Raw genomic sequence first — 259,290 nt, 5'->3', positions numbered from 1 at the left:
TATTTACCATAAAAAAAAAAAAAAAATTTTTTTTTTTTTTATGTATATAGTTGCCTTTTATTCTTGCTTACCTCTCAGTGCCTTCCCTCACCTTAGTTGTGTTGTGCTGACTTCCCCCTTATTGTATATTACCTTTACTTTTACCTTATCATGTGTCTACCACCTAGTTAGTGATTTTCCCTCCCTCCCCCTCCATCAAAGCATGTTTCTGTGTGTAAATCTTTTCTTGACTTTTTATAATAGTGGTCTCATACAATATTTGTCCTTTTGTGACTGACTTATTTCACTCAGCATAATGTCTTCCAGATTCATCCATGTCGTGAGTTGTTTCAGGGATTCATTATTATTCTTTATCATTGCATAGTATTCCACTGTGTGTATGTACCACAGTTTTTTTATCCATTTATCCATTGATGGGCATTTAGGTTGTTTCCATCTTCTTGCTATTGTGAGTAATTCTGCAATGAACGCAGATGGGTGCGCATATATCTATTCGTGTCACAGCTCTTATTTCTGTAGGATGTATACCTAGAGTGGGATTGATGGATCATATGGTATTTCTACTTCTAGCTTTACAAGGAAGCAGCATACTGTTTTCCATAGTAGTTGTACCATTTTACATTCCCACCAGCAGTGCTTAAGGGTTTCAATCTCCCCCACAACCTCATAAGCTCTTATTGTTTTCTTTTTTTTTAAATCAGTGCTATTATCCGGAGAGAGATGGTATCTCATTGTAGTTTTGATTTGCATCTCCCTAATAGCTAATGATCGCAAGCATTTCTTCATGTGTTTGTTGTCATTGGCTTTTTTTTTTTAATTAATTTTTATTAAGCTTCAAGTGAACATTTACCATTCCAATCAGTCTGTCACCTGTAGGTTTACATACATCTTACGCCCTTCTCCCACTTGCTCTCCCCCTATTGAGTCAGCCCTTTCAGTCTCTCCTTTCGTGCCAATTTTGCCATCTTCCCTCTCTCTCTATCTTCCCATCCCCCCTCCAGTCAAGAGTTGCCAACACACTCCCCAGTGTCCACCTAATTTAATTGGCTCACTCTTCATCAGCATCTCTCTCCCCCCCGCTGACCAGTCCTTTTCATGCCTGATGAGTTGTCTTCGGGGATGGTTCCTGTCCTGTGCCATCAGAAGTTCTGGGGAGCATTGTCTCTGGGATTCCTCTAGTCACATTCATATCATTAGGTATGGTCTTTTTATGAGAATTTGGGGTCTGTATCCCATTGGCCTCGTGCTCCCTCAGGAGTTGTCTGTTGTGCTCCCCAGCAGGGCAGACATCGATTGTGGCCGGGCACCAACTAGTTCTTCTGGTCTCAGGATAATGTAGGTCTCTGGTTCATGTGGCCCTTTCTGTCTTCTGGGTTCTTAGTTGTCGTGTGGCCTTCGTGTTCTTCCTTTGCCTTTGCTCCAGGTGGGTTGAGACCAATTGATGTATCTTAGAAGGCCGCTTGTTGGCATTTAGGACCCCAGGCGCCACAATTCAAAGTGGGATGCAGAATGTTTTCATAATAGAATTATTTTGCCCGTTGACTTAGAAGTCTCCTCAAACCATGTTCCCCAGACCCCAGCCCCTGCTCCGCTGACCTTTGAAGCTTTCATTTTATCCCGGAAACCTCTTTGCTTTTAGTCCAATCCAATTAGGCTGACCTTCCTTGTATTGTGTGTTGTCTTTCCCTTCACCCAAAGCAGTTCTTATCTACTGATTGATCAATAAAAAACAGTCTCCCTCCCTCCCTCCCTCCCCTCTTTGTAACCACAAAAGTATGTGTTCTTATCCATTTTTTCTATTTCTCAAGATTTTATAATAGTGGTCTTATACAATATTTGTCCTTTTGCCTCTGACTCATTTCGCTCAGCATAATGTCTTCCAGATTCCTCCATGTTATGAAATGTTTCAGAGATTCGTCACTGTTCTTTATCGATGCGTAGTATTCCATTGTGTGAATATACCACAATTTATTTACCCATTCATCCGTTGATGGACATCTTGGTTGCTTCCAGCTTTTTGCTATTGTAAACAGAGCTGCAATAAACATGGGTGTGCATATATCTGTTTGTGTGAAGGCTCTTGTTTCTCTAGGGTATATTCCGAGGAGTGGGATTTCTGGGTTGTATGGTAGTTCTATTTCTAACTGTTTAAGATAACGCCAGATGGATTTCCAAAGTGGTTGTACCATTTTACAATCCCACCAGCAGTGTATGAGAGTTCCAATCTCTCCGCAGCCTCTCCAACATTTATTATTTTGTGTTTTTTGGATTAATGCCAGCCTTGTTGGAGTGAGATGGAATCTCATTGTAGTTTTAATTTGCATTTCTCTAATGGCTAATGATCAGGAGCATTTTCTCATGTATCTGTTGGCTGCCTGAATATCTTCTTTAGTGAAATGTGTGTTCATATCCTTTGCCCACTTCTTGATTGGGTTGTTTGTCTTTTTGTGGTTGAGTTTTGACAGAATCATGTAGATTTTAGAGATCAGGCGCTGGTCTGAGATGTCATAGCTGAATATTCTTTCCCAGTCTTTAGGTGGTCTTTTTACTCTTTTGGTGAAGTCTTTAGATGAGCATAGGTGTTTGATTTTTAGGAGCTCCCAGTTATCGGGTTTCTCTTCATCATTTTTGGTAATGTTTTGTATTCTGTTTATGCCTTGTATTAGGGCTCCTAGGGTTGTCCCTATTTTTTCTTCCATGATTTTTATCGTTTTAGTCTTTATGTTTAGGTCTTTGATCCACTTGGAGTTAGTTTTTGTGCATGGTGTGAGGTATGGGTCCTGTTTCATTCTTTTGCAAATGGATATCCAGTTATGCCAGCACCATTTGTTAAAAAGACTATCTTTTCCCCAATTGACTGACACTGGTCCTTTGTCAAATATCAGCTGCTCATACGTGGATGGATTTATATCTGGGTTCTCAATTCTGTTCCATTGGCCTATGTGCCTGTTGTTGTACCAGTACCAGGCTGTTTTGACTACTGTGGCTGTATAATAGGCTCTGAAATCAGGTAGAGTGAGGCCTCCCACTTTCTTCTTCTTTTTCAGTAATGCTTTGCTTATCCGGGGGTTCTTTCCCTTCCATATGAAATTGGTGATTTGTTTCTCTATCCCCTTAAAATATGACATTGGTATTTGGATTGGAAGTGCATTATATGTATAGATGGCTTTTGGTAGAATAGACATTTTTACTATGTTAAGTCTTCCTATCCATGAGCAGGGTATGTCCTTCCACTTAAGTATGTCCTTTTGAATTTCTTGTAGCAGAGTTTTATAGTTTTCTTTGTATAGGTCTTTTACATCCTTGGTAAGATTTATTCCTAAGTATTTTATCTTCTTGGGGGCTACTGTGAATGGTATTGATTTGGTTATTTCCTCTTTGGTGTTCTTTTTGTTGATGTAGAGGAATCCAAGTGATTTTTGTATGTTTATTTTATAACCTGAGACTCTGCCAAACTCTTCTATTAGTTTCAGTAGTTTTTTGGAGGATTCCTTAGGGTTTTCCATGTATACGATCATGTCATCTGCAAATGGTGATGGCTTTACTTCCTCCTTGCCAATCTGGATACCCTTTATTTCTTTGTCTAGCCTAATTGCCCTGGCTAGGACTTCAAGTACGATGTTGAATAAGAGTGGTGATAAAGGGCATCCTTGTCTGGTTCCCGTTCTCAAGGGAAATGCTTTCAGGTTCTCTCCATTTAGAGTGATATTGGCTGTTGGCTTTGCATAGATGCCCTTTATTATGTTGAGAAATTTTCCTTCAATTCCTATTTTGGTAAGAGTTTTTATCATAAATGGGTGTTGAACTTTGTCAAATGCCTTTTCTGCATCTATTGATAAGATCATGTGGTTTTTATCTTTTGTTTAATTTATGTGATGGACGACATTAATGGTTTTTCTGATATTAAACCAGCCTTGCATACCTGGTATAAATCCCACTTGATTGTGGTGAATTATTTTTTTGATGTGTTGTTGCATTCTATTGGCTAGAATTTTGTTGAGGATTTTTGCACCTATGTTCATGAGGGATATAGGTCTAAAATTTTCTTTTTTTGTAATGTCTTTACCTGGTTTTGGTATCAGGGAGATGGTAGCTTCATAGAATGAGTTGGGTAGCATTCCGTCTTGTTCTGTGCTTTGAAATACCTTCAGTAGTAGTGGTGTTAAGTCTTCTCTGAAGGTTTGGTAGAACTCTGCAGTGAAGCCGTCTGGGCCAGGACTTTTTCTTGTTGGAAGTTTTTTGATTACCGTTTCAATCTCTTTTTTTGTTATGGGTCTATTTAGTTGTTCTACTTCTGAATGTGTTAGTTTAGGTAAGTAGTATTTTTCCAAGAAGTTATCCATTTCTTCTAGGTTTTCAAATTTGTTGGAGTACAATTTTACGTAGTAATCTGAAATGATTCTTTTAATTTCATTTGGCTCTGTTGTGATGTGGTCCTTCTCGTTTCTTATTCGGGTTATTTGTTTCCTTTCCTGTTTTTCTTTAGTCAGTCTGGCCAATGGTTTATCAATTTTGTTAATTTTTTCAAAGAACCAGCTTTTGGCTTTGTTAATTTTTTCAATTGTTTTTCTGTTCTCTAATTCATTTAGTTCAGCTCTAATTTTTAGTATTTGTTTTCTTCTGGTGCCTGATGGATTCTTTTGTTGCTCACTTTCTATTTGTTCAAGTTGTCAGGACAGTTCTCTGATTTTGGCTCTTTCTTCTTTTTGTATGTGTGCATTTATCGATATAAATTGGCCTCTGAGCACTGCTTTTGCTGTGTCTCAGAGGTTTTGATAGGAAGTATTTTCATTCTCGTTGCTTTCTAAGAATTTCCTTATTCCCTCCTTGATGTCTTCTATAACCCAGTCTTTTTTCGGAGGGTATTGTTCATTTTCCAAGTATTTGATTTCTTTTCCCTAGTTTTTCTGTTATTGATTTCTAGCTTCATTGCCTTGTGGTATGAGAAGATGCTTTGTAATATTTCGATGTTTTGGATTCTACCAAGATTTGTTTTGTGACCTAATATGTGGTCTATTCTAGAGAATGTTCCATGTGCACTAGAAAAAAAAGTATATTTTGCAGCAGTTGGGTGGAGAGTTCTGTATAAGTCTATGAGGTCAAGTTGGTTGATTGTGGTAAGTAGGTCTTCCGTGTCTCTATTGAGCTTCTTACTGGATGTCCTGTCCTTCTCCGAAAGTGGTGTGTTGAAGTCCCCTACTATAAATGTGGAGGTGTCTATCTCGCTTTTCAATTCTGTTAAAATTTGATTTATGTATCTTGCAGCCCTGTCATTGGGTGCGTAAATATTTAATATGGTTAAATCTTCCTGATCAATTGTCCCTTTTATCATTATATAGTGTCCTTCTTTATCCTTTGTGGTGGATTTAAGTCTAAAGTCTATTTTGTCAGAAATTAATATTGCTACTCCTCTTCTTTTTTGCTTATTATTTGCTTGACATATTTTTTTCCATCCTTTAAGTTTTAGTTTGTTTGTGTCTCTAAGTCTAAGGTGTGTCTCTTGTAGGCAGCATATAGATGGATCGTGTTTCTTTATCCAGTCCGTGACTCTCTGTCTCTTTATTGGTGCATTTAGTCCATTTACATTCAGCGTAATTATAGATAAATAAGTTTTTAGTGCTGTCATTTTGATGCCTTTTCGTGTGTGTTGCTGGCCTTTTCATTTTTCCACATACTTTTTTGTGCTGAGACGTTTTTCTTAGTAGATTGTGAGATCCTCATTTTCATAATGTTTAACTTTATGTTTGTTGAGTCGTTACGTTTTTCTTGAGTTATGGAATTGATATTCCTTTTTGTGGTTACCTTATTATTTACCCCTATTTTTCTAAATAAAAACCTAACTTGTATCGTTCTATATCGCCTTGTATCACTCTCCATCTGGCAGTTCAATGCCTCCTATATTTAGTCCCTCTTTTTGATTATTGTGATCGTTTATCTATTGATTTCCATGATTTCCTGTTATGTGTATTATTTTGTTTATTTATTTATTTTTTAGAATTAATCTTACTTTGTTTCTTTTTGTGCTTTCCCTATTTGAGTTGCGTTGATATCAGGACGTTCTGTTTTGTGACCTTGTATTGTGCTGGTACCTGATATTATTGGTCATCAGGCCAAACAATCTCCTTAAGCATTTCTTGCAGTCTTGGTTTAGTTTTTGCAAATTCTCTAAACTTGTGTTTATCTGTAAATATCTTAATTTCTCCTTCATATTTCAGAGAGAGTTTTGCTGGATATATGATCCTTAGTTGGCAGTTTTTCTCCTTCAGTGCTCTGTATACGTCGTCCCATTCCCTTCTTGCTTGCATGGTTTCTGCTGAGTAGTCTGAACTTATTCTTATTGATTCTCCCTTGAAGGAAACCTTTCTTTTCTCCCTGGCTGCTTTTAAAATTTTCTGTTTGTCTTTGGTTTTGGCAAGTTTGATGATAATATGTCTTGGTGTTTTTCTTTTTGGATCAATCTTAAATGGGGTTCGATGAGCATCTTGGATAGATATCCTTTCATCTTTCATGACGTCAGGGAAGTTTTGTGTCAGGAGTTCTTCAAATATTTTCTCTGTGTTTTCTGTCCTCCCTCCCTGTTCTGGGACTCCAATCACTCGCAAGTTATCCTTCTTGATAGAGTCCCACGTGATTCTTAGGGTTTCTTCATTTTTTTTAATTCTTTTATCTGATTTTTTTCCAGCTATGTTGGAGTCGATTCCCTCGTCCTCCAGAAGTCCCAGTCTACATTCTAATTGCTCGAGTCTGCTCCTCTGACTTTCTATTGCGTTGTCAAATTCTGTAATTTTATTGTTAATCTTTTGGATTTCTACATGCTGTCTCTCTATGGATTCTTGCAACTTATTAATTTTTCCACTATGTTCTTGAATAACCTTTTTGAGTTCTTCAACAGTTTTATCAGTGTGTTCCTTGGCTTTTTCTGCAGGTATCCTAATTTCATTTGTGATATCTTTAAGCATTCTGTAAATTAGTTTTTTATATTCTGTATCTGATAATTCCAGGATTGTATCTTCATTTGGGAAAGATTTTGATTCTTTCGTTTGGGGGGTTGGAGAAGCTGTCATGGTCTGTTTCTTTATGTGGTTTGATATGGACTGCTGTCTCCAAACCATCACTGGGAAACTAGATTTTCCAGGTAATCAGCTGGTACGCTGGCTCTTAGTTCTGAAAACGATCGCTGTCTGCCCGTATTTGTTCGTTCTCCGTCTCTAAGTCTGTGTTTGTTGTTCAGAGTTCGTAGATTGTTATATATGTGGTCGATTCACTTGTTTTTCCAAGTCTTTGTTGCAAGAGGGATCCGCGGTAGCGTCCACCTTGTCCGCCATCTTGGCCCCGCCTCCTGTCATTGGCTTTTGATCCTTAATCTGAAGTAACAGTGTCATCCATTCTTCACAGAAGGACAAATCATACCAAATTCTGTGCTTCCTAATGCAAGATTTTTTTTGCCTCAAATTCTCATTAAAAATAAATACAGTATAAATATTAAACAAATGAACATTACTCATCAATTTCTAGTTTACTTTCAAAGAAGAGTTATTTTGTGACAATTAGATTCTATTCTCTCATTCTTAAGCCACACTAATGCTGGTTGCCACATATCTTCTTTCCCAGGGCATCAAGGATAATATCACAGCAGCAAGGTTACTAAATTTATCATCAGTCTTCTCCATTACCATTTGACTAGAGTTCCAGCTGATAGCTGTATGTCTGCCCCACACGCCACCTCCCAAAATATTTGCTTTTCATTAATGAGGGCAGATTTTGGTACAACTTGGTATGGTTCTTTTAAGCCATGACACCAATTCCTACTGTAAATGCCAGGGACAATATTTAAAAAAAGAAAGAAAGAAAAGCTGTCTTAAAATGTATTCACAAGAACAATGATGAACCCATGAAACATCTTATAACATGGATAAATCTGGAGGGCATTATGCTGAATGAAGTAAGTCAATCACAAAAGGGCAAATATTGTATGAGATCACTATTATAAAAACCAAAAAAAAAAAGGTTTATGTACAGAAAAAAAAATAATGATGGTTATGAGGGAAGGGAGGGGTAGGTAAGGGAAATCACTAGATAGTAGACAAGTATTAACTTTGGTGAAGGGAAAGACAAAACACAATATAGGGGAAGTCAGTGCAACTTGACCAAGGTAAAGTCATAAAAGCTTCCTGGACACATCCAAACACCTTGAAGCACCAAGTTACTGGGGCTGAGGGCTGGGAACCATGGTCTCAGGGGATATGTAGGTCGATTGGCATAACATAGTTCATAAAGAAAATGCTCTACATCCTACTTTGGTGAGTAGCATCTGGGGTTTTAAAAGCTTGCAAGCAGCCATCTAAGATACATCTATTGGTACCATCGCATTTGGAGCAAAGGAGAATGAAGAGAACCAAAGACACAAGGAAAATATTAGTCCAAAGGACTAATGAACCACTTGAACCCAGCCTCCACCACAGCCCAGAACTAAATGGTGCCTGGCTACCACTACCAACAGCTCTGACAGGGATCACAGTAGAAGGTCCTGGACAGAGTGGGAGAAAAAAATGTAGAACGAAATTCAAATTCACAAAAAAAGAGCAGATTTACTGGTCTGACAGAGACTGGAGAAACCCCCAAGACTATGGCTCCCGGACATTCTGCTAACTCAGAACTGAAGCCACCCCCAAAGTCCACCTTTCAGCCAAATATTAGACCTGCCTATAAAACAAATGGAACCTTGGTGACGCAGTGGTTAAGAGCTCAGCTGCTAACCAAAAGGTCAGCCATTCAAATCCACCAGCCACTCCTTGGAAACCATATGAGGCAGTTCTACTCTGTCCTGTAGAGTTGCTATGGGTTGGAACAGACTAGATGGCGATGTGAGGAATGTGGTTCTTAGTTCAACAAAGTTACAAGACCAAATGGGCAACAACTGTCCAAAAGCAAAGACAAGACGGCAGGAAGGAACAGAAACACTGGACAAATGGACATGGGGAACCTGGGGTATAAAGGGAAAGGGGGAGAGTGCTGACGCATTGCAGGGATTGCAACCAATGTCCTAAGACAATTTCTATATAAATTTTTGGATAAGAAGTTAATTTGTGCTGCGAACTTTCACCTAAAGCACAGTTAAAAAAAAAAAAAAAGTATTCATAGGCTCTCTCCCAAGAGGCCTGTTCCTTACTGTTTCTCATCCTGTCCTTACCAGTCCCAATTATGAAGCTTACTACCCTTTTTCTCATTTTCATTTCCATCTTATCTATCCCAGTTGTCACCTTGACTTCCCTCAACATGAAGTTTGGTTCTCCTCTCAGCTGCACTGCCTGAGATCATTTTGAGTGGTGTCCTCCCTGGTTCTATTCAGTTCCTATCCTACTGCTCACCTGGTTCACCTAAGCCTTATAGGTAAGACTCCAGCAATTTTAAATTTCAAAATTCAGATTCTCCGTGGCTTTTAGTAAAATCCTCATACTTCAGGAAAATTTGGACAAAATTCACAGAGTCAATCCTAGATTATATATAGTTCTGACAGCTAAAGATGACACATAACTAAAATACAGAGATGATCAAATTTCTCTACCTTACAACCGTTCCCAAAGAGCTCAAAAAAAAAAAAAAAAGGTAATAATTAACACATGTTTCAGTATTTTTGCTAAACCCAGCTAAAATCCATTTTGGTAGCTTTGGGGAGCTGAGGACTGGGGGCTGCTCAGTATGTTTTCTCCCAACCCCGTCTTCTGATAACAGAGTCTACCATCTGGCTGAGATAGACACAGTTTGGTTAATCCTAGTTCCCCATTCCCCTAACCCTATAATTAGTTTAGGGGTGGGTATGGGACTCAGGCAGGACCAATCAGATGGTTGTTGAGATCTGAACAAATAACCTTCTAAACCGACCCTGGATTTGATTTTTTCCCCAGAATCCATTTCTTAGTTTGACAAATTTTTGTCATTTAGAAAGGCTAAGAATGGGAAAGTTTTCAAACCCAGCATGTACTGGCTCCTTTATATTTCTTTTAACTTTTATTTGAAAACTGAAATGTTCCTTTTCAGCTCTTCTTGCTCCTCTCACACTTTACTAGAAGATGCCAGGTGGCACTGAAGCACTCTACCTGGAAATACCCTTAGCAGGATCCTTGAGTTCATTACTTTCACAGCAAAAGTGTTCCCAAATTTACCATTACCACATAACTAGGGACCCTTTCTCCAAATTCCACTAACATTTTCTTCTTTTTCCTATTAACTCCACTAATAACCTCCCAAGGAGCCCTGGTCATGCAGTGGTAAGTGCTTAGCTGCTAACCCAAAGGTTGTTGGTTCCAACCCACCCAGAAGCTCTGCATGAGAAAGATCTGGCAATCTGCTATCATAAAGATTACAAAAAAACAAAACCGAACCCATTGCTGTCGAGTCAATTCTGACTCATAGCGATCATATACTACAGGGTAGAACTGCCCCATAGAGTTTCCAAGTAGCACCTGGTGGATTTGAACTGCCCAGCCTTTTGGTTAGCAGCCATAGCTCTTAACCACTATGCCACCAGAGTTTCCTCATAAAGATTACAGATTAGAAAACCCAATGCGGCAGTTCTACTCTGTCACATAGGGTCGCTATGAGTAGAAAATTGGATGGCACCTAACAACGTTAACCTCCCAGAGGCCCCTAAGGCTTCTCGTTAATACTCCACCTGAGCCCTGCAGCTTTCACTAACACTCTTCTCTAGGCCTTTCTGCTTCTGCCTACCACCCAGTTCCAAAGCCAAATACCATATATTTTAGGTTTTGTTATGTCAATTTCTCACTTCCAGGTTCCAAAACTTATCAGTTTTCTATTGCTGCATAACAAATAAACACAAAACTGAATAGGCTAAAACAACAACGATCATTTATTTATTTAGCTCACAAATCTGTAATTTTGGCAGGGCACAAGAGAGGCAGCTTGTCTATGCTCCATACAGTGTCAGCTGGGAAGACGTGACTGGAAGATCCACTTCTGAGATGACTCACTCATGTGGCTGGCAGGTTGGTCATGACTATTGCCTGGAATTTTGGCCAGAGCTGTAGGCTGGGGCCTAAGTTCCTTTCCATGTGGGCCTCTGCACGAGCTGCTTTGCTTTCCACATGTCATCGTGGCTGGTTTCCAGGAGCGAGCATCTCATGGGAACTAGGGGGAAGTTGCATCACCTTTTATGATCTAGTCTTGGAAATCACATAACATCACATCCACCGTAGTCGTAAGCCTTCCCAGATTCAAGGGGAGAGAATATAAACCCCACCTTTTGTCAAGACTACATTGTATGAAGAACATGTGGGACAGGAGATGCTGGTGCAGCAATCTTGGAAAATACAATCTACCATAAGTTAGATCAAACATGAGGATGACTCTCAGACTTTTACAATTTAGGGCATCACATTAACCTAACTCAACAGTCTGACTGCTTTATCTCAGTCTAGAGCAGTAGTTCTCAAAGCTGGACCACAGGCCAGTCTGGATTCATGACAAAAGTTCCATCATACATGGCAAAATAAGAAAAATAAATACATAGGTGTGTAGTAAAGCTCAATTTATTAAACTTAAAGGGTTCAGCCTTACATTGAGATTATACCCTCTCTTCTTTTCTGATGTTAAAATGCCTTTTATTAAATGATAGTGATAAAAAAAATGATAGTGATAGTAGATAGTAATTGTTTTCTTAAGGGTATCGTATCAATCCCCTTTACCCCCTTTTCCACTTTTTTTTTTTGTTCATTGAAATACGAAAGTCTAAAGAGCAACTGCCTAGAAGTTATCATAACATTGAATTTAGCCTTTGCTTGACAACTTCTCAAATACTGTGGAGGCTTTCTTGATTTACTAGCATGCACTCTGAAATCACTATGTGGGTGTTCAGAAAAAGTCATGCAGCTACCTGTGTTACAGCTCATACTCAAACCATAAGGACATTTTATCTCTCCTGTGACTACAATTCAATGAAACAACAGGCAACAAGAAGTACTATATCTCTCAAAACAGACCAAAGTTATAGATCTACAGGTATAAAGAAATACTCAGATCCTTACATCAAAGGAATCTTTGAAGTGAGATCTAGAAATCCCTTGGTAATCACCAGGTTCACATGTCTGAAAAGTAATGTGGTATTACTGATGAAAGCTCAAGAAATAGAAGGTTAGAGGAAAAACTACACATAGAGTCACAACACTGGATATGTGTGCGGCTTATTTACTGGAGGGGCTGGAGTTGAAATGGGACATTGGCACAAGCAAGATATGGAGATAAGGATTTGGGAGTCACTTTTATAAAGGTCAACAAGCTCTATGAATGAGTGAAAAAAGTGAAGAGGCAATAAATACTACGAGTAAAGTACTGCCAAAAGAGAATTCATTCAATTATTATTTACTGAGAACTTACTATCTTACAGGCTCTTTAGTTATGAGGAAGAACAAGGTAAGGTCCTTACCCTCAAAAAGCTCACAGTTCACATGGGGAGAAAACATGTGAACAATTAAATAGAATATATATGAGGCTATTATTACTATGGGCACCCCAAAGAAGGGGGGATGAGTTTTGCCTGACACTGAGGGTAGGGAAGGTCATGGGGTGGAAAATTATAGATTACTTCATCAAGGGTCAGGATTGAACTTTGAGATGTTTCCATAGTTTGGGGATAAGATGAAGAAGGGGAGCTGGGGAAGGAGTTAGAAAGCAGTTTGTAAGATAGTAGAGGAACCATACAAGGTGTTTCAAGAAGTTAGCATTAAGGAATGTATCGAAAGCTACAGAACAGTTTGAGGATACAGACTGAGAGATAAATAAAGAGGGAGAGAAAGGTTTATTTTACACTAGAAGGTCTCCAGAAATTCCTTGCTCCTATCTAGGAATCTTTGAAGTGAGATCCAAGAATCCTTCACAAATCACTAGGATCACATGAATGGAAAGTAATGTCGTATACAAGATCAATACTTAAAAAATATAGAGTCAGAGTAGAAACAACAAAAATGGCATCTGACCTTTTCTCAAATTATTGTGCTTAATGGTACTGGGCTTCTAACAATATACTGTTTTAAGAGATTGGAGCAAACCCAGATCCCTTCTTTGTAACCAGCTGCCACTGAATCAATTCAGACTATGGCAACCCATGTGTGTCAAAGTTGAACTGTGCTCCATAGGGTTTTCAATGGCTGATTTTTCAAAAGAAGATTGCCAGGTCTTTCTTCTGAGGTGCCTCTGGGTAGACTCAAACCTCCAAGTTTTTGGTTATCAGCCAAGCATATTAACCAGTTCCTCTACCCAAAGACTCCTCCTTCTTTGCACTACTCCATAAACAACCACTGGGTCTACCAGAGAAAGTAGTAAGTTATTGCTCTGTTCTTTTGCTTAAGGCAATTGAAACTGAGTTGCTCATATATAAAAAGATCTCAAAATTTAAAAATTAGGGAGACAAATTATAAAACAGTTATCTCAAAACCGTGTTTAAGAAAAAGTTAATTGACAAGGTATTACTGACTTGCTCATTTCTTTTCCTTCCCCTCTTAATGAAAAACTAGCTTTCAGGGAGGGGTAAAGAAGAAGAGTAAGTAATAAGAATAGGGAAAAAAAGCTTCCTAAAAAAAAATTTTTTTTTTTTCTATAAAATGTTCCCAGAAAGAGTAGTAGAAGATTCAGGACTTTATTAGATAATCTAGGAGGGTGTTGGGTGAGATGATTTCTAAATCACTAATATGAAAACAACTCTAATATTTAAAAGATAAAAATTACAAAAACAGAACAGGGAAGAAAATGGGATGGAGTTTAGTTATATCTAAATTCCCAAAACCAGAGAATAGGGGAAATCTCACAAATATAAAACTAAACAGGATTGTGTTCATTAATTAAGAGAAAATAAGGGGGTTTACTTAGAAACTATATTCCACCTTACAGATGAATTTTAATTTGTACATAAAAAGTAATAATTGTATAATCAGAGGACCGTGATCCAAATGATCCTTAATATTTCTTTGCTCCAGAATGTCATTCCATAAGCTTTCCTTTGGAGAGAAGGAGAACAAATTTTTCCTCTAGAAATAGTCAAATGTGTCTTTTTTTAATGGAATTCCTCACTTGAATGGACATTTCCTGACTCAATTACACAGAAAATTATTAGATTCCTTAAATAGTTTTAAAAGTCTCCATCTGATCTTTGTGTGTGTCACACCCAAGTGCTCTCCAGAAGGAGCACCTGGAACTCACATGGATTGTCAGTTGGGGTACAGAGGCTAGGCCAGAGAGTCTTGACATAAGCATGGTAAACAGAGTGCAACAAAACAAGAGAGATTTAATTTCATACTGAAATATTCTTATAAAATCCCACATCTATTTTCTTTACTTCACAAATAAGTCTTCTTTACAGACACTAGAAGAAAATGTGGCCTTTTACAACATCTATATTCAGTAGGAGGTATGAACTTGTCTTCTTTTCTGACCATGCCTTAGGTTACCACAGATTTGGCACTCTTCACTTGACCTGAAAAGAAACAGATTTTTTAATCACAGTTAACTAGCTTGCCATATGAAACAAAATGCAGCCAGTTCTTAAAACAGTGGGCTGTTTTAAATCAGTAAATCAGTATGCCCTAATCTGCATTAGCCATGGATTGAACCCTGGAGTTGCTGGTATATCAAATCAAGAATACACCCCTCCTTTTTTAAATATCTGAAGTTGTACAATCACATTTCCTACATAATCAGTATTATGGTTGCTAGTTCTGCCACTGACTAGAGTAACTTTGTCTTCACTTCCATCATTACGAAGTGAGGTGTTAGTTCAGAGGTTCCATCCAGATCTAACATTCTGTGATACAGGTATAAGATGCTGGAGTGGTTGGAGGGGACGTGATATAGAGGACATGGAGGAAAGAGGCAATTCTTCCTCACAGGTGAGAAGTGAGAGAGGGAGGGTTGTTGAGTCAGGGTAATGGTAGTGATGGAGCAGGGGGATAAGAGGGAAATCAAGGAACTGATAACCAATAATTCAAGTCTTAATTATCTCACTACAGATAGACCAAACTAGAGTGGTCTCTCTTTCTCTAAACTTCTCTCCCTCCAATAGTTTTTACAAGGAAAGCCAGATTATTCTCCCCTACTTAATCCCTCTTCTCTCCTACCCAAAGCCTTTAACGGCATTCCACTGACCAGAAAATAAAGTCCAAACTTCTAATCTTACAATTCAATACTTTTCATAAATGATCTCAAATTAAATTTCCAACCTTATTTTCTACTGTTCCTTAACACAGAATCACCTATAATCAGCCAGGTGGGTATTGTTCACTTCCTCATATTTCCACATTTGACCCTTTTATTATCATATTGTGCTTCCATTCTGAAATTTCCTTCCCACTCCAGCAGGGCTACTATCTGTCTAAGCAATTCCTCTTTCTCCATGAAACTTCCTCTTTTTACTTAGCGTTCTCTGAATATATACACTGCATAGTTTATCTTTTCAGGATTGCATGTTTTACTCACAAACTAGGTGGCAGGCTCCTTAAAGACAAGAACAGTATAAAGCTTCTGTCTCCTCCAGGATACTAGAGGGAGTATGAATATAAATATTCTCAATAAATATAGATAACAAGAGATCTTCTGTCACACTACCTAGACCAGGTTGAGTGTCTGAATCTTTCAAAACCACAGCCCCCTTTCACAAACATAAAAATCTTAGGTATCTGCATGTCCACATGCAAAAGAATGAAGTTGGACCCCTACCTCACACCATATACAAAAATTAACTCAAAATGGATCACAAAACTAAATGTAAGAACTCAAATTATAAAACTCTTAGAAGAAAACAGAAGAGTAAATCTTCATGATTTTGAATTAGGTAACAGTTTCTTAGATATGACACCAAAAGCACAGAAATAAAAGAAAAAAATTAATTGGACTCATCAAAATTAAAAATTTTGTGTTTCAAAGGACATAAGCAAGGAAAAGACAATCCACAGAATAGCAGAAAATATTTGAAAATCACGTATCTAATAAGGAACTTGTATCCTTTTTTTTATTTAATAAGGAACTTGTATCCAGGATACATAAAGAACTCCTACAACTCAAAAATAAAAGGACAACCCAATTTTAAAACGGAAAACAGATTTGAATGACATTTCTCCAAATAAGATAAACAAACTGCCAGTAAGCACATGAAAAGAAGTTTAATATTAGTAGTCATTAGAGAAATGTAAATCAGAACTATGATATAATACCATTTCACTTCTACTCAGATGGCTAAAAATATACATATAGATAACACATTGGCAAGGATGTGGAGAAATTAGAAGCCTCATACACTGCTGGTGGGAATGTAAGATCGTACAGCCATTTTGGAAACAGTATGTCAGTTCCTCAAAAATTTAAACACAGAGTTAACATGTAACTAATTTCTCTAGATATATATCCAAGAGAAATTAAAAACATATGGCCACACAAAAATTTTTATACAAATGTTCGTAACAACATTATTTAAAATAGCCAGAAAAATGGAAAAAACCTAAGCACCCATCAAGCGATGAACGTTTAAGTAAAATTTATATCTATACAATGGAATATTATTTGACCATAAAAGGAATGAAGTATTGACACATGCTGCAACATGGATCAACCTTGAAAACATTATGTTAGGTGGAAAAACCAGACAAAAAAAAGTCACATATTATATGATTCTATTTGTATGAAATGTCCATAATAGCAAATCCATAGAAGCAGAAAGTAGATCAATGGTTGCAAGGGGCTGAGGAGAGGGAGGAATGGGAAATGACTGCTACCAGGCATGGGGTTTCTTTTTTAGGGTAACTCATAACACCCGTTGCTGTTGAGTGAATTCCTACATGTAATGACCCAACAGGACAGAGTAGAACTGCCCCATAGGGTTTCCAAGGAGTGGCTAGTAGATTCGAACTGCTGACCTTTTGGTTAGCAGCCATAGCTGTTAACTACATGTACCACCACTAGGGCTACTTTTCAGGGTCCAAAAAAACCCGGAAGGAGATAAAAATATTTAAGACTGGATAGTGGTGATGGTCGCTTTTAGTAGCCACTGAAATATATACTTTTAAAGGGTAAATTTTATGGTTAGAGGATTATATCTCAGAAAAGCTGTTATAAAAAAAATCTCAGGTATTCCTGCCACCAAGATTCTGATACATGCACCTTCCCCATTCAAAGGATAGTATTCCCACTGTAGGTTTTTCCCCCCCAAATAAAGAATCATAATACTGAAGATACTCTGCCCTATCTCCCAGGAGGAAATGCCCCCCTAGTTGAGAATTATTGGTTCACCAATCAAAATCACAGTAAACTATATAAAATAAATGACTGATGATTGTTCTAATATTAAAGTTAGTATTAGACATTTCCTACAGAAAAAGTTCAGTTCTTATTAGTTAACATTATTAATATTGAAAGTAATACTGAAATTAGGGAGCTCTACCATGGATTAGAAACCCTGGTGGCGTAGTGATTAAGTGCTACAGCTGCTAACGAAGAGGTCAGCAGTTCAAATCCGCCAGGCACTCCTTAGAAACTCTATGGTGCAGTTCTGCTCTGTCCTATAGGGTCGCTATGAGTCAGAATCGACTTGACGGCAGTGGGGTATATATATCATGGATTAGTGCTTGAACATGGTTAATGAGTACTTAATAGAAATTATTAAAATCAGGCTATCTCAGAAATTGTAGCATTAAACCTAGTTTTCATCTTTCCTGACATTCAAACCATTTTTTATGCAAAACTTACGTGGTGCAGATATTTTTGTGAAAATAGGAGCCACGATATCTTCTAATTGTTGTTTCTGTTCAAAAACCTCATTAATGGAACCTTCCAAATGGGTTTCCAGCCACTCATTTTTTGCACGGCATGCGCTGAGGATGGTATTCTAGGGACAGAAGAAAATTTACTTTCCACTTACTTATTGAAAAATAAACTCTTTAGAATCTCCAAACCAGCACTGTCCAACAGAAATGTCTGTGATGATAGAAATGTTATACCTGCACTGTTCAATATAGTAGCCATTAGCCACATATGACTAATGAATATTTGAAATGTGGCTAATGTGACTAAGGAACTGAATTTTCATTTGTATTTAATTGCAATTAATTCAAATTTAAATAGCCACATGTGACTGGTGACTACTCTGTTAGATAGTGCAGCTCTAACATTAGTGGAGTGTGAGTATAACAAACTTCTCACAACCTACAGTCATGAAGCCTTTTGCCAGTATATGCTATTTCCCTAATTCTTTATTTTCACTAAGCCCTATAATAAAGACAAGTGCTTGCAAAGGTTGGAAAAGGAGAGGTGGATGGTATGAGCTGCCTGCAAGTCAACAATGTTGATTCTGAATATCTGGTTCCCTCTCAGATGGTTCACAGGAGGAGGAAGAAGTGTGAGAAATGTAGTAAGAGTTTTGCCTCATTAAAAACCTCTCAAATTGTATTATAAAACCATCTCATTGCATATGTGCAGTAAATTGCTATTGCCTGATTTAAGATACCAGGACAAATTTGGAAAACATAAAACTTCATTTCCTCCTGCCTCCCTAGTCCAGGTTGGTCCTCTATTTTCTAATGTAGACTTTCCAATTCTCCTCCCAATGCCTCCTCTTTGCCTCCTCATCGTCACCACGGAGAAAGAGACTGAGAGATTGAAAGCTGAGAGACTGTAAGTGAAACAGAGAGAGAGAAAAATAAAAAGCAAAAGAGGAAAGAAGAGTTACACGACTGTCTTTGGGAGTATTATTTCCAACTACTTTGAAAAAAAAAATTTTTTTTTTTTTTGAAACTCAGAAAAATTGAAATAAGAGCGGTTAAACAATATGCTCAAGGTACTACTTCTGATCAAAGGAGAGCTAGGACTAAAATCTCAATTTCTGCCTCCCAAATAAATGTTCTTTCCATTGTAACAATCTGACTTCTAAGCTAGATGACCTTCTTCCTTTATGATCATTAGTATAATATCCAAGGGTTTCTCCATTCGTGGGGATTTCTAAAGGTCCACACTAATATCACTAAATACAGCATTCCTAGTTTTAGAAGATGAATTCAACAGACTTTCCACAGTGAAAAAGCATTAATCTACACTCAGTAAAGGGAGGAAGATGAAAGAATGAGGAACACATATAGAATTGAACTTTTTCTGCAGGTATTCCTGGGTTTACCTGGGTTTGGTTGTTTAGCTGGTAGGTAGTTGGTTTTACCAGGAATTGTTAAGATTCTTTAAGGTAGGGAGACCCAAGGGCAGTTGAAAAATAATTATTGGCAGAACAGAAAAGCTGTGAAGACCTCTGGTACAGCTTAGCTTTTCCCTTACCATCTAATATGCAAAGCACATAAATGAACTTTTCATTACAGAAAGAGGCAAACACATAAACAGAGTTCAAAGAAAGCATTTGTTGAATAGAACAATTGCAGTAAAATAAAAGCAATCCCAGAAATAGGAATACTTTATAAAACTATAATCACAGTACAGGGCTTTACCACACCTCTTTCAGAATTTGATAAAGTAAGCCAAAAAATTATTAAGAATATAGAGGATTTGAATATGCAGTCAACAAATTCAAGTTTATAGAACTTTGTACTTTATAAACAGAGTATGGACAGTTTTCATTTTTTTCATAAACCATTTGTCAAAAAATGATAATTTTTTGGTCACAATCAAAATTTGAGATTTATAGGCCATATTATCTGACAAAAATTTAATGAAATTAGAAATTACTGGCAACAAAATGACCATCTGGAATTAAAAAGCACACATCTACAGAACTAAAGATCAAAAAGTAAAGTAAAATTATAAATTATCTACAAATTAATGACAAAGTTTATTTCATGTAAAAAGCTACAGGATACAGTTAAAGCTTTACTCAGATGAAAATTTGTATCTTAAAGTGGCTTTGTTAAAGTATAGAAAATAAACTTTAGCATAAATAAATAAAACCAATTTAGGAAACTAAAAAACGGACAACAAAATAGGCCAAAAAAGAAGTTAAGAGGTAAATAATAATAAGCTGAAATGAATTAAATAGAATAAAGTAATAAAACATTAGGAATGAGAAATAAACCAAACGCTGGTTTTGGAAAAGACAAAGCATAACAGACAGACTCTGGGCAAGCCTAAAAGAAACAAACAAAAGAAGCATTAAGTAAGAGAAAGAAGAGAAATACACATATAAGAGAGAGATCAAAAGAATTATAATACAATGTGTAACTTTATGGCAAGAAATTAAAAATTATAAAGGAAATTGGTAATTTATTATAAAAATTATAGCAAAATATAAATTACCAACATTAACCCAAGAAGAGATAGAAACATGAATAGACCCGTAAATGTGGAAGAAATTGAAAAGTCTGTTAAAGAACCAATACTTCAAAAAGGCCAAGGCAGTTTTACATGAAATTCCTATCTTTCAGAGAACAAGTTTTGTCATTGTTAGCTGCTGCCAAGTAGATTCCAACTCATGGCGACCTTATTTGTGCAGAGTACAACTGCTCCATAGGGTTTTTGAGGCTGTGACCTTCCTAAAGCAGATCTCCAGGCTTGTCTTCCAAGGTGCCTCTGGGTGAGTTCGAACCACCAACCTTTTGGCTAGTAGTAGAGCATTTAACCATTTGTACCACCCAACAAACTCCGATAGTACTAGCACAGAAGAAAAGGAAAAGTAGACTTATTACACTTAAAAGGAAAATTATACATTAAATACTAGGAATCCAAATGGTATATCAAAAGAATAATACATCTTGATGGGATAGAGTTCATTTCAGGAATGCAGGGATAGTGCAACATTAGAAAATCTAGCTATAGAATTATTCTAATAAGATAAAGGAAAAACCCATATGACAACAATAATAGGTGCCTTAAAAGCTTCAATAACATTCAGCAGTTATTCCATAGTATAGACTCTTGAGTCAAACTGAGTTCAAATCCTGATTCTTCCACTTGAGAACTGTGTGACTTTGGGAAAATTCTTTAATCTCTGTGAGCCTCATTTTCCTTATCGGAGAGAATAACATCTACTTCATAGCGTTATTATGAGGAATAAATGAATTAATTTATGTAAAGTATTTGCAAATAGTACCTGGAATGTCTTAAGTACTCAAAAAAAAGTTTATGGGGTATTATGGATTGAACTGTGTCCCCAAAATACATGCATTGTAAATCCAAACCTTTATTATGCCTGTGGTTACAATTCCATTTGGGGATGGGTTGTCTTTGTTATGTTAATGAGACAGGATTAGTATACAGTGTGTCTTAAATCAATCTTCTCTGAGATATAAAAGAGATTAAACAAGCAAGTGTGAGAAGCAGAGATGGGGGAAGAGAGATGCCAAGCCACGTGAAGATCGTCTAGGAGCAAAAGCTCAAAGAGATGTGGATCTTTCTCCAGAGCTGGCAGAGAGAGAAAGCCTTCTCATAGAGCCGGCACCCTGAATTCGGACTTCCAGCCTCCTAAACTATGAGAAAATAAATTTCTGTTTGTTAAAGCCACCCAAGTGTGGTATTTCTGTTATCGCAGCACTAGAAACTAAGACATGGAGCTAACGTTATTAGTCATTATTCCTAATTTTCTTTAAATATATATATATATATATAACTTTAAAACAGAATAGAAGATTTTTGAAGTGCAGAAACTAATAGTAAATACCATATTAAATGGTGAAAAACTATAGGTGTTTTGATTAAAAGCAAGACAAAGGCAGGGAGGGAAGACTACCACCTACCCTTAGAGTATTAGTGTAGAAGTGAACAACAAAATACATCAGAAGAAATCACTTAATACATCAGAATATGCAAAAAGCACAAAACAGTACCTTGTCTTCCTTAAGTAATTTTCCTGATCCCTTTTCTGTGTCTGTAATGGCTGCACAAACCTTTCCAATATATTTTTTCAGAGTCAGCCTTGCATCTGAAAAAGATAGAACGATAAAACGCACAATGGTAAGACAAAGACCAAAAAATATGCTCAATGTACTGCACCATTATACAACTAGAGCTTTCTAAAGACTGTGTGTAGGAGATCTGTTGTAGTTGTTTTCACTGAATTTCAACAAAGATGACACTTGGTACTAGCACAACGCTTTGGAGTATCACTGTGTTCCTAGAATTGTGATAAAATTTTTGAAGAACATAGAAAGTATAAAACATGGTACCTACTTCCAAAGAATCCTCATTCTATTAAAATGTCAATTCTGGAGAAAGAACAACAAAAAACATTTCCAGTAGACAAACTGTAACTTGATTTTCTTTCTCGACATTAAAAAAAAAAATTTAGCTTTCATCTTTTAAAAAACAGTGTTAAAAATAATTCCATTCATCATAACCTGTTGCCATGCAGTCAATTCTGACTCATATTAACCCCACAGGACAGAGTAGAACTGCCCCGTAGGGTTTCCGAGGAGCAGCTGGTTCATTTGAACTGCTGACCTTTTGGTTGGCAGCCATGGCTCATTGCACCCATAATAATGCTATCGCAAAATTTTCAAAACCTGTTTTGATAAAACTATAACACTTTCCTGAGAGAAATACAAGACTCAAATAAATAGATGAGCATACAACATTCCTAGATTGGACAACTGAACATCGTAAATCATAGATCAGTGCCAAATCAATTTAAAGGCTGGCGTATTACTTTCCTATGGCTGCTGTAACGTATTACCACAAACTTGGCTTTTTAAAACAACATAAATTTATTCTCTTAACACAATACTTAGCTGATATATAAGAAAGATCAGGAATGAAATCTACGGACAAACTGAAATACTGAGCTACACTAATTTCACTGAAAATAATTGATCAGACTTTATCACCTATTTTAAGTTTACAGATTCAGGAAAGACAAATTTTACTCATGTAGACATGTATGATTCCATAACAGAAGATAAAATACAATGCGTATTTCCCAATGTTGAAATTGCTTTATGCATACTCCTAACTTTAATGATCACAAACTGCACAATAAAAAACCCACTGCCGCAATAGAACACTCCTTTTCATTCCTGAAGAGACTCAAAACCCCTCAGCATAGGACAGTGATTCAAGAAAGACTCAATTCATTATCCTTATTATGTATGGAAACATATATTGCTTAGCAGCTTAATTGTGATAAAATAATTGAAGAATTTGTAAGAACAAAGAATAGAAATGTTTTTAATTATAACGTGTTTTGCGTGTTGAAAGATCCAAAAATAAAATACAGCAATTTGTTGAAGTATTTTTTCTCATCATTAAATTTTCTTGTATGACATCTTTTCATTTGTTAATTTGTAATCATAGCATTTATTACAAAACAAGCATCAAAACTGAAGTATGAGCCATTTAAAGCAAAATTGCTGAAAGTCAATTTTTCGTTGTGGGAGATCAACAGCATTTTACATTGACCGTTGAATCCAATTAAGTTCACTGACTCATTTTCTTTGTTATAGAATATGTGGAATGTTCTTTTTGTAGAAAATGTGGCAAAATCTTATAGTAAAAATCTATAGTACCCCACGTCCTTTAAAAATTTTATAATTCAGTTCATGTCATTCCGCTAAAATGGCATATGCCACTTTTGCGTTCAATCACTAATATTATAGTTGCATTTAAAACAAAGTTACACCATGGATAGCTAACACGCACACACATATATACAAGTATATATAAAACTCACATATCCCATTCAAATGCATGAGTAAGCAGAGGAGGGGACACCATAGCTTATCACTGTTAGGACCTTACATGTTTTAATCCAGCCCTGAGTCCACAAGCAAAATATTTTCACCCCATCTCAGCATCCCCAAAAGTCTCAACTCATTACATCATCAACTCAAGTCTAAAATCTCATCTAAATATTATCAGCTCAAAAGTCCCAAATCTTATTATCTAAATCAGATATGGGTGAGATACTCAGTCTGATCCATCCTGGGGAAAATTTCTTTCCATCTGTGGACCTGTGAAACTAAAAAAACAAGTTATTTGTTCTCAAAATACAATGGTGAAACAGGCATAATGTAACAGTTATAGACAATATTATTCAAAAAGGAAGAAATACCAGAAAGAAAGGAGTCACTCATCTCAAGTAATTTCAAAATCCAACCAACACTCCATTAGGTTTCAAGGAAAAATCCTCTGTGTCTCAAGACTCTACCCTCTAGGCATGAGGCTCCACGCCCTGAGTCATCCTGCACTTTCAATGAGGGATACCATGTGTTTGCACCCAAATAGTTTTATCAGTCTGCTTTATCTGCCTGTAAAATTTTGAGGGTCCAACAGCCTTTTTTTCATTTAGTCCTCTCTCTGTGCCTTTAAGGTCCTTGGGTATCACAGTTTGCGCTCGACTCCTAACCTAAGGAGCCCTGGTGGTGCAGTGACTAAGCACTCAGCTGCTAACAAAAAGTGGTGGTTTGAACCCACCAGACCCTCTGCAGGAGAAAGATGTGGTAGTCTGCTTCCGTAAAGATCACAGTCTTGGAAACCCTGTGGGGCAGTTCTATTTTGTCCTAGAGGGTCTCTGTGAGTTGGAACCAACTCAACGGCAATGGGTTTGGTTTTAGAGGAGGTTCTTTTTTTACTAAAAAGGCTGGCAGTTGGAACCCACCCAGCAGCACTGTGGAAGAAAGGCCTGGCAATCTGCTTCCATAAAGATTACAGCTAAGAAAATCCTATGGAGCAGTTCTACTCTGTAGCACATGGGGTTGCCATGAGTCAGAATCGACTCAATGGCAACATGTTTGGTTTTTTGGTCTGTTCCTTTCAGTTCAGGCTGCTTGTATTTCTGCTGATATAACATTCTCAAAAATCTTCTAGATCTCCTGTGTGTGTGTTATGGAAATTCACTCCATTAGACAAGAAGCTCTTCCTCAGATCATTCCTGGATAATTTCATCTCTATTCCTGGCTTCTGTTGAGATGGTTGAGGGGATCCATAAGACACATGCCTAAACTCTTCAGCACTAGCAAAAGGTTGTCCAGCCACATCCTTGGCCATCTCTCCAGAGCACACTTTCCTGACAGTGAATCTCCTAATTTCAGCATCTTTTGCAATTTGGATGGGCTGAGGATTTTCCAAATCATCAAGTCCTAGTTCCTTTTTGCTTAATAGTTCTTCCATCAATTCATCTCTTTCCTCTCACATTTTACTATAAGCAGCAAGACAAAACTCGTCTGTGTCTTCAACATTTTACTTGGAAATCTCTTGAGCTAAACATCTAAGTTCATCGCTTGAAAGTTCTGTTTTCCACATAGCTGTGGGACACAATTCAGCTAAGCTTTCTGCCACTAAGTAATAATGATCAACTTTCTTCCAGTTTCTAATATGTTCATTGTTTTTTTTCTGAGTCCTCACTGGCAACACCTTTATTGTTCATATTTCTACCAACATTCTGTTTATGACGATTAAGGTATTCTCTAACATGATATGGATTTTCTGTACTATACTCTGCAATTCCTTCTGAGCCCTCACAAGCCAGGCCTTTAACATCCACATTTCTACTACCAGTTTACTTGAAGCAGTCTAGGCTTTTTTTCATTGTGTAGCTCAAAATTCTTTCAACTTCTACCCATTATCCAGTTCTAAAGCCACTTCCACATTTTAAATTATTTGTTACAATAGCATCCCACTTCCAAGTACCAAAAATGGTATTAGTTTCTTATGCTAACTGTAACAAATTACCACAAGCTTAGTAATTTAACAGAAATTTATTCTTTTAGAGTCCTGGAGGCCAAAAGTCTGAAATCAATCTCACTGGGTTAAAATCAAGATACTGGCAGGGATGATTCCTTCTGGAGGGTCTGAGGAAAGAATCCATTTCCTGGTCTTTTCCAGCTTCTAATGCCCATCTATATTCATTGGCTTGTGGCTGCCTCCATCTTCAAAGCACTTCACTTCAGTCTCTGCTTCCATAATCACATCGCCTTCTTCTCTTCTGTGTCAAATCTCTCCCTTCCTCCCTCTTATGAGGACAGTTGTCATTACATTTAAGGCCCATTTGGACAGTTCAAGATAATCTCATCATCTCACTATCATTAACTTAATCACATCTGCAAAGTTTTTCTTGCCATATAACAGAACATTCACAGGTTCCAGAGATTAGGACATAAATATCTTTGGAGGCCATCACTCAACCTACCACAGTTTATATACATAATCTCAAGAAACTCCAAAGAATTTTTGAGAGACTTGATGAAATCTCTCTAAAACTCAAATCTGTAACTTTTAGCAACTAATTTAATCTTTTTTTTAACCCTCATTTGCCTATCTGTAAAGTGGACATTATAAAAGTGTCTTTCATAGTCAAATTTCAGACCCATATCTATAATAGGATTAATGCATATGGACCAGCTAACTGGTCTTTCTGCTTCCAGCTATTCACAGCATCAAATCTATTATCAGGGACAGAATGCCCAACAAGCAAGGTAAGCACATGTTTAGGGCATCAATAAAACAGGGCGCACCAGTTGTCCAAAGCAAAGACCAATAGATGCCAAGCAGACAGAGCACAAGGAAAAGTAAGTGCCTCAGTGGAAGGGAACTGGCAGGGCACTAAATGAAACTGATTCCAGCTCCAGTGCATGAGAATATGCCGGCCAGAAATAAAGTTCACACAGGGACATGAGGGTGCCCATGCACAAGGTTGTTTAAGCTATGAGGCCTCTACCACTAAGTTCACCAACTCATTTTCTTTGTTGTAGAATATGTGGAATATTCTTCTTGTAGAAAATGTGGCATATAGTAAAAATCTTAGTACCCCACATCTGCTAAAAATTTTATAATCCAGTTCATCTCATTCCACTAAAATGGCATATGCTACTTTGCATTCAATTGCTAATATTATAGTCACATTTAAAAAGAAGTTATATCATGGATAGCTAAAATGCACACATGCACACATACACATATGTGTGTGTATATATATAAAATTTACATATGCCATTCAAATGCGTAAGTAAACAGAGGAGGGGGTACCACAGATTATCAGTGTTTAGGACCCTTGCATGCCTTAATCTGGTCCTGCCCATCATTCATGTTGAAAGCAGAATTAATTTCCTAAACTGGAATCAAAGGTTTAGGTCTTAACTCCACTAGTTGGGTGACCTGGAGTCAACTGTAGTTTCAGAATTTCAGTAAAGGAATGGGCTTAGGAGAGAAATCAGTTGGAAGAGGGAGGCTTATCTTGAAACAGCATTTGCATAACAAGCATGGTGTTTTTACTAAGGACATATATTTATTTGGGGTGGTTTCGTAGAGGAGAGAGCTTATTCCAAGGATTCCTTTAATGACATCATACCTTAAATTATTTAATCACTCTAACCTCAGTTTCCTCATTTACAAAATGGAGGTAGAAAAGTACAATCCTCACAGGGTTGTTGTGAGAATTAAATCAAATGCAGTATATGATTTATGCAAATACCTTGGCATAATACCTGGCACACTGCAAAGCACTTAATAAATGTTTATTATTATCTCACTACTCTTATCAAGACTCTATAAATGACTCCTTGTTTCCTACTGAATAAAATACAGGGCCCTTCAAGATAACGTAGTCATAAACTATCTCTCTAACTTCATCCCCTCCAACATTCATCCAGAGATTCTACCCATTATTCACTTCCTGTTCCCTCTACCCCCAGATATCAACACATAGCTCACTCCTTCAATTCCTTCAGATCTGTGCCCAATCATCACTTTATCCGAGAGGCCTTTCCTGATTGCTCTGTATAAATTAACACCACACTCATTCACTCACTCGTTGGCACCTTACTCTTCCCACTCTACTTTTTCTCCACAGCACTCCATAGATACACAGATTTAGATATAATTATTGTCTGTGTCCTCATGCTAGAAAGTAAGTTTCATGAAGGTAAAGATTCTGTTCTGTGACCAGTTTTTTACCCCCAGCTCCTAGAATAGTATTTAGCACACAATAGGTGCTCGATGAACATTTGTTGTACGAATATTTACACAGCATTTCTTTGCTTGCTATGGTTATCCAACCCTAGATGCCCTCTCCACATGTACCACCTACCAAAACTCTACCCACTCTTCAAGGCCCAGCTCAAGTACACTTCTTCTGTGAAACTCCCTAGTTCCCCCAAGGTAGAACTCATTGATCTATCAACTATCACACGATTATATACTTTGATTTAGCTCTCATTTTAGTCTATCTTGTAATTTTTATTACCTTACTCTTTGCTTCTACCTCTAGACTGTAAGCTCCTTAAAGTCAACGTTTGTTCTTATCTTTTTACCATATACCATGCCACTTTCCCTCCACTACCTTATACCCATTGCCGTCGAGTTGATTCCGACTCATAGCACCAAAGAAACCAAAGGAACATATGTCAAAAATGAGGGAGATACTCAATGTTTGTTGATCTATTTGAAGGGAAGGGCATTCCACAGTGAGAAAATAGAAGAAGCAGATGCTATGTTGTGTGAAAATGGGATAGCTATTTTTAAAGCATATGTAAAGCTGCCATACTTCAGAAGAGGGGCTGGAGGGATATAGATAAATTGTTTCCATCAAATCCTATTAATATGATTACAGTTTAAATTTATAAGGTGATAAAATAATAGTAAAGTCTCTATTCCTTCACGAAATTGAACAAGTTCAAACCACTCTAGCAAAGAGCAACAAAAAGTACCCCTAAGAAACCAAGGTGATTGGCTAGGTGACATCTTTTAGTTCCAATGTGGTTCTTTATGATGTCACTGAACTTACTTCTGAATCAGTATGACTGATGATGTCACAAGGATCATCAGCATAAATTTTGCTGGCTAGCAAGATGATCTGAAATGCCTCGACTGAAACATCTTAACTAAATCTCAGGGCATTTTTCCACTCTGTTTCTGACCAATTTTTTGGCTATTGATTTCTTTTTTTTCCAGTTGAGAAAGAAAAATGTCCACTCAAGGACTATCTCCAATTTTTCCTCTGTTGTTTATCTGCTTCTTCAGAGGGAGCTTCTGCATTTGTGATGGAACTATCTGGGCTAAGGTTGGATGGGAGATTTTTCCCGAAGAAGTACACTATCTGCAAGTTAAGCCTTCTTCATCTCACTGCCTACCCTACCCTCTGAACAAATTATGCTGCAGTTTTGCTAACATGGATATATTTCAGGGTTGTTTACATCTGTTTTCTATTTTAGTTCAAGCTATCTTTTTAATCCTGTCTGTTTTATCTGCGCATTACCTGTGGATGAAATGGAAGAAACACCAAAAAAAGGTGAATTAGTGATGTAAATAGTAACAGTTACAGAATCTAAAAAAGTTTAAGACATAAGATTATCAGCTTCTTTAAGGGCAGGTACCATGTGAGCATATCTGCTCCAGAAGACCTCTTTAAAGTATTCAAAAGCACAGGTGTCACCTTGAGGACTAAGGTGCACCTGACCCAGCCACAGTGTTTTCAATTGTCTCATTTGCATGTGAAAGCCGGACGATGAATAAGGAAGACCGAAGAAGAGCTGATGCCTTTGAATTATGGCGTTGGGGAAGAATACTGAGTATACCATGGACTGCCAAAAGAATGAACAAATCTGTCTTAGAAAAGTATAGCCAGAATATTCCCTAGAAGTGAGGATGGCAAGACTTCGTCTCAAGTATTTTGGACTTGTTATCAGGAGGGGATAATCTCTGGAGAAGGACATCATGCTCAGTAGAGGGTCAGGGAAAAGAGCAATGAAGACCCTCAGTGAGATGGACTGACACAAAATCACAACAATGGGCTCAAACATAGCAATGATTATGAGGATGACACAGGACAGGGGAGTGTTACGTACTGTTGTACATAGGGTCACCATGAGTTGGAACCGACTCAACGGCACCTAACAACAACAACAACCATGTCTTATTCATCTCAATCTCCCCCGCCTCCCTACTCATCCCCAGCATCTTGCACAATGCCTCTTGTATATACTAGGTCCTCAACAAATGTGTATTGAATTAGAAAGTCCTTAATATCATCTAGCCCAATCCCTCTATTTCAAGTTGTAAGATACAGTGAGAAAGTAGTGAACTGCGATGAGTAGACGGTATAGAAAACAGAGTTATCTGTCTTTGCCCTTAGAGCCATTTAATCTTTCTCAGCTGCCTCATCCATAAAATGAAGAACCTGGAACAAAAGAGATCTCTAAGATTCCTTCCAGATCTAAGAAAGCGCAATATACAACAGTTGGCAAGCATTTTTAAAATGAACTGTACACTGATTTCTAATGTTAGGATTAGAAATGTCTCCTGTCTAGGAGATGGAGTTCTTATACTAATTTCTCATATTTATCAATAGATGGAACCATAATTTGTGACAATCTTAAAACTCATTGACATTAAGAGCAATTGGATGTTTATATACTTCTTCTCACTTTTAAGTACCAGTAATTTATTGTATTAGTATACCTTGAGGCTGTTTAGTATGGAATATTATTTTGCTAATATTCAAATAATTTCTCCCAGCAAAGTGCTCTAACCATAGAAAGCACTAATTAAATGTTTGCTAATGGTGACAATTGTCACTATAATCTGATTTGGGGCATTATGCAAAAGAAGATTTCTTCTGTAGTTTTACCTTTCTTCTGTAGTAACCTTTCTCTTGTAAAAATAACTGATGGCATAGTGGTTAAGTGCTATGGCTGCTAAGCAAAAGGTCAGCAGTTCAAATCCACCAGGTGCTCCTTGGAAACTCTACGGGGCAGTTCTACTCTGTCCTATAGGGCCGCTATAAGTTGGAATCAACTCAACGGCAGTGGGTTTGGTTTTTTTTAGTTTAGGGCATTTTAATAGAGTTTAAGTTTACATGGTCAGAAAATTTATTTTTAACCACAGAAAGAAAAAAATCTATGATATCATTTGTTTTTCTCTTTTTAGCTGAAAAAACAAGTCTCCTTAGATACATCTGGTAATGATCTAAAAAGCCGGTCTGTCTCTGACATTAACCAAATACTCTTCAGGCTGGTGGCCATAGCATCGATGATGATGAAGTACCTGAAGCGTGTGTCCAACCGTCGTCCTGCCTCTATGAAAGTTAAGCATCGCAAATTAAAGAAGAAGAATGGAGGAAAAGGAGTCAAAAGATACTAAACATATGCATATGCAAATGTAGGTCAATTCGGTAGGGAGATTACAAAAGAAAACTCATCTAAGGGTAAAAATAATCCTTTGGGAGGCTTTGTAATTTAGTGAAATTTTCCAAAGAATCTGGGTTGAAAAGTTATTTCCATCCAGCTAAAAAGGAATCCATGCTTTCTAAAGTACTGGAAAAAGACTGCGTACTACCACTGCTACATGTTTAAGTGTTTTGTTCTTTTTAATGTGTTAGACTACTAAGCATTAACCAATCTGTAGAATAGAATCTTAGTTCACTGTTTTAATAAATCTGATTTAAATAATATTTGTGGATTTTCCTGAGCAAATTTTACAGTCACACAGAGGTTTTTAATTCCCCATCTCAGGTTGCTAAGATGGCATGAAAGTATTAGGAAATAGAGTAATAAAAGAAAGCATCGATTTTTCAGTTTAATAAATAGTGAGTTAGATATTAATATTTTAAAAATTTCAGGCTTTTGTGGATCAGCCACATCAATTTAGAAAAGTATGTTGTTGTTAGGTGCTGTCGACTTATGGCAACCCTGTGCACAACAGAACGAAACACTGCTCGGTCCTGCACCGTCCTCACAATCTTTGCTATGCTCAAGCCCACTGTAAGTTACCATACCTTCCAAACAAAAACTGGGAGAGTGGTCTGAGAGTAGGACATAAATTCTGATTTAAAATATCTTGAAAAATCCAGAAAAACATGCTAAATCTATAAGGAAATAGAATATAAGGGAAGCAAAAACTTTTAAACTATCTTTGAAATAGTGATAAATAACTATACAGTCTTGACAAGTAATGGAAATGAACAGTGTCTGCTTTGGGCCATTATGGATTATTAGAAGTTTATTTCTGATTCCACTTTCCACACCCTTCTCCATACCTCAACCCCTCCTTAGCACAATCTCACCCCTACTTTTCCACGGATGTTCCATTCAATCCCTTTGGAGTTCTGAGCTGTCAACTAATTCCTTCTTAGAGAACACATACATATTTCTTTTAATGGAGGGCTCTTGAAGACTTTAAAAAAAAGTTCTCAAACCTCTAAAATCCAAATTAATTTATACCTAGTATCTCCAAAAAAAATTTTTTTTTAGTAGTATAATTTTTAGCAGTATGGATGAAACTCTTTGGAGTAAGGAGTCCTCAACCCCTTAAATCTCATCATACTCTGAACACTAAGTCTGAATCGAACAAATGTTAAACTTTATATTGAGTGGTTTGTGATTTTGACATTCCATAATTATATTACCAGGAAGCTACAATCCTTCTCATTCCAGCACCGATCTGGAAACAAAATACTAAGTTACTTTTTATAGTCTTCTTTAATGACATATTAGGTATAATTCCTCCAAGAACCTAAGGCTCCAAACTAAACAGACACTATGGGGAAGGAAACCACAACTGAAACTCTAAACCAATAAGCCCCAAACTCTTTCTTTTCAGAAAAGTTACAGCAAAATTTGTTCCAGGATTGTGACTTTTAAGTACCAGGCGTCATTTAGTCTTCAAACATGGATTTTAAATCGATGGAATGTGCATTGCACGTAAATAACTATTAATGGGGAATCAACCAAAGAATTATTTGCTCTTCTCGGTGGTTTTTTTTTTTTTTTTTTTTTTTTTTAACTCATGGATCTAATGATAAAATTGAAGATATTAACATCTAGAAAGAGCGCCCCTAAAAAAAAGCATTTAGTGCAAGCAATCACCTATAAAATAATCTATAAAATATAACTCACGTCTTCCTGAATGTGCTTCCTTCCCTCAATTTCCTTATTGCTCTCAATTCTCCCCATCCCCTTCTCATCTTACTGATGAGCAAGCTCCTTATTGCTACCAGGTGATTCTTCCTAAAAATCATTTTCATCTTCTTTCTCTTCTACATAAAAACTTTCAGTGGCTCCCAGTGGCTACCAAATTAAGCGAAAACTCTTCAGCTTGGCATTAGGGTATAATCTGACTGTAACAATAATTGGGGCACGTTTCAACCATTGACCATACACACATTGTGCCTTACATCATCTTACTTAATTCTCACAACTACTCCCAGAGGTAGGAACTATTGTTGTCTCCCGTTTTCAGAAAGGAAACTGAGGCATAGAGAAGTTAAGTATCTTGATCAAGGACACATAGATTGCAAGTGGAGACACCAGTATTTAAGCTCAGGCAGTCTGACTGTAGAGCCCATGTACTTAAACCCTTTTGTTACTCCACCCATGCTGCAGCCTACCTGTGCGAGCTGTGACTCACTGCCCCAGTCAGGCAATCTCATCATTGTTCCCCAATATGCCCCTTAACTTCCCAGCTCTAAGATTTTGCTCATTTTTCCCCTCCTATTCAAATCCCCTTCCCCTTCCATTGTGTATTCAAACCCTACCCATTCTTCAAGGCCCAGCTCAACACTGATACACTCTGACTTCATGTTCTCCAACCACCCTATAGCATATACTGTCTGCTCTGCCAATTTTAACCCTTAATAGTCTTTCTGATATTGTTATAACTGTCACATGTGTCTACAGCTCATCCCATCCAAATCCATTGCTGTTGAATCAATTCTGACTTACAGTGACCCTATAGGACAGGGTAGAACTGCCCTGCAGGGTTTCTAAAATTGTAAACCTTTACAGAAGCAGAGTGCCACATCTTTCTCTGATGGAGCTGCTAGTGGGTTCAAACCACCAGCCTTCTGGTTAGCAGGCAAGCGCTTAACCACTGCACTACCAGGACTCCCTCTATGCTCATCACCCCCCACCTAATAAATGTCCAGAGGGCTGGGACAACCAACTGTACCTAAAACAATGCGATGCTCATAGACATTCAGTAAATGCTTGCTAAAAACCTGAATGCACATAAACGTGCAAAGTGAATGTTATAAATTTCATGAGCACTAATTTTTTAACCAAGATTTGTACTTATACGTAGTTACACAGGTGTACGTTCCTAAAATCTTTTTAAGCTATATTCTACAGGGCTGTAAAGACAATGTAGGCAAAATGTTAGCAAAACTCAAAATGCAAAGTTTTTTGAACTTTGTATTAAAGTATAGCATAATACAGAAAAGTGCAAGAATCATTTAAGTGTACAGCTCAATGAACTGTCACAAATGAACATACCCATCCAATCTGCAACCAAACCAAGAAAAAAAAAATTACACCCCACAAGTCCCCTCATGCCACAAGGCTAACTACAATTCTTACCTCTTACACCTTGTCTGAGAAAATAGTTTTTAATTAAAATGGTAACTGTTTCTACCTGGGGAAATCCAATTTATTACTCACAGAAGTAATTTTTTAAAAACATTTTAAACATTTAAGGAATGGTCTCTCAGAAAACGGCCTTCAATATGTATTGTGCATATAGTCTTAAAGAAAATTATTGGTGAAATACTTAGAAGTTGATAAATTGACAAGCTCCTAATATGTACAGTTCCTACTAAGTATACTGTTTTAGGCCAATAATGAAATACAAAAAAAAAAAAAAAAAGACAAGAAAAAGGCAGGTTTCATATATTATCATCAACAGTAACTGCAGGTGTATCTACAAATAAAACATCCTGATGGGAGGTGAAAATATCAATCATCGCTTTGCTTTGCTGAAGACATGGCCTGTAATTCCTGGGAGGAAAGTATTCTACATCAATCACTTTTCTGACACATTGTTTAAGTTTTCTTACCTGCCCAGTCCAGGAACTCAACACACTCGGTTTGGGAATACCGAGCAGCAACATCGCGTGCCCTTTCTTCCCGGAAGTTCAGGGCTCCTATATCAACATCCAAGTCTACTAATGCTTTCAAAGTTTCCAGCCGACCCCAGGCTGCAGCACAGTGTAAGAGTGTGTAACCTAGCACATAGAACAAAGACGGTCAAGTCAAATACACTGCATTGTTTTAGGCTATTTTATGCAATAAAAGAGCAAGATGGCTACCAGGCAGCATTCTAAGTGCTTCACAATATATATTAAACTCATTTAGTTTCATAACCACCCTATGAGGCCAGAACTATTATAATCTCCATTTTATAGATGAGGAAGCTAAGGTCCAGAGAACTTAAGAAACTTGCCCAAGGAATACAGCCCATAAATTGTGGACCCAAAAGGCCAACACAGGCAATCTAAAGACTAAATCTTCAACATCTTCTGGGGAAGATGGCAATCCCCCAGCAGTCATTTACGGAACACAGCCTGACCTATGATTTTAGTCTAAAGAATTTCATCAAACTCTAATTACTCTAGCATTCTTGTTAACACAGTTATACAAATTACCACCACTACGTATGACTTTGGTTGGGGAATTAATCATTTGAATTAAAACTGACCTATCAAAAAAAGAAAAATAGATTTTTTTTTTTTTTATCGCTTTAGAAAGTTATTTCTTAGATTTACTGAGGTGACTACCATCAGGTAAAGGTAAAAAATATGAGAGGCATCTTCAAAATTCAGACTGGTTAAAAAAAAAAAAAATCAAGCCAAAAGGTCATTTTAATTTACCAGCAACAACATACTACTATTCACACTTACGATTCACTAAACTAGCCAAAGAGGCATGTTCTACAAGAAGAGTTGAGTAAAAGAATGAATTAACATTTATTGAACGCTAAGCACTTTATGCAGAGCCCTGTGGCACAGTGGTTAGGAGCTCAGCTGCACTGAAGGCATTGGTGAAAAACAGCGCTCCAGGAATTGACAGAATACCAACTGAGGTGTTTCAACAAACGGATGCAGCACTAGAAGGGCTCACTCGTCTATGCCAAGAAATTTGGGAGACAGCTACCTGGTCAACTGATTGGAAGCAATCCATATTTATTCCTATTCCCAAGAAAAGTGATCCAACTGAACGTGGAAATTATCGAACAATATCCTTCATATCACAGGCAAGTAAAATATTGCTGATGATCATTCAAAAGTGGCTGCAGCAGTATATCGATAGGGAAATGCCAGAAATTCAAGCAGGATTCAGAAGAGGATATGAAACCAGAGATATCATTGCTGTTATCAGAAATGATCCTGCTTGAAAGCAGAGAATACCAGAAAGATGTTTACCTGTGTTTTATTGACTATGCAATGGTTTTGACTGTGTGGATCATAACAAATTATGGATACCGTTGCAAAGAATGGGAATTCCAGAACACTTCATTGTTCTCCTGAGGAACATGTACACAGATCAAGAGGCAGTTGTTTAAACAGAACAAGGGGATATTGCATAGTTTAAAGTCAGGAAGGGTGTGCATCAGGCCTGTAATCTTTCACCATACTTATTCAATCTATATGCTCGGCAAATAATCCCAGAAGCTGGAGTACATGAAGAATAACAGGGCATCTGCATTGGAGGAAGACTAAATAACAACCTGTGTTCTGCAGATGACACAACCTTGCTTGCTTAAAGTGAAGAGGACTGATGAAGATCAAAGACCATAGCTTGCAGTAGGGTTGCTATGAGTCAGAATTGACTTGCCAGCAATGAGTTTGGTGGGTTTTTTTTTTTTTTTTGGTTATACATAAAGAGATGGAAACCCTGGTGGTGTAGTGGTTAAGAGCTACAGCAGCTAACCAAAAGGTCGGCAGTTCAAATCCACCATGCACTCCCTATGGGGCACTTCTACTCTGTCCTATAAGGTTGCTGTGAGTTGAAATTAACAACGGCAATGGGTTTCGGATATAAAGTGAGAGAGAGGAAGAGGTGAGTGCTGGGGACGTTCAGCAATGTTTTGTAAGGCATCTCCCTCAGGCAATGTCCCAGGTACCACTCCAGGTGGTATCTCAGAAGTAGACTCTTAAGGCACAGCTGAGTTAATCTCATCAGAAGCAGGTGGAATGGATAATGGTTTTACTGGGGAGGGTGGGTTAGCAGACAAAGATGGAGTAACCTCTTCAGATGGGAGTGAGAGGCTGGTTCTGTTGGCAGGTGTGATTCAATAGCATTTAGGGGCTCAGTGTCCCTAGCTTCCTCATTATCCACCTATATGTCCCCATCCTGTTTCAGGACCCCATTTATTACCAATCAATGCCCTCACTTTAATTTTAGACACCATTAGAGGTTGGGAATTCAGTTGTTGTTGTAATTCAGCCACTCTTATAATATCAGCAATATCAGCTCTGTTACTACAAGAAATAAGGCTTTCTTTCAGAACACAAGTGACAACTTTCAGGTCTTTTATGTGGTCCTTGTGCTGTGACTCTGAAGCCCTGAGCTTATCTCTTTCTTTCACTACTTTGTCTAGTGAGAGTAGGACCAACCAGCAAGCTTCCCTGTATTTCTCAATCTGACAGAGTTGTAGAAATGTATCAAATATGTAATCACCCAGGGCCTTGTCTCTCACAAATATTTGATCCATTGGTTGTGATATTTTGCATATTTCTATTACCACTTCATGCCATGGATTAGCAATGCCCTCTTTACTACTGAAGGCAGAGTCATCAGTGCCTTTAAGACTAACCGGACTTGAGAACCAATTCAGAAAACTCATCTTTACAATTTTGTTCCTCTGGAACCCTATCGGTACCAAATGTTTTAGTCTGGGCTCTCTAGAGGAGCAAAACCAGTGAAGTGTATACATATAGAGAGAGACAGAGAGAGAGAGGGAGAGGGAGCCTGGTGGCGCAGTGGTTAAGAACTTGGCTGCTAACTAAAAAGTCTGCAGTTTGAATCTACCAGCCACTCCTTGGAAACCCTATGAGGCAGTTCTACTCTGTCCTATAGGGTCACTAAACTGCAATGGATGTTTAGAGAAAGAGAATGAGATTTATTTAAAGGAAATGGCTCGTGCAGTTGTGGAGACTGGCAAGTTCCAAACCCATGGGTCAGATGTCAGGCTGACTCATGTGGTTGCAGGGACTGATGAACCCAAAAGCAACAAGTCATATGGCAAGCTGCTGGCTCACATCCCAAAAACCAGAGGTCAGAGGATGACAAGCTGGATGCAGGATGCAGAGAGGGTGCACTTTGCCAAAACATCTATACTTTATATTTTTATGCAAATAAAGTACACCTTCTGTGTTTGTCAACCATGCCCTCCTCCCTCAAGGTATTTTCGTAGCACTGCTACGACAATTTTTTTTACATGTTGCTGTAAAAAACATTAGCATAGTGGGCTTATAAAAATACCTTGTCGGGGGAGAGCACAGTTGGCAAACAAACATAGAAGATACACATTATTTGCATAAAAATAAGGTATATGTTGGATACGGGCCACGTCTCCAAGGAAATCCCCCTTTTGATTGGCTGCTCACATCAGATCACAAAATGAAGATGATTACATAACATCTGCCAAACCATTGAGAATCACAGCCTAGCCAAGCTGACATGTAACCTTAACCATCAGTTTTACAATCATTAAAAAAAAAAAAAAAAAATTGCCAAGTTGACTGGTATAATTTCATTGGCCAGTTCATCATGGAAGCTCCATAGACACATCCAAACTCTCTGAAGGACTGAATTACCAGGCTGAGGGCTGCGGGAACCATGGTCTTGGGAAACATGTAGCTCAATTGGTAGTTCACAAAGAAAATATTCTACATTCTACTTTGGTGAGTAATGTCTGAAGTCTTAAAAGATTGTGAGCAGCCATTTAAGATACTCTACTGGTCTCAGCCGTCAGGAGCAAAGGAAAATGAAGAAAACCAAAGACACAAAAGAAAGATTAGTTCAAATGACTAATGGACCACAAATACTATAGCCTCCACCAGACTGAGTTCAGCACAACTAAGTGGTGCCAGGCTACCACTACCGACTGTTCTGACAGGGATCACAATAGAGGGTCCCGAAAAGAGCCGGAAAAAATGTAGAACAAAATTCTAACTCACAAAAAAAAAAAAAAAAAAAAGACCATACTTACCAGTCTGACAGAGACCGGAGAAACCCTGAGAGTATGGCCCCTGGTACCCTTTAGCTCAGTAATGAAGTCACTCCTGAAATTCACCCTTCAGCCGAAGATCAGATAGGCCCATAAAACAAAATGAGACTAAAGGGGCACACCAGCCCAGAGGCAAGGACTAGAAGGCAGGAGGAGACGAGAAAGCTGGTAATAGGGAATCCAAGATAGAGAAGAGAGAGTGTTGACCTATTGTGGGGTTGGTAACCAATGTCACAAAACAGTATGTGTATTAATTGTTCAGTGAGAAGCTAGTTTGTTCTGTAAACCTTCATCTAAAGTACAATAAATAAATGAATTTACCAGTTCATGCATACTTTCTACTGTAGAATCATCTTCATGGAATGCCATATCATTATCACATATAATGCCCAGAATAATGCTTGACATAGTCCCTTTGCTATAAGAAAGTTTACATGGGAAATAAATAGCATCAGAAGATTTAGTTGAGGAAATTTCTGTATTCATTTTCTATTGCTGCTGAAACATAAATTTAGCAACTAAAAGCAGCACCCCTCTATTACCTCACAGTTCCGTAGGTCAGAAGTCTGGGTTCAGAATGGCTCAGCTGGGTCCTCAGCTTAGAGTCTCCAAGAGCCAAAATGAAGGTACTGGCTGACCTACGCTCTTATCTAGAGACTCTGGGAAAAAAATCCACTTCCAAGCCCATTCAGCTTGGCAGAAATCAGTTCCTTGTAGTTTGAGATCCCCATTTCCTTGCTGGCTGCCAGCCAGGGGCCTCTCTCAGCTCTACAAAGCTGTCTGCATTCCTCATCACATTACCCCCCCATCTGCAAAACAGTAATGACATGAGTTCTTCCCACACTTCAAATCTGGCTCCTTCTGCCGAATCTCTTCTAACCCCAGTGGAGAAATTTGCCTTCTTTTATGAGCTCATGTGATTAGATTGAGCCCACCCACATAATCCAGGATAATCCTCCCATTTTAATGTCTATAACCTTAATTACATCTGTAAAATCCCTTTTGCAATATAGGGTAATGTATCCACAGGTTCTGGGGATTAGTGTGTGGACACTTCGGGTGGCCATTCTGCCTACCACAGTCTACCCACTGGTCCCCAAAGATTCACATATTTTCCAAATGCATAATACATTCACCCCATCTCAAGGGCCTCAAGCCATTACAGCATCAACCAAAAGTCCAGAATCTCATCACCTCAAAAGTTCCAAACCTTATCGTAGAAACTATCCAACTCATATACAGATGAGGCTCTGCGTATACTATTAAGCACAATTCCTGGGTACAATCCTCTCTATCTATGGACCTGTGAAAATAATGAATCAAGTTATCTACTCCTAAAATACAATGGCGGGGCAAGCAAAGGATAATAGGTGTAGGCATTCCAGTTAAAACAGGGCAAGAATGGAAGGTAAAACACAGTCACTGGTCCAAAGCAGCTTCAAAATCCAGCAGGGCAAATGCCACTAGGTTTCAAGGCCTGGAAATAATCCGCCGTGGTTCTCAGCTCTATCCTCTGTGCTTCTGTGTTTACCCGCTTGAGTCTAGGTTCAACCTTCTGAGCCATCCTTCTTTTTTCATGAAAGATAACATGTGTTTGTAGCTGAGTAGTTTTATCAGCCTGCTTTCTGAAAGTAGAATTTTGGGAGTCCAACAGCCTTTTTTAATTTTGGAGGTTGGGTTACGCTCTCTATCCCTCACAGTCCAAATTGGTGGTATTTTTTCTGATATAATATCATCAAGATCTTTGTAGGTCTCCCATGGATGTGATAGGGATTTGATCTGCTCCGTTAGACATAAGCCAGGTCCACAAATCCTTCTGAGATAATATCTTCTCTATTTTTCGCTTCTGCTAAAATGGCTGAGGGACAACTCCCTTAAACTTCCTAGAGGTCCCCTGGGTTGACTGAGGGAACACCCTCAATCATACCTTCAATCTCTTGTGTCTAAATACTTTGAACTTTTTACCTTTCTAACATGTCAGCAAAGGGTCGTAGAGTCACACATTCAACTTTTTCTTTAGAAAATGTTTTCCTACAATAATTTCTTAATTTTGACATCTTTGCCATCTGGATAGGCTTAGAATTTCCCGAATCATCAAGTCCTGGTTCCTTTTTGTTTAACAGTTCTTCCCTCAATTTATTTCCCTCCTATAGCATTTTACTACAAGCAGCAAGGATAAATCAGAATGTATCTTTAGTTTTGTTCTAGAATCTCCTTAGCCAAATGAGATTTCACAGTGAGCATCAAATCAGAGTGAAGAAATGGATTATATTAGAATATATTATCAAGCTCTAAAAGGCTGTAGACCTATCTCCACAAACTGAAAAAACCTACCAAGAGGACAGTGATATTCACATAAACTAGTCAGACCACTTCCCACGAATAGTGGTAGAAGCACACTGCCAAATACTGATTGACCTTGGGTTCTTCTTTTTCTTTTATGTAGTATGTTTTCTAGATGTTACTATTATTCCCATTTTTGTGGATCAAGGGACTGGCACAGAAGGGTTGCCTGAGTCATACAGCTAAGGTAGTGGCAGAGCTGGGATTTGAACTCCGAAAGTCTGGCCTCAAAATCCATGCTTTAACCAACTCACTATAGAATCCTTTTGTAACTTGCTTTTTATCTCGATGTTATTTATTTATTTATTTTTAAATTATCCATTATAATACTGTAAGATCTAGTTCATTCATTTTAACTGTTGTGGAACATTCCATTGTATGAACTGGCCACAACATATCCATCCATTCTCCTATTGATTTAGATTGTTCCTAATTATTCACTATTACAAACTATACTTGAATAAACATACATGTACATATGTCTCCTTGTGAACATGTGTGAGAGCTTCCCAAAGATACATATCTGGAAATGGAATTCTGGATCACAGGGTATGTCCACTTTCATCTTTATATAAATGTTATCAGAATGACTGGACCAATTTGCACACCCTCCAGCAGACTACAAGAGTTCCTATTCCTCATAGCTTCACCAATACTTAATGTCAGATACTTAATTTTTTGCCAATCTGATAAGTTAGTACTGGCAACATTGTTCAAATCTACATTTTACTAGTGAAGTTGGGCATATTTCTATGTATTGACTGGCCATGAGAGCTTCTTTTCCATGAATTGCTTATCAATATCCTTTGCCTACTTTTCTATTGGTTGAATGTTTCTGACTTAATGGGTTCTCTTTACATGATTTATCTCTTCTCTTGAGAAGGTACTGCAAATATCTTCTCCCACTCTGTGGCTTATCTTTTCACTTTGTTGAAGCATCTTTTTGTGCAAATCTTTAAATTTTATATAGTTAAATACATCACTGTTTTCCTTTAATGGTTTACGGTCTTTGTGTCTGGTTTTAAGAAACTCTGCAATATTTTAAGAATATAATAACATTCTCCTAATTATTTTTCAGAAGTTTAACATTTTTGCCTTTCACATTCAGATCATGCAAGAACCTATAATTGATTTATGTACATGGTACAAAATAGGTATCTAATTTTATCTTTTTTCCAAATAAAAAACCAATCTTCTCAATAATCATATTAGTTTATCATTTTTCCCACTGAAATTTAGGGTCAGCTTCTCCACTTGGCATTTAAAACAAAAACGAAAAACCCTGCTGAGATATTGACTGGATTGATATATCAATTTGGGGAAATTTTCCATCTTTATAATATTTAATCTTACTGCCTGTAAACAAATAGAATTTGGATCATCTTTTATGTCATTTGATAAAACTTTATACTTTTGCCATAAATTTCTTGCAATTCTTTTGTCAGATTTATTCCTAGCTTGCTTACAGTTTTGTTGTGACTAAGTTTTTTTACTACATTTTCTAAATCAATCTTGATGGTATATAGAAAGCTACTGATTTGGCATATTGATCTTATGCTAATATTACTGTTAAACTCTGTTAGTGCTAATAATTAGTACCTTGTGTTTAAATCTATGTGTCTGTGAATGATGAGAGTTTTGTTTGTCCCTGGGTGGTGGAAACAGTTAATGGGGTCAGCGACTAGCCGAAATGTTAGAGGTTCAAGTCCACCCAGAAGTGCCTGGCAATCTATTTTTGAAAAATCAGCCATTGAAAACCCTCTGGAGCCTAGTTCTACTCTGACACACATGGGGTTGCCATAAGTTGGAATGGACTCTACAGCAACTTTTATTTTATTTTATTTTTTTAATGCTTATATTCAGTGGTGTGTTGGAAAAGTCTAGATTTGTACCATTTACCAATTTCTACACTGAATGTGCTCCCACCATGGCCAATTTCAAGTTACCAACATGATGTCAACCAGTTCACAAAATTCCTGAGTATTTAACAATGAGCTCTGAAAGCTAGTAGAAGTCAGCTCCAGCACAATGCTGCATTGTATCTCTTATTTATTTTTCTTGTCTTGCTAGGACCTCTAGTACAATCACACAAGAAAGCCATGATAGTGAATATCATATAATATTACTTCTTATTTTAAAGGCTGCTTCTAAAGTTTCAGTACTAAATAAGTTTCCTTCAGGTGTTTGATAAATATCCTTCTATTCTTATTTAGCTAAGAGCGTCCATCATAAATGGGTGCTAATTGTTTTTTCAAATGACTTTTGTACATCTATTGAGATAATCATGTAGTTTTGCTAATTTAATCTTTTAATGTAGTGAATTACACTAATTTTTTTTCTAATGTTAAAACCATCCTTGTATCAATGGGATAAACCCGATGTAACTCACTGCCGTCGAGTCAATTCTGACTCATAGTGACCCCATAGGGTTTCCAAGGCTGTAAATCTCTACAGAAGCTGACTGCCACATCTTTCTCTCATAGAGCCACTGGTGGTTTCAAACCACCAAGCTTTCAGTTAGGATTCAATTGCTTTAATCCACTGTGCCACCAGGGCTCCTTAAACCCAACATAGTCCAGTGAATATTTTAAAACACATTCTTAGATTCAGTTTGTTAGTATCTTATTTAGGGTGTGTGCTTCTACGTTATTAAATGAGATGAGCTTAAAATTTTACTTTCTAGTACTGTCCTTACCTGGCTTTGCTACAAAAGTTATAAAAAAAAAAAAAAATAGCTCTCATAAAATAAAGTAAGCAGATTTCCAACTCTCTTTATATTCTGCAGAACATTTATATAAGTTACAAATTACCTCTTCCCTAAAAGTTTAGCAGACCATACCTTTAAAACCATTTGAGTATGAATTCAGGGTAGGGGAAGCAGGTAGATTTTGATTACTTATTCAATTTCTTTAATATCCATTGATCTAGTCAAGATTTCCATTTTTCTTGAACCAATTCAGATCATTTATATTTCATTGGGAAATTGTCAATTCCTTCCAAGTTTTCAAATGCAGTGTCATGAATGTGTTTATATTTTCTAATGAATTTTTTAAATCTTAGCTTTTCTCATGCCAACGTTCTATTTTTTTTAATTGCAAATATTGTTTGGGGTCTCTCTTTCTCTGATCAATACTATCAAAGAATTTTCAGATGTACCAGTCTTTCTAACCGAACCAGATTTTGGTTTTGTTGATCCTCTCTACTGTGTTTTAATTTTTAATGTCGTTAGTTTATTATTTCTTTTTTTCTACTTTCTTTGGATTACATAGTTGTTCTTTTTTAGCTTTTTGAGATGAATGCTTAGCTTACTGGTTTTCCATGTTTCTTATATTCTAATACATGCATTAAACTAAAATTTTAATTTTAGTTGTATCTCATAGGTCCTGATATATAGTGATCCTATTGCCATTTAAATATTCCTTAATCCCAATGTATCTTCTGTGACCTACAAATGATTACTGTGTTTTTGCTTCCAAAATTATAAGAGATTTTCACTTATCTTTTTGTTACAGATTTTCTGGTTTTATTTTATTGTGATCAGAGATCAAAAACTGCATGATACTGATTCTTTGGCATTTGTTGAGACTTCTTTTATGGTCTAACATTTATGGTCAATATTTTAAAATGTTCCAGGTGAGCATGAAGAAAATATATACTTTCTATTTGCTGGAGATCACCCTTTTTTACAATGACCATGTATTCCATTTGTAATCTGAAAATCACAAGTTACTGAATTAAAAGAGCTAATTATGTAACATCTGCTAAAAACTAGTAAATTTTCTAAGAGAACGTAACGGTATTACTACTGAGCACTTACTGTGTACCAATTTACTATGTGCCAAGTACCGTGGTACCAAAAAACCAAACCCGTTGCCACTGAGTTGATTCCAACTCATGGTAACCCCATGTGTTACAGAGAAGAACTCCTCCATAGGGTCTTCTTGGCTGTAATCTTTACCAAAGCAGAACGCCAAGCCTTTCTTCTGAGATACCGCTAGGTGAATTTGAACCATCTACATTTAGGCTAATAGTCAAGCACAAATCATTTGCTCCACCTAGGAACCTTAAGCACTGTGATAGGATATTTGTATGTAGTATTTTATTTAATCTTCATAATACCCTATGAGGAAAATGCAATTATTATCCTTATTTGCAGATGAAGAAATACAGACAAAAAAAGATTAGGTGACTTGCCCAAATCACACAGCTAAATAAATAGGAAGTCTGTGTTCATAACTACTATGCTCTACAGTATTAGCATAGATATAGACACATGTATACACATACATACATTCATATATACATATATATATATATATGCATATATAGTATATGCCAAATGTAAACAAGTATATCCAATTTATCCAACCTGAAGGGTAGTATATAGTATCTTTGGCTAGTCATAACCATTCTTAAATAATAATGATGAGAGAAAAGAGAAAAAATACCTCTGGAAGTTTTTTCATTCAGATTCACGCCATATTTTGCCAGCGCTCTAATCACGTTACTCTGCCCAGCCATGCAAGCTGCATACAACAAATTTCTCCCAACGATGTCTTCTTCCAAGAGTAGCTGCATGGCCTGTTCGTGATGAGGGTTCTCAGGATCCTCAAAAATCTTCTGCAGACCTTCTACATTTCCCGTGAGAGCAGGTTGTAAGAGGGGGTTCACAGTGGCCATTTCCTCTGGTTTTTCAGCTTCTTCTTCTTCTTGCTGTGAGAAAACTATTGATTTTTCTGAACTCTCTGACTCTGGGGTTCCTTCTGACTCCATTAACTTCAGAAAAACCTGAGATCAAAAACAGTAATAGAAATCTATTCAAACAAATCAGTATGTATGTATATATTTTTATTTGATCAGCTGACAGGCAATATGGATGAGATGATAAGACCCGATTGAAAATATTTATAAAATACTTCATCCGTCCAATCAATAAAGTTTACTGTGTATCTGCTATGAATAAATGCACTGCCTGAATATATAATAAAGGGCAAATGTGTAATATAAACAGCAAATTCAGTAGAAGCAGGAGAAGAAAGAGAACAATGTGGGCTAGATTCATTTGAAAACACTGAAAGAGGGTGTTAAAGAGATCCATCTGCTGAAACAGGGATCTATGTTGAGGAGAAGAAATACAGTTAGATTATTGGAACCAGATTATGAAGACCTTAAAAATTCAGCGGAGGCATTTAGACAGAACTTATTCACTCAGTAATACTTAGTGAAAGCTTACTAACAGCGCTGTGTAAGTTACAAAGAAGACATATTAAATTGGGAATGATTCCAATGCAGTAGCAATAATTCAGTAGCATGGTCCTCTTATATGAACAAGAATGTCCATGCCATCACCATTCACAATGGCAACAACATGGCAAGGTGGTGGGGGGGGAGGGGAATCAATGCCCACAAATAGGAGCATAAACCATGGTATACTCACACAAGAGTATGTAGCAGTTGAAATTAGTAAATTACAGTGATACACAATGTGGTGGTAGACAGTTTCTGACATGGTTCATAACGATCTCTGCCTCCTAGTATTCACACCCTTGGGTAATCCTCTCCCCTGGAGTATGGGCTGGACATAACGACTTGCTTCTAACGAACAGGACAATAGTGATGGGATGTCACTTCCATGAATCTGTTACAATAAAGTGTAATTTTATCTTGCTGGTATTCTTTCCCGGCTCTTTTTGCATGCTCTGATGGAGAGGACCACATACCAAGGATCTGAGGGCTACCTCTGGCCAACAGCCAGCAAGGATCTGAAAATCTGAGGACTGAGCAAGGATCTCAGTCTAATAGCCCATAAAGAAGTTAATTCTGCCAACAGCAACTGAGTGAGCCTGGAAGTGTATCTACCCCAGTTGAACCTTGAGATGACTGTGGCCCCAGGCAACACCTTAATTGTAGCCCCATGTAGAGCACCCATTAAGCTTTGCCTGGATTTTTGACCCACAGAAACTGTGAGATGATAAATGTGTATTGTTTTAAGCCACTAAGTTTTGGGGGTAATTTGTTACATAACAATAGTTAACTAAGACATACAACAAGATAGATGAACTTAGCACTATATTAATTAAAAATGTAAATCCAAATGATTATGTATCGAGATATACATTTTTAAAAAGCTAAAAGAAATTAAAATGATTTTTAAGGAATACACGTAGATACAGTAACACCATAAAAAAAGAAGAAAAGCAAGATTGAACATAAGGTTCAGGATAATGTTCACAAGGAAGTGGGGAAAGGGGAGAACTGGAAAGGCAGAAACAGGAGAAAGAAAGCAGATCATATGTTTAGTAAAGAGTATGGCATTTAAGCTGAGTCAAAAAGAATGGGCAAGACTTCGTCATTCCGAAGTCAGAGGGAAGGGAATTCTAGATGGCATAGCATAAGTGTGATGGTTAGTTTTGTATGTCAACTTGGCTAGGCCAGTTATTTAATCTAACACTAACATTGGTGTTGCTGTGAAGGTATTTTATAGATGTGGTTAACATCTACAATCACTTGACTTTAAAGGAGATTGCTCTCAATAAAAGAGGAAACCATAATGTCATTAAAAAGACAGAAAAGAAACAAAAGACCAAAATGGATGTCAGAAGAGACTCTGAAACTTGCTCTTGAACATACAATAGCTAACGCGAATGAAAGAAATGATGAAGTAAACGACCTGAACAGATTTCAATGGGCAGCTCCAGAAGACAAAGTAAAGTACTATAATGAAATGTGCAAAAGACCTGGAGTTAGGAAATCAAAAGCAATTCTCAAGCTGAAAGAATTGAAGAAAAATTCCAGCCTCAGACTGCAACACTGAAGGATTCTATGGGCAAAATATTGAATGACATAGGAAGCATCAAAAGAAGGTAGAAAGAATACACAGAGTTACCGTGCCAAAAAAATTGGTCCACGTTTAACCATTCCGGGAAGTAGCATATGATCAAGAACTGATGGTACTGAAGGAAGAAGTTCAAGCTACACCAAAGGCATTGATGAAAAACAAGGCTCCAGGAACTGATGGAATACCAACTGAGATGTTTCAACAAATGGATGCAACACTAGAAGCACTCACTTGTCTACGCCAAGAAATTTGGAAGCCAACTGACTGGAAGAGATCCATATACATGCCCATTCCAAAGAAAGCTGTTCCAACGGAATGTGGAAATCATTCAACAATGTCATTAATATCACACGCAAGTAAAATTTTGCTGACGATAATTCAAAAACAGTTGCAGCAGTACATTGACAGGGAACTGCCAGAAATTCAAGCTGGATTTGAAGATGACATGGAACAAGGGATATTATTGCTGATGTCAGATGAATCTTGGTTGAAAGCAGAGAATACCAGAAACATGTTTATCTCTGTTTTACTGACTATGCAAAGACATTTGACTGTGTGGATCATAATAAATTATGGATAACATTGTGAAAAATGGGGATCCCAGAACACTTAATTGTGCTCATGCGGAACCTGTAAATAGACCAAGAGGCAGTTGTTCCAACAAAACAAGAGGATACTTTGTGGTTTAAAATCTGGAAAGGTATGCATCAGGTTTGTATCTTTTCACCATACTTAGTCTGTAAATCGAGCAAAAATCCAAGAAGCTGGACTACATGAAGAAGAACAGGGCATCAAGATTGGAGGAAGTCTCATTAACAATCTGTGATATGCAGTAGAACAAAATTCCAACTCAAAAAGAAAGACCAGACTTGCGGGCCTGACAGAGACTGGAGAAACCCTGAGAGTATGGCCCCTGGACACCCTTTCAGCTCAGTAATGATGCCACTCCTGAGGTTCACCCTTCAGCCAAAGGCTGAAGAGTCCCATGGAACAAACCTAGACTGGGGCAGGGACTTGAAGGTAGGAGGGAACAGGACAGCTGGTAATAGGGAATCCAGGGTTGAGAACAGAGTGTTGACATGTCATGAGGTTGTTAACCAATGCCATACAACAATGTGTGTACTGTTTGATGAGAAACTAGTTTGTTCTGTAAACCTTCACCTAAAGTTCAATTTAGAAAAAAAAGAAATAGAGATATGATGGCAAAATAAAAAACAGTATTAAAAAAAATCTGTGATATGCAGATGACACAACCTTGCTTGCTGAAAGTGAAAAGGACTTGAAACACTTACCGATGAAGATCAAAGACTACAGCCTTCAGTATGGATTACACTTCAAAAGAAAGAAAATAAAAATCCTCATGACTGGACCCATAAACAACACCATGATAAGTGAAGAAAATACTGAAGTTGTCAAGAATTTCATTTTATTTGGATCCACAATTAACACCATGGAAACAACTGTCAAGAAATCGAATGACATATTGCATTGGGCAAATCTGCTGCAAAGAAAACCTCTTCAAAATGTTAAAAAGCAAAGATGTCACTTTGAGGACTAAGGCATGCCTCGCCCAAGCTTGGTATTGTCAATCACCTCATATGCATGCAAAAGCTGAACAATGAATAAGGAAGACCAAAATAAGAAATGATGTCTTTGAATCATGGTGCTGGTGAAGAATATTGAATATACCATGGACTGCCAGAAGAACAAACAAATCTTTCTTGGAAGAAGTACAGCCAGAGTTCTCCTTAAAAGGAAGGATGGCAAGACTTCATCTCACGTACTTTGGGCATGTCATCAGAAGGCACCAGTCCCTGGAGAAGGACATCATGCTTGGTGTCTTAGACTGGGTTCTCTAGAGGAGCAAAACCAGTGAAACATTTATATATAGGGAGAGAGAGATTTAATTCAAGTAAATGACTATGCAGTTGTGGAGGCTAGCAAGTCCCAAAATCCACGGGTCAGGTATCAGGCTGGAGGCTTCTCCTGACTAACGTGGGTTCAGAGGCTGACGAACTCAAAATCTGCAGGTCAAGCAGTAGGCTGCTGGTTCACGGTCCAAGAATCAGAGATCAGATAATGATGAGTCAGACGCAGGATCCAGAGTAAGAGTGAGTCTTGCTGGAACAACAAACTCCCTTTTCAACTGATTGGCTGCTCATAGCAGATCTCATCATGGAGGTGATTATATTATATTACATTACAGAAGAGCAGCCAGTCCAATGTCTGCCAAGCCACTGAAAATCATAGCCTAGCCAAGCTGACACATAACATTAACCATCACTCTTGGCAAAGTAGAGCATTGACAAAAAAGAGGAAAACCCTCAACAAAATGGATTGACACAGTGGCTGCAATAATGGGCTCAAACATAGCAACGATTGTGAGGATGGAACCGGACCAGGCAGTGTTTCATTCCATTGTACATAGGGTCACTATGAGTCAGAACCGTCTCAACGGCACCTAACTCAACCCTCAATAACATGGGTGGGCCTAATCCAATAAGTTGGAAAGCCTTAAGAACAAAAATTGAGGTTTCCCAGAGAAGAAATTCTGCCTCAAAACTTCAGCAAAACTTCTGCCGAGATTCCAGTCTTCCAGCCCATTCTACATATTCCAGACTTGACAGGCCCTTCAATTATATGAGCTAATTCCTGAAAAAATAAATTGTGTGTGTGTATGGATCCTATCGGTTCTGTTTTTCTTGAAAACCTTGACAGATACAATAAGTAAAAGCACCAAAGTGAAAATTGCAAACTCTGTTTGGGAACAAGAAAATTGGTCAATTTGCTGAAGTATAGGCCATTTGGGATAAGCAGGAAGTATACTGTAGGCCAGAGTTTTCTGAACCTATTATCAAGGAACAACAGTCTAAAGAGTGCTGGAAGAAAAGTATCGTTTAATTCCATAAAGAAGTAAAGAAAAGAAATGGGATAATAAAGATAATTGCATTATACATTTTAAGACCAATAGAATATTAGAATCTTCCCATTCTGCTATTTAAAAAAAAAAAAACAAATGCATTGCTACTGAGTCGATTCTGTCTCATAGCGACCCTATAGGACAGAGTAGAACTACCCCATAGGGTTTCCAAGGAGCGCCTATAGGCCTACATTAATCTCTTTAACTAGATGTGTTTAATATTTATAAACTGTTAAATTTAGGAATTCTTTGATTACATACAACAGGAAAGCCAAATTAAGATTGAATTTTTAAAGTTGGAGATATTTTCTCACGTAACAAGAAGTTTAAAAGTGGAGATGGTTCAGCAGCTCAAAAATGTAAAGATTCAAGCCTCTTTTATCCTTCTATTCCATCATGCTCAGGCATAAGATTTTCATCTTCATGGCTGTTGCCTACGGTGACAAGACAGCTGTCATAACTCCTGGCATCATGTCTGCATTCAAGGTAGAAAAAGGTGGAATCCTTGGTACCAGTGATATTCATTCCTTTAAGAGAAAAGCAAACAAAAGTTTTCCTAACAAGTCCTAGTAAACAAAGGCCAGAACTGTGCCATATGGCTATACGTATCTTCAAAAGAAGCCAAAAAGAGCATGTTTCTCAGTCTTCCAGTCTCTATAGTAGAAGCAAGCAAGGAAGATGGGAGCTGGGAATGGGAGCTGGGTTAGCCAATCAACTGTGACTACCACCGTAAGATTTGGTCCTAATTTTATCTTTGGGATTGTTCAATCTGATTCCTCCATTTGATAGAAGAAATATACTGGAAACTTATAATCCTTTTTGGGTATCTGGTATCCAACTCCTTGCCCTCCCAACATACCATACACACACACTTTCTTAAAGAATTCCAATATCCCTTTTGGATAAATCCGCTAATAGAAGGTAAAGCTAACTTCCTACTACAGAAGCCAAAGAGGCAAGCTCCTCCTTCTCTCCATCTCAGGACAAGCCTGGGGCAGACACATGACTTAAGCTCTGTCAGTCAGTTGCTTACTCCCGGGATATTTTGTGCTAGGTATACTGCATATATGGTATATTTGCCTACATGTAATTAAACTAAATAATATTTTAGTGTAACTTACTACGTGTAACATACTGATTTTTAAAAAATCTATTGTATTTTTTTTAGACTGCGTGCTGCCCTACCCACTAATGGGTTACAACTCACAGTCTGGAAAAACACAGAAGCTTTTATTTGCTTTTCTCTTAAATAACCACAATGAAGACTATATTAGGAAACAAACAAGACGGAATCTAACAAAAATTAGACAGCATGTGTTTATAGTTAATAGCATGGCTGACATATGTCCCAATGTACCCAGGACAGTTCTAATTATATCTGTTCCCTTGGTGTCATTTCTAATAGTATCCTATTTCCTGCTCAAAACTATGCTTTTAGTACTATGAACAACAAATTATTTGGTTACCCTCTTAAAAAGTTGTGATCTTCTGGAACATTTCCGCTAGAGATATTCATATTCAAACCTTGGGGAATAGAGATAGAATGTGTCTGGAATGTCTCTCCTCACTGGCCCAGCGGGGGCTAAGACATGAGACCCTGAAGATAGTGAGAACCATCCAATTTGTATTTCATACATAGTGCTGCTACTAGGCCTAGAATTGATTCCTTTTTTCCTCCATTCCAACTAGCCAAATCCTACTTCAGCCAAGTTTCTTCCTAAAGCATTTCCTGACTCCTCTCTAGAATGCACCCTGGTTTCTCCCTTCTCCAAACTCCAAAGGTCATTATATAGTCTGTACAATTTACCAAATATGGTATTGTATTATTTTATAATTGTTTAAAATGTGTTAAGACATCTGTGCAATTAGATTGCAAACTCTCTGGGGGCAGACACTAAGTCTTAAGCTTCTTTTGCATCACTTTCAGACTTAACTTTTTTGTGTGTGTGTGAACTGTACTTTAGATGAAGGTTTACAGAACAAACTAGCTTATCATTAAACAGGTAGTATACATATTATTTTGTGACATTGGTTACCAACCCCACAACATATCAACACTTTCCCTTTTCAACCCTGGGTCCCCTACTACCAGCTTTTCTGTACCCTCCTGCCTTCTAGTCCTTTCCTCTGGGCTGGTGTGCCCCTTCAGTGTCATTTCACTTTATGGCCCTGTCTAATCTTTGGCTGAAGGGTGAAATTCAGGAGTCACTTCATTACCGAGCTAAAAGGGTGTCCAGGGGCCATACTCTCAGGGTTTCTCCAGTCTCTGTCAGGCCAGTAAGTCTGGTCTTTTTTGTGAGTTAGAATTTTGTTCTACGTTTTTCTCCAGCTCTGTGAACCCTGTCCAGCAGTCATTGGTGGTAGCCAGGCACCATCTAGTTGTACTGGACTCAGTCTGGTGCAGGCTGTGGTAGTTGTGGTCTGCTAGTCCTTTGGACTAATCTTTCCCTTTTATCTTTAGTTTTCTTCATTCTCCCTTGCTCCCAACAGGGTGAGACTGGTCAAGTATCTTAGATGGCCACTCACAAGCTTTTAAGGCCCCAGACACTACTCACCAAAGTAGAATGTAGAATATTTTCTTTGTAAACTATGTTATATCAATTGAGCTAGATGTTTCCCCAGAAGATGGTCCCCACAGCCCTCAGCCCAGTAATTCGATCTCCCAGGGAGTTTGCATGTATCTACGGAGCTTCTATGACCTTGCCTTGTACAAGCTGTGCTGGCTTCCCCAGTATTGTGTACTGTCTTTCCTTTCACCAAAGTCACCACTTATCTATTGTCTATTTAGTGTTTTTCCATCCCTACCCCTCCACTCCTTTGTAACCATCAATGATTGTTTTTTTTTTATATGTGTAAACCTTTTCATGAGTTTTTACAGTAGTAGTCTCATACAATATTTGTCCTTTTGTGATTGACTTATTTCACTCAACATAATGGCCTCCAGATTCATCCATGTTGTGAGATGCTTCACAGATTCATCACTGTTCTTCATCGTTGAGTAGTATTCCATTGTACATATGTAGCATAGTTTGTTTATCCATTCATCTGTTGATGGGCATTGTCTTAGTCATCTAGTGCTGCTATAACAGAAATACCACAAGTGGATGGCTTTTGCAAAGAGAAGTTTATTCTATCATAGTAGGTTACAAGTCCAAACTCAGGGTGTCAGCTCCAGGGGAAGGCTTTCTCTCCCTGTTGGCTCTGGAGGAAGGTCTTTGTGATGCATTAGTCCTCCCTTGATATGGGAGCATCTTAGCGCAGGAACCGCAGGCCCAAAGACTGCACTCTGCTCCTGGCACTGCTTTCTTGGTGGTATGAGGTCCCCTTGTCTCTCTGCTCACTTCTGTCTTTTATATCTCAAAGGAGATTGGCTTAAGACACTATCTAATCCTTTGGCCCTCATCAGTATAACTGCCACTAATCCATCTTATTACATCATAATGATAGGATTTACAACATAGGGAAATCATATCAGAATATAAAATGAAAGACAATCATACAAGGGAATCAGGACCTAGCTAAGTTGACAGATATTTTGGGGGGACACAATTCAATCCATGACAGATATCTAGGTCGTTTTCATCTTTTTGCTATTGTGAACAATGCTGCAATGAACATGTGTGTGCATATGTCTCTTCATGTGATGGCTCTTATTTCTCTAGGATATATTCCTAGGAGTGGGATTGCTGGATCATATGGTATTTCTATTTCTAGCTTTTAAGGAAGCACCATATCATTTCCCAAAATCGTTGTATCATTTTGCATTCCCATCAGCAGTGCATAAGAGTTCCAATCTCCCTTCAGCCTCTCCAACATCATTTATTTTCTGTATTTTTTATTTGTGCCAGTAATGCCAGGATGAGATGGTATCTCATTGTAGTTTTGATTTGCATTTCTCTAATGGCTAGTGATGGCGAGCATTCCCTCAGACTTACCACAATTCTTGATGGGTCATACATGTTCAGAGTGTTCCAAGTCAGGCTTGCAATTGTCCCTGCTCTTTTTATAGTCAAGAATGATGACTTTTGGACTCAGAAAGACTTGAGTTCACAATTTAACTCTGCCACTTATTAGCTGAATAATATTTGGTAATTTACCTAATCTCTCACAGGACTAACACTAAGACCTAGCTTATGTGATTATTCTGAGAAGTAAAATAAATTAGATGGTGCATGTCCCAGGCACATGGTGAGCACTCAACAAGAGGAACCTATGTCTACTATCATCATCAACTTCATCAACCCTCCAGCAAAATCATCCAAGAATCATAAATACAAGACGGTAGTGGTATTATTTCTTCTTTTTTCAATACCAATTGTGAGGGCTGGGCAATGTTTCATCCTATTATACATAAGGTCACAATTAGTCAGAGCCAACTCAATGGGCAACTAACAACAACAATAATATTCCTATGAATGGTCGGAGCAAATGATTTTCTACTCTATTACCATCAGACACTTGACTGCAGACAGATTATTCTGCATCTAGAGATCATTCTGATTCCAGGCTAATTCAGAGGTTTAGAGACAAATTAGATCAAATCTGGAAATATGATTCAGGCCAAAAATACTCAAAGCTACCCTAAGAACACCCTTGAAAGGAGCTTAATTTCCATATCAGCCCAGAACTAACACGATTAACCAGAACCAAAACTCTTTGGTCTCAAGGCTCCTTTACACGCTTAAAAAATGAGATTCCCAAAGAACTTTTGTTTACGTGGGTTTTATCTACTAATGCCCACCATATTAAACATTAAAACTGAGAAATCTTTAAATAATCTTTCAATTATTTACTACATCTTAAAACAACAATAGTATATTTAATACAAAAAAAAAAAAAAACATAGCTTATGAAAAATAGCTATGTTTTCCAAAGGGGAAAAAAGAAAAGTAGTTAAAAGAGTGGCACTGTTTTATAGTTTTGCAAATCTCTTCCATGTCCGGCTTAATACAAAACAGCTGGATTCTAACCTCTGCTTCTGCATTCCATCTGCGACAACATGTGATGTTGTGATGTCACACATCACACGTCCTCTGGACTTTACTGTATACATGTGAGAGAATTAGAGTGCAAAGGTAAATAACATTTTAGAATTAATATAAAAATAGTGTTGACTGATAGACTCCCTGAAAGGATCCTGGGGATTCCCAAGGGTATCCAGACCACAACTGAGAACCAGTGGACTAGGGATAACCCTCAGTCACTCCAGTCTACAGTCAAACACTCAGGATTGTCCCAGACCAAATCTAGACTGAATTAGGGTCAGCCTTTCTGAAATAAAAGGTCAAAGTGAAGTTTTTCATGGCATTTATCCTTAGGCCTTATTTTTTCTTTTTAATAATATTTTATGAAGTTTTTGGTGAAAGTTTACACAGCAGGCTAAGTTCCTATTTGACAATTTCCACACGTATTGTTCAGTGACATTAGTTACATTTATCACAATGTGTCAACATTCTCCTTAATTATGTTCAGTTTGTTCCCTTTCCAGTACTTTAGTTTCCCTGCCCCCTTATCTTCTCATCTTTGCTTTTGAGTAATTGTTGACCTTTTTGTCTCATACTCATTGTTTTTAAGAATGGCACTCATCTTACAGGTAATAGCCTTGGTTCTAGGTTTCAAGAGTGTCTCAGGGCGATAGTTTCAGGGAGTCCTCTGTTCTCTACTGCTCCAGTATGTCTGGCTGCTGCTGCTGCTGCTGCTGCTTCTTTTTTTTTTTTTTGATAAGAATTTGAGTTCTGCTCCATATTTTTCTCCCATGCTATTTGGGACCAACTATTGTGACCTTGGTCAGAACAGTCAATGGTAGTAGCTGGGCACTATCTAGTTCTTCTGATCTCAGGGTAGATAATGTTGAGACTTGTTTCTTCTCTGCAGTTTTGGTTACTTTTTACTGTTTTTCTCCTGGCAGGTAGAGACCTATAGTTGTGTCCTAGATGGCTGCTCACAAGCTTTTAAGACCTGAGATGCTACACACTTCACTAGGATGCAGATCGTGATTTTTGTGAACTATGTTATGTCAGTTGACCAAGCTATTCCATGAGACTATCTTAAGCCTTACTTTTAAAAGAGAATATCTAATTAGAATAAAAATAAACTCTCCTGTTATGTGTTTGGTGGTTTATTGCTGATTGTGTTCTTCACCATATTCTGTCTTCTGAAGACAGGGCAAAGAATTCTTTTATGAAGATTTTTTTCTTATAACATAGAAGCTTTAGAATACTTCAAGTATTTTTACTATGAATATAAAAACAATAGGATGATCATAATAATACAGTTTCTTTCCCTTTTTCCTTTCATCAATTTTCTATATATTGAAAAACTTAACTCGAGACCAGAGCATGAAGAAAATATTCCTCACATTTCGGAGAACAATAACAGACAATATAACAGTGAAGAAGTGGATATAACAAATTACATATGATATAGTTTAAAATTCTTATTTTACGGAAGAGAAAAATGAAGTTCAGGGAGTCACATGGCTTGCACAAAAGCAGAATCTCTGTCTTTAGGCCCTGTGCTTCACCAAGCTCCCATCCATTAGATAAAGCAAAGATAAGCTATCATCTAATCAATTATAAAATGGGCAAGGTAACTGTTGTGGCCTTGCCCAAGGTGATGATTTACATAAAAGTACTTTGAAATCTGTAAAACCACTAGTACTTCATACATGTTCTCTCAGAAAGACCCTGTGAGGCAGTATTATTGTCCCTGTTTTACTAGGTGAGGTTCAGATAGGTCAAGCAAATTGCTCAAAGTCATGGTGAATAGCAGAGTAACAAGACAATATCAATAGTACAAAGACAATGATGAGTAAAACTGTTGGCACTTTGGCATGAATCAAAACAGTGGCATCAAACTGTACTAGTAATCACATTCTTCACCATCAAGCATTTGCAGTAAAAAATGCCAATTTTACTTGAGAATTTCTTTACGATGTGGCAGAAATGATCAATGTTACTAAATCTCAATCCTTGAGAACACATCATTTTTATACTCTGCGTGACCAAGCAGGAAATACACATAAAGCATTTCTTCTGCATATCAAAGTGTGATAATTGTCTAAAGGAAACTGTGCAATTGTTGTGAGCTAAACTAGCTATTTTTCTCATGGAACACCATTTTTACTTGATAGCAGAACTGACAAACTATAGTTATTCAGATGGGTGTCTGGCAGACATTTTCTTGGAAATTAATCACGTAAGCCTATCATTTCAAGAAAAACAACTGACAGTATTTCTTGCCAATAACAATATTCAAGCTTTCAAGCAAAAATAGCATTTCAGAAAAAAATGTATTGGCCATGTATTAGCCATTGTGAGCTTGGCTGCGTCCCAATAATATCTGAGATCAGTGATGATATTAATGAATCTGGTTTTTTGACAGTATATCTCACAATACATATTAACATTTGGAAGATCTGAGTAACACAGTAAGCCAATATTTTCCAACAAACAATGCATGGTATTACAAAATCAGAAATAGGTAAAATATTTACTCAGAATATGCAAACCAATAGCTTTAAACGTATCAGAGTAGGAAAAGTTCCTTGATACGGGTTCAGATTCCACATAACTGGCCTTTAAGAAACTACCATATGTTAAGTTTTGGTATAGTCTCAAAGAAAAGCATACACGGTTACCTGCAAAAGCTATCTGCATATCTGAATTTTCTTCATATATTTCAACCGAAACAACATATTGCAATAGACTGAATCCAGAAACAGACATGCGAATCTGACTTTCTCTTACTAAGCCGTAAATTAAAGAAATTTTCATAAATGCTGCTTTCTCACTAATTAGTTCCAGAAAACAGTTATTTTTCTTGAGAAATACGTTGTCTTTGTTAATATGAAATGGGTTTATTTTTATTACGTTTAAACAAATAGTCTTTTTTTTAAGTTCTCAGTTTTAATTTCTAATGCCTATTGTATTTCTACATGCCATGGGTGGTGGAATAGTTTGTGCTTGACTACTAACTTAAGGTTGGCTGTTCGACCCTATCCAGCAGTGGCACAGAAGAAAGGCATAGTGATCTGCTTCTGTACAGATCACAACCAAGAAAACACCATGAAATAGCTTTACTCTGTCACACATGGGGTCTCCATGAGTTGGAATATGGTCTGGGCTTTTTTTAACTGAATTTCTAATATTTACTAGGGGAGGGACCTGGTGGAACAATGGTTAAGTGTTCAGCTGCTAACCAAAAGATCAACGGTTCCAACCCACCAACCACTGTGTAGGAGAAAAGACCTGGCAATCTGCTCCCAAAAAGATTACAGCCTAGGAAACACTATGGGGCAGTACTACTCTGTCCTATAGGGTCACTATGAGTCAGAATTCACTCAATGGTACACAACAACAATATTTACTGTATCAATAGATAGAGCCCATGTTGAGGAAAGCTCTTTGGAATTCTCAATAATTTCTAAGAATGTAATGCATTCCTGAAAAATAATTTAGGACCACTCCTTTAGGACATACTTGAAACTCAGAAGTAGTGGAGAGTCTTGCAAGGTAAGAAAGCTCTGTTGTTATAGGTTTGTTGTTGTTGTGTGCCTAGTCGATTCCAACTCACAGCAACCATATAGGACAAAACACAACTGCCCCACAGGGTTTCCTAGGCTGTAATCTTTATGGAAGCAGATCATCAGGTCTTCTTTCATGCCAATCCACTGGTGGGTTCAACCGCCGACCTTCAAGGGCTCCTTCAAGAAAGTGCTGTAGGGAGGGCTGAATGGGAGCCATAGGCAGAACTCACAACAGGAGCTCAGTGCAGCTGAGTGGCCTCTAAAACAGTAGGGCCAGGGAGTGCTATTGAACCCTGACCAAACCAGGAGAAACCTGTGCACAAGTTACATGAGCCACAGATTACAGCCAAGAATGCCATCAGGGGAAGACGCTCCCTGCATACAAGCAACATTGCTCCAGAAACAGCAAAGGCACCCAAACACTTCCCCATAACCAACTGCATCAGCCCCATATCCCTGATAAAATTTCAAGGAGGGAAACAGGGGAGCAGAAGTTACCTGAGAACCTAAACATTTGAACATGGGGCAAATTAAAAATTTTTTTCCTAATAATAAGTGAGAACTCATGAAAGAAACTAGATCAGTTACAGACAAAAATAAATTACATTTTCTTTGCCCATAAAAGTTATAACATGAATCAAAATTGCAACCCACTACATATAACCAGAAATTCCCTAGAGAACATGAGCATAGGAAGGGAAGAGGAAGGGACGGACTGCTGAAGGCAGAATAGCATGGGACTGTGAGTCCGAAAACCCTTGTTTTAGTCCTGATTTTGTTAGTTATTAAATACGTGGCTTTTGTGAATTCAGTCTCCTCATTTGTGAAATGAGGATAGCACCTGCTCTGCCTTACAGAATTAGTGTGGGAAAAAAAAGTTCATAATTTTTTTTTTTAACCATGAAGTGTGAACTCTTTTGAAGTTGCTAAGACACTAATACTAGAAAATCACATACGCCATGGTCCCTACTCTATTGACCTTCACAGTCTAGTGGCGAAGACACAATAAATCAGCAATGACAGAGTGAGATAAGGGATGTATTGAGAGTCAAGAGGATTGTTATGGATTGAATTGTGTCCCCCCCAAAATATGTGTTGTAAATCCTGACCTCTCTGCCTGTGGTTATAATCCCATTTGGGGATAGGTTGTCTTTTTCACGTGAATAAGGCAGAACTAGTATATGGTGTATCTTGAATCAATTAATCTCTTTTGAGATATAAAAAAAAAAAAGATTAAACAAGAGAGTAGAGGAAGGATGGCCTACAATAGATGCCAAGCCACATGGAGATCTCCAAGGAAACAAAAGCTAGAGAAACAAGGACCTTCCTCCAGAGCCAACAGAGAAGGAAAGCCTTCCCCTAGAGCTGGTGCTCTGAATTTAGACTTCTAGCCTCCTAAAGGAAACCCTGGTGGCACAGTGGTTAAGTGCTACGGCTGCTAACCAAGAGGTCAGCAGTTCAAATCCGCCAGGTGCTCCTTGGAAACTCTATGGGGCAGTTCTTCCCTGTCCTATAGGGTCACTATGAGTCAGAATCAACTCGACGGCAGTGGGTTGTTTTGTTGGAGCCTCCTAAAACCAACCAAAAACCAGTTGCTTTCCAGTGGACCTCCTAAACTATGAGAAAATACATTTCTGTTTGTTGAAAGCCACTCTCTTGTGGTAGATAACTAAGACAAGGATGAACATCTAAGTTAGACTGGGTGGGAAGGTCCTGGAAAGGCTTCCCAGAAGAGGCGACACTTGAGTGTTGAAAAGTAATCTTAAAAGGAGGAGAAAGGGGTAAATCCAGGTAATGAAGAGGAGTGAATAGCATGAACAAAGGGCCAGGAGGTAGGCAAGGCAGCTTGGAGTTGTGGCAGAGGTGTCAGCAATAAAAAGACCTGAAAGGCCTTTTAAACCAATCGAATTTTATCTTCAAAAAATATAGTCCCTAAAGGATTTTAAAAGCCAGCTCAAGGAGAAGGCCACGGAAGGCAGCCCTGGGCTCCCGGTATTAAACAAAGGGAAGAAGACCCAGGCGGCCGAGGGAGGTCCCACCGAGGGAATGCCGATCACTTCTGGGCACCGGGTTCGCCCTTAGGCCTGAATCCCCAGGGGACCTTCCTGTATCTCCAAGATTCTGCCTGCGGGGCAGGGACGGCGGGCACGCAAGGCTGGGAACAGAGGCAGAGCCAGAGAGCGCCGCGGTTGGAGCCCAGTTCCCCTCCTCCCAGCCCTCATCCTGACAGGCCTGTCAGGGGTGGGGGGCGGGGTGTCTGCCTACCCCCACACCAGGCCGGACTAGCCACCCCACCGGATGCCCGGACCCGGGACTCACCACTCCAGGGGCCTCCAGTTTCCGCAGTTACCATGGCGACGGCGCATCCGCGCGCGCTGCAGTGCCTCCAGGAGCGCTGTGGTTCCGGCTGCGCGCAAAGGTCAAGGTTGCGAAGGAGCGGAAAGCGAGAGGGGAAGATAGAAAGGAATGCTTTCAAATAAGTGAAGTTGCTGTGTTCAGATGGTGCCTTGCGGATTTTTTCTTTTTTTTTCTAAATTTTCTGTAACATAATATATATTTACAATTATAAAAATAATTTTTAAAAACAAAGTGTACACGTTGGTTGCCGGGCCCTTCTTAGTCTTATCTTTGGACTTTAAACGAAGAATTTTTCTGGGGAATGAGGATGTATTCTGAAAACTAAAAAGACTAATTATAACGGACGGCTTGTATTATATTCTATGGGCATCTTCTTCTTGTGGTTTATGCTCGTTGTCACCAACAAGTAGCATTTGCTGAGGCCTCTGGAGTGCCAACCGCGGTACGAAATGAAGGAACTTGGAAACTATATCTCCCTTGATTCAGAAAGTTAAGATCCAGAACAGACAACTTCTAAAAGGGAGTAGTGGCTGGAAGGGGGTTATTGAAAGAAACCAGCAGAGAAGGGCCAAGTTTACCCAATATTACGTAAATGTTTACATTGAACACAAGTGAGGACAGGAAGGTTTATTGTACTGAAGGCAAGTGTGAAGGAAAACATTCATTTATTATTTGTACAAGGAAATCTTCGAAGTGGTAATATTTTAGAGGGGCCCTGAACATTTGGGCTGAAGGCTGAACAGCCTAGTTTTAAAAGGGCTATTTGGCCAACGGCCCAAGCAAGATATAACCACCATAATCTGAACTTCTGGAAAGCAAGCATAAATTTGAAATTTTTAAAATGTATTATTTAAGTAAACTATGGTAGTCAAAATTTTACAATTTGACATTACAGATAGGAACAATAATTTAGCTCTGTCAGCTGCAAACTTGCGCCTGCAGGCACCATACAGCTCATTGCCGTACTCAACACCAATTTTCTTCTCAGGTTGGGGTTGCTGCACTTGCCCATTTACCATCAAAACTGGGCAAGAGAGTACCAAGAAGCACCCAAGTGGTTCATCTTGGTGCCTAATATGTGCCTTCCTGCCCCAGTTGTGTAATAACAGCCCTACAGTCTCCTAAAACAAACAAAAAAAACCCATTGCCATGGAGTCAATTCCGACTCATAATGACCTTATAGGACAGAATAGAACCGCCCCATAGGCTTTCCAGAGCTGTAAATCTTTACGGAAGCAGACAGCCACATCTTTCTCCCATGGAACGGCTGGTGGGTTCAAACCACCAACCTTTTGGATAGTGGCCATGTGGTTAACCAGGGATTCATCTACTAGTTAGGGTCAATTACCTCCACCAGTATGGGGACTTTCTTCTTTGCCTCTTGATCCTTTGACACAAGGAGACTTCTTAAGTAACCAGGTTGCCGTTGTAGGTTATAATTAAACTCTTGTTGTGCTCCCTAGTAGAATTTCCCCTTTGCAAAAAGAAACTCTGAGCCCATAGAGCTCAGAATTGTGGAGAAGGGAACCACGAATTCCTTAAGTGAGTAATCGAGAGGATAACCTCTTGGTTCCTAGACCTACATAGTCTACCTAATGAGGACAAAGCACCATGTAATGGTCATTAATTTAGGGTGTAAACCTTAACCTTGTCTGTGGATATCAATACCAATTTGAACTTTATATCCAAAATTCTGAAATGTTTCAGTAGTTCTATCTCCTCAGTATGTAATTACAGAGTACAGTGAAAACTGTAAGAGCTGGAACTCAACAGGACTGCCTTGTTTTTCTGGGTCTTGAAAGTCTTCCACCTTTGACAGGGCATGGTCTTACTATTTTTCTATCGCTATTAGTGGAAAATATTTTATTTTCCTTCTCTGACAGGTTCCCCCCTTACACAGGTTCTGGCTTTAATAGGTTTTACTGTATATGATTCTAAGTTCCTTTGCAAAGGACTAGGAAAATCATTTCTCTGTACACTTGTCATGGTGTTGAGGGCCCTTCCTCTTAGAGACAGAACTTTCCTTCAATCATTAGTTTCTAGTTTGTAGATTGGCTCAGGTTTGAAATATGGCAAGAGATAGTGACATTTTACTGGGATCACTGCTCTCAGTCTCCTGATTATTCATCCTTGATTTGTTTTATCTATATAGTTTGCTGCCCATTTGTTTTCCCCTTGGATTGTTGTCTACTAACCATCTCTATAAGGAAGGAATACAAAGAGTCATTATACCAAAAAAGAATTAGTCGGTGTTCAACCATCTCAAGAGGCAGCATATGATCAGGAACCGATGGTACTAAAGGAAGAAGTCCAAGCTGTTCTGAAGGCATTGGCAAAAAACAAAGCTCTGGGATTTGACACAATATCAATTGACATGTTTCAACAAATGGATACGGCACAGGAGGTGCTCACTCGTCTATGCCAAGAAATATGGAAGACAGCTTCCTGGCCAACTGACTGGAAGAGATCCATATTTACGCCTATTCCCAAGAAAGCTGATCCAACCAAATGTGGAAATTATAGAACAATATCATTAATATCACATGCAAGCAAAATTTTGCTGAAGATCATTCAAAAACGGGTGCAGCAGTATATCGAGAGGAAACTGCCAGAAATTCAGGCTGGTTTCAGAAGAGGACATGGAACCAGGGATATCATTGCTGATGTCAGATGGATCCTGGCTGAAAGCAGAGAATACCAGAAGGATGTTTACCTGTGTTTTATTGACTATGCAAAGGCATTCATTTATGTGGATCAAAACAAATTATAGATAACATTGCAAAGAACGGGAAATCCAGAACACTTAACTGTGCTCATGAGGAACCTTTACATAGATCAAGAGGCAGTTGTTCGGACAGAACAAGGGGACACTGATCGGTTTAAAGTCAGGACAGGTGTGCGTCAGGGTTGTATTCTCTCACCATACCTATTCAATCTGTATGCTGTGCAAATAATCCAAGAAGCTGGACTATAAGAAGAAGAACGGGGCATCAGGATTGGAGGAAGACTCATTAACAACCTGCGTTATGCAGATGACACAACCTTGCTTGCTGAAAGTGAAAAGGACTTGAAGCACTTACTAATGAAGATCAAAGACCACAGCCTTCAGTATGGATTGCACCTCAACATAAAGAAAACAAAAATCCTCACAACTGGACCAATCAGCAACATCAGGATAAACGGAGAAAAGATTGAAATTGTCAAGGATTTCATTTTACTTGGATCCACAAGCAACAGCCATGAAAGCAGCAGACAAGAAATCAAACGATGCATTGCATTGGGTAAATCTGCTGCAAAGGACCTCTTTAAAGTGTTAAAAAGCAAAGATGTCACCTTGAAGACTAAGGTGCGCCTGACCCAAGCCATGGTATTTTCAATCACAGCATATGTATGTGAAAGCTGGGCAATGGATAAGGAAGGCTGAAGAAGAGCTGATGCTTTTGAATTGTGGTGTTGGTGAAGAATATTGAATATACCATGACTGCCAAAAGAATGAACAAATCTGTCTTGGAAGAAGTACAACCAGAATGCTCCTTAGAAGCAAGGATGTCAAGACTGCATCTTACATACTTTGGACATGTTGTCAGGAGGGATCAGTCCCTGGAGAAGGACATCATGCTTGGCAAAGTACAGGGTGAGTGGAAAAGAAGAAGACCCTCAATGAGGTGGATTGACACAGTGGCTGGAACAATGACCTCAAGCATAACAAGGATTGTAAGGATAGCGCAGGACCAGCCAGTGTTCCCTTCTGTTGCATAGGGTCTCTATGAGTCGAACCAACTCAACAGCACCTAACAACAACAACGTTAAGTCTCTGCAGATCCCCACACCTTTCCACTCTGGCCTTGGTGCTTGTTACAATAATTGCATCTATCTGGATTCTGGTGATTAATTTATGTCACCTGGCCTCTTTTAGGAAGGCCATAAAGGGGAGGGGCAGTCCTATCATCCGCATTGCAATTATTGAGCCCAGTTCTGTAACATCTCTTACCATCAATCCTGATTTACAGAGGACAGCCACTGCAGAATTTATTAGTGATTACAGTGCCTTTCTTATTGTTTTGGTAAATGGTGTATCCTCTAGGCTTTACCATGGAATACAGTTGCTTGGTGAGTTTTCCAGCCTTACATAGTATATCCACTCATAGCATGTTCATTTCTTTGACCTCTTTAATACTTTTCTACCACTGCCTTCCATGGCAATTCTGGAACCTCCACTTCATTTAGTATGGGCCATCAGTTTTTCCATGCTTATAGGAGCCATCCTAGGAGCACATTTGCTCCATCCTGAGGTCCTTGCCAGGGTGTTAAATCCTGTTTTCCAGGACTGTGCTCCCACACTAATTAAATTTCCCTTATTCAACTTTGTATTTTGCCTCCCTTGAGCACCCTCAGAATTCAGCCCCATGTGTACCCTCTCAGATCCTGAGTGCCTTTGCGATATAGTCCCTCTGCTCCATTACGGAGCCCTGGTGGCACAGTGATTCAGAGCTCAGGCTGCTAGCCAAAAGGTCAGTGATTTGAATTCACCACCCAATCCTTGGAAACCCTATGGGGCAGTCATTCTCTGTTCTCTAGGGTCACTATGGGTTGGAATTGACCCAATGACAACAGATTTTTTTTCCCTCCATTATTAGGCTCAGCATATCCCCAGGGAGGTTATACTGTGACTTAATTCTAATGGCAAGGAGGGAAGGTGGGGCTGATTCCGAAAGGGCTCGTGTTGTTGACTTGCAGTGGGGAGGCTTCAGCATCATCCTCAAGCAAGGGGAGGAGCGCTCACTCTTTGAGCCACTCCTCCAGGCTCAAAGGGTTCAGGGAACTTTGGGAACTAAAGAGTTTGAGGTGCATAAACCCAGATGTCCTGATCCCATGTAACAAGATCCCACTCATTCCCAGCCAGCACTCTGTCCTTACCATAGCACACTTGCAATAGTGAGAGTTTAACCTTCTTTAGATTATGTCCTGGACCTAATCCTCAGCTTTTCCTGCTCTCCAGTTGCAGAAGAGCCTCTTTGTTACTAAAGAAGCCCTTTGCCTTTCATACTTTGTTTTTAATTGCAAGTTAATCACCCTCAATCTTTCATTATATTTCTCCAAAGCATCAAATGAGCTTAGCAACAGCCCACCCATAGTTCCTCCATTTATCTCAAACACCTGATACACTGCACCCTCTAGAGTATTTCCTTCCACCAGAATATACAGTTCCCTAAGAGGGACGGAGCCCTGGTGGGACAGTGGTTAAGAGCTCAGCTACTAGCCAAGATTGGCAGTTTAAATCCACCAGCCGCTCCTTGGAAGCCCGATGAGGGTAGTTCTACCCTGTCCTATACGGTCGCTGTGAGTAGCCATCGACTCTAGGACAAGTTTTTTGTTTTTGTTTTTGTTTTAGAGTGAAAGTCTTAACAATTACACTGCATTTGTGCCTGGGACTATCTGTGTTCCTTCTACCACTAGTGATATGTTCATTGTTAACCTGGCAGGTAGTGCAATACTAAAATCCCACCTCCATTACTGCTTTCTTGAACCACTCCTGGCACCAACTGTAACAGTTAGGCTCCTTTGGAAGTATATTCCAAGACGTAGTTTAGCATGCAGAAAATTTATTAGGGAGTGCGCTTGGAAAGAAAGGAAAAGAAATAGGGCAGGGAGAGAAGTTGGGCTGCAATGTAGTCTCAACAAAGGTCTCTGCAGACTCCACAGGGAGCTCTGAAGCGGGGATGGCTCTACAGAGTTGTCCCAAGTTGAGGCAAGGGGGACTGTGCCTTTACACCCTGGCATCAACCAGTCTTTGGATGCAGGGTTTCTCAGGAAAGGAGTGAGACCTTCCTGCAGGCAGCTCTCTTCAATTAAGGTGCTTCCCAAAAAGGGCTGACAGCTAAGATCTCTGCCAGCAGCACTTCTAGCAGGTGATGGAGTATATTCTTCATTCCTGAAGGATGTCTGGTCAACATATTATAAACCAAAAAAACCAAACCCATTGCCGTTGAGTCGGAATAGTCGTAGCGAAAAAATTTTTTTTTTTTTTTTTTTTAGGACACAGGAAAACCACCTCACTGAGTTTCCAAGGAGAGTCTGGTAGTTTTAAACTGCTGACCTTTTCGTTAGCAGCTGTAGCACTTAACCGCTTTGCAACCAGGGCAACATATTATAGTACTCACTATACGTGCCAATTTGACATGCAGGGAAGTCCATTTTTTTCCCAGTATTCAAGAATTGCTTTCTTTCCTTTTGATTACATTTTGTTTTTACATATTGAAATAAAAATAAATGTCATTTAAATAAAACAATAAATAAAATTTTATTTAAAAACAGATTTTGTTTAAATGAAATGTTTTAATTATTAAGAACATTAAATAAATAAAAATAGAAAACTTAAAACTTTCAGAGAAATTTGGCTTCCATCCCTATCCTCTTTACCCTGTTTCTTCCTTTCTCCAATAGATACAGTATTTATTAGCTCTTGCTTTATCTCTTTTTAATATAGCAAATGCATATACACATATATACACTAACACATTATATTTCTACCCCTTTCTTAATCAAAATTAGCATGTTATAAGCACCGTTTGCTTGGTTATCATCACTTAGCAATATATCCTGAAGAGCACACCATGTGAGTACGAGAGATCATCTTCATTTGTTTTTAAAACTGCATAAGTCCTCATTATGTGGATATCCCATAATTCAGTCAAACAGTTCCCTACTGAGAGGCTTTTGGGTTATTTCCATTCTTTTGCTATTATAAGAATTCTGCATTGAATAATCTTTTTCATACCCATTGCCGTCGAGTTGATTCCAACTCATAACCCCCCTGTAGGACAGAGTAGAAATGCCCCATAGTGTTTCCAAGGAGTCCCTGGTGGATTTGTACTGCTGACCTTTTCATTAGCAGCCAAGCTCTTAATCACTGCCCCACCAGGGCTCCGTAACCCTTTTTTACTTTTGCATGTGTTTCCTTGAGATAGTGGGATTGCTGGGCCAAATGGTAAATGCAAATATAATTTTGCTAGATCTTGCCAAAAGTTTTGTCATTTTGCATACGGTCCAGCCATAAGAGAGAGTGCCTCCTTCCCCACAGCCAGGTACACAAAGCAGGCTATCCAACTTTGGATTTTTGTCTAGCTGATAGGTGATAGATGGGTCTCAAGGTAGCTATATTTGCATTGATCTTATTATGAGTAATATTGAACATATGTTCAAATGTTTCTGGATCATTTCTTTTTCTATGAACCGTTCATAAATTTTGCCCACTTGTATATACAGTACTCCTATTTTCCTTTTCCTTGCCTTTGTGGCTGGCCTTTGTACTATGTTATAATTCATCCTACTTTTACATATGTTATAAACCATACCATGCATTATTATTTTTGCTTTAAACAGTCATTAACTTTTTCAGGAGTTTAGATATTTAAAAATTCTTTTATATTTACCAATGTATTTACCATTTCTGGTACTTTTTTCCATCTGGTATCATTTTCCTTCTGCTTTAAGGATTTCCTTTAACATTTCTTGTAGTACAGATCTGCTATGTGATGGATTGTTTCAGTGTTTTTATGTCTCAAATATACAAAACATATTTTTTGAAATGTATTTTTTACTGGCTATCAAATTCTAAGGAGCCCTAGTGGCACATTGGTTAAAGAGCTTGGCTGCTAACCAAAAGGTCAGCAGTTCAAACCCACCAGCTGCTCCGAGGGAGAAAGATGTGGCAGTCTGCTCCCATAAAGATTGATAGCCTCTGATACCCTGTGGAGCAGTTCTACCCTGTCCTATGGAGTTGTTATAAGTCAGAATGGACTCAATGGCAGTGGTTTTTGTTTCTTTTTTTAATAGAATTCTTTTTTTCTTCCAGTTCTTTAAACATGTTGTGTCGCTATCTTCTACCTTACATTGTTCCTTCATCTATAATGTGTCTAAAGTGGCTTTTTTTTTTTTTCCTTTCTACTTTGAAGATTTCCTCCTCGTTACTGATTTGAAGCAATTTGATTATGATGTGCCTTGGTGTAGTTTTTTTCACATTTCCTATGCTCAGAGTTCGTTGAGTTTCCTGGACCTGTGGATTACAGTTTTCATCAAATTTGGAAACCTTTCAACCAGTAAGTCTTCAAATATTCTTTTTTTATGTTATGTCCTGCCTCTCCTTTGGGAACTCCACCTACACATATATTAGGCCACTTGAAGTTGTTTCACACTCATTGATACTCTCCTTTTTTTTTTAGTTGCTAAAGCTTTTCCAGTTTTTAACAATGGTATGGTTTCTCTTTCATATGGATTCTTTATGCAGATATAACATACGCATAGTTTATCTCTCATGTGAATTTTCTGGTGAATTTGGAGGTCTGAGTTCTGCATAAGACCTTTGCCTTACGGTTTAAAGGGTTTCTGTATTTCTCCACTGGATGTCAAACTAGGATTTATAAAAGAAACTTTCCTCACACATCCTGCTTTACTTTGAACAACAGGATGGCCATGGCGCACTATGAGAAAATCAGAATTAATCCAGTTGTCTTACGAATTCTCCTACATTTTAACATATAGAAAAATCTGCATGCATGGCTCCTCCTTGAGCATTGATGGGATCTGATTCCTTTAAGTAAGTAAATCCTCTATGTAAATCCCTGAGGCCCTAACTCAGGCTATAATCAGATGTATTATGACTTCATAAAAAATTCAAATCTGTAGCCATCCTTAACAGAGAATTTTATGCTCAAACTGAATCTGTAGTTTTGAGAACCCAGCATCTGATTGGAACTCCTCTAAGGGCGTTTACTATGTTTTTTTCTAAGTGATATGCTCACAGTATGTTTAGGAGTCTCCTTGTCTTTATAATCTTCAATTTCTTCTTTAAGAGTATCCGGGAACAGCTCTAAAATCCGAAATAAACTGAACAGTCTCCATTTTTACAGGCCTGGAGTTTCTCAACTTCCGGTTTCCTCATAAGCACTAATGATGAGTTTAAATGGCACCTATTTTTAGATAATCAGTGTGGATTAAACTTTAGATTGCCTCTCTTTACCATAAAATAATCCCGTTATGTGAAATCACTTTGATTTTTCTTATCTAATGACTTATTTGGAAACCCTGGTGGTGTACTAGTTAAGTGCTACGGCTGCTAAGCAAAGGGTGGGCAGTTGGAATCCGCCAGGCGCAACTTGGAAACTGTATGGGGCAGTTCTACTCTGTCTTATAGGGTCGCTATGAGTCGGAATAGACTCGATGGCACTGGGTTTGGTTTTTGGTAATGACTTATTTGGAAACCCTTGTGGTATAGTGGTTAAGAGCTACAGCTCCTAACCAAAAGGTTGGCAGGGGGAGGGAGGGAGGGTGGGAGAGGGTTATTTACTGATTAGTTAGTAGATAAGAACTACTTTAGGTGAAGGGAAGGACAATATTCAGTACACGGTAGGTCAACTCAACTGGACTGGACCAAAAGCAAAGAAGTTTCCTGGATAAACTGAATGTTTCAAAGGTCAGCGGAGCAAGGGCGGGGGTTTGGGGACTATGGCTTAAGGGGACTTCTAAGTCAATTGGCAAAATAATTCTATTATGAAAACATTCTGCATCCCACTTTGAAATGTGGCATCTGGGGTCTTAAATGCTAACAAGCAGCCATCTACGATGCATCAATTGGTCTCAACCCACCTGGATCAAAGGAGAATGAAGAACACCGAGGTCAAACGATAACTATAAGCCCAAGAGACAGAAAGGGCCACATGAACCAGAGACTTACATCATCCTGAGACCAGAAGAACTAGATGGTGCCTGGCCACAACCGATGACTGCCCTGACAGGGAACACAAAAGAGAACCCCTGAGGGAGCGGGAGATCAGTGGGATGCAGACCCCAAATTCTCATAAAAAGACCAGACTTAATGGTCTGACTGAGACTAGAGGAATCCCGGCGGTCATGGTCCCCAGACCTTCTGTTGGCCCAGGACAGGAACCATTCCCGAAGACAACTCATCAGACATGGAAGGGACTGGACAATGGGTAGGAGAGAGATAATGATGAAGAGTGAGCTACTTGTATCAGGTGGACACTTGAGACTGTGTTGGCATCTCCTGTCTGGAGGGGAGATAGGAGGGTAGAGAGGGTTAGAAACTGGCAAAATTGTCACGAAAGGAGAGACTGGAAGGGCTGACTCACTAGGGGGAGAGTAAGTGGGAGTATGGAGTAAGGTGTATATAAGCTTATATGTGACAGACTGACTTGATTTGTAAACGTTCACTTAAAGCTCAATAAAATTATTAAAAAAAAAAAAAAAAGGTTGGCAGTTCCAATGACTTATTTGTATATGACTGGAGTGTCAGTAGGAGGCACGGAACAGATTTAAGGTTTTAAACTAATTTGAGTCGCCTTCCTCCTAACGAAAGCAATAGGACTCCGGAATCAATCACATACACAACTTTGCATTAAATGCAGTGTTTTCACAGTGCACTGAAGTCATTACAAAACCCTAGTTTTAGAACCTCTGTATTAGGTACTGACTCATCCTGAAGGTTCTAATAAGTCTTAATTTTAATTAGAAATCCAAATTTTCTCCTGTGGATAACTAAGAATCAGTATTATATTTTAAGCAAGGATGGAACAGTAACACATTTGCCTACAATTCATATTGATAAAAATCTTAAATTTTAATATGGGTGGGGAGTAGCCCTACACTGATTTTGTTTTAAACCTAGACTTTAACACTTGCTAGTTTAAAGTTAATTAGCTATGAAATCCTAAGCAAGTCATTTAACACTTACATGCCTCAATGGCCTCATCTGTAGTGGGGGGATAGTATCTCTCTCACAGTGTTTTTAAGATTAGAATATGTCAGTAAAGGGCCAGGCGCATGGCTATTTTTCCAGAAGTTGTGGTGATTATTATCTAATAGTTCCCACAGCACCATGAAGATTGTCATTTTTTTTTCCATTTTACTGAGGAGGCTTATATAACCATAGCATGGGTCTGCCGATTGTACAAGATATGAGTTAATGAATGGCAAATCATGGAATTAAACCAACCATATACCCACACTGACCTCCTAAAAATCCCTATGACTTTCCATCGCCCACTCACAAATCACTTCTTATCTTTATGTGTGTGTTGTATAAAGGAATTTTAAAATTTGAGATGCCAAAGAAGATCTGAAGTGGCCAACTTGAGGTTTGAGAACAACTCCTCTGCGGCTAGTTCTGTTTCCACAGCCATCTTCTGTGTAGCCGCAATTATGAAACTAAGAAATGTCCAACAATGATGATGTAATTACCTTGCGATCCCCCGTATTCACCCTCCCCCCATCACATGTACTTACCGTTACCACATTGTAACCAGTTTAAGAAAGACACACATACTCTTTTAAGCCAGTCACCTTACCAGCTTCTGCTCCAGGAGGTCTTGCCTTATGAATTCCCACCACAGGAAGTCTCCCCTTAAAATGATGTATTACCAATCAAGTAATGTCTTTTGATGCTCTAAGCCTGTAATTCCCAATAAAGTAATATCTTTCAGTGATCTAAATTTGTAAATACCAATCAAGGACTGTACTTCATGTCCTTTGTTTCCCTTTATAAAACATCACTATTGAGTTGCCATATTGGATTATTAGGTTCCACCACATGGAATTCAGTCTGTCTCTGAATCAAGCTATTTCTTTACTTTCAATAAATCTTTCAATTTTACATAACCAGAGGTATGTAAACAACAGTGTTTTAAGGCCCGTTACTTTGTACCTGAAATCTGCCTTAAATTCTCAAATGAGAATATAGGAACTGAAGACACCTTAGTGCCAACATTTTGTCCTTTTATAAGCCACTCACGCACTCTAGATACGGAAGGCAGTCATTGAAGAAGGATCATTAATTAACTGTACCACTGAATCTCTACCAAGGACACTAGATAACTAAGACAGAATTTGGTACAAGGGAGTGGGATGCTGCTCTAACAAATACCTACAATGGGGAAGCAGTTTTGGAGTTGAGTAAAGGGTCTTAAAATCCTTAATAGTAAAAACCTAGATTGCCTTGAAGAGACTGTCGGTGGATTTGTAGACATGAAAAACAATTCTGATGAGGACTCAGAAGGAATTGAGGAGAAATGTAACACCAGGGACAGTACAGATGAAGCAGCAGCAGAGAAATGGCAGCAGCAGAACCAGGAGACCAGCACGAGATGACTCAAGATCTGACTCACGGAGTGGGAGAGCTGAGTGCCTTTGCGCAGGAGGCTTCCTGGTGGAGTGGTGTGCCTCCAGGCACTTACTGGTAAAGCTAAAGAGCTTTGGAAAACTTGCACCAGCAGGGCAGATGCCAGTGGCAAGACCTGAGGGGCCAAGAGACCAAAGACCCAGGAAGCAGAAGCTGAAGAGACAAGCAACACAGGAAGCAAAGCTGCCTCAATTTCAAAGGGTAGGGCCATGACTTCTGGGGTCTCAAAACGTGTTGCTAAGGCCTCTGGGGTTTCAAAGGGTAGGGCCACGGCCTCTTAGTTTCCAAAGAGTCAGGTCTTCACCAACTCAGTGCCAGAGTGTGGTGCTGCCTTTCATGAGTGTCAAAGGGTTGGGGCCAGATCTACTGCCCAAAGCTGAGGGGGTGGGGCTGCCATGCCTAAGGGGCAGAAAAATGGGGACTACTGGGGCTGAAGGGGTAGAGTAGTCATTCAGATAGACTAGGAGAATGCGGTCACCTGAAGCCTAAAAAACAGAGTTGCTGTTCCAGTGGGCCTGGAAGGAGGAGCTGAAGCCCAGGACCAGGGGCCTCCACCTAAAATCCAGAAAAAGTGGCCAACACCCAGAGACTGGAGGGCAGGATCATTGCCTAAATGGTCTCAGAGACTAGAGGATTATTTTCAAACATTGAGATCTAATGTACTGTGTTCTGCTGACTTGCTTGGTGCCTGTTATCCCTCCTTTCCCTCCAATTTCTATTTGTAATGGAAATGTATACCTTGTGGCTGTTCCACCGTTGTACTTTGGAAGCAGACAACTTGCATCCTAGATTTCGCAGATGAAGAGGAATTTTTGGATTTTGGACTTGGAGTTGAATTAAGACTTTTGCTGTGATATGATGGGGTGAATGTGTTTTACACGAGGCAAGGACTTGAATTTTGGGGGGCCAAAGGGTGGAATGTTTTGGATTGAATTGTGTCTCCCAAATGTATGTCTCAAATGGGTAGGCTATGATTCCCAGTATTGTGCGATTGTCACCACTTTGTCATTTGATGTAATTTTCCTATGTGTTATAAATCCTGCCTCTATGATGTTAATGAGGCAGGATTAGAGGCAGTTCTGTTAATGAGGCAGGACTAATCTACAAGATTAGGGTTGTATCTTGAGTCAGTCTCTTTTCAGTTATGAAAGAGAGAAGCCAGGAGAGAGACAGAGGGTCCTCATGCCACTGAGAATGAAGAACCAGGAGTGGAGCATGTCCTTTGGACCCAGGGTTCCTGTCCTGAGAAGCTCCTAGGCCAGGGGAAGACCGATGACAACGACCTTCCCTCAGAGCTGACAGAGAGAGAAAGCCTTCTCTTGGAGCTGACACCTTGAATTGGATTTCTAGCCTCCTGGGCTGTGAGAAAATATTTTTTTTTCTTTGTTAAAGCCATCCACTAGTGATACTTCTGTTATAGCAACACTAGATAAGTAAGACAGACAATTTTCTTTATTATGGTCCTGATTTACTGAAATAAAATCACTCCTCTTTTCCATCAACATAGCAAGAATATTCCTGGAACTATTAATCTGTGTTCTTTCTCACACATGAACACCCCTAGAGTCAATATGAAACATCCACATTTTCCTCTTTCTCATCTTCTAATCTTCAGAGGTTTTTTAATTTGGGATCAGTTCTAAAACTGAAATTGAGCTGAAACGTCTTCATTTATACAGGGCCTTCCCATAGAATTTAAATACAATCTGTACTTTCTACAATAGCCTACAAGAAAAAAACCCAAAACTTGCCTTGCATATTTCTCTAAACTTATCTCTTATTCTCACTCTTTCTAGGCACACTGGCCTTTTTTCTGTTCCTTGAGCAGGACAAGCTTGTTTACATCCCAAGGCCTTTTCCCTTGCTATTCACTTTGCCTGATACATTCTTCTCCTAACTTTTCACGTGATCATTCCTCATCCTTGAGATCTTAACCTAAGTACCACATCCTCAGAGAGGCCTACGCTATTTAAAGTAGCCTCTCCAACTAGAAGCTCTGGATAACATCACCCTGTTTATCCCCTTCCTAAATAGTTTTCTACTGACTGAAATTATTTTGTTTACGTCTTTATTGTCTGTATCCCTTTATATGAATTAAGGATGCTTCTAGGTGCAGGCAACAGAAACCACATATTATGGATTCAATTGTGTTCTCCCCACCGCCCCTCCCCCCAAAACATGTGTTGTAAATCTTGACCCCTGGTGGCACAATAGTTATTCATTCAGCTGCCAATCAAAAGGTTGGTGGTTCAAACCCACCTAGCGGCTCAGCGGGAGAAAGACCTGGCAGTTTGCTCCCCTAAAAATGACAGCCTAATTAATCCAAAAAACACAAAATAAAAAATGTTGGAGAGGTTGTGGAGAGGCTGGAACACTTATACACTGCTGGTGGGAATGTAAAATGGTACAACCACTTTGGAAATCGATTTGGCGCTTCCTTAAAAAGCTAGAAATAGAACTACCATACGATCCAGCAATCCCACTCCTTGGAGTATATCCTAGAGAAATGAGAGCCTTTACACAAACAAATATATGCACACCCACGTTCACTGCAGCACTGTTTATAATAGCAAAAAGATGGAAGCAACCAAGGTGCCCATCAATGGATGAATGGATAAGTTATGGTATATTCACACAATGGAATACTATGTATTGATAAAGAACGGTGATGAATCTGTGAAATATTTCATAACATGGAGGAATCTGGAAAGCATTATGCGGAGTGAAATTAGTCAGTTGCAAAAGGAGAAATATTGTATAAGACCCCTATTATAAGAACTGGTGAAATAGTTACAAGAGGGGGGAGGGAGACGGGTTTTCACTAAGTAGACAGTAGATAAGAACTACTTTAGGTGAAGGGAAAGACAACACACAATACAGGAGAGGTCAACATAACTGGACTAAACCAGAACCAAAGAAGTTTCCTGAATAAACTGAACACTTCAAAGGCCAGCGCAGCAGGGGCAGGGGCTTGGGGACCATGGTTTCAGGGAACATCTAAGTTAATTGGCATAATAAAATCTATTAAGAAAACATTCTGCATCCCACTTTGGAGAGTGGCATCTGGGGTTTTAAATGCTAGCAAGCGGCCATCTAAGGTGCATCAATTGGTCTCAACCCACCTGGAGCAAAGGAGAATGAAGAACACCAAGGACACAAGGTAATTATGAGCCCAAGAGACAGAAAGGGCCACATAAACCAGAGACTACATCAGCCTGAGACCAGAAGAACTAGATGATGCCCAGCTGCAACTGATGACTGCCCTGACAGGGAACACAACAGAGAACCCCTGAAGGAGCAGGAGAGGAGTGGGATGCAGACCCCAGATTCTCATAAAAAGATCAGACTTAATGGTCTGACTGAGACTAGAAGGACCCCGGTGGTCATGGCCCCCAGATCTTCTGTTGGCCCAGGACAGAAACCATTCCCAAAGCCAACTTTTCAGACATGGATTGGACTGGACAAGGGGTTGGAGAGGGATTCTGGTGAAGAGTGAGCTTCTCGGATCAGGTGGACACTTGAGACTATGTTGGCATTTCCTATCTGGAGGGGAGATGAGATGGCAGAGGGGGTCAGAAGCTGGCGGAACGGACACAAAAAAAGAGAGCAGAGAGAAGGAGCAGGCTGTCTCATTAGGGAGAGAGCAATTAGGAGTATATAGCAAGGTATATATAAATTTTTGTATGACAGACTGACTTGATTTGTAAACTTTCACTTAAAGCACAATAATAATAATAAGACAGCCTAGAAAACCCTGTGTGGCAGTTCTATTCTGTCATATGGGGTTGCTGTGTTTCAGAATCCACTCGTAGGGACCTAACAACAACACACCTGTGGTTGTAATCCCATTTGGGAATAACATTTTCTTCGATATGTGAATGAGGCCATATCGGTATAAACCCACTGCTGCCCTTGAGATGATTCTGACTTATAGCAATCCTATACCCTGGTGGCATAGTGGTTAAGAGGTGCGGTTGCTAACCAAAAGTTTGGCAGATCGAATCCACCAGGCGCTCTTGGAAACTCTGTGGGTCAGTTCTACTCTGTCCTATAGGGTTGCTATGAGTCAGAATCAACTCAACAGCAACGGGTTTTGTTTTGTTTTGGGTATACAACAGAGTAGAACTGCCCCACAGAGTTTCCAAGGCTATAAATCTTTATGGAAGTAGACTGCTACATCTTTGTCCCACAGAGTGGTGGTTGGGTTTGAACTGCCAACTTTCAGTTAGTAGCTGAGCGCTTAACCACTGTACCACCAGGGCTCCTTTATCAGTGTAAGGTATGTCTTAAACCTAACCATTTTTGAGATATAAAAAGAGCAGATTAGGCACAGAAACAAGCAAGCACAAATGGAGAAAAGATAGATGCCACACGGAGATCACCAAGAAACCAGGAATGCTCAGAAGCACACTACAGAAGCTGAGACAGGATTTTCCCCTAGAGCAGACAGAGAGAGAGTCTTCCCCTAAGGCTGGTGCCCTGAAGTTGGATTTCAAGCTTCCAGAGCTATGAGAAAATAAATTCTGTTCATTAAAGCCATTCGCTTGTGGTATTTCTGTTATTGCAGCACTTGATAACTAAGACACCCCAACTCACTTAAAAATAAAACATTCAGTATCTCACATAACTAGAAATCTAGCAGTAGGGAAGTCTCTGGGCAAGAGAGAATGAGTAGTTAAAAAAATGACATTAGAGGACCCAGGTTCTTTCAGTGTCTCCGTTCTGCCATCCTTATTGTCTTGCTTTATTCTCTTGCTTCCCTCATGGTTCCAAAATGATTGCAGCAGTTTCAGGTGTCACATACAGACACAATGATGGCCACAGGAAAAAGAGACTTCTCTTCCTGTGTCTTTTTCTTAGTAGCTAGGGAAGATTTCCCCTCATTTCTTATTAGTCAATACTGGGTTATTTGCATAGAGATGGGATTAACATAATTGGTTTGGACCAATTATTCATAATAGAAAAGATGTTGGAAAGTCAACCGCCATGACCACATAAGTTCTTAACAGAACATTAACTTAGTGAGAGCAGGACATTGTCTATCTCGTTCCCTACTCTATTCCCAAAGCCTAGCACAGTATCTGGCAAACAATAGGTACTCAATTAATAAATGAACCCGTTTAAATAAGGAGGACAGAGGAACTGACATTTGTTGAATGCCTGCTCCCTTAGGGTGTGCTCTCCAGAGAAGCAAAACCAGTAAAGCATATAAATATATGTATACAGAGACAGATTTATATCAGGGAAACAGCTCATGCTATTGTAGAGGCTGGAACATCACCAGTACCTTGGATCAGGATAGAAGTTTCTCCTGACTGATGTAGCCGCAGGGGCTGGGGAACCTAAGATCAGCAGGTTGGAAAGCAGGGCTCTTGCTCACAAGCTGTGAAGGTTGACAAATCCCAAGATCGGAAGGCAAAACCGCGAGGCTTCTCCTGATTCACATAGCTGCACAGGTTGGTGACCCCAAGATCAGCAGGTCAGAGAGCAGGGCTCTTGCTCACAAGCTGTGAGGATCATGAATCCCAAGATACACCGGTAAGCTGCTAGCTCAAGTCCCAAGAACCACAGGTCAGGCAAACAAGAGGAAGCTTCAGGATCCAGACCTTGACAAGGTGAGCAGAAAGGAAGTAGGTAGTGGAGGGCGGAGAGATGAAGGCCGAGGGGGCAGTGAACCACCACAGGCTCTACGCCACTGGTACCATTCAGCAGATTCCATCATGGGGGTGATCGCGTATCAAATTTCAATAGGGAAGTGATCACAACTTCATACAACTGCCAAAACACTGAGAATCATGGCCCAGCCAAGTTGACGCACAATCTTAACCACCGCACCTACTAAGTGACAGATACAAAACTTGATATTATAATTTAGTTCTCACAACAATTTTATCAAGAAAGTATTGACTTCTCTTTTACACAAAAGGAAAAGTAATGATTAAGCAACTGAGAAGTTTGACCAAAATCACGAAACTCATCAGTCACTGGACTGGGATTTGAACCTATGGGTGTCTGGATTTAAAGGCCATTCATTTCCCACTACAAACTAATTAACAAGAGGTAGTCTTTCCCTTTCAGAAGCAACTGAACAAACCTGTGTAAATACCACGCAAAGAACAGCTCAAGACCATCAAGTTAATGCCCACTCTAGATATGAGGAAACCAGGAACAGTCTTTCACTGATACTCTTGAAACTGATTCTCACTCCTACACTTGTATCACTTGTTTGTTTTCTAAATATATACTAAATATCAGGTAGAGGTACACTATCAAAAAATCTGGGGCTACGGACAAATTGAAAAAGGTTTTTTCGTACGCAGAAGAACTGTTCAGTGAAGCGTCTTGGTGGCGAAACTGAGTGAAAGAGCAAGTTGACATAGCTTTAAAGTCCTGGAAAAAAACACGGTGTCTTGAAAGGTTTACTCTGAGAAACTGGGAAGGTCAGGGCCGTCTCTGATTTGTCTGTGTATCCTCGGCACTGTGTTCTTAGCAGGCGCCCATGGGATGTATGGATACGTCAATCATTCAATCCACTGATGGCACCAACAGGAGACCCGCCAGCTACAAATAAATCAAATTTCCTAGCTTTCCCTAATTACTCCCAACTTTCATCGTCTTCAGCTGGGAAAAACAAAAAAGAATGGAGGAGGCATCAGTGTCTAACTACTGCCAACTCAGCCATGAACTCCCACAGTGATCAACCCCGGATACTGGTATTGAGGGATAGTAAGGACAGTAACGTTACCCGAACGCCCAGCGAGGGCGCGGCTACTTCCGACGTCGTACCGGAACCTCTTGGCAGAATATGTGCGTTTCAGGGGGAATGCTTTAGGTATTGGACCACTTCCTGCTGCTGGCAGGGGCGGGGGAGAGGAAATAGCTCCAAGGAGCGGCATCCTGCCTGCGCTACCGCGGGCGGAGGAGGAGGCAGAGAGGAGGCGGCGGGCGGAGGAGGAGGCAGAGGAGGCTGCGGGAAAGAAGAAAAAGAAAGTGTTAGAGCCGGTAGGTGAACCGTCTTGAGCAGGGGACAGCGGACAGCGCCCAGAGGCTTGCTTTACAAATCTGTGGTCCCAAGTTCCCGAGCTGCCCAGTGGGGCAGGGCCGTGCTTCGCCCATTGCCCATCAGTCGGTGCCAAGAAGCGGCTGTTGGGGCGCCGGGCCGGCCTCGCGGGGCGCCAGACTGCGCTTTTGCTGGCTAACAGCCCTGCCCTGAAGCCTGGAGAGGCGCTGGGCTGTCATGCCTGGGGGCGCTGGGCTTCTGCAACCTGGACAGCTTCTCCAGGCGGTGGTTGGAAACGGGTCAAAGAAGGGGCTGCGGTGCGTCCCGTTTAACCCTGGAGACCTGGCGAGATTCTGCCAAGTGGGTGACTTTTTCCGATCTCTAATGTTAGTGCTGCTGTGGGTATCTGGTGAATGCTCTGTAGAAATGTTTGATAGATAGGTCAAAGTTAAACGTCTCCAAGTACTTTTTGAAGAGAGACAAGACTAACCTCGCATTCCAGGCTATTTAGCGTTCTTTCCCTCACCTTCGCATATAATTGTTTTAGCATTCAGAGTAAGAATAGAGAGTAACCTTAAAGGTACTAGATTCAGTTGTGGTTTTGCATCTGTGAAAGGCTTATGGTCTATAATACAAGATTCTTTACCATTGAGCGAAATTAGTGCAATGATTATGTAGAGATCGTTACTGAAAAGATCAGAAATGGTTTTTAAGTTACTGCTTTTCTGTTGTTTTAGGTTCGGCTTTAGAGTGTGGTGAAGGCTACTTTTCATGGTGCATGGAAGGAAAGCCAATGCGCAGGTAGGCATTTAGGAAGAAAATCTTCCGTTTCGCCGGCTGAAATTCAGCACATAATAATTCAGTGCTTCGTTAAAAAGAGGGAAGGGCTAATTTTATTAAATTCTGCTTGGACTTAATGATTCTTGTTCTAAAATAAATAAGGAATTAATAGTTTTTTAATAGAGTAAAATATGAAGCTTAAATTTCTAGAAAGTGCTGTGACTTTTATGCAATTTTTAACATTTAAATCTTTTTAAGTGGTAGTGTTTAATGATAATCTTTAACTGTACGATGATACAGTATGGGTTTGTAATAGTCTTTAATTTCCTGTAGAATGTAGAGGGTTCTGTTGCCATATAAGAATGATAATTTGTAATACACTGTGTTGAATGTCTGATTATGGTTTTAGTTATTTCACTGATGTTCAGTAATACATTTGTTCTGTTAATTAAAATAGCTGCATTGTAGGGCAGATTGTTCAAGGATTAAAAAAGGTATTGGACATAACTTAGTCCTTAAAAAAGTAAAATAGGGTATGAGAAAATATAGACTACTATAGGCCCTCCCCGGCACTAGAATTCAGTAAGGCTTTTTCTCCCTCCAAGAGCACTGGTGGTACAGTAGTTAAAGTACCAGCTGCTCCATGGGAGACATATGTGGCAATCTGCTTCCATAAAGATTTACAGCCTTGGAAACCCTATGAGGGCAGTTCTGCTCTGTCTTGTGGGGTCACTGTGTGTTGGAATTGACTCGACAGCAATAGGTTTGGTTTGTTTTTTTTTTCTGCCCCTGTTTTAACAAGTGAGACTAGAGTCCTTACTGAAATGAAATCAGTCAGTTTTGTTTCTTTCTTTTCAAATCCTACAAGCTTAAAGCAAGGCTTCATTTTTAAAACTCCTATTTATTGAACTGTGTTTAATCATTTGGAATTTGACATCAAAGATCAAACAGCTTTGGGAGTCCTTTTTAAGAGAAGAAACATTTCATGATGGAGCAAGAACCAGAATGTATATCTTTTTCCAAATCTGTTATCGATTTATTGATTGACCTTGAGCTCTTCAAGGAACCCTGGTGGTGCAGTGGTTGAAGTGTTCGGCTGCTAACTGAAAGGCTGGTGGATCGAACCCTCCAGCCACTCCATGGCAGAAAGATGTGGCGGTCTGCCTCAGTAAAGATTTAGATAGGAAAGATTTACATAGGAAATCCTATGGGGCAGTTCTCCTCTGCCCTGTAGGCTTGCTGTGAGTCAGAACCAACTTGATGGCCACGGTTTGGTTTTTTTCTTCGAGCCATTCATCTTCTCTGTGCCCCAGTTTATTTCTATAGTGTATTTTACCAAGATATTAGGAATTAGTGAATGCTTACAAATGCTTTGAGATCCCCAAATGAAAAGATATATGGATGTGGCAAATGCCATTATCTTACTCATATCTTACTCTATAACAAAACTAAACCCATTGCTGTCAAGTCAATTCTAGCTCATACTGACCCTATAGGACAGAGTAGAACTGCCCCATAGAGTTTCCAAGGCTGTAAATCCTTACAGAAGCAGTCTGCAACATCTTTCTCCCATGGAGTGGCTGATGGCTTTTGGTTGGTAGCTGAGCACTTTCAGGACTGCACCACGAGGGCTCCTCTCTAACTCCATAGAAGAAATTAACAAGACATGTATTAAATGCTTCACACTTCAACTTTTAACATGATTGCAAAAGCCACTGATTGCTACTCATCCTCAGCTGCCATAAATATCATGTTTTAGGGAACTGCTAAAATAAGAGGTTATTTTTCAAAAAGGGAACACAGAGTGTGGAAATGTTTTTGTTTTTCTCAGTAATTTCTATATGAAATATTCACTTAAGCACTCATCCATACTCTTTTTTTTTTTCTTGCTTTATTATGTAATACTACCAGTTATTCCAATTGTGTTGGAGAGTTCTAGTGCCATTAATTACTAATTTTTAGCAATTAAGTTACAGCTTTCTTCACCACCATCACTTCGCCAACACCTAGCCTGCCCATTGTTCTTTTACCTGCTGCCTTTTTTTATATTAAGTCATGGCCACATTTTGCTACCATTTCCTTTTTAGGCTGTCATTCTTACTGCTGCAACCCAGAAGACAGTCTCTAGAAAATAATGCTGAGTTTATACTCAGCTGCTCTAGGAGAAACTTTGAATGAGAAGTAACTCTCTGTTGAAATTATTTGAATACATATTCATTCTCCCTACTAGACTATAAGTTCTTTGAGTTTCATATGTCTTCCGTATCTTTGTATCCCTACAGCCTAATGATTGCTATGATTGTTTAATGACCGAACAGTTGATCAGCAGATTTTACTGCTGCAAAAAGAACCTGTGAAGAAGACTGAAAATCATTGTTAAATATATTCTAAGGCTTAATTATTAAGTATTATGAAGTTGATTAGCATTTTATTAGTATAGCTTCATTACATTCATTTATTTAACTAGCTATTACATGTACATGATGTAAAATTTTAAAAATATAATAAGGCATTCAACAAAAAGTTAGTCTCGTAATGCTGACCCCAGTCCCCAGTTGTCTCCAGAAGCAGTTACTGCAAACAGTTTCTTATGCATTCTTTCAAAGGTAATTTAATGCATACAAGAAGATGTGATCGTTAAGATTGTGTGTCAGCTTGGCTAGGCCATGATTCTTAGTGTTTTGGCAACTATTATGTAATCATCCTTCACTTTGTGATCAGTTGTGAGCAGCCAGTCAGTTGGAAAGGGAGTTTCCTTGGGGTATGGCCTGAATCCAATATTTATGGATGTTCTGGCAAAGCTCACCCTCTCTCAGTTCTGCATCCGGCTTGTCATCCTCTGACCTCTGGTTCTTGGGATGTGACCCAGCAGCCTGCCACCTGACCTGCAGATTTTGGGATTCACCAGTTCCCGCAGCTCCGTGAACCAGTAGCCTGCCGTCTGTCCTGCTGATTTTGGGTTCATCAGCCCCTGCAACCACATGAGTCAGGAGAAACCTCCAGCCTGATGCCTGACCCACAGATTTGGAACTTGCCAGCCACCACAACTTTGTGAACCATTTCCTTTAAATAAATCTCCCTCTATGTATAGGCTTCACTGGTTTTGCTCCTCTAGAGAACTTGGCCTAAGATATTTGGTACCGAAAGTGGTTCTAGAGAAACAAAATCATAAGAATGAGTTTTCTGAATTGGTTCTCAAGTCTGGCTAGTCTTAAAGGCGCTGATGACTCTGCCTCCAGTAGTAAAGAGGGCACCACTAATCCATGGCATAAGGTGGCAATAGGAATACTTAAAATATCGCCACCAATGGATCAAATATTTGTGAAAGACAAGGCTCTGGGTGACTGCATATTTGATACTTTTCTACAGTTTTGTCAGAATGAGACGTATAGGGAGTGTTTTAGTTATCTAGTGCTGCTATAACAGAAATATCACAAGTGGATGGCTTTAACAAAGAGAGATTTATTTTCTCATAGTCTAGTAGGCTAGAAGTCCAAATGCAGGGCATCAGCTCCAGGGGAAGGCTTTCTTTCTCTCTCGGTTCTGGAAGAAGGTCATTCTTGTCAGTCCTCCCCTGGACTAGGAGCTTCTCTGCACAGGAACCTCAGATCCAAAGGACGCACTCTGTTCCTAGCACTGCTTTATTGGTGGTATGAGGTCCCGCCTCTCTGATTACTTCCTTTTCCTTTAATCTCTTGTAAGATAAAAGATGGTGCAGGCAACACCCCATGGAAACTCCCTTTATATTGGATTGGGGATGTGACCTTAGTAAGGGTGTTACAATTCCACCCTAATCCTCTTTAACATAAAATTACAATCACAAAATGGAGGACAACCACACAACACTGGGAGTCATGGCCCAACCAAATTGATACACACATTTTGGGGGGGAAATAATTCGGTCCATGATAGGGAGTCTGGTTGGTTGGTCCTGCTTTTGCTAGACAAAGTGGTGAAAGAAAGGGATGAGCTCAAAGCTTCAGAGTCATAGCTGAAATGCCACATAAAAGACCTGAAAGTTGCTGCTTGTGTCCTGAAAGAAGTCTTATTACAGTAACAGAGCTGATATTGCCAAAAACCAAACCTAGAGTCTTATTGTAAGAGTGCCTGAATTATGATATCAACTGAATTCCCAAACTCTAATGGTGTCTGAATTTAAAGTAAGGACATTGGTTGGGAGAAACGGGATCCTGAAACTGGGGATGGGCACATATGGGCAGAGAACCAGGAAGCTGGGGACATTGAGTGTCTAAATTCTGTTGAATCATTCCTGCCAACAGAACCAACCCTCTTACTCCCATCTGAAGATATTACTACATCTTTGTCTGCTAAACCACCCTCCCCAGTAAAACCATTATCCCTTCCACCCCCATCTGATCAGATTAACACAGCTGGGCCTGAAGAGTCTTTGAGACATCTCATGGGGCATCGCTTGAAGCAGATGACTTGCAAGAAATGTCTGAATGTCCATAGGAGTGAAATAGATGAGAAATCTACTAAATATTTACTTGATCTGTACAAGCAGAAGAATTCTAGGTCGAGTGAACAACAGTCTCACTTGAATTGCCAGAATAGAGAATCATGGCCCCTGAATAAATTCCCAGATTTAAGCCAGTTTACAGACCCATAACCCCTTTAGTGAAGGGGCGACCAGGTCCCCTTGAGATAGGACTCCACTACACTGCCAAAAATTTATACTGTTACCTTTCTCCCAGCCTCTCCAAAGGGATCCACAACCTTTTACTAGAGTGGCTTCATTGGGGAAAAGGAAATAATCAGATTTTTTGAGGATTACTGGACACTGGGTCTGAACTGACACTAATTCCAGGAGACCAAATATGTCACTGTGGCCCACCAGTCAGAGTAGGCATGTATGGAGGTCAGGTTATTAGAGGAATCTTAGCTCAAGTCTCTCTCATAGTGGGTCCAGTGGGTCCCCAAACTCATTCTGTAGTGATTCTCCCAATTCCAGAATGCATAATTGGAATAGACATACTTATCAACTGGCAGAACCCCTACACTGGATCCCTGACATATGGAGTAAGGGCTGTTATGGTAATTAAAGCCAAGTGGAAGGTGTTAGTACTTCCCCTACTTAGGAAAATAGTAAACCAAAAGCAATGCTGCATTCCTAAAGGGATTGCAGAGATCACCGCCACCATCAAGAACTTGAAGGATGCGGGGGTGGTGATTCCCATCACATCCCCATTTAACTCATCTGATGGCCTGGGCAAAAAACAGATGGATCTTGGAGAATGACAGTGGATTATCATAAACTTAACGAGGTGGTGACTCCAGTTGCAACTGCTGTTCCCCATGTGGTTTCATTGCTTGAGCAAATTAATACACTTCCTGGTACCTGCTATGCAGCTATCGGTCTGGGCAATGCCTTTTCTTGATTCAGGTTAAGAAGGACCCCCAGAAGCAGTTTGCCTTCAGCTGGCAAGACCAGTTATACATGTTCCCTGTCCCACCCTAGGGGTATATCAACTCTCCTGCCCTGCGTCCTAATTTAGTCCACAGGGACTTTATTGCCTTTCCCTCCACAAGATGTCATATTGGTCCATTACATTGATGACATTATGCTGATTGGACCTAGTAAGGAAGAAGTATCAATGACTCTAGACTTATTGGTAAGACATGTGCATGCTAGAGTGAGGGAAATTAATCTGACAAAAATTTAAGTGCCTTCCATCTCACTGAAATTTCTGGAGGTCCAGTGGTGTGAGGTATGTCAAGATATCCCTGCTAAAGTGCAGGATAAGTTCCTGTATCTGGCCCCTCCTACAACAAAAAGGATGCACAAAAGGGAAGAATGTTCCCACCTGGAGACATATCACTGATTCCATTAAACTGGAAGTTAAGAATTCCACCTGGCCACTTTGGGCTTCTTATGCCTCTGGATCACAGGCAAAAAAGGGAGTCACCATATTGGCTGGTATGATTAATCCAGATTACCAAGAGGAATTTGAATTGATATTACATAACGGAGGCAAAGAAGAGCACGGCAGGAATGCAAGAGATCCCTTAGGGCGTCTCTTAGTATTACCATGCCCTGTGATTAAAGTCAACGGACAGCTACAGCACCCCAATTCCCACATGACTACTAATGGCCCAGATCCTTCAGAAGTGAAGATTGGGTCACCCCGCCAGACAAAGGACCATGACCAACTGAGGTGCTTCCTGTGGGCAAACGGAATTCGGAATGGGTGGTGGAAGAAGGTAGCTCTAAGTACCAGCTACAACCACATGACCACTTGCAGAAATGAGGACATAATTGTTTTTAGTATTTCTTCTTTGTTTTATTATACATGTATGAGTGTGTGTGTGTGTGTGTGTGTGTGTGTGTGTGTGTGTGTGTAGCAGATATCTTTGTTTTCTTCCATCCCTTATTCCATTACGTATCATAAAACAAAAGGTGTAAATGGGGCTGGTGCATTTTTGGTTATATGCATATTAGTTGTATCGTGTTAGGTGCAAGTGTGACATTATAATTGTGTCTTTTTTTATAGAGATTATGAATGGTTTAAGGAGATATGTACAGGTGCCAAGCTGACAAGAGGTAGACTGGGATGGTTAATGTTATGTGTCAATTTGGCTCAGCCATGACTCTCAGTATTATGTAGTTATCCTCCATTTTATGATCTGATACAGCTGGAGTTTCCTTAGGGGTGTGCATTTTGTATATATGGATGTTCTGAAAAAGCTCACCCTCTCTTGATCTTGCATCTGACTCATCATCCTCTGACCTCCGGTTCTTGGAATGTGAGTTAACAGCCTGCTGCCTGATCTACCGATTTGGGGATTTGCAAGCTCCTGCAACCATGTTAGGTAGGGGAAGCCTCCACTCTGACGCCTGACCCACAGATTTGGGACTTGCCAGCCTCCACGACTGCACTGGTTTTGCTGCTATAGAGAACCTGGGCTAAGACAAAGCATATATGGTATAGCTCCCCTTTTTTAAAAGCATTAATGTCAGTATATCCTGCACATTCTTCTTAATCTTTCTTTTTTCACTTCGCAGATTGTCTTGTAGATTGTGACAAATACACATAGACCCACTTTATTCTTTTTAATGGTTACATAGCATTCCATTGTCTGTAGGTACCATGGAAACCCTGGTGGCGTAGTGGTTAAGTGCTACGGCTGCTAACCAAAGGATCGGCAGTTCGAATCTGCCAGGCGCTCCTTGGAAATTCTTTGGGGCAGTTCTACTCCATCCTATAGGGTCGCTATGAGTCACAATCGACTCGATGGCAGTGGGTTTGGTTTTTAGTTTTTTGGTAGGTACCATAGTTAACCAGTCCCTTTTGAGAGACATTTAAGTTATTTCACATGTTTTGCTGTTACTGACAATTCTGCAACAAATATCTTTGTAGCTAATTATTTGCCCAAATATTTATATATAGAATAAATTCTTAGATGTAGAATTCCCCAAAGAGTATGTACACTTTAAAATTTTGGCAGATATTGATACTCCCTATATGGTTGTATATGCATTACAGAGCTTCTGAAAGAATGCATAGGAAACTTCCATTGTATTTTTTAAATTTTACATCGTGTACATGTAATTTCCCTCCTTGGATGTTGTACCAGTCTGCAAACTCATCAACAATGTTCCTAAAAAAAAAAACCCAGTGCTGTCCTGTTTCCCCAAATATTAATTTTAATAATTTACCTCATTTAGAGATACTAAAGCATGGTCTAATGTAATTCTCCCATCTTTCCTTAAATATATAAATAGAGCACTGATGATTTCATTAGGAATTGATCTGTTCGGTCACCAAGCATTTACATAGTACTTACTCTATGCCTAGCACTGTATAGAATGTATACAGATGAAGTGATAAAAACAGACACTGTAATACAACATGAAAAGGATTTTAATAGAGATGTAAAATAAACACAGAGGAGGAAGCCTCTGCTATGTGGAGATGAGGAAAGCGTCACGGAGATGGTGATATTTGATCTCATCGTGGAATTTCTTATTCTGGAAGGAAAAAAAATTAAGTTAGTTAAGGACACCATAAACAGAAGGAACCGCTTGTGCTAAAACACACGCAAACACACACACACAGCCCAAAACCTGAAAGTACATGACACATATGGAGTGGTCTGGAGTGTAGGTTATGTGGGAGAAGACGGAAAACCATTAAAAAAAAAAAAAAAAGACATCATGGAAAATTAGGCTGGAACTGGGGAAAGAGCTTGGACTTTATCCTTTAGGTATTTAAGAGCCAATGGATAATGTTCTTTGGGCTATTTATTTGGAAAATAGGGGATGGACTGGAAAGCTGGAAGAACCAATGGCAAAGAAACTAAAGGAGTTATGGTAGTTTAGAAGAGAGATGGTGAGAACCTGAAGTAGATCTGTGTCAGAGGGAATTGAGAGAAGGGAATGGAATTGAGAGTTTGTTTAGTAGTAAAATCAAAAGACTTTGGTCAGTGTGGAGTAAGGAAAAGGTAATAATATAAATGACGTGAAAGATTTCTAGCTCAGGAAACTGGGTGTTGCCATGATGAGATAAAAAATACAGGAAGAGAAACAGGTTTCAGTAAACCAAGAATAGATTCTGTCTCATATACTTTAAGATTATTATGCCTAGGAAACAGCCAGGTGGAGATAGCCAGCAGGTAATTGAAATAAGGGCCTGGGACAGAAAAGTAGTTTGGGCTGGAAGTAATAAAAAAATGAGTCATCAATACGCAGAAGGTTCTTGATGTTATGGGTGTGAATGAGGGTAAAGGAAAAGGAGAATGCCAAAGGCAGGACCCGAGGGAGTGCCAGGGGTGTCAAAGGTGACATCTAAGAGGAAGACCCAGTGAAGGTTCTGAAATGGGTGAGAAGCTTATAGGTGCTTTGAGTCTTGGTTTATTTAACCGTATCTAGAGTTTTTATTGCTAATTTTTCACTGACAGTGAAGATCAGATAAGCTGCACTGTAAGTTCAACTTCAAAAGACAAAAAAAATTTAATTCAGATCTCATATCTGTAGAATTTTTATTCTAGTCAATCTAAAATATGTGCTTTAAGAAAGTAGTGTAAAAATAAACCTGCTTGATTGACTGTTCCCTAGTGTGGCATGCATTAGAGGTTGACTCGCTGAATGCCTCTTCTTCCTTTTCCCCCACTACTATAGATGCTAGAAAATTAAATACTATGCATCATTTCTTCATCTTCCTGGCATTTTGAAATAGCTCTGTAACCCAGTTTTTCCAGTGAGATGTCAGCCAAAGTTACTGAGTGATATTCTAGGAACTCTAGGAAGACTTTTGCTTCCCTGACATATAGTAGACAAGCTTGCTTTCTTGCATGACCATTTACCCTTTCTCCTTCATTCTGCCTTGATTGCTGGGCCAAGGCACCAAGTGTTGACACTCATTTAATCTAATGAGCAGGAATTAGATGTCTTGGGGCTGAAACATTTGCAGCCTATTTTCAGACTTTAAAGAGGTTAACAGCCTGGCATTCTGGTATAGAATCAGGTATAGAGTGTCATACCTATAGAATGCCTTTCTAGCAAGCAGAACAAGCACTTTGAAATGTAAAGTTATTTCTTTGTTGAGGCTTTTTACGCTCAAATCTCTTGCTCTGTCTCTATTCACGTGTATTTAAGACTATAAATGAGGCTCAGCTAAACTGAACCTTTTAAGGGCAGGCTGTTAATTTCCAAATTAAACAAATTTTGAAGTATAATAGGAGAGGCGTTCATTTAGATAGGAAGCAAATTCCAAAGTAAGGAAAGATTCTGCACGTTTTTGGACCTAGATATAAAATTTGATTATAAGTGCCTTTCAGTCAAAGATTCTGTTTTGTGAACTTTATTGTGCTTGATTTCAAATTATCTTAGCCACGTAGAACTATGACTGCTTCCTCAATTAAGAATATTTACTTTTGGAGCAGGAGGTCTAGAGAATGTATGACCTGATGGCTCTGAAATTTAAAGTCGACTCACAGGTTTTGGGTAGGTGGCAATGTTATTGACTTAGGGTAGTGCCAAATAGTAACATTCCTTTACTAAATATTTAAGATACTTGATTTGTTCTTTGGTTTATGCCTCTTGTATGCACATGATTTGATTATTCTCCCATCTTAATTTTAGAAGATGTTAGTATTCATGGGAATGACCTGTCCATTTACCTAACCAACATTTCCTTGTCTTCTTCAACTCCTGTGACTTTCACCTTCACTCATTCCCGATGCACGCTTGCTTTTAACTCAGAAAAACTTTGTGAAATCATAAGCCCTAGTAACTTGTTCTCTGATAATTATAACCTCTTGAATGCTCACTGCATCTATTCTTTGATCTAGTCAAAATCAACGTGCCTTCGCCATCTTCATTTAAACCCAATTCACTTCCTCAGTCACTTCAACTATTTTCTTGGTATCACGCCCTCGTTTGTCCATGGCATTTCCCAACTCTAGATTAATCCAAGCATTTATATTCTCTTAATTCTTTGAGCTGTTGAGTCCTACAGGATAAAACCAGCCACAGGAAATTCATTCTACTATATTCAGGGTTTTTAATATCGTTTGGGCCGTAGTGTCTTCTAACAGTATTTCTGTGAGTCCCTAGTCAGTACTCACTTATTCCCTACAGTAGCCTTTTCACAGCCTTTCCTAATCTTCTCGTAATCTTGTCACCACTCCTCTTATTGGCAGCAAATGACCTGTCCACCCTCTCCACCCCTCTCCTGACTTCACAGAAGAAGATAGAGGCCATCAAGTATGAACTTCTCCACTTGCTGATGCCTCCTTACCCCAAAACAAATGTACCAGTTTCGGTATTACCCACCCCCCTCCCCATGCCCTTCCTCTGATCTCCTACAGTGAGCTCTCCTTCCTCTTGTCTAAGATTCGTGTCTTCTGTGTTTTGGCTCCATTCACTCTCTCTTCATGGATTTTGCTCCATCATTTATCCTCTCCCTCTTCATTTATATTTTTAAACTTCTCATTTCTTCTGGTTCTTTGCATCAGTGTACAATCACTTTCCAGTTGTTCTCCTCTTTAAGCAAACACATTATACCGTATGTCTCTTCTTCCGTTTACAGTCAATATTCTTTCTAGAAATACTCCACACTCACTGTCTTTTTCCTCACCTTCATTGACTGCTGCCACTTCTGTTTTCCCCAAGCACTATAACCTCAAGGCTGTTGAATACGTCAGGTTTCTACTGAAAGTTTGAGGGTAATGGAGGAGGTCATAAAGTTCTTCAGTCATTTGTGATTTTCTCAGTCTGTCTGTCTTCTTAGATTACAACCTGTCACCAGTTTGAATTAGCTGCCCTTTCCTTTCTCTTCTCTTATCACTCTCTGTTTCTCCCCCTAAAACTTTCTTTCTTCCGAATCACTGTTGCTTTATTGTTCTCTTTGCTAGAATCTTGATAGCTCTACAGCAGAGGTTGAAAAAAACCTCATTTATCTTTAGTTCATGTAAATGTATGACATAGTTTCACATAAGAAAGAGGGTGGTGGGGACTGTGGTGAACTAAGAGTACATGCCCTCCTAAAAATATTAAAATTCAGTTTAAAAACAGAACAAAAAATACTGTAAACAAAATACTTCTGCTGGTCTGTGTCATCCCAAGGGGTCCTCATCTTGCCTTTTATGATTAAAAGGCCTAAATAGGTGTTTTCTTAAAAGCACTATCTGTCTCTGAAATAAATGCTGCCCTTTTCCAGAATGTGAAAAAATAGCAGCAATTGAAACTTTACATTAATAGAGTTTTTTTTTATTAACTTTTATTGAGCTTCAAGTGAACGTTTGCAAATCAAGTCAGTCTGTCACATATAAGTTAATATACATCTTACTCCTTACTCCCACTTGCTCTCCCCCTAATGAGTCAGCCCTTCCAGTCTCTCCTTTCGTGAAAACTTTGGCATCCTCCAACTCTCTCTATCCTCCCATCCCCCCTCCAGACAGGAGATGCCAACACAGTCTCAAGTGTCCACCTGATATAATTAGCTCACTCTTCATCGGCATCTCTCTCCCACCCACTGTCCAGTCCCTTTCATGTCTGATGAATTGTCTTTGGGGATGGTTCCCGTCCTGTGCCAACAGAAGGTTTGGGGACCATGACCGCCGGGATTCCTCTAGTCTCATCCAGACCATTAAGTCTGGTCTTTTTATGAGAATTTGGGGTCTGCATCCCACTGATCTCCTGCTCCCTCAGGGGTTCTCTGTTGTGTTCCCTGTTAGGGCAGTCATCGATTGTGGCAGGGCACCAACTACTTCTTCTGGTCTCAGGATAATGTAGGTCTCTGGTTCATGTGGCCCTCTCTGTCTCTTGGGCTCTTAGTTGTCGTGTGACCTTGGTGTTCTTCATTCTCCTTTGCTCCAGGTGGGTTGAGACAAATTGATGCATCTTAGATGGCTGCTTGTTAGCTTTTAAGACACCAGACGCCACATTTCAAAGTGGGATGCAGAATGTTTTCATAATAGAATTATTTTGCCAATTGACTTAGAAGTCCCCTTAAACCATGGTTCCCAAACCCCCGCCCTTGTTCCGCTGACCTTTGAAGTATTCAGTTTATCCCGGAAACTTCTTTGCTTTTGGTCCAGTCCAGTCCAGTTGAGCTGACCTTCCATGTGTTGAGTGTTGTCCTTCCCTTCACCTAAAGCAGTTCTTTTCAGCTAATTAATCAGTAAAAAACCCTCTCCCTCCCGCCCTCCCTCCCCTCCTCGTAACCACAAAAGTATGTGTTCTTCTCAGTTTATACTATTTCTGAAGATCTTATAATAGTGGTCTTAGACAATGTTTGTCCTTTTGCCTCTGACTGATTTCGCTCGGCATAATGCCTTCCAGGTTCCTCCATGTTATGAAATGTTTCAGAGATTCGTCACTGTTCTTTATCGATGCGTAGTATTCCATTGTGTGAATCTACCACAATTTATTTACCCATTCATCCGTAGATGGACACCTTGGTTGCTTCCAGCTTTTTGCTATTGTAAACAGAGCTGCAATAAACACGGGTGTGCATATATCTGTTTGTGTGAAGGCTCTTGTTTCTCTAGGGTATATTCCGAGGAGTGGGATTTCTGGGTTGTATGGTAGTTCTATTTCTAACTGTTTAAGATAACGCCAGATAGATTTCCAAAGTGGTTGTACCATTTTACATTCCCACCAGCAGTGTATAAGAGTTCCAATCTCTCCGCAGCCTCTCCAACATTTATTATTTTGTGTTTTTTGGATTAATGCCAGCCTTGTTGGAGTGAGATGGAATCTCATCGTAGTTTTAATCTGCATTTCTCTAATGGCTAATGATCGAGAGCATTTTCTCATGTATCTGTTAGCCACCTGAATATCTTCTTTAGTGAAGTGTGTGTTCATATCCTTTGCCCACTTCTTGATTGGGTTGTTTGTCTTTTTGTGGTTGAGTTTTGACAGAATCATGTAGATTTTAGAGATCAGGCACTGGTCGGAGATGTCATAGCTGAAAATTCTTTCCCAGTCTGTAGGTGGTCTTTTTACTCTTTTGGTGAAGTCTTTAGATGAGCATAGGTGTTTGATTTTTGGGAGCTCCCAGTTATCTGGTTTCTCTTCATCATTTTTGGTAATGTTTTGTATTCTGTTTATGCCTTGTATTAGGGCTCCTAGGGTTGTCCCTATTTTTTCTTCCATGATCTTTATCGTTTTAGTCTTTATGTTTAGGTCTTTGATCCACTTGGAGTTAGTTTTTGTGCATGGTGTGAGGTACGGGTCCTGTTTCATTTTTTTGCAAATGGATATCCAGTTATGCCAGCAGCATTTGTTAAAAAGACTATCTTTTCCCCACTTAACTGACACTGGGCCTTTGTCAAATATCAGCTGCTCATATGTGGATGGATTTATATCTGGGTTCTCAATTCTGTCCCATTGGTCTATGTGTCTGTTGTTGTACCAGTACCAGGCTGTTTTGACTACTGTGGCTGTATAATAGCTTCTGAAATCAGGTAGAGTGAGGCCTCCCACTTTCTTCTTCTTTTTCAGTAGTGCTTTGCTTATCCGAGGCTTCTTTCCCTTCCATATGAAATTGGTGATTTGTTTCTCTATCCCCTTAAAAAATGACATTGGAATTTGGATCGGAAGTGCATTATATGTATAGATGGCTTTTGGTAGAATAGACATTTTTACTATGTTAAGTCTTCCTATCCATGAGCAAGGTATGTTTTTCCACTTAAGTATGTCCTTTTGAATTTCTTGTAGTAGAGCTTTGTAGTTTTCTTTGTATAGGTCTTTTACATCCTTGGTAAGATTTATTCCTAAGTATTTTATCTTCTTGGGGGCTACTGTGAATGGTATTGATTTGGTTATTTCCTCTTCGATGTTCTTTTTGTTGATGTAGAGGAATCCAAGTGATTTTTGTGTGTTTATTTTATAACCTGAGACTCTGCCAAACTCTTGTATTAGTTTCAGTAGTTTTCTGGAGGATTCCTTGGGGTTTTCTGTGTATAAGATCATGTCATCTGCAAATAGAGATAATTTTACTTCCTCCTTGCCAATCCGGATGCCTTTTATTTCTTTGTTTAGCCTAATTGCCCTGGCTAGGACTTCTAGCACGATTTTGAATAAGAGCGGTGATAAAGGGCATCCTTGTCTGGTTCCCGTTCTCAAGGGAAATGCTTTCAGGTTCTCTCCATTTAGAATGATGTTGGCTGTTGGCTTTGCATAGATGGCCTTTATTATGTTGGGCAATTTTCCTTCAATTCGTATTTTGGTGAGAGTTTTTATCATAAATGGGTGTTGGACTTTGTCAAATGCCTTTTCTGCATCAATTGATAAGATCATGTGGTTTTTGTCTTTTGTTTTATTTATGTGGTGGATTACATTAATGGTTTTTCTGATATTAAACCAGCCTTGCATACCTGGTATAAATCCCACTTGATCGTGGTGAATTATTGTTTTGATATGTTGTTGAATTCTATTGGCTAGAATTTTGTTGAGGATTTTTGCATCTATGTTCATGAAGGATATAGGTCTGTAATTTTCTTTTTTTGTAATGTCTTTACCTGGTTTTGGTATCAGGGAGATGGTGGCTTCATAAAATGAGTTGGGTAGTATTCCGTCATTTTCTATGCTTTGAAATACCTTTAGTAGTAGTGGTGTTAACTCTTCTCTGAAAGTTTGGTAGAACTCTGCAGTGAAGCCGTCTGGGCCAGGGTTTTTTTTTGTTGGGAGTTTTTTGATTACCGTTTCAATCTCTTTTTTTTGTTATGGGTCTATTTAGTTGTTCTACTTCTGATTATGTTAGTTTAGGTAGGTAGTGTTTTTCCAGGAATTCATCCATTTCTTCTAGGTTTGCAAATTTGTTAGAGTACAATTTTTCGTAATAATCTGATATGATTGTTTTAATTTCAGTTGGGTCTGTTGTGATGTGGCCCATCTCGTTTCTTATTCGGGTTATTTGTTTCCTTTCCTGTATTTCTTTGGTCAGTCTGGCCAATGGTTTATCAATTTCGTTAATTTTTTCAAAGAACCAGCTTTTGGCTTTGTTAATTCTTTCAATTGTTTTTCTGTTCTCTAATTCATTTAGTTCAGCTCTAATTTTTATTATTTGTTTTCTTCTGGTGCCTGATGGATTCTTTTGTTGGTCACTTTCTATTTGTTCAAGTTGTAGGGACAGTTCTCTGATTTTGGCTCTTTCTTCTTTTTGTATGTGTGCATTTATCGATATAAATTGGCCTCTGAGCACTGCTTTTGCTGTGTCCCAGAGGTTTTGATAGGAAGTATTTTCATTCTCGTTGCATTCTATGAATTTCCTTATTCCCTCCTTGATGTCTTCTATAACCCAGTCTTTTTTCAGGAGGGTATTGTTCATTTTCCAAGCATTTGATTTCTTTTCCCTAGTTTTTCTGTTATTGATTTCTAGTTTTATTGCCTTGAGGTCTGAGAAGATGCTTTGTAATATTTCGATGTTTTGGATTCTGCAAAGATTTGTTTTATGACCTAATATGTGGTCTGTTCTAGAGAATGTTCCATGTGCGCTAGAAAAAAAGTATACTTTGCAGCAGTTGGGTGGAGAGTTCTGTATAAGTCAATGAGGTCAAGTTGGTTGATTGTTGTAATTAGGTCTTCCGTGTCTCTATTGAACTTCTTACTGGATGTCCTGTCCTTCTCCGAAAGTGGTGTGTTGAAGTCTCCTACTATAATTGTGGAGCTGTCTATCTCACTTTTCAGTTGTGTTAAAATTTGATTTATGTATCTTGCAGCCCTGTCATTGGGTGCATAAATATTTAATATGGTTATGTCTTCCTGATCAATTGTCCCTTTTATCATCTGTAGTGTCCTTCTTTATCCTTTGTGGTGGATTTAAGTCTAAAGTCTATTTTGTCAGAAATTAATATTGCTACTCCTCTTCTTTTTTGCTTATTGTTTGGTTGATATATATTTTCCATCCTTTGAGTTTTAGTTTGTTTGTGTCTCTAAGTCTAAGGTGTGTCTCTTGTAGGCAGCATATAGACGGATCGTGTTTCTTTAGCCAGTCCGAGACTCTCTGTCTCTTTATTGGTGCATTTAGTCCATTTACATTCAGCGTAATTATAGATAAATAAGTGTTTAGTGTTGTTATTTTGATGCCTTTTTATGTGTGTTGTTGACAATTTCATTTTTCCACATACTTTTTTGTGCTGAGACGTTTTTCTTAGTAAATTGTGAGATCCTCATTTTCGTAGTGTTTGACTTTATGTTTGTTGAGTCGTTAAGTTTTTCTTGGCTTTTATCTTGAGTTATAGAGTTGTTAAACCTCTTTGTGGTTACCTTATTATTTACCCCTATTTTTCTAAGTAAAAACCTAACTTGTATTGTTCTATATCGCCTTGTATCACTCTCCATGTGGCAGTTCTATGCCTCCTGTATTTAGTCCCTCTTTTTGATTATTGTGATCTTTTACATATTGACTTCTGTGATTCCCTGTTATGAGCATTTTTTTTTTTTAATTAACCTTAATTTGTTTTTGTGATTTCCCTATTTGAGTTGATATCAGGATGTTCTGTTTTGTGACCTTGTGTTGTGCTGGTATCTGATATTATTGGTTTTCTGACCAAACAATTTCCTTTAGTATTTCTTGTAGCTTTGGTTTGGTTTTTGCAAATTCTCTAAACTTGTGTTTATCTGTAAATATCTTAATTTCGCCTTCATATTTCAGAGAGAGTTTTGCTGGATATATGATCCTTGGCTGGCAGTTTTTCTCCTTCAGTGTTCTGTATATGTCGTCCCATTCCCTTCTTGCCTGCTTGGTTTCTGCTGAGTAGTCTGAACTTATTCTTATTGATTCTCCCTTGAAGGAAACCTTTCTTTTCTCCCTGGCTGCTTTTAAAATTTTCTCTTTATCTTTGGTTTTGGCGAGTTTGATGATAATATGTCTTGGTGTTTTTCTTTTTGAATCAGTCTTAAATGGGGTTCGATGAGCATCTTGGATAGATATCCTTTCGTCTTTCATGATGTCAGGGAAGTTTTCTGTCAGGAGATCTTCAACTATTTTCTCTGTGTTTTCTGTCCTCCCTCCCTGTTCTGGGACTCCAGTCACACGCAAGTTATCCTTTTTGATAGAGTCCCACATGATTCTTAGGGTTTCTTCATTTTTTTAAATTCTTTTATCTGATTTTTTTTCAGCTATGTTGGTGTTGATTCCCTGGTCCTCCAGATGTCCCAGTCTACATTCTAATTGCTCGAGTCTGCTCCTCTGACTTCCTATTCCATTGTCTAATTCTGTAATTTTATTGTTAATCTTTTGGATTTCTACATGCTGTCTCTCTATGGATTCTTGCAACTTATTAATTTTTCCACTGTGTTCTTGAATAATCTTTTTGAGTTCTTCAACAGTTTTATCAGTGTGTTCCTTGGCTTTTTCTGCAGTTTGCCTTATTTCGTTTGTGATGTCTTTAAGCATTCTGTAAATTAGTTTTTTATATTCTGTATCTGATAATTCCAGGATTGTATCTTCATTTGGGAAAGATTTTGATTCTTTTGTTTGGGGGGTTGTAGGAGCTGTCATGGTCTGCTTCTGTCATGGTCTGCTTCTTTATGTAGTTTGATATGGACTGCTATCTCCGAGCCATCACTGGGAAACTAGTTTTTCCAGAAAATCCGCTGACTGGGACGCAGGCTCCAGGCTCTGAAAACAATCGCTGCTTCCCCGTATTTGTTCGTTTTCCATCTCTAAATCTGTGTTTGTTGTTCAGGGTTCGTAGATTGTTAGGTATGTGATCGATTCACTTGTTTTTCCGAGTCTTTGTTGCAAGAGGGATCCGAGGTAGTGTCTACCTAGTCCGCCATCTTGGCCCCGCCTCCTACATTAATAGAGTTTTGTTAGTTTGTTTTTGCCATTTTATGTAGAGATTCAAATGTAGCGATTATATTTCCCTGCACTGATTCCATATATGATTACTGAAACTGGCTTTACAGAATTTTTAGATTTATTGATGTTTGGTAAATGTAGAAGCCTCTTACTTAATTTTATAAGTCTGACAGTGTCTTTGCTCTTGCCTTTTTTTTTTTTCTTACAGCCTCATTTTAGATCGTTGCTTTTTCTACACTGTAACTCTTCAACATAGGTCAGCCTATTCTTTTTGTAAAAACCAACTTCCACTGGAAAAGATAATTTTATATGGATTGATCTAGACCAATAATTATCAAAATTGAATATGTGTTCAAATTACCTGCTTGTTGGACATCCAAGTCATGACAATTTGTCTGTATTCACCTGGAGGAACAGAGGAAGAAGGAGAGTCAGAAATAAGGAAGGATAAGGAATGGGTGGCTGGTTGCCTCTATGACCAACTGCCTCCTTTGCCATGAGACCAGAAGAATTGGATGGTGCCTGGCTACCATTGGTGAACACTTGATCAAAGATTGTGTAGAAGAATCCTGATCAAAAGGGGGAATATACAGAACAGAATTTCATATTCTCATAGATGCCACACTTTCTGGAGCCGTGGAGGCTGGGTGAACCCCTGAAACTATTGCCCTGAGATAATCTTTTTGTTGTTGTTGATTTGATTTTTTTTCATTGTATTTTAAATGAAGGTTAACAGAACAAACTAGCTTCTCATTAAACAATTAGTACACATATTATTTTGTGACATTCGTTACCAACCATATGACATGTCAATACTCCCCCTTCTTGACCTTGAGTTCCCTGTTACCAGCTTTCCTGTCCCCTCCTGCCTTCTAGTCCTTGCCCCTGGGCTGGTGTGCCCCTTTAGTCTCATTTTGAGTTATGGGCCTGTCTAATCTTTGGCTGAAGGGTGAACCTCAGGAGTGACATCATTACTGAGCTAAAAAGGGTGTCTGGGGGCCATACTCGCGGGGCTTCTCTAGTCTCCATCAGGCTGGTAAGTTTAATCTTTTTTATGAGTTAGAATTTTGTTCTACATTTTTCCCCAGCTCTGTCTGGGAACCTCTGTTCTGATACTTGTCAGAATAGTCAGTGGTGGTAGCCTGGCACCATCTAGTTGTGCTGGACTCAGTCTAGTGGAGGCTGTGGTAGTTGTGGTCCAGTAGTCATTTGAACTAATCTTTCCCTTGCGTCTTTGGTTTTCTTCATTCTCTCTTTCTCCAGACAGGGTAAGACCAGTAGAGTATTTTAGATGGCCACTCGCAAGCTTTTAAGACCTCAGATGCTACTCATCACAGTAGAATGTAGAACATTTTCTTTATAAACTATGTTTATGCCAGTTGAGCTAGATGTTCCCCGAGACCATGGTCCCCACAGCTCTCAGCCCAGTAATTCAGTCCCTCAGGGAGTTTGGATATGTCTATGGAGCTTCTGTGACCTTGCGTAGGACAAGTTGTGCTGGTTTCCCAAGTATTGTGGCCCTGAGATAATTTTTAAAATAAACAGAAAACACTCTCTGAAGTCTTCTTAAAACTGAGCAATAGTTTAACTAATAAAAAATGTCTGCCTTGAGCATTACGCTCTTTTAAGCACTATCTATATGGGATCAAATTGACCCCAGACGCCGCTCTCCAAAGTGGGATGCAGAATGTTTTCTTAATAGGTTTTGTTGCCAGTTGACTTAGATGTCCCCTGAAACCATGGTCCCCAAACCCCCGCTTCTGCTACGCTGGCCTTTGAAGTGTTCAGTTTATTCAGGAAACTGCTTTTGGTTTAGTCCAATTGTGCTGACCTCTCCTGTATTATGTGTTGTTAAGACACTGTCTAATCTTGTAGATGTAATCAACATGCTGCCACTAATCCATCTCACTGCATCGTAGTGATAGGATTTACAACACATAGGAAAATCACATCAGATGACAAAATGGTAGACAGTCATACAATACTGGGAATCATGACCTAGCCAAGTTGACAGATATTTTGGGGGGACACAATCCAATCCACGACAATGTAGAAATGCTTGAATTGGTGTGTGTTTTGCTGTGTATATTCTGAACAACAAAATTTTTTTTAAAGATTACCTGCTTGTTAAATGCAGATTCTGGAGCCATACCCCCAAAGATTCTGGTTCTCTAAACCCTCTTAAGAATCTGCATTTTTATGAAACACCCCTTTGTGGCTGTTGCCCCTTGCTGTTAGTTGCTGTCGCATTGATTCTAACTCATGCTGGGGTCAGAGAAACCCAGTATTTGAAAACTTGGTATAACAGCCTGATACGAGTTGGGCGATGAGTCAATGAAGAAAGTCTTCTAGTCTTCATCCCACATTTTTACTTCAGTTGAAGAAAAGGTACAAATTCAAACCACAGTTCTAATCTCTCAATAGTCTATTTAGAAAATTTGACAATAATGGAGGGAGAACCATACGGGAGTAGCTGACCAGTTCAAAACAAGAGTAACTTTCCGTACTCAAGTTGGTTAGTAAATTTAGAACATGTGACTAATTTTGCTGTTTTACATTTTAACTGCTATTTTTTAGTATCAGAATGTTTTGGGCAGAAAGTAACACAAAACCCTAACTCAAACTGGCTTAACCAATATAGAAATGTTTTATTTTCATGACAGGCACCCCAGAGGTTGGTTGGGCTCCAGGGTTGGTTGATTCAGTGGCTCAATAATAGCATATTGGACCCAGGTTCTTTCTGTTTCACTCCTGCAGTGTCAGCTTCTTCCTAAGCTAATACTGATCTGCCCTCCCCCTGCCACCGCTACCAACACTACATTTTCCTTTTTAACACCCAGCAGAAGAAACTCTTCCTGTAATCACAGAATGTAAATTTGTTTCTTCAGCTTGATGGCCAGCTTAGGTAAGGGAATGCTATCAGCTAATTGATTTAAGAGAATTAAGGTTCCATCTTTAAAGCTTGGGGATATGGTCGGTTTCGCCTGAAGCATGTGGTTGGGTGGAGGAACGAAATCAGGGTTATGTTAAAGCTTGAGATAATTGATGGTAAAATATACTATTACCAGAATTTATCTTGAAATGAAAAGAATATAGAATCTGCCAAAGTTAATATTAGCAGATTTTGTACCCTTTTCATTTAAGAAATACTAATTCTTTCCCAGAATTGCCAAAGTTGTTTTATGGGAGAAGTCAAACGCTATTTAGTCTCCTAGTTTATTAACTGTGGATAGAGTCCAGAATAATCTTTTCTCTTGCTTCCTTCAGACTTAAAATGCATTTAGATTAGCCCTGCAAATTAAGGTAATTAAAAATGTTATTTGAGCTGAATTTTTTTCCTGTGTATTTATAATTTCATTAGGTCAGTAATGGCATAGAAATTCACAGGTTGAAAGAGCAAATAATTTGAGATTCTTTAGTTTTTCTAAGAGCCCTGCTGGTGCAGCGGTTAAACACACAGCTGCTAGCCAAAGAGTCAGCAGTTCAAACCCACCAGCTGCTCCGCAGGAGAAAAATGTGGCAGTTTGCTTCCATAAAGATTACACCATTGGAAACCCTCTGAGGTAGTTCTCTTCTGTCCTACAGAATCGCTATGAATTGAAATCAGCTCAATGGCAATGGTTTTTTTGGGGGGGGGAGGGGTTTGTTTGTTTCTCTAGATACATTTTACTTGGACAATAAAACTTGCTCCCTTTAATTAAAACGTTTCCTAGGATTCTGCTCTTCCTGGGGAGCATTGGGATTCCGTCTCTTCAAGTTTATATCTAAAATTAATTCTCTCAGCCCCTAGAGAAAAGAGCACAAACTGGTAGCCCGTTGTTCCATACACAGATGTGTTTTATGTGGCTACGTGTGTTTAAGAATTATTTTGAATTAATGTACCACATTGAAAAATCAGAAGATTTCTAGCCTTGCTTGAAAAATTGAAAAATCTTGTTATTCCCTCCTGGAACAAAATAGCAGTTGCCCTCTTTCCACTCTCTAGTTAGTCACACTTACTGGTTTCATTCATTTGCCTTCAGTGCCTGGCTCTGGAAGTGTTTGATACTGAAGACCCACCCCGTCCCACCCCACCCCCAAATAAACTTTACATTAGCAGAAGTGCGGGGGGAAACCCTCTTTTACTGGCATCTAGCACTTTTGGAAATGCATATCTATTAATCTACAGTTCAATCCCCTTCCTACCCCCATAAGATTTTAGAGTGTTTATTCCATTGGACTGCCAACAAAGCTGTTGATATATATTGTGGCAAAGTATGAACACAGCCTGTTTCTAGAGCCCCTATTATAATTTCTCTTTAGAGGTACCCAGAAAAAATGTACTTTTCTGCCATTTGGACCCTTTGGACACGATGAGAATAGTGGTGGACATGGGCTTAGATTTTTTAAAGTTTGTGCACATTTACTAAAGCAAGTAGCAGAGAGAAAAAACCAAACCCATTGCTGTCGAATTGATTCTGACTCATAGCTACCCTGTAGGACAGAGCTGCCCATTAGGGCTTCCAAGGCTGTAAATCTTTACAGAAGCAGACTGCCACATCTTTCTCTTGCCGAGCTGCTGGGGGGTTCAAACCGCCAACTTTTTGGTTAACAGCTGAGTGCTTTAACCACTGCACCACCAGAATAGCTACTGTATAGAATTAAATATAATTTCTAGAATTAAATACAGCTCAGAATATCTAAATGTAGAGGTACTCCTTCAAGTCCCACCCTACCGGTATTCCCTCTCATTATTCTCATGGCATAGTCCAGCCATATGGCAGTGTTCTTGCTTTATCTCTGTTTTAAGAATACCACAGAGACCAGATTTCCAGGGTAATTCCCATTTCAAATACTCTGTCCAATTGCCCAAGACAGTTTGGGATAATTAAGCACAGAGTTTGGAGCCAGAGGACCTGCAGTCAAACAAATCCCAACACTGTCACTACTTGTGAGTTAAGTGTAATTATCCCCATATTACAAATGATGAACTTCAGAATCAGGGAGGTTAAGTAATTTGCCCAAAGTTATACCTAGTAAACGATGGAGATATGATTTGAATCTCTGTTTGGCTGGCCCTGGTGGCCCAGTGGTTAAAAGCTATGGCTACTAACCAAAAGGTCAGCAGTTCGAATCCACTAGCCACTCCTTGGAAACCCTGTGGGACAATTCTCTGTTCTGTGGGGTCACTGTGGGTTGGAATTGACTCAATGGCAATGAGTTTGTTTTGTTTTTGGCTGGCTACAAACCTGGTATTCTTTCAAGACAACTAAACAAGAAAGTTTGAAGAATATAGTTTATTTTGGCAGAAAGAAAAGTTTAATTCATTTAACAGCCGTTTAATGAGCACTGGATTCAGGTGGTAGGGTACACTTGAATCCAACTAAAGCTTTTGTTCTCATAGAACTTAGAGTCTAGTTGGGGGAGAGAGTGAATTTACTCTATCAAGAGGTAACATTTATGAAGAAAATTTTTACAAAGGTAAAGGAAATAGGAATAGAGGGGTGGTAGATGCTGTTTTTTAGATGCTATTTCATATGGGGTAACCTGGTAAGTGGACATTTGAATAGAAACCTGAAGGAAATGAAGAAGTGAACTGTGCAGATATTTGAGGAAAGAACCTTTCAAGAAGAAGTAATACAGTTCTGAAGCAAGAGAAGCCTTGGCATGTTCCAAAAACAACCAGGAAGTGTGTGTGGCTGGAGAACAGATGAATTCAGAGAGGTAGCCGGGGAAGAGCCATGTAGAAGGTAGGGTTTAGTGTTTTCTGTGAGTGTTTAGAGGGTTTTGAACATAGGAGTGACAATCTTTTCTAAAGGATCACTTTAGCTATTGCATAGCGAAAAGAATATAAATTGATACAGATGGAAGCAAGAAGACCAATTAGGAAGCTATTGCAGTAGTCCAGGTAAGAAAGAGATGATGATAGCCTGGATTAGATTGGTGCAGATGTAAAGAAATAGTTGAATTGGCTGTTATCTTTTGAGGTAGAATGACAGGATTTGCTGATGGATTAGGTTTGAGCATGTGTGGAAGGGGAGGGGCTCCAAGGCTTTTGGCCTGAGCAAGTGGAGGAATGAAGTTGTCTTTTATTCATTTGGGGAAAACTATGGGAGAGGCACAAGGGGCAGGTAGAAGCAAATCAAGGAATCAGTTTTAGATATATTAATGAACCATATTGAGTTTGAGTAATGGTGGAACATTCAAATGGATCTAAATGAGATAGTTACCCAGGTAGGAGTTAAGAATCCATTTGCCATTGACATGTGGATGATGAGAGCCGTGGCATTAGATGAACTTCCCCAAGGATGTGTATAGAGACAGAGGTCTAAGGGCAGAACTTTAGAAAATGGCCACATTTAAGGGAATTACTTTCTAAGGTTGCAAACCAGATAGTTCATAAAAGTATAGAAATTACCCATTGTTAAAAGCCAGAATCTATACTAAATGCAATAATAACAGAGGATTTTTTTTTTTTTGCTATGGTATACTTTTAAAAAGAAAAAACTAAATATGTAGAAATTAGCTTACCCAAATTGTAATTACATGAAATAATAAATTTTTTTCTTTCTGAGTTCAGTGGTACCATCTTTGTGTATGTAATTAAGGTCGTAACAATAATGCTTTAATTTAAACATGCAATGTCAGTATTGGCATTTGTGAATTGTTCTTGTCTTTAATGGGTTTTTTTGTTTTTTTTTAAAGAAGCTTGATTGTACCACTGTTAACTGTGATTTATTCTTTCAGCATCTGCTACAGACAAGGCACAAAGCACTATGGTTAAAAGCTTTCTTGATTGTTCATGTGGGTAGTAAAAATTATCCTTTAACTGCTCAGCTTTATGTTTCAGTCTTTGAATTGTCAAGCATAAACAGTGGTGTTTCTCCCAGATGTCAGGAATTATTAACAGTTCATACTCTAAGAGAATCGCTTGTGGGCAGAGGCTGAGCATAGAAAGATTAAACTTACAAGTATGTATTTAGAAAGAATAGATTGCTGTTGGAGGAAGGAAAAACCACTTTTTTTGTTTTCACGTTGTGACATTGTAATGTACGTGCAGTTTCTTCTTCCCACAATATCCTTTTAGACCCTTCTCCCATTCTTCCCAGAGGACTTTTCAGCACCCTAATGTTTTATTAGACTATAGCTCGTGTCAGTGCTTCACCTTTGCGGGGTAGTGAACTGATAGGGATACTGTCCCTTGCAGACCAGATATTAGACCATCTCAATACAGTCATGGATGATTAGGCTCTGAGAGAGACTCACATGAGACTGATTTAAAACCCCGTGATCAGAATGCTTGAGTCACCTGCCCCCCTTTTAAATAACGTGATACCTTTGGAAGAACTATTCGTCGGAAGGCTCCTTTATGTGTATAGAGTTAGAAATGTGATCTGGAGCATGGAGGATGGAATATTTCACCTAAGCTCTGGGAAAACCCAGTGTAATATTCCAACTTCTCAACAAAATACATGCCCTCGTAGTAACCATATCCACGATCTTTCTTGAATGATATTGATAGATTTTGCCTTTCTGAATCACATTTTGGTGGGGGAGGGGTCCTTTTTAAGGCACTTCTGAGGGAGTCAAGGGGATGGGAACAGTGAGGTCTGATGACCCCAGTCAGGCTGGAGTCTCTAGGACCTCACAGCCACTGAAAAACAGAGCCACATTTTTTATATTGGCTACCCTATCTTTATATTTCCCCTTCGAGATAATTGTTGGCGAAGAATATTGAATATACCATGGACTGCCAGAAGAACGAACAAATCTGTCTTGGAAGAAGTACAACCAGAATGCTCCTTAGAAGCAAGGATGGCGAGACTGCATCTTACATTCTTTGGACGTGTTCTCAGGAGGGATCAGTCTCTGGAGAAGGACATCGTACTTGGCAAAGTATAGGGTCAGTAGAAAAGAGGAAGACCCTCAATGAGGTAGATTGACACAGTGGCTGCAACAATGGTCTCGAGCATAATAATGATTGTAAGGATGGCGCAGGACCGGGCAGTGTTTCGTTCTGTTGTGCGTAGGATCACTGTCAGTTGGAACCGACTCGACGGCGCCTACCACCACCACCACCACCACCCTGTCTTTATATTTCCCCTTCTAGATAATTAGGTTCCCTGATTGCCTTTTTATATTTTTTTGCATTTTCCAGCCTGTTGCACAATGTTTTGTACATTATAAGAAATTAGTAAATGTTTGTTAAAAGAACATTCATGTTTTTAGTTGCCTTTCAGTTGATTCTGACTCATGGCGACTTCACGTATTAGAGTAGAACTGCTCCATAGGGTTTTCTTGGCTGTAATCTTTTTGTTTTGTTTTGTTTTTAGAAACATGAATTTTGTTCATTAGGTAGAAAACCTTCCTCAAAGTACATCAGGAAAATTCCTAATTAACTATTATCACATTAGGCTAAATAAGATTTACTCTGGGGGACAAAGCCAGCCTCTCTTAAAGGACATGGCCCTGTGGTAGATGTGGATACCTGAACATTTTGTTCTCACTGCAACAGTGAGTGGAAATGATTGTTGTGAAGGTGTTCAAGAGGGTAATGGAGTGAGTTCTTAGCAAAATCTTAAGGAAAGCAGATTGCCAGACCTGTCTTCCACAGTGACACTGAGTGGGTTCAAACTATCAACCTTTAAGTTAGCAGTTAAACGCAAACTTTGCCACCCAAGGACCTTATAATTACCATGTTAAATGAATGGCATAGATTCTCTTTTCTCTGCATATTTATAGATAACAGTGTGATGATTATGAAAATCTAAATATCTTAGTTCTAATACAGTGAAACCTGTGAAACCCAGAGCTTGGTGGGACTGCCTTGTTTTTCCAGGTCTTGCAGGTTTTCCGCCTTTGACAGGATGCAGCTTACCACTTTTCTGTCACTATCTGTAAGCAGAAAATATTGGAGTTTTCCTTCTCTGACAGGTATCTACCTCCCACAGATTCTGGCTTTCGCAGGTTTTACTGTACTGTGTTTGTCAATATTTTAATTTGTGATTTTTTTTTTTTTAATACAGTGAAACCTGTGAAAGCCAGAGCTTGGTGGGACTGCCTTGTTTTTCCAGGTCTTGCAGGTTTTCCGCCTTTGACAAGATGCAGCTTACCACTTTTCTGTCACTATCTGTAAGCAGAAAATATTGAGTTTTCCTTCTCTGACAGGTATCTACCTCACACAGATTCTGGCTTTCGCAGGTTTTACTGTACTGTGTTTGTCAATATTTTAATTTGTGATTTTTATCTAGTAAGTTAGCACCCTAATTTCTACATATGAAATGCAAATATAAGATATAAATTTACATCCCTTATATATTGTCTGGAATAACTCCTTTAAAGGTAATAAACTCTTGACTATGTTTTAGAATAAAAAAACTTTTTTTTAGAAAAAAGGTCCCTGGGTGGTGCAAATGGTTTGTGCTCAACTACTAACCTAAAGGTTGGTGGCTCAAATCCACCTAGTGGATAACATCAACTTGTAAAACTTATATACGTACATATGAAGCCCTGGTGGCAGAGTGATTAAACCACTTTAACTACTAAGTGAAAGGTCAGGTCGGCGGATTGAACCCCCCAGCCATTCCATGGGAGAAAGATGCGGCAGCCTGCTTCCGTAAAGATTCACAGCCTGGAAGAAAGGCCTGGTGACCTGCTTCCATTAATATTACAGCCAAGAAAATCCTACAGAGCGGTTCTACTCTGTCATACCATGAACTGGAATCAACTCAACGGCAATCAGGTTATGTTTGTTTGTTTATATTTTAGAAATACTTAAAGGTAATTCTGAAAATTGCTTAGAACATCTCAGTTGTTTTTAACTAGAAAAGGGAGGACTAAGGTTTAATTTTGTTATGTTTGTTTCCTTAAATCTGAAATTCATTTTGTAGGCCTTTTTTACTAAGTGATTTGACTTTTCTAATATTTTACTGGTAAAGTTCTTTATGATTACTGGATCATAAAAATCTGCATTTAGTATAGTTCCCTGGACTCTTAAAAAGAGTTGTACAGAAAGTCCGATAATCTATAAGAAAGAAAAACAAACTAATACATTCTTTCAAATTGCTAAATAATCCTACAAACCCAGCATATGAGCATATCTTCCCTGTCTCCCCACACTCACATGAATCACGTTTATTAAACAGTCACAGTATCTCAGGAGGTAGCCGTGGTTTATCCAAAACCATCAGGAAACCTGCTCTGCTACTGAAAGCTTCCTGATTTTGAGCAAGTCCCATAGCCTGTATCAGTGTCTTTATCTGTAAAAGGAGGGCACTATGCTAGATAATCTGATGACCCATTGTAGTCCAGATTGATCTCTACTCATCAAGCTCAAGTAACAGATTATGCCAAGCAAGGAGGAACAGTTTCACTAAAGACTTGTGGATAACATCAACTTGTAAAACTTGTATACATATATATGGAGCCCAGGTGGCAAAGTGGTTAAAACACTCAACTACTAACCAAAAGGTCAGGTTGGTGGGTTGAACCCATCAGCCGTTCCACAGTAGAAAGATGTGGCAGTCTGCTTCCGTAAAGATTCACAGCCTTGGAAACCCTATGGTGCAGTTCTCCTCTGTCCCGTAGGGTTGCTGTGCATCAGAATAGACTCCACAACAGTGGGCTTGGTTTTATATTTATATAGAGAATGAGAGAGAGAGAGAGAAAAAAAAAAAAAAATACATATATATATGTCCTGTTCCTATAATGTAGTGTTTATCAAATTTGAGTATGATATAGGTTCCCCCCCCCTTTTTTTAAGATTCCTTTTTAAAGGAGAATAATAATTACAGCCTCTCAAGAATGTGTGCTCTAGCCCACATACTTAACATCTACAGAAAACGTCTGACTTCCACAGTGTACAAGTAGCTGCCCAAGCTCTAGCTATCACTACATTCTAAAGCCTTTGTTTAAAAATCCAAAACAACAGAACACAAAATCTTAGAACACTGGAAGAATTTGTGCCTTCAGAAGCAAAAGAGTAGGAGAATCTGTGAAGAAGAATACTGGAATAGTGCAGAGTAGAGCCCTGGTGGAGTAGTGGTTAAGAGCTTGGCTGCTAACCAAAAGGTCAGTTCAAATCCACCAGCCGCTCCTTGGAAACCCTATAGGGCAGTTCTGCTCTGTCCTATAGGGTCACTATGAGCCAGAACCAACTCAACAGCACCTGTCGTGGGTTGAATTGTGTCCCCCAGAAATATCTGTCAACTTGGCTAGGTCATGATTCTCCGTATTATATGATTGTCTATCTAATTTTGTCATCTAATGTGATTTCCCTATGTGTTGTAAATCCTATCACTATGATGTAATGAGATGGATTAGTGGCAGTTATATTGATGAGATCTACAAGATTAGATAGTGTCTTAAGCTAATCTCTTTTGAAATATAAAAGAGAGAAGCGAACAGAGAGACGTGGGGACCTCATACCACCAAGAAACCAGAACCAGGAGCACGTGTCCTTTGGACCCAGGGTCCCTGAGCTGAAAAGTTCCTAGACCGGGGAAGATTGAGGACAAGGACTTTCCTCCAGAGCCAACAGAGAAGAGAAAGCCTTCCTCTGGAGCTGATGCCCTGAATTCGAACTTCTAACCTCCTAGACTATGAGAGAATAAACTCCTGTTTGATAAAGCCTCCCAATTGTGGTATTTCTGTTATAGCAGCACTAGATGACTAAGACAGCACCTAACAACAACAACAACAGTGCCTAGTCAGGAAGAGATCTGGATTATCTTCTGTTTCCCATGATATATTATTGAATGAAAAAGCATAACAAGAGCATTATGTATAGTATAATAACCATTGATATTGTATATGTAAATATAAACATGGTATTACCAATAGCCAATCTGACACAAAGGGTCCTTGTCTTTTCCCAAGTTAAGAATACACACGAAAGGCAAACTTGATCTTCAGCAAGCTTTATTTTTGCTTGAGTCAAGCAAAAGGAGTCAGCAGGGTACTAAGCCTCTCCAAAAGGCTGACTTGAAAAGGGAAGCAAGGCTAGGGCTTATATGGGTTTGGTGGAGACAGTAGAGTAATGAATATTTAGTGGGCTTCTTTCAAGGAGCGGGTACTTCTCAGAATACCAGTGCATGCTAATTAGGTTGTGAGTGCATCTGGAATCCAAGATGGAACCCACTGATATTCAAGATGGAGTCCTTTCGGCAGCCCTTGGCATCACTTATTATGGGATATAGCGCAAGCACACTGCTCTTCAATACTACATCACCATCTTTGGAGGGCTAAGGAAGGTTAAATGGTGGTCACGCTTTGTTCTTCCACACATGTGGAGCCTGTAAAGGGGGAAGGGACTAGAAGAACACTAAGAAGGAGATAGTAATTTGTGGGTTTTTTCAACCTTGTTTCATGTCGACAGGGTGTGGTTCCTGTTTACACAACTTCTAGATGGTAATATTTTAACAGCTGTTTTGTTCCACAGGCACAGTTAACTCTATCTGTCATGGTTGCGCATACAAAAATAACTGAAAGGAGGCACTCTGTATTGTTAAAGGCTACCCCGTGCAACAGTTGACGTTAAGGGGAAGACATTCACTTTTTACTTTATACACTTCTTTGTTTTTTGTTTTTAATGTAATAGTTACATAATACTTTTATTAGAGAATAAAGGCCCTCTCTCTACTTTGAATTTTATAGTGTTTTTACTTTTACCTATTTTTCTGTCCAAAATTAGATGAATTAAAATGAGGTTGGGCATCTTCTTTTAAATATAGAAAGACCTTTGAGAAAGTTCAGGAATTTGTCTTATTCATATAGTCAAGTGAGTTAGTTTAATATGATTTTTTCCCTACACGGTCTTAGAATTAACTTTATTAAAAGAATACAGTTTTGGTTTGGGGGATGTGGATAAGAAATAGATAATTTAGGAGCCCAGAACACTTTGGGGCAATGAGCTAAAATAGGGGAAAGGGTGAGATGCCCCAAGGTTAACTAAAGACAAGTGAGAAAAAGCTATAGAAATTGAGATAGGAGGATATCAGAAACAAAATTGTAAAAGCAAAAGTCCTACAACTTTGCTTCAGGTAGTCCTAAAGAGAGATGTTCCTTTTCCTTCTCCCTTGTACCTCTTGGCCATTGTAACTTGGGCCTCAAAACTTGGGCCAGAACTCTACATCAGTGGCTTTTAAATTCTTTTGATATGGCCTACAGTATACAAAGGGACCCAACATATGTAAATATGTATAATTTTGTGTGTTTATGCACACACAACTGAAAATGGAATGTATGCCAATATTTTCTATTTCATCTCTTAATTCTTCTGAATTGAATTTACAACCAGGCCTAGCCCCTATTTGCAGCACTTTACATTAGAAAAATACAGACCTCCAAAACGCCAACATAAAGTGAAATTTTTAGAAAACTACTTATTTGTAAATACAGCATTATCTATTTATGGATCTATGCATCCCTTTTGTAATCTTGATTCAGACTCATTGGTGGGAACGAGTTGGCATGTATAGTACTTTTAAACAAATGAGGCTTGTTGTCATGTTTAATATCTCTAACACCAAATTTGTCTAACAAAATTCAGTCAGGAGGCCTGTAAGAGTCCTGCTAAATAAATGAATATTTCCCCTGCCGTCTTACTTACCGTTTTAATTTTCATAAACTATGAAGAAAGGATTTCTAAATGAAGATGAACTTTGGAGTGTGGAGCGAGATGGCAGAATGAGCAGCTGTATGCTCCCATACCCCTACAAAAACACCAAAACCAACTTGGTCAAACCATCCAGTCAAAGAGTTACAGCAAGTAAGTGAACACTGAATCAAATGAAAGGCAACAGCTAAGTGGTAGGGACGCTCTGGTTTTCTACTCGCCTGTGCCCCGCTCCCTCCCAGGTTCAGTGTGGCCATCTTAAAATGGTGGCGGCCTACACTTCCAGAGAGGGAACCTAATCCTTGGCCCTGGATGAAGCAGAGCAGATTTTATTGGTAAATTATTGTGCGTGCCTTTTCAAACTTGTCTGGGGGCTGACTCAAGCTGAAATGGGATTATAACTGCAGGCAGGCTGGAGAGGTAGTGGGTAATGCCCAAAGGCTATAACCACATGTAACCGCCTGGAGCTAAGGCATACAAAAGGTGCCTATAGGCTGGAAAGAAAAGCCAGAGAAAAGGTTTCTTACAGAAATTAAGGCTTTTAAAAGCACTATGTATACAGGGCAATTGAGAAAGCCATATTCATGCCCAAGGGAAGACATGTGCCTAGAAATTACCTGAGAAGACCCTGTGCTTTCATGTTGGGCTGAACCCTATGTTCAGTGTTGTGTAAGTTTTAAGGAAGGGGCCTATCACAAAGCTAATTTGCAAAGAGCCAGAGAGGTATTTTTATTCCCCTGGCATTCAAGAAAATCTCTGACAAACATTAGCTGAGCACAAGCTAAGGAACAGAGACTTCAATGTCCACGTACAACCAGGAAGCCAATCTTTGCAAAAATAGGGAAGTCACTAAACAAATGAGCCACTATGGGCTTCGACAATTAAAAGAAAACAATAACAAAAGTTAAAAAAAAAAACAAACAGCAAACCCTGGTGGAGGGCATAATCTGATTCCCAGAGTTACCACATTATAATATTCAAATGTCCTGGCTTTAACAACAACAAAATAACAAGGCATACAAAGAGACAGGAAAGGATAGTCCATCCAAAAGAACAAAATAAAGTAACAGAACTCTTTGTCATGGAAATCCAGATAATAGATTTACTTGACAAAGAGTTTAAAACCATAGTATTAAATATTCTCAAAGAGCTCAAGGAAATCTGGAAAATGATAACATGAATAAAGAAGGAATATCAATAAGGAGATAGGAATAATGAACCAAGCAAATACTGAAAATGAAAAGTACAATAACGGAAATGAAAAGTTCACTGCAGAAGTTCAACAGAAGGTTTGAGCTGGTAGAAAAAAATCAGCAAACGTGAAAATAAAACAGTCGATTTGATAGAGTCTGAAGAGCAAAAAGAAAAAGTGAACAGGACTGTCTTGGTTATTTAGTGCTGCCGTAACAGAATTACCACAAGTGGGTGGCTTTAACAAAGAGAGATTTATTTTCTAGGAGGCTAGAAGTCCAAATTCAGGGCACCAGCTCTAGGGGAAGGCTTTCTGTCTCTCACATCTGGGAGAAGGTTCTTGTCTCTTCAATTTCTGTTTCATGGTTCCTTGGAGATCTCTATGTGGCTTGGCAGCAGTCTTCCCCCATCTCTGCTTGCTTGCTTGTCCTAATCTGCTCTTTTTATATCTTGTAAGAGATTGACTGGAGCCCTGGTGATGAAGTGGTTAAGGTCAGCAGTTCGAATCCACCAGCCGCTCCTTGGAAACCCGCTCTGTCCTGTTGGGTCACTATGAGTCGGAATTGACTTGACGGCAATGAGTTTGGTTTGGTTTTTTTCTTAAAAGATTAATTCAGGATACCCTATACTAATCCTATCTTATTAACATAACAAAGACAACCTATTCCTAAATGGGATTATAACCACAGGCATAAACAAAACCAAAACCAAAACCAAACCTGTTGCTGTCAAGTTGATTCCAACCTATAGCGACACTAGAGGAACAGAACTGCTCCATTGGGTTTCCAGTGAGCAACTGGTGGATTTGAACTGCCAACCTTTTGGTTAGCAGCTGTATCACTTAACTACTGCACCACCAGGGCTCCAACCACAGGCATAGAGGTTAGAATTTAAAACACATATTTTGGGGGATGCAGTTCAGTTCACAACAAGGACCTAATGGACTTGTGGGACACCATCAAACTGACCAACAGATACATTATGGGAGTCCCAGAAGGACGAGGGAGAGAGAAAAGTGCAGAAAGATTTAAAGAAATAATGGCTGAGAACTTCCCAAATAAGACAGAAAACATGAATCTACACGTCCAGGAAGTTCGATGAACTCCATGTGGGATAAACCCAAAGAGATCCATACCAAGAGACATTATAGTCAAACTTTTGAAAAGCAAAGACAAAAAGAGAATCTTGAAAGTAGCAAGAGAAGCAAATCATTGACTACAAAGGATCCTCAATAAGATTAAGTGCCAATTTCTCCTCAGAAGCCAAGGAGGCCAGGAGACAGTGGGATGACATATTTAAAGTGCTGAAAGAAAAGAACTGTCAACCACGAATTCTATATCTGGCAAAACTATCTTTCAAAACTGAGGACACAATTCAGAAAAGGAGGGCGAGAATGGTTATACAACTTGAAGAATGTAATCAACGTCACTGAATTATATAAGTAGAAATTGTTGCTCTGCTGTGTATATGTATTCTCAAACGATAATAAAAAAATAAAAATAAACTGAGGATGCAATTAAGTAATTCCCAGATAAACAAAAACTATGAGAGTTTGCTACCAGAAGATCTACCTTGCAAGCACTGCTGAAGAAATGTCCTTCAGGTTGGAATGAAAAGGACACTAGACAGTATCTCAAAGCCATAGGAAAAAAAAAAACTCCAGTAATGGCCAGCTTTATAGTATTTTTCGTTTGTAACTCTTGTTATATCCTTTTCATTGTTGTTAGCTACCATCACATTGGCCCCCAACTCTTGGCAACCCTGTGCACAATGGGATGAATCACTGTTCAGTCCCACGCTATCCTCATGATAGGTTACGGATCAAATCATTGTGATCCGTAGGGTTTTCATTGGCTGATTTTTGGGGAGTAGATTACCAGGCCTTTCTTCCTGGTTCATCTTAGTCTGGAAGCTTCACTGAAACCTGTTTACATTATTGCATGCAACTGTGTACTGACAGAAAGTGGTGGCAGCTCATTGTCTGGGAATTGAACCTGGGTCTCCTGCATAGAAGGCAGGCATTCTACCACTGAATCACCACTGCCCTCATTGCTATATCCTACAAGATTTAAAATACAAATACAAGTAATTATAAATTTATGTTATTGGGCATACAGTGTATAAAGATGTAATTTGTGACACCATCACATAAAGGAAGGAGTGATATTGGAACAAAGTTATTATATGTTAGTGAAGTTAATTTCAGTTTAAACTAGGTTGTTATAAACTTAGAATGTTAAACTTAAGCCCCATGGTAACTACAAAGAAAATATCTAAAAATTACACATGAAAGGAAATGAGAAGTTAATCAAAATGCCCTACTGCAAAAAATCTACTAAACGTAAGTAGGCAGTATTGGAGGGAATGAGGGACAAAAAGGTATAAGACAAGAAAAATAAATAAAAGGTATCAAAATCAGGAAGGAAAAGTAAATATCCCTTTTTACAGATGATATGATCCTACATATAGAAAATCCCAAAGAATCCACAAAAAAGCTACTAGAGCTAATAAGTGAATTCAGCAAAATGGCAGGGTACCAGATCAACACAAAAATCAGTTGTGTTTCTATACATCAACAATGAACAGTCTGAAAAGGAAATTAAGAAAACAATTCATTTACAAAGATATCGAAAAGAATAAAATACCTAGAAATAAATTGAAACAGGGAGGTGAAAGACTTGTACACTGAAAACTACAAAACATTGCTGAAAGAAATTAAAAAAGACCTAAATAAATTGAAAGAAATCCCATATTCATGGGTTGTAAGACAATGTCGTTAAGATGCCAGTACTACCCAAAGAATCTACAGATTCGATGGAAACCCTATCAAAATTCCAATAGCTTTTTTTTTGTAGACATGAAAAAGCCCAACCGAAAATTCATATGGAATTACTGACACCAAAAGCAGAAGCAGCAAAATAAAAGATAGATAAATTAGTCTTCATCAGAATGGGAGAAAATATTTGAAAACCGTATATCTGATAAAGGTTTAATATCCACAATACATTAAAAAAAAAAAACCTCATACAGCTCAACAACAAAAAAACAAACAACCCAATTAAAAATGGGCAAAGGACTTAAATAGACATTTCTCGAAGAAGATATGCAAATGGCCAACGGGCGCATTAAAAGATACTCAAAGTCAGTCTATAAATCAAAACTGCAGTGAGTACTGTATCACATCCACTAAGAAAAATGGAAAAGAGCAAGTGTTGGTGAGAATATGGAGAAATTGGAATCCTCGTGTGTTGCTGGTGATAATGTAAAAGGACGCAACTGCTGTGGAAAACAGCTTGGCAGTTCCTCAAAAAGCTAAACATAGAATTACCATATTGTCCAGCAAGTCCACTCTTGGGCCTATACCCAAAAGAATTGAAAGCAGGGACACAAACAGATACTTGTACACCAGTGTTCATAGCAGCATTATTCACAATAGCCAAAAGGTAGAAACAATCCAAATGGCCATCACCAGATAAATATATAAGATGTGGTGTGTGTGTGTGAATATACATATGTATACACACACACATCCTCAGTGGAATAAATATGGAATATCTGGAGCCCTGGTGGCTCAGTGGTTAAGATCTTGGCCGCTAACCAAAAGATCAGCAGTTAGATTCCGCCAGCCACTCTTTGGAAACTGTGGGGCAGTAGCAGTTCTACTCTGTCCTACAGGGTCGCTATGAGTCAGAATCGACTTGACAGCAGTGGGTGTAACTGGTGTATATTATTCAGCCATAAAGAGAAAAATGAAGTGTTCCTGTACACGCTACAACATGGGTGAACCTTGAAAACATTATGCCGAGTGAAATAAGCCAGACACAAAAGGACAAATATTGTATGATTCCACTTATATGAAATATCTGAAATAGGCAAATGCATAGAGATAAGCATTTATTAGACGTAACCAGGGGCTGGAGTGAGGGGGTGATGGGGAGTTACTGCTGAAGGGGTGATGAAAAACTTCTGGAAATGGATAGGTGATGATAGCACTACACGGTAGCACTACACGGTGAGTATAATTAATGTCACTAAATTGTATACCTTAGTGGTTAAGATGACAACTTTTCATAGATATTTTACCACAATAAAACTATTTTTAAAACATAAAGTTAAACTTCAAACCAGACTTGCTGATTTCTCAATTCAAAATTCCTTTAAATATCAATTGAAGCATATTAACTTGGGTTTGATTTTTAGCATGGATAAACTTAACCACCTTGTCTTAAGTGAATGTAGAGTTCTATTACTACAATTTAAAATGGTTAATATGTAGCGAGCACTAAACTGAAAGCTTTTACGTATATTATTTTACTTAATCTTTGCTTTATGAGGTAGACTCTTACCCATTTTGGAGATTTTAAAACTAGGGATTTTAGAGGATAAGTAACTTGTTCAGTAATTGTCATTACTAGGATTTCAACCCAGTTCCATCTGATTTCAGATCCTGTTGTGAAACTTTATGCTAGTATAGCTAGAAAAAAATCTAATTAAATATCAAAATTTTAATTACAGAATAACCATAGTACCCAATTCTGACCTATTAGACTTGGGGTGAGGATATCATCTGTGGTTTGACTCAGTCCATCTGGGAGGGAAGGGATTTTAACTCTTCATATTCATCCATCTCTGCTTCTGAATCACTTCCAAAATATTTGATTTGATTCTTTCCCTTTTTAAGAACAAACTATTATAATTAACTATATAGTTATTTATTTCTTTACTTCTAAGACACAATTGATTTAGTAGCAACTTTTTGGAAATATAAGTATTGCATTAAAGGTACACCAAACTTTTCTTACTAGCTGACAATAAAGCACATATTTGTCCATGTAATTGGTACCTCAGTTTTCTTCAATATCACAATCAAAGTTTAATTCGAAGCTTTCTTCTCTTCCGGAGACCCAGGAACCCTCTGAGTTACCTTTGGTCCTCAGCAATTACTCCTAGCATCACAATGGCACAGTCCTTTCATAGCTTGTGATGATTGTGGGCTTTGTTTCTGGGTTTTATGTGTTTTTTTTTTCTTTAGAACCGTTGTGATTGACTGTGTAATTTTAAGACCTAATGAAGACATGTATCTTATTTGGTTAAATGACAAGACTTTTAAAAATGAATTATGTATCATTTAAAGTAAAATCTCTTCCCTTGAAAGTTAACCAGAAGCTCTCAAATCCTGAACAGCTGTAATTTTCTCCAATAAGAATCTTGTCACATTGGCCTCACTTGGCTTTGAAAATTCTGATATCTGAAATGTGGCAAGTTTCCACGTTTGGGGGCAGTGACAATGGTACCGCAACTTCTCTATCTGGCAGCTGGCAAGTTTCTTTGACATTCACTTTGGATGTGTCCCAATTTCAGAAATAAAAAACTGTGAAAAATTAGGCATCTTAGGACCAAGGCAATGTAGTATTGCATATAAAGTAAATTTGTTTGGATCCTGGCCTATTTTTTTTTCTGATCTTTTTATGCAACATGAGCTACATTTTACAGATTTTGTGCTGAACCTTAAATTTAAAATATCATATAGTGAAAATGAGAATTCAACATCAGCTGCATTTTAGGAAAATAACAAATAAAAAGATTTTGGTCAAACCAGATTAAGGAATGAAAGTTTATTGGTCTATTTTGTGCAGAGAGAGAATCATTTAAAGATGTTTTTTATAAATTTTAATTCACGTATTACAGACAGTTGTAAGAGACGTCACCCAAGACAATCTGACTACTACTTCTGGAATGAAAAAGTAATTGTTATTTGTTTTATGGGAGTGCAGAGTAAAAGGACTCTGACTTGGAATTAATACCATTCATCCTTCAAGAGGAAACCCCGGTGGCATAGTGGTTAAGTGCTACAGCTGCTAACCAAAGGGTTGGCAGTTCGAATCCGCCAGACGCTCCTTGGAAACTGTATGGGCAGTTCTACTCTGTCCCATAGGGTCGCTGTGAGTCGGAATCAACTCAACAGCACTGGGTTTGGTTTTTTTTTTGGGTATCCTTCAGGAGGCTTTAAGGAAGTTTATGGGTTCCTAGAGTTCTAAGAAAAGAACTTCTTTGGGGGCCTAGTTCTCTCTTTCAATACTTACAGGTCTTCCCTATCTCTGGACTTATGAACACTTTAGGGCAGAGGTGAGCTCTAATATCTCCATCTTTTCTTCCCCCCTCATTCCTCAGGTGTACCAACATTCGACCAGGAGAGACTGGAATGGATGTAACAAGCCGCTGCACCCTTGGAGACCCCAACAAACTGCCAGAAGGGGTTCCCCAACCTGCCCGCATGCCCTACATCTCAGACAAGCACCCTCGACAAACCTTGGAAGTGATTAACCTTCTGAGAAAGCACCGGGAGCTATGTGATGTGGTGCTAGTTGTGGGCGCTAAGAAGATATATGCCCATCGAGTCATTTTGTCAGCCTGTAGTCCCTACTTTAGAGCTATGTTTACGGGAGAATTGGCAGAGAGCCGTCAGACGGAAGTGGTGATCCGAGACATAGATGAGAGGGCTATGGAACTACTGATTGACTTTGCATATACCTCCCAGATAACAGTTGAAGAGGGCAATGTTCAAACCCTTCTGCCAGCTGCTTGCCTCCTCCAGCTGGCAGAAATACAGGAAGCCTGCTGTGAATTCTTGAAGAGACAATTAGATCCTTCTAACTGCCTGGGCATTCGAGCTTTTGCTGACACACATTCATGTCGTGAGTTACTAAGGATAGCAGACAAATTCACTCAACATAACTTTCAGGAGGTGAGTTGTACTTGGCGGTTTGAATGCATTCATAATGTATTTCTCAGGAGAGTAATATGGGTTCGTATTTCGCTAATTAACACATATATGCCTTAATATTTACTGCTGACTCTAACTGATAATGTCAAAGAAGTATGACAAATTCTAAGCACAGTTTTTTATTCTGGAGGCTAACTTTGTGTTCTGCCTGCAAAAGTTAAGGTTTAAGGACATGTAAAAATGGCGCGGCGGTGGTATCTGACTTCCTCCAACCCCACAAGGGGAAAAGAGAACCAAGATCAACAGCTTAAGGCCGACTCCCATGAAGTGAAGGCTAGACAAGCCTCCTCTCTCTGCCATGTTTACTCATTCTGACGCCACCCGTCCCTCACACAGCAGTCTTTACTTCTCTCCTGGGTTTGGTAATTCATCACAGTGGCCACACACAACTCACAGACCATACTTATGATTATAGGGTTTATTAGGGAAGTAACAGTTACAATTCAGGCTCAGGAATACTCAGGATACAGTTCTTCCATCAGGACAGCTTCTTCCCAACTGTGCTCGCAGGCCAGCTTTCTCTGTCTGTGGAGTGGGAAGGCCACTGCATCATTTCCTGCTGCCGGATCTCTGCTGACATCGCTTCTCACCATCTTCAGGGTTACAGCTTGCTCTCTGTCTCTCTCTCTCTCTGTCTCCTACTTCCAGGAGCTTCTCCACACAGGGTCCAGAGGAGTCACTCTCCGCTCCTGCTGTTCTTCCTTGGTGGTGGTAGGATCCTCCTCTCTGCTCTGGAATTGGCTCTCTTTTAAGGCAAAACTGACCAGTCCCCTTGGTGGGCCACAATTACCCTGTCACACAGTCCCGCCCAGTCACCTGGGTGGGACTTACAAGACCATGGCTAGAAAGGCCACAAAAGTAATCAATCGTACACCAGGATTTAATCTCTTGAACCATATTCATAAGAGAATAGTTTATAAGCCAGAATATAGTTTATTAATTCATAAGGGATCTGTATCTGATAGAATATCTGCTGTCAGTCATTTGGATGAGGCAGTCCCTTCCTGACTATATGGATTGCTCAGCAGACTAATTTATAGTTAAGAGATTATTTGGTGAATAATCAGAAAAAAATGGATTTAGACATTATCAAAAAGAATTTTTCGTTAAGTTTCTTATTTTTCACTAATTCATTAATTTAACAAACATTTGTAAAGCTACTATGTTTCAGCCACTGTGCTTGGGAACTGAGGCCACAGTGATGAACAAGGCACTAGAGTCCCTGTACTCATGGAGTTTACAACGTAGCAGGGAAGATAGCCATTGATTGTATAATTACACAAATCATTATAGTCAATGGGTTCTACAAAGCAGCAGCACTGGATGATTTAAGAGTATATAACAGAGATTTAACTTTGGTTCTGGAACAGCTTATGCAAAATCCTGAGACATGAAGAAGCACAGCTATTCTGAAGAACTGAAAGAAACCCAAGAAACCCAGTGAGACCCAGAGAGCAAGAGAGAGGATATTGCATAATGATTTCGTATAAAGTATGGGGCCATGTCACACTGGAGTTTATAGACCATGTTAAGAATTTTAGATTTAATATTAAGAGCAATAGAAAACCATTAAAGGCTATAAGCAAAGGAAGACATGGTCCAGTGATTTTAAAAAATCACTTTCTCATCCACCAGGATAACCTCCAGTGAATTAAAGATTTAAATGTAGAAAATGAAGCCATGAAAATATTAGAAGACAACATGGAGTAATTCCTTTATAATCTTGAAGTAAAGAAGGCCTTTCTAACTGACTAATCTGGAAAGCATAAGGAAAAGATTGATAGATTTGACTACATAAAAATCAAAAAGTTTTGCGTGGTAAAACCAAACAACAATAACAAAGCAGAAGTCAAAAGACTAGAGAAAATACTTGCAACTCATTTCACAGAGTTAATCTCCTTATACATCAAGAACTGCTGTTTTGATCAAAAACCTAAACCAGTGACATAAGAGAAAAATGGGCAGTAAACAGAACTGAAAGTCAAATTTCCCTTAAACTTATGAAAATATGTCCAGTCTTGTTTGTAATAACTAAAACATAAAAAACAAAACTACGCTAAAGTACCATTTCTTTATCTGCCACATTACAAATATAAAATTCTATCAGCAGAAACACTGCCAGATTGGACTCAAAGGGATAAGAGAGGATGTCCATCAATGGTGATTAGATAAACTATGGAATACTCTTCAGTAATCAAAATGAACAAATTCTGGTACATGAAACAATATAGATGAATCTCAAAAACATTATGCTGAGTCAGAGAAGCCAGACACAAAAGGCTATTAGTGAATGGTTCCACTTACATGAAATTCCAGAAGAGGCGAACCTTCAGGAGCCCTGGTGGCATAGTGGTTAAGAGCGTGGCTGCTAACCAAAAGGTCCAATCCACCAGCCGCTCCTTGGAGACCCTACAGGGTAATTCTCCTCTGACCTATAGGATTGCTATGAGTCAGAATTGACTCAACAGCAATAGGTATAGTAGGAGATGGAGCCTAGGTGGCACAGGTGGTTTGCAATCATCCGCTAATCAAAAGGTTGGTAGTTCGAATCCAGTCAGTGACTCCAAGGAAGAAAAGGCCTGGTAATCTGCTTCCATAAAGATAACAGCCAAGAAAATCCTATGGATCAACTCTATTCTGTAGCCCATAGGCCTACACCATGAGTTGGGGGCTAGAATGGACTAGAATTGCTCCATGTAGATGTAAAAAAAAAGTCACCATTTGGGGCTTAACACTTAAGTTATTCTCAGACTTAGTCAAATCTGTATTTAAGTTCCCTCTATTTCATTAGGCCATTAATACAGTGTTTCTCTTGCCCATAAACATAAATTTTAAAATCATCTTTAAACTCAGTAGCACTAAGTTCACCATTCATTTTTGTTAGATGGCTTTTCTTATTCATTCTTGTTTGTTTTCAGCTTTATTCATTTTTCAAATAGCATCTGCATCCATCTGAAAATAAGCTGATTACCACAATAATGTGGGACTTAAAGTTCAGATCTCTAAAATCTTATTTAAGAGAAGACACTTTAAAACATTATTTTCTTAACCTGGTCGTTTGGTGCAAGGTTAGACTTCCGTGCTAGGGTTGTCCTAATGGTATATCATTACCATTTTTTTTTTTTTGGTGGGGAAAGAAGTGCCGTTTTAACTAGACTTTATCTATCAAAAGTATGATTTTTAGTCTCCCAAACATTTTTCTCATGTGATTTTTCGTGTTTTCAGGCCACCTCATATTTCCAGTAAATGACCTGTTAATACCATAGTGATTTATTCATAAATGCCAAACTTGATAATCACAGATATATATACTAAAAACATTTGATTTACAATCACTAAGTTGGAAAAAAAATTTACACTGACAAAAAAAAAGTTAAAGCACTTAACATTTTAACTTAGAGAGGATACATGATACTGCAATATTTATACTTAGTGGAGAAATCAGAGTGAAAGGAAAACAAGAAAGAAGAAGGTAAGATGCAGCCATGACTAAAGCTTAGCATGTTGTAAAGGCCAGCACGTTTCATCGAGCTAGGCCCCACGTTCCGTTCTGAACATTAATAGCCCCCACTATAGCGTTGCGAAATAAAATACAGGGTACTCAGTTAAATTTGAATTGCAGATAAACAAGGAATAGTTTTTTTAGTATACGTCCCAAATATTGTCCTGTATTTTTATTTGCTAAATCTGACAACGCTATCAGAGAGTAAAATGTAATCATTCTAATTACTAAGGTAGCAGCCTGAACAACCTCAGCTAAAATTTAAAGGTTACCTATTTAATTTCCTGAACCCCGGAAGGTCTCTCCCTCAGATGTTTTGAAGACTTGTGCCATAAAAATTGGGATGCCCATTAGTATTTTCTACTTTAAGTATAACCGATCTCATGGCCCTTACGTTTTATTTTTGAGATTTGCATTTTTTCCTTATGTACTTGGAAAAAGCATTTTTAATCAAATATTCAAATTATTGTTGTTATGGATTGAATTATGTCCCCCCAAAAATGTGTATTATCAGTTGGGCTGACCCATGATTCCCGGTATTGTGTGATTTTCCTATATGTTGTAAACCCTGCCTCTATGATGTTAATGAGGGAGGATGGGCAGCAGTTGTGTTAGTGAGACCGGACTCTACCTACAAGACTGGATTGTGTCTTGAGGCAGTCTCTTTAGATACAAAAGAAAAGATGCAAGCAAAAGGACAGGGGGACCTCTTACCACCAAGAAAGCAGTGCCAGGAGCAGAGTGCGTCCTTTAGACCTGGGGTTCTTGCACAAAAAAGCTCCTGATGTGGGGGAAGATTGATGAGAAGGCCAAAGAGAGAGACAGCCTTCCCCTGGAGCTGACACCCTGAATTTGGACTTTTAGCCTACTTTACTAGGAAGAAATAAATTTCTCTTTGTTAACGCTATCCACTTGTGGTATTTCGGTTATAGCAGCACTAGATGACTAAGACAGAATTTGGTACCAGGGATAGGGTGCTGCTCTAACAGATACCTAAACTGTGGAAGTGGTTTTGAAACTGTGAATGGATAGAGAACCTGCAGTGGCAGAGAAGCAGCAGTGGCAGAGAACCAACAGCAGCAGAACCAGGAGACCAGCGCAAGACAGCACTGGAGCCAATCCACCAGCCACCCAAGGAGTGAGAGAGCTGAGTGCCTGTGTGCAGGAGGTTTCCTGGTGGAGTGGGATGCTTCTGGGCACTTATTGGTAGAACTGAGCTTGCCAACCCATGGAGCAAGAGAGCTGAGTGCTTGTGCACAGGAGGCTTCCTGGCCGAGTGGCGTGCCTCCAGGCATTTATTGGTGGAGCTACAGAGCTTTGGAACACTTGCCCCAGCAGGGCAGATGCAGGCATGAGGCCCAAGAAGCCAAGAAGCAGGGAAGCAGAAGCTGAAGAGACAAAGAACACAAGAAGCGGAATTGCCTCAGTCTCAAAAGATATGGCCATGACCTCAGGGGTTTAAAAGGGTGGAGCTATGGCCTCTGGTATTTCTAGGGGTGGAGTTGCCACTCAGATAGAAGAGGAGAATGTTAGGCTCAAAGCTGAGGGAGCAGAGTTGGGCCTGGAAGGCAGAGGTGAATCTCTGGTGGAGGGGCCTCTACTCAGAATCCGGAGAATGTGGCCAATACCTAGAGTCTGGAGGGCAGGGTTATTGTGTAAATTGTCTCAGAGAACAGAGGATTATTTTCAGAGCCTTGAGGACTAATGTAATGTGTTCTGCTGACTTGCTTTGTGCCTGTTATCCCTTCTTTCCCTCTAGCTTCTCCCATTTGTAATGGGAATGTCTAGCTTGTGCCTGTTCTGCCATTGTACCTTTGGAAGCAAATAACTTGTATTCTAGATGAAGAGAATTTTTTGGATTTGGGACTTGGAGTTAAGACTTTTGCTATGATACGATGGGGTGAAATATGTTTTGCATGTTGCAAGGATGTGATTTTTTGGAGCCAAAGGGTGGAATGTCATGAATTGAATTATGTCCCTCCAAAAATCTGTGTTGTCAGTTGGGCTGACCCATGATTCCCGGTATTGTGTGATTTTCCTATATGTTGTAAACCCTGCCTCTATGATGTTAATAAGGGAGGATGGACAGCAGTTGTGTTAGTGGGGCAAGACTTAACCTACAAGATTAGATTGGGTCTTGAGTCAGTATCTTGAGATACAAAATGAAGACGTAAGCAGAGAGACAGGGGGACCTCTTACCACCAAGAAAACAGTGCCAGGAGCAGAGCACGTCCTTTGGACCAGGGGTTCCTGTGTAAAGAAGCTCCTAGACTGTGGGAAGATTGATGAGAAGGCTGACAGAAAGAGAAAGCCTTCCCCTGGAGCTGACACTCTGAATTTGGACTTTCAGCCTACTTTACTGTGAAGAAATAAATTTCTCTTTGTTAAAGCCATCCACTTGTGGTATTTCTGTTACAGCAGCACTGGATGACTAAGCCAATTGTTATGACTTATATCTTGCTAAAAGTTCTGTTGTTTTGATGAGCATGAAAATAACCCTGTCCCAAGAGATTTCATCGTCTACATTAGAGGTAGCACAGTAGGAATTTGAGCCTTTAACCATGTCCTGCCTGCACTCGTATGCATCACATGCAGCTTAATCTCCTGAGTGATAGAACAGATCACGTGGAAGGTGGCAGTGACTGCATCCCGTCTCTTCATTGCATCCTGTCCCTTTCACCCTACATACTGAAGAACAGACTTGCAAGAGCTTAGCATTTGTGGCTGCACTTACAACGCGGTAATACCCTTTTTGTCTTTTCATCATCTTTTCTGACAGTTCCCTTGCCTTGAGCAAAGATAAATCCTTGGTGTGTTTATAGTTTCTCACTGGCTTATATATCCAAGTGGTTTGGTCCTCAGAGGTTTCCATAGGTTTAATTTTCTCCTAACTGTATTCATTTTGCTTACAGAATTGTTGATACCCTCATTCTTTTTTTAAACTGGCCTCTTGGTGTTTCTGCCCTAGACACTGTCCTTTTAGTGTCAAATCTTCCTCTGAAAGCTTTTCCTAAATTTTTTTTTAATATGCCTTTTATATTTCTGGAGTTATAATTTATATAGTTTGATTTATTTTGAATATAATTTTTTATGATCCTTTATTTTAGAAAAAAATAATTTTTCTTAAATTGCTTGAATCACAAATGATTATTTTCTTTAATTTTAATTGTGTCCTCTGTACTCTCCTTTGTTCTTTTTTTAAATTTTTCTCATCTCCTGTGTTGTTTTAAACCTCACCTCTACTGTGAAAGAAAGCTTTGCTTCAAAATCCTGAAGAAAAATGTTGAGGCCATAAATTAAATGTGATCACAGGTTTGTTTTTGCTTTTTTTCCTTTCATTTCTTACCTAACAGGTGATGGAAAGTGAAGAATTCATGTTGCTTCCAGCCAATCAGCTCATTGATATAATATCTAGTGATGAGCTAAACGTTCGCAGTGAAGAGCAGGTGTTCAATGCAGTGATGGCCTGGGTCAAATACAGTATTCAAGAAAGACGGCCTCAGCTACCCCAGGTAATGATGGACATTTTTGTCTGAGAAACTGTATTAGGTGAAATAATACATATTTGACTTACAAAAATGAAACAAATAGTCCTGTCCCTTCTATTAAAGAAATCCATCTTTTTCTAAATAACTGAGGAGATAACTGTTTTGAAGCGTCCCGACTAGTTATTATGAACTTTGTGCTCCTTTGCTTTCCCTCTGTCTTGCATGGACTTGAGCTTTGGGCTCTAGTACAGGTCGAAACCTAAATGTGTGAAATCATCCTTCCCATTCCTGTAGCCTGGAAACCCCACCACGCTTTGAGTAGTAAAGGAATGGTATGGGGCATAAGTGGTCACTGAGCGAAATGCTTAAGGCCCATTCTTGTTGTGACTATAGTCTTCACCAATTTAACAGGATATTCTTTTAGAATGTTAATTTTGAATCCAGTTATATAAGCTGATTATATAAGAGCTTCAAACATTGCTGAAAGCTGTAAGTAGCATTTTGAAGTGACATCAGTGTGCTTTCAATTTTCCAATTATTTTACATTACTGAATTGGTTGTTAAAATTCATTTATTTTAGTATTTATGTCTCCCTCCTCCTTTCTTATCATTTTCAGTTAGATCCCAAAACAGAAACACAGTAGGTGAGCATGGGTCATTGCGATGAAATGAGATGAAAAATGTAAGCAGTTCCCTTCAAGGCTGTAGCTCTCAGCAATAATTGACATTCACCCAGTGGCATTTTCATAGGCTTTAATTACTTACAGTAATTAGGATGGAGAAGAAACGGTAAAATTCCATCTCAGACCTCATCCTCCCCCCGTGAAAAGGTAGTCATCCCCAGCGTGAGTTAACAGGGAAATCTCTTCTACTCCCTACTTAGCCCCTCGATACATTGTAGGTAAAGGAAACAAAGAGGCAAAGGGCCGTGGGGCTTCTATACACCTTAATCCCGAGGGGTCTGCCTGCATAGGAAAAGGGGAAGGGAAGGAGGAGGGAGGTGCCTCAATGTAGTCTGGGTTCAAGGTATGTGATGGTCTATGGCATCAGAGGAAGAACTTTGATGGCATCAGAGGAAGAACATTTTCTCCCCTTCTGGGATCTTACAATTAGATCTTGCCAGCATGCAATTATATAGTTAATCATATACCTCACCACTAAGGGGTACTAGGGGAGGAGGGTCTACTATCCCTAGGGTATATTCTTTCAGTACAAATTTCAGTGTAAGGGTCGTGCAGGTGGTGGGGCAAAAAACTGCTTTTGCTGCCATGTAGTCATACACCATCTTTACTCATATATGTGAGCTCGTTCCTCTGACAGTGTTTATTACCTCATAGGTGCTGCAACATGTTCGTCTTCCTTTGCTTAGTCCCAAGTTCCTGGTGGGCACAGTAGGCTCCGATCCCCTCATCAAAAGTGATGAAGAATGCAGGTATAAATAGCCCTGGAGGGGGAAAACCAAGAACTATGCATTCCCATATTCTCCTAATTTCCTTGTTTCCTAAATACTGTACTTCTTAGTGCTGAAACCAGGGCAGCATTTCGGTATTTAACGGGTTTTTCTTCTGGGCTAGGGTCAAGAGGAAGGGATGGAAGAAGAGAGGACTGAACTTCCGGTATTCTATGCCATTAGTTTTTTATGTGTGGTGCTTATTGATGTAGAAGTGGCAATGAAGAGGTAGATTTCTGAGATTTTAATGCAAGCTTCCATTTGAAGAGGCAATTTTCTGCTTATATATATATATTTTTCTTGAGATAAATAATGTTGTTTACTTTGTCAGTGAGCACGTTTTCGTTCCATCGCATATGCCTACCTGGGGACTAGGAACAGCCTTGCTTTGTAAGTGGGCAGAGTTAAAGATCTACCGCATTCATAAAGTAGCTATGGGAAGATTTCTACTCAAGCTTGGTGAAGTAGTTTCCACATGTTTTTTTGGTAAGAGAAACTAAATGCTTAAAAACAGACAGACAAAAAAAAACATGTTTACTTTATTGGTCTGTTTCTGTAAATACATACAATACGTATTACATAATACAATTACTTTTACCTGTGTGACATACTTTTAAGGATTAGGTTTAAATCTGAAGCTATCTTGGTGGTTTTCAACGGTTTTTGTCCAGCATGTTCAAAATATACAAGTGAAAGAGTGAGTCAGTACTCAAAACTCCTTAAACTGCCCTGACCTTTGGGTCTCATTTAGTAACTGAGGAGACTTGGAATTATCCCTGATCCTAGAAGAGAGAGAGGACATGGAGATTCACTTGGCGTTTCTTCTACAGTCTGTAGCTTGTCCCTTCAACAGGATGTGTTAAATGGAGATTTCAGGTCTTAGTCTTTTAAATTAAAAAAAAAAAAACAGACAAGGAGCTTTTAATTCCTCTAAATATTTGTAAGGAAAACTGTATAAATTCTGCATGCTGAAATCTGAAGAAACAGTACAGAGCTGTCCTGCCCACACTTACAAGAAATACATTGAATTGCAATGATTCTGATGCAGAAGGTAAAGGTACTTACAAAGTCACTTTAGAAAAAGCACCTTCCTAACATCCTGGCCTCCCAGTTTACTGGCTGTGTGACCTTAGGCAAGTTACTGTAACCTTTGTTCTGCAGTTTCCTCGTCTACTAAGTGGGGATAATAATAGTACCTATTCCATAGGGCTTTTGTGAGGATTAAATGAATTAAAAGATTTATTATATATTAATCACGTGAAACAGGGACTAACACATAGCTGTAAGTATTGTTATTGTTGTTTTTACTATTAAATTTGTGTTGGCTTTTTTTTTTTTTTTTTTGGCTTGCAAAGTATTACCTCTATAATACCCTTTCTGGGAACTCTTAAATGCCATAAAACCAACTATTAAGAAATCACAGTCTTTGTCTTTAAGTCTGGGAAAGCTAGAAAAAGCTCTTGGTCTTTTTTATTTATTTTTTTTTTTTCAGGGTAGGTAAACTTAGAAGTAGCCTTAGCAAAGCCGTGTATTGGAAAGTACATTATTGAGTCATGGCTGGGACTGATCTAGCAGGAATTACTCTCTGTAACGAACAATAACTAGAGAAATGAAAATGTGGAGCAGTTTGGAAAACAATTTCAAAGCTGAGAGAGGACAGAGTAACAAGTTGAGTTTGCATTAATCAGGTGCTGAGTCACTCAAAGAACTTAAGTGAAATAAGTACATATACAAATAGCTTGTATTAGGATATTGTAGTTAACAAAAGTAATTATTAGTTTCTTCTCTTGAAGTACCTTAATTAGACAGGGAAAAATTTTGTTCATCCTCAGTGGACTTGTTGAGGGGAATGATTCATACCCGATAGAGTTTCCAAGGAGCGCCTGGTGGATTTGAACTGCCGGCCTCTTGGTTAGCAGCCATCGCACTTAACCACTATGCCACCAGGGTTTCATACTAAATAGCAAATTAATATTGACAGTATAGTATTTATTTTTAGCAATTGAATTTTTGACTCAGTTTTATTACTTTATTGACCTAGCAAATATTTGGTACCCTAGCTGACATGCTTCTTTGCCAGTATCCTGCAGAGTCTAATAAAATTCATTAGAAAGCAGTAACTGTGCAGGCTAGTAATTGAGTTGTACTTTCTAAGATTTCCGTAAAGTATTGTTGGCTCCGAATATGTTGAGTTTCAGGCCAAATTTGCAGTGAAATATGAAGTCATGATGGAAATGCCAATGAATTCATAGCTCATAGTGTGAATGGCATCATTGCTGTCATGTTTCTACCTCTTTTAATATTGGCTGATGTTCATGATTTGATTTGATTTGTGCTTGTTTGCCAGTGTATACATTCTTAAGCCATATCGGAACTTGACTAACAGTGTTATTTAAATATTTTTAATAAAAGCAGATTTTTTTTTTCCACGCAGAGACCTGGTAGACGAGGCTAAAAACTACCTCCTATTGCCTCAAGAACGACCACTAATGCAGGGACCAAGGACAAGACCACGGAAACCTATCCGATGTGGAGAAGTGCTCTTTGCAGGTTGGATCTTAATATACTGTGACTACTGGACTAAAACCGAGTATTTTTCCATATGAGAAATTGTGATTTGAATAATCCTTTGAACAACTGTGATATCCATTGTCATAAGAACGCATAATAATAGCCATGGAGGGTGGATATACTCCTGAAAACTATTGCTCTGAGATAATCCTTAAACCTTAAACCAAAAATATCCCTTGAAGTCCACTTAAAATTTAAAAATTTAGCTTACCTAGTAAAAAAAAAGTCTGCACTGAGCATTACACTCTGTTAAGAACTATCTATATGGGATCAAATTGACAACAGCAACTCGAAATATTAGATAGGAACCTTAGGGGCCAGTGAGTTTAAGTTCATGGAGGAGGAATAACTCAGAAAAGGAGAGTGAGAATGGTTGCACAACTCAAAGAATGTAATCAGTGTCAGTAAATGGTACATGTAGAAACTGTTGAATTGTGTATGTTTTGCTGTGTATATTCTCAACAGCAACAACAAAAAATAAAATTTAGGAAAAAAAGAACACATAATAAGGCTGAAGAATATGAGTTTGACAGCATATAGCTTGACTCTAAACCCATGATCCCACACTGATATTTTCTAAAACAGTGCTGTCTTTTTGTGTATTTTTACATTAATCAAAAAAAAAAAATGTGCAGTGGATATTTTGTTGACGTGAATCACATGCATGAATTTATATACCATTGTTCCAGTTGCCGCATAATTACATCCATCTGTTAAAATACATTATCCTATGTTAAAGTTACAATCTTTCTTAGCTCTATTGATCCTATACTCAAGTTGGCCTGCTGTATCATTTTGGTCCTACTGTCTGCCCAGAAATCTCAGACCTTTCTGTCTCAGACATGCTGAACCATTCAGGAATGCTGAGAAACAATAATGTAGCTCCCTTTAAATAGAAATTTAAACTCGACTTCGCTTGAATTATCCAACCGCTATCTTTATCCTGCTAGTTCCTATCATACTCCTCCAATATGACATGATTATCTAAAAAACCAAACCTGTTGCCATTGAGTCGATTCCGACTCATAGCGACCCCATAGGACAAAGTAGAACTGCCCCGTAGAGTTTCCAAGGAGCACGTGGTGGATTTGAACTGCCAACCTTTTGGTTAGCAGCCATAACACTTAACTACTACGCCATCAGGGTTTCCAACACGATTATAGATGATTATAAGTTGTCAGGTGATGTGTTTTCAATGTGTGACCCTTTTCATGAAAATCTCATTTGGGTTTTTTTTTATTAAATTGATCCTACTTAAATCGGAAACCCTGGTGGCATAGCGGTTAAGTGCTATGGCTGCTAATGAAAGGGTCGGCAGTTTGAATCCGCCAGGCACTCCTTGGAAACTCTAAGGGGGAGTTCTACTCTGTCCTATAGGGTAACTATGAGTTGGAATCGACTCAACGGCACTGGGTGTGTGTGCATTACTTAAATCACACTTTGCCTTCTTTAGAAGTCAGTTAAAGTAGATCAGTTTCATGATTCCAAACTGTGGCTAGTGATCTCATAATTGCATATTGCTGTGTAAAAACAGCTTGGAGGCAGTGTCTGACCTCTTTTAACTTCACAAAGGGAAAGGAGAATCAAGATCAACAGCCCAAGGCTGCTTCCTGTGAGGCTGAGGTCAGGCACACCTCCTATCTTAGCCATCTTTACCAACTCTGACACCAACCTTCCTCCCACAGCACTCTCTACTTCTCTGCTGGGTTCTGTAATTCATTGCAGTGGCCACTCAGAACTCACAGACCACACTCTTAATTATGGAGTTTATTAGGGAAATAACAGTTACAATTCAGGCACAGGAATACTCAAGGATGCAGCTCTTCCATCAGGACAGCCTCTTCCCAGCTGTGGAACACTGACATTTTCTAAGAGTGCTCTCTTTTTATGTATTTTTATATTAATCTAAAAAAAAAGTCCCTCTCCCTCCCCCTTCTCCTCTGCCTCTCTTTCTCTTCCCCGTCTCCCTCTATGTCTCCATCCCCTGAGTGGGAGTTACAAGACCATGGCTAGAAAGGGCATAAACAAAAGTAGTTTATTAGGTGTTTTTCTTTACAACTTGTGTTCGTGATCTCTTTTTTCTCAGTCTTTTCGTATTGTCTAGATCTGAACTCCATTCTTGAGTGATACTGTTCCCGACATAGTTTTAGATCATTACCCCTCTGTCTCTCCTTAAAATTTAACCCTCAGTTCTCTTTGGGTTTTATTACAATTTTGTTTTTATTATGTTTAGGTTGCCAGTTCTCACTTAACCATGAAAATTGAGTCTTCTTTTCTTCATTCTGTTCGAATAAAATAAACACAAGAAGCCTCACATTAAATCTATAATCTTAGTTTTTTACTTAGGACACTCTACTCCTCTTAATAGGTATCTTCAATTTTGGCTTTTCCTCTTATTTTCCATTAGGCTTCTTGATGTTTGTTAATTATATGTTTTGGTTATTTTTAATGTTCACAGCTCAGTGAACATTATTCCAAATCCTTTCTGAAAGTTGCCATCTTTATGGAAAAACTTTCTGACCAAATATGTCTTTAAAGTAATTCTTTTAAGAGTCAGCATCTCCCACATGTAAAACTGTATGTCACCTTCTCAGCAATATTTTTTCTTAAGTATATCGTTTAACTGATTAGAGAGCTCCCAGGGCAGGAAGTATGCATATACTTTATTTTTCTAAGTACAGTGTACTCAGCTAAGAGTAATTAACTAGCTTTGTCCAAGTTATGCCATCACTTGCTGCCTTGAAAATCATAATTCTCATAAAATCTCCATGAGACATTAGAATTGAGCAACCCTTTAATTTTTATGCTTCTGTAGCCAGAGGAAATTATTAAATTTGATTTCCTAGAGGGCTATTTTTTTTTTTCTTTAGTGCTGAAGAACAAAATTTGTGAAGTGATAAAAATTTGGTTTGGAGACATGTAATCCAAGAAAAAGCTGGTTTTAGTGGCTTCCATTGTAAAATTGTGCCTGAGATTTAATCATTAGACTATGTGATTTCTCTCAAATGCTTATAACCCTCACATTTGCAGCCAAGTTTCATTTTAGAATTTAGGATGCTTTCCCTGATGTTGAAACATGTTACATATATCCTAGAACAGAATTTAAATTTAAGATAATTAATTTATACAGAATTTACTATGGTTTAGTATTTTTCAAATAGCCTTGTTTACATTGAAAACATAAAAATAGAATTTATGTAGCACATTGAGATTTGAGATAAACTGAAGTTTCAAATCCCTCTAAAATGAGGTTGGATATATTATTCCTGTTTTAGTCTGGTTCAAGAAGTTACTTGAGACCCCTTAGAAACCAGTAGTTTTCAGATATTTTGAGGTAAAGGTATCCTTTAGACTTACATGTTATGCTCTAGAGTTCTAACTTTTATTTTGGATTGAAATAGAGACAGCATGAAAGAACAACAGATTAAGTGTAAATGCTGTAACCACACCTTTTTTTTTGGAAGCACTCAGAGAAATTTATGGAACTTAGTTTGAAACTGTTACCTTGGGTATTACTCACTCATGGAAAATATAATTTCTTTAAAATATTTTCTGACCTTAAATGTCATGTTGAGTAGTTTACAATTAAGTCCAGACTACAGATTTAAACAAAAAGTTAAGTATTTAATAATACAAATCATAAGAATTTTTGTACTGTTTTTAGTGCAAAGGTACCTATGAAGAGATCATGAGTCACAAAAAAGAGGTCATGAGTAGATGAGCCAAAATCCATCTCCCTTAACAAAAGAAAAGCCAGCTTCTAAGGTTCTTCTTTTGGCTTTTGATAACATATTACATTTATGCAGTATTTTGTACTTTAGAAAAAGTTTCACATACATATTATTTCACTTTTTAATTTTGATTCCTTTTTTTTTATCAGTGAGAAAACTGCATTCAACAAGACTTTATAGAATTTCCACAAGATCACGTAGCTAGTAGAGGTAACACTCACACTCTAGTTTTCTGGCGATCTGCTTCCGCAAAGAATGCAGGCAAGAAAGCCCTGTGGGGCAGTTCTACTCTGTCACATGGATCGCTGTGAATCTAGAGCAACTCGACAGTACCTAACAACAATAGCAACATCTGTTATATGCCACATAACCTCCATATCTTATTTGCCCTGGTACCCTTTCCTTCCTCTGTAAAATGGACATAATAATACTAGTTTAATTAAAGATTTTAACAATCTCAGCAGAGTAAGTTAAAATCGTAACTTCTTTTGACCTGCTTCTAGGAACATTTGGTAAGTCCAAGCCTTAGGTCACAATTAAAAGATTAGCAATGAGTGACATTTTCCGTGCCTTAGAACAGGTATTCTCGTGACCATTTCTGTTTTTTCTCCAGTTGGTGGTTGGTGCAGTGGGGATGCCATTTCCAGTGTTGAACGGTATGATCCACAGACTAATGAATGGCGAATGGTAGCTTCAATGAGCAAAAGGCGATGTGGAGTTGGAGTCAGTGTTCTTGATGACTTGTTATATGCAGTGGGAGGCCATGATGGATCCTCTTATCTTAATAGTGTTGAAAGGTGAGTAAAGTCCATTTGAAATTTTTTCCAGCTATACAGTTTTCATTTGAGATGTTAATCAGGAAAGAGATGTGACTATTACTGCTTTAGTATTGTGTCTGTGACTCTAGTTGGCATCCTAGACCTGCTGGCACAACATATAAGTCTTTTCTGATCTGATCTCCACCTGTTTTTTCAGTTTCTTTCCTGTGGCACACTACCACGCTCTGAATGCACTACTGCAGACTCACCAAGCTACTTGTAATTCCTTGGACATGCCATCCTCTCTCATGCCTCTTTTCCTGCGTGTGTGCATGCAGTTCTTTCTTCCTGGAATGTCTCTGTCTCTTGGTTCCTGTTGTATTCTTACTTATCCTTCAAGGATCAAATGTTTCTTCTTACATAAAACCTTCTCTGACACCATACTGATGAGTTACTTATTCCTCTGTTCGTTCGTAAGTATTTTGAACATACGTGTACATACCTACCACATTGTGCTATATAATTGTTTACTGAAATGTCTTTGTCCATAATACCTATCATAGTGCTTGGCACATTGGAAACCTCCAGTAACTGATTTTTTGGTAACTTCTAGCTTCCTACTGTCATATACCCTTTTTCATTCATCTCTGTGGGCTCTAATTTACAGTGATTCTTGGTAATTCCTAAACACACCTATGAAACCCTGCGGCATATCAAGACCTAACAGTGTAAATTGTGTACCTGAAAGAAACAGAGGGGTCTCTCCATGGAAGTTTAAAAACATACCCACACACTTAAAAATTATTGATAGGTTAAATAAAAATAATGAATATGACTAAGTATTTACAACTTTATAACAAACCTATTATACTTAAGTGTTGGGATCCAACTTAGGTGATATGGAGAGATAATCTGCGTTTTAATTTATATGCATTCATTTGAAAATAAGAAATAATGTAAAATGAGCACTTAAGCTTTTAAATAAAAAAGTTACAAAAAGAGCAACAAAAACACAAGAAAGTAATACATGCTGCTTTTAAGGGTGAACCTTGAAAACATACTGAGTGAAACACCAAAGGACAAATATTGTATGATCCCATTTATATGAACTATCTAGAATAGGCAAATGCACAGAAAAAAAGTTCATTAGAGGTTATAGGGGCTGGAGTGAGGAGGGACAGGGAGTTATTGCTTAGAGGCTAGAGGGTTTCTGTTTGGGATGATGAAAAAGTTCTGGAAAAACACAGTGGTAATTGTTACATGACATTTTGAATGTGCTTAATGCCACTGGATTGTACACTTTAAAGGGGTTAAACTGATAAATTGTGTATTATATATATTTTACCACAATTTTAAAAAATTTGATGAAAAAAGTGAACAAGTTAGCTACATTAAAATAAGTTAAAGGAAAAAAAACAAAGTAGAAAGAAAACAGATAAAGTTAAAAATTAATGAAAATGAAAACAAATCAGAATTGATATAGCCACAAAATGAGCAATCTTACTTCTCATTATCTATTTGCATAAGGAGAAATATGCAAGGGTAATCACTTTTTTTTTAATAGAAAATTGTTATAACTTAAGAATACATCAGTAGGGATATGATCAAATAATATATGACACACACAATATAATGAAATATAGTAATTCAAAGGAATCATCTAGAATTGTATCTATTACCATGAATAGATCTTAAAATACGTTGAAGGAAAAAAGATTTTGAAACAGTGCCTACCATGTGGTATTATTTATGTAAAGAAAATATGCATATATATGAGTACATATGTATATATATATGTGTGTGTATATATACATACACATGTACTATGAGTCGGAATCGACTAGACGGCACTGGGTTTGGTTTGGTATATACCTATTTAAAAAGTAGGTATATATTTACTCATATATACACACTTATATAATGAATGTAATATATGTATGTGTATGTGTATGTGTGTGTGTATATATATATATATATAAAAGTCTTGAAAGATGTACAGCAAATCAAAATGGGAAGAGACTAGAATTAAGGTGGAACTCAAAGGGGACTTTACCATTATCTGTAACATTCTGATTTTTTTTTAAAGAAAATATATTTAAGTAAAAATAAATTTCAAAAAATAAATACATAAATAGACTTTCATATGCCTCAGTTATAATCAGCCAGTAGTGTTAAGGGAAATAATTTATATTATATAAATTCCTTTTATTTTGAATATGTAAACACAGCCAGGCTTTTTTTGTGTAATACAAACTCTGCTCTTGATGCGTCCTTTGTAGATATGACCCCAAAACAAACCAGTGGAGCAGTGATGTGGCCCCGACAAGCACCTGCAGGACAAGTGTTGGTGTGGCAGTGCTGGGAGGCTTTCTCTATGCTGTGGGTGGCCAGGATGGTGTGTCTTGCCTCAACATTGTTGAGAGGTGATTTTTTTAAGTCATTTCCCTTTTTGTTTTGAAGGATATAGAGTGCTCTTTAAAAGAAGCAGTTACAGCTGAATTTGGGGCTTTGGGGAATCTGTGACCTATAGACTTTAAGGGGAAAGTTTTCAGTTGCTCTTAAAGTATAGAAAGATGAAAGATATAACTCAGTTTTTTTTTTTTTTAATTATGTGTAGTAACACTGATTACTCCTAACATTTAAGTGTCAGGAACATATTTTAAATGACATTCTATGTATGAAATCCATTCTGATTTTTTTTCCCAGTCTACCTGAAGTGTGCTTAATGCAGACTTTCCCCAGACCATCTTCAGAGAAATTATGAAAGTAATAATATTTTGTCTGGCATATCTTCTAAAGAGCCCAAAGTATTTTGTACATGGATTCTATTCTTGATTACTTTCTTTGTCAGCTTTTTGTCATTCTTTCATAAAGATTGTATTTTGGAGTCTCAGGTGCTGTGAGTACTGGTAAGAACATACTGGTAAGAACTTATCCTTACTTCTTGAAAAGACATATTTCGTAACTCTTCAGAATTTTTGAAATAACATTTACTAGTTTGGTTATCATGTTTAAGTTGAAGAATTTGACTCTGTCATAAATACAGATAAAGTTGAAGGTATCTCTTAAAAGCATGCCAGTTTCCTTTTATCTGTCAAATCGCCTATTTCTCCACTTTCAAAACTATGTAGCACACCCACTAGGATAGCTATTATCCGAAAAACAGAAAATAGCAAGCGTTGGCAAGAATGCAGAGAAACTGGAACCCTTGTGCATTGCTGGTGAAAATGTGAAATGGTACAACTTGCTGCGAAAAAGAGTTCAGTGGTTCCTCAAAAAGCTAAACATAGAATTACCATATAATCTAATAACTCCACTCCTAGGTATACACCCCAAAGAATTGAAAGCAGGGATTTAAACTGATGCTTGTACACCAGTGTTCATTGCAGCATTATGTATAATAGACAAAAGGTAGAAACAATCCAAGTGTTCAGCAAGATGAATGAATAAATAAAATGACTGTACATCCATACAATGGAACATTATTCAGCCATAAGGAGAAATGAAGTTCTGGTACATGCCACCACTTGGATGAACCTTGAAAACATTATGCTGAGTGAAATAAGTCAGGAACAAAACGACAAATGTATGATGCCCACTTACGTGAACTGTCTAGAGTAGACAAATGTATAGAGATAAGTTTATTAGTGGTTACCAGGGGATGGCGGGGGTGGGGCAGTTATTGGTGAAGGGGTATTGAGTTTCTGTTTGGGGCAGTGAAACTTTTGGAAATAATTACTTGCTTTAGGGGACTATCCTATGTATTTTAGGATATCTAGTAGCATCCCTGGCCTCTACCCACTATGTGCCAGTAGCATACCCCCAGTTTAACAACCAAAAACGTCTTCAGACATGGCCATATTTCTCTGGGAGTAAAAATCACCCCTGGTTGAGAACCAGCTGGGCTGGAACCATCTAGTCCCTCGGAACTCTCAAAACTTACCAGCCAGGATACCCTTCCAAGACACGGCCTCACACTGAGGAGAACCTACTGGGAATAGAATCAAAATTGAGCAAGAAAAGGACAATGATACAATGAAAAAAAAAAAAAGATAAAAACCCATTGCCGTCAAGTCGATTCCAACTCATAGCGACCCTATAGGACAGAGTAGAACTGCCCCATAGAGTTTCCAAGGAGCACCTGGTGGATTCGAACTGCCAACAGCCATTGCTCTTAACTATTACGCACCAGGGTTTCCAGATAAAGATAGTGTTGGTGAATAAAGCCAGTAAATCTCAGGAGGCCAGCCATTACATACATATTATAACAGTACATGCAAAAAACGAAACAAAACTAAAGGGAGCGCCACAAAGTTAGAAGAACTACCATGAGCCACTGCTCCTTCTAAAAGTTCAGGAAAATTAATTTAACATAAAAATGAACAACAGCAAAGTATTGAGATTATATCCCATGCCATAGAAATATAAGAAGAGAGAATAAAAAGCAGAAGAACATATCTACAGACAGTGAAAGCACAGCAGAAAGACATACCCACAGAACAGGTGAAAAGTAACCAACTATTTCAAAATGTGCTAAAAGGCATTAAGAAAATCACACAAGATGTGAAAGCACTACATGAATCAGAATGAGAAAAACTCAGAAATGAGGTGGCAGAGCTCAGAAAAATATTGGAAATGAAAGAAAAAATCTTTTCAGAATGAAGATTAAGGTAGAACAAATAAAACATAAAGTCATAAGAAAAGTGGAAGATAAAAAAGAGGAAATATTTTAAAGTAAAAAAAAAAAAGAGACACTCAACAGCAAAAACAAAAACAGAAAATAAAGTGCTTCACTACACATTTCTCCAAAGAAGATGTACAAATGGCCAATAAACACATGAAAAGATGCTGTGTCATTAGTCTCCAGGAAAATGCAAATCAAAACCACAACGAGATACACTTCAAACCCACTAGAGTGGCTATTAGGAACCTTCGTGGTGCAGTGGTTGAGTGCTCAGCTGCTAACCAAAAGGTTTGCGATTGGAACCCATCAGCCACTCCACAGGAGAAACATGTGACACTTTGCTTCTGTAAAAATTACTTACCTGTTCCATCAAGTCGATTCCGACTCAGTGACTCTATGCCTTGGAAACCCTATGGGGCAGTTCTACTCTGTCCTTCAGGCTCACTGTGAGTCAGAATTGACTCAATGGCAGTGGGTGGTGGTAGGGTTGGTATTATCGGAAAAACAAAATAAGGAGCGTCTGTGAGGAGGTGGAGAAATTGGAATCCTTGTGCTTTGCTGGTGGAAATGTAAAATGTTGTATCCTCTGTGGAAAACAGCATGTCCGGTCCTCAAAAAGTTAAACAGAATTGCCATTGTTGTTGTGTGCTGCCAAGTCAGTTCCGACTCATAGCAACCATAGAGGACAGAGTAGAACTGCCCCAGAGGGTTTACAAGGATCAGCTGGTGTATTCGAACTACCGACCTTTTGATTAGCAGTCTGAGCTCTTAACCACTTTGCCACCAGGGCTCCACAGAATTTCCATATGACCCAGCAATTCCGCTGCTAGATATACACCCCAAAGAATTGAAAGCAGGGATTCAAACAGATATTTGTACGCCACTGTTCACTGCAACATTATTCACAATAGCCAATTCACAATAGCCATTATTCACAATAGTTTCCATGTATCTGTTTATCCAGATAAGTAGACAAAATGTGGTGTAGACATATAATAGAATATTATTCAATCCTAAAAAGAAATGAAGTTCAAATATATGCTGTGACATTGATGAACCTTGAAAACATTATACCAGTGTTCATCACAGCACTTTTCACAATAGCCAACCAATGGAAACAACCAAAATGTTCATCAGCAGATAAATGGATAAACAAAATGTGGTATATACACATAATGGAATACTACTTAGCTATAAAGACAAATGAAGTCCTGATGTATGCCACAACATGGATGAACCTTAAAAACATCATGCTGAGCAAAATAAGTCGGTCACAAAAGGACAAGTACTATATGATCTCACTTATATGAAATAAACAAACATATAAAAACCAAGGATTATTTAGGGGTTACCAGGAGTGGGAGGGAGGGGGAAGGCGGAGTTTTTGGTTAGGGGGCATTGAGTTTATGTTAATGGTGGTAGAATGGTTTGGAAAAGGGTAGAGAAAATGGTTGCACAACTCAAAGAATGTAATCATTGTTACTGAATTGTACATGTACAAATTTTTGAGATGGCTTATGTTTTGTTATGTATATTTTTACCACAATAAAAAAATTTTTTTAAGGTTAAAATGGCAAATTTTTTGTTATATATATTTTACCACAATAAAATAATTTTTAAAAAACTTAAAGGTCCAATACATTAAAAAAAGGAAGAACAAATAAAGACATAAAAAGGATGTAAGAGATAGCAACAAATACTTTTTTTGAACAACTATACATGTGAACCTCACCAGATAGAATGCACAGGAATCAAATTGACTAAATCTGTGAAACGAGACAATGGAGAAGCTCAATGTCATCAGTCAGAACAAGGCCAGGGCTGACTGGGGAACAGACCATCAATTGCTCATATGCAAGTTCAAGTTGAAGCTAAAGAAAATTAAAACAAGTCCCTGACAGCCAAAGTACGACCTGGAGTATATCTGACCTGAATTTAGAGATTGTCTCAAGAATGGATTTGACTCATTGAACACTAATCACCGAAGACCAGACAACTTGTGGGATGACATCAGCACCATCATATATGAAGAAAGCAAGGGGTCATTAAAGAGACGGGAATGAAAGAGAAGACCAAAATGGATGTCAGAAGAAACTCTGAAACTTGCTCTTGAACATAGAGTAGCTAAAGCAAATGTAAGAAATGATGAAATAGAATAGCTGAATGGAAAATTTCAAAGAACAGCCTGAGAAGATAAAGTAGTATAATGAAATGTGCAAAGACCTGGAGTTAGAAAACCACAAGGGAAGAACACACTTAGTATTTCTCAAGCTGAAAGAACTAAAGAAAAAATTCAAGCCTCAAGTTGCAGTGTTGAAGGATTCTGTGGATAAAATATTGAACAACGCAGGAACCATCAAAAGAAGATGGAAGGAATATACAGAGTCACGAACCAAAAAGAATTGGTCGATGTTCAACCATTTCAGGGGGTAGCATATGATCCAGAACCAATGGTATCGAAGAAAGAAGTCCAAGCTGCACCGAAGGCATTGATGAAAAACAAGGCTCCAGGAATTGACAGAATACCAATTGAGATGTTTCAACAAACGGATGCTGTGTCAGAGGTGCTCATTTGTCTATGCCAAGAAATTTGGAAGACAGTTACCTGGCCAGCTGACTGGAAGAGATCCATGAGTGTGCCCGTTCCTAATAAAGGTGTTCCAACAGAATGGAGAAACTATTGGACAATATCATTAATATTACACACAAGTAAAATTTTGCTGAAGATAATTCAAAAATGGTTGCACCAGTACAACAGGTAACTGCCAGAAATTCAAGCCGGATTCAGAAGAGGACATGGGAACGAGAGATGTCATTGCTAATGTCAAGATGCATCTTGGCTAAAAGCAGAGAATACAAGAAAGGTGTATACCTGTGTATTATTGAGTGTGCAAAGGCATTCGACTGTGTGGATCATAACAAATTGTGTATAACATTGTGGAGAATGGAAATTCCAAAATACTTAAGTATGCTCGTGTGGGACCTGTACATAGACCAAAAGGCAGTCATTTGAACAGAATGGGGGGATACTGCATGGTTGAAAATTAGGAAAGGTTTGTGTCTGGGTTGTATTCATTTACTGTGCTTATTCAATCTGTATGCTGAGCAAATAATCCAAGATGCTGGGGTGTGTGAAGAACACAGCGCCAGGATTGGAGAAAGATTCATTAGCAACCTGTTATATGCAGATGACACAACCTTGCTTGCTGAAAGAGAACTTGAAGTACTTACTGATGGAGATCAAAGACTACCGTCTTCGGTATGGATTGCACCTCAACATAAAACAAAAATCCTCACAAATGAACCTATAAGCAATATCATGATAAACGAAGAAAACATGGAAGTTGTCAAGGACTTCATTTTACTTGGATCTACAGTCCATGCCTATGGAAGCAGCAGTCAGGAGATCAGATGACATATTGCATTAAACAAATCTGCTAAAAAAAGGATCTCGTTAAAGTGTTAAAAAGCAAAGAGGTCACTTTGAGGACTGAAGTGCTCCTGATCCAAGCCATGATGTTTTCAGTTTCCTCATATGCATGCAAAAGCTGGACGATGACTAAGGAAGACTTGGAATTACTGTTTTGGCAAACATATTGAATATACCATGGACTCCCAGAAGACATACAGCCAGAATACTCCTTAGGAGCAAGGACAGTGAGACTTCGTCTCACATACTTTGGACATGTTATCAGGAGGGACCAGTCCCTGTAGAAGGACATCATGCTTGGTAAAATACAGGTTTCACGAAAAAGAGAAAGACCCTCAATGAGATGGATTGACACAGCGGCAGCAACAATGGACTTAAACATAGCAATGATTGCGGGGGTGGTGGGAACCCAGGCAGTATTTCATTCTGTTGTGCATGGGGTTGCTGTGAGTGGGAACTGACTCAGTATCACCTAACAACAGCAACAATGATATTTTTTATAAAAAGTCGTTACCTTGAATGATGATAGGGCACCAATTTATTATCTTGAAAAGTGTCAAGTAAAGTAAAAGAAGCTAGCACATATCCTGCATTTCTTATATGAACTGTATCATATAGGAATAGGGTGGCCAAATAGTATATAGGTGGGTTGTTTCTTTTTTTTTTTTAATTGTACTTTAGATGAAGGTTTACAGAACAAACTAGCTTCTCATTAAACGGTTCATATTGTTTTATGACATTGGTTAACAACCCCATGACATGTCAACACTCTTCTCGACGTTGGGTTCCGTATTACCAGCTTTTCTGTACCGTCCTGCCCTCTAGTCCTTGTCCCTGGGCTGGTGTACCCCTTCAGTCTTGTTTTGTTTTATGGGCCTGTCCAATCTTTGGCTGAGCTAAAAGGGTGTCCAGGGGCTCTACTCCTGGGGTTTCTCCAGGCACTGTCAGGCCGGTAAGTCTGATCTTTTTTTTTTTTGTGTGAGTTAGAATTTTGTTCTACGTTTTTCTCCAGCTCTGTCTGGGACCCTCTATTGTGATCCCTGTCAGAGCAGTTAGTGATGGTGGACGGGCACCATTTAGTTGTACTGGACTCAGTCTGGTAGAGGCCATGGTGGTTGTGGTCTGTTAGTCGGATTGTTTCTTTATGAAAGTATTCCAGTAAAAGAGAATGAACTATAGAATGTCATCCTTTTGCCACATTCAGTAACTTAATGGATCTAAGCATTGACATTTAACAAGTGCTAACACTGCCATCTATAGTCTTGCCAAAGGGATTGAGTGTGGTCTGATCAGATGTCTGGATCCAGCTGCCAATTTGTAGAACATACAGAGGACAGAGCAACATGTTGAACTGTACTCTGAGTATGTAAAAAACCAATCCATACTGTGGAGGAAACTGCAGACTTAATTCCCTGGCTTCTAAAACGAATGGATTACAAGGGGGAGAAAATGGAATGGCAGGAAAGGAAAGCTTGTACGTGAAAAGAGACTTCAGAAATACGTCTTGTCCTTCAGTGTCTAGTCCTTCTTTTGGGCCAAATCTAATAGAACCAGTTGGCAAAGGAGAAATGTAGTTAGCCGCAGCATCATAAGTCAGTGTATAAAAAATAATAATGCACAGGCGCAAATCCTCAGATCTTTTTTCCTAATAACTAAGTGAAATATGTTAGATTCTCAGTATGCATTTGACCGTAGCAAGTCAACGTATCCAATGTCTTTGGTGTGATTTTAGCCCTTATGAAAAGGGTTTACTTAATAAGAACATGCAGACAGTCTCTGGTTTCTCTCACTGTAGGTATGATCCAAAGGAGAACAAGTGGACTCGAGTGGCTTCTATGAGTACCAGAAGACTAGGCGTGGCCGTGGCTGTGTTAGGAGGATTTTTATATGCTGTAGGTGGCTCTGATGGTACTTCTCCACTCAATACAGGTTAGCCGCTCCCCCCAAAGTCAGCCTGGTTCCCCCAAACCAGCATATTTTCCTTAGGAGAGCTCCTTTATAAAAAGTATAGCACCCAGGTTACCCTATAACTTGTTAGCATTAGCTTCTATAGCCAGTCTTTCAGTACATTCCCAAAATATTTCTCTCTCCTTTTGTGTTACAAGGTACTAGAAATGTATAATGAATAGAAGAACTATTTCTGTATATGATTATTTTTCTTCCTCTACTGCTGCCACCACCTCTCCTTTAAAAAAAACAAAACCCTATATGTTATCATCTAAAAATAAAAATTTTTAACTAGAAACTGATTTGTTAATCCTTTCTGTTTTGAGATAATGGGTATTTTTGTCTAAGGATGTTGTCAGTGTGACTGTAGCATCAGATTCATTGTCAGATATCTTGTCTTCTTAGCAATGAAAGGTGCTGAAAGGTCAGATAGTCCATTCCCTCATTTAAAGATAAGAAGAGCGGGGCTGAGGGGTCATCTAGCTAATTAGTGATATAGCCAGAATTAGAATATATGTGTCTTGACTCCAACAACATGCCCTTTGTGCCATACCTACCTGAAAGAGACCGGTCTTTTATGAGAGTGTTTGTGGTATTGTCCGAAGTTATACAAGTTCCTCTCAGAAGCAGGAATCAGATTGCTTATTGAGGATGTGTGATATCACAAAGTTTGAGGGCTATGAGGAAAACTAGAGATGAAGGAAAATGGTTAAATGGTCGCTTACTGGTTTTTCTTTTCCCTGCAGTGGAGCGCTACAATCCTCAGGAAAACAGATGGCACACCATAGCGCCTATGGGGACCCGGAGGAAACACCTAGGCTGTGCAGTGTATCAGGACATGATCTATGCTGTAGGAGGTAGAGATGACACTACAGAGCTTAGCAGCGCCGAGAGATATAACCCCAGAACCAACCAGTGGTCTCCAGTGGTGGCTATGACATCCCGCCGTAGTGGAGTGAGTGCCTCCTACTTGCCCAGCTCCGGAGGTTCAAAGCTTTGAAAAACAAGTACCAAGAGAGGGCTTTTCAGAAGGAGAGCTCTGATCTGCAAAATGTTGCACATTGTACAGTGAGGAGGTGAACTGCTAATGCCTAGCTGTTTTGTTTTTCAGCTATCTTATCTGGTGCTGTTGGGTTACTTTTAGGCAAAGCCAGAACAAAAAAAACCCAAACCCGTTGCTGTCAAGTCTATTCCAACTGATGGCGACCCCACTGTGTGCAGAGTAGAACTGTCCATAGGGTTTCCAAGGCTGTGATCTTTCAGAAGCAGATCACGAGGCCTATCTTCCGAGGTGCCTCTGGGTGGGTTTAAGTCAATCACAAACCGTTACACCACCCTGGGACCTGTGCAAAAGTATGGAGGTGTGAAAACTGCATGATCCTTCCAGGGACTAGCAATTACTTCAGTATTTCTACAGCACAGAGTATATTAGGAGGAAGAAGGGGAAGATGTAGGAGATGAGGCTAGAGCAGTTGGCTGGGATGGATTTCGAGAGGGCCTGAATAACATAATAAGGACTTTAAACTTAGGCAGTAGGGGGAGCTTATAAAATTTTTAAGAAGGAAAGTGATAGCATTGTTATTTTAAAAAGAGATTATTAGTAGAAATTTAGAGTGGATTAGAGCAAGCATATACCAGAGGAATTGAAAGCAGTTTAGAGATTCTTGCATACTCCCAGTGAATGGTTTTCCTAAAATTTGAGAAATAAACGTTTTGGACTCTGTAAATGTTCTAATTGAATGTACAATTTTAAAGTTCCCATAATTTAATAGATTTTTGTGTCATTAGTTTTCCCTTTATGTTTAAGTAAACCAGACGGTAAAGCCATACAGAATTCTTTTATTAAACCAGTCTAAATTTTCCCAGTAATTGTCTAGTTTCTCCAGCAGCCACTGTGTTTTGATCCTGTAGGTTGGCCTGGCAGTGGTGAATGGACAGCTCATGGCAGTAGGAGGGTTTGATGGCACAACGTATTTGAAGACCATTGAAGTTTTTGATCCTGATGCCAATACATGGAGGTAACCTTTAAGTTGTGTTCATCTCACTACTGACTTGAAAATCATAGGCTTGAGATAGCCCACGACCATCAAAATCAGGATGGTCACAGTACACCTCTTGCAATACTTCGAAGAGGGCTTGAAGTTACCCATATTTGATGGCTCAGTTTGATGTGATTGCTACAAAGTGGCTGACATCTTACAAAATTCTTCTCTCTGGTAACTGTTTACTTTTATAATTAGAGCTTGAAGAAACAGAAAAACATCTCTATAGCCTCATCATATTCAGCTGAGGAAACTAAGGCATCAAGAAATAAAATGACTTGCCTAAGCAAGTTAGTGACAGAGTTAGGAATAGAACCTAGGTCTTTAGTTCCAATCTGTCAGTGCAGTTTTTGTGGGCAGCTTTTAAACCCGTTTTTTCCTTGAGCTTTTAAAGTTCAATGTATTATCATTCTATTTTAAAACCTAGTCAATTTTAACAGTCACTTTTGAGGGGAGGTTACATTTATAGGTTAAATTTTACTTCACATTTAAATTCTTAATTGTCTAATAAATCCTTGCTATATTTTTATATTCTTAGCAGTTCTTATAAATTCACATAAATTTGGTGACTCTTGCATGTAAGTATTCACAAACTTGGACGAACTTAGCAAAATTCTATCTTTCAACTCATAACTAAATCCTCACTCAATCACATATTTTATGCTGGATTCACAAGACTAATAGATGCACTAATACGCCACATTCTCTTAAACATTATGAGAACTTAAAATGCTGAATATATAATTTTCAGACTTAATACAAAATATTAATACTATGGGTTTGATGTACTTCATTTTTGTACTTAATTCTAAATATTATTAGCCTTCTAAGAAAACAATTTTGCCCTCCCAAGCAATTTGGGGTTTCCTTTTTACAATAAGCTTTTTTTAAACAGGTTTAGGGTTACCATCTCAGAGGCATGCACCATTTTAGATGTGGTGAAAAACAAGTGAAATTGCGTACAACAGATTAGTAAGCAAGCACAGGTAAGCCCGTGCGTAGCTTGCTTACTGTTTTAATCCATCAAGGTTGTTTCATCACCCTACTAGTTTCAACTAATGATTTTACTGAGTACTCATCTCTGGGAAGGCCACAGCTCTTCCAGATATCTAAATGACATTCTTTGCAATCTGCATATATCTCAGCTCATGGCTCTTTATGGCTCAGGCATCACAATACTAAAGTCAGGCTGATGACAGTCTAGTACTTTTTGCTCCTATGTCAAATTTTCACAATCCTGTTCATTCAGTAAGGTTTACTGAGTATTTTAGGCCCTAGGAATACCGAAGTGAACAAAATTCCCTGCCCTCATGGAGTCAACACTGTAGTGTGGGAGACAGAACCATGCCAGGAGGTGGAAGTGCTATGATGAACAGCAAATCAAGGGAGGATGATAAGGGGTACAGGGAGGCGAGTCAGTTTTTGAGGTGGTCAGGAAGGCCTCAAACCTGATAAAGGATAGATAATGGAGTGTTTTCATGAATAGGAGCCTCCAAATTGTGGGATTTTTTTTCCACTTACAGCTTTCTATTTTTAGTAGGAATGTTAAGTAAGCATAATATGGGGGGAAGTAAGCCAAATTTAGTTCTGCCACTTAATTATTATGATCCTATGGTATTTTTTTTTTTATGGTATGGACTTGTTTCTCAGTGTCACTAAATAGAATTAGTTACATATAACCAAGTAATCTCAACAGCTTATCCTCAAGAATTTCATGAATATTACTTGGTCATATTTATGAAATTCTTAAGGATAGCTATTGAGATTGCTGTCTAAATTTTTACAATTACATATCCCAAACTTAAAACCATTTACACATAGCTGATAGACAATCTAGTATTCTTTTGCATGGAAATGCTTAATTTTGAAGATGATCTTGTTCACATGTCACAAACTAGATACTGACTTTATTTACTCATATCCAGTTTTGCTCCATAAAGGGTTTGAGGAGGCTTACAAGATTACAAAGCAGACAAAAAAAAATAAGAATAATAATCAAGGAAGTTTAGGCAAAGGGAAAAAGTGGATGGGAAAATAATATAGCCCAGGGCAAAATGAGATGCAGAAATGTAGAACATATGATTCTGTGTAATTGTTAGAAGCCAGTCAGGGTGTAAAGTTATGATGCAAGAAGTAGGTATGATGGTTTCCTAGTCTTCAGACAGGCTCCCGTAAGTGAAAGCAGCTCAGTCAGTGTCTGAAATAATTCTGCTACTTACTAGTGCTCAGTTCCAACTTCTAAGCTTCAGAAGAAATGTATGAAGTTGAAGATATTAGTTGTGATACAAAACATAGAAGCAGGTATTTGATTAACTCTTAGTTAATGGAAGAAATGGTCCTTTTTCCAGTTAGAAATTCTGATTTTGTTTCTTTCTTTGCAGGTTATATGGCGGGATGAATTATCGTCGACTAGGGGGTGGCGTAGGAGTTATTAAAATGACACATTGTGAGTCCCACATATGGTAAACATCTCGAAGACGGTCACTTAGACATATGCTTCTCTGTATCCTGGAGAGCTTTGACTTTGGAGCTTTGTACAACTCAAGAAAACATTACAACAGATTTTATTCTTTGCTGGTGCCTCAACATACGGAAATATAATTCCAATGAAAATACTTCACCTGCAAGATGCCACCTTTGCACAATAATTTTCAACCCTGTGCAGAATATTTATTTTTGGTTTTAATTTATCATGAACTTTTTTTGTACTTATCCTTCATCCTACCAAAAAAGAAAGAAAAGACAAAAATCCCAAGCAACATAACTTTATTTTTAAGGTATTGATTACATTTGAAACTACTAATAAGAGGAGAAGGGCTATGTATGATCTGGGCTGTTATTTCTAAACACTCCATCCACATGACTCCACTACTTACAAAGGATGACCTGTGACAAAGATAGATATGCAAAATGTGTTAGCTAGCCATCATTCTTGCACTTAAAGCACTAAAAGACTTGGAAACCTTTATTAAAAAAAAAAAAAAGGAAACATCTCATTTTAAAAAGTACAATTCAGAAGAAACGCTCAAAGTAAAATCAGGACTCAGTGCTGCAGTTCTCATCAGTGGAAGTTTGAGTCTTGTTTCCGTCTATTATTTGAAACTAATTGTTTTCGGCTATATTTAAAGTCTTTTTTCGTAATATTCTCATAGAGTTTCTGCTAGATCTAGAGCTCTCCTCAGTGCCTCTAAAAAAAAACAGTATATGAGTCTCATGCTGTCTTGAGAATCACCCAAAAGAATCATGTGCAACTCTGCAGGAAATCTTTGTTTAAAAACATTACCAACTGAAGCAACTTTCCTGTTTCCTTATGGCTACCAAGGACCAGCAGGGAGAAGTGTCCTCTCCCCATCAGTGAGTGCTGTTATGCAATTCTTTACACCTGATGCTCAGGCCTGGCGAAGCTGAGGCTTACCTTTAATCAGCCTCCAAGGGAATGAACTCTTCAGTTCATGTAATAGTACGATGCTAATGAGTATAAAACCAACTGAGGCATTTTATTAATAATATCTTGGTTCTTTTATACAAACTATATAATATTATCTTCATTCTCCAAGGCCACTGCTACTACTTCTTTCAAATTGCACTTTCTGGTGAAGAGTTAAAAATTTTAAGAAAAAAAAAAATCAATGGTTAAAAGTTTTTTTTTTTTTCATTGTGTTCATAGACAAATTTTTTTTCAGTGTATTTTGCAGGAAAATATTTGAACAAGACTTTAATTGCAACCAAAAGGAAAAACCTTCTCCTCCCTGCCCCCACTACAAAAATGTTTGGCAACTTTTATGTTTACATTTAAAGATCATTTGCACCTTTACAAGGAAAAAAAATAAGTATTTGGTAAACAGTTGTTTACAACATGTATCATTTATGCTTTTTTCTAGCATGTATAACTTTTTTAAATAAAGGTAGTATTTACCATAAAAATTTTTTTGACTAATGCTTTTTATAGCCCACTAAGGATGTAGAGTCAAAATACTATAATTTAAAGATACTAAAAATAATTCTATGTGTTTATGCCATGAACCTAGCATAGCTAGGTTAATTTGTTCTCAGTTTTTAGATTGCTGCTTTTCCCTTTTAGATCTAATTTTGTTTCATAATTATATAAAATATTTACATGGTTCCAAACTATAAACGAGGAACATTCAAGTCAGTCTAACTTCCATTTCCGTCCCCTCTATTCAATTCCTTCCCCTTATGAGGAACCACTTTTATAAGTTTTTAGTTTCACGTTCCATGGTTTTTTGAAAACATAAGGAAATACACACGTATTTCTCCACTACCTTACATAAAAGGTAGCATATTATACACTCTGTCCACACCTTGCTCCTTTTCACTTAACAATACCTTCTAGAGAGGTGGTGGAATATTTCAGAAAAGGATAATGGTAATTGTGGCACAACATGAAAAATGTAATCGTCATTGAATTGTAAACATGGAAGTTGTGCTAACGTTTTGGTGTGTATATTTTCACAGGAAAAACAAAACAAAAAAACAATATATCCTGAAGATCACTCTGGCACTATCTAGTTTCCTTAATCTTTTTTACAGTTTCATAGTAATTCATTGTGCAGCTATACCATACATACTTTATTCAACCAGTTCCTCTCTGATAAGCATTTGGGTTTTTAGTCTTGCTATTACAAATACACCCACTCCTCACTTACTGATAAGGTGAGGGTCCAAAGACCAGGTCATTATGTGAAAATCAGCATTATGCAAAAATGGAAGATGACCGTATCAGATCACAAAATAGAAGATGACCACATCATTACACATCTGCCAAAATACATCATTACATAACTGCCAAACCACTGAGAATCGTGGCCCAGCCAAGTTGACACATAAGCGTCATAGCCAATGTTACTCTTGCCTCGCGCTTCAGCATTTGTTACTGCCAGACATACATCAGTCGTTAATGCACAAAACAGTTGGATAGATTTTTTACTATTACAGTAAATGTGAAATATCAGATAAGACAGTCAATAAGTGAGGAGTAGGTGTAGTGTGATAAAATAGCCATGTGCGTATTTTTGTATTTTTGCCAGTGAATCTTTGGGATAGAATCCTAGAAGTGGGATTGCTAGCCAAGGAGTAAATGCACACAATTTTGCGAGATACTGCTAACTTCTCCATAGGGGTTGTGCCATTTGTAATAACCTATCGTCCCACTTGCACTCTTGTCTACCTACAGTTCATTCTCCCTTAGCAGAGTAATCTTATAAAATACAAATTGGGTCATGTTACTCTCCTGCTTAAAACCTTTCAATGGCATCCCATTATATTTAGAATAAAATCAAATCACAGGTCCTGCAAGAACTTAGGTGATCTGGATCCTGCCTCTCTTTATCAGCTAGGATTAGATTTGGCTGTGAGTAAAACCAAACCAAAATAACAGTAGCTTCAACAAGACATTTACTTTTCTGACACTTAAGTCTGGAGGAAGGCTATTCAAGGCTGCCATTGGACTTCAGCTTCAAGAAGTTCTCAGAGCACAAGCTCCTCCCAGACCATGTTCCACCATCCTTAAGACCTGACCCTCATCCCCATGATCTAAGAGAGTAGCTAGAGTATCAGGTATTACGTCAATGTTGCAGGCAGCAAAGATGGAAGAAGGGATGAAAAAGAAATGGAGCAACAGATACATAGCAGCTGCTTTTTAAGAAGGTTCTTGGAAACTCTACATGACACTTCCATTTACGTCCTATGGGTCAAAACAGTCACATGACTACACTTGCCTACGAGAACGACTAGAAAATGTCTTTATTGTGGGTACCCAAGTGTCTAGCCAAAAATTGGTAGATATTGGTAAGATTTTCTGCTGCGTAACTTCATCTCATACTACCCTCCTCCTCCGTTATGTTCCAGCCACACAGACTCCCTTTGTTCCTCAAGCCAAGGTCTTTCCTATCTCAAGGCCTTCGCTTTTGCTATCTCATCAGCCTAGCACATTCTCTTTCTCAGACTTTTACATGGCTGGTTTCCTCTCATCATTCAGAACTCAAAGGTCACTTCCTCAGAAAGACCTGCCTGACTACTATTTATGAAGGTCCCACCTCAGTTATCCTTTTTCATATTGCTCTCCCTTTTTTTTTGTCATAGCATTTGTCACTATCTGAAATTATTTACCTTTTGCCTTCCTCTACTAAAATGCAATTTCCACAGGACAGGGACCTTTTTTAGTCTTCTAGAAAGATACGAGTTGAAAAAATGGATGAATTCTCCAAAACTTAGGCTCTTTCCACTACCTCTGCTGCTCCTACTATATCTGAAATAATGTTCCAATTCAATCTTTGGTTTTAGAATTACGGCCTACTAAAATCTCTTTCTTTCAAACAAGATTTTTAAAAACATTATTTCTAAGGTAAAACTTTTCCATGCTCAGTAAGTAAAAAGATTTAGATATAATATCTTGGGCAAGTCTCTTACATTGTTTGATCTCATAGTTTTCATCCGTAAAATGGAAGGGTTGGTTAAAATTCATTCACTTAATTTAGAGATATTTATGAAGCACTGTGCTAAACACTAGGGACATGAACGTTAAATAAGACCATTTCTGCTCTCATAGGGGCTCACTGGTGCCTTTCAATGCTACAGTTTTTATGATTCTATTTAATTGTTGGTTTGTAACCTTTATGCTAAAGAAAAAGCCTACCACTTCCTATTTAAAAAAAAATTGCCATTCAGTTGATTGTGACAGCGACCACATGTGTGTACTGTTGTTGAGTGTCATCAAGTCCATTTAGATTCACAGTGACCCCATGTGACAGAGCACAACTGCCCCACAGGGTTTTCTAGGCTGTAATCTTTACAGAAGCAGATCACCATGTCTTTCGCCCACGGAGCTGCTGCTGGGTGAGTTCGAACCGCCAATCTTTTGGTTCGCAGCTGAGCGCATTAACCATTGTGCCGCCAGAGCTCGTGTGTATTACTGAGACATTAATTAAAAGAGCTGTTACCACAACACTGATAAACACACTGCTTCATTTTAAAAGTGAATATTTAATTCAAGATTGCGATAAGAATTGAACAGTTTAAAAACAAGCAGATTGGTGGCTTAAAAACTGAAATAATAATCTGGTTTCCTTTCGAAGTGATTTTGATTGCCAGTTCTATACAGCAAAATAAAATGTCTTTAGAAAACAAATTCTCTAAATGCCAAGGCTAAATTGCCCAAAAAGGATTACAGGTTTTAAAGACCCAAATCAGAAATACCCAATATAAAGATATTTCATTTGACTCTTCAAGGTCGACATAATAAACATTCTATATTTCTTCAGAGAGGAAAAGAGACAGGTGACCAATAAGCAACTCAGCATTTTCTATGGGCTGGCATCCCAGATCAAGATAACTAGTACACAAACACCTGGCTCATCCACTACCACCTCCTTTGTTCTTCTGGATCCTTCTTAGCTTCCATCTGAGCCACTCCAATGGCACCGTGAGGAAAACAGGTGCCGAAGAGATGCCCATTTCTCAGCACGGCAATTAGTGAGAAAAGAATATATAATCCATATCTTGTAGTCCACACAAGGCCTCACTCAATCTGAAAAATTGCCAGTTCTGTCAAATATGCCAACACTCCAATAAGGTATTTATGACACAGAATCTGAAAAAAAATTAAAATGGAATTAATTAATATAATAACAAAGCCTTTGATTTTGAATAATCCATGTTACGTTAGTCTAATTGCTAGAATTTAGTCCTTAAAAGCCCACTATGATTAATCCAAAAGCAATACTTTCTTGAAAATACGCTAAGTTTCCAGTATCAGTGTACACTCAGCTTCACAAAGTGACAGCTGAGGAAAAAAATACTTCATACCTCAATGGAAAAGGTAGATTGATATAAATAAATCTTCTAGACTAATTTAAATCTCGTATCTACAAGATGTGAATATGAACCCAAACCACTGTTGCTCTAAGTCAAATAGATTTAATGAAGACCACTACTTTTAATAAATTTACAACTATTAGTCAATGGGGTTAAATAATCAGACCGGGGTTCTTATTTATCCTGGTTTCTTCTATGGACAGGCTGACATCTGCCCAAGGGGTGGAAGAAGGAACGGGTATCTATGAATCCTTGGTCTTACATGCAAAATTGGAGTATCTGCCTTTCCCAGAAAGAGTCCTTAACTTCCTGATTCTCAAAGGGATTTACGATTCCAAAAAGTACCTTGTGGAAAACAAGTAGTTGGCAGAAACCTAGTTAATACGTTAATTTCAAACTTCTTGAGATGCAGTACAGTGTTGCAGTTAAAAGAAAAAGCTTTTGAGTCAGATTCTGACAACTCTTACTAGCTGTGTGATCTTAGGGAAGCTACTTATCCACTCTGCTTCAATTTCCTCTCATGTAAATATGTTGTCAAAATGTGTAAAGTGCTTAACAATAAACGTTAGCTTTCATCATGGGAGCCACTGTCTTATATCATTAACAGAAGCTCTGAGATTTAGAATAGACCAAAGAAAATAAATGTGTTTCATTTACATTCATAGATGGATAATAACAACACATTACATGAAAAAGTTTTTAAATACAGTTTACTAATAAGAGTGTGGGTATATGGAAACAAAATTTCAAATTATGTAAGGATTTCTTCAACAGTGAATTCTAAGGCACTAAAATCTAAATTTTTTCCTTTAAGATATAAAGTAATAAAGTATAATACAGTCTCTCAATTTTTTTACTGTAAACCCTAGTAAGAAATAAATTTGTCATCATGACCCAGTACATATGCATGCATACCTTTATCACATACAAAATACTCCCATTTTTATATTTTCTATTTCTTCCTTTTTGGTTTTTTAATGCTGGTCTCTTCCCATAAAAATTATTTCCCAACCCACCATTGAATTATGACCTCCAGTTTGAAAAGCACTACTATATTGCATAGGGTGTGGACTTTTTTGAACCTAAGAGATGAAGAGTCAAATCTTGACAACTCTTCTTACTAGGCTATCTTGTACGTGTCAGTTAAACCTCTTTTGGCCTCAATTTCCTCGTTTTAAAAATTAAATGTGTTTGGCAACAGATATTGGTGATGGGTGCACAACATGATTGATGTAACTGGCATCATTGAATTGTATGTGTGAAAAATGTTGAATTGACAATGTTGTATGATCTAAATTTTTACAACAATAAAAAAAGTGGATAAAAACATCTAACTACTGGGTCGCTCTAAAGATTAGAAATAAGGTATGTTAAACCCCTAGCACAGTGACAAACCCATAGGAAACATTCGCTGAGTATTTATTGTAGCTTTTTAATATATTTTAGGTGCCAACTCTCCATTTATTTCTGATCCTTCTTGTGGTAAACAATTATTGGAGGACAAAGCAATGTCTCTATTGTTTCTTTTCCAGCTGGGATAAAAAAATCTAAATTATAAAGATGATTCCTTAGTTTTGTGTTTCTGGCTATAACTGTCTTATCTAACACACAAAATCCTCTGTTACTCTAATTATTTTAAAATTTGTCAAGAAACTATTTTTAAAGTTTAAAAAATTATTACAGAATAATAATTCCTATCATTACCAGTCTGTAGCACACAGCAGACAGTGCCCTTCCATTAGAGGTAACTACAAGGCTCATCTATAAAGCATAAAAGAAAGTCTCTCTGCTCTCTCGAAGTAGCATAGAATTAAAGGTTTCTTCAATGTGGAAATACAATCCCCATTTTGAAACTATACGACAACAAGGAAAAAGTACTTAACTAGATTTAATTGTTCGAACTAACCTTTATTTTTCCATCAGTATGTGCTGAAGCTACAGATGTTGAAACACGAACCAATCTTGTGGCTGATAAATGAATTTTGAAATGTCTATGGAAATGTGAATAAAGGCAGTCCATGAATAAGTCAACTTCCTCTTGGGTAACTTCCCCAGGTGTTTTGTGGACACTGTCCCACAAAGCTTTTGCATCCTCTGGATGTATGGCATAAGAAATGTCCAGACTCTGAGGGCTACAGGGTACAGACCAAAGAAATTCAGTAGTAGCCATGTAATGGTCCATTTTGCATGCAGTCCACATAGCAGCCATCCAGGAAAGATTAAATGCATTGATTGATAAGGGACTGAAATAACAGTCAAAGGTTCTCTGAAACCAGGTTCCAATTATGGCTGTATTAGACTCTGCTCCATTTGCAAGGAATAAGGGTAGACAGGTGAAGTCTTCTGAAACAGTCTCTAGAAGACTGTCTCCAAATATACAGCAGAACCAACCAGTCCACAAAACTTTACCTTCTGTGTTCTCAGATGGCGGTTGAGATTTTGACAGAATCTACAAAGAAAGAAAAACAGGTTCTGTAAATTCAAAAGTACATTTACTCCTAAATTACACCTTCTTAAAATCTGTACATTTAAAAATAAGATCTGTTGTATTATTTGGCAAAAACACACACACACACACACACACACACAATGGAATAGTCTCCTTATTATCAGGGTTTATCAAATTAATTGACCTTTCTCTCAATATTCTTATGGAGACATGCAAGATCTTGGTGCAACCAAAATGTAAAATAAGGGATGCCAATATGGTATAACCAGATATAATATCCTGAAAAAGAATCTGAAAATCTCAACTTCAGAAAGGACGGTAACAGTCACCAAATCCAACTCCCTTGAATACTCCCATCGAAGGAGCCTTCAGTGTTTCTGAGGCAGCTCTATCAACTTAAAATGTCCTTCACACACTGGGCCCTAGAGTTTCCACCCACGGATCCTGCTTTCTTCCTTATATGCCTGAAGAACAAATCTAATCCTTCTTCTATGAGAAAAGCCCTTCAAATATTTGATGGTCCCTATTACGTATGGAAACCCTGATAGTGTTGTAGTTTAAGTGCTGTGGCTGCTAACCAAAGGGTCGGCAGTTCAAATCCACCAGGTGCTCCTTGGAAACTCTATGGGGCAGTTCTACTCTGTCCCATAGGGTCGCTATGAGTCGGAATTGACTTGACAGCAGCAGGTTTGGGTTTTTGGGTTATCACGTATACCTGACACGGTTGCTAACCAAAAGGTTGGCAGTTTAAATCCACCAGGCGTTCCTTGGAAACACTACGGGGCAGTTCTATACTCTGTGCTATAGGGTCACTATGAGTTGGAATCGACTCGATGGCAATGGGTTTGGTTTGGTTTATCACATATACTACAGCTCTGGTGGCGAAGTGGTTAAGAGCTCAGGCAGCTAACCAAAAGGTCAGCACTTCAAATCCACCTGCCACCCCTTGGAAACCATATGGGGCAGTTCTACTCTGTCCTATAGGGTTGCTATAAGTCGGAATCGACTCAACAGCACACAACAACAACCACATATACTGAAGAGCTCTGGTGGAGCAGTGGTTAAGCACTCAGCTGCTAACCAAAAGGTCAGCAGTTCAAACCCACCAGCCACTCCATGGGAGAAAGATGCTACAGTCTACTTCTGTAAAGATTATAGCCTTGGAAACCTTTGGAGCAGTTCTATTCTGTCCTATAGAGTCACTGTGAGTTGGAATCAACTCAACAGCAAAGGGAACAGTTTTCACATATACTGCCAAGTCTTATCTTGCTAAAGTTGAACATCTCCGGTTTCTTCAACCATTGCTCCATGACATACATTCAAGGTCTGACACTATCCTGCTCATTCTTCTCTGAAACTTGTCTATATGCAAGACATTTGTATTGTTGTTGTTAGGTGCCTTTCAGTTGGTTCCAACTCCTAGCGACCCTATGTATCACAAGGCAAAACACTGCCCAGTCCTGCACCAGGTAAGACGGTCATAAGTGAACACAATTATTTCAAAAAAGTCTGACTGCAAGACTATTATTATCATCTTGGACCTGGATTATAGTCCTATTAATGTAAACTCAGATTGCAGTAGTTTTTTGGGTTTTAGTTGCCAGTTTTATATAAAATAGTCTGACATATTCCATTTCTGTTGCAAATCTCCCCCCAACCTATATTGAGGCAGTGAACTTTTCTCTCTTAAAATTTTAATTTCTTAATTTGGCCATTGTGTCAATCCATTCAGAACTTTTAGGATCTTGATTATATTTTCTAACAGACTAACTCTTCAAACTTTAAATTTGTAACTTTACAAGCATATCTTCCAAATACTCATAGAAGTTTTTATTTAAAGTACTTACCAGGACAATGTTGAGATCACAGCTCCGTAATCTCTTACACAAGAAGGTGAAATATGGTAAAAATAACTGTTTGAGTGATCATATCTAAAGGAATATGATAATGTCAAGAGTAGCACCCTAAAAGTAACACTCTACTCTTGACATTATTTATCATATCCCTTCAGATTTGATCAGATTTGATCATTCAGTTACTTTTACCACATTTTATCTTCTTGTGTAAGAGATTATGAGATTGAAAAATACCTTGAAGCCCAGATATATTATATCTATAACACTTTTATGACCTTAGAGTCCTGTAACCCTGTCAAGAAATGAGATTTAACTTGAAAACTATTAGAACACTACACTAAGAATTCAAAAGATCATTTACAATCCTCACAACAACATTCATTTGGCCGACAACATGGAAGCTACTTAACTTCTCTGGGCATCAGTTACTTCACCTGACAGAGACTGATAATTGTCTATCCAGTGTGCATTTTTTAACTTTCACAATAAAACCGTACTTTTATTTGAGGTGCCAAAGCACTCACTAAAAAAATGTTCCCAGTCTTCCTTTCAACTGGGATGTAAACAGAAGTTGTTGGGTGGGACGTTCAGAAAGTCTTATTAAAGGGGATTTACTCAATGGCAGGCACACTGTTTGCCCTCTGTATCTTTCTCCTACTTCGTGCCTGGAACTTGAGTATGATGTTTAGAGCTCCAGGAGCCATCTTAGGCCTTGAGATCACTTTAAGGACAGAAGCTATGACAGAGAAGAAGGATGAAAAATGCCTGGATTATTTCATACCAGCCTTGGACAGCCTACCTCCAGATACCTTTTTTTTTGTAAGACAAACCTCTGTCTTACTCAATCCACTGTTATTTAGGTATTACGCTACGTGCAGCTAAACCTAATTCTAGCAGACCTTCTTCAGGTGCTTGCTGACATCATGTTCTATACCAACCAAACCCATTGACATGGAGTTGATTCTGACTCATAGTGACCCTACAGGACAGAGAGTAGAACTGACCCCCCCCCCACGGTTTCCAAGGAACAGCTGATGGATTTGAACTGCTGACCTTCTGATTAGCAGCTGAGCTCTTAACCACTGTGCCACTAGGGCTCCATGATCTATACCAGGGGTCAGCAAATTTTTTCTGTAGAGGACCAGAGAGTAAAGGTTTTGCCAGCCATTCAGCCTCTGTTGCAATTATTCAATGCTGCTATTGTAGCACAAAAGTATCCACAGAGGATATGTAAATGACCAAAGTAGCTACGTTCCAATAAAACTTAACTTAAAAAACAGACTTGGCCTATAGGCTGTAGGTTGCCATCCCCTGATCTATATAAGTAAACAAAACAACAATAAAAAATCAGGCCTTTTCAACTGTTTGAGTATTTAACTTGTTTTATCAAGATTAGTTAACTCGAAAGAAACAGTGGCACTGGGCATAAAAAAAAAAAATAAGTCTGTTCTCTTAAAAAATCTAGTCTTGTTAATTTTATAAACTACTTACAGGAAGAAAAGGAGTCTCTGGGTGACATAAGCAGTGAAGCACTCAACTATTAACCAAAAGTTTGGCAGTTCAAACCCACCCAGAGACACCTTGAAATAAAGGCCTGGAGATCTGCATATGAAAAATAACAGCCTTGAAAACCCCATGGAGCACAATTCTACTCTGTAACACAGGGTCACTGTAAGAATTGACTCAATGGCAACTGGTCTGGTTTTTTGGTATAGAAAGGAATGTAAATGTCACATTCCTGAGAATAACTTGGCATGACGTATCACAGTATATACAGGCAGTCCCTGACTTACGATGTATTCAAGTTACAACGAACTGCACTTATGACCATCTTTTTTTTGTACATCTTATCATTATATACACTATGTACAATGCTGCAATGTGTAACTTGCCGATGTTATCATTCTCAGATGTTTGCTCGCAGATGTTTATATGTAATGTTTCCAATCCCCATAGACAAAGATCAGATTTATAAAGATACTGATAATAAAATGCAATATAATAATAACAGAAAAAAAAAAGAGGTATTCAACTTATGTCAGAAGCAACTTACGACAGAGTCATCAAAAAGGAACCCGTCATAAGTTGAGGAACCACCTGTAAGGATATGTTACTTATTTTTTAACCAAGATTCTACTTCTAGGAGTTTAATCTGGAGATCTGGAGCAAGATGACAGTTTGAACAGCTCCACACTCAAAGCCACCAAAAAGCAGAAAATAATACATGTTGGCTAGGATGCGGATATATTGGACCCCTCATTCATTGCTAGTGGGATTGTAAAATGGTGCAGCCACTAGAAAAACAGCTTGGCAGTTCCTCAAAAAGTTAAACATAGAATTACCGTATGACCCAGCAATTCCACTGCTGGGTATGTACCCAAAAGAACTGAATGCAGGAACAGAAACAGATACTTGTACACCAGTGTTCACAGCAGCAATATTCACAAGAGCCAACCAGTGGAACCAACCTAAATGTCCATTAAGAGACGAATGGATAAGCAAATTGTGGTACATACGTACAATGGAATATTACTCATACATGAAGAGAAATAAAGTCCTGATATATGCCATGAGTCGGAATCGACTCAACAGCACTGGGTTTGGTTTTTGGTTTATATGTTAAAATATGGCTGAATCCTGAAAACATGCTAAGTGAAATAAGTCAGTCACAAAAGGACAAATATTGTATGATGCTCCTTAGATGAAATATCTAGAATAAGCACATGTGAAGAGATCAAAGTTCACTAGTGGCTACAGGGATGGGGGAGGGAGGAGAAAGGAAGACACAACGCTTAGGGTACACTGAGCTTCTGTTAAGGGTGACGGAATGGTTAATGATGATGGTTGAAAATGATGAACACATTGTCACTGAGCTATATATGTGAAGACTGCTGAAATGGCAAATGTTTTGTGATATATATTTAAATTTAAATATTTAAAATAGATTTAACTTTAAAAAATTTAAAATATTAAAAAAATTTTTCAATTTAAAAAAAAGAAAAAGAAACACGCAACCTCGAAACAGTAGAAAAGCTTTGGTTTGCTATGTGCTGCGCCCCACGCCCTCTCTGGCTTAGTGCCATCTTAAAGCTACAGCGGCCCGCATTCCCAGGAGGAAACCTGGTCTCTGGCTCTAGACGGAGCAGAACAGACTTAATTCGCAAAGTATTGTAGGTGTCTGTTCTAACCTGTCTGGGGGTTGCCTGAAGAACTGATGCAAAGCACTCAACTCTATTTGTCCTGGAGCACATGCAGGGCAAAGGGACAGCAGGCAATACCCAAAGGCTGTAAACTCCTGTAGCCATCTAGGGCTAAAGGGTGCAATTAAGGCATAATAAAGGCCTAATGACTACAATAAGAAACCAAGAGGAGTTTCTCTGGGAAATGAGGGCATTCAAAAGCACCATGTATACAGGGGAACTGAGAAAGCCACATGTGCGCCCAGAGGAAGACACATGCTAGAAAATACCTGGGAAGACCCTATGCTTTCACCTCAAGCTGATCCCAGTTGTTATTGTTGTTAGATGCCGTTGAGTCAGTTCTGACTCATAGCGACCCTATGCACAACAGAACGAAACACTGCCCGGTGCCGCGCCATCCTTACAATCATTGTTGCAGCCACTGTGTCAATCCGCCTCATTGAGGGTCTACCTCTTTTCCACTCACCCTATACTCTGCCAAGCATGATGTCCTTCTCCAGGGACTGATCCCTCCTGACAACATGTGCAAAGTATGTAAGACACAGTCTCTCCATCCTTGCCTCTAAGGAGCATTCTGGTTGTACTTCTTCCAAGACAGATATGTTCGTTCTTTTGGGAGTCCATGGTATATTCAATATTCTTCGCCAACACCACAATTCAAAGGCGTCAATTGTTCTTCAGTCTTCCTTATTCATTGTCCAATCAGACAATGTTTCACTGCTATTCATAAGGTTTTCATTGGCTAATGCTTTCCAGAAGTAGACTGCTGGGTCCTTCTTCTTAGTCTGTCTTAGTCCGGAAGCTCAGCTGAAACCTGTCCTCCAGGGGTAACCCTGCTGGTATCTGAATACCAGTGGCATAGCTTCCAGCATCACAGCAACACATAAGCCCCCACAGTATGACAAACTGACAGATACATGGCAGCTTAGTGTAAAACTAGCTTAAGAGTTGAAGGAGTGCCCAGTGCAAAGCCAATCTGCAAAAACTAGGAGAAGTGTGTTTTTCCCTGGTGATCAAGGAAATCTCTGTCAGAATACTAGCTGAACACAATCTAAAGAATAAAGACTTAAGTGTCTGCACATAATCAGGAAGGCAGTCCTTGCAAAAATAGGGGAAGTCACTAAACAAATGGACTCCTATCACCTTTATCAATGGAAAAAAAAAAAAAAAACCACGGAGGACCCCTGAGGGAGCAGGGGAACAGGGGGATGCAGACCCCAAATTCTCATAAAAAGATCAGACTTAATGGTCTGACTGAGACTAGAAGGACCCCAGTGGTCATGGCCCTCAGACCTTCTGTTGGCCCAGGACAGGAACCATTCCAGAAGCCAACTGGTTGGACATGGATTGGACTGGACAATGGGTAGGAGAGGGATGCTGGTGAGGAGTAAGCTACTTGGATCAGGCAGACACTTGAGACTATGTTGGCATCGCCTACCTGGAGGGGAGATGGGAGGGTAGAGGAGGTTAGAAACTGGCAAAATGCACACGAAAAGAGAGTGTGGAGGGAGGGAGCGGGCTGTCTTATTGGGGAGAGAGTAATTGGGAGTATGTAGCAAGGTATATACAAGTTTTTATGTGAGAGACTGATTTGATTTGTAAACTTTCACTTAAAGCACAATAAAATTATATAAAAAAAAAAGATATAAAGAAAAAAAAAACCAACAAACTCTAGGAAAGGGGTAGAATCTGATTTCCAGAGTCACCACATTATAATATGCAAATGTCACATTCTCAACAAAAGAATCACAAGGCATACTAAAAAACAGGAAAGAATGGCCTATTCAAAAGAACAAAATAAAGCAACAGGAATCATCTCTGTAGAAGCCCAGATAATGAAATTACTAAAAACGTTAAAACAATAGCATTAAATATTCTCAAAGATCTAAAGGAACACATGGACAAAGAACTAAAGGAGATCAGGAAAATCATACATGAACAAAATGAGAATATCAATAAGGAGATAGATAGAAATTATAAAAAGGAACCAAACAGAAATACTGAAGCTGAAAAGCACAACTTAAATGAAAAATTCACTGGAAGGGTTCAACAGCAGATTTTAGCAGGCAGAAGAAAGAATTAGCAAACTTAAAAACAGAACAATTGAAAAGTACTGAGTTTTGAGGAGCCAAGAGAAAAAAAGAATAAAGAAAAGAGTACAGGGCATAAGGGACTTGTGGGATACAATCAAGCAGACCAACAATGCATCATAGGAGCCTCAAAAGCAGGAGAATGAAAGGGGCAAAAAGAATATTTGAAGAAATAATGACCAAAAATATCTCAAATTTGACAAAAAAAAAAAAAAAAAATCTACACATACAAGAAGCTGAACAAACTTCTAGATACACACCAAGATACATTATAGTCAGACCCTTGAAAACCAAACATAAAGATTCTTGAAAGTAGCAAGAGAGAAGCAAATCATCACATACAAGGGATCCTCAATAAGATAAATCTCTAATTAACTCCTCAGAAACCATAGAGGCCAGAAGATGGTAGGAAGACACATTTAAAGCTCTAAAAGAAAAGAACTGTGAACCAAGAATTCTATATCTGGCAAAACTATCCTCCAAAAATGAGGGCCTTATGCTGAGTAAAATAAGTCAGTCAGAAAAGGCCAAATATTGTATGATCCCAATTGTATGAAATATCTAGAACAGGCAAATGTATAGAGACCAAAGTTTATTCATGGTTAAAAGGAGTAGGTGAAAGGGAGGGGAGTAAAAGACGACACAATGCGTAGGGGACATGATCTGTTGAGGGTGATGGAAAAATTCAAGAATGATTAACAGTGATAGTTGGACAACATGATGAACATAATTAACGTTATTGAACTGTACATGTGAAGACTGTAGAAATGGCATGTGTTCTGTTTCTTATACATACTTACTACAATAAAAAATTAAAATAAAAAAAAACATTAAGTGAGGGTTAACCTACAAAATTCCCAGTTAAACAATAGCTCAAGGAGTTCATTTCCATGAGACCTACCCTATAAAAAATGCTAAAGGGAGTCCTTCAGGTTGAATGAAATGACACTGGACAGTAACTCAAAGCCACATAAAGAAAAAAAATAAGTTCTTCAGTAAAGGTAATGTCTTATTACCTTATAGTATTTTTAGTTTGCAACTCTAATTGTTATGTCCTACATGATTTATTTAAGTCCAATGCATAAAAATAATTATAAACTTGTGCTATAAGGCACACGGTATAAACAGAAAGGGTGGGCAGAAGTACTGGAACAGAGTTTTTATATGTTATTTAGGTTAGCATGAATTTAAGTTGGGTATAAATTAGGCTGTTGTAAATTTAGGATGTTAAACATAATCCCCATGGTAATCACAAAGAAGATATCTAAAAAAAGAGACAAAAAAGGAAATAAGAAGGGAATCAAAACGATTCACTACAAAAATTCAACTGAACACCAAAACAGGCAGTATTGGAAGAAATGACGAACAAACAGGTATACCCATTGCTATTGAGTCAATTCCGACTCACAGCAACCCTATAGGACAGGGTAGAAGAGCCCCACCGGGTTTCCAGGGAGTGGCTGGTGGATTCAAACTCCTGACCTTTTGGTTAGCAACCTTAGCTCTTAACTACTGAGCTACCAAGGCCCTCAAAAAAGTGTAAGACATGCAAAAAACAAATAGCAGAATGACAGAAGTAAATTCTTCCTTATTGTTACTTACTTTAAATATAAATAGATTAAGCTTTTCAATCAAAACACAGAGATTGGCAGAATGGACAAGAAAACATAATCCAACTATATGCTCTTTTCAAGAGACCTACTTTAGATCCAAAGACACAAATTGGTTCAAAGTGAAAGCATGGAAAAAATACACATTCCATGCAAATAGTAACACAAAGAGAGCAGGGTGGCTACACTAAGATCAGACAAAATAGACTGTAAGTTAAAATCTGTTACAAGAGACAAAGAAGAACATCATGTAATGATAAAAGGGTCAGTTCACCAAGATTTTATGTGTTTGTGTGTATACGTGTATACACCCATCAACAGAGCCCCAAAATACATGAAATAAACATTTACAGAATTAAAGGGAGAAATAAACAGTTCTACAATTATAGTTGGAGACTTTCAATAATGGATAAAACATCCAGATAGAAGTTTCCTGAATACAACCAAACACTTTGAGGGACAGAGTAACGGGGACGGGGATCTGGGGACCATGGTTTCAGGGGATATCTAGGACTACTGGCATAACAAAGTTTATTAAGAAAATGTTCTGCAGCCCACTTTGGTGAGTGGCATCTTGGGTATTAAAAGCTAGCAAGCGGCCATTTAAGATGCATCAATCGGTCCCAACCCACCCTGGAGCAAAGGATAACGAAGAACAACAAAGACACAAGGAAAATATTACCCCAAAAGACAGAAAGGGCCACATAAACCAGAGACTCCATCAGCCCAAGTCCAGAAGAACTAGATGGTGCCCAGCTACCACTACTGACTCCCCTGACAGGGAACACAACAGAGAGTCCATGATGGAGCAGGAGAAAAGCTGGGTGCAGAACTCAAATTCTAGTAAAAAGACCAGACTTAATGGTCTGACTGAGACTGGAGGGACCCCAGAAGACATGGCCCCCAAACACTCTGTTAGCCCAAAGCTAGAACCATTCCTGAAGCCAACTCTTTGGACAAAGATTAGACTGGACTATGGACTATACGGGAAACCCTGGTGGCACAGTGGTTAAGTGCTACAGCTGCTAACAAAAGGTCAGCAGTTCAAATCCGCCAGGCGCTCCTTGGAAACCCCATGGGGCAGTTCTACTCTGCCCTAGAGGGTCACTATGAGTCGGAATCGACTCAACAGCAGTGGGTTTTACGGACTGTAAGACATAAAATGATACTCGTGAAGAGTGTGCTTCTTAGCTAAAATAGATACATGAGACTAAATGGGCAGCTCATGTCCAGAGGTGAGATGAGAAGGCAGAAAGGGACAGGGGCTGGTTGAATGGGCACAGGAAATCCGAGGTGGAAAGGGGGAGTGTGCTGTCACATTATAGGGAGAGCAACTAGGGTCACATAAAGAATGTGTATAAATTTTTGTATAAGAAACTAACTTGAACTGTTAACTTTCACTTAAAGCACAATAAAAAAATGATAATTAAATATATATATATATCTAGACAGAGGATCAATAAAGTGCACCTACTCCTCACTTATTGACATGGTTAGATTCCAAAGTCCAGGTCGTTATATGCAAATTGGCATTATGTAAGAGTGGGGGCTATGCCCCATCTTCAGCACTAGTGTCCCCTCGGTTGCTCACCAGCCATCAGGTACCTTTAACATGTCTCAGAATGTGCATAGCACAGGGGGCCCCCTTTCACCACCACCATTGAGCCCATGTGGGTTGGGGTTGAGGAGGGTGGTGGTGGTCTGGGGTTGTCCACCACCTCCAGAGCAGCAGGGGTCCATCATCAACTTGTTGTGCTCCAGCATCATTACCTGGCTGCGTTCCAGGCTTCTGCTGAACCCCCGTGCCTCACCTCTCCACCTTACTAGTCTGCTGGCCTGGGAGACGGGCCTTGGTGGTGAGCGACTCCCACACATGCAGGCAGGTGAGGCCCAGCTACCTGGGCCCAGCAAAGGCTGCAGAGGTGGCAGAGAGTCCTCTTTGGAAAAAGAGATTTCTGAGCCCCTCACTCAACTCTTGAGGCCCCTGTTTGTGCCGCCTCCTCATGGCCCAGCCACCCCTGCTTCCTGGATGCTGCCCACCTGCCCCAAGCTCACTGTGGGTCCGGCCTGGCTCCTCCACCCGACTTGGGTAATACGAACCAATGGCAGTCTGTGAGGCCTTGCTCCGTCTCACACACCTCGCCCTCCTCCACATCTTCCCCCTCTTGGCTCCTCATTAATGTGCAAAACAGTCAGATAGTAGATTTTTTACTATTGTCATAAATGCAAAATGTCATATAACGAGGGATTCGATGAGTGAGGAATAGGTGTAAAAGAGAACTTGGAGAACACTATAAACCAACTAGACCTAAGAGACACATATAGAATGGTCCACTCGACAAAAGAAGACTACACATTCTTCTCCAGTGCACATGGGTCATTCTCCAGGATAGACCTAAGTTAGGTCACATATGTTAAGTCTCAATAAATTTAAAAAGACTGAAACCATACAAAATAGCCTCTGATCACATTGGAACAAAACTGGAAATTAACAACAGAAGGAATTTAATCCTAGTAAAACCCACAGAATTATGCAAAGATAAAATAAAAAATAAAAAAAAAATTTTTTAATACCTACAAAAATGTATAATTCTTAATGAGATTAATAATTATCTTACAATATTGATTAGAAAAAATGCCATAATGCAAAAGCGTGGACAGTATGACCTCAATCTTAAGAATGTATAGATACAGAGAGCCAAACAGATAAACACAAAAACGTTAACCTGTGGTTTTTAACTTTCTTTGTACTTTTATGTATTTTCTAAGTTTTCTGCAATAAAAACTAGTTGCAGTCTGAGTCCATTCCGATTCATGGAGACCCCATGTGTGACAAGAGTAGAAATGTGCTCCACAGGGCTTTAACGCGCTGATTTATCAGAAGTAGACCACAGGCCTTTCTTCTGAGGCAACTCTGGGCAGACTCAAACCTCCAATCTTTTGATTAGCAGTCAAGTGCATTATCTGCTTGCACCTCCCTGAGGCTCCTTTCTACAATAAACATGGTTATATTATAATTAGGCAAGAAAAAAAAAAATTTTTAATTGGCCACATCTAATTACTATAATTTGGTCAAACATAAAATAGGTTATAAACCACAAGCTTAGGAATTTAAAAACTGTAAGAAAATATCACAATTTCCAAACCAAGAAAATGTATATTCTTTTCCCCTAGGAAGCCAGTATTCCTTATGTACAATACCTGGACAAGAAATGCTTCAGAGTCCTTTTGCGTTCCCTTCATTCCTAGGAGGGTAGAGAAAATCACTTTGATGTTGAAGTCTTCTCCCACTTCCACGGCAAGACCTTTTTGCTTTTCAGCAGTAATAAATGCACTTAGGAGTCTAGAATACTCTTTGAGGTTAGTATAGGAGAATTTATATAAGGGAGTTAAACTATATAAAGTCCATTGCTTATGCAGAAGGAATGCAACCTTTTGAGGATCAACATCTTCCTAAAAAATCAAGATAAAAGAAGTTTAAGATTAGAAAAATGAGTAAATAAGAATTTAATCACAGTATAAACTTTAAAATGAATCTATTACTGGGCACCTGATCTTTGCACTCCAGCCATAGAGGATTCCTTGCAGATCCATGACGAGCCCTGTGCATCTGCTGTACCTTCCTTTTGGAACACTCTCCCCTGACCTGTTCACATGGCATGTTCCTCCACTTCATTCAGGTCTCTGCCCAAATATCACCCAAGAGGCCACCCTATCTAAAGTAACACCTACACCCACTCCAACCCTGTCACTCTACGTTCTCTTACCCTCCTTTATTTTTCTTTAAAACAGTGACACCTACCTGACATTATGTATTTGTCTGATTTTTACTGTCTTTCTTCCCTACTAGAGTATGAGCTTAATGAGACTAGGGATTTTGGTATTTTGTTCATCACTACATCCCTAGCACCTAGAACCATGTCATCTAGAACAGGTTCAATAAATACTTATTGGATGAACATTCACATTTCACTTTTAGCAACTTCAAATTATAGATTTCAAAAATAGTAACTACTCTCAAAGTATCTAATTTGATTAGCTTTAATTGGATAATTAAAAAATTGTTTGACAATAAATTCACTCTTAATATGTAACAATGCCTAATTCAATAGATTAAATAATCAAATACTTGGAAGTATTTTTTGCCATGCTCTATTACGACCACAGGCACCATCAAAAGCAAAGCCGCTTCATTTGTACTGGCCCCATGGCATTGTTGAGAGTCTTTACATAGGCTCCTGGTTTTCTCCCAAATTGAATTTTCCTATGAGTGTATACTCAAGCTATCTTCTGAAGGCTTGAAACTTTCACTACAGTTGTCTACTTAACAAAAAAGTTTATTGTGGCTACAGCATTCATTAAAAATTGTAAATACTTTTCTTATTACCATTGAAAAGTACAGCAAAATTATTCATATCATAGGCATGAGGAGGCACTGAATTAGACATTCCAATTTTTAATTTATATAAAACTTCTGTTTTCTGGTTAAGATCACTTTCCTTACTAGCATTAGTAATATTTCTTTAAGATTTCATAAACATTTTCTCATACCCCAAGAGATACTAAAGTATATAATATTGACAGGAGAACACGGCTACACTAAAGGTATGGGTGATTAGCTCCTAGCTATTTTATTTTTTGTGTGACTCAAAACCACACATCAAACTCATATTGAATAGGATTTTACTTCGTATTTCAATAAAATTACAAATTACTAATGTTATATGTCTCCAGAGTTGTTTTTGAAAGGTCAAAACAGAGCATTTTGCTACCAGCCAAACCTGGGACGTGTTACGCACCACAATAATTTAGTAATGAATTATAAACCTTGAAAACCAGGACTTCCTTAAGTCCATACAAACAATAAATAAATGAATGAATGACTGGAGAAGGGGAAAGGACTTACAATGGGATGCAATCATCACAATAAAGATTAGATCAAACAAAAATTATCAATGGATACTAAATGTAATTATCAATGGATACTAAGTGTAATTATCAACGGATACTAATTTTGATGAGGATATTTGCATTATCTTAAAATGTTTCCCACATATTGTCTATTAGTTGTAAAAAAGGGGTAGGAGGACAATCAGTAATTATACAGTACAAAGTGGAGAAATCCGGCAACCCCTTGCCAGGATGATTAAAATTAACATCACCTATATGCTACCAGGTGTGATTCCCCAAGAAGGACACAACAGCACCTACGCATCATTCCAGCCAAGAATACATAACTTCAGTCTAACCATGAGGAAACATCAAACACAAAAGGAAGACTATTATATTTAAAACGGAGAGGAGGAAGACTGTATTCTTCAAAAATGCCAATGTCATAAAAAACACATTTTTAATGAAGATATTCCAGGTAAATTCCAGGTATAACTGGTTTTGAAAATGTGAAATAATTTTTTTTAACTGTTCCTCATTTATTTTATTAAAGAAGATCTAAAAATCCTATAAATATCCCAGCTGGGAATGGGTTTTCTTTGTTATGTTAACAGAGTGTAAAAAAAAATACTATAAATAATGCCAAAATTAGAGTATTTATACAGATTGCTGGATAACATGGAAGAACACATAAAGAATACCTGCAACTGTGAACACTGGGGAATTTTCTTTCGAGGTGGAGTCGAGACAAATGTAGCCTGCTTCCTGACTGACTCTAATCGTTTCTGCAGAGGGGTGGCACCAATAAAGTAATCTTTAAGCCTTGAGGATGCACTTTGTCTAGGAGTCAAATCTGACGCATCATAAGGATCCATGGTCTACATAAAAAAAAAAAAACAAGAATTCTAAACACTAAAAAGTTAATTCATGTTCAGTTTCACTGATTCCTCTCCTATAGAGAAATAATTGTTTCTCTTTCCTTCTCCCCCTCCATCCAGTTTTGAGTTTTCAACCAAATTCTGTACTTCTCATTTGCTACAGGCCATTTTTATGAATATCTTACAGATAACTCAAACATGCTATGTTCAAAATTAAGTTAAACTCCTTCCCTTCTTCCTCCTTTCAAAAGCTTGTTCTTGTTAGCTATCCTTGAGTTGGCCCCCAACTTATGGTGACCTCATGTACAATAAAACAAAGCACTGCCCAGTACTAGCTGGTCCACTTTCAAATTTTCCTGTCAATTTTCCAATTTAGCCTAAATTCACGTAAGTAGTCCCTCACCTTCATTTCTTTAACATGTAGTCACTAAGCACATTCTTTCGAATTTTTCCTTTAAGTGTCTCTCATCCCTTCCCAAATGTACTTCCTTAGTCCTGGCCAATAGGCCAGTTTTTTTGTTTGTTTGTTTGTTTGTTCTTTTTAGTTTAAAAACTATAGCTTTAATAGTCATAGTTTCAAAAAGATTCTTAGTAATTGCAACATTTTTTGATAGATTAATCAGTGAAAAATTAACTGATAGGTATTTTCTGTCTACTTGCATATTAGGAAAATCAGATCACTATTGACTAAGCAGACCTTATATTTACACACCCTGCCTTCAGTTTCCTCCTTTGATTAACTGAGGACTCTCTTCAGACAGTGTTTACCTGTCGCTGCCACAGCTTACCTAAAGAGTAGGCCAGTTTTTATTACTGCAACTAGAGTTCTCTATATCTAAGGGTAATCTGTTTTCCCAGAAATGGCACTTTGTTAGTCACCTATAGAAAAACCTGTAAGTGACAAGGTGAATTCTTTATTTTTTCTTTTTATTATACTTTAGATGAAGGTTTAAAGATCAAACTAGTTTCTCATCCAACAGTATACACATTGTTCCATGACACCGGTTAACAACCCCACAACATGTCAACACTTTCCCTTCTTAACCCTGGGTTCCCCGTTACTGGCTTTCCTGTTCCCTCCTGCCCTCTAGTCCCTGCCCCAGGGATGGTATGCCCCTTTGGTCTTGTTTTGTTCCATGAGCCTGTTCAACCTTTGGCTGAAGGCTGAATCTCAGAACTGACCTCATTACTGAGCTGAAAGAGTGCCTGGGGGCCATACTCTCAAGGGTTTCTCCAGTCTCTGCCAAGCCAGCAAGTTTGGTCTTTCTTTTTTAGAGTTCTGTTCTACACTTTTCTCCAGCTCTGTCTGGGACCTTCTATTGTGATCCCTGTCAGAGCGGTCAGTGGTGGTAGCCAGGCACCATCCTGTTGTACTGGACTCAGTTTGGTGGAAGCCGTGGTAGTTGTGGTCCATCAGTTCTTTGGGCTAATCTTTCCTTTGTATCTTCAGTTTTCTTCATTCTTCCTTGATCCTGAAGGGGTGAGACCAGTGGAGTATCCTAGATGGCTGCTCACAGGCTTTTAAGACCCCAGACACTACTCACCAAAGTAGAATGTAGAACATATTCTTTATAAACTATGTTATGCCAATTGAGCTAGATATTCCCCAAGGTCCTGGTCCCCATAGCCCTCAGCCCAGCAATTCAGTCCCTCAGGGAGTTTGGATGTGTCTATGGAGCTACCATGACCTTGTCTTGTACAGGTTGTGCCAGCTTCCCCAATATTGTGTACTGTTTTACTGTTCACCAAAGTTTCTACTTATTTTTTGTCTATTCAGTGTTTTTCTATCCCTACCCTTCCCCTCCCTTGTAACATTCAAAGATTGTTTCTTTTTGTATGTAAACCTTTTCATGAGTTTTTACAGTAGAGGTCTCATACAATATTTGTCCTTTTGTGATTCTAAATTGATCTGCTGGGTATTTAAGGTCTTTCATAATTTAGCCTCTCTTTATCCTCATGCCTCTCCTTTCCAACCCAAGTCACACACGTTATTGTCTCCATGTTCTTGCTTATCAACTATATTCCCTAGCTGAAGTTAAAATACTCCCTAGCTGAAGTTACCCTTTTATAATTCCAACTCCTTTAAGACTCGACAGCACTGGCTACTGGGCTGCTGGCTGGCTTTTAGGACCATAGAGCCCTGATGGCACAGTGGTTAAGAGCTACGGCTGCTAACCAAAAGGCTGGCAGTTCAAATCCACCAGCCGCTCCTTGGAAACCCTATGGGGACAGTTCTGCCCTGTCCTCTAGGCTCACTATGAGTCAGAATCAACTCGATGGCAACTTTTTTTAAAGACCATGCTTGAATTTGACCTCCTTGAAAATCAGTAGTTTTGTTTTAAATCTCTTTTTCTCCTACATTATACACTTCTGTCAGTATCAGTGGACTCACTTCTGGCAGTAAGTGCACATGTGTGGTGTGTATGTGTGTAGAATGAGATCTCGGGGTAAATATTTTTAAAAACCCTAAAAGTCCTCTAGATGATTCTAACGAAACTCTTCAAGAATATTCTAGAAAACCTTTGGAGACTAATAATACACCAGCACACACAAGTCTCCTTGATCACCTAGTCTGTACCATTCATTCTAGCCTACATTCACATACTTTCTTATACTATTTTTGGTGTGTATTTCTTGTATTCCTAGCAAGACTAAGCTACTTTGACTGAAACCACGCATTATCCTTCTTTTGTATAATTACCCTAGTACCACCACCACCACCCCACTGTCGTCGAGTGGATTCTGACTCATAGCGACCTTATAGGACAGAGTAGAACTGCCCCGTAGAGTTTCCAAGGAGTGCCTGGCGGATTCAAACTGCCAACCTTTTGGTTAGCAGCCGTAGCACTTAACCACTACGCCACGAGGGTTTCCATTACCCTAGTACAATACTAAATATCATTTAGCTGTTAAGGTATTGGTTCAACTGAACAAGTTATTTCACAATTGTCTATCAATCGCCGTTGAGTTGATTTCAACTCATGGCAATCCCATGTATGCAGAAAACTGCACTCCATAGTTTTCAAGGCTGTGACCTTTCAAAGCAGATCACCAAGCCTTTCTTCCAAGGTACCTCTGGATCAGTTTGAACCATCAACCTTCGGGTTAGTAGGCAAGCACTTAACTATTTGTACCACCCAAGGACTCCTAAGAATTTCAGAGCTCCAAAATTAAAATACAGCTTTCATCTAAAAGAATTTTCATTTAAAAATTATAAAATTATTCCCAAGTACTGGCACAGTTACCTTTTTTAAAAAGCTTTTCACAAATGAAAAGTTATCATATTTATTACCATATTTAAATTTCAATGTTGAACAAGGACACTCTATATTTTACACAAAACTCCATAAATTAAACATATAGTCCTCAAGACTCAGATAATGCCAGAGTAAGATTATATAGCACACAACTTACGTGGTACAATGTAAATACTCTAAAGCATTCTAACTTTAGTTGCATACTGAATTATCTGTTTAAAAGGGAATTTTAATTAGTGCCACCTACACAGAATGTTTCTTTCAATTTTGTTATTTAGAATAACAAACACTAACACTTACTGAATATTCATCACGGGCTAGGTACTCTTCTAAACTCTTAACAGTGTCTCACTTAACCCTCAAAAGACACCAATGAAGCGAGTTATTCTATTCCCAGTTGACAGATGGGAAGACAAAGCCATTAAGTAACTTTCCAAAGTCAGACAACTGGAGAGAAGAGCCAGGGTTTGAACTCAGACAGTCTGATTCCAGAGCAAGTGCTCTTATCCATTTGTCACACTGCCTTTCAATAGGTATCAACTTCAAGGCAAAGAAAAATGTAAGCCCTACTAAATCTGACACCTTAAGAGAAATGCTTTGAATTCCAAAAAGATTTTAAAGTCTAATTATGCAGTCAATTCAGGTGAGAAAATGACTCAGCACTGAGGGCTGATTTTGAGAAAATATTTCCCTTGACTATTTAACATTAAGGTAATGTGAAATAACCCCATCCATGGATTAAAGATTCATAATTTATACCTATTTTACCTCTCACTCCTGACTCAAGACTGTGTAATCTTGCCCAGCCCAATAATTAAGCTATAATTATATATTGACTCATTATATTAGTCTCAATATTTTCCTTCAATCATAAAGAGATTGTCTTATTTGCTTTCTACAGCTAATCCATATACCAATATTCTGAATCCCTGTATTCCTTCCCATGTCCCTTAAATGCCACCTCTTACATTTACTTCACCCCTCTATTGTCTCTGGAAACCCTGGTGGTGTAGTGGTTAGGAGCCACAGCTCCAAACTGAAAGGTCAGCAATTCAGATCCACCAGACACTCCTTGGAAACTCTATGGGGCAGTTCTACTCTGTCCTATAGGGTTGCTATGAGTCAGAACGGACTCCACAGCAATGGGTCTTTATCATCTCTAATCTCTACTCTGCAGCATCCTTTTCTTCCACTGCCAAGCATATTCTAGTATTCCTTAAGCGAAATTTTTTTTTCCTTAAAATTCACCTCATTCCTATGAAGGCCAATCTTCTGGAAATGTGTTATACCAAAAAATTGCATCTAGTTACTAATAAATACTTGACTGGAAACCTTCAGCAATCTCTCTTGCATCCATCTCTACAGAGAAACTGCACTTCTGGTGACTGGTGACGGGGGCAGGGAAGGGCAGCATCCATAGTCAAGATGTCACCCGGTCCCCTACCAATTCCATCGTGGTGGTAGGAGGCTGCCCAGTCTGCAGAGTCCGGGTTTTGGAGAACTTATTCACCTTCCTGGGCATCTTCTTGGCCATCATCTTGTTTCCATTTGTGTTCACCTGCTATCTTGCCTTGAGGAAGCAAACTGTGGAGCAACCTTTTCTTAAAGGGAATAAGGCACCAGGCTTTCCTAAATTGTTAACTTTTCTAATGTAAATGTTATGTACAAGAGCTTGCTGTGGAATGGGTTTGAAGGTTCCAGGCCAGGGGGTCAGATCTGGAAATGCAGCGGCACTGCCTTCAGGAATGATGGCAACTCAATAAAGCACTACTTTCATTTTTTCATTCAAACCTGCCAGGCGCTCCTTGGAAACTCTATCGGGCAGTTCTACCCTGTCCTATAGGCAACAGCACTGGGGTTGGGTTTTTATTTTTTCGCAGTCTTCAATTTGAGAAAGGTGAGAAACACTGTTTAAATAAATGAGATTCATACCATCAAAAAAAAAAACAACTGCACTTTTAAAGACACCAACAACCTTTTTGCCAAAAAAAAAAAAAAACATGGCCAAATATTTGGTTCAAGTTTGTTCATCCTTACTCCTCTAAATTTTCTGCTTCCTTGTTTTTTCTAACATTCAATCAGGGTGGGGGGGAAATGTTTCTCCTCCTCAGTTCTCATAGTTCTTTCTGATTTATTTGGTGATTTCTTTTCTTCCTCCAGAAACCCTGGTGACATAGTGGTTAAGAGCTACGGCTGCTAACTAAAAGGTTAGCCGTTCGAATCCATGAGGCACTCCTTGGAAACCCTATGGGGCAGCTCTACTCTGTCCTACAGGGTCACTATGAGTCGAAATCGACTCGACGGCAACAGGTTTTTTTTTTTTTTTTTCCTTCATCCAGTTCCAATAGTGGGTACCCTCTCCAGATTCTGAAATCACACTTCCTACTTAAGAAAGCATTCCTTCTGCATATAACTGCTAAATCTCTATCTTCAAACTTTGCACCTGCATCCCAGTCCTGCATGCCCAACTTCCCGTAGGACACTAAAGTTTCACGCCCTCGAACTCATTAAGTTCAAAATTAAACATTATTTCACACCCATTCAAAAATTTTCTTTTCCAGCTACCCTGTTTCTTCAATAATATTTCCATTCTTCTCATTTTCCTTCCCGTCCCCCAGAAAACATCTTAGTCATCTTTTACTTCTCTCATCTTCACCCTTATATCCAATTTGTCATCAAATTCTGACATCTTAAATGGATATATACTAGCCCACTCAGGTCTGGTCTTCATTTCGATTCTCACTTAATTATAGCCAGTTATCTTGTTCCCAGTCTTAACCCCTTTCCCCTCTCCATGACTAGTTTTCCCATGGACACCACTTTTACCTTGTCATCACCTTGCTTGCAATCGCATAACAATTTCACTCATCTTCTGCATAAAGTCAGAACTCCTCTGTCTGGATTTCAAGGCCCTTCATTATCTGATCCTATTACCTGACCCTGTCTACATTCATTTTGTACTACTTCATGAGCTCTTATCCAAAAATCCACCGACAAACAGCCTTTCCAAAATCCAGCAACCCCCTAAGGTTGTATGCAAAATGTTGTATGTGTGTGGAATTTTGCGCGGCGGAAATGAGGGCGTGAAGAATGGCCCAGCAGTCAATTTTTTTCTACATTCCAAACATGCGCCCCCTTCTGCTCTTCTTTCCTGTCATGATTGTCTCCGGCTCCTTGGCTTTTTTATTCAACCTACCGCCAATTAGGCCTTCTCCACTCCCTTTTGTCTGACCAGATTTTATCCATTCTGCAGGTTCCATCTCCTCAGGAGAAGCTCTTCAGTGCCTATGGATCTAGCTCTCCCGCCAACTCCTCTTGCATTTGGAGTTCATAACACAAAATTAAAACTGAGCTGTTTTTCTTGTGATAGATCTGGGAAGGAAGGGGCCCTGACTTAAATTCCTTTTCTACATTGCAACCAATGTCTAAATTCTATCGCCCCAACGCCAATGCTTAGCCGAATGCTAAGCATGTAGCAAGTCTGTAACATATCTAAACACACACAAGTATTGTAAATATAATAACTACACAACGGAAAAATGTAAAGTTTACAGCCACTTCTGGACCAATACAAAGCATCTTACCAATAAAATGCCGCGACGACGCTGTCACGCATTCCAGCTTCACAAATCATTTTTCAGGTCTGGACCCAAAACCACGTCGAGGCTAAAATATCCTGAAGTTAAAAACCCGCCAAGACAGAGCCTGGAGAAACCTTCGGCCTCCCAAACTCCCTCTCTTCCCAAACAAACGAGTTCACTAGAGACACAGACACGCCCAGTAAGGAGACCTCTGCTCCCTCAGACCCGAGGCCAGCCGACTTCACCAGAGGAGGGACATTTCCCCTGACCAAGCCGTCCAGCTCTGCGACCCTCCCTGGGTGGGGCCGGGGAGGGGGCAAAGGCAAAGGACGATGGGTCCCAACTCGCTCCTCTCCACCTAGGCCTTTCAGGGATCAAGGCCAACTTTCAAATCCCGCCGATGAGAAGCGGCAAAGTAGCCGGGAGCCACCGCTGGGTTTAAAATTGTATCCCGACTCGCTCTGCGGCCTGACGCAGGACTCTGCCTTAGCACCCCGCTGATTTCAAGTCGTTGAAGCAACTAAAGTCTCCATCTTAATTAAGGGCAAGGCCGAGCGGCCTCAATAAGCATTACCGTCCAGATCCCCAGTACCTCGGTGTTTCGCTAGAGACCTCGGTCTAGCGGTGCGAAGCTTTCCGCCAAATTTCCGCCCGTAGTAAGCACGCGGCGGCACCTCCGATCTGATTGGTTGACTGCGTAATCTGGCCGCTCGCAGGGCGCGTTGAGAGGCGCCAGGTTACTAGAAGACAGGGGTGTTTGAGTTTGGAACGATTCGCTCACTTTCCTTTCACCTAACACCGGAGGTCTGCTGCCAAGTCTGGGAGATTTGAAACTCAAGGCCGAGTTCCTCCCTGTTTTCCGGTTCTGCTCGGGAGCCTTGGAGGGGGCGAGGAAGGAAGTAAGGACATGTGCCTAGTGACCGGACCCCTCCGCCTCTGGATTGTCGCGGGCTTCCGCTTTACGCTGCAATGTGGAATCGTGCTCTCGTCACTTCTGGCGGCAGCGTGATGTGTTTCTGAGAGAGAGAGAGAAAGTCCTTTTCCCTGCCAACTCCCCGACCCCAAAGACCTTGAAGATTTATTTTCTAGTTTTTAGACACGTGTGCTTGAATGTTCAGCGGAGTAGGGCTGAAATACAGAGAGAGGGAGTGGCACCTGCCAGAATTTAAAGGGATTTTTTCTGCGTATTTTCAAAACTGACTTTTGACCACCATCCAGCACCAGCAGCGTGGGATTCGAGAGCGTTTCGCGCCATCCAGTGTCTCCAGCATGTACTTCCGCTGTGGGCTAACTTTGCTATACAAGAGCTTGTATACACCCATCGGAAGGACCCCTCAGCCCATCTGGGGTTCTCTCTCCAGAAGTCTGGTACTGAGTCCACAGAGGAGAATTCCAGGTAAAGACAGTGAAGAGCTCCGTTCTCTGAGCAGCACTTCTACAGCCAGAGTGCTCTTATTCCGTTCCCCGCCCCAATCTTAACCCTTTCGTGCCTGGCGGTACATATAGCGACGTTGAACTTTTTCAGCTTCTGGGGTTTATTGAAAAGCTGCTGTACCACTGACAGTACGTGTCAGGGGCATTTATGACTGTTTGAAACAAGAGATGGGATTGTGCCACAAATTACTGTTTTTATAGGGTATTGTATGAGGTGTCTGAATTTCTAGTAGGAAAAGTAGAAATTTTGAAAATTTTTATTTGTTGCACAAATGTACCAATAGACTCCGGTAGGAACTCTGGGGTAGTTAGTGGTACTTCGTAAGTAACGATAAACACTTAGGGTGGGCTTGTGGGAGAGGGCAAGGAAAAAAAAAAATCCATACTACCTACGAAAAAAATCAGACACTCAATGATTCAGCATGCTTCCATTAATGAAAACCCACGGTATTAACAAAAAATTCAAAGCAAAAAATAATTGGGTCAGCAAAGGGTTAACAATATTCTTGGGTGTAGAAGCAGATCATTCATGCACTCTCCTTGTTCCTTATGCCGTTTTTTCCCTTGAGTTTTTAAAAAGACTAGAAAAAGATAATCACATTGATGGGATAATCTGCTTTTACTTGAATGCTACTGACGTTGTGTGCCACCAAGTTGATTAGGACTCAGTCTCCCTGTAGGACAGAGTAGAACTGCCCCGTAGAATTTTCTAGCAGGGCCTCAAATCTGTTCATTCTGGTTCAAACCTTTGCTGAGAATTTGCATTTCCACCCAAGATACATTGAATCAAATCTATACCTTAACAAGATCTCCCAGTGATTCTGATGTATAATAAATTTTGAGAACCACTGCTGTACTAGTTGTTCTCAGAATTGGTCACTCACCAGCAGTATTAACATAGCCTGGGAACTTGTTAGAAATGCAAGTTCTCAGCAGCGGGTTCAAACCTGAACAAACCATTTCAAAACCCTATTTTCTAGGCAGTAAGAGGCAGTGGCTAAGAGCTCGGCTGCTAACCAAAAGATCAGCAGTTCAAATCCACCAGCCGCTCCTTGGAAACCCTATAGGGTCACTATGAGTTGGAATCGACTCAAGGGCAAAGGGTTTGGTTTTTTTTAAACCTTTACTGGAGCTGATCTCCAGGTCTTTCTCCTGCAGAGCCGCTGGTGGGTGGTTCCTTTCGGTTAGCAGACAAGCACTTAACCATTGTGCCACTAGGGTTCCGTTCCTTGATGCCATTAATAAGAAGCCTAAAATATTCTTTCACACTTGAGAGTACTTTTAATAGTATTTCCTAGTGGCTGTTGGACATTAGACTCATACTAAAGATAGATATACTGCAGCATGAAAATTCTGATATAATTCCTAAGATCACATTTCATTTGCACAAGAAATGTGCAATATTAAGAATTGGGCTATTAGGATTTTAGGCCGAGCAAATGCCAGATGATCAAAAAAAATTAAATTTTTTAACATGAGGCAAAATTTTACATTAACAAAGTGATTCACTGGCTTTTGGCACATTTGTAGATAAATTTAATAATGGATGAATCAAATTAGGTAATCTGATTTATAAATTTAAGATGTTATGATTTGAGAATCTTTATGTTTAAACAATTCATGGTTGAATTTTTTTTTTTTTTAATCTTGGTTTTTTTCTTTTGTTTTTTAAGAGTTCAATAGCTTTGTTGCACGGACCAACACATGTGGGGAGTTGCGTTCCTCTCACTTAGGCCAAGAAGTCACCCTTTGTGGATGGATTCAGTACCGACGGTAAATTGAGGTAGATTAAGATTGCATGGTGGTGGTTTTTCTAAGACAATTTTAAACCAGTTAAAAGCATAACAGCTGTGCAACTCCTGCAAGCTTCTGAAAATTCACTGGATTTTCAGGGGTTTTTTTTGTTTTGAAAAATTCAAATAGTGTCACTCTTGGTAGGTATCAGTAACATCTGAAGGTATACAAGTAGCCCTTTAAGCATCAGTTGATTAGAATGGTTTACTAAGGCTGAAGAGCTCCTAGGACCAGTAACTGGTTCATGGCCAACTGTTAAGCTCCAATAACATGAAAAAGACATATTTTGTTCTAATTTTAGGTAGGGAAAAAGCCTAAAAACATGAAGAACAGTCATTCCTTAAGAACAGAGACCATTTGTTTTTGTTCATCTGTATGTTCCAGAACATACCTGAACAGTACATTAATTCATATTAAAGATATATCTGCAGTACATAGGTTGTATGACCTTCTAAAAGAGAATGTCCGAAATAGGTGGATATTTGACCAATGAATTCAGGGACTGTATATCCTGAACCCAAAATCTGAAGATGTTTTATATACTCCTTCCTGGTGCTAAGGGCAATATAAGAAATGTAGGTTGGATGCTAAAATGTTGGGATTTTTGGGACCTTTTGATGGCTTATAGAGATAGGAATTAGTAGTTGGACTCTTCCAGAAAATTTTAGATTTTATGTTTTTTTAGTAAAAGATTATAACTTCTGGAACCATTGCCCTAAGGTAATCTTTGAACCTGGAACCAAAAATATCCCCTGAAGTCTTCTTGAAACTGAGCAATAGTTTAGCTTAACTAGTAAGAAAAGGTCTGCCTTGAGCATTATGTTCTTTTAAGAACTATCTATTTGGGATCAAATTGACAACAGCAACTTGAAAGATTGGATGGGAACCTTAGGGGGCAGTGAGTTTATGTTAATGAGGGAGGAACAACTCAGAAGAGGGTGAGAATGGTTGCATAACTCAAAGAATGTAATCATTGTCACTAAATGGTACATGTAGGAACTTGAATTGGTGTATCTTTTCGTATGTATGTTCTCAACAACACAACAAAATTAAAAAAAAAAAAACCTAAGTAGCATAGCTCTACTGTAACACACAAAGCAGACTGCCAAAAAAATAAGATCTTATATCACTATATTTCAAAAGTGACCAATCAGGCATTCCTAAAATATTATCTTTGGGTTTATGATGTGGAATATTCCCAAATTTAATAAAATTTTCCTGTAAAGACCTAAACCAATGAAAATTGAAAATGAAAAAAAAAATCTGCCTTTTTATTAATAAGCCATATACATTAGTAAGCTGTGTAGATAGCTGATAAAAGTTCAAATTGAAAATGAAAATGTGATCTGTTTTTTTCACTAATAAGTTATATAAATAACAATTGTATGAATGTAGCTAGTGAAAGTATATAATTCTAAAAAAGAAACATGAGAAATTACATGGGGTTCTTTTGTTTTACCTGTTTAAACTTTGGGATTAAAGATTTTTATCTTAAAATGTTCACTTTCTTCATTAATCAGGCAAAACATGTTCCTGGTCCTGAGAGACTTCCATGGGCTTGTTCAAGTTATCATTCCCCAGGAGGAGGTAATAGAAGGTTTCCTACTACTATCTGAAAACCTCTTTGATGCTCTGGCTAGAGTATACTGTTTGTTTGAGAAGTATGAGGTTTTTAAATTCAAAAGTTTAGTATTAATGAAAATAACCATAAGCAGCATTAAGACAAGGGACACTCAGGAAAGGAGGGTAAGGATGGTTGCACAACTCAAAGAATGTATGAATCAGAATTACTGAATTGTGCATTTAGAAGCTGCAGAATTGGTGTTTGTTTTACTGTGTATATTCTCAACAACAAAAATTTAAAAATGATTTTTTTAAAAAAGACAAATGACAAACTGGAAAAAAAAATACAACTCTTATCATAGACAATGGACTCATTTCTCTCATATTAATAAGAAAAAGTTCAGTGACCCAGTAGAAATATGAACTCAGGATATAAACATAAATTTTACAGAAAAGAAAACAAAAGGCCTGTAGACGTATGAAAATATGCCCAACTTAACTCATAAGTAGAGAAATGTGAATTAAAACTACACAGTTACTGTTTTTAACGCCTCGGATGGACAACCGTTGGGAAAGCAGGTGCTTGTGTATTCCTGGGGAGTATAAATTGGCACTAGCTTTGTGAAGGGCAATTTGGCAGTATCAGAATTATTAAATGCATATGTCCTGTGGCCTGTTAATTCCACTGCTAGAAAGTCATCTTACAATTGTCTTACACCTAAACTTACACAGATGAAAAATGACATATATACAGCGTTATTTATTGCAGAATTATTTGTAATAGAAAAGAAAAATGGAGAAAATCTGCAGCATGTCCTTCAATAAGAGACTGTTTTAAAAATAATGTATATCCTTAATAGAGGATATTGCTCAGCCATAGAAAAAGAATGAAGAAGCACTTTATGTCCTAATGTGGAAAAACGTCCAAGGTATATTGTTAAATGAAAAAATAGGATACAGAAGAACATGTAGAAGGCATTATCTATGTAAAATAGGAAAGAACAAGGAGTATATACTGTGTGTGTGTGTTTGTTTATGTATTCTAAAATATCCACAGAAGGATACATAAGTATCTGGTAACATTGGCTGCATGTGGGGAAGTGAACTGAGGGCCTGGAGGTAGACTTTTCCCTGTATATGTTTTTGTACCCTTTGAATTTTGAGCAGTATGAAGGTATTGCTCAAAAAATAATTGCAATTAAAATTAGATAAAATAAACAGTGCCCATCATTGGAGCAACAGAGGAAGAAGAGGAGAGTCAGGAATAGGAGGGAATGGAATTTGTGGCTAATTCCCTCCATGAATAACCGCCTCCTTTGCCATGAGACCAAAAGAACGAGATGGTGCCCAGCTGCCATTACTGAACATTTTGATCAGAGAGTCTATAGAAGAACCCTTCTCAAAAGGGGGAAATGTAGAATAGAACTTCAAATTCTTATGGAATCCAGACTTTCTGGAACTGTGAAGGGTGGATGAACCCCTGAAACTATTGCCTTGAGATAATCTTTAAACCTTAAACCAAAAATATCCCCCGAAGTCTTCTTAAAACCAAACAATACTTTAGCTTAACTAGTGAAAAATGTCCGCCTTGAACATCATGCTCTTTTAAAACCTATGTATATGGAATCAAATTGACAACAGAAACTCAAAAGACTAGATAGGAGCTTTAGTGAGCAATGAGACGATGTTAATGGCAGAGGAGCAGCTTAGAAAACCAGGGTGAGAATGGCCACACAACTTGAAGAATGTAATCGATATCACAGAAGTATGCATGTAGCAGTTTGGATTGGTGTATGTTTTGCTGTGTATATTCTCAACAACAACAATAATACAGATTGACAATGAAAGGTTGGATAGGGAACTTAGGGGACAGTGAGTTTAAGATAATGGTGGTCAAATAATTTGGAAAAGGGTAGTGAAAATGGTGGTACAACTTGAAGAATGTTATCAATGTCACTGAATTGTACCTGTAGAAATTGTTGAAATGGTGTGCCTTTGGCTGTGTATACTTTCACCAAAATTTGAAAAAAAGAACTCCCATCATGGTCATTTGGGAACTTGTTTTCTGTTGTGGTGATTTCTACAAATGCTTGTGTGCCTACCCAAGATATGATTTAGCTCTTAGTGTTTGAAATAAGGCAAGAACCATAAACTGTCTTTCAGGATCACCCAGAGGTGAGCATAGCTAACCAAAGAGAACTGCTTTCACTTTGGATTCCATTTTCCTCCTGGTTTTAACTGCCCCTAAAAACTTAGCCTAGAGACACTTGGCTTTAAAGTACGTGGGGCTTGTGTGCATCAGGTCATTCTTCCCCTTATTTTTCTTTACGGAAAAATTTTAGAACTCTTAACGGTTTTATTTGCTGTATGTCATGGTTCAAGATGGGGTGCAGTTTTATGAGACTCTGTAATAATGTCATCAAGGGCAGCCCTAGTATTGATGGCAGTTTAGCCACAGCATCCCAGGCAGTGCTGATGCTGTTAGTTTTTCTGAGCCATAGATTATAGTTACTACTGATTCCTTTAAATTTGATTCTTGGAACTGATTTACCCCTGTTATTTTGCAGTCGGCTGCTTCTGTGAAGAAGATTTTATGTGAAGCCCCTGTGGAATCTGTGGTGCAAGTGTCTGGAACTGTCATTTCCCGACCTCCAGGACAAGAGAATCCAGTTGGTAGTTTAGAAATTGTCTATACATATTTGACTTACGTGCGTTTGGAAACCCTGGTGGTGTAGTGGTTATGAGCTATGGCTGCTAACCAAGAGGTCAGCAGTTCGAATCCACCAGGTGCTCCTTGGAAACCCTATAGAGCAGTTCTACTCTGTCCATTAGGGTTACTATGAGTCGGAATCAACTCGACGGCAATGGGTTTGGTTTTTTTTTTTTGGGTATGTGCATTTGCTGTGTCTGTGTACACATTCAGGCAACATAGTCTGAGCATCTGTTGGACACCAGGCACAACTAGAGCTCTGTAAGTTCTACGGATGAACCTACAGATTTCAAAATCTTCACTATAAACACAGACACCTATGTGAATATGCATGTTAAGATATTTGTTGATGAGCACATCAGCCACAGATATGCATAAGAATATCAGAATCATGGACAGATATTTATGCTTTAGATGTTAATACACTATAAGCACCTTTACACTTTACATCTGCAGATAGATGCATGTGAAATACAACTGTGTATTGTGTACATGTCCTGATGAGTAATTTTTTTTTAAATATCTTCTTTTTCTCTTTGTGTCTCTCATTCTCTCTTTCAGAAAATGCCAACGGGTGAGATTGAAATCGAAGTTAAAGCAGCTGAGCTTCTGAATTCCTGCAAGAAGCTGCCCTTTGAAATTAAGGACTTTGTGAAGGTGCCATCTGTTATTAATAAAATAGAGTATTTAGGAAATGTTGATGCTACCAGTAAAATATTTTCAGAATTTTTTAAGGGGAAAGTTTAACTTCTACAAAATTAACCATTTTATTAGCTGCTGCAGTTCTTAAACACCCAGACTTTTTTCAGACAGGATGAAATGTTTTTCTGTCCTTAAAAATTGGAATGTTGTATTGCTCAAGTTTTTTTTGTTGCCATTGTTTTACACTTTGAAAGGAAATTTATGTCTAGTTTGGAAATAGCCAAACAGGGTAGGGGACCTCGCACCTGTTGTTTAAACCTGTAGCGATGATAGAATATGTGCTTGGAGCAACTCTTGTCTTTCCAAGCTTGTAAGTATGACTACTGTAGTTCAGGATTTTTTTTGCCAACTTTTATGGGGCTGATGGAATCAGCACTGGGTGAACACCCAGATAAGTTTTCAGTTTTGTCACAATTGTAGACTTTTATATGTCTGGTTTATAAACCAATCTATAAAGGGATTTTTATAGTCATTGTCTAGCCACTTGTCTTACAGTTAAGGGCCCAGTACTTAATCCTTTAATTAGAAAGAGCAATGTGATTACAGGGTTGACCTTGTGAAAACTAAATATACAGTTTTCCCCAGATAAGCTTTCAGAAAAAGATACAGAACTAGTCAAAGAAATAACCAGGGTTTCGAACTGGTTTGTTCCAGTTCGAACCCCTCCTGAGAATTTGCATTTCTAACAAGCTCCTAGGCAATGCTAATGCTGCTGGTGGTTAGGGACCAATACTGAGAACCAAACCCGTTGCCATCAAGTCGATTCTGACTCATAGCGACCCTGTAGGACACAGTAGAGCTGCCCCATAGGGCTTCCAAGTAGCAGCTGGTGGATTCGAACTGCTGACCTTTTGGTTAGCAACCATAGCTCTTAACTGCTGTGCCACCAGGGCTCCACTAGTAGAGCAGTGGTTCTCAAAATTTATTATACTTAAGAATTGAATCGCCTGGGGCTCTTGTTACTGATTCTGATTCAGTGTATCTGGGGAGGAAATGCAAATTCTCTGCAGGGGGTTGAACCAGAATGAACTGGTTCGAAGCCCTGAAAATAACTGATTCCACGAAAAAGGACTTGTTAAAGTTTTCAACACAAACAGAGATGCAGGGATTTATAGGCTTGAAAATAAGCAAACCTCACCATGTTCCTCCTAGTTGTTCCTACTAGTGCAGCTGTGGAGATTCCACCTGCTCTCCCCTTGCATCTCTTACACGTGGAATTACTATCCCATTCAGGTGATAAGATTGTAGTGTATTTTTGTTCTGGTGTATCTTTGTAAAAGATATTTGAAATCTTTAGAAATTTTTTATTCTCAAGACTCAACCATAGTCTTTAAATGGATGAAAAATGGTCAGTAAGGTAGGCAAATTTCAATCAGTGCAGGGTGATGCTAATAATGCATAGTAAAAAAAAACAAAACCTGTACTAGTAACAAGCTTAGAAGGTATAGGGTGGTGACGTTTACATAGATGGAAACAGCAAGCTGGTGGGCTACTTGACAGTGGTATAAGCAAAAGACAGCTACAGTTTTTTGAAAATTCAAACTCTATCTAAAAGTAATATCTTTCAAATATTAAAATACTTAAACAAATAAATCCTTAAATTTGTTTAGAAAACGGAGGCTCTTCGTTTGCGGTATCGCTACCTAGACTTGCGTAGTTCCCAAATGCAGTATAACCTGAGACTGAGGTCCCAGATGGTCATGAAAATGCGGGAATACCTCTGTAATCTGCATGGTAAGGGTAATGCCAGAATGTTCTTTTGCGCTTTATAGCATTTCTTCTGCTTTATGCGGCAATTTTATTGCATCCTTTCCTTACCATCTTTGGGTCAGATGTTGCCAGAGGCCTAGAATTCACCCAGTGTACACCAATTTTTTTATAAGGTACTTTATGAGGAATTGTTCATTTCCAGGGTATTTTGTCCTAGAACATAATGTAGCGACTAGTACCTAGATCATAAATACATTGTTTTAAAGGTGATAATGCTTGTTACATTGTTGTATATAGTTATTTCCTATCACTGTTGAAGATAGGACAGCTTTTTGGTTATTTTCTCTAATTTTTCTTTATTTATCATGTCCATACATCACTTGTTGGCAGCTCAGAAATAGGTAGATTAAACTGAACACATTGATAAGTCCTATTTTTTTCTGCTGTATTTGTTTTTTCTTTTTTGCTATGCTAGCAGAACATTTAGAAAACCAGAATAGTGCAGTAGACAAGGTTTCCTTGAGTAAAATTAATTCCTGTCATAAGTATCAACCTTATGAACGGAACAGTATTTTCTGAAAATCTTCAGCTTGCTTGGACTTTGGGAAGCCAGCACCAGTAGGCTTGATAATATTTCAACCACAATTCCTAATTAAAGGGTAGCCTCAGATTTGTTGGACTTAAGACATCATTATTTGACAGATTGCAAATTTCTTATCTATTAAGTTCTGATGTTTCTCTCCTTTTAGGGTTTGTGGATATAGAAACACCAACATTGTTTAAAAAGACTCCAGGGGTATGTATTTCCTTAGTCTACTAATAATGTTCTATTAGTTATGAAACTGGTCCATTTTGCTTTTATATTTACTTGGGCCACTTTTATTTTATTTTACTGCTTCAGAATGTTTACATTAGCTAGCTTTTCTTAAGAGTTGAGGAAATTATGTAGATGAATATTTTGAGTCAGAATTCTTTTATTCTATGTGAGTTTTATTGAGAGAGGATTATAGATGCAAATCATTAATGAATCGGCTCCTTAAAATATTAAGAACTGACAGTTTTAAACATTGATATTCAATCTGTCTATTGAATCTGTGGATGTATAAAACTACTGTTTAATTTAGAAAAGCAGGAGTTATTTGAACAGGAAATAATGCACAAAATCCTTTTAGCAAGTAACAGCATTGGGAATTTATTTCAACAAGCATACATTTAATACCTACTGTTTGCCAGCTGGAGGAAACCCTGGTCGCTGTGAGTCGGAATTGACTAGACGGCACTGAGTTTGGTTTTTTATTTGCAAGCTGGAGCCCTGGTGGTGCCGTGGTTAAGCGCTGGGCTGCTAACCAAAAGGTTCAAATCCACCAGCCACTCCTTGGAACCCTGTGGGGCAGTTCTACTCTGTTCTATAGGGTCGCTACGAGTAGGAATCAACTTGTCGGCAACAGATTTGGTTTGGGTTTTTTTTTTTTTTTTTTTTTTGTATATGCAAGCCAGTGTTTAAAACCTACTTTTAGGGAATAAAAGATGAGCAAGAAATGATTCCTGTCATTGTGGGAACAACTTTGCTCTTAAGTTAATTTCACTAATGAGCTGAAATATCAACTTCTACCAGTCAGTTGTATGTTTGTTTTTAACGATTTCTATCCTTTCTCTCCCCCTTCTCCCTCTCTCTCTTAAAAGGGTGCAAAAGAGTTTGTGGTACCATCAAGGGAACCTGGAAAGTTTTATTCTCTCCCTCAGAGTCCTCAACAGTTTAAACAGCTTCTAATGGTTGGTGGTTTAGACAGGTGAGCTTTCTTTATGCTGGTAGTTATCAGAAAGGAAAAAGGGGTGGGGGGAGAGGAGGAAAAAGGAAACACAAAATTGACTGATCTCTGGAGAGATTAGAAAATTTATGAGAACTTCAGCGAATACATGTAAAATGCCTTGGAAGTTTGTAGTCATCATTTAATAAATATTTATTGAGTGGCCACCGTATGCAAACTCTATGCTAGTAGATGTGGCTGGGGTTAAAAAAAAATAGTTCTTGCTCTCAAAGAATGAATGATTCTGGTAAGGGAGACTGAAATAAAAAGCAGAACTGATAAAAAGCCAAATATAAATCCACTGAGAGTCACAAGCCAGGTATTAAGTGATTTAAGATTATATTGTTTGGAAGATATTATAGAAAAGTCTGTGAAATGAGACCTGGGATAGAGCTGCATTTCAGCAGGTGAAGGTCAGAGCTGGAAGAGCACAGCACAGGAAAGCTATGTGTTTGCGGAGGTGTATTCAGGAGCAGTGAGTGGTTCAGTTTGGCCAGAGCAGAAGAGGACATGTAAAGAAGCATCAGCTGCCTTGTATGCCACTCTAATACATGAATATCCAAAGGTGCCTATGTATATTTTTTGAAAACAATATGTGGAATAGGTAATTTCTTATAGGTCAGCAGTGTATCTAATGAGATTAAAGCATAAAAAGTAGAAAAAAAATTTTATGCCTGATAAAAACCCAAAACCAAATCTGTTACTATCGAGTCGATGCCGACTCATAGCAACCCTATAGGACAGAATAGAACTGCCGCATAGAGTTTCCAAGGAGCACCTGGTGGATTCAAACTGCCGACCTTTTGGTTAGCAGCCATAGCACTTAACCACTACACCACCAGAGTTCCCTATGTGCTATAAAAAAAATAGGTACCAATTAATTTATTTCATGACCTGCATTGCTATAAACTTTTTTTTTCTTTAATTGTGGTTTAGGTGAAAGTTTACAGCTCAAGTTAATTTCTTATTTAAAAAATTTATACATATTGTTTTGTGACATTGGTTGCAATCCCCACAATGTGACAGCACACTCACCCTTTCTGTCCAGGGTTCCCTGTACCCATTTGAACAGTTCTGTCCCTTCCTGCCTTCTCATTTTGCCCATTTTGTCTCGTGTATTTGATTGAACTAAGAAGCACGTTGCTCATGTGTATTATTTTCTGTTTTACTGTCCTGTCTAATCTTTTGTCTAAAGAGTGGGCTTCAGGAATAGTTCAGGTCTGGGTTAATAGAGATTCTGGGGACCATAATTTTGGGGGTTCTTCCAGTCTCTGTCAGACCATTAAGTCTGGTGTTTTTACATGAGTTTGAATTCTGTTCTACATTTCTCTCCTGCTCTGTCTGGGACTCTCTGTCGTTTTCCCTGTCAGGGTGGTCATTGGTGGTAGTCCGGTACTATCTGGTTCTTCTGGTCTCAGGCTGGTTTTCTTCATTCTCCTTTCCTCTGAGTGGGATGCAACCAATAGATGTATCTTAGATCATTGCTGTAAACTTTTGGGGAAAAGTGTATCTCCCTAGAATCATGACTCAATTAATGGTATTTTTCAATTGTAGATATTTTCAGGTTGCCCGATGTTATCGAGATGAAGGTTCAAGACCAGACAGACAGCCTGAGTTTACTCAGGTACTAAATTATATTAATTTGTCTGTTATACATTCAGGTTTGTTACAGCCAAGTATTTTCAAGACAAGGGAAGTAATTGTATGTACTTCTTTTTTTGTTACATTTTATACATCAGATATTTAATCAAAGTTACCTGCAGTTGAGATACTAATTATTTAATTTTTGATCCATTTTCCTGTGTCCTTTTTATAAAGAGTGTATATCAGCCAAGGAATGTCACAGATTCCTACAGTGTTTTAATGCTCATAACAGGATAAAGTCCTTAAAACAAATTTCTTGTACATTAAAACTGATAATTCTGTATATTGCTATTAAATCTGTTTATCTAATTTGTGGACTTGTCAATCAAAACTACAGGCCTTATGATTTAGTTTCTGTATGACAGAGTGTTAATCAGTGTGGTGAAGTGTAAAAATTATACACTTTAGAGTAGATAGATTTGAGATCAAATCTGGCTTCACTGCTTACTAACTATAACACACAGGCAAGTTACTTAGCCTCTCTGAGCCTCAGGCCATGAGATAGTTGTGGGACCTAAACATGATGATGTATGAAAAATATTCCCACAATGCCTGGCATAAAACAGATGTACAGTAATATTTATCCTCCCCCGCCTTGTATTAACTATTATATGTAGAATCCTAGGGAACCCTGGTGGTGTAGTGGATAAGTGCTACGGCTGCTAACCAAAGGGTCAGCAGTTCAAATCCGCCAGGCACTCCTTGGAAACTCTATGGGGCAGTTCTACTCTGTCCTATGGGGTCACTATGAGTTGGAATTGACTCAGTGGAACTGGGTTTGGTTTGGTTTGGTAGAATCCTATGGTGACTCAAAAACAGAAGTAGCTGTAAATATTAATATTGTGGCTATTCAAGTTCATTTCCATATGTTATCTTGTTTTCAGATTGACATAGAGATGTCTTTTGTGGACCAAACTGGGATCCAGAGTCTAATTGAGGGTCTGCTCCAGTATTCCTGGCCCAAGGACAAAGATCCTGTAGTTGTTCCATTCCCTTCTATGACTTTTGCTGAGGCGTTATCCACTTACGGGACTGATAAACCTGATACTCGCTTTGGGATGAAGGTGATTCTCTTCACTATTCCAGGACTGTGCAACCAAGTAGCCCTTCGGTCTCTGAAACCACTTTGAAGTTTACAACCAGCTTCACACTGTTGTGTATTTTTTGTTGCTGCTGAACTACAGTGAGAGAATAACTGTGTGTTCACATTACAAGACTTTTTTGTTTACCATCTGTTGTGTTCTAAGACATTTCCAAGAGCAAAGTTCTTGCTAAAAGTTTTTATTACTAACAAGTTATTGATTATGTGGACATGGATGGTAACTTAAAAGGAAAAAAAAAACAATTTTTTCAAACTAAATTGGTGCTTGAAAGGCAAGTGATTAGAAATTGTTTACTCTTTTTCTGTGGTCTATAAATAACTCATACGTAGGAAAATATTTATCCAAATGATTATAATCTATAAGCATTTAACTAAAGGTAAGCGAAGACTTTTTATGTAGCACTTTCCATTACCAGCCCTCTCAGTATTTCCTTCTAGAGAGTAGCATCCCTTAGTCTCAGTAATGCTGGTGACGTTTCCAAATCTCCGTTCTCAATGCAAATTCCTTAGAAGTCGAATCCTGCCTGGTGTTATCAATAAACAGTGCTCAATTCTTAGAGTGAAAAAATATATAATACATCAAAAGTCTAGATACTAGAATTTCATAACTGCCTACTTACAGCTAGCAACTTAACCACTTTTGTTTCTTTTATAATGTGGAAGAGAGAATAGTGATAGTACAGTGGTTCTTAAGTCAAACTGTTAAATCCTGGCTCTGGCACTTACTAGCTATGGTGTCTTGGGCAAGGTACTTTCTTTTTGCCTCAGTTTCCTCATCTATGAAATGAGGATAGTAAGAATGTGCACCTCATACTCTTACACAGATGAGATGAATTAACATATATAAAGCACTGTTCACAGTGCCCGACCCATGATAAACATGCATGTTTGTAAATAATAATGACTGTAAAGTGTTTTGGAGTGAAAATTCAACGTTACTTCACATTTAGTCGATCTTTTTGTTACCTGTTTTCCAGATTGTAGATATTAGTGATGTGTTCAGAAACACAAAGATTGGATTTCTTCAAGATGTACTTAATAAGCCCCAAGGAACCATCAAAGCCATATGTATCCCTGAAGGAGCAGTAAGTAAAGCACAAGTCTCTGTTTTTTCTAGAATTTGTATTCAGGAAGTAGATATGTTCAGCACCAGCACAGTTAAGCTAGAGAAGGAACAGTTCTTTTAAAATACGCATTTTATGTAAAGTCAAACCGTTTCCCTGAAACTATAGAATCGGTAGAGAATAATAAAATCTCGAGTTTACACTCAAAACCTGGAACTTTTCTCCCTTTTAAACAGTTTTATAAAGTAATGCTGTAAATGTACTTCATTTGGGCTAATTCCACCCATGGTGAGCATAAAATAGCATTTAACATTCTACCTCCTGCCTTAGTTTGTCCAAAGGCTCTCAGCCCCGTATCAGCTCCAGCATAGCCCTTGCATGTTGGTTCTTGATCTTCTGACATGTTTATTTTCTGTAGTTAGTATATCTGATTTGAAAGGAATTTAATAAGAGAAATTCCAGAAGCATTCTAAATAAGATTACTGTTTCAAAAGACTATGCTCATTTGGACATATATCAGTATATTCAGAGTAGGGAAGAGAAATGGTCTCATTACTTTCAATTCACTTCATATGTTCAATAGAAAGTAATTTGGTATCCATCATCTAGTTCAGAAGTAGCAATTGTTTCAGATAAACATATATTGCTTACTGTTACTATTTACCTGATTCTGAGTATGGTTTGTCTTCCCCAAGTAGATTATAAGGCTTCAGGTGGACCATGTTTTTACTTTGTACTCCCATACCTAGTTAATTGCCCTATGAATATTAGTTAATGATGCTAACTATAGTACCTCGCTGAGTTATATTGAGATAATTTAGAAAAAGTAAGAGTAAAAGAATTCTTAAAAACCTGAAATATGTTGCGGTTCCTCAAGAAGTATGACCTAGCAATTCTGTTCCTTGGTATATTCCCGAAAGACTTGAAAGCAGTGATGCAAACAGATACTTGTACAGCAGGGTTTGTTCCAGCAAAATTCATTATAGCCAAAAGGTGGAAACAACCCAAGAATCCATCAATAGATGGGTGGATAAGCAAAATGTAGTATATACTTACAATGATGTATTACTCAGCCTAAAGAGAAAGGAAGTCCTAATACATGTTATGACTTGGATGAACCTTGAAGACATTATGCTGAGTAAAATAAGTCAGTCATAAAAGGACAAGTATTGTGTGATCCCACCTATGTGAAATATCTGGAATAGGCAAATACATAGAGACCAAAGTTTTATTAGTCATCACCAGGGGCTGGTGGGAGGGGTCAAGAGGGAGTTACCATTTAAGAGTGATGAAAAATGTGGCTATGGAAAGTGGTGGTGGTTGCATAACATAGTGAACGTAATGTCACTGGTCACTGAATTATACACATAAAAAAGCTGAAATGGCAAATATTTTGTTACGTATATCGTTATATATGTATAGACACATATACACACACGTATATATGTATACACCACAATTTTTTAAAAAGTTGAGAAAACACAAAGACACACAACCTGAAATAATCAAATCCTGAATCTTATTATTGACCTGAAAGTTGTTTTTTCCTTCATAATTAGTTGTAAAGATTCATTTTAAAAATTTATCCTGTGTATAGCATTTTTTTTGCAAGGTCTTTTGTGGAATACATTTACAGCTATTTCCAGTTAGAACTACATAATAAGAAAAAATAAGCCTCGTAACAAGCTTTGAAAATTTGTTTTTTGGCAACAGAAAATTCTTATTGAAACCCATTATTATGATGGAAGGAGCCTGGGTGGCACAGTGGTTAAGCATTCAATTGCTAACCAAAAGGCCAGCAGTTCAAATCCAACAGCTTGTCCTTGGAAACCCTGTGGGCCAGTTCTACTCGTCCTGTGGGGTCGGTATGAGTCGGAATTCACTTGACGGCAACTGGTTTGGTTTTTTGTTTTTTTATATGATGGAAAGGCACGGAACCTGTGTCCCATTTGATATCATAAACATGTATTTATGAAGCCAAAGTGTCCTACTGAAGAATTTACTTTGTTTTCTTTCTCCAGAAGTACTTACAAAGGAAAGACATTGAGACCATTAGAAAATTTGCAACTGAACAATTTAATCAGGTAAACTTAGTCAACAGTTTTTTTTGGGTTTTTTGTTTTGTTTTGTTTTGTTTTTCTCTTTTGAAGATTTCATATTTTGAACTAATAATTGCTTGAGCTCTTAAGCTCAAAGATCTTGTTATTTATCATTTGACGTTTGTTCCTTTGATTTTTAAAAGTAATCATATCCCCCTAAAACTGCAGTATAAATAGTTGAATTCACCATTATTCAGAATGTGAAAGCCCAACCATAGCTTTTAATAAACAAAGGTATTTTAATTTGGTTAGGAATATAAGCAGAGACCCATGTACCCAAGTTTAAAAGGAAGTATAATGATTGATGTGAAAGAAAGCTTCAATTCATTGTTCTTCCTATACTGTCTTTTTGAACTCTGAATATACTTTTAACGCACACATTTTGTTTTCTTGGTGGATGGTAGATCTCAAAAGGAGGAGAAAGAGTGGTAAATGGGCATTTTCATACATTTTTCCTGGAAGTATAAATTGCCTCGGTTATTTTGGAATCCGTAGCTTTAGATATATTCATCCTACTGGAGTCAGTAATGCTCTGCAATATATTCTAAATAAAGGATTCTAAACGTGGGAAAACATACTCTTCACAGTGTCATAACAGGAGTAAAGTAAAACTAAATGGAAATTATTAAATAAATTATGGTATAATCACAGGAATTAATATTAAGTTCTTTTTTAAAACTTTGTTTCCTTTGTAGTATAGGAAAAATGTTTATTGTGAGAAAACAGAATTACATACATACCCTGATCATAACCATGTAAAAACATACTTGTGATTGAAACAAATTAACCACCCATACCACTACCATATCCCAAGTCTCATAGCTAAAGTTCAAAGAAAAATAAAGGGATTTTTCAGTGAGAAAAAGATAAAAATATTAGAATAGTAGTTTCGAAAATGGTTTGAGACAAAATGAAAAAAGTCAAGGAAATAAAAGTTTTCCATAAAGTTAAATGAATTTCTTTTAAAGAACTGTCCTTTATTTCACTCTTTCTTTTTCTGTAAAGCTGTTCGTTCTTTTATTAAACGAAAGTAATAGTAGATGATATTTTGAATTTGCTTTATGCCCTTCCTTGATAAAATATGAAATTGGCAACCCTATGTCTCCCAGGACTTTTTCTTCTTTACTGTTGTTGTTGTTGTTAGGCGCCGTCAAGTCAGTTCTGACTCATAGTGACCCTATGTACAATAGAATGAAACACTGCCCAGTCCTGCGCCATCCTTACAATCGTTCTGCTTGACCTCATTGTTGCAGCCTCTGTGTCAATCCACCTCGCTGAGGGTCTTTCTCTTTTCCGCTGACCCTGTACTCTGCCAAGCATGATGTCCTTCTCCAGGGACTGATTGCTCCTGACAACATGTCCAAAGTATGTAAGATGCAGTCTCGCCATGCTTGCCTCTAAGGAGCATTCTGGCCTCACTTCTTCCAAGACGGATTTGTTCGTTCTTTTGGCACTCCATGGTATATTAAATATTCTTCGCCAACACCACAATTCAAAGGCGTCAACTCTTCTTCGGTCTTGCTTATTCATTGTCCAGTTTTCACATGCATATGATGCTATTGAAAATACCATGGCTTGGGTCAGGCGCACCTTAGTCTTCAGGGTGACATCTCTGCTCTTCAACACTTTGAAGAGGTCCTTTGCAGCAGATTTGCCCAATGCAAAATGTCTTTTGATTTCTTGACTGCTGCTTCCATGGGTGTTGATTGTGGATCCAAGTAAAATGAAATCCATGACAACTTCAATCTTTTCTCTGTTTATCATGATGTTGCTCATTGGTCCAGTTGTGAGGATTTTTGTTTTCTTTATGTTCAGGGGTAATCCATGCTGAAGGCTGTGGTCTTTCATCTTAAGTAAGTGCTTCAAGTCCTCTTCACTTTCAGCAAGCAAGGTTGTGTCATCTGCATAGTGCAGGTTGTTAATGAGTCTTCCTCCAATCCTGATGCCCTATTCTTCTTCATATAGACCAGCTTCTCGGATTATTTGTGCAGCATACAGATTAAATACGTATGGTGAAAGAATACAACCCTGACTCACACCTTTCCTGACTTTAAACCAGTCAGTATCCCCTTGTTCTGTCCGAACAACTGCCTCTTGATCTATGTAAAGGTTCCTCATGAGCACAATTAAGTATTCTGGAATTCCCATTCTCCACAGTGTTATCCATAGTTTGTTATGATCCACACAGTCGAATGCCTTTTCATAGTCAATAAAACACAGGTAAACATCCTTCTGGTATTCTCTGCTTTCAGCCAGGATCCGTCTGACATCAGCAGTGATATCCCTGGTTCCACATCCTCTTCTGAAACCAGCCTGAATTTCTGGCACTTCCCTGTCGACATACTGCTGCAGCCATTTTTGAATGATCTTCAGCAAAATTTTGCTTGCATGTGATGTTAATGATATTGTTCTATAATTTCCACATTCGGTTGGATCACCTTTCTTGGGAATAGGCATAGATATGGATCTCTTCCAGTCAGTTGGCCAGGAAGCTGTCTTCCATATTTCTTGGCATAGACGAGTGAGCACCTCCAGCACTGCATCTGTTTGTTGAAACATCTCAATTGATATTCCATCAATTCCTGGAGCCTTGTTTTTCGCCAGTGCCTTCAGAGCAGCTTGGACTTCTTCCTTCAGTACCATCGGTTCCTGATCATATGCCACCTCTTGAAATGGTTGAATATCGACTAATTCTTTTTGGTATAATGACTCTGTGTATTCCTTCCATCTTCTTTTGATGCTTCCTGTGCCATTTAATATTTTCCCCATGGAATCCTTCACTATTGCAACTCAAGGCTTGAATATTTTCTTCAGTTCCTTCAGCTTGAGAAATGCCGAGTGTGTTCTTCCCTTTTGGTTTTCCATCTCCAGCTCTTTGCACATGTCATTGTAATACTTTGTCTTCTCGAGAGGCCCTTTGAAATCTGTTTAGTTCTTTTACTTCATCAACTCTTCTTTTGCTTTAGCTGCTCGACGCTCGAGCAAGTTTCAGAGTCTCCTCTGAAATCCATCTTGGTCTTTTCTTTCTTTCCTGTCTTTTCAGTGACCTCTTGCTTTCTTCACGGATGATGTCCTTGATGTCATTCCACAGCTCATCTGGTCTGCAGTCACTAGTGTTCAATGTGTCAAATCTGTTCTTCAGATGGCCTCTAAATTCAGGTGGGATATGCTCAAGGTAATATTTTGGCTCTCGTGGACTTGCTCTGATTTTCTTCAGTTTCAGCTTGAACTTGCCTATGAGCAATTGATGGTCTGTTCCACAGTTGGCCCCGGCCTTGTTCTGACTGATGATATTGAGCTTTTCCATCGTCTCTTTCCACAGATGTAGTCAGTTTGATTTCTGTGTGTTCCATCTGGCGAGGTCCATGTGTATAGTTGGCAGTTTATGTTGGTGAAAGAAGGTATTTGCAATGAAGTCGTCATTGGTCTTGCAAAATTCTATCATTCGATCTCTGGCATTGTTTCTATCACCAAGGCCGTATTTTCCAACTACTGATCCTTCTTCTTTGTTTCCAACTTTCGCATTCCAATCGCCAGTAATTATCAATGCATCTTGATTGCATGTTCGATCAATTTCAGACTACAGCAGCTGATAAAAATCTTCTATTTCTTCATCTTTGGCCGTAGTGGTTGGCGCATAAATTTGAATAATAGTCATATTAACTGGTCTTCCTTGTAGGCGTATAGATATTATCCTCTCACTGACAACGTTGTACTTCAGGATAGATCTTGAAACGTTCTTTTTGACGATGAATGCAACACCATTCCTCTTTGTCATTCCCAGCATAGTAGACTATATGATTGTCCAATTCAAAATGGCCAATACCAGTCCATTTTAGCTCATAATGCCTAGGATATCGATGTTTATGCATTCTATTTCATTTTTGACTATTTCCAGTTTTCCTAGATTCGTACTTCGTACATTCCAGGTTCCGATTATTAATGGATTTTTGCAGCTGTTTCTTCTCATTTTGAGTCGTGCCACATCAGCAAATGAAGGTCCCAAAAGCTTTACTCCATCCACGGCATTAAGGTTGACTCTACTTTGAGGAGGCAGCTCTTCCCCAGTCATCTTTTGAGTGCCTTCCAACCTGGGGGGCTCATCTTCCAGCACTATATCAGACGATGTTCTGCTGCTATTTATAAGGTTTTCACTGGCTAATGCTTTTCAGAAGTAGACTGCCAGGTCCTTCTTCCTGGTCTGTCATAGTCTGGAAACTCAGCTGAAACCTGTCCTCCATGGGTGACCCTGCTGGTATCTGAATACTGGTGGCATAGCTTCCAGCATCACAGCAACACACAAGCCCCCACAGTACGACAAACTGCACATTTTCTTTACTAGTCTATGAAATCTGCATCTAGGAACCACAGAATCAGAAAATAAGTCTGAATGTTAACTTTGGCAGTCTTTAGGTGATGAGATGTGATTACATTTTCTTCTTTTATTTTTATTCTTCTCTTTCTACTCTCACCTCTTTTTTTTTTTTTTTTTAACTTTTCTAATATTCTGAGTTCTTATTTGAGAAATGGAGGCACTGGGTGGTACAAATGCACTTGGCTTCTAACCAGAAGGTTGGAGGTTCAAGTCCACCTACACATGCCTTGGAAGAATGGCCTGGTGATCTGTTTCCCAAAAATGAGTCATTTAAAATCCTATGGAGAATCCCTTGGTGCACATAGTTAAGCGCTTAACTACTAATCACAAGGTTGGTGGTTCGAACCCACCCAGAGGTGCAAAAGGTCACAGCTAAGGAAAAAAAAAAAAAAACCCAGATTCCTGAGTCCCACCCTTGACATACTGAATAAAACCCAATGGAGCACAGTTCTACTCTGACACATATGGGGTCTCCATAAGTCAGAATTGACTCAACAGCAACAGGTCACTGTTCACTCTTTTTCTAAATTTGTTAATATATTTTAATTTGATTTGGCACTTCAGATTGTTTTTTATATGTATTTTTAGCAACATTATGCTTCACATGGTTTAAAAAAATCAAATAGTACAGAAGGAATGATGGAAAGCAATAAACATTTGCTTCAGCCCATCCAACTTCAGTCCCTCTCCTCAGTTTTTAGAAATCTATGTACAAGAAAAGGCAGGCAAGATGGCAAAGTGAGTGGTCACTCCCATTTATCCCCCAGCAGCTAACCCACTGAACAGCGAATAAAAATAACTGAGATCTCAGAACTCCGAATGGGAGCTTAGGTGTTGGAAAGTCAAGGTGAGTCCAGAAATGGGAGAAGAGGAGCAAGGACAGCACAGAAGCTGGGAGAACCTACCTGCTAGCATCTGGAGCACTTGCTCGCTGGAGCCATTTTGGGACAGGGTTAGGCAACACCCCAACAAAGAGCACAGAACAGGAGCTAAACTGTGGAAGCTGTAGCGCAGTTTTTATGGCTGCACAGATTGGCCGTGGGAGTTTGTGGGCCGCACACTTGCTGGCGGCGGGGGGGGGGGGGTGTGTGAAGGGAAACTGTGGTGCTGCAGTGAGACAGTGCTGTTGAATCTCACCAAGATTCGTAAGGGAAGCGTATAGAGTGCTCCACATCTTTGCCCCATGGGAAAGCCAAACGCCACCATTTACATCAGTGTCTGCAGCCAACTAAAATCCCCCACACATGTATACTGAACTCCAGAAACCAAGCACCCAGAGCTCCTGAATCAGTACTGAAAAAAACCTGAGGATAAGAGTGCCCTTTAGCCGTTCTTAGGAGAACATAGTAGAGCTAAATGAACCAACTATAACCAGAAAAAATTTTGACAGAATCAGAAAACAGAATTTAAACTATTAAAAAAAGAGACTGTCCCAAGATCAACAAAAAATAATAAAACACAAAATCACTAGAGAAGAGGACTAATCAAAAGCAAAACATGAAGAAGAGGAAGTTTCTTCCATGGAGGCCAGGTTAATGCAAAAAATAGAAAATTTTCAGACAGTGATGCTAAATATGTGTAAAGAAAGCAAAAAGCACACAGAAATAAAACTAACGGAGATCAGGAGACAAACGGATGAACAAAATAAAAGACTTAACAAGGAAATTGAAAACATCAGAAAAGGCCAAAGAGAACTGCTGAAACTGAAAAATAAAGCAGCTGAATTAGAAAAAACAAAAGAAACACTCAACAATAGAGTCTAACAGAAGACAGATATGTGAACTAGAAAAGAGAACAACTGAATTATCAAATCTCAAGAAAAAAGAACAAAAGCAAACAAAGTCAAATGGAAATACGGAATTCAGTTAAGAAATCTAACATTAGAATTATTGGTATTCCAGAGCACCATGACAAAATAAAGACATAGAATTTTCCAAGAGATAATCAGAATTTCCCAGACCTGAACAGAGAACCAATCTGCAAATATAGGAAGCTACACAAACCCCAATTAGAAGAAATAAAAAAAGATCAACTCCATGCCACAGCCTAATAAAATTTCCTGAAAACAAAGATGAGGAAAGAATTCTGAAAGCAGCAGTAGAAAAACATGATATAACATACTAAGGGTCCATCATAAAAATCAGCGCAGTTTTCTCCCCAGAAAGTCTAGAGGCCAGAAGACAATGGAGCAACATATATAAAATATTAGAAAAACAATTGCCAACCAGGAATTCTTTACCCAACAAAGTTGTCATTCAGAAACAAGGGGGACATCAAGACATTCACAAATAAACAGAAGCTCTGGGAATTTGCCACTACCAGACCAGCTCTGCAAATGTTATTCAAGGGCGTTCTCCAAATGGAAAGGCAAGAGCATTAAACAAATAGTTTATACATGCAGAAAAAATAAATAAGAGAGAGATCTCAAAAAAAAACGCAACAGCACTAGCAATTGTAAAGACCAAGAACATGATACTTTCAGTGAATAAACTCGATACAATCCTGCAAACAATGCAACATCAAGTTTGTAAGAAATAAGTACAAAGGAAACCTATCAGTTACAGGATGTATAATGATGTTAATGGAGTCTCACCAACAGAAATGGGAAGACAGGAGTATATCAGGAATAGATTTAATATGTTAAGGTTGTATATTATCTGTTCACATGTTAAACATATGTAATGTAACGTGTGATAACCACTAAGAAATCACCAAGAAAAAATACACAGAAGTAAAGGAGGAAAGCAAAAAGTTTAATCACAAGAAAGCAGCCAAGTACAAACAAAAACAGACAACTGAGAAAAAATAGCAAAGATATAAAAAACAGCATAATGAATGAGGGAGACACTTTATTATCAGTAATAACCTTAAATGTAAATGGTCTAAACTTCCCATGCAAAAGGCAGAAAGTGGCAGAATGGATAAAGAAAACATGGTCCATCCTTTTGTTGTCTGCAAGAAACACACTGTAGACATAAGGACACAAAAAGACTGGAAAAAAAAGATAGGAAAAAATATTTCATGCAACCAGCAAACAAAAAAGAGCAGGGTTGGCAATACTGATATCAGATAAAATAGACTTTAAATCAAAATCTATTATAAGAAATAAAGAAGAACATTGCATAATAATAAAAGGGTCAATCCGGCAAGAAGACTTAATAATTATAAATATATATGCACCTAACAGCAATGCTCCAAAATACATGAAACAAATACTAATATGAAAGGAGAAATAGAAAACTCCGCAGTAACAGTAGGGGACTTCAGCACAACACTTTCAGTTCTAGACAGAGCATCTAAAAAGATCATTAAGGACATTGAGAACTTAATAAAACCATAAACCAATTTGACCTAACAGATACATGTAGAACACTCATCAACAGAACAATACACATTTTCCAGAATAGACATATTCTGGACACAAAACAAGTCTTCACAAATTTAAAAATATTGAAATCATACAAAACATCTCCTGGGACCATGACAGTATGAAACTAGAAATCAGCAACAGGAAAAATAAGGGGGAAAAAATGAATACCTGGAAACTAAATAATACACCACTAAAAAAGTATTGAGTCATAGAAGAAATCAAAAGTGAAATTTAAAAAATTCTTCGAATCAAACTAAAATGAAAACATCAAAACCTTAGGGACACGGCAAAAGCAGTACTCAGAGGGAAATTCATAGCAACAAATGCCTACATTAAAAAAAAGGAAGTTCTAAAATCAATAACCTAAACCAACAACTTGAACAAATAGAAAAGGAAGAGCAAAAGAAGCCAAGAGCTACCAGTAAAAAGGAAATAGTAAAAATCAGGGTAGAAATAAATGAAACAGAAAATAGAAAAACAATAGAAAGAATAGACAAACCACTGGCTAGACTGACAAAAGAAAAAGACCAGAGAAGGCAAATAACCAAATTAAGAAATGAAACTGGAGACATTACAACCAATCCAAACAAAATAAAAAGGACCATAACAGATTACTATGAAAAATTATACTCCCAACAAAATTGAAAACCTGGGTGAAATGGACAAATTCCTGGAAACACAACCTACCTAAACTACTGGCACAAACAGAAGTAGAACATCTAAACAGACTCATTAACCCAAAGCAAAAAAAAAAAGACTGAAGATGTTACCAAAAAACTGCCAACAACAACAAAAAAAGCCGAGGACCAGATGGCTACACTGGAGAATTCTACCAAACATTCAGAGAAGATTTGACACCAGTTCTACTCGGTCTCTTCAAAAACAGAAGAGGGAAGAACTCTTTTCTAAGAAGCCAGCGTAACCCTGATACCTAAACCAGGCAGAGACATCACAAAAAAAGAAAATTACAGACCCATATACCTTGTGAACATAGATGTAAAAAGTTTCAACAAAGTTCTAGCCAACAGAATTCAGCAACATATCAAAAATGTTATGCACCATGATCAAGTGGGATTTATACCAGGATTACAAGGGTGGGTGAACATTAGAAAATCAATCAATGTAATCCACCACATAAATAAAGGAAAAGAACAATATAATTATGTATCAATTTATACAGAAAAGGCGTTTGATAAAATTCAGCACTCTTTCCTGATAAAAATCCTCAGCAAAATAGGACTAGAAGGGAAATTTCTCTATATAACCAACAGCATATATGCAAAACCAAAACCTAGTATACTCAATGGAGAAAGACTGAGAGCCTTCCGTTTGAGAACGGGAATGAGACCAGGATGCCTATTATCACCACTCTTACTGAATGTTGTATTGGAGTCCTAGCCAGAGCAATAAGGTAAAAAAGAGAAATAAAAGGTACCCAAATGGGAAAAGAAAAAGTAAAACTATCTCTATTTGTAGATGAAATGATCCTATACATAGAAGACCCTAAAGAGTCCACAAGAAAACTGCTGGAACTAATAGAAGTATTCAGCAACATTGCAGGGTACAAGATCAGTATACAAAAATCAGTAGGATTCCTCTTCACTAATAAAGAAAAAACCCCAAAAAAGAAATCAAGAAAACAATACCATTTACAATTGCCCCCAAAACAATAAAATACCTAGGAATTAACCTAACCAGAGACATAAAAGACTTATACAATGAAAATTATAAAACACTACTACGAGAGACTAAAAGTCCTACAAAAATGGGAAGACATCCTGTCCTCATGGATTGGAATACTTAATATAGTGAAAATGTCAGTTCTCCCTGAAGTGATCTACAAATACAATGCAATCTCAGCAACAGTCTTTACTGAAATGGAATAATTAATGACCATGTATGCATATGGATAGGTACGCGTATACACATGCAGAAGTATCTATATGTACATGTAAATACAGATATATGTAGGTAAGCATATGTATTTATCGAAGACACAACTAGAGATAATCCTCAGACATAACCAAACACCTTCCAAGACTGGGTTTCAGGGTCTGAAAGCTTAGAACTGTAGTCTCATGGGACAGCTCAGTCAGTTGGCATAATATCATTCACAAAGTTCACATTCTGCGTTCTAGTGAAGTAAGTAGCGTCTGGAATCTTAAAAGCTTGCAGGTAGCCATCTAAGATACTTGTCAGGGACAAAAGAGTAAGAGGGTAACCAAAGTCACAGAGAAGAACAAGTATACAATGCTGGTAGCCTACACAAGCCATGACCCCAACTACCCTGAGACCAGAAGATGGTGCTCAGCTGTCTTAGTTATCTAGCACTGCTATAACAGAAGTACCACAAGTGGATGGCTTTAACAAGATAAATTTATTTTCTCACAGTCTAGTAGGCTAGAAGTCCAAATTCAGGGCGTCAGCTCCAGAGGAAGGCTTTCTTTCTCTGTGGGCTCTGGAGGAAGGTCCTTTCGTCAATATTGCCCTAGACTAGGAGCTTCTCTGCATAGGAACCCCGGGTCCAAAGGACACGCTCTGCTTCTGGTGCTTCTTTCTTGGCAGTATGAGGTCCCCCCTCTCTGCTAGCTTCTCTTTTTATCTCTTGAGAGGTAAAAGGTGGTGCAGGTCATACCCCAGGGAAACTCTCTTTACCCTGGATCAGGGATGTGACGTGGTAAGGGTGTTACAATTCCACCCCAAATCTTCTTTAACATAAAATTACAATCACAAAATGGAGGACCACCACAAAGTACTGGGAATCATGGCCTAACCAATGTGATACACACATTTTTGGGGGGACGTAATTCAGTCCATGATACTAATACCACTGACTGCTCTGACCTGGGGCACAATAGATAATCATAGTTACAAAGGAAGAAAAATGCAGAACAAAACTCAAATTCTTAAAAATGGCCAGACTAACTGGACCATGTGAGACCAGAGGACTCCCTGAGATGCTCTTTAAACCTTGAACCAAAACTATCCCCTGAGATCACCTTTCAGCAAAAAAGCAAGTGACACACAAAATAAAGAATATTACCTGTTAGATGGGTGCTCTACTAAAAAAAATCTGTATGGGTCCAAAAGGTCAATGTTTAATCCAAAGCAAAGATGAGAAGATAAGGGGGCAAGGAAACCATAAAGACATATTTAGACATGTAAGGACTAAGAAAGTTTATCTCTCACATAGTGACAATATTCTAGAGTACTGAAAATGGAATAACCAGAACACAATTCATGAGAATGTTAACACAATGTGAAAAATGTAACTGTCATTGATCAATTTGTGTGGAAATTGTCAAATGGGTACCTAACTTTCTGTGTGAACTTTCACCAAAAACAGAGTAAAATATTATTAAAAAAATATATATATATATATCTACATACTGCCTTTTTTTTTTTTTCAATATCCTTATTAGGCTTGTTCTATTCCTGCAATGAGAAGTGAGGCTAACGTATGCAGGCCTCACCTAGTTGCTCTGTATCTTCTGCACAGCTGTCTTTCTGAGACTTTTCTTCATTCCTCTCCTGAGTTCCAGCCATTCTTTTTTCTAGGTACCAGATCGTTCTCTGTCTTATTTTTTGCTATTGTATATTCTCAAGTAACTTCTGAGGAAAGCATGTGAAAGATAAACTTTCTTAGCCCTTACGTGTCTAAAAACGTCTTTATATTCAAAACCTCACGCTTGATTAATAATTTGGCTTAGTGTAAAATTTTGGATTAACCAGTCGTTTGCCTTTAAATAGTGCTGACTGTTAGAACTTTCTGTAATGGTAGATATATTTTATATCTGTATCATCCAGTATGGTAGTTACTAGATACATATATAGCTTTGTACACTTCAAATGTGGCTAGTGTAACTGAGTTTTTAATTTTATTTCACTTTAATTAAATTTAAAAAACTATACTTTGAAAGGGTAATTTTTATGGTATGTAAATTATATCTCAATTTTTTTAACTTAAACGATAACGTCTACTGTCTTAGTTATCTTGTGCTGCTATAACAGAAATTTCACAAATGGGTGGCTTTAACAAATAAATTTATTTTCTCACAGTCTAGGAGGCTAGTAGTCTGAATTCAGTGTGCCAGCTTTAGGGGAAGGGCTTCTCCCCCTGCCAGCTCTGGAGAAAGGTCCTTGTCTCTTTTAAGCTTCTGCTCTGGGGCCGTCTTCATGTGGTTTGGCAACTCTCTACCCCCGTCTCTGCTCTGCTTACTTGTTTAATCTCTTTTATATCTCAAAAGAGATTGACTCAAGACACACCCTATACTAACCCTGCCTCATTAACAACAAAGACAACCCCTTCCCAAATCGGATTGTAACCACAGGCATACAGGTTAGGATTTACAATACATTTTAGGGGGATTGTGTCAATCCGTAATGGCCCCTAAACTATCTCTTCTCTCGGGTAATTTTTTTCTATTTTGATCTTTGTTTGTTTTTTTTTTTTTTTTAATGCTGCAGACTCTCCTCAGTGTGTAGTGATTGCCATTATCTGCTCATATTTAAGAATGAGGCATTAAAAGAAGCTGGAGCCTGAGCCCAGAAGAACTGGATGGTGCCTAGCTACCACTATTGACTGCTCTGACAGGAATTGCAATACAGGGCCCCAGACAGAACAGGAGAAAGATGTAGAACAAAATTCAAATTCACCAAAAAAAGACCAGATTTACTGGTCTGACAGAGACTGGAGGAACGCCCAAGATTATAACCCTCAGACACCCTGCTAATTCAGAACTGAAGCCACTCCCAAAGTCCACTTTTCAGCCAAAGATTAGACAGGCCTATGGAACAAACAATAACACGTTAGGAACATGCTTCTTAGTTCAGTCAAGTATACGAGACCAAATGGGCAACACTTGCCCAGAAGCAGGACAAGAAGGCAGGAAGGGACAGGAAAACTGGATGAATGGACATGGGAAACCCGGGTGGAAAGGGAAAGGCAAAGAGTGCTAACACATTGTGGGGATTGCAACCAGTGCCACAAAACAATTATGTATTAATTTTTGAATGAGAAAGTAATGTGCGCTGTAAACTTTCACCTAAAGCACAAAATTTTTTTTTAAAAGCTGGTTGAGAGCACTGGGCTATTGGGCACTTTGTCAATTGTTAGGCTCTTGGCTGTTACCCTGAGACCCATGGCTTCTTAAGAATCCTAAGGTCTGCAGGATTCTTTAGGGCAAAATCAGTTCCATCTTGTGCCGCTGCCACCTCCATTGTTTACTAGGCCAGAGCTTCCCTCATCTTGCTGCTTTAATCATTCCTATTCCATCCCCTTGCAGTCGGTAAAACTTGTGGAAATCTCTTATCTGCTGATATGCCTGTCCATTTTTGCTTTTTTCGTTGTGATGGGATTACTTTTTTAAATTCCTTTAGTATTATTTTTAAGGGATCCAGGGAAGCAGCAAGGTAATCTCATGTAGGTTCTCTTGTATTGGGGACAGGAAATCTTTGTACTACTTTTAGGAAAAAAAGAAATCAACCTCACCTTTTTAAAAAGGTGAATAAGTCTTTTTCTTTATCATAGGAAGTCTTACCTGTTTTCCTGAAAGCCAATAGAAACTGGAATTCTCCAGTTGCTAAATCCATAATGGAGGAGCAAAGATTGGGACTAATCAGACTACTGGAAATTCAAGAGGAAGATGTGGTTCTCTTAACTGCCGGAGAGCACAAGGAAACGGTAAGAGGAAATACCTCCAAACACCTGTACTGTTGAAGCTGAGTAATGCCTCTTCTGCATATACACTACATACTTGGAACTGGTGATTTTATAAAATGGAGCTGCTCTGCATGAGTTTTTGTAAATAAATACCATGTCTTTCAGTACTTCATAATGCACTGAATAAAACCTACCCAGAGCTTTTTTCATCACCAGCCTCCATTGACTTTATTTACATGGATTAAATTTGACTCTGATTAGAAAGCTCCTTAGGGACAGAGCTATTGGTATTAGTTGTATAATCATGAAAAAATACTTTCACTCTCAAAGTTTTGCAGATATAGAAAATTTGGCAGTCCCAGACTCTTGTACATAATGTATTCTTATTCCTGAAAATGAGGAGAGACAGATCAGACTGCTGGATGGCTGCTGGGCTGGCAGGCACCCCTGGCCTACCTTGGTGGTCCCTTTTTCCTCAAGAGCAGCAGCTGGCTGGTGATAAGTGAGACCATGCATGACAAATCACCATGCTTCAGGACTATTTGGAAGACTGAATTTAGCTTTTGCAATCATTGTGAAATATACAAAAGTGTGGTACAAAAGTCAGACATGAATTTTGAAAATATTGTGCGTGATATAAATTCATTCTTGCTCTTTACTATAACCTGGTTTCTAATTTGTATTTTATCAAGGTCATTCTTCTAATTTATATTTGCACTATATTTATTTATCATTGTTTCTTCCAAGCGAAATTTTTCAGAGTTCAGCATCCAAGCTATATGTTTTTCCCTTCCCCTTTTATTGTTAGTGTATTTTTTTTTTTTTTAATAACTTGGGATTTTGTTTTATATAAAAATCCTGCAGCAAATTGACTATTGGACTTTGCCCTAGTACGAACCAAAAACGCTGGTGCTGCTTTCTCAGGGAGGTATGGCCCTAATTCCTATCAGGCTTTCCTTGAAAGGAAGCCGGAAGTCAGATTTACAAGGAATAACATCAACATTTTGAAAATGTCTCAGTGCAAAGGTACCCTCCGTGGATATTTACATGTAAGATCGAATGGGCCACAAAGTGACATCCTCTACATGTCTTCAGGCATGTTCTCTTTTCTGCGCTTTCTCAGGGAAGTCCTGCACAGCATACTGAGCCCTCCTGGTTTGCTAAGCTCTGTTCTAAGCACTTCGTACACGTTAGCTCATTTAATCCATATGCCAACACTATAAGAGAAGTACTGATACTGTTATGACTTTAAAGATAAGAAACTGAGGCCCATAGTTCAAAAATGTGCTCACACTCAGACCACTGGGAGGTGGAGGAGCTAGGTTTCTAACCCACAAAGTCTAGTTTCACAGTTCAGCCTCCTAAGTTAACCTCCAGTCCATACTGCTTCTCTGATAACAGCCGACATTAACTCTGTGCCACCCATTCATCAAATCCTAACCACAGCCCTTCAGGAGCAGTGAGGAAATCATCATAATAGCTGCCATTCACATAATTTGTCACATCCTGCACCTTATGTACATTTACGGGTTGAACTATATCCCCCCAAAATATGTGTTGTAAATCTTAACCCCTATACCTGTGGTGGAAACCCTGATGGCATAGTGGTTAAGAGCTATGACTGCTAACCAAGAGGTCAGCAGTTCGAATCCACCAGGCTCTCCTTGGAAACTGTACGGGGCAGTTCTACTCTGTCCTATAGGGACGCTATGAGTCAGAATCGACTCGATGGCAACAAATTTGATTTTTTGTTTTTATACCTGTGGTTATATTCCCATTTGGGAATGGGTTTTCTTTTTTATGTTAAGAGGCTATATCGGTGTGGGCTGTGTTTTAAGCCAGCCACCTTTGAGATATTAAAAAAGCAGATTAGGACAGAGAAGTGAGCAGAGATAGGGGAAGATAGATGCCATGTCATAAAAAGATCGCCAAGAAGCCAAGGAATAGAAGCTGAAGAGACAAGGACCTTCCCCCAGAGCCGACAGGAGAGAGAAGACCTTCCCCTAGAGGTGACACCCTACGTTTGGACTTCTAGCCTCCTAAATTGTGAGAAGATAAATTACTGTTTGTTGAAGCCACCCTTTTGTGGTATTTCTGTTATAGCAGCACTAGATAACTAAGACACATTCCTTACCTTGTTTAATCCTCACAGCAATCTTTTGGAATTGATATTTCTTATCCCCATTTTACTATGGAAAGAGGTGCCGGGCCTTAAAGAGATGTAGAGAAGTCAGTAAATATCCAGACTGAGATTCAGACTGAGGTCTACCAAGCTCTGACACCTGTGTTATTAATCACTGTGATATCAGATGGCAAGCCATTGGGCTGAGTCTGATAATCTAAAAATCATTCTCAACCATGTTGTAGTCAGAGCATCATCAGATCTTTGTCTACTGACAGGCAAAGAGCTTCTTCTCTATTTTTGCCTAGTCCTTTATCAGAGAAAGGCCTGGCTTCATAGCCCAAGCTTCTGTCATTTGGTGCTTTAAGGACGTGGTGGAGGTGTCATCGGAGATCTTTTTCTAACTTAACAAGGGGGAAGAGGGAGAATCAAGATTAGCATCAGCCCAAGGCTGAAGCTTATGAAGTGGAGGTTAGACACACCTCCTCTCTCCAACCATTTTGCTAATTCTGACACCAGCCGTCCCTCCCAGAGCACTCTGTACATCTCTGCTGGATTCGATAATTCATTATAATGGCCACACAGAACTCACAGACCATACTCACAGTTATTAGGGACAGGCTACAACTTAGGGTCAGGATCAACAGGATATAACTCAGGATCAGGAAGTGTCTTAGTTATCTGGTGCTGCTGTAACAGAAATACCACAAATGGGTGGCTTTAACAAAGAGAAATTTATTCTCTCACAGTCTAGGAGGCTAGAAGTTCGAATTCAGGGTGTCAGCTCCAGGGGAAGGCTTTCTCTCCCTGTCAGCTCTGGGGGAAGGTCCTTGTCATCAGTTTTCCCTTGGTCTAGGAGACCCCAGGTCCAAAGGACACACTCCCCTGCAGGTTTTTCATTCATGGTGGCATGAGGTCCCTCTGTCTCTCTTCTCACTTCTCTTTTATATCTCAAAAGAGATTGACTCAAGATACAACCTGATCTTGTAGATTGAGTCCTACCTCATTAACATAACTACCTCTAATTCTGCCTCATTAATATCATAAAGGTAGGATTTACAACACATAGGAAAATCACATCAGATGACAAAATGATGGACCATCACACCATACTGGGAATCATGACCTAGCCAGTTTGACACACATTTTGAGGGGACACAATTCAATCCATAATAGGAAGCATGTAGGCAAAGTCGCCCTCCTTCAGTGCAGGACAGCTCTTTCAACTCCTCTCCACTGTGCAGGGCTCCTCTTGGCCCCCTGAAGACAGAGCTCTCAGCCCCGCAGGACGGACCTCTTCCCTCAGGCCTCAGCCCTGTGCAGGCCTGGCCTCTGCCCTGCTCCGACAAGTGTTACAAAGCTCTTTAGGTCTGTGGATAAGTGCCCAGAGGAACCCCACTCCATCAGGAAGCCTCTTGCCCAAAGGCTCTCAGTTCTCTCACTCTGTGGGTCAGCACACTCACTATAGCTGCCTTGCTGCATGGCCTGGGAAGCCGACCATACCATCTCATGCCAGGCTCCTGGTTCTGCTGTCGCTGTTTCTCTGCCACTGCTTCTTGCTGTCTTGCACCATGTCCAGTGTTACTGCTCTCTCTCCTGGTTCTAGAAGGTTCTCAGCACAGGGACCCCCAGCTCCGAAGGACACATTCCACTCCCAGCTTTTCTTTCTTGATGGTAGTGAGTTCCCCTCTCTGCTCTGGGATTGGCTCTCTTTTTAAGCCTACCACAATGGCAGAACTGACCAGTCCCCTCATTAGGGTTCCATACACCTTATGGAACACCTTATTTGCATTGTTAGCAAGCTGTCCAGTCCCCTTGGTGGGCCACCAGCACCTTATTTGCATAGCCCCACCTAGTCATTTTGTGGGAGTAACAAGACCGTGCATGACTAGAAGGACCGTATTAAGTAATTCACTGTACTGCAGGTGCCTACTCTGTCACAGCAGTCAATTCAACGTTTGTGTCTTCTGTTTGCAGTGCTCTTTATTGGGAAAATTACGACTGGAATGTGCTGACCTTCTGGAAGCAAGAGGAGTGGTGCTCCGTGATCCAGCTCTGTTCTCTTTTCTTTGGGTGGTAGATTTCCCACTCTTCCTTCCCAAGGAGGAAAATCCTGGAGAGCTGGAATCAGCCCACCACCCTTTTACTGCTCCCCACCCCAGTGACATCCACCTCTTATACACTGAGCCTGAAAAGGTACCATATTTATACTTCCAAATAAAAAGGGAATATGTAAATAAAGGCAGAGACCTTCAGATTTCATGGTCTGACCCAGTACGGGATGCCCCACAAGAAATTGTTGCATTTGAACCAGTAGTTAATACATTGCCCCTAAGTAGCAATAGTGTCTTTAACCTATGGGACAGAAATTCTAACATGAAGTCTGTATGACTCTTCTAGGTCCGTAGCCAACACTATGACTTGGTTTTAAATGGCAGTGAGATAGGAGGTGGTTCTATCCGAATTCACAATGCAGAGCTACAGCATTATGTCCTGGCAACATTACTAAAGGTAACATTGTCTTCTAACCTGGTCTTATTTTTTCGCCAGAATATCTTTCAATTTTTTTAAACATTTGGTATGAATGTATCTCAGGCTCGGTTCTCTAGAGAAGCAAAACCAGTAAACATATAAATATAAATAGAGAGAGATTTATATTAAGGAAATGGCTCGTGCAATTGTAGAGGCTGAAACATCCCAAGTCCATGGGTCAGGCTGGAGGCTTCTCCTGATTCACGTAGCCACAGGGGCCGGCCAACCCAAGATCGGCAACTCAGACAGCAGGGCTCTGGCTCACATGCTGCAAAGACCAACGAAACCCAAGATCAGCAGGCAAGGCGGCAGATAAGCTGTTAGCTCAAGTCCCAAGAACTGGAGGTCAGATGAACAGGAGCCAGCTGCAGGATCCAGAGCAAGCAAAAGCCCACGAGCTTTGTCAGAAAGCCCACCTCCTTGGATAGAGGCTACACTTGCAATAAAACTCCCTTTCAGCTGATTGGTTACTCACAGCAAATCCCATCATGGAGGTGATCACATTGTATCAGATCTCAGTATGGAGTTGATCACATCATTATACGATTGCGAAACTACATCCTAACTACCAAACCGCTGAGAATCACGGCCCAGCCAAGTTGACGTACAACCTTAACCAGCACAGTCCACCCCTGGTCAACTTAGCACCTATACACATCTCCCTAAACTATACATTATCTCTGAATAAAGACAGTTATAAAGTCATACTTGCACCTAACATGATAGAACTAACACACATAGAACTGAAAACACACTAGCCCTGTTTACATCATATTTTATGAGCGAAGGAAACAAAATGTTTGATGCACACATACAAGGCAGAAATACCCATAACAAATGGATGATTCACTAGATATAGAACATTATCTGATTATCTTTCTACCTTTAGTGTAAGACTGAAAGGTAAATGAAAATAATAGTTAACATTTGTTGAGTGCGCTATTTAACTCACTGAATCCTCACTATTACTTTATGAGTGGTTGTGTTGTTGTTGTTAGGTGTCTTAGGGTTAGTTTCGACTCATAGTGACCCTGTGTACAACAGAACGAAACGCTGCCCACCTGCACCATCCTCACAATCGTTATGTTTGAGCCCACTGTTGCAGCCACTGTGTCAGTCCATCTCATTGAGGGTCTTCCTGTTTTTTACTGACCCTCTACTTTACCAAGCAGTCTCCAGTGACTGATCCCTCCTGATAACACATTCAAAATAGGGGAGACAAAGTCTTGCCATCCTCACTTTTAAGGAGCCTTCTGGGTCTACTTGTTCCAAGACAAATTTGTTCCTTCTGGCAGTCTATGGTATATTCAGTACTCTTCGCCAGCACCGTAATTCAAAGGCGTTGATTGTTCTCCAGTGTTCCTTATTCATTGTCCAGGTTTTGTATGCACTTGAGGCAATTGAGAATACTATGGCTGGGGTCAGGCACACCTCACAGTGACATCTTTGTTTTTTAACACTTGAAAGAGGTCTTTTGTAGCAGATTTGCCCAATGCAATATGTTGTTTGATTTCTTCACTGCTGCTTCCATGGGTGTTGATTGTGGATCCAAGTAAAATGAAATCCTTGACAACTTCAGTATTTTCTCCATTTATCATGATGTTGCTTATTGGTCTAGTTGTGAGGATTTTTTTTTTTATATATTGAGTTGTAATCCATACGAAGGCTGTAGTCTTTTGTCTTCATCAGTAAGCACTTCAAAGTCCCCTTCTCTTTCAGCAAGTAAGGTTGTGTCATCTGGATACCATAGGTTGTTAATGAGTGTTCCTCCAGCTTCTTGGATTATTTGCTCAGCATAAACCCCAAAACCAAACCCACAGGCGTCGAGTCAATTCCGACTCATAGCGACCCCATAAGACAGAGTAGAGCTGCCCCATAGAGTTTACAAGGAGCGCCTGGCGAATTCAAACTGCTGACCTCTTGGTTAGCAGCTGTAGTACTTAACCACTACACCACCAGGGTTTCCACTCAGCATAAAGATTGAATAAATATTTTGAAAGTATACAACCCTGATGCACACCTTTCCTGATTTTCAACCATGCAGCATCCCCTTGTTCTGTTAGAATGACTGCCTCTTGGTCTACATTCCGGTTGCACCTGAGCACAATTAAGTGTTCTGGAATTCCCATTCTTCGAAATGTTATCCATAATTTGTTGTGACCCATGCAGTTGAATGCTTTTGCATAGTCAATAAAACATAGGTAAGCATCTTTCTGGTATCCTCTGCTTTCAGCTAAGATCCATCTGACGCTATCAGTGATATCCGTTGTTCCACATCCTCTTCTGAATCCAGCTTGAATTTCTGGCAGTTCCCTGTCGATGTACTGCCACAAACATTTTTGAATGATCTTCAGTAAAATTTTACTTGCATGTGATGTTAATGGTATTATTCAGTAAATTTCACATTCTGTTGGATCACCTTTGGAATGGGCAAAAATATGGATCTCTTCAGTCTGTTGGCCAGGTAGCTGTGTTCCAAATTTCTTGGCATAGACAAGTGAGCACTTCCAGTGTTGCATCCACTTGCTGAAACATCTCGGTTGGTATTCTGTCAATTCCTGGAGCCTTTTTCCTCACCTTCAGTACAGCTTGGACTTCTTCCTTCAGTACCATCGGTTCTCCATGATACGCTGCCTCCTGAAATGGTTGAACGTTGATCAGTTCTTTTTAGCCAGCAACTCTGTGTATTCCTTCATTCTTCTTTTGATGCTTTCTGTGTCATTCAATGTTTTGCCCACAGAATCCTTCAGTATTGCAACTCGAGCCTTGAATTTTTTCTTCAGTTCTTTCAGCTTGAGAATTGCTGGGTGTGTTCTTCCCTTTTGGTTTTCTAACTCCAGGACTTTCCAAATTTCATTATAGTACTTTGTCTTCTCAAGCCGTCCTTTGAAATCTTTTGTTCAGCTCTTTTACTTCATCATTTCTTCCATATGCTTTAGCTACTCTGCATTCAAGAGCAAGTTTTAGAGTCTCTTATGACATCCACTTTGGTCTTTTCTTTCTTTTTAATGGCCTCTTTCTTCATATATATCATGTCTTTGATGTCATCCCACGACTCGTCTGCTCTTAGGTCATTAGTGTTCAATGCATCAAATCTGTTGTTGAGATGGTCTCTAAATTCAGCTGGGATATACTCAAGGCCATATTTTGGCTCTCATGGACTTGTTTTAATTCAACTTCAACTTGCATTTGCATATGAACAATTGATGGTCTGTTCCACAGTCAGCCCCCTCGCCTTGTTCTGACTGATGATACTGAGTTTCTTCATCATCTCTTTCCACAGGTGTAGTCAATTTGATTCTTGTGTATTCTGTCCAGTGAAGTCCACGTGCATAGTCATTATTTGTTACTGACAATAGGCATTTGCAATGAATAAGTCGTTGTTCTACCATACGATCTCTGGCATTGTTTCTGTCATCAAGGCCATATTTTCCAACTACCAACCCTTCTTTATTTCCAACTTCTGCATTCCAATCACCAGTAATTATCAGTGCGTCTTGCTTGCATGTTTGATCGATTTCAGACTACAGAAATTGGTAAAAATCTTCAATTTCTTCATCTTTGGCATTAGTGGTTGGTGTGTAAATTTGCATAATAGGGTATTGACTGGTCGTCCTTGTAGGCATATTATTCTGTCACTGACTGCGTTGTACTCCAGGATACATCCTGAGATGTTCTTTCTGACCATGAGTGTGACAGTATTCCTCTTCAGTCTGTCACTTCTGGCATAGTAGACCATATGATTGCCTGATTCAAAATGGCCCATACCAGTCCATTTCAGCTCACTAATGCCTAGGATATTATTGATCTTTATACTTTCCATTTCATTTTTGATGACTTCCAATTTTCCTAGATTTATACTTCATACATTCCATATTCCTATTATTAGTGGATGTTTGCAGCTACTACTTCTCATTTGGAGTCCTGCCACATCAGCAAGGTCAACTCTACGCTGGGGAGGCAGCTGCTCTCCAGTAGTATTTTGAGTGCCTTCCAAGCTGAGGGGCTCATCTTTTGGCACTATGCTAGAAGTAGACAAACAGATCCTTCTTCCTAGTCTATCTTAGTCTAGAAACTCCACTGAAACCTGTCCACCATGGTTGACCCTGCTAGTATTTAAAATACCACTGGCATAGCTTCCAGCATTAGAGCAACTTGCAAGCCTCCACAGTACGACAAACTTGACAGGCAAGTGGCAGCTTTATGAGGTAGGTACCCTTATTACGCCCATTTTAAAGATGAGAAACTGAGGCAGATTAACTTGCTCAAAGTCACACAGCACAGAAGGAAGCAGAGCCAGAATTCTAATCCAGGCAGTGTGGCTTTTGAGCCCAAGCTCCTAACCACTGCACTGCAGGAAGGACTTAAAATGTTGATAATTCTTGAGAGAGAGAATGGATATCACTTAATAGATACTACCTTACCCTTTTGGTGAGTAGAGAGTAAATCTTAATGATAGAGAGTGGGATAAACAGGTTTTAAAAACAAAAGGAGTCTGTACAGATGCAAGTCTAAGAGCTTGCAGTATATTGGTGATTTTATAGTAAGTTAGGATAGGTTTGATATGCAGATAACAAACCTTGCTTGCTGAAAGAGAAGAGGACTTGAAGTACTTACTGATGAAGATCAAAGACTACAGCCTTCAGTATGGATTACCCCTCAACATAAAGGAAAGAAAAATTTCTACAATTGGAACAATGAGCAACATCTTGATAAATGGAGAAAATACTGAAGTTGTCAAAGATATCATTTTACTTGGATCCACAATCAACACCCATGGAAGCCACAGTGAAGAAATCAGATGACATATTGCATTGGGCAAAGCTGCTGCAAAAGACCTCTTTCAAGTGTTAAAAAGCAAAGATGTCACTTTGAGGACTGCAATGCACCTGACCCAAGTCATGGTATTCTCAGTGGCCTCATAGGCACACAAAAGCTGGACAATGCATAAGGAAGACCAAAGAAGAATTGACAAAGAATACTAAATGTACCATGGACTGCCAGAAGAACAAACAAATCCGTCTTGGAAGAAGTACACCCAGAGTGCTCCTTGGAAGCAAGGATGGCGAGGCTTCATCCTACATACTTAGGACATGTTATCAGGAAAGACCAGCCCCTGGAGAAAGACATCATGCTTGGTAAAGTAGAGGGTCAGTGAAAAAGAGGAAGACCCTCAATGATATGGATTGACACAGTGGCTCCAACAGTGGGCTCAAGCATAGCACTGATTGTGAGAATGGCACAGGACCAGGCAACATTTTCTGTTGTACGTAAGGGTCCCTATGAGCGGGTATCAACTTGATGGTACCTAACAACAACAATAGGATACATTTCAGGAAGGAAAAGGTTGGAGAGAGTCTGTTCCTAAGAGATCATTTTGTCAGATTAGCTAACAGATATGAGATAGGATGGAAGAAGTATATTTTAGGAAGCAGGATTGGAGAACTCAAAACACAGATGTCCCCTTTAGCTTCAAGGGCCTTGTGAACTCCATTAACTTTTCTCCTCTATGAGTCAGAGCTTCCAGTCATCAGATTCCCAGCCGATCTTTTTCATTCCTTTTATTGAAAAACTTCTCCAAAGAGCCAGTGAGACTACATTGCCTCTGCTTCTTTCTCTGCACACCAGTGGTTCTCAGTCCCGCCTGCACATTAGAACAGAATCACCTGCAAAGTATAAAAAACAAACAGCTGATGCCTTGGGCCCACCCCTGATCAATTAAACAAAACACTTTTAAGTGTAAGGCCTTGGCATTTGTTCGTTGAAAGCTCCCGCACTTGATGCTGATCCAAAGCCTGGATGGAGAACCATTTCCAGACACACTTTAAATGTTTTGACATGTACTGCCCCACCAGAGTTACAGTCACCAAATCCAGTGGCCTGGTTCTTGTTCCTCGTGCTTTCCTACCTCACAGCAGCATTTGACACTGTTGCCCTCTTAAGGTTCTCATCCCTTGGCTCCTGGGACAGGACAGTTTCCTGTTTTTCTTCCTACTTTTCTGAGCCCACATCTCTACCTCCTTGGTTGGTCTTTCTCTGTTCACATTATCAGTACAATTACAGCTGCCATTTACTGAGCAACAGGCATTTTTCTGCATGTTATAATCATCTGTGTACTTGACTTATTCCGTAGTTAGACTATAAACCTCTTAAAGTATTTGTTTAATTGAACTTTATATTCCCTTTAGGGCCTAAACATATTGTGTGGCACTTAGTAACCCTCACTGTGTGTTTAAACCGAGCTATCTTTTGGGTTTTCAGGAAGATGTGAAATTGCTCTCCCATCTGCTCCAAGCTTTAGATTATGGAGCACCCCCTCATGGAGGAATCGCCTTAGGTAAGCAACCTGTTCACTTATAAGCTAAATTTCATTCCGTGGCACTGTGTCTCAAATTTGGACTCTCAGTTTAGAGGAGGGTCCAAGAGTTCTAGAAGAATTTGAGTTTTCATTTCAGTGATACATTTTTAAAATAAATTTTACCAGTTTTAATGATAAAACAACTGATAATTTACATTTGAAAGCTTTGGGGTTTTAATAGAAGCAAACAGAAGTGTCTGACGCCAATGTTGCTCATTCCCTGAGAGTTCACAGACACATTCATCGGGGTTTGAAAAGCACTGCTTGGATGAGCAGGAGTGTGCCCGTGTTGTGATGTCCGTGGTTGCTCACCTCACTTGTTTTATCAGCAAGGAAGAGTGTGAGAAATCCCAGGAAACTCAGATTGTAGGCTGTCAACAACAGTGATTGCCTTCTGCTTTTTTGTTCAGCCTATATCAGTCCTAGTAGAATGTCAGTATTAGTCCTGAGTATTTTTCCAGAATGAGATATAGAAGCATCTCTCAAACAAAAGTTCTCTAAAAAGGCAGGGAACTTTTATTTCATAAAACTTTTCTTAATTAAAAGTTATTTATACTTTTATAAATTGTGGTATATTCACACAATGGAATACTACGCATCGATAAAGAACAGTGATGAATCTGTGAAACATTTCATAACATGGAGGAACCTGGAAGGCATTATGCTGAGCGAAATTAGTCAGAGGCAAAAGGACAAATATTGTATAAGACCACTATTATAAGATCTTGAGAAATAGTAAAAACTGAGAAGAACACATACTTTTGTGGTTATGAAGGGGGGAGGGAGGGAGAGGGTTTTTTATTGATTAATCAGTAGATAAGAACTGCTTTGGGTGAAGGGAAAGACAACACTCAATACATGGAAGGTCAGCTCAATTGGACTGGACCAAAAGCAAAGAAGTTTCCGGGATAAAATGAATGCTTCAAAGGTCAGCAGAGCAGGGGCAGGGGTCTGGGGAACATGGTTTGAGGGGACTTCTAAGTCAATTGGCAAAATAATTCTATTATGAAAATATTCTGCATCCCACTTTGAAATGTGGCGTCTGGGGTCTTAAATGCTAACAAGCGGCCATCTAAGATGCATCAATTGGTCTCAACCCACCTGGAGCAAAGGAAAATGAAGAACACCAAGGTCACACGACAACTAGGAGCCCAAGAGACAGAAAGGGCCACATGAACCAGAGACCTACATCATCCTGAGACCAGAAGAACTAGTTGGTGCCCGGCCACAACCGATGACTGCCCTGACAGGGAGCACAACAGAGAACTCCTGAGGGAACAGGAGATCAGTGGGATGCAGACCCCATACTTAATGGTCTGACTGAGACTAGAGGAATCCCGGCGGCCATGCTCCCCAGACCTTCTGTCAGCATAGGACGGGAACCATCCCCGAAGACAACTCATCAGACATGAAAGGGACTGGTCAGCGGGTGGGAGAGAGATGCTGATGAAGAGTGAGCTAATTATATCAGGTGGACACTTGAGAGTGTGTTGGCAGCTCTTGTCTGGAAGGGGGGATGGGAGGATAGAGAGAGAGGGAAGCTGGCAAAATTGTCACGAAAGGAGAGACTGAAAGGGCTGACTCAATAGAGGAAGAGCAGGTGGGAGTACGGAGTAAGATGTATGTAAACTTATATGTGACAGACTGATTGGATTTGTAACCGTTCACTTGAAGCTTAATAAAAGTTAATAAAAAAAAAATTTATACTTTTATAGAAAGGTGAAGTAATTCCCAACCTAGATTCATTTCTCATTTGTTAACTTTTTATTTTACTCACAGGGTTAGACAGACTGATATGCCTTATCACTGGAGCAGCAAGCATCAGAGATGTCATAGCCTTCCCAAAGTCCTTCCAGGGACACGACCTCATGAGCAATGTCCCAGATTACATCCCTCCTGAAGAACTGAAGCCCTATCATATCCAGGTCTCCAGGCCAGCAGACTCAGAAGCAGAAAAGAGCTTACTGAATCATCCACCCCATCCAGAAACCTGAGCTTTTGAATTCTGTCCTCCTTGCTTCCCTGGGGCTCAGATTAGATAGTGAGAAGCACTGTGATCTGCCTCAGATCGGACAATCAGGTCTTTAAATGGAAGGCATCCAGACAACGTGAAGAAATGAAGAAAACAGACAGAATGTAGATACAGATAGAAGATGTCCAATTTTGACTTGATAACACACACCGTTAGAGTTTTTTTTTTTTTTTTGGACTTTTTTGAAGTTTCTTTTTACTAGGAGAGGTGTAAAAGATGGTCTTTGTTGGAGTAATATAATGGCTTAGTGTTTTCTAATCATGTCTTTCACACCCGAGTAGTAGATTGTTCACTTAGCCAGAGGTAATCAAATCATGTGTGAAATGTGGGAGAATGCTTGCCTTTAGATTGGTCAAGGAGCTCTGGTGGCACACTGGTTAAACACTCAGCTGCTAACCAGAAGGTTGTTAGCTCAAACCTACCTGCTCCATGGAAGAAAGATATGGCTGTCTGCTTCCATACAACCTTGGAAACTCAATGGGGCAGTTCTGCTCTGCCCTATAGGGTCACTATGAGTCAGAATTGACTCCCTGGCAGTGGGTTTAGATTGGTCAGTTCATTGAGGGGTCAATCAGCCAGGCTTATCAAGAGAATCATAAAAGCTTTATAGTGGCACATCTACTGTCAACCAAAGATAGTGAGAAGCATTGTGATATAATGCAGAAAACATCACTGAAAGGAGAGTCACAGCATCTTACTATTTCACCTTGAGCAAATTACATAAACCTCTCTGAGCCTCCCTTCCTGCTTATGTAAAATGTAAACAATACTTGCCCTGGCTACCTCACAGGAACGTTGTTGTCAGAACCAGGAGATAGTGTATTCGGGAGATAATGTGAAAAAGCTTTGAAAAACTATAAAAGTATTACATAAATATAAATGATGTTATTATCTGATAGATGTATGTAGTAAAAGAAAACTAGTATATAAATCAGTAATTGTTTATATTTCTATTTTTAAAGATAATCCTTAATCCCTGAATAATATTTTCCCTCAATTTTAAGTAATTGAAAACACTAATTGACCCTAGATCAACCTCAAATATATTTAAAAATGAACATTTAAGCTCATTACGATTTATTATTAGGCTCTAATAACACACGTTGTTGTTAACATGCCGTCAAGTCGGTTCCAACTCACAGCAACCCTACGTACCAGAGAATGAAACACTGCCTGGTCCTGTGCCATCCTCACAATCGCTGTTATTATTGAGCCCATTGGTGCAGCCACTGTGTCAATCCATCTTGTTAAGGGTCTTCCTCTTGCGCTGACCCTATACTTTACCAAGCATGATGTCCTTCTCCTGGGACTGATCCCTGCTCACAGCATGTCCAAAGTCTGTAAGACTCAGACTCAGTCTCCATCCTTGCTTCTAAGGAGCATTCTGGTTGTACTTCTTCTAAGACAGATTTGTTCATCCTTTTTGGCAGTCCATGGCATATTCAGTATTTGCCAACACCACAAATTCAAAGGCATCAATTCTTCCTTGGTCTTCCTTATTTATTGTCTAGCTTTTGCATGCATATGATAAGACTGAAAATACCATGGCTTGGGTCAGGTGCACCTTAGTTTTCAAGGTGACATCTCTGCTTTTCAACACTTTAAAGAGGTCCTTTGCAGCAGATTTGCCCAATGCAATGTGTCTTTTGATTTCTTGACTGCTGCTTCCATGGGTGTTGATTGTGGATCCTAGTAAAATGAAATCCTTGACAACTTCAATATTTTCACCATTTATCATGATGTGGTTTATTGGTCCAGTTGGGACGATTTTTGTTTTCTTTATGTTGAGGTACAATCCATACTGAAGGCTGTGGTCTTTGATCTTCATTAGTAAGTGCTTCAAGTCCTCTTCACTTTCAGCAAGCAAGGTTGTGTCATCTGCATAACGCAGGTTGTTAATGAGTCTTCCTCCAATCCTGATGCCCTGTTCTTCAAGTAGTCCAGCTTCTCAGATTATTTGCTCAGCATACAGATTGAGTAACACACATAAAAGCTTATAATTAACAATTATAAATGGGAACAAGGTCTTGATTAATGAATTTGCAGTTGTTTTTTTCTCTTTAATCTTCACTTTTGTCTTGGCATTCTTTTGATTTATAATTTATAAACACTTAAGGATCAGTTTTATATTGTTACCTGTTTTTCTCAGTGATCTAAGCAATGCAGTACTATAACCTTTTTCTGTTTGAAAATAGCCAACATCACAGGCAGGTCTAATCCATGACATTTAATGGGCTATCAAGAATATAAATGTCCTTAAATTCACTCTATGTTGCAAGTTCTCAGAAACAAGTAACTGCCAGCTACAAGAGCAATAGCCATTATCACAGCTTTGTCTTATGAACAATCTTTGTCTTGAGATGCTTCAAATGAATAGTCTGATTGAATTGTTTTATGTTCTTCGGTTTTGGTTGAACAATGGATCTATACAGTTGCTGTTTTTTTCCCCAAATTCCCCTCTCTGAAGAACCAGATCTATCTGTGACACTGATCACATTTCTTGCTGCTGACATTTTTGCTAAACCTAATCCATCATAAGGATGCTGCCTTAAGATGCCACACAGCAACTGTCCCTTCTGCCTCTCAGCACTCACCTTCCTGCTCCTGACAACCAACAACCGTGCCATCTACAAGCTCCTGCTCAGCAAAGTCACCTACCCAGAGGCCAACCTCATTTACTACCTGTTCAAAGAGAGAAACAGAAGGACATCCACCATAAACAAGTACCACACCTATGACATGTCCTAAGCTGCCCCTTCCAAAACATGACACTGGAAACAGCCTTCTGTAGACTAACTGGGTCCCCAAGCTAAAGGCCACTGAAACTTCCCTTCTGTCCTGTGATTGTCCCCCAAGCAAGCCTACACCCCATTTACTCCCAACCACAGGGAACTCTGTTCTAAGATCCACCATGTTTATCAAAACCAAACTCGTTGCAAAAAATAAACAAACCAAACCTATTGCTCATAGCAACCCTATAGGACAGAGTAGAACTGCTCCATAGGGCTTCGAAGGAGCAGCTGGTGGATTCAAACTACCAGCCTTTTGGTTAGCAGCCGTGGCTCACTGTAGCACACTCCATAAGATCTCCATTTGAGGGGAACTTGCCCTTTTCTGCAAAATAAGCCACATTCCCAGAAGTCACTGAGAAGGGGACAGAGATTGGTGATAAGATCATCCAACTCAGTCATTTGATGTAGGGAAGCTCAGTGTCAGGGAATGTGCTTAAAGGTAGGAGTGCTGGTTCTACCCCAGCTTTGCCTCTAACAGAGCCCTTCCCAACTCTCGGCCTCAATTTCTCATTGGTTCCATGACAAGGTGGGACTCCACAGTCCCTCCAACTTCAGGATTGATTCTCTATCCCACAAACTGAGGAAATCAGCAAGACCAGGAGGAGTTACTCTGAGTTAAGTAAGAAATGGAAGGATTACACAGACGAGGTGGGAATATTTTAATGTTCTATGGAAGTTTATTCCTGGAAGTGTAGATTTGAGGTTAAGGCTCCAGGTTCACTGAAAATGCCAATGTGCCTCAGGATTATGGGGTTTATTAGGGAAGTGACAGGTTACAATTCAGGATCAGAAACAACTCAGAATACAGTTCTTTGATCAGGACAGCTTCTCTTCAGCCATGCCTGCAGGGAGGCTTCTCTCTGGCCCTCAGCCTCTCAGCCCCTTGGCCCTTCCTCTGTACTACTTGAGCAAGTGTTACAAAACTCCAGCTCCGCAGATAAGTGCCTAGAGGCACCCTATTCCACCAGTAAGCCTCAGCCCAAAGGCGCTCAGCTCTCTTGCTCCATGGGTTGCGTCAGTGAGCTTAGCTTCGCCAAGTGTCCAGAGGCACCCCCCTCCACCAGCAAACCTCCTGCCCAAAGGCATTCGGCTTTCTCACTGTGTGCCAGGAAGCCCACTGTGCCATCTCCTGGTTCTGCTTCCTCTGCTACTGCCATTTCTCGGCCACTGCTTCTCACAATCTCCAATGTTACAGCTCTGTCTCCTGCATCTAAGAGGTTCTCAGTGCAGGGATCCTGGGTCCAAAGGATGTGCTCTTCTCCTAGCTCTCCTTTCTTGGTGGTGGTGAGGGCCCCCTTTCTGCCTCTGGAATGGCTCATTTTAAGCCTAGCAGGATGGCAAAACTGATCAATCCCTTTGTTAGGGTTCCATACACCTTATTTGCACGATCCCACAAGGGTGCCATGTATCTTATTTGTGTTATTACCAAGCTATCCAATCCCCTTGATGGGCCACAAGCACCTTATTTGCATAGTCCCACCCAGTCATCTAGTGGGAGTCATAAGACCATGAAGAGAAAGGCCATATAAAAGTCACACTACACCAGATACCAAGAATTATTATAAAGCTATAGTGATAAACATAGTACCAGTGCAAGGACAGACAAGTTGATCAGTGAAACAGAGATAGAAACAGACGTTTGTATATATGGAAATTTGATCACTGAGATGATGGATACTTGCGGGACACATTATATAAACACGTCATTTGCCCATGTCTTAGCAGTCATCTAGAAAACCACCCAGACGTGGTTTTGAGGTGAGTCTAAATACACAGTTTAGAATTCGTTTGCCTGAAGACTCTACAGTAAATCAAGGGCAGAAGCCTCATTGCTAGACCTGTCCTTAATTGTTCCGTATCTAGTGGGACTGAGTTTGACCAATTACCTAATAGCTCAGTTATACAAAGTACATCAGAGCCTCGGATTCTATGCCTGGAAGAAAAGCAGCAAGACCCTGTAAAACAAGAACAAGTAAATCAAGATGTGTGAAAAACTTGCTGTCGTTACCTTCAGAGAACACCAAATTTCTTTAAAGACTTTGTTCTCACTGTCATGAGAAACATTATTTTGTTATGGCGTAAAAGGCGTTTTTTCCACCATACTACCCTGGGTGGTGCAACTGTTTAAGCGCTGGACTATTAACCAAAAGGTTGGCTGTTCAAACCCACTCAGTGGCACCTTGGAAGTAAAGCCTGGCTACCTGCTTCTGAAAGGTCACAGCCTTGAAAACCCTACGGAGTACAGTTTTACTGTGTACACATGGGCTCATCATGAGTTAGAATCAACTCAATAGGAACAACAGCCACACCCAATACTTGTTAGGTGCCATCAAGTCAGTCCTGACTCAGCGACCCCATGTGCAACAGAACAAAACGTTACCTGATCCTGAACCATCCTCACAATCATTGCTATACTTGACCTCATTGCTGGAGCCACTCTTTCAATCCATCTTGACGAAGAGGGTTTTCTCTTTTTCATTGATTCTCTACGTTATGCATGATGTCCTTCTCCAGGGATTGGTCCCTCCAAAGTGAGACAAAAGTCTTGCCATCCTCGCTTCTAAGGAACATTCTGGCTGTACTTCTCCCAAGACATATTTGTTCATTCTTCTGGAAATCCATGGTATACTCAATATTTAAACCTTAAAAATGAGTAAGGCCATCTTGCACTAAAGAATAAACAGCCTGAAAACAGAAAAAAAAAAAAAAAGCCTATTCTTTAGCCTTACAGTGTCTCAGGTCCTTTCTTCAGGATTGTGAGGAACAGGTATGTTATATATTAAAGCACTTAGTATAGTTTTTGACATATAAGAAGTACCACATAAAGGTAGCTATTACTAGCGTGTAATAATCCTTTACCCAGTCATTTTTCCAAAGCTTAAAAATAGTGTGGTGGGGGCATCTGACCTCCTCTAACTTCACAAGGATTAAGAATCACCATAAACATCAGCTCAAGGCTGATTCCTATGAGGTGGAGGTCAAACATTACCCTCCACCCTCCAACCTTTTTACCAGTTCTCACACCAGCAGTCCCACTGTTAGCTCTACCTTCAAAATAATCAGCATCCGACAACTTTTCAGGCCTCCACTGTTTCAGAACATCTGCTGTAAATACAGCAATAGCTTCCTAACGATCTTCCTGCTTCCATCCTGCCCCTCAGCAGTCTAGGCTTTTAAAAAACACAGATCATGTCACCCCTCTGCTCAAAACCTTCCAGTTGTTTGAGGAATTCCAGGAGAAAAGCCAGAGTCCTGACAATGGCCTATAAGGCTTGCTAGACTGTTTCCTCCTGCTCAGCTCCCTCCCTCTGCTCCAACCACAGTTCTTGCTATTCCTGGTTCTCAACAGACATCATTCCACATCCAGGCAATTTTTTTCGTGATTGTTGCATTGTTCACTCCCTAATAACCTCAGATGGCCCCTTCTCAGCGAAGATTCCCAAAAACCATATTCAAGTGTACCAAACCAAACCCACTGCTGTCAATTCACAGTGACCTATGAAACAAAGTACAACTGCCCCATAGGGTTTCCGAGACTGTCAGTGTTTCCAGAAGCAGACTGCCACATCCTTCTCCCACGGTGTGGCTGTGGGTTCAACACAGTTAGCAGCTGACTGCTTAACTATTGCGCCACCAGGCCTCCTTCTGTTCAAGCCTTAAGTCCCTGCTTTTTTCTGTGTAGCACTTATATCCTATGCTTTGTGTTTGTCCCAAGGCCAGACATTTTGTGTACATTGCTAGCTATATCTAATCCCAACACATATGGGTGCTCAATATTTATTGGGTTAATTATTAAATAACTGGCCAATACACGCTACTGTGGAATAAAGGCTAGGCAAACTGCTTCCATAAGTATCACACCCACGTAAACCTTTTGTACTTTGACAACACACTAAAGCTCCCAAAACCCAAGACAAGACTGAGGAACCATCACAGATTTGAGAATAAGGACAACTAAATGCAACGTGGCAACCTAGATCTTGGAACAAAAAAATGACATGGATAAAACCTGAAAAAATTCTATAGTTGATTTAATATTGTACCAAGTGTAACTTACTAATTTTGATAAATGTCCTATGATCATATAAGATGAAACCCTTAATTTTCCAGATCTCTTAAGTCTGACCTATTAGAGTTTATCAGTATGTCAAAACTGAAATAAAACACTTAAAAAACCCTGTGGAACAGTTTATCACATGGGTCACCGTGAGGCAGGGGGCCAACTTCAAAGTGGCCAACCTGACAGCAGCCAACACTTGCCAAGCTCTGGAGGAGCTGGGGGGACATTGTGGTACCTGCCCAGGAGGAGCATCTAGTCTGATGATAATTTACAGCTTATATTGACATGGGGTAATTACAGAGGCCCTGAACCTAACCTTACTGATAGGAAAGGCCTCCTGAAACAGATACTCCCTCAGATGTTGGCAGCTGTTGGTTTGTACCAGTTTTTAAATAAGATGGCTTGGGATAAATAGGTAATTTAGTCAGTACAACATGCCAAACCAGATTAATACTTGGAGAAAGCATGAAATTTTCAAGTGTAGGTAGTTTCAAGAGCAGAGAAAGCCCCTTTGAAATGGCTAAACCTACAGCTTTGCAAATTAGAAATTATCTTAAAAGCTGTGAAATGGCAAATGAAGGACAGGCACCAACTTTAATTCTCAACCAGTGCCCAAGTCTGTGATGCTCCCCTACACACCAGTTGTCTTAATCTGTCAACTAGACTTTCCATTTTAAGTATACCATTGGGACTTCACAGCACCACTTTATGTGTATACTTATTCAACCGCCCATACAATCAAGGTTGCACTGAAGTACAGCATCTCAAGAAATGAGAAAGGGTATAGTCATTTCTCTGGATAAAATGTACTTTCAAGCAGACATTCTGTGAAGATTTATGTAATAAATGCTTTTAATTGGAAGCAACTGCTATTGGGTCTTAATGACTTATCAGTTGGGTAAACAATTAAGGTACCAAGACCCAAGTGATACCCACGGAGACCTTTTTCCTACACAGCCCAATTCAGTATTGGGTAATTTCCCTCCCTGATATAACTGAAATAAGCACTCTTCCAGATGTTTTACAGGATGTTTTATTAAAATTACTCAATAACAAAAATAAAAACCAAACCCACTGCTGTCAAGTGAACTCTGACTCAAACAGGTTGCTTGCTCTTATCCCATGAGCATTCCATCCATCCAACTGTCTGCAAAAAACAAAAGATGCCAGTTTTAGTCACACATCCAGATTTCAACTTCATTGCTGTTTGGGGTACACAGAATATCAGATCTTATCATCATCAAGTAATCAGTAAGAGAGTTCAAGTTGGGGTGGATCATCATGTATTCTGTCCTAAAACCCAACAATGCTGACATCTTCAAGCCTCACCTTTCAATGGGAAGATTCATGGTTGCTGTGGTCACCATACATCCTAGAAACAAAAATTATTTTAATTGTGGCAAAAAAATTTAGTGTGATGCTTTCATTAATAAAGTAACCTCAGAATTAAAATGGAACGGTTTTTGAGTGATATCATTCTATTTCATTTGGCAGAATCATTACATCACTGGTTACTCTAATACACACATAGGCCATAAAAATTTCCACAAGGTATTTAAACTAACCTGCGTTTCTCCAGATGTGAACTTCAAATCCTGAAATTGAAACAGTCCTGAGTAAGACATTTGTATGAAAGTCATTATGGTCACCCAAGCCCGCTGACAGTTGTTTCTGATTCACAGCAACACTGCGAGACAGAGCAGAACTGCCTCCATAGGGTTTCCATGGAGTGGCTGTTGGCAACCACTGTGCCATCAAGCCTCTGTAGTAAACCAAAGTCCTGGCTAAATTTCCCTTACAAAGGTATAAACCTGATTGTTTCAGCCAGATACATCAGATAGGAGCGAAAGACGTAAGTGTTGTTCACCACTGTTAAGTCTGCTGAACTATGTTATCATCATTGTATCGGCTTTAATACCCAATAAATATCTGAGACTACTGTACCTTTGGCTCAAAACTCCTTGTTCCATCCGCTGCAGCAAAAAGCTGACTCTACACACCTGCAGAAATGTAGTCAAAGTTTAGTAACTGGTAACAATAAATAAATGTCTAAGATTTTTTTTTGAAATACTGTTTCAGTTTTAAAAAATTACTCTTCATCCTCTTTCAGAGAGATTCCCATTATTTAAAAACATCATCAACAGTATATTGCCTAAAGATACACAAAAATCAATAAAATACATACCTTTTAAAGGTTTCCACAACCTGCACCTGAAAAAAGGGTATTTCTTTAAATACACAGCTGTTAAATCCTAAAACTCGTTTACTTTGCAATGTCTCCTCCACCATTTGGCTCAAGAAAAACGCTCCCTCTTCTATAGGGTCGCTATAAATCGGAATTGACTCAATGGCAGTGGGTTAGGTTTTTTGTTTTTTTTTTTGGTTTTCCCTTAAAACAGTCAAGACCAGCACATTTCACAAACAATGTTAAGATGCCAGGTGTGAAATGGCGTATGTCCTTACCCAAGCAGGTCATCCACGGATAAAAATGTATACCGCAGCTAAAACAGAAAGAGATATTACATTACAATGCTAATCATCATTAAATTCCTCAGAATTATTTAGCACACAGGGTTCTTCAGTGTTAAATTTGTCTACATGCTCATTTCAGGTCAGACATTTGATTAACATCATTGTAAACCCTGTTAAACGCATGCTCAAAGAGCACTTCAAGTTAACACTCGCTAACCAAACTTTTAAAAACTATTAAACCATAATTAATAGTTTAAAAATTAACAGTTTAGTTAAGTGTAAGTCTTGAGCCTGTACTCACCAAGAAATAAACCTCGTCCAGTCAAGTCGACGACTCAGGTCCTCCTGGCAAATAAAAAATGGTTTTTATAATAGCTAAATATAGTTTTTTTGTTCTAAAAATGTAACAAATGCCTGAAATCAGTTAGAGCTAATAATTAAGACCTTCACATTTAGTCAGTATTTGCTTATCATCATTCAGGCTTATATTTACAGTTAACAGGACAAGTATCTGACACAATCATTTCACGTTAGCATTGCTTTCAGTGCCAAAAAAAAACTTGTGGGCCATACTTTGTCATGTTTGCCAAGTTATCTATGTTTATTTGCATTATAACTTTACTTACCTTTTGACTTTCAGCTGTTCATCAACTCTCTACAAAAAATGGAAAAAATGTTTAATACCGGTAGTTTTTATTTTAGAAACCCTGGTGGCACAGTGGGTAAGTGCTAACAGAAAGATCAGTTCAATCCAACCAGCTGCTCCCTGGAGAAAGATGTGGCAATCTACACTTCCGTAAAGATTTACAACCTTGGAGACCTTAAGGGGCAGTTCCACCATCTTATGTGGTCACTGTATCAACGGGATGGCAATGGGTTTGGTTTTGGGTTTTGATTATCTTATTAGCAGTAAATCAGTTTCACTAATGCCAGATACATCAGACAAGTGATAAATCTCTTCATGCAATCTGCTGAACTATGCAGTCATCACAGTATCTGTTTCTTCCAGTTTCCCAGCGTTAAACGTAAACCATTCCAATGCACTCACCTCCCTTTTACTAAACAACTGAAATAATGGGTGAATATAAACTACCAAAGGACATACAAAAAAAGTCTCACCTCTTTGCCCACGGCCAGAGTTTAAGGCTCTTTAAGACCTGGGAAGAAGGGTTTCGTGTTAACACAAGTGTAATCTCTATATCCCCCGAACACCGTTAAGGGTGCCTCAGTTTATTAGATATTGGTGGTAATAACTCTCATCACTCTCAAGGTCAAGAGTAGCAAATAAAACGTCATCACAGTGGCACTGACTTTCAACCAAAAAATTACTTTTGTTATGCAATTTCACTACCTCACCTTATCAATTGTTCTCATCCTTCGGCACATTAACTGCAAAACAAAAATATTCAATATATTAAAAAAAAATCCTGTTCGCCCAGATTACATCAATTACTTAAGTACTAAGCCTCAGCACAGAATTTTTCAGAAATTTCTTCTGTCCACTACTCTTACACCATCACAGGCTTGATACCTCTAGGCAACGTATTTCTTACTTCCCACAGTACTCCCTCCTAGTTCACTTACCTGACTGGAAGATCCCATCAAAGGCAGCATTGCATGCGTGACCAGGCCTATTCCAAGGAAAAAAATAACGGATCTTTAAAAATTTTACCAAGAATTACCCTTAAAGCTTATTCCTTATTTTGGAGTCATTTATGCAGGCAAGTTGGGTTCCCCAAAAATTCCGTTTCACGCTAGTAAAGAATACATACGACTCGTTATAAGGGAGCAGTGCACCAAGGTCAAGAACTACTGAACCTCATACTGGTGGACTGCAAACAGCCATTAAGTGAGCCACGCGGACTACCGCAATCTTCCACCTTTCCGAGGGTGAGCCGCTGAGGCTCAGGCCTCCGATACAAACTCGAGTTGCCCGGCATGCACTGCCATCAGAGAAGTTGGCATTCATCAAGTCTCAGATGTCCCTACCAACACAGGTTTCATCACAGGAAGGGCACGCGAGCAAAAGGCCTCTCTGCAAACCACCCAACAAACCGAGTAATTTAGGTCGCACCCATACCCAAGGCGTAATCCTGAACCACGCGAATCTTCGGGAGCCGGCAAAGCTCGCGCCTGGCCTAGAAAATGGGACCTTAATTGTTAAGGGCTGGTGACCAAGACTCAGACCAAAATCCTGTAAGCGACCACCCAAAAACAACTACACCTACGACGACGGTCGGTACCCCAAAAAGACCGAGATGGCGCCCAGGCGTCTGTATATAAAGGTTCTTTCTCCTGACGTCATGACGCACGCTGCCCGCCAGCGTCTGCGCCAGCTTCTATACCTCGCCTTTTAGGCTCCTCCTCCAGCCCCACCTCTTTCCCCGCCCCCTAAGCCTATCCCCTCGGCTGCGCCCCGCCTCGCTTTTGTGGGCGGGAACCACGAGTGCCCGCGTGACGCAGGTCTCCCGCCCTCCTCCCGACCAGGGAGGAAGGGAAGAGAGGGGAGGGGGCGCGAGGGACGGAAAGCGCTGGGGGAGGGGGGAGGGGGGGGCGGTGTAAGGGTGAGTGATTTCCTTCCGGCACGTCGCCCGCTCCGGGAGAGGAGGTGGGGGGTTTCACTTCCGGGACGGTGTTCCGGCCCATTCCGGCCCATTTCCACCCCCGGAGGTAGGTACTGCTCCTCAACTGGGCGCGGGCCCCCCACCCCGGTCCCGCTGGCCTGCGCCGGGACCAGTTCACCCCGTTTGGGCCGCAGCCCGCTCCTGGGGCGGCAGCCACCTCCCTTCACCCTCCCAAGGCACCGGGCGACCTTCCACCCTCTTGGCCCCGGGCCGGGCCGAGCCTGCCGGACCCGCCCCCTCGCGGGGCCCCGCCCTCAGGACCCCGGGATGGGCGGCCCCCTCCCCCACCGCAGCCCGGACACACCCAGATACACACACCCACCTCCGGGCCAGCTCCCCGCCCGCCTACGCCTGCCGCCTGGACCGGGTCCCGGGGCGCCGCCCCCTTCCCGGTCCTGGAGGCTCACCTGAGCGTTCACTGGCCCGACGCTCTGCTCCCCTTTCCTCCCACGTTCCTCGGTGACATACCCCCCCCACGCTTCCTAACGCCGACCAAAGCCACCCAAGTACTGAAGTGGCCGACCCCATGCAGTTCCCGATTCTGCCTCTTACAGCTCTCACCCCTCCAGTGCCGACGGTAGAGAAAGACTACTCAAGGGGCTTCCTCCTCACTGGGGAGTTGCCGGAAAGAGCAAACCAAAAAGGCGCTCGTGTAGGCTCCAAAATAAACACATCTGAATTCATGATGGCATCGACAGAGGCTCTTATTGGATTAAAAGTTTCAAAACAAACAAAAACGCTTTGGAAAAAGGTCAGATTGGCTAAAATTGGTTCTTGAAAGCAGTGTGTACACTTCCCTGTTTAGTGATAAGTGTGTTGTAAATAAGGGCCATACTTGTTAGGATAAGTTCCTGAAATTCAGGTTTTAGATAACTGTAATGCGTTATAAGTTTAAAGACAGATGGATCTGGCTAACTCTCAAGTCACTGTCTTCCAATTGGAATTGATAACAAACTGTACTCTCAAATATTGAAGACTTGGATGTAGTTACAGTGTTACTTTTATAGCCTTTTTTTTTTCTTTTAATGTAAAAGCTTTGGCCATAGTTTGTAAATATGCCTTTTTTTTTTTTTTTGGAACTAGTATTTAAATTTCAGAATCAAAGTATTAGCACCACTTTGAAATTCCCAACTTTGTGATCAGATAGAGGCAGATTTACCTAGCCTTTCCTAATGCTAAGAAAGAAGTGAATTTCAAGTTCTCTGTACCTTTATTGAGTCCTGATACAGCTGTGGCACTTTTCCTGTCCTAGATTTTGTCTCAGAGTCCTAAACCCTTTTTGCAGGGGCTCTGACCCATGCTTAGAAATATTAGTTTATGTTCATATGAGGTATTAGTCACTTTATACATGAGGCATGTAGTAAAATAAGAAGAGGTATGTCTCATCAGCCTATCAGGTTATAATTGCGTTTATTCAAAAAGCTTATTTCGTCTTTCTCCAAAGAAAAGTTGTGAGGATTTATATTTGGTCTGCAAATACCTTATGGTAAACACTTAAAGTCTAAAGTGCTTTCCCCCGTGTTCTGTTGAACTTCTGTACATTTTGATGTTACGTGACTATTAATAAAGAAAATAGGGTAATAGCTTGAATTTTTAGGAGTTTAACAGCTTTTTTGTGTTAACTTCCCTCACCTTGACACTTAGACTTAAAAAAAACTTTTTAGCACTTCTCTTTCCCCATATAAACATAAGGAAGTTATTTCTCTTTACTTGCAGATTTTGAAATTTTATCAAACGATATTTTTATGTAACAAAATTGGGATTGGAAATTACCAGGGGAATAAAAGGTGCCCTCGTGGGTCAGTGGTTAGAGCAGTCGACTGCTATCCAAAAGGTTGGTGGTTCGAAACCACCAGTGACTCCGTGGAAGAAAGATGCGGCAGTCAGCTTCAGTAGAGACTTATAGCCTTAGAAATCCTGTGGGGTTGCTATGAGTCAGAATCGACTCAATGGCACTGGGTTTGGTTTGGTTTTCGGGGGAATAAAATTATAATTACTGATGAGAATATGGTTTTTTCTTTCAGCAGGGTTGAATGCCTGCCTGTATCCTCAGGCACGACCATGGAGAAAGGTGGGAACATACAACTGGAGATCCCTGACTTCAGCAATTCTGTCCTGAGCCATCTAAACCAGCTGCGCATGCAAGGCCGTCTCTGTGATATTGTGGTCAATGTGCAAGGACAAGCTTTTCGGGCTCACAAAGTGGTACTGGCGGCCAGTTCCCCCTATTTCCGGGATCACATGTCCTTGAATGAGATGAGTACTGTCTCCATTTCAGTCATCAAGAACCCTACTGTTTTTGAACAGCTCCTTTCTTTCTGTTATACAGGGAGGATATGCCTGCAACTGGCAGATATCATCAGCTACCTGACAGCTGCCAGCTTTCTACAGATGCAGCATATCATAGACAAGTGTACACAGATCCTGGAGGGCATTCATTTCAAAATTAATGTGACTGAGGTTGAAGCCGAATTAAGTCAAACGAGGACAAAGCATCAAGAGAGACCTCCGGAGTCTCACAGGGTTACACCAAATCTAAACCGCTCCCTTAGTCCACGACATAACACCCCAAAGGGAAACTGGCGAGGTCAGGTTAGTGCAGTGCTGGACATCAGGGAGCTGAGTCCCCCTGAGGAGTCCACCAGTCCTCAGATAATTGAACCAAGTTCTGATGTAGAGAGCCGGGAGCCCATTCTCCGGATCAACCGAGCAGGACAGTGGTACGTGGAGACAGGAGTAGCAGACCGGGGGATCCGGAGCGAGGATGAAGTTAGGGTTCTTGGAGCTGTGCATATCAAAACTGAAAATCTGGAGGAGTGGCTTGGGCCTGAGAATCAGCCTTCTGGAGAAGATGGGAGTAGTGCAGAGGAGGTCACAGCCATGGTCATTGACACCACAGGCCATGGTTCTGTAGGACAGGAGAATTACACCTTAGGGTTTTCAGGAGCCAAGGTGGCAACGAGCAGTGAAATTGACAGGTAAGATTTTTTTTTTGTCCACCCTATGGCTGTTGTGCAGACTTCACTGAAGTGGGCCCTCTGTAGTACAGAGAGCATCTTCCTTACCTGATGTTCTTAGCCAAGTAAGTTGCTGTTGGGGAAACTGGAAATGTGCCAAGAGACTTGCATTCTTACGTTTTAAAGCAGGACGCTCCTAGTCCTGAAGTATTCACAATGTTGTGAGAACTCTGGTAAAGTTAGACACTTCCATGGATCAATAGCATCTGCAGCTAGGATCAGTAATTACCAGGGCTTCCTGGGAATTGCAGGCTGGGAGCTGATCATCAGGGGAACCTGGCAGCATTGCCCTTCCTTGGTGTGTTACCACACAGGTAGGTGGTCTTGGGGAGTTTCACTTTCCTTTGTAGCAGTGTTTACTTTTCTTTACCCGTGCCTACCAAACTGGAAAAAATATGGAACCAGCAAGGATTGTTCTTTTTAAGTTAATATAAACATAGTTGTTTCAAAGAAAAACTTTTTGGATGTTTTTATTCCTCTTTTTACTTGTCATTTAATGATACCTTCCCTGTTTTGTTTCATCTATGACTGCTGCCACACAGACCTGAGAGTCACCTTTTTTCCACCAGTGCTATTATGCCCTTATGCCTCACTTTTCTCTTTCTCATATATTACAGTTGTTAGAACATTTCTTTTTGGTGGAAATACCACTAGTTTCAATCTAAGTCTATTGAAAAAAAGCCTCAATTGAAAGAAAGAAAGAATTCCTAATTTGGCTGGTAGTATTTGTTCTTTTTCTCCCTAAAAAATAAGTTAAAATTGACTTCATGAGCACCAAAAGCAGAAGCTGTTACTTTGGTTTTTACCTCATCCTGAGAGACATACCATATTTTTATGGAAATAACACGCACCCTGTATGTTTGTTTGCCGACCACAGCCTCCCCCTGTGAGGTATTTTCAGAAGCACAGCTATGCTGGTTTTACATGTTGCTGTAAAAAAAATTAGTACAGTGCAGCTGTGAGAATATCTCTAGGGTATGTGTGGTGAGCAAACAAACGTAGAAAGCGCACGTTAATTTGTGTAAAAATACAGGTACGCATCATAGGAATTTATATAGTGTATACTATATTCACTTCAGGTGGTTTTGATTTATGTATTTTTTCTTTTTTTCACTTTTATCGAGCACAGTATTTATTGTCCCCATATGTTAGACCTGTATCATAAGTAATGCTAGTTTAAACGTAAAGATTTTTAATCTCCATGGTCCACATCAGCAGTCGGAAATATCACAGGAGTTGAAGGAGTTGAGGGAACAACCAAAAATCTAATTGTTACATAGAAATAAAATTATAAACCCAGTTTTAATTTATATTCCTGGATTTCTTTTACGTTCTCCCCTTGCTTGTGTAAGGATTATTGTTATTTGCCGTTGAATCAATTCTAACTCACGGTGACTCCATTTGTGCAGAGTAGAACTGCTTCTATGATTTTCAAGCCTTGACCTTTCAGGAGCAGATTGCCAGGCCTTTCTTCCAAGGCAGCTCTGGGTGGGTTCGAACCGCCAGCCTTTCAGCTGGTAGCCAAGCACTTAACCAGTTGCACCACTCAGGAACTCCTGTGGAAGAATAGAAGCTTGTGTTTTAGCCTCAGCGTCACCAGCTCACGTGGTCTATCTGATGAGTCGTTTTTATTAAATTTACTAGGGCAAACTCTTTTTACAGACACCTTATTTTAAATCATATATTTACTCTGTGGAAGTATTTCTTAAGTTTCCCTGCTGTTCAGCTTGTTCCCCCATATTCAGGCACTCGATAAAGGGAGAAGACATCACCAGTTTGAAATTCTTTGACACAGTTTTTCTATTAGTCTCCTTTATGCTCCTCTTTCAACAGATTTAGCCCGTCTGGCAGTATTGTTCCCTTGGTGGAGAGACACAGAGCCAGAAGTGAGTCTCCTGGGAGAATGGATGAGCCTAAACAGCCCAGCTCCCAGGTATGTAGTCGTGGATTTAGGAGGTGTGGTTGGAGGAATTTTGTGTATGAGCAGAATATAGTGAATAAGAAAGGAGAGATAGCAGTGGGCCTGTTAAATGACTACTATATTTGATAACTTTTTTCTTTATTCTTGCTTGTGAGCATGCAGGAAATACACTTTTGGTGTCAGCAGAGTTTGGGGAGTAGAAAAAGATAACAAGATTGTGGAACTCTTTCCCGATTATAGGAAACTGTAGTCCTGAGAGTAATACAAAATAACCCCTGAAAACTACATGCAGGTAATTTAGGACCTGGGGTGGAGAGTCTGGGTTTGTACCTGTGGGTGGGTATAACGCTATACATGCATTATAGTTAACTAGTTTACATGTTATTATATATTTGCGAACAAACTGGCTATGCGTTTTTATGTGTTCTATTTTGTTGTATGTTTTCATTTATTTTCTTCATGAATTTTTTCCTAAACTAAACATCTAGAAAGGATAAGAATGCTACCTTCTATTTCCTTTACTACTCTTTAACACCTAGTATGAGTGGTTGGCTGGATTTTGTTTTCCTTTATCATTGAAGGTTGGTTTAAAAAAAAGATGGTGAACTCACAGAGTACAATAAGTTGTAAAAAAAAATATTTGCGTTTAAAAAGGAAACACTGGTGGATTTTTGTTTTTAACATCTTATAAAGTATTAAGAGTGCATAGCTTAATTTCTTGGAAACCCTGGTTGCATAGTAGTTAAGTGCTACAGCTGCTAACCAAGGGGTCAGAAGTTCGAATCTGCCAGGCACTCCTTGGAAACTCTATGAGGCAGTTTTACTCTGTCCTATAGGGTCGCTATGAGTCAGAATCAACTCGACAACACTGGGTTTGGTTAGCTTAATTTCTTAGCTTCTGCGTTATGCTCATAGTGTCTTGTTCAATTTTTCTCTAAACCATTGGATGTTTATTATGTATATTGTAATAGCCTCAAGACAGTGTTTAGCTATATTTATCTGCATATCATTATGCTGGTTTTTTTGGTACCAGAAAAAGAACTGTGACTATTATGAGAGTTTTTTTTTTTTTTTTAATAAGGAATTAGAGAAAATGTTAGGAGCTTGGAGGAAAAATAAATTTAGTCATGTAATTAAAGCCATTTTTCTCTCTTATTTCTCAAATAGGGTATGATAACTATGTGAGGGTGACCATTGTGCAAATACAGCAGTGAGATAGACCTTACGATTTAATGATAAGATAGGCTACAAAAGACATATAAATAGGGGTATATAAACTTCAGTAATGGGTTGGGGGAATAAACCAACCAGTTGCAGTTGATTCGATTTAGATTCACGGCCACTCTATGTGCACAGTGGAACTGCAATCCATAGAATTTTCAAGGCTGTGACCTTTCAGAAACAGATCACAAGGCCTTTCTTCCGAGTTATCCCTGGTTAGGTTCAAACCACCAACCTTGCAGTTCAGTAGTCCAGCACTTCACCACTTGCCTCACCCAGAGACTCCGCTGGGAGAACAGTGTTGTTTTTGTGTGCCATCGAGTTGATTCTGACTGAGAGGGACCATGTATGACAGTGTAGAACTGCTTCATAGAGTTGCCTAGGCTGTAATCTTCACAGGGGCATATCACTGGGTCTTTTCTCAGTGGTAAGGCTGGTGCGTTTGAATAGCCACCCTTTTGGTTAGCAGCTGAGCCTGCCTTAAGACAAATGATAAAAATTGGAATTCTGCCAAGGTGTTTACCTGGCTGATGCAGAAGGTACAGGCTATAATGAAATAGGAGATGATTAATATTGTCTAGAGTTGAAATTGGAGCCCTGGTGGTGCAGTGGTTAAAGGGCTCAGCTGCTAACCCAAAGGTCAGTGGTTCGAACCCATGAGCCCTTCCACAGGAGAAAGAAGTGGCAGCCTGCTCCTGCAAAGATAACAGCCTAGGAAACCCTATGGGACAGTTCTGTTCTATAGGATTTCTGAGTCGGAATCAACTTGATGGCACACAACAGAGATGTTACTAAGGGATAAGGTAATATGCTCCTTAATATGTATGAAAGTTTGTTACAGTGAGTGTATTCACTAGTTATTTTTCCCCACCACAGAGAACTAAAACAGGATGTGGACTTACATTACAGTAAAGAAGAATTTTGATAGACTTAAAGACTTAAAGAAGAGCCTCTTAATTACAAAGGTGCTTAAACTGGAACAGACTACTAAAGTCATTCCTTTACTCAAAAACATTTTGTGTTTTTTTCTTTTTTTCTACTACATGAAAGTTAAAATTGTTGGCCTGATTTTCCAAGTAATTTAAAATCTTTCTAATCCAGCTTTTCCCAGTGCTCATCAGCATTCACCATCTGTCCTAAACAGGCGAACTTTCTTTGTGTGTCGGAACCACATCAGACTTATTCCTGTCCTTGCACCTCGATTCTGAGATGGCTTATTCTTCCCGGGCGTCTGGGTTCTACCCAAAGCCCAGCTCTCATTTCTGTCTGCCCTAACTAGCCCACTCCTGCTTAATCTTTTCTTCTTAAGCCAATATAGCATTTACAGATACTACTGTATAATTTTTGTGTCGCCTACTAGATTGAAATCTCCTTGAGAGCAGAGACCACATTTTTTAATTTTTGTATCTTTGAGATTCTTATCAGGTGTCCAGTAAATAGGGATTAATTGTTTTACCTCTGAGTAACTCTAAGGTGATGAGGGTTATTTAGTAGGTACCCAATAAATGGCATCTATGGCATTTGTGAAATCCCCAATTTTGTAGATATGTAAATAAAATTAACACGCCATATCAGATGATTTTTTTTTAAAGTCTTTTTAATTTTTTGAGCCTCTGATTAATAATTCGATTGATGGGAGGCCTTGAAGTGCATTTGGACTGGTACTCCTTTTAGGAAATGTAGAAATCATTGATTTATGTAATAATGTATTAAGGAGTAGCTATTGAAAACCTGCTGTATACCAGATCAAAGTCCTAGGTATGTCCCTGTGTTTGCAGAGTTTACAGTCTATTAGGGAATTTCCAAGCGGGAGAACGGAAATGATCCACCTTTTAGCAGCAGAGAGAACCAGGAAGTGGCCATTTTTGCCCTTGCTTCGTTTCAAAGTTCAAAGGAATAGAACTACCAAAGATGTATTGCTGTTTTTGACAAGGGCTCAGTCTACATTTTATGCTCACTTATTTTCTCTTTTATTACAACTTTATTATATCTTACATGAGACCAATCATGATGTGTGATTTTTGTGATAATAGTTCATCACTGATAATTTGAATACATTTACGTTCTACTTGTGAATAATATTGGTGTGTCATTACTTTCTTTAATTTTGGGTTTTTTTTTTTTTTAAGGGAATTGGTACCTTTTGAAGGGGCCCTGATTGTGCATTGGTTAAAGCTAGCAACTGCTAACTGAAAGGTCAGCGGTCCGAAACCACCAGTGGCTGCATAGAAGAAAGATGTGGCAGTCTGCTTCCGTAGAGATTTACAGCCTTAGAAACCCTGTGGGGTCGCTGTGAGTCAGAATTGACTCAACAGCAGTGGATTTGGTTTTGTTTTGTTTTGTTTTGTTGGTACCTTCAAGATTATAAATAATATCTTGAGTTTGTAGTGTTTAATACTGACTTATATTTTATGAGTACTTAGTGGGTGCTGGGGCCCTGGTAGTGCAGTGGTTAAGCCTTTGACTATTAACCAAAAGGTCAGCAATTCAGATTCACCAGCTGCTTCTTGGAAACCCTATGGGGCAGTTCTGCTCTGTCCTCTAGGATTGCTGTGAGCCAAAATCCACTTGACAGCAGTAGGTTAACAGGTGCTACATTAAGTGCTTTAGTGTATTAACTCCTTCAATGCTTATAGCAAACTCTAAGGGAGTTGCTATTATTGTATTTGTTTTACAGGCGAGAATGCTGAGGAATAGGATAATAAAGTAACTTGTTCGGGGTTATACAGTAAGTAGGATGCAGTCGAACTCAGATTCCAGCACCTTAATTGCTGTACTGTACTATTCATTTAAAATATTTCAAGTTACAATTATATTTGATTCTCATGAGAATCCCATAAAGCTAGCAAAGCGTGCGATTACCTTTCCATTTTATGGATGGAAAAAACTGAGCCTCAGAGAAGTTGTTCTTTGCTCTGTGCATGGTCACCCGAGACTTTTTAGTGGAATAATCTATTTCTTTGTCATTTCAGTTTTGATTATCCAGGGAAATGGAGCAGAAAAAAAGTTATATAAAACAAATCAGATGTAATCTAATACCTCAGTTTTACTATTCTACTCTTGGTGTCACATACTGCTTCCCAAAACTGCTAGTAACTGCCTCTGTTGGAAATGCTGAGAGCTTCATCAGCTAATAGATGTAAAAGGAGACAAAACACATTTTTAGAAATCACAGGAAAGGGCCCAAGAATAACTGCAAACTGTGTGACTCTTTAGTTCATTCAGAGTCAACGTTTGACATTTTCTACTCTTTGCACTTTTAGCCTCCATTGTTAGGTACCATCGAGCCATTTTCGGACTCACAGTGACTACATGTGACAGAGTGGAACTGCCCCATACAGTTTTCTTGGCCATATTCTTTATAGAAGCAGATTACCAGGTCTTTCTCCACAGTGCCGCTGGGTGGGTTTGAATCTCCCACCCTTTGGTTAGCGGCTGAACTCTTAACTATTTGCGCCACCAGGATTCCTTGAGCCTCTGGTAAAAAGTATATAATTCCCTCCTTCATATTTAAGAAGTTTTTTTTGTTATTGTTTTTTCTTACATAGTGACTTCAGAAATCCGTAGGCTGAAAAATATCAGTAAATAATTTTTAAATGGTGATGTTATAATAATGGAGTTTTGCCAGAAAAGCATTTATAAATCTAAGATTTTTAAATTATTCATTCAAAGGAATATGTTGTTTCTACTCCCTTTCAGCTTTCAGATAGGAGGAACCCATATTTATTTCATATATTAAATACATTGACTATTTAGATTGTTACGGTTCAGATTAGATTAAACAAAACTAAGATCTTATTTGATGCATATTAAGAAATTATTATTAATTTTTTAAGTGTGATAGGTTTTTGGTTATACTAAGACAAAAGAGTCTTCATATTTAGAGATAACTGAAGTATTATGGGTGAAGTTATATGTCTGGGATTTTTTTGAATATAATTTAGAAAAGGAAAGAAATAGATGTGATTAAAAAAGCAATTGTCTGTGGGTTGGTAATTGTTAGATGATAAGAATTTAATGTACTAGTCTGTCTAAAATTTTCAACAGTAAGTTTAAAAATGTGTATCGTTTGACCTTCGTAAAAAAATTAAAATGAATTTTATGTTTTAAATATTTGTTTTTACTATTACTCATGTAGCAAAGACAAAGAAAGTAGTTATTTTGCAGTAACTTGAAGTGTTAATTATCTAATTAAGAGTTCCAATGCCATTTTCGTAATACTTTTTTTTTTTTATGTTTTTAATAAACTTATTATCACAACATAAGAAATTTAATTTGGGGGAGGGGAGAAGGGATGTAATTTATAAACTAAGGGAGATTGTAGAAATAATATATCAGTCACAGATTATATTATTTACTTTTAATAAGCTGTTTAAATCAATTCAAAACCACTACATATATGTATATAAAACAAGCTGATAATATGTCTGCAGGATCACAGAGGGCGAGATTAGAAACAACCAAGTCTTGTACTTTGTCTTTCGCTGTGGTGCCTGGCATTGTATTTGGTGGTTAATGGTCGTTAGGTAATACTTACTGATTATCGATTTATGAAAAGATCATAGGAAGGAATAACGAAGTTAGTAAACTCATCTCTTAGTCTCCTTTCCTTTCTTAGCTCTTCTGTCAATTTACTTTGAAGTCAGTTAAACTTCAAGTAGTCTGTAAAAGGAAGATAGTATGTTAGTATGATACTAGAATACTTTTGGGTAAAAAGGAATGCTGTTGTGCACAAATTGAATACATTTTTATAAAGCTAGTTACTCCTGAATTAAAATTGGTATTAAGGATAATGTCACAAATAAAATTTATAAAGTACTTGCCGTGATGTATTAAGCCTGCATTCTCCAATACAGTAGCCATTATCCACATGTGGCTGTTTAATTTTTAATTAGAAGTAATTAAAATTAAAAATTTAGTTCCTTAGTCACACAAACCATATTACAAGTGCTCACTAGCTACATGTGGTTGGTGGCTACCATATTGGATGGCACAGATTATAGAACATTTCATCATATCATATCATCACTTGTCTAGAACATAATTGAAAACTTGTGATCCAAGGAGATGATACAAATAGGCTCTGATTCTCCTACCTCTGTAAAATAGCACATTCAGCTAAAGTTTAGTAAGAATCCAGAAAGTAATTTTACTGTCTTGCCTGTTTATGGTAATTGAATATAGTGTCCATAGTTTTTAGGTTTTTAATGTAATCTTAACAGCTTTACTTCTGGGTAGTAGAGTTACTGTTTGGTTCTTCACTAAAAATAAGCATCTAGCTTATTAACAGAAGTAAAAATATATATAAGATTTCTTTTACATGTATGCTTAATAATACATGTTTTTTCTTGCATATGTTCCTTCCCTGGCACAGGTGGAAGAGTCAACAATGATGGGAGTAAGTGGCTATGTGGAATACCTCCGAGAGCAGGAAGTATCTGAGCGGTGGTTCCGCTATAACCCACGTCTTACCTGCATCTACTGCGCCAAATCTTTCAATCAGAAGGGGAGCCTAGACCGCCACATGCGCCTGCACATGGGGATCACACCATTTGTCTGCCGCATGTGCGGCAAGAAGTATACCCGAAAAGATCAGCTGGAGTATCACATTCGCAAGCACACAGGCAACAAGCCCTTTCATTGTCACGTTTGTGGCAAAAGTTTCCCCTTCCAGGCCATACTGAATCAGCACTTTCGCAAAAACCACCCTGGCTGTATACCCCTGGAGGGACCTCACAGCATCTCCCCTGAAACAACTGTCACCTCTCGAGGACAAGCTGAGGAAGAGTCACCTTCACAGGAAGAGACGATTGCCCCTGGGGAAATAGCCCAGGGCTCTGTGTCCACCACTGGGCCAGATTGAAACATCGAGGGGGAGGGGGAAACCCTCTTCCCCTCTGGGCCGTAAGCAGCCAGCATCAGGGCCACGGGCTGGTACTTAGATTCACAAAATGCCACATCACCAGACTGGAAGAAGCTTCCAAGATGTTGCCAAACTAGAGGATCAGCAACGTATAAAAAGCACTAAAGGCTCTTCCCTTCCTCCTTTCCACCTCACACTTTGGAAGATAAGCAAGTCAACTTTCTAATTCAGGGATCAACAGCCTTGGTTTGTTAACTTTATAAGAAAAAAATTTTTTTTTAGCAAAACAATGATAAATGGTCATTTATCTACCAGTCATGTTTGAACACTGGACTTCGGTCCATATCATCTTGATGGCTGTAATTGCCCAGATCTAAAAAATGCAGCAGGAGCCTTGGTCATCTGAACCAGCCAGCCATAGGAGAGAAGGAGGTAGTCATGATGGTGATAATGAGGAGGAATTTCTCCTCATACTTCCCTGCCAAAAAGTGCAGTTTCATGTTTCAAGAAATTAATTAATCCTGGTGCTCCTTATTGTTTTGAAATGTTAGACTTTATGTTTGCTCTGGCTAGGCAGCTGGTATTTGCCTGGTTGTTTCATGTAAGCAGCCATCTTGGAGTAGTGTTCTAGCGGACAGCATCACCTGAAGCGCTTTAGGCAACTGGAAGTAAATGAGCAGCAGAGTATGCAATGGGTGCATCTACATTTGGGGGCTTAAATGTTGTGTTAAGGAAAAGGGAAGCAGGGAAGGAAGTGTTTTTATGTTTTGCAAATGTTGAACAGGACAGAGCCATACTGCGACTTCCTGACTGGTATTTGTAAACCATAGTGCTCAGACATCTTCAAATGTTAGGAAATGGCTCTAGTCCAGATGAAGTAATGTGTTAGGCTGACTACCAAAGTTTCATCCCATCTCTTTGGCTCCTAGTTTCACATAACAGCAATATCGTACATCAAAATGTCATTTCCAGTGTAATGAGCCTGATTGTATTTTTGAATCCACAGGTCTCCATATTTGATAACTTTTATATGAAGTTTTAAACACACTTTTTCTGCAATATTGTGGTTGAAGAAATTCAACACTATGGTTCTTATTGCGACCACAATTCCATTTCCTTCTACATATGTTATATTTTCAGTCCAGTAGAACCTCGCTAAATCCGTGTCTCGGGTCTGCAAACCTAGTGATTCATAAGCCAACCATCAGCAAATTGCTGATGACTTTAAGAGCTTTGCTATTTAATAATACGCTACGGGGCATTTACCGGAAAACATCATGCACAATCATGTTGCAATAAATGACCAAGGGATCAGTTTTGATCAGGTTTGGTTACTTACTCATTCCTAAGATTTTTTAAACTTTAAGGGACCTTTTTGGTAATTCTAGGTACTTCTAAGATTCTTACTCCAGCACTGAGAGTCAGAAGAACCAAACACGTAGAGCTTCGGATGTCCTGCCTTACATGCGGAGGCAGAAGGAGGAATATTGAGGGATGCAGGCAAGTCGATGCTTACAAGTTACAGTGCAAATAGAAAAGAAAAGAATCACTAGCTTCTCGATCAATTATTGATTTTTTTAAAGAGTATTTAAATGTGTAGTAGTTTAAGAAATTGTTTTGGTGCAGAGGCACAGATGATTATAAAAGAGATTTGGGAGACTGCCTAGTCATGCCTGCAGTGTGAGCCAATTGTGAGAATGCTAGTTGTATGCACTCTTCATAAGAATGCTTTGTGGTATGTGGGGAGGTAGGTAGAAAAGAATGGTGTTTCTTTGATGTTAAGTGAGAATGCAAAGGGTAAGTAAATAAGAGCCTACTCCTAAAGGTAGTGCTGGGGCTGCATTTTGTCTTTAAGAGACGAAGACTGGGGCATTCTCTTTTGATGGACAACAGCATGATGGGGTAAAACTGCCTCCGGGGGCCATGTTAGGGACCAGCTGTGCTCTGTGGCGTAAAAAAGATGGAATTAAAATGAGACTCAAATTATTAGGGAAACATTTCGCTGGTACTCAAGGCTCTCAGTGGTCAGATTTTACCATTACTGAAAAGGCAGGGAGGTGAGAAGTATAGACTATGCTGCTTTGGATGGAGCTTTTAAGCCTACCAAAAATATTTAAGTCCATCCTACTTTTGAGAAATAGTATGCTGAAAAGTTCTTAATTTGCTTTGTTAGTTTCTTAGATGATTATACGCAAGAAAATAGAGCTTTTTAAACTATTACCAAATTGTAAAAGTGAAGCGTAGTCATTTCTGTAAAGAGAAACATTGCAGCATTTGTCAATACTCCATCTGGGTTTAGCAGCAAACATTTTCAATGAAGTAGGGACTGTCTTATTCATGTGAAAATGCTCTGCGTGTTTGGTGGCTTCCGCCTCCCTTTTCATTCACTTTTAGTAGGTTTTTACTGTATTGATACTGTGAATAGAGCACTTCCCAGTCATCTAGGACCACATCAACATAATCATGTTTGCTAGTTCTCGCCTCTTAATTGGCCTATCCAGAGCCATGAAGTTTATGAAAATTCAAGCCAGGCTAGCTTTTAAACAAAGTTTCTGAAGGTGATTTCCTGTTTTAGTTAGAAGAGATACTGTTAATTCTAAATAGCTATCAAAGATTTTTATCCAGATTCACTGTGACATTGCCCTAAGTTCTTAGCTAATATCACTGTAGTATCATAGGAGCTAGTAGTAGTCTATCCGCATCAATGAATGGCTATATTGGTGTGTGCATGGAGGATACCTCTCGAAAGGATGGACTTAAGCTGATGTTGAAAACTCATTACCAAATCTTAACTTGCACTTGTCACCTTGTGAAGGGGACTACGTTAGCAATGAGAGCTAAATTATCATTAAATACTTCAATGCTGTAAGCAGTGGGACTGATTCATTGAGTGGCGCTTAATAGCAAAAGAGCTACCCAGTATTCTCAGCAAAAGAAGAGAGATGACAGTATATTCACCTGTTTTCATTCTGAGGAGCACCTTTTATTCTCTCTGAACTCTGATCTTATTACCGGTATAAAATATAGAGTTGACGTGATTGGTAACACTGTATTAGGTAGAAAGGTTCTTTCTAATGACTTGTTCTTGCTTTACTCAGAACCATATTTACCTCTGAACTTAGTTGAGTTTTATTTTGTGTAAACTGTAAACTACCCCAAGCCATTATATTATACCAGAATGCTAAGTCTGATCTTGAATATGTAAAAACAAAGTAGTTGGTAAAGGATAGAGTTGGAAAAGAAAGAAGATACAGTTAAGGAACATTTTCTTGTTACTGTTTTTTTTTTTTTTTTTTTTTTTGGTGTTTTCAGCTCTCTCTACGTCACTGAAACAGGGTTTTCCAAAGATGGTATGAAACAGACTTTTAAAACATTATAATTAAGCATTATAATGGCCTTGGTTGGAAGTGGTCTGGTTTAAGAGTGAAATAGTGGACCTCATCCTTAGTAGCTGAATAATCTTTGGTCAAGAAATGACTTTTTAAAAGTTTTAGCTGATACTTGATACCAAGTGTTTCCTTTAACTGGTGATGGCTACATTTTGTTTGACTAGAAAATCTAATTTAAAGAAATGGGTAATGGAAAGGAAATTAAATTGAACAATGACGAAAATATTCTTAATCACAATGAAAAAAGCTTTTAATCAGGAAGGAGTGGGAGGCCTGGAAGTTTTTGTTTTTTTGGACACAATGAACAGGATTTTTTTTTCCTTGTCCTCAAATGCCTTTCCCCTTACGGGACTTTTAGATGTTCAGAGAATAGTAGATGAGTCTTTATTAAACTGTCTCTGAAAATGGAGCTCTTTACTTATGACATACGGGAAAAAGTGCAAAATATTGAAGTATTCTGTTGCTGAGATTTAGAAATGGGACAAGTAACCAAGTGAGCTAAAGCCCTACATCTGAGAAGATTCCCTTCAGCAAAGTATGTCCTTAGCATTTATGCATTAGATCAGAGTTTGGCAAACTTCACCCCCTAGGCCAAATCCTGAGGCCACCTCTTTTTATAAATAAAATTATACATGAACAGGACCATGCCCATTCGTTTAGGTGGTGTTTCTGGTTACTTTTCCTATGACATCAGAGTTTGAATACTTGTGACAGAGACCACATAGCCTGCAAAGCCTAAATATTTGCTACCTGGCACTTTACAGAGAAACTTTTCCAACTTAGATTGGGAAGATTTACCACCCTTGCCCTCCCCCCATCATGTGTCACTCCTGACGTTTTTCCTTTTATAATATTTAGATTGAAGATAACCAGGTATGTGTCAGTTTCTTGGAAGAGTTTACTGTCTTGTTCTATATCCTTTTCTCATTATCCTGTTCATGCTCCCTTTTCATGATTCGTTTTGCTTTAAAAGCATTTAGAATAGGACTTACATAGGAGGGTAGTTATAAACATGACAAGATAATTCTTGAAAATAATTTTCATGCATAATAATGTATGATTAAATGAGTACCGTGTTTACATAAAGTACCGTTAAAAAAAATAATGTTTCGATAAATAAGTTTTGCCATTCCTTTGAGTAAATTTGAACTGGTTTACATAATGATGGCAAGAATGAATTTATTCTCGGTAAGATTAAACAATTGATTTTTGTTAGGAATAAGTGTTTTGATTCTAATCCAGAGTACTGTTTTTCTAGATGAGAAACCTCTACTCTTTCCTTGGAGTATAAATCTTCAGTTTACTTTCCTCAAGTAAACTCAATCTGTTCTGTGTGGGGTAGTAAAAAAAAAAATCTTTCTCCATAAACTACCCCTTCTCCTTTTTTTATTTCTGGATGTTTTCATGTTTTAAAACATTATAATGAAACATCGGAAGGTTTCAAATTCTTATTATACTTACCTTCCAATTTTTGTTACTATGTGTAATTCTAAATATATATTGGCCCGTCATATATTTGCTTTGTGAATGTCCATTTTTATTTATATCAGAATATGGAAAATGTTAAAGGTGGTAATAAACAGAAATCCTTGCAGGAGGAGAATATAATTACTCTTTATTTGGACATAATACGTGGACTTCTGAGTTAAATTTATTTATCTGGACAGAGTTTTCTGGATATAATGCAATGAATTTGATTCTTTGTGTGAGCTCTGTCAGCTTAAAGTTTGGGCAAGTGACTGAGCCTCTTCACTAGGCATTTTATTCTTAAAGATGTCTTCTTCTGGGTTGGATATCAGTAAACTTTATATGATATATACCCTCAGTAACCAATAATCTTTGTCTATAAAGTTCCAGAATATTTGCCCAGGTTAGATCTGCCTTAGAGCACTTAAACCCAGAGTAAGAGTGTGTTCTTGAGATTTTAGTGTTTTTTCGGATGAATCGGGGGTTCTGATTAATCTGGCATGTAAGACTTATGAAAGAATTTGGGTGTAGATAGCCCAGCAAATCATCTGCATCCAACTGTATTTGACGTCTTGGTAATGGATGTCATTTAAATGTGAATTCATTGAAAGCAAGGTATTGCTAAGCATGATTTCTTTGATAATTTTCAGTTCTATTTTTTCCTCCTTCTGTCTTCTTAAATGGTCTTTTCCGAAGCTAGTCCTTTTACTTTGCATTGAGTAGGTTTTCTTGCTCAGAACAAGCCATAGTTAGATTTAATGAGTAAGATGAAACATCTGAATTAATTACATCCCAAGGGATGTGATTATTGATAGGGACAGTGATATCAGAACCTAGAAGAGATCTACAGTTATCCAGACTCTTAGACAGACAGACATCTTTTCTCTCAACTGTGACACACAGCAAAGACTTGGCAAATATTACTTGAAATCCACATTACCTTTAGAGAGCAGATGCAGAAATACATTATCTCTTATTTTTCCCATTATCTGTGTAACAGAAATAACTGCCATCTTAGCACAGTTAAGAGAGGCCCACTGGCTCAACTGGTGGAAGCTTTAAACAGCAAAGCTAAGTTATAAAGGCAGAGCAGTTAATGGAAAAAGCTTTCCTAATTCTTGTTCCTTTGATGTCTACCTTTTGAGTCTGGTTGTAGAGGCCAAAATTCACCATCCAGTTAAGAAAGGTATATGTGCATCATCTCATATATCCAACAACACAATTTAATATACTGTGAATCTTGTAATCTCAGTCCATAGTGCCAGAAGTCAAAGTATTTAATGAAAAATGTTTCAGATTCTTTGAAATTACTTAATTTGCTCCTTTAAGTATCAAATGCTTTTTGGTATAAGACGGCGTGCTTGGATTTTGTATAACAAAACTCGCTTTGGACATAGTTCACATGTGACTTTTCTTATACTTGAGAGTCCTAAACCTACTTGGTTAGAGTCTGAGTTGTGTGCCTTCCAAAAGCCTGCAGTTCTCTCTACAGAGATAACAGATCAAAAAGAGGGGGACATAATTAAACTGTACTAAGTGCACTATTAGCTTAATCACATTTAACCCTCCAAATAATACTAAGAGGTAATAACAGTGAAACTAAAAATAGGTGACTTTTTTTGAATGCTTACTCTGTGCCAGGCACAGTTCTATGTGTTTTACACTGATTAACTCACCTAATTGTTAAGACAATGCCATGAGGTAGATACTGTCATTATCCTCATTTTAGAGGGGAAGAAACAGACACAGAGAGGTTGTCCTGGGCAGTCTTACTACTAGAGTTGACACTCTTAATAGACTATGTTGGCTCTGGTACGTATAATTATACCACATTTTATAGATGAGGAAACTTGATGAACCCAAGGTTATACAAAAAATAAATTGCCAAGCCAGTATTTACTGATGTGATTCTAAAGCCTAGACTATCCTTACCACATCACATTAAGTCCATTTACTTACAGAGAATTGTGGTGAACCAGAATATACAATAGCTAGTAAACTACTGCTTTTGGTGAACTTTTAAGTGATGGGAAGACTTCAAAAAATGATGGAGTTGATCTCTGAGCAAAAGTTGAATGGGGAATATTGCCCACTGATTGGTAGGTCTAATTGTGAGTGAGTGAGTTACTACCAAGGCAAAAATTGAAAGGCTGTTCTAGTTTTGTGTTGCTGTGCTACAAATTACCCCAAACCGTAGTGACTTAAACCAACGACCATTTTATTATGTCTCATGATTTTGTGAATTGGTTTAAGGAAGGGCCTGTCTGGGCAATTCTTGTATTCCATGTGGTGACGATTCAGATCCTTGGTGTTCAGCTGGCGGTTGGACTGCTCTTGATGGTCAAAGATGATCTCACTCATACACCTGGACACCTTGACACGGAGGGGTGGGTAGAAGGCTGGTCTTCGGATTTGTTATCTCTTGACTCTTCTGTGTTCCTTCATTTAGGTCAGATGTTTGTGCCATAGAAGCCATTTATTGTAGGTATTATTATATATGTTATATATATCATGGGTGAGTAAAGGAGCTAGAAAGAGAATGAGACAAATATTCTAGGACAGGTTTCATTAGCTACTCCCTCATTTATCTTACAGCAAAACTTCCTTTTTTCTTTTTGCACTGTGTTCTAAGTTGTGAACATTAGCCTATCTTTTCTGTGAAGCCACAGTAACTGTACATACTGAGCCAGAAATATTCCGGAGGGAACAAAGAGCTTGCTGTTAGAGAACATGAGAGACATCAGCTGTATTTTAAGTTTGCAAATAGGTGAAAACTCATGTGGTATGAAAAATTTGGCTACTAAATCTCTTAAAACAGGAGTTTTGACTGGGTGGCTAAAATGGATCGTATTCTTGAAGTCATTGCAAGTTTTACCTGTTTAATTAACTTAGTCCAATCTCTACTGCCACCATACATCTTCCAGCACAGTTCTGGGCTAAAGATGAATAGGTTCATCCCACTCTTATTATTTTTCCCATGGGAAAACCCATTCCTCAATTATATATGGTATTAATCTTTAAAAATTAACATATGCTACCAGCCTCTTTCATCTAAAACAACAAATCATTGAGGTTTTATGACTTTTTATTAGATTTGTCAGATTTGCCTTATTTAATTCCTGATGGCTTGTAATAATTAGACTACCTTGAGAAGAAATAAGGGCAGAAAATGAAATTCTGCTCTACAAATACACACTGCTGTTGAGTCGAATGTGACTCATAGCGACCCTGTAGAACAGAGTAGAACTGCCCCATAGGGTTTCCAAGGCTGTAAATCTTTATGGAAGCAAACTGCTACATCTTTCTTCAGCAAAGCAGCTGATGGGTTCGAACTGCTGACCTTTTGGTTAGCAGCTGAGCGCTTTAACCACTGTGCCACCAGAGCGCCTTACTCTACAAATGGTCATCCCCAAATCAACATATTTGGTAGAATCAATATATTCTACCTCCCCTTACAGACTGAGCATATTCAAGAAAGCTTTGGGATTATGCATTCCATGTGCAGTGGATTCTTAGAGAATCAGCCAATGAGAGGGTCTTGCTGGTCATCCCCAGTAATCATTTAGTAAAAAGATCACTGTTCTTGGGTCAGGCCTTAGGAGTTGTAAATACAGACTATAAAAAGAGTACACAGGGCCAAAGACTTAAGTTAGGGCAATGAAGGGAAAAAGACGACTTTGGCTGCTGTAGGTAGATAACCGGGGATGAGGTGTCTGAAGTATTTAGGCATAAAGATCAATTAGATTTTTCCATGTAAAGATTGGGATAAATTTTAATTAATAAAAATAAGCCTTAAAATTTTCTGTTTGATCCGCATTTCCACTCTGATGTGATGTACTTATCTCAAAGTCTGCCCTTTGTGACAGAGAAAGTCTTTGAAAATATATTTCCTGGGAATGAGAAATGTTGTTATGATAACCTATGGAGAGGTCTCTCATTTTGTGTTACAGCTCTTTGGGCCCTCCTGTAACTTCTCTGTGAATTTAAAATTTGAAATCATCTGGTGGTTGTACAAAAATTAGTTTTATGGTCTTGAAATGCAAAAGAGAATAAGTTCAGAAAAAAGGGAATTTTTGTAAATTGACAAAATATTTATTCTTTTCAGCGTCACAAGTGTAAACCATTTAAAGCCAGTCACAACAGCTTGAGTGAGGTTTAGATGTCTGCTTTCAGCCACATCTTAAAGTAGATATTTATGACATATTTTAAGTTGATCTACTGAGTTTCCCTTAGAATAATAGAATCCTAACGGTAGTGGCTCTTTACGTACCACGGAAAAAACAGAATTACAAGATAGGGAACAAAGCTTAAAATGCATTTCCTGTGTAAGTCGAGATGCTAAAACAGGATCACTAAGAGTGTGACTGAAATCCACCTCTAGGATGGCTATCAGTCAGAGAGCGAATGTATTTAGAATTTGTATGGCATTTCTAATATTTTTTTTAAGTAATTTTAAATCATTAAGTAGAATTTTTAAAGAATGAGCCTTTTCTTTTTTGAAACTAGCCCAATAAAAGTAACACTAATATAATTCAGCTGTATGTGGACATGCATTGAACAGAATGGCATGCTAAAGGTAGTTCTTGCGAATAACTTTTGTGGGAAGTTTGACTATTTTCTTAGTATCTTTTTTTCTTTTCATAAATATGTTTATAAATATATTTACTCATCCACTGTGACCTTGGTAACACAGAAGCATTTTGTTAGCTGTATCATTGGTTCTAAAATCAAATTCTTTGCATAGTAAACTATGAGAACTTTTTGTTGCTTTGTATTTTGGCTAAGAAGATTATTTTTGTGCACTATTTATAAAGATGTAACACAGTGCACCCACTTAGTGCAGCTGTTCTTTAGAGACAAAAGATTTAGATGTTAAAGTGAAATGGCTGTTTAAAAACCCTGGCAAAAAGGAGGGACCTCAAAGTAATACATTTGGCTTGCATCTACCTGGGCTGGGGAATAATATAAAATTTAGGTTGAAGGTAGCTGGGGGAATAGGTGTGCTATTGCTGTGCATTGCAGTATTGCTGTGAGTTGCCAGCCATGTGTGAGCTTATGTGTATATGTTTGAAAAAGATGTTTGATGAAGTCAGTGCAGAATATTCTACCTCCCACTAAAGACTGAGCATATCCCAAGATTGTCCTGTACCCCCTTGGGTGGGAGGATGGATGCCTCAGCCACTGTCCACCCCTTTTTCTTCTATACTCACTTCAGCTCCTCTACCTCCGAGCACTTGGCTGAAGAAAAAATATAGCTTTCTGTACCAAGCAAAGGGAAACTAGACCCAAGATACAGAGTCTGAGATACCTGAAATTCTCCTTGTCCTGCTCTGGTGTTAATATTTGGTTTTGTTGTTCATATAAACCAGTGTCAGAACCCTGGGCTTTAGTGCTTTTTGTCCACTGGCTTCTATTTG

The 259,290-nt window shown here is 38.9% G+C and overlaps 6 protein-coding genes and 10 non-coding genes across 31 annotated transcripts; 4 read left to right on the top strand and 12 right to left on the bottom strand.

The window, feature by feature from the left end:
• Positions 1–10,859: 10,859 nt before the first annotated feature.
• On the bottom strand, positions 10,860–46,443 carry ANKRD45 (ankyrin repeat domain 45). Of its 2 annotated transcripts, XM_023549279.2 has the most exons (5): positions 45,708–46,443; positions 34,742–34,909; positions 21,813–21,907; positions 17,746–17,884; positions 10,860–14,485 (listed from the first exon to the last, which is right to left on the bottom strand). In XM_023549279.2, exons 1-5 carry the CDS (start codon positions 46,030–46,032, stop codon positions 14,451–14,453), a joined length of 762 nt encoding a protein of 253 aa, XP_023405047.1. In that variant the 5' UTR covers positions 46,033–46,443; the 3' UTR covers positions 10,860–14,450. The 2 variants fall into 2 exon arrangements, with proteins under 2 accessions (XP_023405047.1, XP_023405046.1); XM_023549278.2 differs by lacking the exon at positions 10,860–14,485 and having other exon boundaries at positions 17,618–17,884.
• TEX50 (testis expressed 50) lies at positions 28,419–31,554 on the top strand. The gene is made up of 2 exons (XM_003410889.3): positions 28,419–29,203; positions 30,841–31,554. The coding sequence occupies exons 1-2, from the start codon at positions 28,880–28,882 to the stop codon at positions 31,051–31,053; spliced, it is 537 nt and encodes a 178-aa protein (XP_003410937.1). The 5' UTR covers positions 28,419–28,879; the 3' UTR covers positions 31,054–31,554.
• Positions 46,444–80,973: 34,530 nt separating the features above from the next.
• KLHL20 (kelch like family member 20) lies at positions 80,974–152,327 on the top strand. Of its 4 annotated transcripts, XM_023549274.2 has the most exons (13): positions 81,146–81,455; positions 81,833–81,896; positions 113,765–113,897; positions 121,107–121,680; positions 128,575–128,733; positions 130,047–130,141; positions 132,594–132,709; positions 137,075–137,258; positions 139,499–139,642; positions 147,129–147,262; positions 148,027–148,235; positions 149,192–149,298; positions 151,704–152,327. In XM_023549274.2, exons 4-13 carry the CDS (start codon positions 121,138–121,140, stop codon positions 151,786–151,788), a joined length of 1,776 nt encoding a protein of 591 aa, XP_023405042.1. In that variant the 5' UTR covers positions 81,146–81,455; positions 81,833–81,896; positions 113,765–113,897; positions 121,107–121,137; the 3' UTR covers positions 151,789–152,327. The 4 variants fall into 4 exon arrangements, with proteins under 4 accessions (XP_010589308.1, XP_023405040.1, XP_023405042.1 ...); XM_010591006.3 differs by lacking the exons at positions 81,146–81,455; positions 113,765–113,897 and adding an exon at positions 80,974–81,097; XM_023549273.2 differs by lacking the exon at positions 113,765–113,897 and having other exon boundaries at positions 81,147–81,455.
• Positions 152,328–152,918: 591 nt separating this feature from the next.
• CENPL (centromere protein L) lies at positions 152,919–181,999 on the bottom strand. Of its 3 annotated transcripts, XM_064276629.1 has the most exons (7): positions 181,559–181,999; positions 180,970–181,051; positions 175,311–175,600; positions 173,952–174,128; positions 171,562–171,813; positions 159,062–159,604; positions 152,919–156,931 (listed from the first exon to the last, which is right to left on the bottom strand). In XM_064276629.1, exons 4-7 carry the CDS (start codon positions 174,123–174,125, stop codon positions 156,860–156,862), a joined length of 1,041 nt encoding a protein of 346 aa, XP_064132699.1. In that variant the 5' UTR covers positions 174,126–174,128; positions 175,311–175,600; positions 180,970–181,051; positions 181,559–181,999; the 3' UTR covers positions 152,919–156,859. The 3 variants fall into 3 exon arrangements, with proteins under 3 accessions (XP_064132699.1, XP_023405043.1, XP_023405044.1); XM_023549275.2 differs by lacking the exon at positions 175,311–175,600; XM_023549276.2 differs by lacking the exons at positions 175,311–175,600; positions 180,970–181,051.
• Positions 182,000–182,235: 236 nt separating this feature from the next.
• DARS2 (aspartyl-tRNA synthetase 2, mitochondrial) lies at positions 182,236–236,599 on the top strand. Of its 3 annotated transcripts, none has more exons than XM_010591002.3 (17): positions 182,236–182,362; positions 184,074–184,173; positions 185,715–185,781; positions 188,325–188,426; positions 189,029–189,124; positions 190,780–190,903; positions 191,629–191,675; positions 192,563–192,669; positions 194,242–194,311; positions 195,216–195,395; positions 196,411–196,518; positions 198,522–198,581; positions 211,872–212,024; positions 216,103–216,321; positions 216,526–216,636; positions 222,919–222,994; positions 224,795–236,599. In XM_010591002.3, the coding sequence occupies exons 1-17, from the start codon at positions 182,236–182,238 to the stop codon at positions 225,007–225,009; spliced, it is 1,962 nt and encodes a 653-aa protein (XP_010589304.1). In that variant the 3' UTR covers positions 225,010–236,599. The 3 variants fall into 3 exon arrangements, with proteins under 3 accessions (XP_010589304.1, XP_003411033.1, XP_010589305.1); XM_003410985.4 differs by having other exon boundaries at positions 198,519–198,581; XM_010591003.3 differs by lacking the exon at positions 182,236–182,362 and having other exon boundaries at positions 184,072–184,183; positions 198,519–198,581.
• LOC111750957 (small nucleolar RNA SNORD81) lies at positions 233,117–233,190 on the bottom strand. Its single transcript, XR_002786028.1, has one exon. It is a non-coding gene; the product is annotated as a small nucleolar RNA SNORD81 (small nucleolar RNA).
• On the bottom strand, positions 233,336–233,412 carry LOC111750959 (small nucleolar RNA SNORD47). Its single transcript, XR_002786030.1, has one exon. It is a non-coding gene; the product is annotated as a small nucleolar RNA SNORD47 (small nucleolar RNA).
• LOC111750963 (small nucleolar RNA snR60/Z15/Z230/Z193/J17) lies at positions 233,725–233,808 on the bottom strand. The gene has a single exon (XR_002786034.1). It is a non-coding gene; the product is annotated as a small nucleolar RNA snR60/Z15/Z230/Z193/J17 (small nucleolar RNA).
• Positions 233,968–234,045, bottom strand: LOC111750958 (small nucleolar RNA SNORD79). The gene has a single exon (XR_002786029.1). It is a non-coding gene; the product is annotated as a small nucleolar RNA SNORD79 (small nucleolar RNA).
• LOC111750967 (small nucleolar RNA SNORD78) lies at positions 234,474–234,538 on the bottom strand. Its single transcript, XR_002786038.1, has one exon. It is a non-coding gene; the product is annotated as a small nucleolar RNA SNORD78 (small nucleolar RNA).
• Positions 234,790–234,853, bottom strand: LOC111750962 (small nucleolar RNA SNORD44). Its single transcript, XR_002786033.1, has one exon. It is a non-coding gene; the product is annotated as a small nucleolar RNA SNORD44 (small nucleolar RNA).
• Positions 235,303–235,367, bottom strand: LOC111750966 (small nucleolar RNA SNORD77). Its single transcript, XR_002786037.1, has one exon. It is a non-coding gene; the product is annotated as a small nucleolar RNA SNORD77 (small nucleolar RNA).
• LOC111750956 (small nucleolar RNA SNORD24) lies at positions 235,593–235,677 on the bottom strand. The gene has a single exon (XR_002786027.1). It is a non-coding gene; the product is annotated as a small nucleolar RNA SNORD24 (small nucleolar RNA).
• LOC111750968 (small nucleolar RNA SNORD75) lies at positions 235,835–235,896 on the bottom strand. The gene has a single exon (XR_002786039.1). It is a non-coding gene; the product is annotated as a small nucleolar RNA SNORD75 (small nucleolar RNA).
• LOC111750960 (small nucleolar RNA SNORD74) lies at positions 236,312–236,389 on the bottom strand. The gene has a single exon (XR_002786031.1). It is a non-coding gene; the product is annotated as a small nucleolar RNA SNORD74 (small nucleolar RNA).
• Positions 236,600–236,909: 310 nt separating the features above from the next.
• ZBTB37 (zinc finger and BTB domain containing 37) lies at positions 236,910–250,231 on the top strand. 8 transcript variants are annotated; one of them, XR_010319398.1, is made up of 6 exons: positions 236,910–237,041; positions 237,550–237,746; positions 239,023–239,973; positions 241,846–241,945; positions 244,031–244,119; positions 248,529–248,640. XR_010319398.1 is itself a non-coding variant. In XM_023549270.2 (6 exons), exons 3-5 carry the CDS (start codon positions 239,057–239,059, stop codon positions 242,210–242,212), a joined length of 1,056 nt encoding a protein of 351 aa, XP_023405038.1. In that variant the 5' UTR covers positions 236,910–237,041; positions 237,550–237,746; positions 239,023–239,056; the 3' UTR covers positions 242,213–242,225; positions 248,529–248,640. The 8 variants fall into 8 exon arrangements, 7 of the variants coding, with proteins under 7 accessions (XP_023405038.1, XP_023405039.1, XP_003410934.1 ...); XM_023549270.2 differs by lacking the exon at positions 244,031–244,119 and adding an exon at positions 242,174–242,225; XM_023549271.2 differs by lacking the exon at positions 248,529–248,640 and adding an exon at positions 242,174–242,225 and having other exon boundaries at positions 244,031–244,117.
• Positions 250,232–259,290: the final 9,059 nt, after the last annotated feature.

The sequence above is a fragment of the Loxodonta africana genome, chromosome 25 (genome assembly GCF_030014295.1).
Source record: "Loxodonta africana isolate mLoxAfr1 chromosome 25, mLoxAfr1.hap2, whole genome shotgun sequence".
NCBI lineage: Eukaryota > Metazoa > Chordata > Mammalia > Proboscidea > Elephantidae > Loxodonta > Loxodonta africana.
This window is presented reverse-complemented; position numbering and strand designations above follow the sequence as displayed.

Excerpts from the sequence above, each read along its gene's own strand:
- TEX50 (XM_003410889.3), top strand. The coding sequence starts at position 28,880 with ATGTCCACTCAAGGACTATCTCCAATTTTTCCTCTGTTGTTTATCTGC. Across the intron at positions 29,204-30,840 it reads GGAAGAAACACCAAAAAAAG|CTGAAAAAACAAGTCTCCTT; the intron begins GTGAATTAGTGA and ends TTCTCTTTTTAG.
- KLHL20 (XM_010591006.3), top strand. The coding sequence starts at position 81,874 with ATGGAAGGAAAGCCAATGCGCAG. Across the intron at positions 81,897-121,106 it reads GAAGGAAAGCCAATGCGCAG|GTGTACCAACATTCGACCAG; the intron begins GTAGGCATTTAG and ends CTCATTCCTCAG. Across the intron at positions 121,681-128,574 it reads CTCAACATAACTTTCAGGAG|GTGATGGAAAGTGAAGAATT; the intron begins GTGAGTTGTACT and ends CTTACCTAACAG.
- CENPL (XM_064276629.1), bottom strand. The coding sequence starts at position 174,125 with ATGGATCCTTATGATGCGTCAGATTTGACTCCTAGACAAAGTGCATCC. Across the intron at positions 171,814-173,951 it reads CCCAGTGTTCACAGTTGCAG|GAAGATGTTGATCCTCAAAA; the intron begins GTATTCTTTATG and ends TTGATTTTTTAG. Across the intron at positions 159,605-171,561 it reads CTGAAGCATTTCTTGTCCAG|ATTCTGTCAAAATCTCAACC; the intron begins GTATTGTACATA and ends CTTTCTTTGTAG.
- ZBTB37 (XM_003410886.4), top strand. The coding sequence starts at position 239,057 with ATGGAGAAAGGTGGGAACATACAACTGGAGATCCCTGACTTCAGCAAT. Across the intron at positions 239,974-241,845 it reads ACGAGCAGTGAAATTGACAG|ATTTAGCCCGTCTGGCAGTA; the intron begins GTAAGATTTTTT and ends CTCTTTCAACAG. Across the intron at positions 241,946-248,528 it reads CTAAACAGCCCAGCTCCCAG|GTGGAAGAGTCAACAATGAT; the intron begins GTATGTAGTCGT and ends TCCCTGGCACAG.
- DARS2 (XM_003410985.4), top strand. The coding sequence starts at position 182,236 with ATGTACTTCCGCTGTGGGCTAACTTTGCTATACAAGAGCTTGTATACA. Across the intron at positions 196,519-198,518 it reads TATGTATCCCTGAAGGAGCA|AAGTACTTACAAAGGAAAGA; the intron begins GTAAGTAAAGCA and ends TTCTTTCTCCAG. Across the intron at positions 198,582-211,871 it reads CAACTGAACAATTTAATCAG|GAAGTCTTACCTGTTTTCCT; the intron begins GTAAACTTAGTC and ends TCTTTATCATAG.
- ANKRD45 (XM_023549278.2), bottom strand. The coding sequence starts at position 46,032 with ATGGAGTCAGAAGGAACCCCAGAGTCAGAGAGTTCAGAAAAATCAATA. Across the intron at positions 34,910-45,707 it reads GAATGAAAAAACTTCCAGAG|GTTACACACTCTTACACTGT; the intron begins GTATTTTTTCTC and ends TCTATGTGCTAG. Across the intron at positions 17,885-21,812 it reads AATTACTTAAGGAAGACAAG|AATACCATCCTCAGCGCATG; the intron begins GTACTGTTTTGT and ends TTCTGTCCCTAG.